Here is a 286,298-nt window from a genome sequence, read left to right on the forward strand (position 1 = left end):
GGAGCCCTCACGGCCCCCTGCATTCCAGGGTTCCAAGGCCCTGCCCCTGCTCCCCCAGCACCAGACCCAGTGGAGCAGAACAGAGGCTGGGCCAGAGGCAGTGACTCAGCACGGCCAGAGGCAGTGACTCAGCTGGGCCTCCCGCTCGCCCCTCATCCCCCCTTCACTCTTGGGGCTCAGTTCCGGCGGGCAGGTCAGCCATGCTTCCAGAAGACCCGATCCTCCTCCTGACCAATGTCGGAAGGTAGCAGCAGCCTGACACCGGGTCACCGTGCATCCCAGTGCCCTGGTCACCCCCTCTCTCCATCCCATCACAGAGGTGTCTGTCAGCTGCATCCTCCTCAGCAGGGCGAGCGTAGCACAGTTCGACTTTTGAGAGACAGACCGCACTCCCACATTTTTACTACAGGCGATTGCTGTGACTGTTCTCTTTTAGGCTTAGCTGTTAATCTCTTCCAGTGCCCAATTTGGAAACTGAACTTTACCATAGTTGTGTAAGTAGGGGGGAAACCCAGTACATACGGGCTTTGGTGCGCATCTGCAGGTTCAACCATCCCCTGGGGGCTCGGAATGGGTCTCTGGGGATAAGGAGGAGGGGCTGCTGGATCCCCATGGTGAGTGGTGTCACTTGTCCTGTGTCAGAGGGGCTGGGTGGGCGAGTTTTTCCTGTAACATCTCCTTTTCCAGTAAACACCAACATTCCTTCTCACACTGCCTTTGCCTGAAATGAGTCTCATTATTAGTAATCCCCGCCAGCCCTCTACCCCCAGGGATAGGTGGTCTTAGGAGCTGCCCGTGGTCTTGACCTTAGAACACCTGTGCAGTGATTGTCCATCCCCCGGCCCTGCAGCTGGAGAACAGCCTGGTGAGGACCAGGGTGAGCAGCCATGCCAGTGGCTAGTCCAGAGCTGGGGGCCCGAGGAGGCCGTGAGGATGGGCCAGCCCCAAGGCATGGGAATGAGGTTTTGCTGGTAGGCTCTGGGGGCTGCGGAGAGGTGAGTGGAGAGGTTGGGATGTCATTCAGCTTTGCCCTTAGAAAGACAACAAGAAGAAGTCGTCGAGAAGCTTTGTCTGGGGACATCTTGAATTTGGAATGTCTGCGGAGCACTCAGGCAGAGTGGACTTGAAGCTTCACCACCAGTTCTGGCTGGAGCTGGGGCTGGGCCTGGACCTGGGCCTGGGGCTGGGGTTGGGATTGGGGTTGATGCTGGGGCTGGACCTGGGGCTGAGTTAGGGATATTCAAGCCTAGGGCACATGGGATTCCCCAGGAAGGATGTACAGAACAGGATTTCTTACCCATTTTTCATCCCACTCCCTGCCAGCTAAAATAACTGCTGAGTTTTACTTTCCGTCCTTTGAATCATGAACATAATAATGATGAAGGAAACCAAGGTTGAGGAGTTACAAGCGGGGGCTGTTTTTAGCACTTCCCCTGTGTGAAGGCTCGTAATGTTTATGGCGCCTCTACTGGGGGGCACAGCCCACGGCTCTGAGGTCAGGGTCCCTCATTCCCGTCCTGGGTGCAAACGTGCCCCCCCCCCCGGGGTTAGCATCCCTCCAGACCCTCGCTGGCTCTCCCTCCCACTCGAGGGGCCTCAGCCAGGTCTTCCCTGCCAGCCCAGCACCCCTGCCTCTACCTGTCACCAGTCCCTCATCCTACAGGCTGTTCTGTGAATCTGTCACTCCCTGGCACCATGTCATTTGCAAAATGAGAACATCAGTAATATTAACTGCTGGCTTCTCTCGAGCCCGGAGTCTTCAAGTCCCGTTTTTTCCCCCCTTACTGCAAACCCAGCAAGTCAGTGCATGGTGTCATTCTCCTTTTTCTTCTGTTTTCCAGAGAAGGAGGCAGGGGTTCCAGAGCGTGAGGAGCGCATCCCACGGTCGCGCAGGGAAAGGAGTGAAGGAAGGAGTCTGGCTTTGCCAAGAGAAAGCACAGCCTCTGTGTGGCAGGTGCAGCTCCTGCAGCCTCTGGGCTGGGGATTCCGAAGTCCTGGGACAGACGGGAGAGAAGAAGCACGAATAGGAGTGTGTGTGTGTGTGTGTGTGTGTGTGTGCGCGTGTGTGTGTGTGTGTGTGTGTGGCTTTTCTCACTAAAATTCTTATATTCTATACTAATAACTTTGCCTGCTTCCTGCCATATTCTCATTGTCTAGAATAGGGTCCACTCGTGGAGTGGGCGGGGGGGGGGAGTCTAAACAATATTGATGGAAGTAGGAAGCCGGGGGGGGGGGTGTAGAGAGGAAGGAGAGAGGAATGGAGGAAGGAACGAGGCAGCGAGGGAAGAAGGGCGGGAGGAAATGCGTTTTTCCTGGGAGGGCTGAGCCTGATGCCCACAGAGCCGTAGAGCTTCGGCCTTCATTTGTGAAGATGAACTTCAAAGCTGCCCAGCCCTGTTCTGCTCCACAGAGCCTCAACAGGTTTCTCATCCCCCACTGGCCACACGAGTGTCCTCAGAGCGGGCAGACGCAGGTGGAGGCCCCCTTGTGACCAGCCCCCTTGTGAACAGCGCAGGCGCTGCGTCACTGAGTGCCCGTGGGCGGGGGAGCTGGTTCCAGGGCAGGGCTATAAAGGCTCCACTGGCTGAGGGCGGGCCGTGGCTTCTACCCCTCCAGCCCCAGAAGGGCCCACAACAATGGCCCCGGCCTTGTGGGTCTTCAGTCTACTCGGCGCAGCCTGCTTGGCGTCGGCCAACATCTTCGGTGAGTTCTGAGCCCAAGGCCACGGAGCAGAGGGTTTGGAGGGAGCTCTCGGGCCACAGCTCCGATGTCAGCCAGGCTTGGCCCCAGTGCCCCCAGACATTTCTGATCTCATTCAGTCCTCATGATATCCCAAGGAGGGAATTCAGATGAAGAGACAGAGGTTCACAGAAGTAGACTGAATTGCCTTGAGTTCACGGAACCAGCGATTGGTGGAGAGCAGATGGGAAATCAGATCTCCCTAATTCAACTGTAGCTCACCCCACCCCATCCTTTTAGTGAATTTTGGCACTGACTTTTTTTTTTTTTTTGTATCTCCTTAGCTATCTCAGGCCGAGGCCATCCGTGGGAGGCATTTGAGAGTAGTCTGCAGGTAGTGAAAAAAACCAATTCACCTGTTCAGTGAGATAGACATAAGTTCCAGCAGCAGCTCGGCCACTTGCTGGGTGACTTTGGATAAATGTACACTTTGGTTTTCTTGTTGGAAAAGTGAACACCCCTCCCGGGGTGCTTGTGATTTCTGAGTAAGCTCCTGTGTGTCACATGCGTTCTCAATGTGATATACAAATATGACTTGGGGGAATTACTAATTAGTTTGTACTTCTGACCTGTGCCAAGAAAGTGTCCTGCCCCCAGGGGTGGCTTGATAAATCCAAGAACACCTTCTTTCTGGTGTTCAGACCTAACCCCACCGAGGTTCAGGGGAGCATGAGGGTCTGAGAGTTGACTTTGAATCCTGCCCTTGCCAACTGTTGACCTTGAGCAGGTCCCTGTCACTGTCTTAGTGACACAAGGGTAAAATGCAGACATCACTTCCTGGGAGAGGCTGAGGGTTAAATGAGCCAATGTCATACTTGGAAACACGTGAATAACCGCCAACTTGCAAGTTAGAAGGTGATTATTGATGATGACGCCGGGAATACAACTCAGGAGAGCATCTGTGTTTTGGGGAGCCCATCATTGTCAAAGAAATCCCACCCACACTCTTCCCTGATGAGCTGCTTCCCTCTTCCCAGAATACCAGGTGGACGCCCAGCCCCTGCGTCCTTGCGAGCTGCAGAGGGAGACAGCCTTTTTGAGGGGAGCGGACCACGTTCCTCAGTGCGCAGAAGACGGCAGCTACCAGTAAGACTCCCTCAGCCCTGTGGACCCCGGGGCCCTAAGAAATGTTAAAGCTAGGGACGCCTGGGTGGCTCAGTTGGTTAAGCAGCTGCCTTCGGCTCAGGTCATGATCCCAGCGTCCTGGGATCTAGTCCCACATCGGGCTCCTTGCTCAGCAGGGAGCCTGCTTCTCCCTCTGCCTCTGCCTGCCATTCTGTCTGCCTGTGCTCGCTCTCTCCCTCTCTCTCTCTGATAAATAAATAAAATCTTTAAAAAAAAAAAAAAAAAGAAATGTTAAAGCTCATCTCCACCCCTCCCCCCTGACCCTGTGAGGTGCCCTCACTCTCCCCCACCCGTGTTCATGGCATGTGACACTGTCACGAGGGGAGGGTGGCAGGTGTCCTCCTCTAGGATCTGTTCCTCAGGCTGATGGACGCTGGATAATCTGACCCGGAGTGTCCCAGTCACTGCTTCATTCCAGCCGGGACCGAGGACATCCCTTTTTTGCTGCCCAAACGTGCAGTGCAATTGCTTTAATGAAAGGTGTGGGGGATGGATGCGCTGGCGCCTCCTGTCCTCTGTGGGCACTTGGAGAAGTCCGAGGTCAGGGGAAGGACAAGCTGCCTGGACCTCGGCCCTGCTAAGGCCAGCGATCTGGGCCAGGCGCTTCTGTCTCCCCAGAGTGAGCGCCTCTCCGGAAGCGGTGTTTGGCCGCCCTAATGTGAATGTGCGTCCTGGGCTCTCCCTAGAGAACGGAACCATAACATACACGACATCCCAGCAGAACGCGCAGGAATCCTTTGTGTGGGCCTGGATTCTGACGTTCCTGTGCTATTCCAGCCACATTGAACGAGGGGAGCTCTGTCCGTGGACTGCGTTCTGGGAACCGCTGTGAAACATCGCTGCCGACCCTCATTTTTTATGTGCTCTTAATGCCCCCGGCAGCACCTTACTCCCCAGAGCGCGGAGACCCCTTGGTCCAGCCCCTTGTGGGGCATCTGGCATGTCGGGAGTGACATAAACGCTGGGGGGACGCTCACCTTTGTGGTTTTATTCGTGTCGCTGTTCCCCGTCACTTGCAGTTCCAGGCACCCCGCCCCCCCCCGCCCCGGTCCTCCTCAGGGGGCTTGTGTTGGCTTTTCTCCTCACCCGGAGCCCTTTTGACCTCCTTCTGCCCCTAGTAGGACAGCCGATCCTCCTGCCGGTCTCACCGCAGACACCACGTATCCCAGGCACCCCGAGAGTGCCTCCTTGTGTAACCCACACCCGAGGCTCTGCTCTCCGCCGGCCTAGACCTCACGGGCTGTTTTGCCCACCCCTGGGCCACAAGGGCACTGGCTTTACCCCCTGCAGCGGATTCCAGGTGGCAGCCACATGGTGGGGCGGTAGACCGGACAGTAGACCGGACGGCCGAGGGTGGACGGCTGAGCTGTCACGCAGAGGAGCAGGACAGGAAAAGGCCAGCTTTGGCACCTGTCGCTCACCCCCTCCACTGCATGTCCCCCTAATTTACACGAATGAAAACTTGGAAGACTGGAAAGGAGAAGAAGACTAAGCTGGGTTGTGGCTTGGGGCCCTAGTAATGCTGTCTGTGTGGCATGTCTCTCCTGTCTGCAGGACCGTCCAGTGCCAGAGCGATGGGGGCTCCTGCTGGTGTGTGGATGCCGATGGCCAGGAGGTGCCTGGCAGCAGGCAGCCTGCTCGGCCCATGGCCTGTGAGTGCAAGAGGGGGCGTCTGGGGGAAAGGGGTTCCTGTGACCGGGCAGGTCTCCCTCTGGGTTGCTAGAGGTTCCTCTCCCAATTAGGGTAACAGTCCTGCCCACGAGGCCCTACTTCCTGCGGGGCTTCTTTGAAAATCCAGTGGACCCGTCAAGTCATTTTTTCAGCAAACAGGTGCTGAACCAGCCCACGTGTGGGCTACATGCCTGGCTCTGAGGAAGCCACAGGCCAGACATCCAAGGTCTCTGGAAGCAGAATTAGGCCACAGACAAACCTAGTGCTTTCTTACCTTGGTGTTTCTAAAATCGGAGACCTAGGTGAGCATTTCCCCATTGGAAACAAGTATTATCATGTGTAGTCAAAGAAACACAGCCTCCCTGTAAAGCACGTCAGAGCTAAGCCCAAGACAGAGTCCAGTGGGGACTGGTCATCTTTAAATGGTGATATTGAGCTTGGCACCAAAGATCTCCTTTGAGGAGAAAAGCTCTGTTTGGGGGCACGGGGTTGTTCTTGGCAGGCCTGGCCAGCCTGGGGAGCAGGCTGGCTCCCAGCACGCTCCGGCTGGAAGACCCCAGCCCGGTACCATGCCCTCACTGAGCTGTGGTCCCCCATCTTTCATAGGAATGTAGGATCCGCCTCAGGATGTAAGGCAGGCGTCGAACCCTGGGCACACAGTCGGTACTCAGCAGAGGCAGTGATTGTCAAGGTCACTGTTCTTCATGCATCGAGGAGGGTGGTCGTGTTTCAACCCTACACATAAGGAGGGAGACCAGAGTGGCACAGGGAGGGTTGCACAGCGAGGTGCAGGGCAGGGGCGTGGGAATGCTCCAACAAGCCTCTGCCAGCAAACAGCCTCCCCTCTGCAGCGCCCGGGCTGTGGGGGGTTCCTGTGGGCCAGTGGGCCATGGTGGAGTCTGCCCTTCCCTGACCTGGCACACAGGATGCTGGGCGCAGTCCTGGGATACGGCCTGACAGTCGGAGCGCTGGTCCTGAGCTTTCTGCCAGCTCGAAGGATCCGAGGTTCATGGGCCTGTCGCTCCCTCTCCCCCGGGGGTGGGAAGGACATGTCCTGGTCTCCAGGGAGAGAGCCTGAGGCTGTCGCCGCAGCACGGTCGGACACTGCTCCATGCATCCGCAGGTCTGTCCTTCTGCCAGCTGGAGAAGCAGCAGATCTTGCTGAGCGGCTACATCAACGGCTCGACGGCAGCCTACCTCCCCCGGTGTCAGGCTTCGGGGGATTATGCGCCCGTGCAGTGCGACCTGGGGCAGGAGCAGTGCTGGTGTGTGGACGCAGAAGGGATGGAGGTGTACGGGACGCGCCAGCGGGGCAGGCCGAGCCGGTGTAAGTCTCTGGATTCCCCGCAGCCCACACGCCCAACCCCCACCCCAAGTGTGAGCGGCTTTCCACCCGTAACCGAGACCTTATCGGGTCTCCCTGACCAAAGGGAGAGAGCCCGGCCCACAGTGCAGAAAATGAGAGCAGTTGAGGAAGGTTTTATCACTTCTAATATCGCCACATGGTGCACGACCAGATTTGCTGGCCGGTTGGTAGAAACATCTGCATGGAGGTCCGTGGCAAGTCCCCCGTGCGGGATCCGTCTCTGGCTGGGTCTGGGCCACGTGTGTAGAATGAACACGATTGCAGAAGCCTACGCACCTACTCCTACCTCAGCCCTGAAATCTTGTCCTGGAAATTGTTTAGGTCCCAGGAGCTGTGAGATAAGAAACCGCCGTCTCCTCCACGGGGTGGGGGACAAGTCACCAGCGCAGTGTTCTCCAGATGGGGCATTCCTGCCTGTCCAGTGCAAGTTTGTCAACACCACAGACATGATGATTTTTGACCTGATTCAGAGCTACAACAGGTAAGAGGAGCCGGTCCTCTGGGGTGTGTCAGACCTTGGACTATCTCTTGTTAACCCTTGCTGAAGCTCTCGCACATGCTGGGGCTGGGGGCTTTGGGGTGTGAGAGGCCCAGGCTGCTGGGAGTTGAGAGAGGCCTCGCTCTCATAAGCTGCTGGGCAGCTGAAGGACAACAGTATTTTTTAACAAAGCAAGCTGGCAACAGACATCCAAATTAAAACTACGCAAACTCCCACTGTCCCCTTGCCTGGACCAGGCAACCCACGGAAGTAAAAAGACCGGAGAGCAAAGACATATGTATTGGGAAGTCTACTGTGTTGCTTCTCACTGTAGCAGAAAACGGAGAACAAAGTGACAGAGAGACCCAAGGTGGATGGCTGGATAGATGGCCACCACCGTAAATACGTGTGCAGCCATTAGACAGAATGCCTTGGAACTCCGCCAGTTGACTTGGAGAGGGTGCTGCCGTGTATATCATGATAATATACAAGATACAAGGCACTTGTTGATTACTTTTTATGGAACAAATAAGCACACACCCTTTTACATGCATGGACAGGGATAGGATTCTGCTCGGGTCTGTACGAGATTAGGTGAGCACAGGGGACAGATGAGTCAGCGCACACTGGGTGGGGGTTATGCCATCCGCAGGGTCAAGCGGCTGTGGAGAAGCAGGGGTAGGGAGAGGGGAATCAGCAGAGAAGGAGAAAAGATGGCCCTCTTGCAAGCACGGGCATCATCGTATTTAAGCATTTTTGTGAATTGTGTGTTTAAGCATTTTTGTGAATTGTGTGTTTGTACGCACTTACACATAAGCATAGGGATTTAGGTAACAAATGTACAAAAGGAGATGCATGATAGATCTTGACCCAAATAATCAGGTTGCGTCTGTTATTCAAGATGACCCCTTTGTCATTGTAAAGGGCCAGCACAGACTCAGACAAGATTGAAACGCCTTGAGTGAGATCAGGAAAAGTATTAGTCTGTGGCTGCTGCTGGGAATTCTCTTGGAGAACCTGAGTGTCTGTGTGGTTGGCTTCCAAGCAACCCGTTTCTTGCCCTCTCCAAGAAAGAGTTCCCATGGGCTGCGCTGGGAGAAGTCTCAGGCTCACAGTCTGGCCACAGGAGCTGGCCCGTGAAAAGTCTTATTTGAGCTGTATATTCTTCTAAAAACCAAAACATTTCAAGTTAACTCCATGAAATTTCTGTTTGCATAGGTAAAAATAGTTGAACATCAGCAATTTCTTATGTTTAACTTAATACACAAAATTCTGAATTCCTGAATTCCCCCATGGCACCAAGAAGCTGGCTTTGAACTGTCCTTTATTGGGCTGACCACACATGGTGCGGCGCTCTGTATCCCTCTGCCTACTCCTTCCATCCGTGTTACCTGCCGGGCCCCATTGCATTTGCCTCTATGACCCTCATTCTAACTCCACCCCTGCTTGGCAACGTGACCTGCTCATTTACTCTCTCTCTGTCCCTGTGCCTCAGTGCCCCCATCTGAAATATGGGGAGAGGGCAGGGACAAGTCCCTGTGTACTAAGTTCTGGGGAGGATCTGATGAGACCTCACCCATGAAACCACGGAGACAAATGCAAATTATGATGCATCTGTAGGGATTCCTCCCATACCGCCCAGGTGCAAAAAACATATTTTTTTTTTTCCTTTCCCAGGCTTAGAGAATGGCCTGCCTATGTGCACATAAGGATTTCCCGAAAGCTCGATTTACTGATACTTATTGATGCACACCAGTGTGGACTCAGTTCAACTGAGTGCTTACTCTATACAGGCAATTTGACATCCTTCTGCCTACTTTAATACTTACAAAAAAAAAATGATGTTCTCTAGCAAGAGATGACGCATCTGAAACACAGAGGCTAAGGAACTCACGGGAAGCACAGTCAGTGGGCGCTAGTGCTTCCTGGCTCTACTTACTATCCCACACAACCCCGACTCCGCTCTCTCCCCGCAGCACCCAGCACAGAGCCTTGTGCACAGTAGGCCTGCAGTCCGTGCTTGTCTCGAGCGCTTTCAAGAACTTTGCGGGTGACAGCTTGAAGCACAGTTCACGGCTCCTTCCACAAGAGGGCAGTCAAGTTAAATGCAAAAGTTCAAGACTCCGCATCCATTGTTTAAGACAAACAGACAAAAAAAATTACTCCTGAAATGAGATCCTTTCCTTCATGAAAGCAAGTGTGTCTCAGGGGGGAATTCCGACTTGGAAAGGTCATGGGAAGGGTTGGGTGGTTGGTTACGGGAAGCCCAGCCGTATTCAGAGGTTTCTTGATAAGCCGACCCAGGCAGTGCCAGGCCCAGCTGCTCCACAGGGCATGGTGGCAGGAACCCCAGAGGCCAGGTAGAGAGTCTAGATTTCATCCCTAAGGTTGAAGATAAAATACAGAATGTCCAGTTACATCTGAATTTCAGATAAGCAAGAGGTAATTTTTAGTCTTAGTATGTCCCCAATATTGCATCAGGAATTTTGAGCCTGTGCGGGTTGGGGGGAGATTGGGTATATTTTGAATTTCGGAAAGAATGGTCTGTCCGGAGAAGAACAGGGGGAGTGCTCGGAGGCCGCTCTGTGGGTCCGCGGGCTCCGGCTCGGGTCCAGGCGCAGACCGTGCTGGCGTGGGCGGAGAGCGCGTGGCGGAGAGCGTCGTGAGGAGACAGAAGGGCCGGAGAAACATGGCTGAGGTGGAACCCGTGGCACTTGGTGAAGGCGGAGGGTTAGGGAGAGGAAGAGCCGAGGCCAGGTCTGGCTTCCGGGTTCCTGCCGCAGGATGAGTTCAGAAAAGGAAAGTCACCAGTTTGGTTTGGGAACACTGAATCGGAGAGGCTTTCTTTTTGAGACTTCCAAGCAGAGAGCACGAGGCAGCTGACTTACTTGCATGGGGCCTGGAGGGGAGGCCGGAAGCCTATGGTGAGCTCATTTGCCAACCTGCTGTGTGGTTCTGCACGTGCCCGGGGATGATTTGCACTTGAACGTGGCCATAGTGTTTGCCTGTTTGAAGCAGGTCCTTTGGCCTCCTGGAGGCCATGGCTAAGGACACCTGTTTGGCTGGTGACTTTGAAAACCATGTCACGGTGTGAAGTAAGTTTTGCTGGTTCTTCTGACTCTACTCCACTTTTCCTACTGCCTTCACGCAGCCACTAATAGAGAAACATATTCTGCCCAAGCAGATTGTAGGTCAAGGTTTTAGGAGCCGATGCCATTGCTAGACCTTAGTGGTCCATGCTAAAATTCAGTTAATTGGTTTGTCAGCTCTTGTCCTTACTGACTAAGCAAACTCCAACTTTCACAGCAACCCTAGATCCTTGGCCACCCATGCTAATCAGTTAACCCAATGAGAAGGATCAGATGTGTTTTAACGTGTGGCACGGGGACATCATTCTAGAACATGAGGAGAAATCTTCGAAGACTGACCACCAGTTACCCTCATAGGAGACATCCATACCAGGTCCTCTATTGAAGGAGTGCTCTTCTGACTCCTAAATTGCTAATTTATTAATTGATGGGTGGATTTCTAGAGGAACCATCTCTGGGTGGACTGGAGAGTCTGACTGAGGGGCGGTATCTGCTGCCCGAGCTCAGGGCATGGATGCTGGTCTGCACCAGACCAGGACCAGGTGCCTGGCAGGGCCGGACCTTTCATATTCCACTGAGCCAGAGCTGTGATTTCTCTAATTGGGTTGGCCACAATCTGAGCCTCAACTCAGGACAGCCACCCTTCCCCTTTCCCCCTGCACCATGATTTTCTTTCTCAAGAACTTTCTTAAGAACGTTCTAAGGGTTTGCTCTAATTCAACAGAAGGGACACATCCTTCTCTACTAGATGAAATACGTCATTTTTTATTTTTAAGGTTTTGTGCTGATTTTCTCTTCCTCCTTTCTTCTGACATCCCCAAACAGGCTAGAAACGGGAAATAGAGGAGATCATAGGGGAGACAAAATAAAGGTAGAAAATAAGAATAAGACAAGGCAAGGTTGGCACCACGCATTCTATAAAGGTTTCTTATCACAGATATAAGGGGCTTCATATTGGTCTTCAAGCGCCTTATGCCCAGGAAGAGAAAACATTCTCAGTTATTTGGTTTCCACCAGATAAAAATAAACCTGTTTCTCAGAAGAACACATTTTTTTCTTCTACTGAAGATGCAAAAATCTTTGTTCCTCTGATTCTCATAAAAGGGACAATGCCGTATGCCACAGGGTCCTATATAACTCGACCATGTCCTGCTGCTAACAGGACAGTTGGTTTCCTGAGACCCATGTCTAGAAGGAGAATGGGCATGGAGCTTTCAGGAACAGCATGTTCATGGTAGAGATGCTTGTGTCCTGACGTTCGTCACCAGACCTGTGCCTCCCCCAGTGACGACCAGCCTCTCAGTTTTTCCTTCTGCCCATACTATCATCCCCTGCCCCTGCTTTGAAGTTGGAGACACGCTAATGATCCTTCTAGACATGTTCTCCATTCTCTCCTTGCCAAATCCTTGTTCTTAGCTTCAGAATCCCACTCCAGACTCACTTCCTCTGGAGCATTCCATGGCTATACACCAGGTTCCAAACCTAGTTGGCCCAACTATTAGGATAGGGCCTTACCCCCATTTCCTTTAGACCTTGGGTTCAGTTTCAGTAGTTGGATTTTGGTTGGGGTGGCAGAGAAGGGTGGGGATCTAATTAGCAGGAGGTTGGAAGCATGGCAGAGCCCTCCCTGCATTTGAAGCGAGGTTGTGAGGATCCGGTGAGATTAGAGGGTGTTTGGTGCAGTGTCTGATCATCTAGAACATGCCCCCTGTTATTATTTCAGGAGTAGTCATGATGGGCAATGACCCCATAGGGTTAAGCCAAGGCTGGAGCTCTGACACCCCTGCCTCTAGACCTAAGCTCTTTTCAGGGCACACAGCACTGGCAAGGACGGGTTCCAGGTGTCAGCGCCAGGGGTCTGCCCCGAGGCCAGAAGACGACAGCCCTGGAGAGACCAGGTGGCAGTAGCTGCCCTCAGGTCATCTTCCTGGGGGGTTGGGAGGACGCCCCGTCTAGCTGAAGCCGCAGTGATCTGGCATGTGCAAGAAGGAAGGATATTGGGAGTGAGGTCCCTGCAAAAACAACGGAGGCCCAGGTACTGGGTAGCATCTAAGACAGTAAATGCAGAGAGGAGGTCTCTGACCCTAAAGCGGTGGGATGAAGATGGCTCGAGAGTCTTGCAACTTGCACTGGTCCTGGGACATGACCCTGCAACAGACCTTGGGTGGAATCACCAGAACATGGGTCTAGAGTGATAGAAACTTCCTGTGCCTAGGGCTGGAATGGGTTTCAGAGCCTTGGTCCAGCCAGGTGCCCCAACCCTGCATTCTCCAAGATGCGTGCCTTCCACATCTATTAGATATCGGGAAAGGCAGGCTGAGGAGAGTGTCTGAATGTAAGAGTCACACGCCTTTCAGAATGTGGAACAGGAACCAGGTGCAGCCAATATACATTTTTTTTTTTAAAGATTTTTATTTATTTATTTGAGAGAGAGACAGTGAGAGAGAGCATGAGCGAGGAGAAGGTCAGAGGGAGAAGCAGACTCCCCATGGAGCTGGGAGTCCGATATGGGACTCGATCCCGGGACTCCAGGATCATGACCTGGGCCGAAGGCAGTTGTCCAACCAACTGAGCCACCCAGGCGTCCCCAACATACATTGAATAACACCACTGGCAGACGTAGGCGGCACGTGGTTGGTAAGACCTGGGTTTAAACTCTATCTTCCACCACTGTTTTCAAGATTGGTAGCCAATATAACATACCTTACCTTCTGCAAATACACCTGCAGTATATTTGCAGGCCGTACTGTATTCTACCCTTTTTATGTAATGTTATGTATGCATCCATTTGAGAAATTTACCATCATTTACTCATTACTTTTCCTATCATTGGACATTAGGGTTGTTTTCAGTGCTTTGCTGGATTAGATGGCACAGCGGTGGGTCTGTGCAGAGAGCTGCTGCTTCTGCTCACTGACTGGGGATATATTTCCGGGCATAGGTAGAAACACGTTATGCTTGGTTCTCAGGTGCTAGCCCTCTAGGGCATAAATGGAAATCTCTCGATGTTACATAAAGATGAAAAATTCCTCTCTGGTTGCTGAATCATTGCACACGGGAAGAACTCTTGAGTATGGTTTTCTATCACATAGCTTCGTCTTACTTCAGGATCAGGAACCCAGTCGATTAGCTCCTGACGGCAGTTGCCCGCTCAGACACGGCGTGGGCACCCTTTCCCTGCACTCGTGGAAAGGAATGCATAGCCTTTTTAAGTGGTGTCGTGTTGATTTCACATGTTTTCAACTGTGGGACTGGGAAATGTCCTCAAGAATTTCCTATGGTGGAATCTGGCTTCTTTTCAAGCTCTGGAAAAGTTGTAAGGGGCTTGGAGTCGTTTGATCTCCCCAAATGAGATCATCTGCAATGCACCATATGTTTGTGAAGCAAACTTGGCCTTTCGCCCCTAGAGTTATAGTCTAGTAAAGTTATACTCCAGTAACGTGAGGTTCATCACCTGTGTTCCGCCTGATCCTATGAGGCACATGCTTGGGTAGAAACTGATGAAAATTCACGAGGGAGAGAGAGGACTAATTAGCAGGTGACAGCTGAGCACAGCTTCATTTCCACTCATCCAGCTTGGCTCTGGCCAGGTCAATCCAGCTTAGAAAAGAAACGCATTTACTGTAAGAAACGTGGAACAAATGGCATGAGATTTAAAAAAAAAAAAAAGGCAGACATTCCTTCTCTCCAGATGAGACGAGTCCACAATTATTTATTTCTACAAGAAGAGCTTGTGAAGACTTATGCTTTAGGAAACAGTGACCATAAATCTCCTTTTGCCTTAGGTTTCCAGATGCATTTGTGACCTTCAGTGCCTTCCGGAGCAAGTTCCCTGAGGTGTCTGGGTATTGTCACTGTGTGGACAGTCAAGGGCGGGAGCTGGCTGAGACAGGTAAGCACGCCTCAGGCAAATGGAGGGAGAGAGAGGTATTCCCCAAACCTGGAAGCTTAACTATCACTTCCTGCCAAGCAGAAAGAGCAGTGTCTGCCTCCTCCCCTGCTAGGCTGCCCTGGGTCTTGAAGAGACCGCAGTTTGCAAATGTTCATCTATGGTGCTTCGAACACAGCTGCTGGTGCATATGGAGCCTTTGTGCTCACCGGAAGGAGGAGCTCCGCTTTGGGCAGATGCGACTCTGAGCCTGGAGAGTGGAACAGAGGATGCATTTTAATCTGCTCTCATAAGCAGTGCTCCTTTGTGCTGCAAACAACCTGCACAACTGTACACAGCAGCCCTGACTTTGGAAACCATTAATTTTTTTTTTTTTTAAGATTTTATTTACCCATGGGGGGGTGGTGGTAAGGGAAGTAGAGAGAAAGGGAGAGAGAATCTCCAGCAGACTCCCCACTGAGTGCAGAGCCTGACGTGGGGCTCGATCTCATGAACCAAAATCAAGAGTTGGACGCTCAACCAACTGAGTCACCCAGGCATCTCCGATACCATTAAAATCTCAATCAGACCTGACACATGGTGTTGCCCGCGTAGGCACTGGCTCTCCTAATGTCTGTGTGATCGTCCAGGTCAGGACTTCCTTTCTGAATGCACCCGGCCCTTGACATGCTTCTGTCCTCGCTCAGGTTTGGAGCTGTTACTTGATGAAATTTATGACACCATTTTTGCTGGCCTGGACCTTGCCCCCACCTTCACGGAGACAACCCTGTACCGGATACTACAGAGACGGTTTCTAGCAGTTCGGCTCGTCATCTCTGGCCGATTCCGATGTGGGTACCGAGGGGCTGAGGCATGTCCATGTTTCTGCTTGGAGGAGACCACTTGGGTTTCAGAGTCACTGCAAAGCAAAGAGAATGTGTGCTGTCAACCCAGGAGCCTTGTTCACATGCTGTCCTCTCCTTTCCCCACCCCCATCTCTCCCAGGCCCCACAAAGTGTGAAGTGGAGCGTTTCACAGCGAACAGCTTTGGTCACCCCTACGTTCCCAGCTGCCGCCGGGACGGGGGCTATCAGGGGGTGCAGTGCCAGAGGGGAGGCCCGTGCTGGTGTGTGGACGCCCGAGGGAAGGAGATCCATGGAACTCGGCGCCGAGGCCTGCGGCCATCTTGTGGTGGGTTGCCTCTCAAGGGCCTTCTCTTTGGTTCTCATCAAGTTGTATAACTTTGATTGCTTCTCCAGACCAACCACTCCAGAGCCCACTCATTCCACTGCCTCCTGAGTGTCCCCCAGAGGCCCTTCGAGCCCAACATGATGGAAAACCCACTTATCGTCATTAACTTCCAGCATCTTTCTCCTCCCTATGTCAGCCGTAGTTGCTTCCTCAGTGAGCTCAGAGAATATTGGGGGCCTCATAGGTGAAGAAAGAAAAGAGAATTATGTTTACTGTGCTGTGAGAGAAGTACGTACCAGTAACAAAAGCAGCGCAAACAGGGGAGGGTCAGGTCTATCTTGCAGAGTGTATGAAGAGGAGACGTTCAGGAAGGCTTCATGGAAGAGGTGACGCTTGATTAGTCTTCTCAAGTAAAGATATTTCCTGAAGGAGGAAAGTAAGGAGAGGTGTTCTCTGTCTATTGAGCAGAAGAGTGAAATTATAAGGACATATATGATAAGCACTGGTGTGGTACTGATGCTGAATCTGCAAGAAGGGCAGAGAACAGTGTTGCAGTAGGATCAGGATGGCGCTCAGCACTTCAAGCCTGGGGGATGGTCGGGATGAGACAGTGAGGTTCTCCTTACCAGAGCAAAGGCTTCATCCTAGAGGTCAGGTGAAGAGGTTGAGGGATTTTAACCTAGAGAGCTCCACGGTGGGTTTTGTGTGTAAGAAAGACCACCCAGGCACTTGGAAGCAGGGTGTGTTGAAAGCAGGACTAGACTATATGCCTGGGGCCAGAGTGAAGGCCATTGCAATGTCTTGAATGAAGACTGAGGAGGGGACTGTATTACTTTCCTGGGGCAGCTGTGACAAATGACCACAGAATCGGGGACTCAGAACAACAGAAATATATTCTCCTACAGCTTTGGAGCCTAGAAGTTCAAAGTCAAAGTGTTAGGAGGACCATGCCCCCTCTGAAGGCTTCCAGGGGGAAACTCCTTCCTTGCCATTTTCCTGGCTTGTGATCATTGCCAACAATCTCTGGCATTCCTTAGTTTGTGGCAATGGGAGCCTCAAACCCTGCTTGGTCATCAGCGGACGGTCTTCCCTCCTGTCTGCCTCCATGGCTCTTCCTCTCTTCTCAAAATGACACCAGTAATATAAAATTAAGAGCCCACTAGACCCTAGTATGACCTCATCTTAACTACCTACATCGACAATGACCCTATTTCCAATTAAGATCACATTCTGATGGAGGCATAATACTCCACAGTGTACATGGACCACATCTTCCTTATCTATTCGTCCATTGAAGGGCATCTTGGTTCTTTCCACAGTTTGGCGACCGTGGCCATTGCTGCTATAAACATTGGGGTACAGATGGCCCTTCTTTTCACTACATCTGTCTGTATCTTTGGGGTAAATACCCAGAAATACAATTGCAGGGTCATAGGGAAGCTTTATTTTTAATTTCTTGAGGAATCTCCACACTGTTCTCCAAAGTGGCTGCACCAACTTGCATTCCCACCAACAGTGTAAGAGGGTTCCCCTTTCTCCACATCCTCTCCAACACACGTTGTTTCCTGTCTTGCTAATTTTGGCCATTCTAACTGGTGTAAGGTGATATCTCAATGTGGTTTTAATTTGAATCTCCCTGATGGCTAGTGACGATGAACATTTTTTCATGTGTCTGATAGCCATTTGTATGTCTTCATTGGAGAAGTGTCTGTTCATATCTTCTGTCCATTTTTTGATATGATTGTCTGTTTTGTGTGTGTTGAGTTTAAGAAGTTCTTTATAGATCCTGGATATCAACCTTTTGTTTGTACTGTCATTTGCAAGTATCTTCTCCCATTCCGTGGGCTGTCTCTTTGTTTTGTTGACTGTTTCTTTTGCTGTGCAGAAGCTTTTGATCTTGATGAAGTCCCAAAAGTTCATTTAAGTTCAGTTAGGGGTGAGGGAGAGGAGGAAGGAACCCAGGAGCTGGATGGATTCCGCAAGATTGCAAACAGTGAAGGAAGTGGGCAAGTGTTTATATAGTCTCAAAAGGGATCCAATGCTCAAGTTCATTCAACAGTTCCTGTGAAGTCACTGATGTCTCCAACTTAACATTTTGAGTGTTCTGCATGGTGTTCAGTAGTATTCTATCTGCCAAGTGCGAGAACTCGGAAGAACATTTTGAAGGTCTGTCTTGACGGTATTTATGATTAGACTGACGTTCTCTTAAAACCTAGGGAATATTGTGCCCTCCGGGTTCCAGGTGGACATGGAGAACTATGGTTTTTCCAAATTAAAACCAGAATGTTACCAAATGTGGGGATCATATATTTTTACTTTCTCCTCTCTGGTGTATCTGTCCTATTTCCATGCAAACGAGTGCCACAGGGAGTCAATGTCTGCATGCTTTTGCCTTGGTAACACTACATAACAAATGAATAGAAGGGATATGCCCTCAATTTGGAAAACAGAATAAGCAAAGCCATGGACTTTATTTCTTCCATACCTCCCTGTAATACCTTCCATTCAAGGCAGCCATGGACTGGTTGAGGGATGTGTTAGGGGTTCGGATGTTCCCAGTCTGTTTTCTCTCTCTGACCACATGTTCCTGTTCTTTCTCTGTTGCCTGGTTACAGAGGGAAATTGGCTGACTTCCTTTTTGGCATCCGTGTGAACTGAAGGGAAAGAATTATTTTAAAAAGTTGGGGGTGGGTGGGTGGGTGGCTGAAAAGGACCTCTAAAATGTATGGTTTTATGGAGAAACATGAACTTACTTGTTTCCACCTGTGGGATGGAGATGCTTGGAATTTGAATTTAAAGTCTTTTTCCTTAATGTGATTGCAGTCAAGCTAGATTATTCTGATAGAGTGACCTGGCCAACCATACATGGAGTTGATTGAGCTGATCACTGTTTAATTAATAACTTCAAGGAAAGGTTAAGATGCCTAGAAAAATGTACTGTGTGTTTGTTGCATGGCATTATTATAGGAAATATTTCCATATTTCCTATAATAAAATATAATATATTATGTATTACAACATAGGAAAATATTTATTATAGAAATATGAATAGCATTTAAATTATGGTTCTTATGCTCCAAGAGCCTATAAACTAGTTAGCCTAGACAAACCTACCCACAAGGAGGGGTTAGGCAGCCGTGTGAAGAGCATATAACGAAGTATTAAAGTCCATTAAAAATTCCAACAAAAGAATGCTAGGAAAAAAAAATTTCATTAAAAACAAATAGGAATTTGTGGGTGTATTAGTTTCTTAGAGCTGCTGTAACAGATGACCACAAATCGGGTGGCTTAAAACAACAGAAATGTATTCCCTCCCAGTCTAGGCCAAGAGACTGCAATCGAGATGTTAGCAGGGCTGAGCTCCCCCTGAAGTCTCAAGGACTTTCCTCCTTGGCCCATCCAGGTTCTGGGGGCTGCTAACCCTCAGCCTTCTTTGGCATGTAGCTGCTTTCTGTCCCCATCATAATGTGGCCCTTTTCCCTGCGTGTCTGTGTTTTCACATGGCTTTAGAAGGACATCCATCATTGGATTTAGGGCTCACCCAAATCCGTGTGACCTCATTTCAACTAATTACATATGCCAAGACCCTGCTTCCAAATGACATCCTGTTCTGAAATTCTGGGTGGATAGGAATCCTGGGCTGAGGAGACAGAGAGGACATTTGGTGTGAGTGAGTGTGTGGTCAGGACATTTGGTGTGAGTGTGTGATCAGGTTTTTAGAAAGGGGGCCAGTGCCTATGACCCCCAACTTAGTAGGGGGTCACGCTCCAGTGAAAGGCAGGAGAAGGAGTAGCGTCAGTTGGAGCACTCATGCCCCCAAATGGCCACCACAGATGCTACTGGGAGTGGGGGCGGGGAAGAAAATAAAGAAATAACAGGCTAATGGAGACAGAGGTACAAAATGTTGATGTTCGTCATTGAAATGCTTGACATCTTACTACTGGAAGGGTCTGTGGGGCGGTCTCAGTGTTCCTTGCTGACGTTGAAACCATTTCTCCTGTCTGTCTACTCTGTCTTGTGCAGCTGAAGACCAACTCTGCATCTCAGAGAGGAGGCAGGCCCTGTCTAGACTTCACTTCGGGCCCTCCGGCTACTTCAGCCAACACGACTTGTTCGTGGCTCAGGAGGGAAGATGGATGTCTCCAAGAGGAGCCAAATTTCCCACATCCTGCCCTCCCTTGATCAAGGAGCTCTTTGTGGACTCTGGGATTCTCCACCCAATGGTCGAAGGGCAGGATAAACAGTTTCCTGCCTTAGAAACTCTCCTCACAGAGGCCATCGGAGCGATTTTTCCCTCCCGAGAACTGGCTCGCCTTGCCCTTCAGTTCACCACCGACCCAAAGCGCCTCCAGCAAAACCTCTTTGGAGGGAAATTTTTGGTGAATGTTGGCCAGTTCAACTTGTCTGGAGCCCTTGGCACAAAAGGCACATTTAACTTCAGTCAGTTTTTCCAGCAGTTCGGTCTCCCAGGCTTCCAGAATGGAGGCACCCATCTCGCCAAGCCCCTCTCCTTAGGATTAGATTCAAATCCTGCCACAGAACCCCCTGAAGCCTCTAAGAAGGGAGATGCTACGAATAGGCTGATTGTGGACAGCTTTGGCTTTGAGATCAACTTGCAAGAAAACCAAAATTCCCTGACGTTCCTTGCTTCTCTCCTGGAGCTTCCAGAATTCCTTCTCTTCCTGCAGCAGGCTCTCTCTGTGCCAGAAGACATAGCGAGGGATCTAGGTGACGTGATGGAAATGATGCTCAGCTCCCAGGGCTGTGAGCAGACACCTGGCAGCCTTTTTGTCCCACTGTGCTCAGCAGAAGGAAACTACGAGGACGTCCAGTGCTTCGCTGGAGAGTGCTGGTGTGTGGATTCCCGGGGCAAAGAGCTTGCTGGATCCAGGGTTCGAGGTGCACGACCCAGATGCCCCACAGAGTGTGAGAAGGAAAGGGCTCTCATGCAAAGCCTCTCAGGCAGCCTGCCCGCTGGGGCCAGCCTGTTTGTCCCTTCTTGTAACAGTGAGGGCCATTTCCTACCTGTCCAGTGTTTCAACTCAGAGTGCTACTGCGTGGACGCCGAGGGGCAGGCTATTCCTGGAACTCGAAGTGTGCCTGGAGAACTCAAGCGATGTAAGTCATTGAGTATCCAAGCCACAGATCCTGATTATCTCTTGGGGCCCTGACATGATGCAGTGCAGAAAAAATGGATTCCCTTGTAACTGCTGCAAAGGCAAAATTAGCCAATTCACTTACAAATTGTCCAGAGAAGCGCTGATACTGTCAGCCATTCTGATGAGTGAAGCCGGGGACTCGTTTGGCCTTCAGGAGCTCAAAGTTTTCTGTAGAGCTGACAACAGCTGATTGCAACAGTGCAACTTTGGTGCTGGGGATATTCTTGGTCTAGATGTTATTTACAGATTTACGGTTGATGGGATTTCTTTGGCTTTGTAAGTTTTTAGGTAGGATTTGGATAGTCAGGGGTTTTCATCTTGGTCTTTTGGGCTCATGAAACTTTTTCACCTGACCTACCTGTTCCTTGTCCCTTGCAGGCCCAACGCCCTGTCAGTTACAGGCTGAGCAAGCCTTCCTTGGGGTAGCTCGAGCACTGGGCTCTGACTCCAGCGTGCTGCCCTCCTTCTCCAGCAGTTATGTCCCACAGTGCAGTGCCAGTGGACAGTGGAGGCCCGTGCAATGCGATGGCCCTCCTGAGCAGGCCTTTGAGTGGTACGAGCGATGGGGGGCCCAGAACAACAGTAGCCAGGAGCTGACCCTTCCAGAGCTGCTAAGGAAGATCACAAGCTATCGAGAAGCAGCTTCCGGAAGCTTCCGTCTCTTTATTCAAAGTCTGTATGAGGCTGGCCAACAGGACATCTTCCCAGGGCTGGCCAGATACCCTTCTTTCCAAGATGTCCCACTGGCAGTGATGGACGGCAACCTGACCGAGGCTGGGGGGAACATACTCCTGGAGCCCTACTTCTTCTGGCAGATTATAAATGGCCAGCTCAGCCGATACCCAGGGCCCTACTCAGACTTCAGCATTCCTCTGGCACACTTGGACCTTCGGAGCTGCTGGTGCGTGAATGAGGCTGGTCACGAACTGGAAGGCACCCGGACAGAACCGAGCGAGATCCCGGCATGTGAGTTAAGCCGCGTGGAGAGCTGAATCTGTGTTTTGACAAGCAGGGTGTGTGGTAGGGGGATATTGTCAGAGCTGGCATGAAGTTCGGATATGGCCAGGTACCTGCCTTTTGTGGTTGAGGCACCCAAATGCGTTAGTCAGCTCTTGCTGCTGTAGCAGAATACCACGGACTGCGTGGCTTCACCCACAGATGTGTCTCACAGTTCCAGAGGGTACAAGTCCCAGATCAAGGTGTTGGCAGATTCCTTTCCCAGTGAGAGCCATCTTCCAGGCTTGTGGAAGACCACCTTCTCCCTGTGTATTCACATGGCAGTGAGAAAGAGCTCTGGTCTCTTCAACTTTTTGTAAAGACACTAATCCCATCCAGAGGGCCCCATGCTCATGGCTTCTTCTAAACCTCATCACCTCTCCAAGGTCTTCCTTCCAAGTACCATCCCCTTGGGGATTAGGGCTCCAATACATGCATTCTGGGGGGGACATGAGCATTCAGACCATAATACCAAAGCTCATGGAAAGGAAGTCACTTCCGGACACCACTGCAGTAGGTGTTGGCAAAGTTAATGTAGTTCAATTTTAAATTTTAATGTAGTTTGAAGTTAATGTAGTTCATTGTATGATTGATTATTTAAATCAATGCCTCAAATTTGAGCTGGATGTTGTCTGTGGTCAAAGCATGATCTTAAGACCGAGGAAGGCTGTAAAGTAGATATGATGTGGCTCTTGGCCCCCTGTAATCTCTCATAAATTAGGTAGACCTTTGGATTGAGCAATACACAATGTGATTCTACTCACAAGGGCATGCTAGGTGCCCTGGACCTCAGGCAGTACCCCTGGCTTCAAAGTCCCTTTAATTTATTTGAGAGGTTTAATTACAGGACTGATTGGAGAGCAGCCAAAGGAGGTCGATAAGTTCTGCTCTGTGGCTGGCGGACTTATAGGAGAGCTGTGGCATCTGAGGCATGAGCAGAATGAGGCTGACTCTGTCTTAAATTAAAATGTCTTATTACCAAGAGGTCATGCTGGAAGCTTGAAGGGATAACAAGATGGATTCAACACTTATTATCAAATGAGAACCTCTCTAACCAGCACTTGCTAATATTACAGGAGGATATTACAGCTCTTCAAGGCCAAAGAAATCTCTCAGTCCATTCTTTGCAATGTTCAACACTCTCCACACCTTTCTGGATCATGATAACGTCAATCAGATGATTTTGACATTAGCCAAAAATGTAGGCTTTAGCAGCAAGTGGGTTTTTAGAATGCTGGGTCATAGGAGCATGCAGTAAGAGCAGTAGTACCCCAGGCGAAGTCCTGAGTCCTAGCAGCAGGCAGACCCTCCAAGGGAATGGATCAGTATCGCCATGCCTGTTGTATAAAAATCTTTTTTTTTTTTTTAGATTCTCTATACCAACAGTCAGGTCTCCCACATGGGTACATTCCTATGATTTCAGATACTTTAACACTGAATTTAGTCCTCTTCACATCTGAGTTTTGAGCCCCAAGTTGCTGAGACCAAAAGCACATTGTCACTTGAGTAGTTAGGTTTGCTCACCTTGGCCTGAGTGACAGGCAAAGCATTTGAACTGGGCTGCGAATCTGCAGGCCTTTCCTGTGAGTACCAAGACTGCCCCCAGGGTACAGGTTAATCTGCTGGGAAGCAAGTATTAGAGCTCCCATCTGCAGATAGTGTCTATCTTTTCCTTCTAAAGTTCTGCTCTCGTTTTGCAATGACATATTTTTAACAGCTGGAACAGCGGAGCGAACTTTCTCTAATATATTATTATAGTCATATGTGTCTTTGCTTTACAAGTAAAGAAATACACATGTTCCGGGGGTACTCATTCAAACTCTTTTGTTGATGGGGCACATGATCCAAAGAGTTTGATGACCAGGGTTTGGAGACTTGACCCTCCAGGTGTGGTTCATCAGCAGCATTAGCATCACTTAGTGAAGCTGATCGAAATTTGGAATTCTGGACCCCACCTGCTGAATGGATCCCTGCCTCTCTCTAGGCTCCCCAGGAGGCTCTGACATTCCCAAAAGCTTGAGAAGGGTTGGCCTAGAGGACACAGTACAGGTTCTGCTGGGGTCTTCAGCCCTGTTTCTACCGCCAACTATTCTGTGGCCAGAGTCACAACCTTGGTTTAATCAGTAAGGTCTGCATAAGAATGGATAAGTCCCTTAAAGGTTGTTGTGAGCTTTGTAAGAGGTAATTGATGTGAAGTGCCAGGTGTGGTGCACAGAGAGTCCTTCCTAAATGGTTGTATTCATGCAACTGACATTAAGTAATAAAGTGACCAGTGACCTTCCTACCTGTAAGCAGGGCAGATGGTCCTGCCTCCAGGGACATGAGGTCAGCTCCTGTCCATATCATAATCTCCAGCCTGCTTGAAATTTTGCTTTTTTTAGGTAATATGCAATTATGGACAACCACTGTATGGTTGAAGTAATACACTGTGATGTATGATGGGAAGCCAATCCTAAGAAGGGTGTGGTGTCTGCTCCCAGGGACTTAGTGAGGGAAACTAAGGTGTCATCATGTAAATAATAAACAGAAGCGCTGGGAGTATGAACACAGAAAACCAATGGAGGATATGCCCAGAGACTGGGGCTATTCATGGGTTGGGGGGTTGGGTAAAGGTTTGCATGGCATCAGCTTCTGAATTGTGAAGGATGTTGGCCCACCCGAAAATGGGTGGCAGGCCCTTCCTAATAGAGGAAATGGTATGTGCCAGGTCAGGGCAGCCAAAAAAGGGTCTGCTTTGTTGGGAATGGGGTGGGGGAAATCGCAGTGACATAGGAAGGGAAGGGACTGGGAGGGAGTGATGGAAGAAGAAGGTGGTCATAAACCTGAGCCTGACTTTACCAGGTCTTATGTGTCAAAACAGATCTCATATGTCCAGTTACAGAATTTCCATTCCTTTCTGGAAGACATGGATAGCAAGCTTAGATTTCTAAACAGGAGTTTTCACTTCAGGGATTCCTGATCCCTGGGACTGATAGGATAGATTATTTGATCAAGAACATCCATAGAAAGCAATAATGTTGTCAAATTCCAGAAGTCAAGGGTTTCTGCTGATTCCATGCTGTCAAAAGGACCCACTGAACACATTCACTGATGAATTTACGAAGTGGTTGTTTGTGAATAAATATGGCCAGTGTGACTTTTGTTAATAGCCACAACTTCAGAGACAACATGTGCCAGACCCTGTGCCAAGCTCTTCACCTGCAACACATCATAGAATAATTATAAAAATCCTATGAAGAAGATGTCCCAATCTTCCCCATTTCACAGACTGAAGCTCAGAAGGGTTAAACACATTATCCAAAATGGTACAGCTAATAAGTGATGCAGCTGACATTTAATCCATTCTCTGAGAACCATGCTCTTTTCACTTTGCAAGAATAATTCTCTACTAACCTACAATGTTTCCCTTCAACTCTTGATATCCACCCATCCACCCACCCATCCATCCATCCACCCATCTATAGCTCTCCATCTCTCCTCTGGAGGCAGCTGGTCAAGATCTCTGGTTCTGGAGTCATACTGACTAGACTAGAATTATGAATCAACTACTTGTTAGCTAGGATGGAGCCTACATGACTTTGAGTTATGTGACTTATCCATGCCTCAGTTTCCCATCCATAACACATGGCTAAAAATGTTATCTTATTGGGCTGTTGTATAGATTAAATCAGATTGTCCATGTAAATGCACTTAGAATAATGTCTGGGAATAGACATTAGTTTTACTCAACTTCTTACACAGCAGGTCCTCTGTAAATGGTGAGTGAATGCAATTGTAGAAATGAAACAGAAGGAACATTCCAGGCTGTAAAAAGAGCTGGGTGAAGGAAACAGCCGTGGCAGACACGCGTGCATATGTATATGCACACGCATCTCAGAGGGGTCCAAGTGTCCAGCCATGATCTCTTTACTCCCCCAGGTCCTGGCTCTTGCGAGACGGTGAAGCTTCGTGTTCTGAAGTTTATTAAGGAAACAGAAGAGATCGTCTTGGCTTCCAACAGTTCTTGGCTCCCTCTGGGAGAGAGTTTCCTAGCGGCCAAAGGCATCTGGCTGACCAACGAGGAGCTCTCTCTTCCTCAACTCTCTCCACCACGGGAGACCTTCTCAGAGAAGTTTCTGAGCGGGGGCGATTACGCCATTCGTCTGGCAGCTCAGTCTAGTGAGTTCCGTGTACTTCTGGCTTCTTGTTCCGGCTCGTTGGGAAGGCAAGGGCTTGACTTAGCTCACACTTTGTGGCCTGGGTTTTCCCAGGCTGGTGGGTCCCTGAAAAGACAAAGTGGTTTTGTGTGCCAATCAAAGCTGGAATGATGTACACCTCTCCAATATATTCCCGAATCCACCAGCACAGCCACTTGGGGGCAGGTCTCCACATCTTGTACCGCGGATGGTGCCCGAAGTCCACCACGCAGCCACGTTTTTGCTAGAATGTGAGGGGACCTGGGCCGAAATGCTCATGGTCTGTTCTGAAGCTTCCCTCTACTTCTGTGCGGAAAAAGGAGTTCCATGCGATCAGTGCTGAGCTCACCATCTGTGATTCCTTTCAGACGCAGAGAGTGGGGTTCAGGCACATGCCCACATTAACCCAGCGAATAGCTAGCAGAGCCTGCATGGTTTGGGCCCCCGAGCCTCTGTCCCCTGCTGCACTGATCCCTGGTGCCCAGAGCCTGGGGCTGTCACATTCCAGAGCCCCTGGTCTTCCTCCACCACCTGAAGCCTCTGGGGCAGGAGGGTCCGAGCGCTCTCCCGGGCCTCTCACTGACCCCACACCAATTGGGCCGGGCAAACAATTGCTCTACTGCAAGCATCCCGAGCTCCCCGCTCCTTGACAGATGATCTCAGTGGCTTCCCTCTCCGGGCTTCTCTGGGCTGCGGTCACACAAAGCAATGCGGCGTTGCCCCTGACAACATCCGTGCCAAGACGAGAGCCCCCTCCCCACTGCCCCAGCCCTGCAGGCCAGGGCCTCCCTGCTTTCCCCCTCAGGGATGTCTGCTGCTGCCACCTGGGGATGGGGGCTCAGGTGTCCAAACCCCAGTGAGAATCTTCCAAGCACCATCTTTGTTTCCTGCCTCGCTGCCATGCCCGTGGTCTCTTTCGGAGCACGAGGCACCACGTACTGGTCATCTTTCTGTCGTGGGGCCTGGCACAGTGCCTGACAGATAGAGGAAGCGCAGGCAGTGTTGCTAAACCATCCTTCTTGCTTCTTTTGTTCCCACTTTATTTCTCCTCCGTCCCTCCCCACCCCCCCCCCCCCAAGTTCAGACACTTCTTTTCTCTGTTCCTCAGGGAAATAGGGACTTCTGCTTTCGGCAAGAAACCAGTTGTTTTCCATTTCGTCCCTGGACAAGGTTTGATGTCATCAGAGGGTTATGTGGGACTGATGCTCGCGTGGTTGTGAACACTGGTTAGGGACGGACTGGAGAGGAAGGGGAGAAGCACTTCCTGGGATTTAGTCATTGAATGGCACCATGGCATTTTCTTCAGAAGTGAAGTTAAGGAAATTGCCCTCCACCTAGCAGCGCGCTCTGACTTTGCCTGTCTGGGGCGGTGGTGAAAAGAGGAAGGGTCCATGGAGAAGGACCAGGGGTGCTCATTTCTCTCGAATCCTTCAAGATGAGAGGAGGTGTTTCTAATCTCGCAGAGGCGAGGAAGCCGCTTGTGTGTAGACCTCCACATCCTGCAGGGTCTGGTGGCAGACCTAGGACCACAAGAGATGAGGGTCACAGAGTGTCTTTGGCCAACAACACGTGGTCACCGTGTTCTCGGGCCTGGGTAGGGAGGGACGCGGGAGTCCTTTTACCCAGCTGTGCTTGGCACGAGCTTGTTGCTCAGGATCTTTAGACATAAATGTCACACTGACCCTGTCGGGGAGGTATTAGAGCCGTTTCACGGGTGGGAAGACTGTGGTTCAGGGAGCTTAGGGAGCTCGCTCTTGCCCACTAAGATCGCTCATGAGAACTGAGAGGTGCTGTGCCAGGATTCGGGCAGAAGCTCATCAGACCCACTGTCTAGGGTCTTGGTATCCTCAAAGGGTCCTGACCGTGGGCTGCTGGTGTCTCCCCTAGGGAGCCGTGAGCCCCTCTCTGAGAGGAGCAAGTCGGGAGATGTGCTCCAGGGGGAGGCCGAGCACTGCCCGCTGGGCTGCCCTAGATAAGACCCTATGGCTTCATGGCTGTTGTCACTGCCAGAGCCCACGTGGCGAGGCCCTTCCAGGTTGGAGGCTCACGCTGCGGCTCCCCTCTCTCCCTACCGCAGCCCTCGACTTCTATCAGAGACGCGACTTTGTCCCGGGGGAGTCCACACGCGCAGCCGCCCTGCTGCGGCCCGGCCCCTACGTGCCCCAGTGCGATGTGTGGGGAGGCTGGGAGCCTGTGCAGTGCCACGCCGGGACCGGTGAGTGGGGATGCGCACCCTGGGCCGGGGGTTGGTGGTGGTGCAGTGACACCCCACTTTGTCCTTGAGAGCAAAAGACTTTGTGCTGGGATCAGTGTGCTGAGGCCCCTCTTTGGCAGTGGGTGGCAAATCCCTTAGTGTCTCTGACTTTGGTTTTCCCGACTGTTCGATGGGAGTTGGGACCTACCAGCTGGAAGGTCCAGTGAGTCCTTGCGGGAGGGATTGGGGTGTGCGATCGTGGACGGGGGGCAGGGGGCTTAGACGTGGGGCTTGCTGGTACTTCTGTGAATGCACAGAAGGAAAGTTGTTTGGGGGCACATACCCCCCTGACGCACTTCCTAAACTTCTGAGTCCTGACTCTTTCCTAGGGTACTGCTGGTGTGTGGATGGGAAGGGAGAGTACGTCCCTGCCTCGCTGACTGCCCGCTCCCCACAGGTCCCCCAGTGTAAGTGAAGCTCGAGGAGCTCTCTCCCAATCCTGGTGGTGGGAACTCTAGCCCAGCGGTGACAGCTATTGTTACCCAGCCTAGGGATGCTCCTGGATCAGCCCCCGAGTGCCCTCAGACCAGCCCCCAAGGGCAGCCAGGCCACATTTTCCCACATCCCCAGAACTGGAAGATTCTTGTGATCTTGGCCCTGCTGATCTGGGCACCTAGCTTCCTAGGAGGGGATAGTCACCGACCACGGAGAAAGAGCCTGGAGTCCCCTTCTTCCCACCTGCTCCCAGGACACGTTCATCGGCTTCTGCATCTCACAGTCTGACAACCGACCCACAGCTGCCCGAGAGGCCAGCCTCCCCGCTGGGGCTCAGACCCATGTCATCAAGGCCCACATCACATTCAAGGATGATACACCCCTCTTCCCCCATGGGTCTCTGTCCTTCAGCCATGGCCTGCTTCTCCTCTGAGCTTCCAGATATCTGCGCAGGGTCTCTCCATCTACCCCAATGGAGGGACTGCCTGGGCTCCCTGCTTTCCCCCTGCACCCACGGCCAGTCAGTTAGGAGTTTCACGGTCTCTCTCCCTCAGGCCCCACGGCCTGTGAGACATCTCGAGCCACTGGGCTGCTTTCCAGCTGGAAACGGGCTGCATCCCAGGGAAACCCATCTCCAGAAGACCTCTTCATCCCAACCTGCCTAGAGGTAAGGCTCTGAAGGCCTAGGAGGGTTTGAGATGGGAGCCAGAGCTTTCTCCCACACGCTGAGGATGGTTTTTCTAGTTTTCAATCAATTTGTTTTAGTTAAAAACTCATAGGTAGTCACGTGACATCAAAAACTAACCATGTACCGTATGGTGATGAACGTAACATAGTGATAGTAACAGAGAATATCTATTCTTTAAAACAAGGGAAAAACAAAGACAAAAACAAAAACACAAGAAAAACAAAACCAAAAACAACTCACAGGTAGTTCGAGGCCTGGGCTTTCGTCTTCACCCTGGCAGACCCTGGCTGGGTGACTTGGGGCAATTTGCTTACCTTCTCTGTGTCTTAGTTTGCTTTATTTGACCCCGAGATTGGGCCACGTTTTTATCTTACCTAGTGCGAGGACTGTTTTGAGGCCCCAGGGAAATACCTTCCACGAAAACTGCAAAATAATCTACACTTACATACTTGCTCCTGTGCCTTTCCCAAAGTCATCCTGGCCACATTGCTATGCCCATCTCATATCTGTTTCTTATTATAAAGGGAAGACATTATAATAGTACCTTTCTCAGATTGTTGGATGATTGCAGGAACTGATACAAAACCCCAAAGAAAGGATTCTCACGGGAGTTTTAATCCCTTACTTGCTGAGTGTTGGCAGTCTCTGCTCAGCCCCCGCTGGTTTCTGGAAGCCAGAGGAAGTCAGCCATGTAGAAGTTAGACTACAAATCCCTGAACAGAAGCTTCCTTATTATTTTTTAAGGGTTTTATGTCTTTAAGGTTTTATTCATTCATTTGAGAGAGAGAGAGAGGAGAGGGGAGATGGGCCGAGGAAGAAGCAGACTCTGCTGAGCAGGGAGCCTCGATCTTGGGACTCCAGGATCTAGATCTGAGCCAAAGGTCGTCACTTCACCAACTGAGTCATCCAGGCACCCCAAAGCTTCCTTCTTCTTCTTTATTATTGTTGCTTTTTGGGCTGTGGACGTGGATCCCAGTTACTACTGAGTTTACAGAGAAATTAGCCTCTTTAGCTTTTTATCTTGGCTTACAGCCCCCTCTGGCTGAGACAGAAGTCTCTTCCACCATCCTGGGTTCCACCCATGGATAAGGAGAGGTAGAAGCCACAGCTTCTGTCTGAAGGAAGAGCAATCCTGAGCCAGCCCTGAAGGAGTGGTTTCTCAGCCCGCCTCCCGTTTAGGCCCCAGGGGCCAGGAACAGGACTCAAGCCTTCCACTGCCCCAACTGGATGGCTGGGTCTTTGACCTAGCTCCCTCGGAGACGTTCAATTAGTGACCAGAATGTTCTCAATTTTAAGCCTTTCTCCTGTAAAATGTTTTCAAAGTTTTCCTTGCATTTGAATCTTACCTGTATAGTTTCCAAGCTATGTAACCAGGGGCATACGCCTGACCTCTCTGTAGAAAGGGGGCAGGAGGGTCCCTGCCTCCTAGGGACTGCGTGACACTCTGGGCATGGGGGGTGGTGCGGATTGGCACGGAGTGGTCCTCATGATTATGCTCCCTGTTACTGTCAGGTGCTCTTACCGCCATTTCTTGCCTGTGAACCAAGCACAGCAGAGTATGAAATAAGGAGTGGTGAGCAGAAGCCCAGAAAGCCCTCGGTGGCAGCCAGGAGGCTGCGGGCGGCTGGTTTTCTGCAGTGCACCTGCTGGTTCTCATGCTTTTCTGTGCCAGATGCAGGAGACAGGACAACGTCTATCATCAAAGCTCCTAGAAGGAGTGCGTGCAGGCATCAGACTAGTCCTACCTCCTTTACCCTTTAGTGGGGAAACTGAGGCCCAGCAGATCGAAGGGCCTTGCTCAGTGTTCCCCAGCTGGTCCCAGGACAGTCTGGGAGAGAAGGGCCCAGCCAGATACAGTCTGGGTAGCTGCCTTCTACTGATTTCTTCATTCTCTCTTACAGATGTTGCAGACTTCTTTTCTCCTAGGGGTGCTTGTGGAAAATCACTTCTGGCACTGGGCTGGGGAGCTAGGAGCAGGATAGTGGCTGGGCTTTGGGGCCGGACAGGTTTAGACCCAGCCTAGCTCTGCCATTCTCTGCCTATGGGGTGTTGCTCTGACCCTTCACATCTCTGAGGCTCAGCTTTTCCCACCCTAAAAGAAGAGAACTGTGGGCCTGGCCTCATGGGATTATTGTAACCATCAATTCCAAGAACGTACATCAAGGGTCTGTAGCCCATGGCGTCTGCCTCTCTTTTTGGAGAAACCATCACCGTAGTTTTGAAAGGAACATTCTGGATGTCTGCCTGCTGACCTGTGGACTGCAGTAGCATCTTCCCTGGGGTGACATGCCCTTGGCTTTGTCTCAGACAGGAGAGTTTGCCAGGCTGCAGGAGTTGGAGGCCGGCCGCTGGTGTGTGGACCCAGCCTCAGGGGTGGTCATGCCTCCCAGCAGGAACAACAGCGCCCCATGTGAGTGGTTGCCTCTCCTCTTGCCCCTGCCCGCCGTGAGCACTGGCTCCCCGTTCCATGGCTCTGGAAGCTTCTCCCCTCGCTAAGCCTCCGGTTCCTCTCTGTGAAAGAGGCACAGTGGATTCTTTGGCAGGGAGGAACCAAGAAGTGCAGACCAGCAGGGTCCCCGATGCAGTGGCTCTGGGGCTTTCTGGGGGCACTGGCTGTGTGTCGCAGATGCCACACCGGCCCCTGCCTGCTCCCTCAGCCTCCAGCCTGGCCCTGCCGTCTGCTCTCCATGGTAAAGTCAAGATGATGTCCCCAAAGTGCAAAGGGGCTGATGTCCCTTCTCTGCCTCCCCGGGGTCCTCAGGGCCCAAGCGCCACACCGTGACTCATCGGCCCTGGGGTGGGGGGCAGCGTGTGGATCTTACACCTCCCTCTGCTTCTCTCCTTTGCTGCATTTTCTGCTCTAAGGACTGGGTGTTATAAACTGTAGTCAGACTTTTCAAGAAAGAGGATGCTCTCTTCCCCCTGGGTCTTCACGTGCTCTGGTTCAGCCACCTGCCCTTGTGCCCTCCCCGGCTAATTCCTACTCAGACCATGCATCAGTCCTTCCGGACTGGCCTCCCTTCCAGGGCGGACGGCAGTGATTTCAGCGGGCTCCCGGACGACGCTGCACATTGTCCCCCTCCCCTTTTCACTCTGCGCTGTAATTCCCTCCCCTACTTGTTCAATCTCCTGAAAGATGCCACGTTCTGTGACAGCAGTATGTGTGCGTGTGTGTGCGTGCACATGTGTGTGTACGGGCACGTGTGTGTGTATGTGTGTATGTGTGTGTGTGTGTGTAGGGGGAGTACGACCTGACCAAGGCCCAGTCTTTGCCCTATCCCAGGCTAGCCCCAGAGCGAGAAGACAGCCCCAGACCCTGGAGGGCCCAGCAGGTGGCTGGCGGCAGGTGGCGGTGGGTGGCAGCCATGGGGGTCAGGGGCCCACTGAGCTTGTCTTTGTGTCCAGGCCCGAGCCTCTGTGAAGTACTCCCGAGTGGGGTCCCATCCAGGGGAGCCAGCTCAGGCCCTGCCCCAGCCTGCAGGGCAGGGGACGGAGGATTCTCCCCCGTGCAGTGTGACCCGGCCCAAGGCATCTGCTGGTGTGTCCTGGACGGCGGAGAGGAGGTGCCTGGGACCCGTGTGGCCGGGAGCCAGCCGGCCTGTGAGAGTAAGCTGTGACCCTGGGAGATGCTCGCTGGGCTGCGGGGAGCGGGGGGCTGGCGGGGGGGAGCTGCTGCTCATCTCTTCCTTCTCGCAAGCTGGGGAGGACTCCCAGGCGCCAGGGGAGTCGGGGCGGGGGGGGCGATGGCGAGGGGCTGGGGGATGCGGAGGCAGTGGATTCTCATGATGCCAAAACTTGTGTCTACTTCCTAAGAGTGCTCAGCCCTGCAGCTGAAGTCCAGGAGGGTCTGGGCAGGGATCCCCAGAGCTGGTATCTCAGAACTGGGGTGCTAGTCTGCTGGGGTTCAGGGTCTTGGTTTCCCCATCCTCGAGTGGGGAAGGGGGCCTGATGCAGGATCTCAGTGAGGATGGGGCCATCCTAGCCGGGAGGCTTCAGAAATCTGTGGAGGTGTTGATTTATTTCTAGTTTTAGTTCAAAAAAATTGTTTTGGTATCAAATACTAAAATATCTATCAGATAAATATATAATATTAAAACACATGATTATAGATTAAAATATATTTACTTGGTTTTCAGTGACTTACCTTTTATTTTTTCCTGTATACTCAAGTCACAGGATATTATAGTCATTTTAAAATGTATGTGAGCAAGTAGGTTAGACTCTGTGTGAATTCCGTTTCAGGACGGTAAAGGAAGATGCTGCAAAATATTTATTGCAAATTGGGGCACTGAGTCTGGTGGGATTGAGAAATACGGCGCTATGATTCTGATTTCATTGCAGCTGCCTTTCTTTTGCTGTCCTTATTGGTTTATTGCTTTATTTTTAAAATTTTGTCGTCTGTCTACAACGTTCTGAATGGCGGAGACGTTTTGCTAGGCCTAGAGGGCTGTATATATAAAAAGAATTGCTGTGGATTCGTGAGTGTGTATTTATATTTGGAAGGAGGCAGGGGGAGGCTGCCGAAGCAGGGTGGAGGGAAGAGCTGCCCCCTCTCTCTGCAGGGCTCCTTCCCTTTTGTCTCTCCCCGTCCTGTGGTGTGCCCACGCCTTTCCCCACACGCCTGTCCTCCCGAGCTCTGGCGTGCTCTTCTGTCCAGGGCTGGACAAGGCAGGACCCTGTCACGCTCATCTCTGGGGCCGGGAGCAGCTGTCACCAAGCAGGAAACATAGGAGGTGCCCGATGGGTATTTATGGGCGGAACTCCCTGTCCTGTGTCCCACAGAGGTGCGGTGTCAGCCTTGGTCAGGGTGGAAACAGTCAGCACCCAGCTTCCTCGTCATCTAAGAGTGGCTCTCACTGTCTGGGACCGAGGACATAGACGGATGTGTCTCCCCCAGGAACAGGGCTGGGAGCACAGGTCCTGTAAGGTTTGGGAAGACCCCATGTGACGTGGCCTTGCCAGGTTCCAGACAGTGGCTCATGTGTACAGGAGATTGACCCGCTGAAAGTGCTTTTCACATCTCGTAGTTCAGTTTTGTCCCCTCAACAGTGCTGATGAATAGAACGGTCCCATCTCCCCATGTTATGGAGGACAAAACTGGGGCTCACAGACGTTCATTAGGCTGTCCAGTCTCAGAGCCAGCAAGCAGGACAGCCAGCACGGACCACGAGGCTCCTCCTCCTGATGTGTCTGCAGAGTGTGGCGGAGAAAAGCAGATGTGGGGAGCAGGCTGACTTGAATGCCAACTCTTACACTCCCTTGCTGGGTGACCTTGGGCTGGTCTTTTAACCTCTCTGGACCTCAGTTTCCCAGTCTGAGGGATTCCCAGCACTGTAGCAATTTCTTGAGTCATTGTTAGGATTCATTCAAATAGTCTTTATCAACTCCTCAGCCTGGTGGCTCAGAGCACAGCCTCGGGGGCCATGCCTGGTCCTCTCCTGGCAGCCGCAGGACTTAGAGCGGAAAGGCTCATCTCCCCGTGCTTCGCCGTCCTCACCTGTGGCCGGAGGGTGACGATAGTCCTCCCCCACGGAGTTGCTTTGAAGATGAAATGGGTTCAGGGGAGGCACTCAGGACAGCCCCCGCACACAGTTACTGAGCTGCGTGTCCCTGGGCAGGTCACTTAGCTCCTCTGAGCCTCCATTTTCCCCTGCCTGAGCCCAGAACAGAGCAGGGCCCTTGGAGATATTTATTATAACTGCCAGTGTGGAGGGCTCCGAAGAGGAGATACGGGGCCCGGGGAGCACAGAGGAAGGACAGCGGTGAGGGGCAGGGGATGTGCATTCCCATCTCGGAACAGCACCAGGTAAGGGGAAGCCCTTTTCTCCCGGGGTAGCGTTTAGATTCAGAGGACCCGTGCCCAGGTGCTCTGTCCCTCCAAATCCTCAACATTCGGTTTCTTCCTCTGTAAGGGGAGGGTGATAACACCAGGGCTGCCAACTTCATGGGCTTATTTTGAGTAAGGGGCAGGGAAATACTGATCATGACAGAGTTTCACAAACTCGAAAATTCGTGGCTAACGATCACATATGGCGACGGGCAGCTTAGCCTGGTGGGGCACCAAATGCCCCTTCTTTGTTCTGAAAGGGTTAATTCATGTCCTAAAATTTCCATCGCAGGCAGTAAAGTAGTTTCTTGCTGTTATCCATAATAATGACTAATGTTAATGACCATTTATTATGTGCCGGTAACTCCTCTGAGCTCTTTATGGGCCTTAATTCATTTCGATTCCCACCATCCTTAAGAAGTAGCATCATTGCTTATTGTCGCCATTTTTACAGAGGAGGAAGCTGAAACACAGAGATGTTAATTAACATGCTCAAGGTGCTCAGCCAGAAAGCGATTGAGCTGGGATTCAAATCCCTGTTGGCTGGCCCCTGAGCCCACAGGCTGACTCTCCCCGTCCCCACAGACGCGTGGCACTTGGTGAGAACCAACTCAGCAAGCCCACGGCTGATTACTGCAAAACCTCCACCCGACGCCAGTGTGGGTATTAAAGAGAGGCCCCTGTACCCTGGAGGTCAGAATGGGTCATCCTCCATCTTTGAGGCCCCCCGAGGACCCTCGAGTCACATGTGGATTACAGCTGTGAAGACCAGACCCATGTAGGCGGCAAGGCTGTGCCCGAGAGTCAGATAATTAACTAAAACTCTGGTCATGTATGAAATTGGTCACTGAGAGTGTGTGTTATTTCATTTACTTGTTCGCCCACTGATGTAACATATATCCCCAGAGCTTATGTTCTGGGGGGAACAGAGGAGAAGCACCCTCTTTCCTGCCCTGGCTCCCTGCGGCGGGGAGGCCGGTGTGCAGGTGATAAGTTTTGGATGATTGGCCCCGTGGAGGTCCACCCAGGAGGCCTGAGAGCTCCCTACGTGCACCTGGGAGAGCCATGGAAGGACTTAGAAAGCAGGGGATGTTGAGCTCACGATGCAGGGTCATAAAGGGAGTCCTCGAGGCAGCTGCGCAGGTGAAGGGAAGGCCTCGGGGTGCGCAAGCAGGCTGTGTTCAGGGAGCGACAGCCCTGCGGAGGCAGAGGGGCTGGAGGGGATGAGAGAAGAGAGGGTCAGGTCCGTAGGCCCTCGGGGCAATTGAGAGCCTGTGTCCAGCTTCACGGGAGCATCTCCACTGGTGGGCGGGCTTGGATGGGATGGAGCCAGGTGTGGAAGCTTCTGGAGGTAGTATTTTGGGAACAGGTGGCTAACACCTAAACGAAGGGAGCGCAGCGGGGACGGAAGGGGTGGTCTGCAGCCCTCCCTGGCTCTGGGGAAAGCGGATGGGACCATCTGGGGGCTGCTGCGTGTTTTGCTTGGGACAGCTGGGGGTTGGGGTGCATGTTGAGCTCGGGACACTGACGCAGGAGCAGACCTGGCCACTAGTGAGGAGGTCTGGTGCGCTGCCTTCGACGTGGAGACAACCAGGTGGCAAATGGACTGACAGGTGGAAAGGAGCTTGGAGGATCCAAGCTGGAGAGGAAGACCTGGGTGTGGTTCCCGCTCAGGAGTCTGTCCAAGCGGAGAGGATGCGCTCGCTCAAAAAGAGGGCGGAGAGAGGGCACGGAGCGGGCCGGGGAATGGGAGAAGTCAGAGCCCCCTTGTGCGGCTAGCGCCCACCGGGGCCCCTCTTTCCTTCCAGGCCCCCAGTGCCCGCTGCCGTTCAGCACGCCGGCTGTGGCCGGCGGAGTGATCCTGTGTGAGCGAGCCTCGGGCGCAGGAGGAGCCCCCGTCCAGCGGTGCCGGCTGCTGTGCCGCCGGGGCTATCGGAGCGCCTTCCTGCCGGGGCCACTGGTCTGTAACCTTGAGGAGCAGCGCTGGGTGTCCCAGCCGCCCCAGCCCCACGCCTGCCAGCGTGAGTGTCCACCCAGCACCCAGCTTTCTCTTGGGGCTCAGGGTGGAGCACCTGCATTTTCCCCGCCCTAGTGTAGCATTTCCATGGTAAGCCAGGTGGCATCAGGAGGGGGAGAGAGGGCCCCACGAAGCATGTTCTAGAAGGAGCAGATGTGCCTCACAGACTCCTAGGGTTAAGCTTTATTTGGGGCTTCTCTGGAACAATCTGCTCCTCTTGGAAGAACTGCCAGCATCTCGGGCTCTCCTGGGACGTCGTGGATACAGGACTGTAAGTAGGAAGTAGGTGTTCTGATGGCCATATTGGTTCCTGTGGTGTCGACAAGCTCAGAGCTGTTTGTCTGGGCTCTGAGAGCAGCGCTGACTCACCAACCTCTCCCTCTCCTGAGTCCGTCCGGGGCTCCATGGCTAATGCCTGGTAGAGCTCTGGGGCCTTGACCCTCTTGGTGGGTATCAGTTCTGATGGCTGTGGGGCTGGGCCCTTGGAATATCAGCAGAGGTCTTCTCTCCTGCTCCCCCAGCGAGCCTGTTTGTGCGCCCACATGGCTGTGAGGCCTTAGTGGGCTCTGACTGCATCCGCCTTGGCTGAGGCTGGCCATGATTACTCATAGTCTAGCCGGGCTGGGGAGGGTTCTGGGACCCGCACGGGGTCCCCCCAGGGCACTGGGAGGAGTGTCTGAGACAGATGCCCAGATCCTGGGGCTGTCACAAGCCTCTGGGTGGTTGTCAGAAGACAGCAGCAAAGCTGCTTGGGATCAAAAAAGAAAAAAGAAAAAAAAAAACAAATATGCTATCCAGAAGAGCATCTGGGTGGCTCAGATGGTTAAACATCTGACTTTTGATTCTAGCTCAGGTCCTGAGCTCAGGGTGGTGGGATCAAGCCCTGCATTGGACTTTGCACTGGGCATAGCATCTACTTAAGATTCTCCCTCTCCCTGCTAAAAAAAAAATGTCCAGAAAAAGGTCAGTATGATTTGGACAAATCAGTGGTCTATCTCCCTGATGGTGACAAAGTGGCCTAAGCTGAAATTAAGACCAGGCTAATCAATACTGGATGTAGAGTAAGGCATTTGGGAGAAGAGAGGAGTGGGTCCTGAGCCCTTAATGTTGTATGCAGGGCCATTGTGTATGACTGTATAGGTTGTGCACTGAACAATCTTAGAGTATGCCTTTCATATAATCCATGGTGTTCCATCTTAACTGGCAAAATCCTATGTAGCAGCCCTGTTTTGAATGCAAGATAACATGGAAGACTTTCTAAGAAGAATGTCCTGCCTGGAGCCCCAAAATGTAGAGCAGTGTGCTTTAGAAGCTGAGGCAGGACTGAGCACGCCATGAGGATGCTAAATAATTTCAGAGCCATCATGCTAGGAAGTGCTTAGACTCTGAGGACGATAGTGCAAGGTGGTAGTGCTTGTGTGTTCTAAGCTAGATGAAGAAGGGTGATTTCACCGAAAAAAAAAAAAAAAAAAACCAAAGAAAAGAAAGGCATCCCACAGGTGTGTTGCCTATGTCTGCTGACCTCCGGGGCTTGTGTGCAGGGCCCCAGCTGTGGCAGACCCTCCAGACCCAAGGGCAGTTTCAGCTCCGGCTCCCGCCCGGCAAGATGTGCAGTGCTGACTACGCGGGCTTGTTGCTGGCCTTCCAGGTCTTCATCTTAGATGAGCTGGTGGCCCGTGGCTTCTGTCAGATCCAGGTATGTTCCTGACCTTCCGCACGAGTCGGGGCTTGGACTGGGCTCTGGGTCACTGTGGCAGAGGACCTCAGGGCTCAAATGAACCTAGGGTTCGCCTCTCACTCATTTTACCAATAGGCAAAGTGAGGTTCAGGACAAGAATGCCCCTTGGCCAAGGCTAATCAGAGTGGTGGGATGGAATCCATACTCATCACTGGCCATTCTTTCTGTGTAAAGACGTCAAACCACGGGTGCCTGGGTGGCTCAGTGGGTTAAGCCGCTGCCTTCGGCTCAGGTCACGATCTCAGGGTCCTGGGATCGAGTCCCGCATCGGGCTCTCTGCTCAGCAGGGAGCCTGCTTCCTTCTCTCTCTCTCTCTCTCTGCCTGCCTCTCAGTGTACTTGTAATTTCTCTCTGTCAAATAAATAAATAAAATCTTAAAAAAAAAAAAAAAAGACGTCAAACCAGGTGTGTGCTGAGTGCTCGTGAGGCACCAAGCATGGCTCGCTGTTGGCTGGATTAGCAATGCTCACGGGGACCCTATTATTACTCCCGCTTTGTGGATGAGGGGCATGATGCCTGGAGGGCTGGCATAATTGTCCAGAGCCACACAGCTGGGGATGAGGAGCCAGGCAGATGACATGGGGACAGAGCTGTGAATGCCCGTGGAGGACTGCCACTACCCGTGGAGGAAGGGCTGTAGGAGAACAGAAATGCCAGGATGCACTCCCTGAACGCCTGTGCCAGACGTGTCTTTAACAAACCTGCTAGAAGGCATTATGGACCCTCCCTGGAAGGACACTATTGCATGCCAGCAGATAGACCTAGTCCTGTGAATAATGAAATATCAGAGTTTTTAGCTATGTAATAAGCAAAGGCTTCTGTGATTTGAAGTCACAAGTATTCACAGAAGGAGTCTTTAAAAATTGCTCAATTTGGGGCATCTGGGTGGCTCAGTCAATTAAGCGTCTGACTCTTGATTTCCACTCAGGGCTTGATCTCAGGGTCTTGGGATCAAGCTTTGAGTCGGGCTCTGCACTCGGCAGGGAGTCTGCTTCAGGATTCTCTCCCTCTCCCTCTGCCCCTCTCCCTGCTCATATGCACACTCTCTCTCCCAGATAAATAAATCTTAAAAGACAAAAGTCGCTCAATTAAGTAAGTTCTTGTTTTGTTCAAACCTTGTTAACTCATAGAGAAACTCAGTTTTAACCCCATATGCTAAAAATTTTTGGAGAATATACATTTTCACAAAACCAAATACAGAGAGTCATACTTCTAAGACAAAGACAAACATAGATTGCCCCCTTTTATCCAAAGAAATGTACTTGACAACACGGGCAGTAATATGTATTAATTATTGAGCCCGGGCTCTGTTCCTGGGACTGGGCTAGAAGCTCTACATTCCTTATCTCTACTTACCACAGCACCCTGCCCAGCGAGCATCAGTAACCCCTAAGTTATAAGCCCACAAAGTAAGTAAGTTGCCCAGGATTTCACAGAGCTAAGTCCAGGTCCTTTTAGACTCTTTCATTACACCAGGTTTGTTCCTTCCTTCCTTCCTTCCTTCTTTCTCCCATTTAACAAATGTTTGTGTGCCTGTTACAGGCTAGGGAACGGTTTCAGGCACTGAGGACTAACAAGGGCAAAACAAAGCCAGGCACTAGTTAAAGCGGTCAGGACAGACTTTCTTCAGTAATATACTAATGCTGTAGGGAAAAGGAATCCAACTCGATTGGGACTCAACTTTGATTTGTGCCTGGACCCTCGTGATCCTCAGAGGGAAGAGAGGGTCAGGGGTGCCTTGCCCCCTGGGGTTGGGTGGAAGGAAGTGACGTAAGGCGCATTCTGACACCTGGTGTGGGCTCGGCAAGTTGGCTCCTGACTCTGTTCTTTTTTTTTTTTTTTATTTTTGTTGTTGTTGTTGGGGAGGTGCCTAGGTTGCTCGGTCTGTTAAATGACTGCCTTCAGCTCAGGTTGTGATCCTGGGATTGAGTCCCGCGTCGGGCTCCCTGTTCAGCGGGGAGTCTGTTTCTCCCTCTCCCTGTCTCTCTACCCCTCCTCCCCCACTTGTGTTTGGTCTCTCTCTCTCAAATAAATAGATGAGATCTTAAAATATATATATATATATGTGTATATATATATATATGCAAATATATATTTATATATATTATACATATATGTATTATTATTATTTTTTTTTTGAGAGAGAGAGAGAGAGAGAGAGAGAAAGTGAGGAGGGCCAGAGAGGAAGAGGGACTCTTAAACAGGTTCCATGCCCAGCACAGAGCCCAACTTGGGGCTCTATCTCATGACCCCAAGATCATGACCTGAGCCAAAATCAAGAGTCAGTTGTTCAACCAACTGAGCTACCCAGACGCCCCAGGGACTCTGTGTTCTGGAACTTAGGGATCTTTCTCCACATAGGCAAAGACTTTTGGGACCCCTGTGTCCATTTCTGTCTGCGACGGCTCCACGGTGCAGGTGGAGTGTCTGACTGGGGAACGTTTGGGAGTGAACGTCACGTGGAAGCTGCCGCTGAAGGATGTCCCACCGGCTTCTCTTCCTGATTTGCATGACATTGGTAGGTTTGGTGACACTATGTGGCCTCAACATTATACAACTTCTCGGAAGCTGTTTCTCCATCTGTCCTATGGAGACAGTAGAGCCTATAATGCCTTCCCGGGAGGTGTTAATGAGCGAATTATGCCCTGGCCCTTGGAGGCCCCAATTATTAAAAAGTATATAAGAATCAGCGTCCTGCTAGTGGCTTACTAGAGTTAATAATATCTCCCGATTGCACTTCCGTGGATAGTTTCTAATTCTTCCCTCGATTTGCTGGGCTCAGAGAAGGAGACGGTTGTGAAGAAGAGGAGAGTGGGGGGGGGGTCTGAACTGGTTTATAATTGATGCTCTGCACACTTGCAATTATAACACATCTCAGACCACTTATGCTCTTTAAACCCATCATGACACTGTGTCAAGTGGGGCCGGTGTGTGGATGACCTGAGAGAGTGGAAGGATCCGAGAAGGAGGCGCAGAGAGGACCGTGCGATGGTGCCGTGAGCCAGTGTAGATATAGTCCGTATTGTGACCGGGGGTGGGCAGCCCCCTTTGCTCTCCTACCACCCAGCGGCCAGACACCCAGGGTCAGTCCTGGCTGCAGCTTGACTTCTGTTCGACGATGGGGAGCTTCTGGAAAATGCTGCCAGAGTGTGACCCCGGGGGAGAGACTGAGTGTCTCTCATTGTGCAGTCCTTGTGGCAATAGTATCCCTCAAACAGTGTTAGGAATCAAGGGTCCTTTTCTGCTGCTGGAAAGAGCTTGGAAGATTCAGGTGTGTTTGAAGATGCAAAAGGAGGAGATGTTTATTTCTGGCGTCCATGCTGACGACTGTGGTTTCAGGCCTTCGGCTGGCTTTCAGTAGCCTGCTGTAGCATGGTGCTGATTGTGTGTGGGAATCCATCCCAACTCCGGATGTGACACTCGTCTGCTTTTTCCTAGGAAATACTTATGGATCAGCAGCTGGATGCCTTTTCAGTGTTTAACCACTGAGGTAGATGGCTGTGTTCCCTCCTGGAGGCTAGGCCTTCTCTTTGAGTGGTCCCATCATACACATTTGCTCTTAGAATCTTCACTGATTACAAGAGAGGCATTGTCAGCCCCATTTAGCAGATGGGGAGAGAAAGGTTAAGAGATCATGGTTTGCCAAAGGTTGGAAGAGTTGTGTACCCATATAGAGCACCTGACATTACTGACTGAAGATAGGATATCTTGTACTGATAGGTCTCATGTTGGTGCCACAGAAATGATAGGATCCAGAGACCTGGGTTAAAATCCTAGTTGCATCACTGCCTCCTGTGTAACCTTGGGCCAATCTGTCCCCTTATATAGGCCTCTGTAAATTGAGTAACCAGGCAATGCTTACATCTCATTTCTATGTGGACATTCTGGATGGCTCTGCCCCTTGGTCTCCCCTGGCCCTTGCAGAGAACAGTGGTGACATTCCTGCCTCATCCCGTGTCTTGCAGAGGAGGCCTTAGTCGGCAAGGATCTCATTGGACGCTTCACAGATCTGATCGAGAGCGGAGGGTTCCAGCTTCATCTGGATTCCAAGACTTTCCCAGCAGACACCTCCATCTACTTCCTTCAAGGAGACCACTTTGGCACCTCTCCCAGGACATGGTTTGGCTGCTTGGAAGGATTCCGCCAAGTCTTGGCTACCAGCAATGCCACTCAGGACCCACTGGGGTGTGGTAGGTCCACTCCCTCCCCTGGGACTGCTGTTTTCAGACATGTGAGGCTGTGAAAAAGGCCATCAGAGCCTTGGAGATAGATCACTCTGTATGTACAGAGTGGGGAATCACTCATTTAATTGTCTGGCTAAAGCCTTTCAGTCATCCACTCTGCGTAGGTATGTGGTCATCACCCCATCAGGTAGTGGCCGAAACTAGAGACACAGGTGACATGACCGAAGTGATTGTTCTTCTTGCTAGGCTTGGGCCTTGGGGTCTGGGCCATGTTGTCTTTGTGGAGAAAGCTGATGTCCATCCTGTGTGCCTGCTGACATTTCTTAGTCTGGTTATGGCAATGTGGTCCTCATCACCATGTCCAAATGGCCATTGATCAAACTAGGACTTCACCCCTCATGGGAGGCGATTCCTGGAAAAAGTTAACAGGGGTTGCCCTTCCTTGCCCTTCCCCTATGTATCTTTGAAGTGTTTGTTTGTTTGTTTTTTGTTTTGTTTTCCAAGAATGCAGCTGCAAGTTTATTGAAAGGCAGCTGCATGAGTCTCTTTGGCTGCCATCACGAGTCAACACAAACTCTGGCCCTAAGATAATCCATATTTATCATCATCCAGCTCTATAGGTTTGAATTCCTGGTCTGGTCTTATGGAGCCAAAAACCATGGTGTCAGCAGGGCTGTGTTCCTACCAGAGGGGATCTGTTTCCTTGACTTTTCTGGGGTCTACACATTGCCCATATGTCTTGGCTCATGGCTTCCTTCCTTCATCTTTGAAGCTGCAGTGCTGTAGCTCTCTGGACACTGCCATGGTCACAGCTCCTTCAGACTCTGTCTTTCTCTTCTCATGACCCTGATGGTCACACATAGCTGGGCAATCCAGGACACTGTCCCTATTTTTGGGTCAACTGGTTGGACCAGTTTCCCCTTGCTGTGTAACCTACTGTGTTTGTGGCTCCTGAGGACCAGGATGTGGCCGTCTTTTCTGCCTCCTACTTCCAAGGGCTCGTGATGAGAAGCCTTCCTCCCCTGTGGCATGAGACAGAGGAGCATTGTTGCTGAGCTGCAGAAAGGGAAGATGTTATTCAGTTATTTATTTTCCATTATTTATATTGGTTGTAACACAAGAACTACACAGCCTCTCCTCCTGTGAAATGGGCCAAGTTCTAAACTCCACATTGGATTTAAGATGCAGCTGACTTTTACCACAGAAACTCAGAGATGCACCCACTGCCCCCACTGCCCATTAATATCTACAGAATATTTTTCAGTTTACAATGCACTTTCAGAACTATTTACCACTCATGACGGGCCCTGGTGGCACATCATGCCCCCATTTAACAGATGAAGAGTTTGAAGCTCAGATGAAATGAGCTAAAGCATGTGTCGTGTCCAGAGCAGGGCTGACTCAAAGGAGGGACTCAACTTCATAAAACCAATCATCTGTGGGTGTGTAACCCAAGGTCTTCTGGGACCAGAGCTCATCCCCTTTCTATCCCATAGAGATGCCCAAACGAAGAGGATAAGAAGTAGGTGGAGTGGAAGGTGTCACCTGCCAGGGTGGGTGAAACAGGGTCAGAGTGATGGAGGCATTCAGAACCCCCACCATTGTGTTCTTACACTTACCAGGAAGAGCCCTGGATTCCACTGCTGTGTGTGTGTGTGTGTGTGTGTGTGTGTGTGTGTGTGTGTGTGTGTTGGGGAAGAGTGTGTTGCGGGAGTGTATTTGGAGGAGCAGCAGCAAGAATCTGCTTTTGTAGTCACCCCAGGTAGTGTTGGGAAGGGAGTCCAAGAACCCCACTTGCGTGCACTCCTGGGAACACGGTGCCCAGAGGAGGAGGATCAGGAGTTGGAGACAGATGCTAGGCAGGGGCCAAGTGAGAGACCCCTTACTGGCTCTGCCTTTGCACCCCCCTCCACCATGACCCTGCTCCTGCATATAAAATCAAGCCCTGGTTCAGAAATCTGAACCGGAGTTTCCTTCTAGGGAACTCCTTTGTTGATTAGATTATTTCATGTCTATCAAGATGGGTAGCGCAGCTCAGCAGGAAAGACAGAGCAGGCAGGAGAGGCTGAGCTAGGAGCACAGCAGTCTTGTCTGAAGGATGGTAAGTGGTGGGGGCACTGGTGGGCAGAACTCAGGGTAGCAGAGTTTTAGAATGAGTGGGAACCACAGGGTGGCCTGGAAATGGGACTAAGTAAAATGTTTTGCCTGGGCTACACTTGCTGCAGGACAGGACTTGGCAGTCTTGTTCCACAAAGGGCCAGAATGCAAGTATTCTGGGCTTCCTAGACAATACAGTTTTTGTCTCAGTGACCTAACTCATCCATGGTAGGGAGAAGAGCATGGCTGTGTTCTAATAAAGCTTTATTGGCCAAGCAGAAGGGGAGTTGCATTTGGCCTATGGGCTGGGATTTGCCAGTCCTAGCTCTAGATAAACCTACGTTCTGTTTTGCAGCTGCTATAGCTTTTTGCTGACTCCAAAGAATCATTGATCGTGCCATTCAGCCCTACCTTCTTATTCCAAATGTTTAGAAAGATCTAGAAAGGAGTTCACAAAAGCAGCACTGAAAGCTCTGGGTTTTCTTTGCTGTCAGTGATAATATCTACTTGTTACTGAGTTTCTAATATGTGCTGGGTCTTCCTAGCATTTCTCTGGTCTAGAGGGTCAGGTATTATCAATCTCATAGTTTGGACGAGGGAGCCAGTGGTATTAGGAAACAGCTCTTGGAAGCCAAGTGGCATCAAGTTCTGGGTCCAACACCTTCTCAGCGTGGGTTCTTGGGACATTGCTCATCCTTGCTAGGCATAATCTGAAAAATAGGGAAAATAAGACCTATTTTGTGGGGGTCGTGGTTTGCACAACATCATGTAATCAATACAAGTATATCCCTTCACACGTGGGAATGCTCCACAAATGGCCTTGTTGATTGGCCCTGCTGGGATCCAAACTCAGCTCCACTGATTCCAGATGCTCTGTCCTCTGCATCACGTGTCGCTCTTCTCAACAAAGGGGCTCTTAGTGAAACCACACCGTTGGATTCTTGTGTCTATTCTTATTGGCTCTTTGCCCCTTCCAAGGCACATCTGGAACACAGCTGTGTGGCTGCAAGCAGAGCGTTGTCCTGCGGAGACGAAGCAGGGTTTCTGTGTGTCATCTCAGGGGGGCTAAGCTGTATGATTCCCTCTGGAGGGCCATGACTCAGGGGGTTGAGTGGGAATGCCCCCTTCCCGTGACTCATGTGGGCATGGAAGCTTGTGTCCTGGGAACAGAGACCACAGGGAGGAAGGGGCTTGGTTTGCAGCTTCGATGGGGTCAGTTACGTTCACCCTCTTGCCTCAAGGCCAACCACGCAGCTTCCCTTGAGAATGACCTGTCGGCAGCTTTCATAGCAGTTCAGTCCATTAAGGAAAACCTTAGAGAGATTATCTGGATGTTCTATTTTCCATTCTAGACAATGTAAACTTTCACTCATCCACTACAAGTTCTTATAACAGAGCTAGTTCTCTGTTTTGGTTTTCCCTGAAGTCGTATGTTACATCCTGTTCCCTCCCTCCTCTTTTCTTTCCTCTTCCTCTCTTCTTCTCACCGATGCGTGTAGCCATCCATTCAAGTTTAGAAATCGTAATTATGTGTTAAACATCAGTTTGCATACTTACGCAGGCCAAGGTCATAGCTCTGCGTTTAAAGAACTCAGCCTGGGGTGTGGAAGAGGGAAATGAAAAGTCAGATAAATGTCCACGTCAAAGCCTTTGACGTCGCAATCAGGGCATTCAGGGAAGACTTGCTGGGGTGGCAGGGGCGGCTTGCAGTGTTGAAAGGCACGTTGGAATCGCTGCTCAGGCAAGAACAGACAAGAAGTGGGGTGTGTGCCTGTGTGTGTGTGCACGTGCGTGTGCATGAGTTCCCCCGTGCTGAGGGTGCTACAGTGCTGGAGGGCATTCCAGAAGAGGAGACTGGTGCAGGGCGTTGCAAAACTGTGGCTGTAGGGGGACAGTGCAGGTGGCTTATGTGGCTGGAGAGTGGGGTGTGTGGGGATATGACAGGAGATGTACCCAGAGAGCTAGGAAGGAGCCAGGACGGGAGGGGCCTGGGGCCGGCCAGGGCCAGACTGAGGGGGCTTCTGGGGGGAGGATTTCAGGGTGGAGAGTGACGGGGCCAGATGTGGGGTTGAGCAGAGCAGGTTAAGGAGTGATTTCCTCCCAGATGCTCTTCTTCCACAGAGACACGCGTGTCATTGTTTGGGGCCCATCAGGATGGGTTGGCAGGAGGGACAGCATGACCTGGAAGTTTTGTGAAGCTCTCAAACTCAAACCGGCCAAGTTGTCTCATTTTATGAGGGAGGGAACTGAGACCAAAAGGTTTTCTGACGAGTTCGTGGAGGGGGTTAATTGATGGATAAGCCCAACCTGTTGCTGTGGACGGAGGGGTTCTTCGAGAGCCCACACCTGCCAGGGGCAGGGTGAGGATATCGAGCCTCTACCTCGTGCTCACTTACACGGGGTTCCCATGGGTGCGAAGGCTTTGGCGGCACAGCACAGAGAAACGGGACACAGGTTCCTGGTGCATCGTCACGAGGCCTGCAAGTTACTGAGCTTGCGACAAAAATTAGTCCCTGTTCCCCTCTTTGACCCCTCGTCTTGTATGCTGGGTTCGCAAGCAGAACACCTCGGGCTGATGGAGAAGGCTTTGTTTTCCTTCAGCAATGAATCTGGAGACTTCCTGAAAAAACAGTCACAGTCCTGGGGTTCAAACACTTGAGATGATCAGCGAGCTGACTCATAGGAATAATGAAACCCCACTCTCTGAGGGAGGGTATTAATCGCTCAGGGCGGACCGGAAAACACAGTGCTCAGTTTCCAAGCTGTCTCTCGAGTTTCTGGTTTACTCAGATGTGCCGAGTACGTGTGCACACTACAGGTAGCGCGGGTCAGGTCAACACGAGCTCCATGCCCTACATGTCCGCACTCACTTCTTTGGCAAGGGAAGGTGGTTGAACTGGTGGATGGAGCGAAAGCTTTAGTTTGCAAGGAATGGGGCTCACATCCCACCTCTTTCACCCCAACTCCTGGTCCACCTTGACTTCAAGCTTCAGCTGTCTCCAGTCTAGGAGATGGTACCTTTCTCATAGGACCTTGAGATAACACGTTGAAACAGTCGGGCACCATGCTTGGCATAGCCTCTGATTTTACATCCTCACTGTCCTTTGCAGAAAAGCATGCTAGGGAGTCAGCACGAATGTCCCAAGGCTCTGCATTCTCTTCTGTGAAATGAGGTTAAAATCCCAACTCCCGGGTGTGTGGTGGTCATGTCCACGAAACATATGGCAGGTGCCAGGCACAGAGAAAGTGTCCTAAGAGTGGCCAAGCTTCCAGCCCCCACCTTCACTGGGGAACAGCTCACTTCTTCTGGAAGTCACTTGGCAATATCTTGGGAACACAACCCAGCACCAACAAAGAAAGCAGAAAGAACCTCCTTCTCCCACTCCTTCTCTGAGTTCTTAAATCAGTGTGGCCTAGTTCATGTTCACTTTCTGGACCCTAACTTAGAGCTCTTATAAGATAGGCGTCTCTCCACTTGGAGTTTGTAGCTTCTCAGCTCATGTCATATCAGGGGAAGCAAATTAGGAAAGACTTGGTGTCAGAGGGACAGAAAGCTCCAAGATTCTGCAGACTCACGGGTAGCACTGGGAGGTGAGGGGTGAGGCCAGTGAGGCATCTGGGGGCAAGATGCACGGAGGCTTCACTCTCAGGGTCACACTTGATATTTCTGAGTGAATTAGAAACCCAACAACCCAACAGTGAGGGCCTCCACAAATCCTGCATACTGGGTGTCTCACCTCACTGTGGTCCCAGATCTGAGCAATGCCCCTGATGACCCACCAACAGGAAAGGGCCAGATGAGTCAAAGGTGGTGGTACTGACCTGCTGAGATTGCCCAGTTTGGACAGAAGGGGCACTGAGCCTGGCTCCAAGGAAGGATTCCCTCAAGTATAAAAATAGTGATGGGTGGGGTGGTGGGTTAAATAGGTGATGGGGATTGAGGGGTGCATGTGTCGTGATGAGCCCTGGATGGTGCGTGGATTTGCTGAGTCATAATCCTGTACACCTGAGATGAATATAACACTGGGTGTTCATTAACTGGAATAAAAATAAAAACTTTAAAAAAATCATGACCATTTGCTGAGCACACATAAGGGTCTGGCATGATGATCTGTGCCTTCTGTACATCATCCTGCATTCCCATGGGATGATACTATTTATAACTTTCACGGAGGAGAAAATGGAGGCTCTAAGAAGTCCAAAGTCATTTGGGAGTAGCAGGCAGAGGGATATGAGGCAGTCTGGCCAACTCCAAAGCTTTTCCCCCTGGCTGGGCTCCACCATGGCCCTCACTTAGGGCAGTGTTCCCATGGTGGCCGAGGGATGGACCCTCCTGTTCCGCGTTGTTCTCCAACCTCGTCTCCGGCCATTCTTCCCTTTGTCTACTAAGCTCTAGCGTCATAGCTGGCTTTGTCTGGCTTTTTCCTTTCCATTCCTTAAATAATCCAAACTCATTCCTGCCTCAGGAATTTTGTCCTTGTGGTTCCCTCTGCTCGGGCTTCTCCTCGCCTAGCTCTTTGCCTGGGGCGTTCCCCATCATTCAGTGTCAAACGTCACCATTCAGAGAGCTTCATCACTAACAAGTGCTGCTCTCCTGCCTCACTTTACCCATATCTGAAGTTCTTTTCTGGTGCTTCTTATCCTACATCCTGTCAGCTCTTGGGGAGCAGGAAGCTTGTCTACCATTCCCACAGCTTAGCCTTGTTTGTGGGAACCTGGCAGGTAGCAGTTTCTCTGTGGGTACTGGTTAAGTGAATGAGCTCTTGTGCTGCTGCTGCAATTATCATACCCTGTGTGTTTCGAGGTTCCCCTACAAAGCAAGAGCCTTCTCTTTAACATCATTTCTCTGTTGATCTTTTCTAGTTAAGTGTCCTGAAGGAAGCTATTTTCAGAAGGATATTTGTATTCCCTGTCCTGTTGGATTCTACCAAGAACAGGCAGGGAGCATGGCCTGCATCTCATGTCCCCTGGGCAGAACGACCATTTCTCCTGGAGCTTTCAGCCACATGCACTGTAAGTTCTGCAGGGTTCTAGTGTGAAAGAGAAACCTTACAATGCAACGGGGACACAGCAGAGTGGCTCAACATTGGCGCTATTGAAATTTTGGGACAGAACATTCCTTTTGGGGACTGCCCCATGCATAGCAGGATGTTTATTTAGGGACATCACTGACTCTTACCTATTACATGTCAGTAGGACACCCTCCCTTCAAGTTGCAACACTCAAACATGTCTGGGGACATTGCTGAATGTCTCTTGGGTGGGGCACATAGTTGCCCATGCTGGAGAACCATTGCATAGAGAACACAGTAATCAAAGGGGCCCCACCTCTGAATGCCACACTCCTCTGCTGGGATCTAGGCCAGACATTTTATTAAATGTTATTTTATTAAATGCTACCAAACCCCCTTTTGGGTAAATATTATTAGCCCAACCTTTACAGATAAGAAGGCGAAGACTCAGAGAAGTAATTTAACCAAAGTCATTCAACTAATAGGTCACATAGCTGGTCTTTGTTTGATCTTGGCATTGTCTGATTCTGAAACTTCTGATTTTTGTAAGTCATCCTTATCAGATTAAGAAATGTAAGACATTTTCCACCCACAGTCATTACAAGTATATAGCTCATGTTCCCTTTCTGGCCCTATAAATTTCTCAGGACCAAGTGTACATGTGGCCTTCCCATAGGTCATGTGATTTCACTTGGCCTACTTACTTGAGAGTCACCTGGGTATTGCTGGGTTTTTCCTACCAAGGACCCACAGCCTGCCTCATTGTGAGCATCTTTCCATGTTTGCCTAAAATTATGCTAACATGAAGCAAACCATCAAAGATTTAAATCTGAATAGATTTTAGAATTTTAAAATAATTCACCCAAAGAGATCAAGTCATCTTCTCTCCTTAGTTCCCTGACCAGAAATAAAGATTTTATTAATTTATTGAGAGCGAGAGAGAGAAAACATGACCAGGGGGCGTGGCAGCCAAGGAGTCCCTCAGAGTCACGAGCCGACTCTGCACCTAGCCGGATGGCAGGGCTCGATCCCAGGATCCTGAGATCATAACCTGAGCTGAAGTCAGACACTTAACCTACTAAACCACCCAGGCACCCCCCAGAGGAATATTTTCTTAAAAAGGGATCAATGCAATGTACGGATCCTTGTTTATGAGGTGGCAGTGGGTGGGTGCTGTAGAAATGGCAGGGACGAGAGGAGGATCCTGAGGCTTTGCACCAGCCAGACCCAGGTTGTTCCCCCCTCCTTCCTGCTGGCACCGTGACTGAGGCCTCCCTTGTTCCTTCTCTGAGTGTCAGATTCCTTATCTGTTAGATGGGGCCCAGGATACCTCCCTCATAAGATGGTTATGAAGCATGTCTTAGTCAGTTCGGGCTGCTACATACAAATTACCCTAGATTAGGTGGCTTCAACAACAAATGTTTATTTCTCATGGTCTGGGAGGCAGGAAGTCTGAGATCAGGGCACTGGTATGGTCAGGGTCTTGGTGAGGACCCTCCTCCTGGTTATAACCTCACATGGCCTTTCCTTGGTGTATACACAGAGTGAGGGATCTCCTGTGTCTTTCTCTTTTCATAAGGCCACTGATCCCATCACAGGGACCCCACCCCTATGACCTCTTCTAAACCTAAGCACCAAGAGTCTTACCTCCAAATACCATCACATTGAGGGGTAAGGCTTCAACATCTGAATTTGGCGGGACATAAACCTTTAGTCCACAACAAAGTGCGGCCCATTAAGATATTCAAGGTGAGCCGTAAGAATCATCACCATCCTGCTTTGGGGGTGAGCTTTGATTGCATCTCTGTGCAGAAGCGGAGGGCTCTCGTATCATCCCCATTCTCCTGGGTGTCTTCCTTGAGTAACAGAATAGATTTCGGTGGGGGAGTCTCCAGGGTCAACGGTAGAGTCTACTCTCTGGGTATGTTTGTATCTAAGAACATCTCCATGACTCATTAATATCACCATTCTGCCTGTGGTCTTGTCTGATCCGTGTTCTTAGATGGAATCATATGAAAGAGAAGCACAAGGGAGGAGGGTCTGCCAAGTTTTAAGAAATGTCAAGTGATTACAGTATTTCCTTGGTTTCTTTCTTGGTGTTAGGCTAGCTCTTAGAACCTCAATTCCTCTATATTACTGTTCTCACCCACAAATACTTTCCTCCTCTGTTTCCTAACTGTGCAAGTCTACCAGATGATTTTGGAGGTTCTGTTGATAACCGAGTAGCTCTTTGTTTATTTGTTGGTTTATTGATGCTTTAATTCGTATATGACATGCATGGCATGCAAAACATCCTATTTAAAAAGTAGCCTTTTTAGTCTCTCCCCACAAAGTTGTAATTGATCATCAGTTAGTCATATGACTAATAGTCTTAAAATACAGAAAACTAGATGTTCGCAAGTCCTGGACTGCACGAAAGAACATTTTCCACCTACTTGCCAGCCCTGGAGAACCAAGTCAAGGTATTCTCTTTTGATATCATTTGTCAAAAATGTACCAAGCACCTTTTTTTTTTTTTTTAAGATTTTATTTATTTATCAGAGAGAGAGAGGGGGAGTGAGTGAGCACAGGCAGACAGAGGCAGAGGGAGAAGCAGGCTCCCCGCTGAGAAAGGGCCTGATGTGGGACTCGATCCCAGGACGCTGGGATCATGACCTGAGCCGAAGGCAGCTGCTTAACCAACTGAGCTACCCAGGCATCCCCCAAGCACCTTTTTTAATATTAAATTTTTATTGAATACATGAAACAAGTAGAGATAACTTCCCTGTCCTCAGGGAGTTGAGAGTCTGGTAGGAAAAGAAGACATGTGAGGATGCAGATGGATGTGTATAATTACTAATATAATGGAGATGGTTGTTTTATGCTACTGTAGCAACGGACACCAGGTCTGGAAGGACCAGTGGGGACTAACCATGGAGCAGGTGGAGAAGAGAGACTTCGGGGCAGAGGAAATAGCTTAAACACAGGAATAGAGTTATTTATCCATTGATTCAGCTAGTATTTATTGATTGGGTCTTTTTTTGGGGGGCGAGGAGTGTTTCTGGACCCAATTCCAATGTGTGTGTGTGGGGGGGGGGTCCCCACACGAACCATAAGCAATTTGGACTCTCAGAGATAGTACCAGACCCCACAGATTGAGGACTCAGTCCCATAAGAATGACCCCACTGCCCCCATCCTGTGCCTAGTGGAAAGCCCAGGCTACTACCTGTGTTTCTGATGGACGAGCTACAGGCTGGGAGCTCCACCGACCCCCTCCCACTCAGGCATCGCTCATAAGTCCAGGTTCTTATGTGTATTTCCAATCAACTGGCTCTGAAGCCAAGGTTCCCACTGCCTCCTCCTCGGGTATGATTAATTTGCCAGAACAGTTCACAGAACTCACAGAAATGCTTTACTCAGTAGACTGCCAGTTTATGATAACGGGGTAGATCTCAGGAACAGGCAGGTAAGACAGGCACAGGGCGTGGCATGGGGAAGAGGCCTGGAGGGTCCACGCCTCTCAGGCACATTGCTCTCCGCACATCTCTGCGTGTTCACCCACCCGGAAGCTCTCAGAACCCCATCTTCTGAGTTTTTAGGGATGTGTCATTACAAAGAAAGCTTGATTGACTCACTGGCCATTGGTGATCAGAGGTCAGGGTTAGAGACGTCAAGTTTCAATGCTGTGGTCACATGTGTGTTTGTCTTGGCAACCGCATCCTTAAGAGCAGTCCCAAAGTGACCTCTATAATGTGACAAAAGATACCTTTATGGCTTTCACCACTTAGGAAATGACAGGAGCTTTCAGGGACTGGGTGCCAGAAATGAAAGCAAGCCCAAATATTTCTTATTATAAATCACAGTCTCACAATGGGGGAGCTTGTGTTATGGCAGACACTGAGCGAGACCCTGGGATCCTATAGGGAGCAAAACCAGATCGAGTTCCTGCCAGCTTGGAGCTTCTCTGGGAAGTGAGGAGGGCAGCTGTCAATCCGTTCATTCACAGGGACAATCGGAAAGAAAAGCCGTGCTGTGGCAATGAGCAGGGGTACGGAAGGATAGGAGGATGTAATGGCCAGACGTGGGGGTCCCGGGGCCTCCCTGAGGAAGCAGGGATTGCATCAGACGAAGGAGAGCTCCGGGCGCTGAGTGCCCTGTGGACTGTGGAAGCACAGGGTGCGTGTGTATAGTTAGATGAGCGCAGCCAGACCTCGGGGTTTAGTGCACCCCCCTGCCCAGCGGGCCTGGACATCGTCTTTTGACCAAAGGCTGGGAACACTGATGAATCTGAAGCAGGGGAGAGTCTGGGTGAGACCCGTGACTTGCAATCTGATGTCAACAACGGGAACCTGGGACCCCCGAGGGAAGGGGTCCCGAAAGCACATCAGTGACGGTGCACGTGTGTCTCGGTTGCAGGTGTCACTGAATGTCAGAAGAGTGAGGAGGGCCTGTGGTGTGACCAGAACGGCCAGTACCATGCCAGCCAGAGGAGCAGGGACAGCGGGAAGGCCTTCTGTGTGGACGGCGACGGGCGGAGGCTACTGTGGTCGGACATGGAGGCTCCTCTCTCCGACTCCCAGTGTCTGAGTACGTGCTGGGGGCGAAATCAGCCACGTGGCTGGGGAGAGGGCGCAGGCTCTCAGGGGACTCCTAGAAGCGGAGAAACCCATGAGCTGCATTTGTCTCTGACTTTATTTTGGAAATTTTTAATCTATGTAGGATCCCAAAGTGGGATAAACAAGTCACCTGCCACCTAGGTCCAAAAACTGTCAGCATTTTCCTCCTTGTTCCTCCTCTCTCTTTGAGTTTTGATCGTTGGAGAGTAAACTTCAGACATCACGAAACATCACCCCCAAATACTCCAGGGTGTATGAGGCATGGATTTAAAAATAATTAACGAGCTGATTTTCCCATTCTTGTGGACAGTGTGCCTCTAATAAGCTGGTCAGCTTTTCTCTTTCAACTGAAAATTGTGGGGAGACTTGAATGCCAGTCCTGGTTCCATAACTTACTTGCTGGGTGACCAGAGCTAATCACTCAACTTCTCTGATCCTCAGTCTCCCCAGTATTCTCCTGACCCTGAAGGGCCAACATCATCCCACAAGGGCAACGAGCATTCGTGGAGCACCGCCCTGAGCACGGCACAGCTGTTCAGTGACGTGACGGGCGGGGAGGTCCTGGGTGAGCCGACACTGGACCTACAATAGCAAGTGTGATGGGAGTCGTCGGGTCAGAACTAGTTCCATCTCCGTGGTGCCCTTGAACAGCTCTGTAGTCTGAGCAAGCTATTGACCCTCAAGAGTTTATTCCTCCGTCAAATGGGGCTGTTCATGCCTGCCTTGCAGGGGAGTGGAACATGTTAGCGGTGACGTGACTGAGAGAGGTAGTAAGCTTGTCAGAATCATGAATAGACTCAGTCATATTAGCTGCCTGTCTCCTCCTCAGCGAATCAAGGAACAGGCAGAGGCATGCCCAATTCTGACTTGTCTAAGTCTTTAGGGCTTTGCCCGACCATTCTGCAGCCACCTTCCTGCCCGAGGTCTGGCTGACCTTTGCACGCCTGAGCAGACGGGGCCGGCACCAGCTGCCCGTATCTTTCAGATTTCTTTCTTTCTTTCTTTCTTTCTTTCTTAAAGATTTTATTTATTTATTTGACAGAGGGAGAGAGATCACAAGTAGGCAGAGAGGCAGGCAGAGAGAGAGAGAGGAGGAAGGAGGCTCCCCGCTGAGCGGAGAGCCCAATGTGGGGGTTTGATCCCAGAACCCTGAGATCATGACCATGGCCAGGGCCGAAGGCAGAGGCTTAACCCACTGACCAGCCAGGTGCTTCTCTCAGATTTCTGCATAAAGAGAGGGTCTGATGTACATGGACCTACTACGTGCCAGGCCAGGCCCTGAGCCAGGCAGTGTGGTGAGCTTCACAGAGGCTCTGAGGGGTAGATGTTAGTGTCGCCAATCATTTAGCCAAAGAAACTTAGGCAGGAATTGTCTCCATGACTTCCCTCCCTCGCTAATCAAGGTATAACATACCTAGAATTTGAACCAGTGAGTGTCTGACCCCCAAACCCATTCTTTCCATAACAGCAATCTGCTTCTGCTTCAGGTTATCTACTTCCTTATGAAGCACACACCTGCCCATGCACACAGACTTCTACACACTTGTAACACACACACACACACACACACACACACACACACACACACATACACACAGCCTACGTGCTCTTGCTCTCCAGGGAACTGGCGGCAGCTAATCACATCCAACATCTGAGAAAATCCATTTTGTAATGCTCAGAACAATCATTCCCTTCTTCGACAAAGCACTAATGCATCTCAAGGATGCGTGTGTGTGAGCGCGTGCGCACGTGTGGGTGCATGTGCGTGCCCAGCTGTGTGCGCGCGTCCCCGTGAATAAACTGTAAATCCAGGAAAAGTCTAATCCTCCCCCTGCACCCCATTATTCCTATTCTTGGGCAGAAACAACAATCAGGGGCGTTAACAATTGAAGGTGCTCTTGGCCGTGGGGCTGGCGGACCCAGATGCCCTTCCCAAGTGAGGCCGAGGCCGGCCACAGTGCGGAGCAATTTGCTGAGCCCTGGCAACTCCTGGCTATTCCAGGATCATCACCCAAATGCTTGCCTTTTAACTCCTCTCCTTTCTGCTTCCCTGTGGATACCTTGGTGCCCAGAGTTTAATCTGCACTTGGCAAAGCGTTTCAGGCTTTGTTGGGCCCTATGCTCATCCAGAGCAGAAAGGACAGCTTCGTCAGTGGTCCCAGAAGGACTTATGAGCTACAGGACAGCCTTGTCAACTCCAGTGATGCGTCCGCGAGGCTCCAGCTGACGAACAGCCTCCAGGTTGGACCTCAAGGTCTCTGGCTTCTTATGCAAAGCTCGGAGTTTCAGGTTTCCCTCTCCGGGTACTCAGGAGGATTTCCATGTTAAGAAGCTGGGTCCCCATGGGATGTCAGTAGCCCCTTCTTGGAAGCCAGTCAACTTGGCTTTGAGAGGAGCTTCCCCTCCGGGAGAGGGATTGCAGTCCTATTTTTCAGGCCTTTGTCCTCTAGAAAAAGCCCAGCTATAGATGTCAGCTTTATCTCCGGGTAGGGTTGGGGTCGGGGAGATTTGCCTCCTATCCACCTGCTGTGTCCAGCTCCGGGTTTCCACCCACCGGGATTACTACTGTAACCTGCCCTCGTCCTCCTGCTCCAGCGTGAGCCCCCCCCCCACAACAATTTTTCCACGATGCTTCAGAACAACTATCTACAAGGCTGTTCTGTTTATGCATTGCCTCTTACCACTCTTCAGAGGTTCTGCACTGCTCTCGGGATAAAGTAGAATCACACGCCTCACCCTCCACTCTGGGTTCTAGCCTCCTTAGGTAATATTACCCTTTGGGGCTAGGATCGTAGCTTACTTTTTGTTCTATCCCATGGTCGTTGGTGCTTGTCAGCAGAATGAGAGAGTTGCTGTAATCATTTGGGCCTCTTTGAAATTGTTCCCGAAAGACCATCAGGGATGGAGAGTTTCCCACCACTGGCATTCCTGCAGCCAGTTTGACAGGCCCTGATAGTGAGTGAGGCAGGTGTCCTTGCGGGGCGCCAAGGGACCGGCAGCTGCTGAATTGCGGTCGTGTACCAGCTTTTCCATGTTCTTTGGTTTCATCCTCCCAACCACAAAATCAGGCTCTCAGAGATTGAAATGTGCACCAGGACACAGAGTCGGTGAGGGGTGGTAGCGCCCGAGGGAGGGACTCGGGAGAGCTGGCCCTCTTCCCCCACTGCCTGCTCCCTCCCTTTGTGGCAGCCCCCCTCTGTCTTCTCTGTGTCACCTATGGGTAAACCCTTAGTTTATGCCCGGCCCAGACTGAGTCGTTTACTTGCTGACTTTGGCTGCTGGAGATATCGTAAGCTCATCTTCCTTTAATTCTAGATCCAGTTTCCTCATTCGGCTTTTTGCTGAGCCGTGCCCAAGACTTCCTAGAGCATGTCAGGTGCCCAGAGGTCTATGCGGGGATCTTCGCAACGTTCCCAGGCCTCCTGGGGCTGCGATGATCTCGGCAGTCTTTCGTTCATTCTTCATTGCATCCAGCTAATGCAGGGACACCAGGCCTCCGTCACTCTGCCAGCTGGCGGGTGTTCACGAATTGTCAGAGCATTGTCCTTGCCTTGGAAAGAGATGGGCACCTAAATAGCTCTCATGTGGACCCTCTACGCTTTCCCAAGACATTTGCAAATACCCACTGAGTCAAAATGCAGCCTGTGGGAAATTGTACCCCTAGACTGTAGAAATCTGCCAGCTAATGCAGTATTCTACGGAATTACCAGCAATTTAGTGCCTGGATTGTTTCTGTTCTGTTTGGCAATGAGCTTCCTTGCAGGATGCTGTAACACGATACTCATCACCAAGGTGTCCCTTTTGCAAAAACCAGCAGATTGTCTACCTGAAGTGCTACACTGACCGCATTTTCAGCCTCTGGGAAAACTTCTGTTGGAAACTGAAAGACCTAATTTTGTTTAGTTTGCTACAAGGTTGTGAGCTTCTGTCTCTACCTGTTAAACTTTAGGGACAAAGGGCTGAATATAGCTTGGGGTTTGCTGGACTGGAACCTGTAGGCTCTATAAACAAGAGAGCAAGGGGCGTAAAAATTTAAAAATAAATATATAAAAAAATAAGAGGGAGAGAGAGGAAGAGATGAAAACAGAATCGTTGAGAGTGGGCTGAGCCATGAACTTGACAACTTCAGTGATCAACATGGAAGGAATGCCTGGTAGAATTTGAATTTTTTTCTGTATCAGAATTTGTGAAGGCGTAAAACATGCTATTTCTCTTGTAATAGCATCCTGTCTCCCAACTTTTTGTCAGAAGGAATAAACTTTTTTTCTGCATTAATTATAAACATGGAGAAGAGTTTGCTTTGGGTGGTCTTGACTATATTGACGTGATAAAAAGCAATCCAGCCACAAGTCTGTTTCACGAAGCAATAGTGTATGAGAATGGTGCTTTTGTGTGTGCTTGTAATTCTGTCTGAAAAAAAACTAACGGTTTTTTAGTTTAGGGCTTGGTTTTGATAGTTATTCACAAACCATTGACACTTCTGGGCATTTGTTTGTTTGTTTGTTTCAAAAATGAGTCTCATTCCTTGTGAGTTGCCCACTGTACTTTTCGCTTGGTGAAGAATGAGTTCTGAGTCTTACTATAAGTCTTGAGATCTTATATTTATTTCTTCTTCTCTGTTTAGTTCCCTGAGCATGTGTCTCTGTCATTCCTACCAGAGAAGAACTCAGACGTGTTGATGGTAGTTAGAGAAACAGACACTGAAATATCAAAGACTGTGATGAAGATGCCTGGGCCACAGGACACGTCTTCAGATGGACGTGAATCCACTTGTGCCTGCCTTATTTGTCTTTTAAAAGATAACTTGCTGCTTTCCAGAAGGAAGTAAAAATTGTTTTATGGAAATAAAATTTCAATTTTTAATAAAATAATTATAAGATAATTAGCATTCAATGATCAGGACCAGAAACTATAAATTTAGAGAGAAAATCCATATCAATGAGAAAAATGAGTAATAAGGATGAACACAATATTGGATTTTCTCCTTACCTCCTGACAATGAGGGAGCAGACGGAGACATGATTACACATAGCTCTCCACATCAGACACGAAGCAGCTGGAAGTATTTTCAAAAGGAGTTCCTCTCCTGGGGACATCTGTGTGACCAAGAGCTGTGAATGGAAAGGGGTTTCTTGACTGGCCATTTTTTTCCTGGCTGTAGAGCCCCCTGCCTTTTAGAGTCACATTTGATCAATCTGCTTTTCTTTCAGTGATGCGGAAATTTGAGAAGGTTCCAGAATCTCAGGTGATCCTCAGTGCCAATGTCACTGCGGTGGGCAGGTCCAAAGTTCCTGGCTCTGAGTCCCCCCTGCTGCAGTGCTTGACAGGTAAGGGGTGGTGAGGAGGTGGGCGCACACAGAGATTGGCTCAGCTGACCTTGGCAAGACAAATGGAAAAGAACCATTGAAACCCTGATGAGAAATTACACTTTATCGGAACACTGGGTGATGGGCATTAAGGAGGGCCTGTGAAGTCATGAGCACTGGGTGTGATACGCAACAAATGGATCATTGGACGTTGTATCAAAAACTAATAATGTACTATGTGCTCACTAATTTAATTTAAATTTTAAAAAAACTTGGAAAATCAATGGATTCCCAAAATGTATATCCAACTCATAATTTCACTTCAAATTTTATAATACACCTACTGCGTACCAGGAACAATGCGGTGCCAAACACAGGGGAGCAGAATTGAAGGATGTGGATTCCTCGTAGTCCTACTTGTCCTGGTTGGGAGAACTCTCTCTCTCTCTCTAGCAGCAGCCAGGCCAGAGAGGACGACATCAACTCTCCTTCATTGAGTGTGTAGATTACAAGGATTGTTAGGAGATCATAACTCTCCAGTCTGGGATGGTCACTGGTGTCCCCGTTACAGATGAGTGTGTGTTTGGGTGTGTTGGGGGTGGGGGCATGTGTCCATCTGTCCTCAGCATCACCTGAGAACAACAGGCGCCGACTGGCCCGTTCTGCCCACAGACTGTGCTCTGGACGAGACCTGCAGCTTCCTCGAGGTGTCCACGGTGGGATCAGAGGTCTCGTGTGATTTCTATGCTTGGACAAGTGACAACATCGCCTGCACGACTTCGGCCCAGGTGAGTCGTGGCAGCTGTGTGGGGGTTCTGTGTCCGATGTGCTCTGACTGAATGGACATCAGACTGCAGGAAATGGAGACCGCATGGACCGGTGGCGGCTCAGGCTGCGGCTGTGTGAAGGAGTGTCCGTCTGAGCAGAATGGCTTCCTGACCTGGGTCAGAGGGGACGTCAGTGATGAGCACTCCCTTCTGGGACCCACCAGCTTATCTCACTGGGCAGACTGGTCGCTGGGACGGTGGGACCTTTTCCAGAGCCCTAAATACCATGTCTCTCTGACTGCCGGACTCCAGCATTCCTTTCCAGTGTACAAGTAAAATATGATTATAGTTTAAAAAGAAAATTGAACCACATGAAGTAACTGTGTCTGGAGGTCAAAGCTGGCGATTTTACTGTTACCATGAATTAAGATAGACGAGGGTAGAGAGGGAAGCAGTTGTCCTGACTTCCCAACTCCTAACCACATGCAGATCTCCATTTTTAGTCTTCCAGTTTTTCATGGAATCTTCCAGAAAATGTCTATAAGCTTCCTTTTTTTTTTTTTTTTTTGGTTTGTTTAAGTGTTAAGATCTTATAATATTATTCTTAATATTATTTTCTACCTTGATTATCTCACATAATGTTTAACTCTCTGTTTAAAATGAATCTCGTTCTTTTTAATGGCAGCATACCAACCCATTCTACGGATGTACGTAATTTATTTCACATTTTAAAGAAGATTTTAGTTAGAGAGAGAGAGCTTGAGCAGGAGGAGGGGCAAAGGGAGAGGGAGAGAGAGAATCTCCAGCAGATTCCCTGCCGAGCGCAGAGCCTGTGCAGGGCTCAAACTCACAATTCTGAGATCATGACCTGAGACAAAAATCCGGGGTCACACAGTCAATTGATGGAGCCACCCAGGTGCCCCTTTATGTCACAGTGTTAAGGACATGTAGATTTGTTAGTAGTTTTGCCATGTGCCCTTTGCACACGTACCTGTGCAGGGGTGTGAGTATGTGTTCATAAGTGACATCCCAGAAAGGGCATGCAAGGTGGACCCCTGAATTGTAGGACTCGGGCCAGGGTCTGTAGCTGCAGGAGCCAGAGAAGAGACAGGGAGGGGTCTTGGACTGAATCCCAAGCCTGTCAGTTTGGGGCTTTTAGACCACGTACAGATTCCTAACCGCAGACTCCTTGTCTGTAACATGGAGGCTGGACCTCAAAGGCTTCTGGTGAAGATTTGAGAAGCTAACACAAGACACACAGTAGTCAGGGCAATGTTAGCTCCTTTGAGTTTAAAGGTTAAAGCGTTTGGGGTAGGATGACTGTGGCTTTATTTTTCCTTGCTATGGTGACTGAGGCCTGTCTTAAGATCTGCCAGGAGGAGATGGAGCCGGGGAGTGGGGCGGGAGGTCAGGTTCCCAGGCTGGTGACGGTCAGGCAGGACCCATAGGCATTAAGGCTGTTGCACAACGCAGAACGGGTTGGTTTATTTTTTATTCAGGCTTTCCAGGTACTGTCCCCTCACCTTGGCTGGTCTGTGTCAATGTGATTCTGTAAATGGGACACCTCTGTCCATACTCCCCATAGGTATTTTGTGGTCAAGGGGTCTGAGGTCCCAGTCAGTGACCCCGCTTCCTGGGCAGCTATCACATCCCTGGGAATCTCTGACCTAAAGAAATTCTCCTCTATTTCCCTAAGAATCAGATCCAACTTATAGGATTATTAATAATGAAAATAGCTGATATTTTCTGAGCGCGTATAAGTACTTGGCATTTCCCTGAACAAAAGTATTGAATTATTGGTCATCAGAGCCTCTGATGCCCTGACCACTGCTTGCTTTAGTAAGTATGGATTTTAGTCTATAAGAAGTAAAAACACTTCTTCATTAAAAAAAAAAATGCAAAATAGGAATGAACTGTCCCTCCAACTCGTCAGCCTAGGAGAGACCGTCTGTCACAGGGACCGTTCCGGAGGTGACTGTGGAGGCAGGCTGCCCCAGGTTTGGGTCGCAGCCCACTGCTAGCTTGTTGCTCTTTGTCCCTTGGTTCCTCAGAGTCATCACCTGGGATGCAGGACACCTGTATCTCCCAATTCTAGTGAGGACTGAGTAAAGTCATACCTGGAAAAGCTTACTGGACAGGTTCTGCCTCAGAGAAAGAGCTCAGTGCCCGTTATGATTGTGGTCACCACTGCTGTCAGGGTCGCTTGACAGGCTGGCAGAAATCCTGTCTCAGCTGTCACAGGGCTCCCCTCGAGGACCCGGGGCTCTCAGTGCTGCCTCAGGCACAAGGGTAAGGAGTCAGTCGTGGATCATGGGTGACGCTAACAGTCCACGCCACCCAGCGCTGAGACCTTAGTGCCAGGCAGGACCTTGGCGTCCCCGCACCTTGTGTCCGGGGTAGGTTTGGGGTGTGGAAGGGACTCTTTACCAAGACAGGAACCTTGTGCCATGGGTCTAGGCTGCTGGTGTATGGCCCAGCTGACAGTCGCCCCACGCCCTCCAGGTCTGACCCCTACACGGGGGCTCTAGCTGGGACCCGCCACCCACGCCCTTCTCAGAAGTACAGGACTCTCCGGGTCTCAGAGGCCCCTCCCCCCTCCCCAGGCCATCATCCTGGCACTGAGCTCAGATCTTCTAAAAAGGAAGAAGAGCTGTTCCTTCAGATACTTTGCTTTGGCTCCTGGCCTTCGAAGATTCCCACAGCTGGGAAACTCAGTTAGGCAACCCTGAGGGGAGGCAGAACTCTAGGAACCAAACACAAGCTGATAAACACGGGTTTATCCTGCCACCCCACACAACGGGAGTGCAGGAAAGAGTCAGAAAGAGAGATTGGGGGATTAGCAAGGAAGGCAAGGCCTTTGGAAGTCTGACCTCATTTCCAAGCTTAGGAACCTTCCTCTGATCCTCACCGGATGTAAGCTACGCCTATAAGGACTTCTGCCGGCTGGCTCCTGCCTCTCTTTCCTCTCTGAGAACCATGGGCTCTAGCCCTCAAAACACCACAGAATTCTTTAACTTTATTTCTGCCGTTTCCTTTGCTTAAAATTCCCCTTCTTTTATTTCCAACTGAAGAACTCTTACTCCTACGTCAGTACCCCACCCAGATTCACGTTTTCTGGGAAACTTGTCTAGCTTTCCCTTCTCAGTAGAATGAATCATTCCCTCTTCTACAGTGACCCCCTCTGGAATAACATGTGTCTCTGCAGCTAACACCCTGCGCTGGAATTTACCGCGTACATGTCTGTGGGCTCTGAAAGACTGGGAGAAACTAACGGGCTGGAACCTTCTCTTTTTTATGTTTGTAGTCCCAGTGCCTTGCCATGGTTAGAGTTGGATAAAGGTTTGTGGAATTGAATTGATCATCACGGGGTAATAATGCAGCCTCTTTCTGTCTCCAGCATCAAGACACGTTGGGGAATTCAAAGGCCACCAGCTTTGGAAGTCTTAAGTGTCGGGTGACCGTGAGGAGCCGGGCTCAAGGGTCCCCAGATGTGTATCTGAAAAAGGGTAGGTTGGTCGAGCTGGAAGGCTGGGGGCCTTGGTGGCTTTACTTGGTTGGTGTTCTGAGCTGCTTCCTCGCCGGCCCCTTGAAGGAGGGGCCACACTGTCCCCAGCCCCTGGGGTGGGGAGACTCCCTCTGCAGGTGAGGAACAAAGTGGCAGAGCAGATGTGGGGGCTGCGCTCAGAGCCTCGCTGAGGGCAGACTGCCTGTCCCCTGCAACCCCCGGAGGGGGCTGCCTGTGAGCGGGGAGCATCCCCAGCTGGAAGATGGGCTCTGAGCTCCTGGCGGCTGCCCCTCTGGGCCTTCCCACTCATGAAGCTTCGCACTCCCCACCCTTTGGTCTCCACTGGCCCTGGAAGTTACCAGACCTTCTCACAATGGTCGGAACCTCCAAGCTCCTCCCCTCACCAAGCCTGCTTGGGGACTCCTGCATAACATGCTGCACTTACATGTCTGTTTCCTGCCGGCTTGTGAACATGCAGATGCTGGGTCCTAGGGAAGCTCCATTTTTTATTTTTTGAGGAATCGCCACACTGTTTTCCAAAGTGGCTGCACCAACTTGCATTCCCACCGACAGTGGAAGAGGGTTCCCCTTTCTCCACATCCTCTCCAACACACGTTGTTTCCTGTCTTGTTGATTTTGGCCATTCTAACTGGTGTGAGGTGGTATCTCAATGTGGTATTGATCTGAATCTCCCTGAGGGCTAGTGATGATGAACATTTTGTGGAGCATAAGGAATAACATGGAGGACATTAGGAGAAGAAAAGGAAAAGTGAATTGGGGGAAATCGGAGGGGGAGACAAACCATGAGAGACTGTGGACTCTTGAGAAACAAACTGAGGGTTTTAGAGTGGAGGGGGTTGGGGGGAGGGGTGAACCTGGTGGCGGGTATTAAGGAGGGCATGGATTGCATGGAGCATGGGGTGTGCTGCATAAACAATGATTCTTGGGACACTGAAAAAATAAAATTAAATAAAAAAAATTTTAAAAACCACAATAAATAAATAAATAAATAAATAAATAAATAAGAAAAAAGGAAGAAGGAAAAAAAAAGAAAGAAAATACAGATGCAGAGTCAGTACCCTGGGGTTGAGCCAGACTCTGTCTTTCAGATAACCTCCCAGGGATGCCAGAGCTGCTGGCCGGAGGGCCACGCTTTGAGTAACAAAGGTGTATCATAGCCCCCGGTTTACACCTGCTTCCCCACACAGCCTTCATCCGCCCTCCCAGAAATTCTCAGAGGAAGGCAAGAAAGGGTTCATTGCCCCTGTTTTACAGATAAGGAAACTGAGGCTCTGAGAGATTAGGAGAGTTTCACAAGTTCAAACTGCTAATAAATTGGGAAGGTGGTTTTGAACCCAAGTGTGTCTGAATTCCCCTGCACGGCTTCACAGAGCGGGGACAGGGAAGGCTGTCCTTGTCTGCTCTGTCCTGCTCGCCTCCTGCCCTCTCTCCATCAGGCCTAAGAGAGGGGTCAGCACACCCTGGGCCTCGGGGAGGCCTCCCACAAGCTGGGACCCTTTGCTGGTCCCTGCTTTCTGGACCCTCGCTCCCTGGTGTCAGGGTAAGCGTGCTGGCGCCGGCCTGCCTGGACTGAGCCCATCTGCCCCTCACTGGCTGTGGCCAAGATCCCTGACGTTCTCTGGGCTTCCATTTCCTCACTAGTTAAATAAGAGTCACCAGTGAGCTGGGGAGGTTGGCAGGTTTGGGGTGAGGTTACCTGTGCTTCTAGAACACTGCACAGCATTGGGTAAACAGCAAGAGCAGGAGATTTCTAAGATGGTTTGCCTTCTTGCGGACACGTTTCTGATGACCCGGGGTAAGGCCGCGGACCAGAAGGCAGCCTGGGGCCAGGCCGAGGGCCTGGGGCTGGCAGGGAGGGCGGCGGACGTGCCACCTCTCAGGTCTGTAGCTCAGGGGGCCGGGCTGCCGGCAGTTCCATACGACAGCAATTACCTGGCAGAACGTGACGACGGTGCCACGGCCCAGGCCTCGAGTCTCGGCGGGTCTCTGGAGCGGTCCGCAGCCCGCCGCAGAGTCCAGTGTTTGTAGCTTTCTATCTCTGGCCTTGCCTTCACCTATGGCCTCCATTCTGTCTGAGGGGAGGGCCCCCCTGGGAGAGAGGAGCCCGGCAGGGCTGGGATTTCTCTCATCTGTGGCCAGGTGACTAGAATTTCTGCCCCAATGTTTATTATAATTATTATAATTTTTTTACCCATTTAAAAATAATAACAGAGCACAAAGGTTTTTTTTTTTTTCCTATAAAGGAAAACCAAAATCAAACAAGTAACCTCTCTCCCCACCAAAATACTCTTTAAAACCAATCCTTGGCCTTTTATCACATTTTTTAAAAAGGCAACTCTATTCCTTTCGAAGTGTTTGTTCTTATGTGTCCTTGTCTCCTGAAAGTTTATACTTTGGGGAGGATTGCAACGGAAATTGAGAAGCTTCCTTGCTGCCAAACTAAATCAGGGCAGAACTGGGGTTTGGGTTTTTGTTTTGTTTTGTTTTGTTTTTTGCTTTTTTTTTTGTTTTGTTTTGCCTTTTTTTTTTTTTTTTTCCAAGCAGAAAATGCACAGACACAGCCATTTTGCATCCTAAGATAGCAGAGAAGGGAGGTTCAGACTCCTACCTCCCCACCACCTAGCACCATTTCTGCTCAGGAGCCACTTGTTTAGTTTCCAGGCTGTAAGACAGGGATCAAGTGTCCCCAGCGAGGAGGAATAGACACAGTTTTTGAAAGCCTCCCACGTCCAGGGCACATGATAGAGGTAGGCGGGCACATGTACTCACACACCTGACCTTAAGTGACCCAGAAGACAGGACCTTGATCCATCTTCCAGGACTGTCCTGTCTGCGCCCACTTAGAATCTGTGGCCTGGAACATGGACGAGCGGCCATGTGATCTTCCAGATGCAAAGGAAGACAGACTAGAAGGTTCTTTCCCGATTGTCTAGCCCAACCCCTCGTTTCACAGATGATGTCTACAAAGAGGAAGTTTCTTGCTGCTCCAACAAGGTAGAACAGACAATCACTGACTGATAGAGGAATCGACCCAGCCATAAGCTCATTTCAGAGGGTTTTGATGAAGTGTTTTGATGAAAATGAAACAGAACCATGGGATAAAGACTGTCGTAGGCTTCCTGGACAGTCAGGTTCACGGAGACAGGAAGTAGAACCGGGGTTACAAGGGGCAGGTCGGGGGAGGGGATGGACAGTTCGTGTTGGATGGGTGCAGGGCTTCATTTTGGGATGAAGCAAAAGTTGTGGAGGCGGATGACAGCAGCGATGGCCCCACAGCAGTGTGACCGTACTGAAGGCCTTTGACATATCTTACGATATGTAAGATAGTTACAATGGTAAATCTTATGTTATATACATTTTATCACAACTTAAAGAGGAAAGATGAACAGTCCATTCCATGGAACTTTCCACATTCCATTGTAGAAAGTTGGTCAGGGAAGGTGCTTCAGAGGAGGGGACTGGGAACTGAGGCCGAAGGAAGAGGAGGATTCCACCACCAAGGACCTCAGGGAAGGGGGTCCTCCATGCTGGGCAAAATGTGGTGAAGCACGGGCTGGGGCTTGGCAGGCTCGGTGCATGACGGGGCGGTCAGGCGGAAGGGGCGCAGGGAACCAGTGCTGGGGAAGGCGGGGCTTTCTGGAGGCCTGTGCAGTGTCTGCTGAGTGTCCGCTCAGTGCCGGGCGCAGTGCTCAGCCTTTTTATGTGTGGTCCAGCTTTTCACCTACTCAACGTCCACGATGATTACATACTATCATCCCCATTGAACGGATGGAGACGTTGAGGCCCTGAGACGCTGTGGGGACTTACACTCCAGTCTGTCTCATTCTGAAGCCTGTCCTCTTGGGACCCACACTGTGAGCCTCTCCATGACCTCCAGGTGCATGAATCGGTGAAGCCCTGGTGAACAGCTGGATTCAGGGGAGGTCAGGCCGGTGGAGAGCGCAAACTCCACCGTGCCCTGCCTCCCACCAGCTGTGTCAGCCCAGGCTCGACCGCTTACTCTCTTCCCCGACATGGGAATCGGACATAATAATAGGATAGACATTTCGTCTATAGATCTCTATATATATCCCTGGAAATATCTCCTCCTTGCAAAATGATGCTCTAAAAATAACAGGGCTTCTGGGAAAACTAGAGTTAGGGACAGGCGAAACCCAGACCTCGCCATTTTTAACCAGAGGACTGACAACAGCAATCACAATCCTGTTTAAAATGCTAGCAGAATTTTTAAAAAGACATACTGAATCCATCACAAAGAAAAGCTACAGAAACTCATAGAAGAGTCACAGAGCTTGATGTGGGAGGGAGTTGGGGGGTTGTCGGCTGAGTTAGGGAGGGGAAATTGCAACCGTCTCTTTGAGGACAGAGAAGGTGGCCGGTCTGGGGCCAAGGGAAGAATGTGGGCCGATGGGCATGGTGTATGGTTCTGCATTACTTGCAGCTTGCCACCCTCCGCTGTGTTTATGTGTACTGCCTTCACCTGTTGTTTGATGGCAAAAGGCAGTGACATGCTGGGGAAACCATAGATGAACCGATGTGGCTTGAACCACAGAAACACAAGCTGTAGCAGAGCGGGCTGAACCTAACTCACAGGGCAGGGAAAAGAAAATGAGGTCATGTAGGCAAGGCGCGTGTCACTGTGTCTATGTAGACAGAGCTCAATAAATGTGTGCAATAATAAAAATAATAATAAATGTCACCTCTCCGCAGACGCTCGTTAGTCCTTCAGGGGTATGGTGGGTGTCTGTCCAGGTCTGCTGGAGCTCTCTGTTCTCCACACGTGGGCAATCCAGAAACTCCGTGGTGCAGAGTGTCTCATCTTGGACTTCGCACTACTGTCTTTAGCCCAACCAGAGGGTCCACTGTCAAATGACCAGTAAACTGAGGTCAACTCCGAAGGGTTTTCAGATTTTTAAAAAAAATTTTCTGCCTTTTCCCCCAGGCCAAGAGTTCACCACAACGAGTCAGAAGAGCTTCGAGCAAACAGGTTTCCAAAACACGCTCTCTGGAATGTATGGGCCCGTGGTGTTCCCAGGCTCCGGAGCCGATCTGACGGGGGCTCATCTCTTCTGTCTTCTGGCGTGCGACCGTGATTCCTGCTGTGACGGCTTCATCCTTGCTCAGATTCAAGGAGGTAATCAATGTGACTGTGAGGCCCGGAGCCTTCCAGTCCCAGGACCGCAGCCTGACAAAGGAGCAAGCAGGGGGTGCCAAAGCCGGGATATGCCATGTGGGGATGGCGTGGGGCGGTGCAGGCGCCAGGTGATGCTTTAGCTTATGCGGTCCTGCAGGTGGAGTTCATTCTAACAACAACCGGGAAGCTTGCTTAAGTGAAGGCTTAAGTGAAGGTTTAAGTGAAGGCATGCCATGCTCAGATGTGAATTTTGAAGCTTTGGTTTGAGTGTGCAGAAGGTAGTAGCTGGGGGGTTGGAACAGAGATGGGGCTCAGTTAGGAGCTATCCCCACAGTGCAGCTGAAAGGTGGGTAGCATGGGCTGGGATGATAGCGGTGGAGGTGGAGGAAAAGGGTCAGGTTCAAGGTATCCTCAGCAGGCAAAATCGGAGGACCGAAGAAGGGGAAGGTGTCAAAGACCATTCTTGGCGATCCAGATTGTTCGCCTGGTTGGATGGCTTGTTTGTGTGGCGAATAATGGAGGATACCACCTCCTCCTCCCCCTGGGAGAGGGGGACATGAGGGCACGAGCCCATTTGCAGTGTGCCAAGTTCACAGAGCCCTTAAGACATTCACAAGATGTGGACTAAGCTTTTGGGTACAAAGGTCCGGAGCTCAGAGGGGGAGTCCAGGTGGGAGATAGAGATGCATGAGTTCCCAGCACTGAGGTGGTATCAGAGCTGTGGGTCTGGATGGGATTTCCTAGGAAGAGGGTACACAGTGAGAAGGTAGGGGACGGGCATGATCCGTAGTGAACACCTACATAACGGGGAGGATCTTCAAAGAAGATGGGGAGTTAGAGCCCAGACCTCTGGGAGGAGCCCCAGGAGGGTGTGCGTCATGGAAACCGTGGTAGAGAGGGTGACAAGATGAAGGGAGGTTGTCCACAGGCTTGAATGCTGCTGGGAGTTCAAGCATCATGTTTATAGAAAATGCTGAGGTTAGCCCACAGCTGTCTGTGGGGCTGGATGAGAGCATATTGCTGGAGGGGTAGGGCAGCAGTCTGGGACTGAGTTGAATTCTAAAATCCCTTTTAGATTTAATGCTCTGTGATTATATGATGTGCATTCATGGTAGTGTTTAGATAAGCATAAGTATACATATAGAGAGATAGATATTATACATGCACACATGTACACACGCACAATGATATAAACACAGGTATGTATGTGAAACGCTGCGGTTAAAATCTGCAATGCCGCCTGCCCTCTCGCTGAAGACACGGTAATTCCTCCAAATGCTCTTATTACTCACCAAACCATATGGTTTTTCAACGTGGAAGGTTGTTTTCTTTAGAATCGTGTATGGGAGAATTAGTTTGTTCCATGGAACAGTAAGCCCACAAAATCCTTTTTTCCATGACATTTCTGGCTCGCACCTCGCTTGCTTTTCCCTCCAAGTGGCACCTGTGACCCGTGAATTATGTGGAGCTGAATGACCACCTCACCACGCCACAGGTTAAGCCCTCTTAGAGATGCACATAAAACACCAGGCAGATGTTTTCCCCAGGCTTGTCCGATGGGCAGATCTGGAGCTTTGAATTATAGAGCTTTAGCCGGATCTGTCGATGACTGGGAACAGACTCCCGCTCCGTCCTTTTACTGTCATCTGGAAAGTCATTTAACCTTCTGGTAGATTCCCCCTTCCCCTCCCTGCTTCTGCCTCCTCCAACCTTCAACTCCTAAGTGGCTTTGCTTCCACTGATTATTAAAGACAATTCACGAGACTTCTGTACCTACATTTCAGTGGGTTCTGAGGGACTCGTGTGCCCCCGCACTTCCCAGGAGTGTAACGGAAGCCAGCAGGACGGATCCGAATTATTTTGAATCTCTAGCTGGCACTCATCTCTCAGACACACGGAGTTCTCGTTGACACTTTAGCACGAAAGAACAAAGCCACGTGGATTTCTCTTCCAAGGTCTGAGAGCAGAAGGAAAAAAATACACCCACCTCTTGTTTAATTCCATGACTCTGTTTCCTGGCTTGGGAGAGGGCAGCCACAGGGCTCAGACTTCCTCTGGGATCTCAGTGGGCTCTTAGGCACCCCTGCTACCTGGGGTGCTGAGAGGAGGCTCAGTCTGGAGGCCCCCCCTGAGACCCTTGCTGGCCATTCCTCCAGTTCTCAGCTGGAAAAACCCTTCTTTTCTGTGCCTCTGTTTCCTCATCTCTGAAATGAATGGTCTGACCAGGTCAGGGAGTCTAGAATCCGAGTGTGCAGCAGAATCATCTTTGATGCTGTTGACAAATCCTGATTCCCAAATGTCACCACCACCCACCCCTACAACCTACTAAGTCAGAAAGTCTGGTTGCTGCTGAGGAACGAGCATCGTCAGAGCTCTCCCTGTGCTGTTGTTAGAACCAGTCGGAGCCCCGGGTTTGAGAACCAGCAGTCAGAGGACCTGTAAGGGATTGTTTACACAGAGATGCTGCTGTTGGTTTCTTATCACCTGTGGGTTAAAGGTGGCCGATGGCGGGAGAAGGACAAAAGATCAGATTCATAAACTAGACATCTGAGTCATCGACTTTGGGGGAATTCTGGCGAGAGATGAGGTTGAAACTCTATCTGGATCTGGGCCTAAATTAGGATAAGGAAGGGAATGGGGTTATGAGTTGGCAGATTTCCTATTTTTTTCAGGAGATTCTGAACGACCACACTAGCTATAATGGGATTATTTACTGAAATGACATAGAGATTATTTAATTTCTAGATCTCAGTAAATTTGGGCAATTAACTTATATGAGACTCGGTTTCCTCACCAGTAAAACAGAAATAATAATGTCAGTAAGAATTAAGGGGATTAACATTTAAAGTGTTTACCAGCATAGTGACTGCAAAGCACAGACATCCAAAATCTTTGAGTGACCTGCCTTATCTCACTAAAACTGATGTTGGACGCACTCAGTATGGGGTAAATCTTCCTGGTACTAAATGAAGTTGTAACTTCAGGGAAACATTTTAAAAATTAGGATATGTATTCAAAATTAGCATACATAGGAGTGCCTGTTTGGTTCAGTCGGTTAAATGACCAACTCCTGGTTTTGGCTCGGGTCATGAATTCAGGGTCATGAGATCGAACCCCGCAACAGGCTCTGTGCTGAGTGGGAGTCTGCAGGAGATTCTCTCCCTCCCCCTCAGCCCCTCCTCTCTGGGTGTGCACCCTCTCTCTATCTCAAATAAATAAATCTTTTTTAAAAAATCAGGCTTTACAAAAAATTGATCATATAAAAAATTAAACAGAATAGTCTAGTGCCTCCCCTCATTATAGAATTTTCTCTGCACGTCCCAGGCATGGAGGGCAGAGGGCCTCTGCTTGAATGCACCCAGAGACAAGGAACTCACTTCCTCATAGGGAAGCTTGTGTCATTGGCACAGAGCTCCTGGTTTTTCATAGTTCTTTATTTAGAGTCTGAGTACTCCTTTCTGAGTCCCTTCAAAGTTGCCATGTGTGCGTGTGTGTGTGTGTGTGTGTGTGTTGTAGAGAGAGAGGTTGAGAGAAGGCAGAGAGACTGAAGCTGCTATTTATTTGCTTAAAGTCTCAAAAAGATCACTCGGTGGGGTAGAGGGCAGAGAATGAAGACAGAGGTCTCTAGCACTAAGACTCCCAGTGGTATTGAAGACGTCACAGCTGCTGACCCTTGAAGAAGGGCTCTACTGGAGGGGGAAGGCTTCAGCAGGACAGGCATGGGGGTGGGCCTCCCTTTGGGACTATCAGAGAAGAGGAACCCGACTGAAAACCAGCCTCCTGAGCTCCAGTGTCGGTCCGAGTGTCCTCCCGAGGCATCGTTACCCGTCCCCACCCTCCGAGCCTCTCCGGGCACAGACATGCGTCCCTAAAAGGGCCCTCCTTGTTCTTCACCACATCAACCCCTCCTCTCTCTCCTGACTCTGCAGGTCCCATCATCTGTGGGTTGCTGAGCTCCCCTGATGTCCTACTTTGCAATGTCAAGGACTGGAGGGACCCCGCTGAAGCCCAGGCTAATGCCACGTGTCCTGGTGTGACATATGACCAGGGGGGGCGCCAGGGGACGTTGCATCTGGGAGGCCTGGAGTTCCAGAGTAAGTCCCTGCCTTCTGCCTCACTTCTTTCAAAATGTATGCTTTGCATCTCACCAGCAAGTTCTGCCTTTCCTCTCCGAGGAGCCTCCTTGTACCCTGAGAAAGTAATATTTCTGAAAAGAAATTGCACAAAGACACCGCTTAAAACCTGAACAGAGCATCTCAGCAGCTCTCCCAAGGCTGTAGGCTGGCTGGAGGGAGCCGGCGCAGCTGGGCAGCCACACTGCTGCAGAAGGTACAGCTGCATTGCCCCTAATTATAGGCGTGCACGGGGCTGTGTGCCCTGCCACCCGCACTCCGTTGACAGAAATAGCTATTCAGCTTGCTCAGCTCTCCTTTCTTTCAGAAGCTCTTCCAACATTTTCCACAAACTTATAAGCATGAGATCTAGATGTTACCCCGAAATCACCTGCCCACCCCCTCATTACAGGGCTGGGCATTAGCGCCTGAGATCCCACGGTGGCCAGGCGGATCACCTCTCTGTCTCCCCCAGCCCTGTCGCCTCAGCTGGCGTCCATCAGAGAAGAACCCTAAGCTGAGGACTGACCACACCAGCAAACTCTGTGGTCGGGGCCAGGGAGCTCGGCATCCCCAGAAGCTCATTAGAAATATGGATGCTCGGGTCCCACTCCAGACCCTCAGGGTAGCCCCAGGAATCTGTTCTAACCAGCTGTCTGGAGAATGCCATGTCCACTGAGTTTGGGAAGTTTGAGAAGCCCTGACTAGGTGACCTGGAAGTTTCCTTCCAACCCGAAAAGTCGGAGTTTGGTGAGAACCGGGCTCAGAGGCTCACTGACCCCAGGTTCCTCTGTGAGGCCGGCTGAAGCCTGGTTCCATCTTGCCTCCTCTCTGGTTTATTTGCCGGCACATGGTTCCAACCCACCCTCTGCGTTGGGAGGGGTGAAGGCAGTGCAGGTGTCAGCCAGATAGGGCAGGGGAGACCGAAGGGGAGGGGCAGTCAAAGAGCCCTTGGAGGCTTCCTGTCTCTAGATGTTCGTCCTTCAAAAGTGGGCAGCCACTATTTCCTGCCTCCAGGAGAAGTCTGTAAGACCTACTTCTCAGTGTAAGGCAGCTCTTGGGGTTCTAATGGCAGAGAGCTCAACATCTCCTCCTCCACGGGCCTCCCTGACTACCCTGCCGAGTTCAATGTTTCCCCCACCATAGAGCTGCTGTGTTCTGTGTTCTGTGAATGGCTCTGATAGGCTATGCGTTGGGCAGTGTGGTGGGCAGGGACCTGAAAGGGTACCTCAGCCTGTCTACTCTTCGCACTTGCCAGCTGGGAGTGTGCCCGTGCTGTTGAATCCCAGTTTTGGACACCAGTTGTGTGACCTGGAGCAGGTCAGGAGATATCTTCAGGCCTCATTGCTTGTCTACAGAATGGGGTAGCGAGAGGACCCATCTCCCAGGGCTGTGCTGAGGTGGGAGGAGAGAGTGGCGATTATCTTAGACGTGTCTCCCCTCATGCTTGCCATGAGCCGGCCCTGCTCTCAGGCTCTGGTCACTGCTCACTCATGCCCCAACCCAGTGCTTGTAGAGAGGCACTGCTTTCCCCCCACTTTACAGCTGAAGAAACTGAGGCACACTGAAAAGTCTTATTAAGGACCGAGCGCTTCCAAGGAGAAGGACTGGGACCCGAAACCAGGCAATATGGCTCCCAGGCTGATGTTCTTACCCATCCCTCTCTACAGGCGCTTACAGATAATAGGCTGTCACATAGTATTAATGTTAGATAATACTATTATCATCATTTTTTTTTAACTTTGTCATAGTCTTTGGTTGTTTTTAAGAAGTGGACCCATGTCTAATGAATTTCTGGTTTCCCACCATGCAGCATGAAACCTGACATAGAGAATATACAATATCTGTGGAAAAAATATTTACCAAAGCCTAAAAAAAAAAAAATATTGCCTAATTAAGTGGAATTCCATGAGACTTAACTTTTTTTGGCGGGGGGGGTAATAAAATCAAGTCGCTTATTGATGTGGTAGATAGCAAGCATATGGTATCTATTATTCTGAGAGGTAGACCAGGGTGAAAACAAGCGTTTGCAGAAAGACGTATGATATCTTCATGGGCAATAAATCCAGAGTGAATTGCTTCACATGGAGCATGTGCTTGGTATGTGCCCCAAAATAAAGAATGTGTCCTTGTCTGGCCTCCCTGAGAAGGAGTGATTATCAAATGACTTTTGAGGTTTTGGGTTTTTTCCCGATGTGTATATTTTCGGGTGTGGACAAAGCTTTAAGAAGGGTACTCTTTGGTGGGGATTTCAGGCACCTTGAATTTATATCCATGATGTTCCAAATTGGGGTTCACCTCATACACAAACGGACCATGAGGCCCTCTCCAACTGAGAAAAATAGGGCACAGATGTTCTCTGCCGCAGTAATAGGTTACTCTTCAAGTACAGTGAGTCCCTGGGAAAAGAAAAGAAACATGGTTTAAATTCTTACTAAAATGTGAGTAACTGATAGACCTCCTTTTCTGACAATACATATTGATAGAGGGAAAGAGGAGTGCGGATTCCATGGAGCCAGACAGCGGCAGGGGCCACAGAATGGATCGAAACCGCATGGGAAGCATGTAAGGACCACAGCGATGAACTCTCTCTGTTACGGCCTCTGCCTTCCCATTTAGCCCTTGGTTAGATGTTCATTAAAACACAGACTTTGGAATCAGACCCCAGAATTCAAATCCCAGTGTCAATACTTACTCCTTGTATGGCTTTTCTGGGCCTTGGCCTTCCCCGTTATAAAATGAAGATAATCATGACTTTGGATTCTTGGGAGGTTGGAAGGATTGAAGGAGGAACGTGTGGTGAAGCTTTGGGAGTGGTGCCCAGAGCAAAGGGGGCGCTCCATAGATAGTAGAGATTATGGGGCAACGGCCTGCATCAAAAATCCTGGCTATGATTTCTGCATTTCTCCTCCAGCTCTGTGGCCCTGCTCAAAGCACTTCACCTCTCTGAGCCTCAGGGTCTGCATCCGTAAAATGGGGGCACACTTCTTTGCATATTAAAGAATGAAGGGCTAACATGCTCTATGGGCTGTAGTTTAAGGCACGTTTCCGAACCTCAAGTCCTCGCTGCCCTGATGGCACACCTCACAGAGGCACCCTGTAGGACTTCCGGTCTGGACATCTGCTCTCATTAATCAGCTCCCCAGCCCTCTGAGAGTCTGGTCCAACAGGTGGTCTGGTTAAATTAGCATTTACGTACAAAGTGTAAGTGAATCGATTGCCATTTGTAGGAACTGGCAACCCAACAGAATCCACTAAATTAAAACAGGAAGCACATCAGTGTCCGTGTTGCATTTTACAAAGGACTTTCACCCCATCGACTCACTGATCCTTTTGATGCTTGAGTGAGGCCGCTGGTTTCATCACTCAGGAGAGTGCAGTTCTGAGCTGTGACGGGTCACACTTACAGAAACTGCCTTTGCATGAAGTGCCGTGGCTGGAACCTAAACCTCAGGCTTTGGGGAACAGGGCCGTCCGTGGAAGCTCTCCTCCGCCCCACCGCATGGTGCCACGTGCTTGTATAGTTTGTGTTGTCCCAGCAAATTAAGGAGTCCAGTCTTGGACGTCCCTCTGGGGTTGCTCCGCTCCAGACATCGGGTCGTTAATGTCAGGAATCCACACGTTCACCTTCCAGGACGTTCGAGGACTGTGGGGAGAAGGGGACAAAAGACCCCGGGAAAACAGGAGGGTCAGGGGTGGGCGGCAGAGGTGACCTGTGTGGGCATGAACAGCCACAGAAGAGGGAGTTGTTGGGCTCACTTGTCTGTCACTCGTCCTGAGAGCTTGCTGAGTGTGGGCGCCAGGCCAAGAACTGGGGCACACACAGGGAGGAGTGGCCTCTGTGTTGGAAGGAGCATGAAGGTTAGTTGGGGTGACAGGAAGATTACTGACATGCAGTGGTGCTGTTTGTCCATCTCAGAGGACTGACAAAAGTCCAGAGAACTCAGAATTCCCTTTTAGTTCATTTTTCCTTGTTTGTTTACACAACCAAATATCAGTTCACGACAAACAAACCCACAAACAAATAACCCTGCAAAGCCCCTGGGAGCCATTTTATCCCATAAGAAGGCCCAGTGCTTTTCCTGGTTGTGAGATTTCTCTTCCCTGTTGTCAGATTTGTTTAAACATTACTTTCAAGAGAAGAATCCACCCCGAGTCTGTGTCTCCCAAATTGCCCATGGGCATCTCTGGTTGTTTCAACTATTTGGGACTGGCTGGATCCATCTTCCCATGTCTAAGGGGAAAGGCTTAGAAAGCTCTGGAACTGCTTATGTCTTCTTTCTCACAATGTCTTGAAGTGTAAATGAATGAAAACTAGGCAGATTAAATGTCCCTTACTACCCACAGGGACTTATCATTTGATAGGAAAAACAAGCCTTGGCAGAACACTCCTGGGTTTATTCTGAATCCCAAAGGCTTCATGCTTTGGGCAGTGCTGAGGCTCTGCTCATGGCTGGTGTCCTCTTCATAGGAGTCTGTTTTGTATCAGTGCTTGCCACTGTCTCGGGGTGTTGGGAGGTAGGTGGAGAAACATACAATGCCTCTGGGATGCTCACTGTCTCCACGTGAATTCAGAGAAGACGTCTGGTGTGCACATACAAATAGGATGATTCTATTATAGTTTTTTACAATAGCAGTCATGTGCTTTGCACTAAGCAGAGCCTGAGACAAGGATTCAGGAAAGCAGTTAATTTAGGAAGGGCAGGGAATAGAAGGTAGACTCTGAAACCTGGGCTTTCTAGTTTGGGATGCTGCCCACTGCCAGGCTGTAGATTTAAATTAACTGCCCAGACATAGCACATGAACTTGGCAGAAGTGTCCTGAAGTAAATTAAGTGCTCACCAACCTCCAGGAATCAGGTTCCGTGCCAAACCCCAAAACTTCTAAATGTGTATGTGTTTGTGTTGCCTTGATTATGGAGAGAGAGGTGATGAGTCAGAGCATGGAGACGTGTTTGTGTCACAGGGATATTCTAACTCAGCTGTCATGGAAAGAATGGAACAAATGTCTGGATAGTCAAAACTGCTTTACCTTAAAATATTGCTTAGTGGGGAAGAGGTGGAATTATGTTTGCTTCGGTTCCATGCGCTTCCTCACAACCAACAATATTGAGTCGGGGAAGTTTTGGGGAATGGAGGGAAGCATTGGACGTCTGCATTAGGAAAGCTGATTTAGTTGGCAGCCTTCCTGTGCTTAGGAAGATGATGCTCTGTGTTTGCTTGGTGGGCTCTGAATATCATTGATTACTCTCTTTTCCTCATTCATTCCTCCTTGTAGTCATTAATGTGCTGAACACCAGTTCTGCAGCAGGCATTATGCCAGATGTGTGCGATACAAAGAACACTAAGTCTCTGTTCCTGATGTGCGAAAGCTCTAGTATGTTCAGTGGACAGTTACAGTAAAGTGTAAAATTAAAGATAGAGATGCTTGTTGAGTGTTCTGCAAATCTAAAGGAAGGGCATATAACCCAGCCAGAGGGTTCGAGGGGGCCTTCTAGAAGGAGGTAGCATTAGCCCTGATTCTTAAAGAATGAGCAGAGGTTAACCAGGTGGAAGGGGGTGAGGGCTCTCGAGGGCAGTGATACAGAAGGCTGGAAGCATGCATTAGGTGGAACTAGGAAGACAGGCCCCTTGGGGATGGCACGTGGCTGCTCACACTGCCAAGAACCAGGTCCCAGGGAAGTGATTCTGAAACATACGGTAGCTATAGCAAGACTGGAGGTAGGATTGCCTTTGGGGAAGGATTCCTTGGAGCTATATGACTGGGGGGGGTAGTGGGAGAGAGTCAAGGGGACCGGTGAAAGTCCATGATGAGGCTTGAGCCAGGAGGGAGGGTCCTGCTGTGGGGGAGGATTCAAGACCAGTTTGGGAAACTGCCTGGGTGGATGTGGAGTTTGATGCAGGCAAGGAGGATGGGTCTGAGAGAGTGACCAGGAAGGAGTGGGTACCCTTGACTGACTTGGAAAGTAGGAGGAGGTGAGTGTGGTGGGGGATGGGGAAGACAAGAGAGAGGGTGATGCCATGCCCTTCACCCTGTGGCCTCTATGCCTGCCTGTGGAGACCTGGCAATCAGTTCAGTAGTCAAAATACCAAGGCTGTTTTCACTTTGTGGTGATTTACATGCATCTACATGTCAGTCTGTAGATGTCAGGTGGCTTTCTGGATCTACCAAGTGCTCAGCTTTTTGTGTCCTGGATGTAACTGAATTCCACTAGTTTGAATGGTATTGAAATGAGCCAAAACCAAGGATGGGGTTAAGACTCACCATATTTTCCTGGCTAGAATGCACGGGGCTCTACTGCCTTGATATGGACAAAAAGGAGGAAAGAAATCCCATTCTCACCACAGTTCAATGCATTCTGGCCTCAAAATACAGCGTGAGACCTGTCCACCTGTGTGGAATACCTGTTCTTCTCTGGGTGATGGAGGGCTCCTACAATTGTCCTTGCCACTCCATGAAAAGCAGGACACATCTACCACACCACATCAAGATGTTCTGGGCAACATGAGAGGTTCACCCACTCATCCAAGTCAGAAATGGAGACTGCTGAGTGGTAAAGAAATGTTTGAGGGATTAGTGCTCTTGAGAAGGAGCAATGATGGGGTTGTGGACTAATATTACTGAGGGTCCATGATCTAAATGCTCAGGTGTATCCCATGGTAAATTACTTGTAAAGGGTTCCTCAGTTTCAGTCTTAGATTTGAGAGCAATAATGCACTTAAGATTGATAAGAATAAGATAATAAGAATAAGAATAAGAATAATAAGAATTAAGATGTTGTTGTTTTTCCTACTTTTATAGAATAAATAAGAATCCTAATGCGTGGATGAGCTACACTATTTAGAAAATTTTACCTTATTTATGTATTTTATGTACATCTATGTTACCAAAAGGATAAATCTCTCTCTCGATATATACACACACACACACACATATGTATGTATACATATATATACATGTATATATATATGTATATACACACATATGTATGTATACATATATATACATATATGTATACGTGTGTGTGTGTGTGTGTGTGTATCCCTCCATCCTTTTGAAGAGTCAGTATACCATATAGATTTGGGTGTAAAAAGTTTTAAGAAACATATTCTCTAATTTCCCTTGGGGTCAGGTCCCAAGTCCTCTTGCCTGTCCTTTGTCATGGGCAAATGTGACCAGGAAGGGTAGCTGAAGCACAGCAGACTGCTCCATGCTCATGTTGGAAGAGTGTACTGTGGGCTCCTCTGTTGTGTGTTGAATGAGTTTCAAAGTTTCAAAGATCCAAGTCTAGATTTCCCAGACATCATAGGTTTTAATTTCCCCAGATTTTTATAAGAGGCATCCACCCTCTGAGGAGGACGAGGAGAGAATTATGAGTGGGTCTTTTAAGGAAATGTGTAATCCCAATATTGGGCAGTGTGAGATGTTCTAGAATTGCTACTTATTCCCATTTTAGAAGCAAAACCAAATGGAAGTGTAGCTCAATATTTTTGGCTCACTTCCCTGACCTAGAGCACGTCGCACCATTCTTGGTATGGAAGGGCTCATGACTTGAATGGCTGAGTTTTCCAAATCATTCACTGTTTAATTAAAACTCTTTAAGCCTCCTTAAATACCCCTCTAAACACAAGAGCCTTTATAGGTGTTTGCTATTTTGGATGGACAGAATTCTAAAATATGTTATCCTCTCTTTAGTCTGGTGATTAAGAGCAGGGGGTGTGGAGCCAAGCAGGTGGGATTTGAACTCTGACATTGGCCTCTGGATTTCGATCTGCATCTGCAAATCAGGGACAAAAATGCCTACCTATGAGGTTTAAATGAGGCAGTATCTGGAAGGTGCTCATCATAGTGTTGGGCCAATGGTGAAGAGTTAATAATAATTGACTATAATAATACATGGTTCTTAATGATACTAATGTGATGTGATTAACTTCTTGAGGTCTCAGGTTATGAACCAGGTGTTTCCTGCCATGCGTGGAGTTTTTTTTCCTCCAGAACCTCTTCTTTCTTCTGAGCTCTCTTCCCAGGCTTTCATAGCACAGGGGATAGAAAAATCTTAGGTCTGAGCAGAGGCAAGAGAGGCAAACTTGACCATCAAGGAATGGTGTGGCAAAGACATTCGCAGCTAGATGATTCCAGAAGAATGTAGTTTGGCAGAAAGAAAACTGAATAACGTTAGTAATGAATCTAATAATGGAACCTACCCATCATAGGGTGCTTATCAAATGCTGAGGGCTCCAGAAGATGGTTCCCAGGATTCCTACTCTCACTATTACTGTCCCCATTTGCCTACAATGCAAGAGTCTCAGAGAGCTTACATGACGTGGACAGTTAAGACAGCACCTGAGTCTCTAGGGGCTTGGTTCTCTTTTGGCCAGTCCCCAGGTCCTTCAGTGACTCTCAGTTTCCCACCCCCTACCCACGATAATCTCTTTGGTGCCTGACCTGGGCCTGACCAGCTCTGGTCTTGTACCAGGTATCTGGAAGACTATTCCATGATGTGTTGTTTTGGGGGCATGCAACGTGGTAGGTAGGAGGGTCCTGTGTGGGGGAGAGGAGGGTCAGCGTGGCCGTGGTGGGTCCCCTGTGAGAACAGGCACTCTCAACTCATAGAAATAAATATCTCTTTGGCAGTTCCAGCCTCCGTGGAAGGACCTCCAGACACCATTACCAGCTTCCAGCAGGTTTATCTCTGGAAAGGTGAGTGGTGGGCAGAGAGGGTGAACAGGACACAGATTACACCAGACTGGCCTCACCTCTCGTTCATGGGACACTCCGCTCCCCAGAGAGGAAGCTGTAGAGATTTGTTTTCCAAATGAGTGCTCTTTGTGGCATAGAAGGACCTGACTCTCATCAGATAAGATACCAAATCCTCGAAGAAATGTGTAAAGGGTAGAAGCCCCAGCAAAGATGGGGGAAGGAAGCATGGCTTCCTGTGAGATCAAGTTCACTGACCCCGAGCTGCTCTTGTTCCTGGAAAGGAGATTTGAGGCTGCTTTGGCCGAGGATGCATTTTTCCAGGGGACTCAGCCACAGATGCCATTCCCCCATGAGGTCACGGCGAGGGGGCAGGTCCCCCTGTGCTGATGTCATGAACCCTGCTGAGAGGTAGTGCCCCTGTGGGTGTGTGGAGCAGGTTGGGGCTCCAGATAAAACCAGGGTTTGGCAACTTCTTTCTGCTCTGTTTGTTCTCCTCTGAATTTCGTGAGCATCGCCCAAGTGCCTACTCAGTGCCAGGACCGTGCAAGGCATTTGGGATGAGTCTGAGTGGGATGCGATGAAAGAGATGGGTGAGGCACAGCCTTCACCTCGGGAGTTCCAGCCGCGGGAAGCAGCGGGGGTAGCCGACCTGTACACACTGTGGCTGTGGGGCTAGTGGGGGGAGGGGGACTGATGCCACCTTAAAAAAAAAAAAAAAAAGGAGGAAGAGCGGGAGGGACGGGAGAAAAAAAGAAAGAGGATGCCCACTATAGTCTCATTTTAAAGTTTAAAGATTTAATGAGATTATACACGTTGTTTCTCATTAGCTGTCCTTATAAGGTAGCTGTAAAAGGGGACGGTATTTTATTCATTTTGCAGACAAGAACAACCAGGCGCGGAAAAGTTCAGTGAAATGCCTTCCAGGCTACCCAGGGCTGGGAGCCCGACTCTGGCTCCAGGTTCAGTGCTTCCTAGTTATCAGAAATGTCTGACAAATAAGCTGCAAGCTGGTGAGGGGTTAAGGACTTGCTTCTCCCGAGGATATTTGCCAGCCTGAGCAAGAGCACCCAAAGGCGTGCCTGATGCCCTGTTCTCCCCAGGGGCCCACTCTGCTTTCAAGGAAGACACGTTCCCAACTTGGAGATTTTATTTAATTTTCTCAGATTCTGATTCATCTACTTTCCCCCTGAATACTCTGGGATGAGTTCCTTCATCTCTGCGCATCTCTGTTTTCTCAGGAGTAAGTGACAATCTTAGCCCTCATCCTCACAGGGCATTGTAAAGACCAAGATTTATGAACACATCTCACTAGCTTTGCAATGAGTCACTTCAATATCGAGGACAGTAATGATTCTCTTAATGAGAAGTTGGCTGATGTGCCCTCAAAGGCCAAGAAGTACAAGTTTCTGCCCTGGATTTGTTCTAGATCCTGTCTCGGGCACCTGGCTGTGGACTGTGAGACTTTCCCAGTTTGCCATTTCATTGACAAGAGGAATACCTCCCTTTTCTCACCCCAACATAAAACAACAATCTTTTTTTTTCCCTCCTAGATTCTGACATGGGGTCTCGATCTGAGTCTCTGGGATGTGGAAGAAACACGGAGCCAAGGCCAGTGTCTCCAACAGACACAGGTACCCACTGCAAAGCCTCTTTCTACCCAGGGGTGCCCGGCTGTGGAGATAAAATGGTGATGCCCCACGTCTGGTCCATGCTTGGACCCGTTAGCATCCCTGCCCCCTGCGGCCAGGGACCACCCTCTCAGCTAATCACGTCACAAACACAGACAGCTCCTGCTCCTCAGAGGGGCACGGACAGTACAGCAGAACCATTGCAGAGTCATCACTGCTCCGGGAAAAGAAAATGACCAGAACAGCAAAACCCAACAAAAGTGACTAAACAGCCAGCTTCAGCTGACTGTGGTCAGTGACGTCAGTGACGTCAGTGACGCCACGTACCGATTCCGGCACCGTTCCGTGAGGGAGATTTCTAGAGCGTCCTTGAGAAAGGGTCCTTTTACTCAGTGGAAGATACAAATCCATACGTTAGTAGGGACAGAGTGTATGTGCTGAGATGCTTTATCCCTAGCGTCTCGAGTTGTTGTTTCTTAGGGGGAGATAAAACTCAGAGGGGGAGCAGGGCAGAGGGGAGAGGGGGAAAGGAAGGGGGAGGAGGAGGAAGAAGGGGGAAGGGAAGAGGAGACTCGGGGAGGCAAGGGAAGGGTCGACAAGGGAACAGAACAGAACGTCGTAGAAGGGGAGGGAACAGAAGGGAAGGGGACACGGGGAAGGGGAGGGCACAGAAGAGAAGAAAGGGAGGGGAGGGGGGAGGGAAGGGGAGTGGAGGGGAGGGGGTCGTAAGGGAAGGGAAGGGGATAGACAGGGGAGGGGAGAGGGGAGGCAGGTCAATCTGCCTGCCCAGGGGGACAGCAGCGCACCGTGGGAGGAACCCCGCACTGCAAAGCAGATAGATTAGGGCTTGAGCCACTTTATTTGCCACTTACGTTAACTGCATGGCCGTGAGTACTTTGCTCACCTTCTAAGAGCCTTGATTCATGTGTAGAAGGCACCTCGATTTCCACTAATCCCACTATAGCACATCTGGGTGAAACACCTGGCACATTGCCTTTGGCAGTTACCAGAAGCCATCCAAGTCACAGGTTCTTCTGCTTTCTGGGGCTTCTGTCCAGCTCGAATGAAAGAAGGTACAAAGCCTACCCCAAATGGGGCATATTCGGTATGGCTGTTGTGAGTTCATTCTGCATTTGTAGAGTTGCAGGAACCAAGGGCTATGCCCTGGTTTAGACTACAGGTTCTCAGGCCAGAAGAGTAGGATTTAAACCCCAGCTCTGCCTCTGTCTGCCTGTGCAACCCTGAGTCACCTTCCCCAGCCTCAGTTTCTTCCTCAGTAAATGAGAGAGAGAGAGAGAGCAGTCCCCATGAGCCAGGGCAGTTGTGGGAATTAGAGTAAGTAATGCTGAAAAGTACAGGGGCACAGAGAAGGTGCTCAAAAATTGGTGGCTGTTATTACATGGCAGTCATGGTATTGGTGATGCTGATCCTAGCACTGCGCCTGGCTCATAGCAAGCCTTCTGTCAAGTTCTGTCCCTAGTCCTCTCTCTTCCTGTATTGGGTGTCAGAGAGCAGGTCCCTGTTTGGCGTGGAGACTAGGGTCAGGGTACATACTCCTGTCCAGTGCTCTTCTCAGTGGTGTCTTTTGCACTTCGGGAGGTCTTCCGGTAGGAGCTTTAGTTTTGCCAACAGGGTGGTGGGAGGGGTGGTGGGTGCGTGTGCGGGAGGCTGCCCTGCCTTGCCCTCATAAGTAAGCACATGGCTGGCTTTCCTCTGCACAATGACCTGGACCCTCGCCTTTCTGATCTTTGCCCGAGCAAGACGGCAGATTTGTTCTGCCTTGGGAACCTCCTGAACACGTGGCTGGCATTCCAGTTTATCTGTGGCCAGCCATTGTTTTCCTGGTGAGCAAGGGTGAGCTCAACACTCCCCGGGGAGGGGAGCGGAAGAGAGCAGGCTCCCCTTCTTGAGCTTCCTGGTGGCAGGCCTTGCATTTGGTGCTTCTTATGTATCGTCTTGCAAAAGTCAGGGCAACTCTGCTGACTGGTGTCATTGTTCCCACTTCGCCAATGAGACACATAAGGCCTCAGTATACCCTGGTTAAGCCAGTCTAGCACTAACTAAGCAGCACCAGGATTCAAGCTGTGGTTAGCTGCCTCTGAAGTCTGTGTTCTTCTAGAACACCAGCCACTCCTTGGCACAGTGTGGGCTCCAGAACTGAGTCCTAGTGACCCCCGGCTAGTGGAGCAGATGGGTTTTGGTTTGATTTGCAGAGCAGACTTTTTTTTTTTTTTTTTTCAACTGAGCCAGTATTTTTAACTTAGGAGATTTTATATAAAAATTGAGATTTTAAGCTTCTCTAGAGAAAAACAGAGGACAAGATCTGGCAGTACTGGTTTCAGATTTCTGCCTGGCGCCTGTCCTCTGAGCTGAGGTGAGCTGCCCTTGCCGTCAGGGGCCCAGCTCCCCCGTTGGCCCCAGGCCCTGCCTAGTACCAGGAACTCCAGATGACCCCACCTCCCCTGGGACACTTGTGTTTGGGGTTCCCACTCCTAAGCCATGCCATGGCAGGCAGGGTGGGGAAAGTAGCCAGACCATTCATGGCAAGGTACAGGTGAATGACTTCGGGGCGATTCTGGACGTTTTGTAAAATGCATCATTATACCCCGTGTCAGTTCACATCTATGGAACCATCACACGACTCCCACAGGAAGGACCCCCCCCCAAAATGCCCTCACCAGAAGGGGAGCTGGGCCTGCGCCCAAGACCTTGGAGGGAATCAGGGTGAATAGACCCAGCTCAGCTCGGGTTTTCCCTTTCTCAGCTGATTACATTCCTGGGCTGCAGGAGTCACCCCTTTGATCCGCTCCTGTCTGGCCTGGGCCCAGGGCCACTTCCCTGCCTTGTTTACCTGGTCTGTGCACCTCGGTGTTCCTCTGAATGGTCTCCCCATTCAGGGCACAGTGAGGAAGTCTCCCTTCTCCGCTCCAGGTCAGTCTGAGTGTTTGAGACCCGCAGAGGGAAGCCAGCAAGGAGAGCCTCCTATCTGGCCAGGCCTGTAAATGGGCCCCAGCTCAACTCCATGAACTGTGTCATGTCCCCAGAGTAAGCACCTCTACTAAGTCAGATCTCTCATGAAGGGCAGAAATCAGCCCTTCACCCCTGGGCCTGGAACACTGAGCCCTTCAGCACTGGAGAGCCTCTTTATAGGGCTACAGAACATCAGAGAAGGAGGGAACAGCATTGGCCTTGAGGCACAGGAGGACTTGGTAGGTGAGGAAGAGGGGTAAGCATGAACAGTGGTCCTGGGAGCAAGCAGTGTGGCAAGTCTTCAGGAGTGAAAGTTGAAGCAATTGGAGATAAATCTTAAGATACAGGTAGAGCTTGGACCAAGAAGAAAGCTTGGACTTCTGTCCTATGGGCAGCACAGCACCCAGAAAGAGCCTTCAGTCAGTGATCGTGGCACATGAAGCTATAAGGAGAGACTAAGGGATAGTCAAGACGGGGCTTTCATGGTTCGGGCAGAGCAGAGCTGAAAGCTGTCTGAGCAGATGAAGGCTGCCATTTGGGAGAGAGCTAGGACTTCCGTGTGGCTTCAAAGGATAGGAGCATCAGTGGTCCACAGTGATAGATTTGACTCCATAACTTCTTAATGGTGGAGTACGGTGCTGTGGTCAGCCCAGACATGTCAAGCAGGCTGTGGGGGCAACAGACAGAAATCCTGTCTGTTGGAGCCAGATGGCTCCTAAGATTTCTTCCAAACTGAGAGTCTAAGAGTTTTCAACTCTATAATTTTTAGGACTGTCTGAAACCTTCTGAACTCTTCCTGCCTGGCTTGACGCCCAGCCCCTGGCCTCCAGACATGCCCTGAGTTCACACCGCCTAAAGAAAGTGTGTGTGTGTGTGTGTGTGTGTGTGTGTGTGTGTGAGAGAGAGAGAGAGAGAGAGAGAGAGAGAGAGATGGTGGGAGACAGAAAGAGAAACTCATTGTGGAGATAAAGCAAAGGAAGTTGACTCTCTCCTTCCTTTTTAGATTTGGCAACAGACCTTTTCTCCCCTGTGGACCTTAACCAGGTCACTGTCAATGGAAGCCGATCCCTTCCCATCCAGCAGCACTGGCTTTTCAAACATGTGTTTTCACCTCAGCAGGCAAACCTATGGTGTCTGTCTCGTAAGTATCCTCTGACCTCATCCTTCCCCTTCTAGATCCTTTGATCAGGCAACACAGACCTGATTAACAACTCTTGATAAATAGATATGATGAAACTCAATAGCATAACTCAGGGATCACTTCAGTATTGTACCATCAGTAATACTGAAGAAAGACAGGATATAACCTATATCTTCAAGAAGCTTATAGGATAGATAAACTCTACTTTACTCCAAGAACCTATCATCCATCCATCAATCTATCCATCCCTTCACCCACTATCCATCTATCCATCCATCATCCATCCACCATCCATCCATCATCCATCCATCCATCCATCCCTCCATCCATCCATCCATCCATCCATCCATCCCTCTATCCATCCCTCCATCCCTCCATCCATCCATCCATCCATCCCTCCATCCATCCATCCATCCATCCATCCATCCATCCCTCCATCCATCCCTCCCTCCATCCATCCCTCCATCCATCCCTCCCTCCATCCATCCCTCCATCCATCATCCATCCACCATCCATCCATCATCCATCCATCCCTCCATCCATCCATCCATCATCCATCCATCATCCATCCATCCCTCCATCCTTTACTTGGCAGGCATGTGCTATGTTCTAAGTCTTGTGTTTGACCTTGGAGATGAGAAAAAAAAAAAAAAAAAAGAAAATGAATTAACTATGACCCCTCCCTGTGAGGGAGCTACCATATACCAGTGGGAAAGTCTGACATGGTAGTGGGAGCAGGCAAGATCATTCACAGAATTCACCAGTCCTGTGGTCTTTGGTCTGAATATTTCAACTGCCTCTGAGATGGTCTTGGGTAGATCCAGTGGAGTTTCGCCCTGGTTCTCCTGCATTTCTGTGTGTACAGCTCATTCCCCATCCTGCTAGACTCTGCTTTTATTAAGAGCTATATGGGCTCTCAGTTTGATGGAGAGTACGCTCTCCAGCTAGTAGAACCCCAGTATTTTTTCTTGGACCTTCCAGACTTGGTAGTCTCAACTCTCCTGGGCCTCTGCCCTCCCAGGAAGAATCCCTACCAGACATTTCTTCCTTGTAGATCCTGTAGAGGTTCCTTTCCTACAGGTGTCCCAAGGACTAAAACCCATCACTCTCTTTTTTGTAGGCTGTGTCCAGGAGTCCTCTTTCTGCCAGCTGGCAGAGATAACAGACAATGCATCCTCATATTTCACCTGCGTCCTCTACCCAGAGGCCCAGGTGTGTGATGATGTCGTGGAGTCCAATCCCAAGGGCTGCAGACTGATCCTACCTCACAGGCCAAAGACTTTGTTCCGGAAGAAAGGTGAGTACTTGGTGGGATCTGCACAAACTGCTTTTCTAGTGGGCTCTGGGCTCTGTGGTTTTAGAAATATCCAGATTAACTTATTCTTTTTAAAATTAGAGTTACTCATGCTCCTTGTAGCAATGTGAAGCCATTTAGAAATGCATGAAGCTGATGGAGAACAACCCTGCTCTGCACTCCCACTCCTTAGACAAAGCCTCTGTTAATGCACATATGAGTTAAAATTCCATTTCACTGTGTACTACAGAAAATGCCAGCAGTGGCTTTAACAAGATAGCAGTTGATTTGTTTCCTCCAAAGACATTAATAACACTATTTTGGGGGGGGGGAGATTTTTTCCCCCCTGTACTGCTTCTATTTCTTCGAAGATATTATCGTGCTACACTTACTGTTCTATCTGTGCTGGAGGTCTCTCTTAGATATCTGGCAACCCTTGATTTTACACTCAAATATAAGAGAGGGGCCCAGAAACTAATTGGCAGGCTTGGAGTATGTCGTGAGAGCTTGCTGACTTGAAGTTTCCCTGTAGGGTAGTCTAGTTGGGCCACCATTTGAAGAATCCCTCAGGTCATTATTTTTAAGTCTTTCCTGTGTAGGAATCTTATAATATCAAGGTGGGCCCATGAACCTTGGCTGCTATTTGTTTGGACGCCAAATTAGATTGGAAGATGAGAATCTCAACCTTCACCAAGTGGATGAACTTGAATGAATCCCCTAGTTTCAGTGTGGGACTCCCACCACGATGGGAAGTCCACCTGTTGCACCCAAGAGATCAACTCTTTTTTGTTCTCTCTGGAGAATAAACCTTCCGTCTTCATCTATGGTGGGGAGAGGACACTTGTCTCCTGTGCAAAAGAGACAAAGACATCTGGAAACCTCATTGCTTCTTAAGGAAATTTCCAGCCTATCCTAGTTTAGTCCACCATCATCCCAGTGAAGCCAGTGCTTAAACTTTTGGGGATTCCAGAAGGTGGATAAGGCTGTTTCTTGTTCTTGCCACAGAAAAATTGAGGATTCAGCTTTCTTAGTCTACAAATTCAACTTCATATTCTTCTGTGCACTTTCTAGATTCTAGAACTTTGTTGATCTATCCCCTCTTCTATTTTCTTTATCCTTGTGGGTGTGATCCTTTACAGAATTCCCCTGACTGTTATTTTAGTGAGATTTGGGAGGAGAGCAAAGGGTAGGCATGTGAGTTCAATACGCCAACTTTAATTGGAAGCTCTCAATCTGATGTACACATACTCATCCTCATATTTTCATGGATACAAGTTTCTTCCTAAATAATAGAGTTTCTTTCTTCCCCCGTATAGCTGTACTGAAAGATAAAGTGAAGAACTTCTACACTCGCCTGCCATTTCAAACACTGACGGGAATTTCCATTAGAAACAAAGTGCCCATGTCTGAAAAATCCATTTCAAATGGGTAAGCAACTTCAGTCCCTTTAAGTATTTATTATTAAGACTTTTCTATATCCACAAAGATAACAACTTAATATCACTTAAAGGCACACACATAAAAAAACCGTAAACCCAAAGCAAAGAGTGAGAAGGTCATGAGGAGGTGGCCATACCTAAAAACCATGGCTAAGTTAATGAAACACAAAATTTAGCCCTGAACGCCAAGTCAGCTGACACAAAAGGGAAACACTGACCCATGTCTTATCAATAACAATTATCAAACACTGTAATAAACCGAATCAGCCAAGTCTCACTGTGTTGTATGCAGAGTCTGGAGAGCCAGTAGATCATATTAGGATCATAAGATTATAAGGACTTTTAATTTGACTTATTATTTTTAAAAGTATGTTATGATATATTTAGTTAGTTAGTTGTGATTTACTTGTTTTAATTGAAGGTGACATTTCTGTCAGCCCAGTCTATGAATCTTACCCATCAGAATCACCAAGAGGACTTTTTACAAACCTAGGTCCTTCCCTGGACCTATTGAATCATCATTTCCTGGGATGGGGCTCAAGAATCTGAATTTTAAGTAAGATTCTCCTCCTGGTGATTCTTTTCTATTTTGGAATTTGAGAGTCATTGGTCTATGATCTTTTGGTCTACGAAGTGTTATTGATTGATGAAACTGTGTCATGTTGCTGGTGTTGAAGATTTGCTTCTGAAGGTGGACTTAAAAAAGTGTTACAGGGTAGATGACCTTAAGATCTGGCAGGATGCTGCCCATGAGGATGGGACAAGGTTAGAGAAGGAGGGGTGGTACAAGGGATCGGTCTGATCCTGGTGTTGGGGACTCAGAGAATGGTGGTGCCATGGGAAAGCATCTCATCCAGGCTGGAACTTAGAATTGGGCTTCCAAAGAAGGAGAACAAAGAGATGGGTGGGCCGGTGGGTAGATGGGCAGGACTCTGGGAGAGGAAACCATGTGGTAAGAGCCCATAGGAGTCAGGGAAGAGATGCACTCAGCACTGGAAAAACTGCCCAAGACAGGGAGGTTTTATCCACTGGGATGTGTCTTGGGTTCAGGGCTCCTAAGACCAGGCAGGAGAATGGCAAGATCGAGGCAAGGTCCCCACCCCAAAAAGGAGTTGAGGGGTTGAGTGAGTCCTCAGGGATCAGAAATAAGTGATCAGAGCTGGGACATGTGGTCAGGGTGAGAGAAGTTAGAACTGAGCCCAGGAACATTGGCTTGGGCCCACTAAGTTTCTCTAGGACTGGTTGTAGAAGCTGAAGGTGGGGTCTAGCAGCCACCTGAGTTATTAAAGAAATTACGTCCTGGGATGGGGCCTGGATGTGTTGACCCAACAAACAGGGGCATGTTCCCGAAGTGTAATTAGCCTACACTGCAGAGTGGATATGGCAGGAAGCTGAGTCAGGGGACAAGTGCTGGTCTTTGGCAACAGACACCTGGTTGGGTCACTCCGACTGTAAGCTCACAGAATCCCCCATTTCTGCAGATGCCTTCACTACCATCTCATTCTTTTCCCAGAGCCCCAGACTGGACTTTCTCCCAATATGAAAGGATTGTAGGGGCACATTCCGATGCTGGGTGAGCTTGGCTTAGAGACTGGCACATAGCAGGCAGAGAATAAATGATTGGTGAATGAATAAGCCAATGAATGAAGGAGAAAAGAGTTGAATTCTGTTTTCAGAAGGAACTCAAAGCTAGCAATCCACTCATGTATACTGACCAAAGCACCCCCCACTTTAGGGAGTCATGAAGAAAGGAACATCCAGAAATAAGAATGACTGTAACTCCGTAGGTCCCGGGCCACCCACACAAACCCTCTTGCCCTCTCTTTCTGTTCTCATGCCAGCTTCTTCGAATGTGAACGGCTGTGTGATGTGGACCCGTGCTGCACTGGCTTTGGCTTTCTCAATGTTTCCCAGTCAAAAGGTAATAGTGATAATAATTCCGCCTGCCTGTGTGCAGCTCTTTGCAGCCGGAAAGCATGCTCACAACTCTGGTCTTCTTATGCTGGTTGGGGAGGTGTGATCCTTGTTCCCAGATGGGAAGTGGGGCCAGGGAGACGGGAGGTGGTTAATCACTGGGATCCTAACATAGGTCCTGGCCCACTGGCGCTCCTGCCCTGCTGAAATGGCTTCTTTCCATACTCCCGTCTCATCTAAGACTCAGCTCAGGCAGCTGGGGGAGATGAGCTCTGGATCCATCCATATGACCTGAGTTGAAACTTGATTCCGTCACTTCCTAGGGGTGGAATCCTGGGAAAGCCACTTAATCCCAGAGTCTCAGCATCCCTTATCTGCAAATAAGGATTCAAATGCTATCCCCTCATGGTGTTACATGGTCCAGTGATATGGTGCAAACAGGGCCCTAGCACAACCCTGGGCACGTGACGGGTGTCCAATGAGGACCAGCTGCCTCCATCCCTGTGCTCTTAGATCAGAAGCTCATTGCGGTATAGGTTTTTCATCAGTAGCTAAGATCCCACCTGGAATATGGTAGAACACCCCAAATATCTACTGGAGAATGATGAGTTTGCAGAATTTCTCTCATTTAGATACAGTCTTTCATCATGATCATTTTCCTGGTCCTGGTTTCTCTTTGCTCCAGGAGGAGAAATGGCATGCCTAACTCTAAACAGCCTGGGATTTCAGATGTGCACGGAGGAAAACGGAGGAGCCTGGCGCATTTTGGACTGTGGCTCTTCTGACACAGAGGTCCGTACCTATCCCTTCGGATGGTACGAGAAACCTGGTGAGTGACCCATCCCAAACAGCTGTGTGGGAGTCTTTAGTTGACATTTCCTAACCATGTATGAGGATGATGTTCTTGGGCTGGGAAGTAGATTAGCTGGGATTCATTGGGTACACATGACAGAAACTGATTCTGTTCAGTGTAGGCAGAAAAGGAATTTATTAGAAGTCTGCTGATGGACTCAAAGAAAAGATGACTCGCTAGGTCTCAGCGACATGGATGCATTCAGCAGGAAGGGATGGACACATCTCCATCATCAGGTTTTGGTGGCTATAGTCAAACTTTAAATTCAAGGGAGAGAGACTGGACCAGCTTGGGATATGCATTCTTGCATTGCTAGAGGCAAGGTGGGAAGGCTTGAGTGACAGTCCCAGCAAGACTGGATGCACTGAGGGAGAGGAGGTTCCCCAAGGTACAGTTAAGGTATTGTTACTGGCCAGGGGAAACCAACAAATGTGCCCCCTGACAAGGTCCTTTGTTTTTTGAAATTTGTTAATCAGGATAGTAGAAACACATGGTAGTCTTGGGACAGGAAAGAGGGGCACCGATGTATATTTGACAACATACATGGAGTTGAGATTTCAGGGTGAAGGCAGGGTTGTATCAGTGTGGACACTTCACCCATCTGTGCTGAGTATATCCCAGCACATTTTAGGAGCTCAATTTGAAAGTGGTGAATGAATGAATGGTCTGCATGTTGTGATGGAGAAGCTCCTGTACTCAAATGAAGAGATACTAGTGTATTCCCAAGTCTGTCATCTACTATGGATTTGTCTTTGGAAAACTCTTCCCTTTCCTCGATTTCTCTGTTGGTAAAACAATGAGTGATACTCACTCCGGTCTTACCAGCTCCTACCTTCCAAGTGTGTATCAGTGTGGGTACTCTCGGGAACAATGGGGAGTTGCGTGGAGACTGGACATCCTCCCCCTGTGTCCCAGAAGCAAATTCATAAAGATGTCTCAGATATAAAAAGATTGAAAACCCTGTCTGAGTAGGTGTCTAAGGGAGAGGCTGAGCTAAGTTTCATTATCTCTGGTCTCTCCTACTAGTGGCTTCCTCATTAGTTTCAGAGTTGATGATAAGACAGATGCTGGCCCTGCTGGGGCACCTGCGCTGGAAATGAGAGTCCTGGGATTTCTGGCTTGGAGGACTCTCCTTAACTTTGGTCTCTATATTCTTCATATCACCCAATACAACACATTGCCCAAAGGAGGGAAGGAGAGGAGAACCGATACTATTCATGGGTCTGCCATGCGTTCACATGTGTGATGTGTCCCTGCTAGTGCTGGGTCTTCTACATGGGTGTATAATTCACTAAGCCTGGTGCCCTGTGGAGTAGACATTATTTCCTCAATTTCAAGATGAAGAGAGAATGGCATAGAAAGCTGAAGCTACCCAACCAAACCACACAGCGAGAGTTAGGTTGAAAGCCCAGAGCTCATGACCCCAAACTTTACTCTACTCCATTTCCGTGTTGGCTGGCGGGTCTTCGATATCCAATGAGAGATCAAATGGGGAAATGTCCAGACCCTTTCTCTGACTGGTTTTCTGCTAACTCAATTAATTAATAAGCAATTGACTAGTACAATGAAAAACACAAAATAAAACTGACTAATAAGCTAACAGACCAAAACAGTCAATGATTTGGCCTCTGGTTTTAGAATCATCTTCTACTTGAGGGGCTGGATGGGGTTTCTTGGTGGAATCTGGCCCTTGGCCCTTGCTCATGAGCCTGCTAATCCCCAAGGCATTCCTTGGCTTTAGGGCAGATTTATTTGGAGTTAATTATTAGCAGGTTGAACGGAATCTTCCCTGTTGATGTCTACCTTGAGCATCCTGAGACTGATTCTTGGTCTGAATTCACTCAGTGTTAGGGTCATGCTTTTAGTTTTATTTTAACATCTTGATTTATTTTAGGAAAAACCTCAGAGTTGTATGACAAAAGAGTCTCACCGGGTCTCTATTTAGAGAAAAATGTTCTATGTAGGCTTTCACTAACTCACAGGGATGGGAGAAGTGAGTACCTGCTGAGAATAGTGGCCCCTTGGGAGACCCGATGCTAGCTGTGAGTATTGAGGGCGTTTTGAAGCAGAACTCTTGCCCCGCAGAGCCGCCCTGCCCAGCTCTCCTCCCAGCCGCCATCCCATCTCCTCACCCCACCCAACACTGAAAAACGTCATTTTCCGTCTTCATATTGCTCAGGGAAGAGTTGGGTAAAAAGAAGCTTCAGAAGTAAGCCATTTGTTCAGAAAGATCATGGGAATCAGACTGGAACATTGCAACATCATAGCAGGAGTTGGCAAAGCAAAGAACCCAAAATGCTCATTGTCCCGACTCATTCCGTCTATTCTGTTTCTTCTCATCTGACGGCTCAGACCACTAGCTTTTGCCAATATATATTTTGTAGGGTCAGGCTGGGGACTCAGAGTCTGTCCAGAAACTCCTGGCCAGGGCATTAAGTATTTCGAGTGGTGCTCTCTTTTAGCGAGCTCTGACTGAGCGCGGAGCACGCCCAGGGCCTTGGTGTCACCAATCCTGCCTGTATTCCTTGCACTCTTCCAGTGCGGCCGGCCGCATAAAGCAGTAGCTTGTCTAATCCTCATAACCCCTGCGAGATGAGGAAAGGAAGGTCCACGGAGGTTAAGTCACTTGCCCAAAGTCACACAGAAATTGTGTCTTGTGCACCCAACTATATACCATAATGATTGAGCCCATCAGAAAGAACTAGGTCTGGGGGCGCCTGGGTGGCTCAGTTGGTTGGACGACTGCCTTTGGCTCAGGTCATGATCCTGGAATCCCGGGGTCGAGTCCCGCATCAGGCTCCCAGCTCCACGGGGGGTCTGTTTCTCCCTCTGACCTTCTCCTCGCTCATGTTCTCTCTCACTATCTCTCTCTCAAAATAAATAAATAAAATCTTTAAAAAAAAAAAAAAAAGAAAGAAAGAAAGAACTAGGTCTGAACTCTCGCTCTGTCATTTGCCTGCCTGTACCTTGAAGGGGGCATAAGACCCTGATCTTCCCCTCTCCGTCCATCCTGCACATGAAGCATTAGTTTTTTCAGAAAAATCCTTTGCAAGAATTTCTGTAATAGACTTCGCCCTTGCTTCTGAACCATGGCTTGGCCACTTAGTCTACTGACATCTGTACTGAGTGAGTGTTTACCACAGGACCCTGGTGAGCCCCCAGGCTGAGAGCCAGACACAAGAAGCCTAACATGGGTCTCCTTTCCGAAGAACTAGCCCTGAGGAACGAGAAAGGAAGTGATACTCATTGAGTTCCTACTGCACGTCAAACACTGTGGGAGCCTGAGAGGCAGAAGTTCGGGCCTGCAGAGCAGTTAGCTGGGCTGAGGATGCAGCTGTGAGAGAAACAGAACATCTCTGAAGCTCGGACTTTATGTCACAAGAGCGCGTCCCTCCTGTACTACTACTTACTACCTCCCTGTGAAGTTGGCTCTATTCCTCTCTCCTTGTGAGGAGACAATTATTCTCTGTAATCAGAGAGCTACTCAGGGACATGAGGACAGAGCTCATCCCCAGGCCAGTGTTCCTGTGGCAGGATCCACGGGAGCTTCTGGAACACAGAAAGGATTATGCAAAAGTGTCTCCAGGGCAAGTCTGGATGTAGATGAAGGAGAGCATGCTGAAGGGAGCAGTGGCCACCATGTGGGGACAGGCAGCAGGCCATGGAGGTGGGGTGCACCATGGTCCTGCCCTCACAGCCCTCAGGCCTTGAGAGACCCAATTGGGCAAACTCACCATAACCTCCATACCATAACCTCCATACCGGGTTGCTTGCAGAACAAAGGCCAGAGCTTAGCCTCCTGGGATCAGGGAGCAGAGAGCACCAAGAGGGGACAAGAGAGAGCCCACGGCAGTGCCCTATCTGATTTTACTGTCCACAGTGCACAGAAAGTACCATGTGTCAGCTCAGAGCTGAGACTCATGCTGAACGACTGTGTATGCAAATGAGGCTGTTGGCAGCCCCTTCCTGGCAGTAGGACCCCGAAGGCAAGCATTCTTTGCATCCAGGAGGGGAGTAGCCGGGCAGGTGTTGCTTGTGGTCTGGCAGTGCCCCAGAGCCCAGGGTTTTCTGGAAGGGGAGGGCCTCTGGGGCACTGGTACCTTCCGTTTGCCCTTTGAAGACGACTAGGGTGACCTGTTCTCTCCCCAGCTGTGCTTGGCCTGCAACAGGCACAGGGTCTCTGATTTCTTTATAAAGTCAAATGTGGCTTCTAAAAAAAAAAAAAAAACAGTCGAAGCCACATGGTTCCCGCCCTGTGCTAAGCAAATGCGCTTGGACCTTGTAGCGATTCTAGATATGGGAACATAACCTGGGAAGGAAATGAAAAATGCTTCTCAGTATGCCTCCTTACAGTCCTCATGGAAATGGCCACCTGTAGCAGCGACACGGAACAGTCCACTCTTCATTCTCACTCACTTCCAGCCTGGTCCTCAGCACCAAGCTGGCTCTGGGCACCAGGCCGGCATTTTGCAGCAACATCTTCCTTAGTCCCCAAGCAACCCGATGCAGTAGGGCCTGCTGTCACCCCCGTTCTGTGCTGGGCTGACTAGCGTTTCACAGCTGGCAAGGGAGAGGGGAAGCCCTGATTTGCCATGGTGTAAATGTCCCCACCATGGCCACTTAGGCTACCAGCTTGCTCTTTGTCTTATCCCAAAGGCACAGCCCTTTTAAGAAATACTATCAGGAGGTGACTGGAAAGTAAGAAAAACAACAGAAGAGTCGTGTGATCTGTTCTGTGCGGAGATGAGCTGCACGGTGGGGCTCCCGGGAATGGGCTCTGGCTCGCCTAATGCCTCTGTGACGCTAGACATTTCTATATTTCCCAGTGGTGTGTAGTACAATAAAATACACTGTGTGCTCTGTGTATACCATATGCCTTCCTTACAGTACAACATGACACAATACACCATATAATACAGTACAATAGCAGGACTCCTTGGCAGGCTGTCCTTACCTTGATTCCAAGATAGATTTCCAGAAGCAGAGTTCCTGAGTCCGAGGGTGAGAACATTTGAATGCCCTTGACAAGATGGTCTCATTGTTCTCTGAAGGCTTCACTAAGTCTTAGGACCTTTGCTCTGAGAACCACTCTCTTCCAGGAAAGACAAATATTTCAACACACAAACCAAGCTGGCCTGCTGGGTGTAGTAGGGCATGACGGTGGTTAGCAGTTCTGAATGTCGCCTGAAGAGCTCACAGAATGTTGGATGACCGAAACTAGAGCTCCGTGGTCCCCAAAGTGTGTCCCTGAGAACTTGTTAGAAATGCCAGATTATGGGCCCCACCCAGGACCCCAGGACCTGCTGAATCAGACACTGTGGGGGCAGAACCAGGGTCTAAGAATGATGCCTGGGAGGCAGTGGGTGTTTCCAGGCAGGTGAAACCAAGAAAAAAAAAAAAAATCCAGCACAGCTGGAGGTTCTAGGACCGAGAAAGGCTGGGTCATGGCTCACTGGGCCAAAGTGAAGAAGGAAAGGGAGAGGTGGCACTTCAGGCCAGGTTAGGGCATGACTCGAATCTAAGGCTTTTCAGGAAGCAGAGGAGGATAGCAGTGGCAAATTGTGTCACTGCAGAAGGGCAATGTTAAGAATGAATAACGGCCAGCATTTATTGAGTGCCTACTGTATGCCTAAATCTTTACATGTGCCAACTCATCTAAACCTTACAGGCCTGAGATATGTATTGTTGTAACCCCTATTTTATAGACAAGGATGCTGAAAACAGGGAGTTGAGGTAACTTTTTGAGGTCACACATAGGGAAGCATCCAAGCCAACGTTGCCCTGGGCCGCTGACCCCAGAGCCTCACCCTTGACCGCTGCACCTGCCCCCTGCAGCTGGGCAGGCAGGGAGATTAGTCTGGGCCCCTGGTAGAAAATACTGATGGAGCTTTAGACCCGTTCAGTGCGGGGAGAGTGAGGGGAAGAAGATAGTTAGTGGGCAACCTCCAGAGCACCTACTTAGTACGCCTGATGTCTCATGTAATTTTTCTCAGATCCTCCTTTTATCAGTCCTGATACTAGGTCTGGAAAAGTCAGATGACTTGTCCCTCCACATTGTTTCTAAGTGGCACACGGAGATTCAGGTCCAGCTCTTACCCATGCCTGGCGCTCCATTATCTCCGACCAGCTTCACGGTCATTCTCAAGGTGGACTTGTATTAGCCTCATTGTGCACATGTGGAAATAGGCTCAGAGGGATTTAGTTTCTTGACCAGGTGAAGAGTCAGGAAATTATGGCCGTGAGCACATGTGCTGTTCCCCACCTGTCCCTGGAACAGGGCAGGACTGCACCTGTTCACCCCCAGACTCACTACTGGCTTTGGTCAGGGACATGTATGCAAATGAGGTGTGTGTCCTTTGTCGGCAGAAGCCATAGAGCAAGAGTGAAGTTTGCTGTGTTTCTTTTTCCCCGCTGTGGTGGAAACCAGGGGCATGGTGGAGCGCTCTTCCCCCTGGGATCTGGGAGGGGATGACACAGAACCAAGCTCCAGCCCACCTGCTGTGGTGAGGTACAAGGGACAGACCCTCCTGCATGGTGGTTTTAAGCCACTGAGATGTGATTGTCCCCTCAGCCCAACCTAGTCCATCCTGACCGATTCAGGATGTCCCTGGGAGCTGAACACACCCTTCCTGCCTTGCAGGTGTGATTTCGCCATCACCTTTGAACCTCTGTTAATGCCTTTGAATGTGTAGGGGAGCTAAAAGTCTGCCTCTTCTTCTTTTCAGTTGCTCAGAATGGTGCTCCCAGTTTTTGCCCCCCAGTGGTTCTGCCTGCCCTCCCGGAGAAAGGTAAGCGCGTGCTCTTTTCCGGCTCTCTGAGGAGAGATCCACTTCCCTGTGCCTTTTCCTCTTCCCCTTGGTTTTGCCCACTGTGGATAGCTCGCCTGGCCCTCTCGTCTTGGTTAATTCAAGCTCCTGTCACCTGCACACATGTGTGGATAGGGCAATGCTGGCACCATGCCCATTTCACAGATGAGGAAACCTGCTCCCAGGGAATAAATGCCTTGACGGACGAGTGTAATCCACTGGAAGCCGAGGAGGGTTTAGTCCGGTTTCTGCACATTTCTTTCCAAGGATTATTTTCACCCAGTCCCAAAATGCCCACACCTGCCCCGTCTTGGGTCAGTGTGAAGAATGGTGACTCTTTTGTGCCCGGAAGGAAGAACTAGCCATCTCTTCGTGCAGAGAAATGGGGACTCACAGTCCTCAGCCTGCTGGGTGGCACAGGAACTTCTGAGGCAGGGCCCTACCCCCAGGGCCGCAGCCAGGCTGAAGCTGCCACCTGGTCCTGCACATGGCGCATGGCCCCACCAGCACAGTCTTGTCTGGTCACAAGGCAGCAGGCAGTGTGGGACTGGGGTGGGCTCAGGGCAGGTGAGCGTGGGCCTTGATGCACATCCTGGTTCTGCCTTCCTTAAGTCAGGAAATGACTGCAAGGGCCCAAGCGACGACGTTAATTCTCGTCCTGTGACATGATGTCTGAGGAGCTCCAGACACCTGTCATTAAGATCCTGGCTGAAGAGACAGAATGCAGCTTGTGTAGGAGGGTATCACTTAGCCAAGGCTGTGGCTAAAAGTGTAAACGTCCTCAACAACCCAGGTTGTGAGAGCTGCTTCCACCAAGTTCAAAGAGCTCACTTTGGAGATCGTATGCACTTGTGGCTATTTTTTCCGGCACATTCTCTACAGAATTGTACCTGTGTCTAAACAGTTGAAGAATTTATGTCTAGGACTTTGGGTGTGAGAGTCGTACAGGTATTGCATGGTGGCCGCCTTTTGAAGTGCTGCGATGTAGGAGTCACCATTTACCAAGTCGTGGATGGTGGACAGGGAGGGGGTTGCTTGGGGTTGGTTGACACACCCAAGGCCAAGCAGGGAATACATTTCCCAGCCAGACTGTGGTCAAGGTTGATATCAACTTTTATCAAGATAATGTAAAGGCAATTGAAATAATCAAATTGTCCTCAAAGATTTATGGTTTAACAAAACCCAACTGGTTCCTTGTCTCACTTCTACCACCTGCCACTTCTGCTCCCAGAGCCTACCACGTTTAACTCTTAGAGGTGTCTAGTCTCTTTCTGGTCTCTCTGATTCCTAATAACACGGGGATCCCGCTATTCCTTGATTTATCCGTCTTGGAAGCTACTGTTGAGCTCCTGGCTTGAATGGGGAGGACTTAGGGTTTATCACCCTTTCCAATGTTCCCCCTTCATCTGCAGCATGTAGTAATGTCAGGACTTGGGTCAAAACAAGAGTGAGTATTACTTGCTCTGTCCACATACATATGGCTCACGGGGGAGCCCCACAGAGTGGGAACGTTCTTCTGTTTCCATTACCAGTCACTCTCTGTGGGTGGCTCACAGTTCTGCTTCAGACCCATGTTCCACCCCTGCCTTCCATGACACCTCGTCCTTCCTGGGCTTCCTGGGGTGCCCGTGGAACAGACAGGTCACACAGGTGCTCTGCAGGCACCTGGGGATTAGCTTCTCCCTGCTGACATGACTGTTAACACACCTCCCTCCTCCGCTCCCCCCTGAAAAATGTGTTCAATTCCCTTACCTGCTCTTTGCTCATTCCCTTTACTTACTTCATTTTGTAGGAGGGAAAGAAGAGAAATTGTGCTGCATTTAATTAAATGCGAGAATATAGTCTCTTTTGAAACTTTTAACACTTAGCGAAGGCTCCATTTTGTCCTCAGCACTGCGCTAAGCATTTGATCTTCACCCAATTCTCGAGAGACCCAAATCTCCTCTTTTAATATCGGTTAGTTGTAGAAAATTCAAACAATGCAGAAACAGAGAAGACAAAAATCGCAGAGTTACATAGAAGTCATGCTGGTTCAAACATTGCTTTATTTGCTTCTAATCTCTTTAGGCTTATTCTGTGGTCTCAGGTAGTTGTAAGCTCTCCACAATGTTACTCTTTTGCTTTTAACGAATAGAGCATCCTGTGTATATTTCCAAATTATTGTAGATCTCTCTAAATCATGTATTCACGTATGCATATGCTCGTTCATACATGTATACTCATTCATTCACTCATTCATTCATTCCTCTGTCACGATGCTTCCCATCTGGTGAGGAGGAAGCAGGTAAAGATAGGTCGGTGTCAATTAGCAATGGTTTCCATACTCTTCAACCAGGTAGACATGCTGCCCTTCAGTAACTCATTCCTCTATTTTTGGACATTTGATTGTTTATGACGCTTCCCCAGTACAGAAGTGCCGCAGTGAATCCCTGGTACATAAAGCTCTTCCCAACATCTAGGTTACCTCCCAGGGGCACATTCTCCAAAGCACCATTACTGGGTTTGACAGCTTTGTATTTTTTTTTTTAAGATTTTATTTATTTATTTGACAGAGAAAGAGATTGCAAGTAGGCAGAGAGGCAGGCAGAGAGAGAGAGGAGGAAGCAGGCTCCCCGCTGAGCAGAGAGCCCAATGCGGGGCTCGATCCCAGGGCCCTGAGATCATGACCTGAGCCGAAGGCAGAGGCTTTAACCCACTGAGCCACCCAGGCGCCCCTTGACAACTTTGTATTTTAAGACTCCAGGTTTGTGTTGCCGCATTGGTTTCCAACAGCTGTTCCTAGTGGCACCCTCACCAGCAGTGAGTTCATTTCCGTCTCTGAATGTCAGATGTGTACTGTGCGATACGAACAAATCAGAGCACGTCTGCCCTCAGGTGACGAGAGTGCTTCCATGCTGGTTTCGTGATCATTTGTATTCCTGGGACTTGAAGGCCCCACCCAAGGAGGAAGAGGACGTAGAATTTCTCTTCCCCCTTCACGCATGCAGGCTGTGGATCGGAGCGGAGCTTTCCAAGGCAGAATGACATGTCACAGTATTTTTAAACAAGTGTGATTTTGACAAGTGTGATTTGGAAGCAGGAGGGATGTCAGAGCTGGCATTCCATCTGTGCTTAGAGTTCCCAAATTGGAATTAGGAGTCCGGGTGTGTTCCTTTGGTGGGAATCAGGGGGAGCGCACAATTCTGCCTCCATGGTATTGAGATGCCAGCGTGATTCTGATAGGGATTGTGTGTGTGTGTGTGTGTGTGTGTGTGTGCATGCGCACACGAGCATGCATACACCATGTATATATAAAATGCTCATCTTTATGCACTTCCTGTTCTGGGAGAAAAGGAAATATTTATTAAGCACCAAATATTTTACAAATCATTCAATGCTCATGAGAAATTTAGATGGTGCTAAGTTCTGTCTTTCAAATAAGGTAGTGGAGGGCCGGAGAGGTTAAATGAACACCTGGGATTTGAGCCCCCATGCATCTGGCCCCTCTCTGAGCTAGATAAGAATGTCTGGTTGGTTTGAGTTTCTGGAAAGCGTGACAGAGATAGATTTCCAGTCCTAGACTTGCCTGGACGTCTAATGCTTGGCCTTGTTTCTTGTGATGAGTCTGTGTATTTAATCACCCAATCAAAGCCTCTTTGAAGAGGGGCTTCTGAGACACCGATTGGTCAGTGGGGATGGTGTGAAGGGGAAGGGGGCTTCTGAACTCCCACATGTCTGTCTGGGGAGCATACCATGTACTAGAGCACTTTCTTTACGTTGTCCCAGGGAGGTTTTGAACACACGAGCTGGTTTGAAGATGGCGGGAGTTTGTCAGTGGGCCAAGCTTCAGAAAACCTTTCCTTCACAGAGAGTGGTTTGTGTGTGCAAAGGCCCAGGGGCATGAAACAGCCCAGGGCACTCAGACACTGGAGAGGTTTCCATACAGTGGGTGTGGGGCCATCAGTGAAGTGAGATGCATGAGAGAAACCTGTACTTGAGTGTGAGCTGGCAGGAGACTTTGTACGAGGTTCGGCACTTGGACTTCGTAGGATCACTTGGGGATGGGTGAGGAGCAAAGTGGCAGCTAGCTCTAGGGTGGGCAGGTTAGAAAAATGTGTGAGGGAATGGCTCATCTTCACTTCAGTGCGGTTCGGTTCAGTGACTGTGTGAATGCCACTTCTAGGGTGATGGATTCAGAATTTTCACTTACGTTCCAGAAAAGGCGCTGTGCTGCGTGTCGGAGGTCTCGAGTACAAAGAAAGGAGCCTGGCTTTTGGTCAGGAGAAAGGCGCAGGAAGTCAGAATTGAAGGGGATGAACCACTTACCATAGAGGGGGTTCAAGAGGGCTCCCCCCAGATTTACTGCAGACAGGCAGGGCAAATGTCACAGGTGCACCGTGGCCACACTGGGTCGTAAAGAAGGATTGAGCATTTGTCAGATGCCAAGGTAGGAATAGAAAGCACCCTTTGCCGGGGGGAGGGGTGCATGAAGAGAGGCCAGGGTGAGCACTGGCCTCACATATGCAGGGAAACGTAAGTCCTTCAGGACCCCAGGACCAGCAAGGGGCAGGGAGAGGCTGGATGGGGGACAGGGGCCAAGAAATAGAGTGCTTTGGGTCCCACACATCCCCGAAGGTCTTTACACAGTTGCACAGTGAGCTTTAAAACTGTCCGAAGACCCTCCCCTGGGGTTGTGAGTGCGATGCATTGGCAGATGGACAGGCTTGATTTTGGAAAAACGGGGACAGCTGTGTCATCTCTGTCTAGAGCACCATTTTACTCTTTGGAGAAAAAATATACATTAAAAAAAAAAAACAAGTGAAGCACTAAAGATGTCTTTATAACAGACAAATGTCCGTTGTTTTTAAAAGACCCACAACAACCCATTCCGAGAGGGTGCTTGGGGTTAGCAGGAATCATCCGCTCAGACATCGGAGCCTGCTGTAGGAGGGCTTCTCTCTCCCCCTCTCCTGCATGCCCAAACACGGAGTACTGGGCTTGCAATCCAGAGGAAAACATAGACTATGAGGCCTTGGAGATCTGTATCTGCAGTCTAAGCTCGTGCCACCTGAGACACTTGAAAATGCCCCTTAGGAAATGCCAGCCCTTGAGCGCGAGCCCCCCCCCCCCCCCCAGCAGCAGGTGCGGAGGGCTGTGAGTGGCCCTGCCGGGAGGGGGCGAGGTGGTGCTGAGAAACAGGCCTCCTTCCCCTCCTTCCCGTGGGCCCTGTCCAGCTTTCTGGTGCTTCTCCTCCCCACCTGCTAGAGCTCAGGGACAGCCGAGAGCCTGAAGTTCAGGTGATGGGAGTGGAGGCACCAACCGCCTTTTGGGCTGTGCTTGGTCTGCCCCTCTGTCTTTTCCCATCGCGGTGCCAGCGGGCTGGTGGAATTCAGTTGATCATTTCTACAGATGTTTTCCATTAAGCCGGAGAGTCGTGTGATCCCAGAAAATGTCAGTGCTGGCTGGGAGCGTGCACATCGCCTAATTGAGGGAAACAACGGGACACAGCACAGCCTCGGGCTTTGAAGTCCGTCCACCCAGCTTCCAGTCCTGTTCCCGTTCTCACCCACTGATGTCTGGGACCGTATTTCTCAGCCTTGTGCTGCCTCCGCTTGCCTCTTTGAAATGGGAATGACGGTAGAAAATAAGACAGACGAATCTAGGAGGCTCACGTTGCCGAATAAGTTAAGGACAATGTTCCACACAGAACCTGATAAAGTGAGTATTTAAGAAATGTCAGTAATAATTCACAAGTCCAAGCCCATCTTTTCATGGAAGAGGAAACAGGCAGAGAGAGAACATGGCCCTACTAAGCCACAGCCATTAATGCACATCGGGAAAAGCTATAAAATTACACACACACACATACACACACATAAATATGTAGAGAGAGATTACATATATGTTATATATAATATAGATTATATACATTATGGGGTGGGAGGGAGGGAGGCAGGGAGTGCATGCGGGGGGAGGGGCAGATGGAGAGAGAATATCAAGCAGACCCCCTGCCGAGCAGGGAGCCTGATGCAGGCTCGATCCCATGACCCTGAGATCATGACCTGAGCTGAAATCGAGAGCCGGATGCTCAACAGACTGAGCCACCCAGGTGCCCCTCTTTTAAAAATTCCTGAGTATTAGGATATCATGTCAATCACTGTGCCAAGTGCTTTCCCTACTTTAACCCTCACAACTGCCCTATGGGTTGTGTATGATTATACCCATTTCTCAGATTTGGAAGCCAAGGGTCAGAGAAGTCCAAGGTCACACAGTTAGTAAATGATAGAGCTTGGGTTCAAACACAGTCTCCCCCCTGCATGTGCTCACTGTTGCCGGTTGAGTTTCCCCGGAATCAGACTCTGAAGGGGTTAGGTGTGCAGGTCCTTGTTTAGGGAATGGTACCCGCAGGGGTGGGAGGGGGAAAGGGAAGGCGCAGAACTGGCCAGAGGAGAAGATAAGCTACAATGTGGTCTCAGCTGCCGTTTCAGGGATGCTGGGTTGATCTTTAGAAAGTCTGTGCCCTCACATTGGTCACATGTTGACGTGAGCACGACCCTCTGGAGGGGTCAGCAGCACCTGCAACGGCAGAGCAGACCGGCTCGTTCCTGACGGCACAGCGTGCACTACAGGGGGGCAGACTGTAGTTGTCTCATCGGGGGCAACCTGAGGACGCAGTGGGGGCCACTAAAGACTGCAGGTGCATTGTCGCCTTCCCACTGAGCCTTGAGACTGGTGACATAATAACCCAGGCAGGGGCGAATTCTTAATCCTTTTGGTCCTCAGGCTGAAAGGCCCAGGTGAGCAGGTGCCCACTCCAAAAGCTTGTGTAAAATGTGCGTCTCCTTTCCAAATATGCAGAGTTCGTGCATGTGCACACCCTGTCAAGGGAGCTCACGGCTCAGTGTGTAGCAACTCCATGAGAACAGCTGTCTGGGGGTGGGTCCCATCTCCCAGGGACCAATTCCCCTGTCCGAGCAGGGCATGCAGCCGGGACGCTTCTCTGGCACAGGACTGTGCTGCTCCAGCAAGTGCTATCAGCAGGGACGAGCGTGCTGTGGGCACAGCCCCTCCTGGACTCCTAGCAGCCCCTCTTGGACCTCTCCTCTGAAACTCAGGGGCCGAGAAACACAAGGGCACGGCTGGGGAAATGGGAACACAGCCATGGCAGGTAGAAGGAAAACAGGAAATGTGTGTCCTAGGGCACCTCTATGGGGTCTGATCACCTTCCGCTCTGAGCTAACATCACATCTTATTCTCGACCCCTCACCCGGCTTTGTTGTCTGCTGTCAAATCTTCTCACCTGTTTACTTCTCGAATATCCGTCTGCCCTTCCTCCAGAAGGGAAAATGCACAGGGCTGAGGCTTCATCTGTCTTATTTGCCGCTGTAGTCTCAGACCCCAGAAATTTGCCTGGTACCTAGTTAGCCCTCAGGAGGTATTTAATGAATAAATAAGTGTACTGCTTCTTGCTTGCTAGGTTTTGTGCTCCCGGAAACTGAATTTGGAACTTACAGCTTGATCCTTCACACGAAACGTAATGTCTGGTCTACAGTAGATGCTCGATATTATTTCATTTATAATTGTTAGATTGAATATGTGTATATTCCGTCTACTCTAGGTTACTTAAAGCTAATAGTGATTCAATTAATGTTTGTTGGAAGAAGGAATAAAAGGTGTAGAGTGTTGGAAGCCACCCAGAGATGGGAGCCCTTTCTTGGCCGCTCCTTAGATGTATGATCTTGACCAATTTAAAGAACTTTTTGAGTCTCAGCAGCCTCACCTGTAAAATGGAGATGAGGATGCCTACATCAAAGAGGTGTTATGAAGCTTCTAAGAGATATTACATGTAAAATTGCTTTATCCAGTGTCTGCTGAAGGTTGGCTTTTTTGAAACAGCTAACTTAGGTCAAGCATGGCCAGTTTGAAGGGATCCTTTTAAAAGGCAATATTTATGATGCTGCCCCTATGATTATACAGTGTACAACCTGTGCAGCTGTCCATAGTGAGCTTGGGAGGCACTTAATTAATGTTTGCTGAAGGATTGGGTCTTGAACCCTTGTTAGATCTTAGGGGATGTTGAGGTCCTAGGATTTTCCTCAGAAACTTCCTCCTCAGATAGGATCAGTTTTGTATCTCACCCATCAAGGATTCGTTCAATCAGATTTAAGAGGGATAAAGCCAAGAGGAAAATATGCCAACTGGGAACCTCCTTTTGTGTTTGGTGGTTGTTTTGGCTTTAGCTTTAAAGATTTTTCTCAGATCTCTTGCTAAGCTATAGGAGGTATTTTTTTAGCCTGGAATCAATCAGATACCATGTGATTAAAAAAATGAACCCAGTGGAAACTGTGAGGTGGAGGGAACTGACTTTTGGTTTCACCCGATTTTCTCTCCCTTCTTATTCCTGGCCTTCAGCCCACTCTGGGAAACTCATAACTTCATGCTTCTCGGCACCATGCCTCCCCTCTGGAATGTCCATCCCACCCACAAATCAGCCTTGATTAGCTAACCCAGATGGAGTAGAAGCACCTTGCTTATTTACTGTTTCATTTCCTAGGGGCCTGCTAGGGAACTCCTGTCAAACCTAATGGAGTTAACAAAATAATTCAAACTAAGGTGATCATGATTGATATTATGTCAATATGATATTTTTTACAAGAGGTTTCCCATTTTAACAAGTGACTAAACCAGAAAACTTTTATTTCTCAGATCATTTATCAAGTATTTGGCGGGAATATTTTAGACAGGTTGCCTTTCTTAGAGCCCCTCACTCATTCTATGTAGCTGACTATAAATTAAACCATCCCTGAATGCAATCCATTGACAGTGGCAGATTTCCTTTAGTTTCATGGGTTATAATAATATTAACTGTTGATTAAAAATACCAATACTTGGTTGTAAGTAGCTAATGCCATATAACATTTTGTTTCATTTTAATGATCCTTTGGTCATTCCCCATTTATTCTTCCCCACTGTTGAGTCTCTGCTGAATTCCCTGACCTCCTTGGAGGAACTGGATTTGATTTATGATGGAAGCAGTCACCTTTCCTCCCATATGTGCAAAGTCTAGGAAGTGAGAGGGCCCAGCTCAAGAGCCAGGAGTGACCGAGGGATGGTCTCAGTATGGATGAGGCATCTGGCATCATTGAGGGGGGCAGTGGGGCATGAGCAGGGGATGGGGTCAGAGGATGGAAGGGAAAGACATCGTTGGTCTTGTCGTGATGGAGACTGAAGGGAAGAGCTCCCCGCCACTGGAGTATTCAAGCATGTTGAAGATGCCCTTGCTGCGTGAGGATGTGGCTTACGTGTCCTCTAAGTTTCCCTTTGAGTTTTCTATTTTTGTGATTCTAATGATTAGCTTAGTTATGCTTTAAGGTGTGGCTTTTGGTTTTCTGTTTTTGCGATAACTTACACACAGGCAATAGGTTTTTGGCAGATGTTTGTAGAAATAGAAGCAGTGAAGCAGAGAAACCTTGGCTTTGGGTGAATCTGGGTTTCAATTCTAGTTCTGTTCTTAGTCTGTATGACCCAGTGCGAGTCATGCCACTGCTCTGAGCCTGACTGTCCTGAAGGCAGATTTCTTAATGTTCCTGCATCCTCAAGTGACTGTGAGATTTGGATGAAGTCACGGCAGGAAGTGCTCAGCACAAGGTCTGACACACACAGTAGGTACCTGATAATGGTGACAGCCACAGCTGCCCTTCCTGCCATGGTCCCTGGAGGCGAGGGGGGCAGAGGGTCTGAGTGCGGTCTCGGGAGTCTGACTTGCTGGGTCCACAGCAGCTGTATGACCTGGCCCATGACCCATGGTCCACTGAGAGGTCAGGCTAACCTTTGCCTGATGCTCTTATTAAGCATCCCAAGACAGACCTCTGCATTATTGGAATTATTTTGCTTGGCTCATGTTGGGTCTCCATATACATTTGTGTCCCTGCATTTCTACAGGTAGACTCAGAACCCAGAATCACACACAATGACCTTGAGAAAGAGGAGTTTACACACTCTCAGAAAACTGTATAATTGTACTGTCTTCGAGATTGCCTTGGTATCATGGGGAGGATTTGAAAGGGTCTACCTGATACGAGTCAAACTTCTTAGAGAGAAGTCAGATGTAACCTGAGCCTTTGCATTTTCAGTAGGAATTTTGCTCGTGATGAACTTAGTCATTTGTTAGGAGGATATGAAGGGAGTATGGCTCCAAGTCCTGTTTCATGTGTATGTCTTCTTCTTAGTTAGAAATTTTCTCCAGCAGTGTCTTTGAAGTGAGTGGTGTAGAAGATGATTATTCACCAACCCACAGCTCATAACCTCAACAGATGCTGGACCATTTTAGATGTCTCTGGAAATCTCTGCCCGTGAAGTTCATACCACTAAAGGGAACCACTTTATGTTTGAAGTTGAGTCAGGAGGAGAAAGGGGTAGCTGTGGGGACTGGGAGGGGTCAGTCTTGGTCAAGTCTTTGGTTTGCCAGCCATGAGCTTTGACCGTGGCCATGTCATTCACCACCTCTGAGCTTCAGTTCAGTCCCTTGAAAAATAGTAATATTAATACAACCAAAGCACATAGTGATTAAATCTTACAGAGGAAATGAAAGGCTTATGAACTGGGATGCACCATATACAAGTGAGATAATAGTAAACTGATAGACCATTATTTGTTTCCTAGTTGATTAATTGATCTACTCTTCTAATTATTTATTGAGGTCTTGGGGTATGTGAGTGATTATAGTATTCATCTTTATAAAGAAAGAATTGGTATCCTATTTCTTCTTTATTAATTAATGACCTTGATTAATTAATTCATTTATACACATTTATGAATTGAGTAGTTCATGCAAAATCATGATATTATCATTCCTGCTTAGCACATGGAACACTTAAATGCCACTTACAACTATATTACTGCTTCTATTGTTCATAGTTTTATATACTATTATGATAGGTCTTGGAGAAGCAATGAAAATTGAGGTAGAGTTTTTGATCTCCAGGAGCTAATAATTTAATAGAGAGATAGAAAACAAGAAAATTGCAATGTTGTGTGTTTGTAGAAGAGTAGATATATTAGTGGGACAGGTTGGTGGTGGTGAGGTAGAAGTCTTAGAAGTATTTGCATAGAAAGAGACATCTGTATTGTGTCTTAAAGGATGGTAGGCGTTGATTATATGAATACACTGACTTCATTTTTAAGTGCATGTTGAACGAAAGGAGTAGTGAACAAAGTCCTATAACATAGAGTGATTTGCTAGACTGCCAGATGTGAGTTTAGGGTAGTAGGGAGTAGTGGGTGAGAGATGTGGCTGAGGAGGTAGTTAAGGGAGGCAGCAGACAGGTTGGGAGGATGCTTAGAGGCCGTATTTTTGCTAGAAATTCAGATGGGATGTGTTACCCCAGGGAGAGTAGCCACTTACAATGGTAGAGTCTGAAATTTAGACTTGAAAGAACGTTTATTTTAACTTTCCTTCTATAGTGTTCTTACTAGATGGACATTCAGTCTACTTGAACACAAGTCGCAGGCAATATTTGGCATTTCAGGTTGGGCAGTCCCATGGGTAGTGGTGCTAGTGTCTGAGACAGAATATGTAAGAAAGGAACTGGTTGAAGACTGTGGGTGAGGATGGAAGAAAGAGTAAGCCTTCAGTTTTCAACCTGCTGAGTTTGGGATGCCTTGTAGTATCTGCTTAGAGGGGTCCAGTAAACATGGACTGTCTCAGCATGGGGCTTGAGTGAAGCTTCTGGCCCAGAGATAATGGGATGATTATCAATGTGTCAGTATTTTAAGTGGGGGGAGAGTGAGATCACTTGTGGGGAGTGTATTGGATATAAGCAGAAAAGGTCAAGGACAGACCCCTGGGGAACAGCAGCATTGAAAGGAAGAACAGAAGAGAAACCAGAGGAGCAGGAGGAGGGTATTAGGGATGCTGGTGGTGTGGCATGTGATGGAGACCAGGGGACGGAGACGTGACCAGCAATTTCAAGGAAGATGGGGAAGGACCGTGACACCCATTGAGTTAGTCAAGGAAAGCACTCTGCAAATGTAGTGGGGTGGTGCGGGAAAGAGCTATAGAGTGGTGATTTGAGAAAGTGGAAATTGCAAACTTTTCCCAAGTATGTTGGCTCTGAAGAAATAGAATGAATTTAATAGCTAAGAAAGAAAGGTGGCACATTTGCTGGTAAACACCATTTTTAGGTAACAAGGAACCCCTGAAGATGTATTGAAGCAGAATCCCCCTCCATAATACCAGACTTTGCCTATATTTGCAGGGAAATCAATCCCTGAAATCCAACCCCCGAGTTAAAAAACCATGGGTTAGAGTAACATGTTGTTTTCAGGGGGCATTTGAGTATGTTTCTATGCTAAGACTAAAGTGTTAGTGTCCAGGGATAGGCCAAAGGCAGAGGATGGATGGGAGTGAAGCTGGGCTGGAGGTACCATTGGTTTATCGATGCCCCTGAGGGGGTGAGAAAGAGCCAGTTCTAGAGCACAGGTCGGGGAACCAGCTCCCACAACCATCCTTTCTCCATTTAGGAGGAAGAGAGGGAGAAAGGTGGGGTGGTTCATAGAGAGCAGAGAGGGGGACCCAGGGTTGAGGCCGGTGCTGATGACAGTCTTCTTTTCTCTGGGAGGCAAGGAAGGGGTCAGACACCTACTGAGCCTGGAGGGAGCAGTAAGCACCAGGGATGCTGGTTGTAGAGACTGGAAGGAGGCAAGGACTAAGGTGTCAAGGAGTTGAGAGTTCAGGTGAGGCTGGGGATCCAGATATTGGGAAGGTGCCAGTCTGTGGAAGAGTCTCTAGTTGTGCTCAGCTGATCAAGCTAAGCTGCAAAGAAAGCAGTTCCTTGGATTAATCCAGGTGGGAGGAGAGAAAGTTAAGGAGAGTGGCAAAAGGAATGTTGACAAGATGGACCATTGGGTGCCTGGCTTACGTTAGACCAGTAAAAAGGATAACGTGATGGGGGGAAGCGAGTAGAATCCCAGGGAAAGTTAGGAGCTGGTTTAGGTGGGTTCAAGTGTGAAAAACCAAGTCTTAAATGGCATGGCGTTCAGCACCTTGGTGGGATTAGATGTGACTGTGGAAATTCTTGGCTTTTATGAGTAGACATAAATATCTCCAGGACCAAAAAGGTCAGGAAGCTGAGACCAGAGTGATGAGAGGGCCATTGGCTTTCCTAGTACATGAAAAGGTCACCCAAGATTTTAGCAAGAGTTGGGGTGGAAATGATAATTGTGAGCTGAAAATTATAGAAAAGAATTTCAAGAATGTGGAAGAATGACTGGGCATCCGCAGTTGAGGGTAGTTAATGAGGAAGGCTAGAAGTTTCCATAGTCAGGAGGCTGTGACCTAAAGCAGGGGAAGGAGGTATTATGGCCATGGTTATGGCCCTTGTTTCCTGGACACGGTATTGAGGAGGGGAAAGGCAGGGTCAAGGGTCATCTGTGACAGCAGTGACATAATATGAGGGATCTGGGAGCAGCAGGAGGCTGGAACTGGAGTGGGAAAAGTCCACACGGATGTGGAGAAGACAGGAGGGCTTATGTTCTGCTCTTGGATTGGAGGCTTACCTTGTGCTCTTGGACTGTTCATGGTTGCCAGGTTTTCATTCTACCAAATAAGAACAAATTTTAGAAAACAAGGCAAATGAATCATCACCATTGTGTAAAAGGACGTTAACACGCCAAGTTAGGAAGCACAACTATCAGCACGTCAAAAAAGCACTCTGTTTTGCCTTCCAGATGGCATCTCCCAGAGTAGTACTCATCTTCGGAAAAAGCACAAAACTCCCCATCAAGTAGCCTGTTGCAATTGGGATTCCCAGAACGTAGACCCCACACCCCAGTCCATCAGGCCCCGTGCAGTCGGAACCCATGACCCTGCTAGACCTGCACTGGCAAGCCGTAGCCTGCAGCCTGTTTTTGTAGGACTTGTGAGCTGAGAAGGGCCGCAGACATTTTCAAAGGATTCTATAAAAATATGTGAAGAAGAATGCAACAGAGAACAAATGAGGGGCACCAGGGGCGGGGAGCTCAGTCATTTAAGCATCTGCCTTTGGCTCAGGTCATGATTCCAAGGTCCCAGAATTGAGCCTGGTGTTGGCGGGGGGCGGGGGCGGGGGGGTGTCCCTGCTCAGTGGGAGCCTGCTTGTGCTCTCTCACTCACTCCCTCTCTCAAATAAATAAAATCTTTACTAAAACTCAGAGAACAAATGCGGCCAGAGAAGCCTAAAATATTTATGATCTGGCCTCTAACTGAAAAATCTTGCTGGCCCCTGGCCTGGCCTGAAGATTTGTTGTCTTCTCTGTGCTTTATCCCAAGTCCCTGAATTACTTCAGTGGGTCTTTTCTGGTCCTCCTGGGCCACATGCCTTCAGCTGGGGCCCACTGTGTGTCCGTCTTGACCAGGGAGGTAAGGGGGTGGAAACAGTCACTTCAAGACTATTGATGCTCATGATTTAGTTGAAAATGCCCTATTTTAGAAGCGATAGCATGGATGCTTTGGTGCATGGAGCAGCATGGCCCAGAGGCAGGAGCTCTGGCTTTGGAGGCTGAGACGCAGGGTGTCAACTCTTCAATAAATGTCATTGAGCACTTCCTGTGCGCACATCCGTTTACAGGGAGAGATCCGTTCAGCACTTATCCTTTGTCGGGGGCCCACGGACTTTCTCATGCCCTGACACACGTCAGGGATGTGTGGTGAGAGGGGAGAGGACCAGCCCGAGCAGCCTCTATCCCTACCCCCAGCGCCCCCGGAAACCTAGAAGCATCAGTAGCAGACTACGGCCCTGGGACATGGGGGCCATAACTGTTCTAATACATGGATTAAGACGAGAGAACTTTTAAAACTTGGAGTGTACAGGCGCATGGGTGGCTTAGTCAGTTGAGCATCTGCCTTTGGCTCAGGTCATGATTTCGGAGTCCCAGGATCGAGCCCCATGTCCAGCTCCCTGCTCAGTGGGGAGTCTGCTTCTCCCTCTCTCTTCCTCTCCTTCTCACTTCCTCCCTCTCCCTCTCTCTGTCTCTCACTTAGTCTCTCAAATAGAATAAAATCTTAAAAAACAACAACAACAAAAAACTTAGAAGGTAATTTACCCGAAGCCAGATTTGGCAGTAGGTGAGAGTGAGAACCAGCTAGGCCAGGGGTTTCCAGAATAACCCCTCTTCAAAGAATGGGGTGACACCTCTCTGGTTCACCTCTGTGAACACGGCTGTTTGTGGAGGAAATAGGACAACACAGCAGCACATTGCACTGGGTCTAATAAATAGGAAATGCTTAATATTCACATTAGCCATTGGGATGTGTATGTCTTTACATGGTAAGAATTATCATCAGGATTGGCATTTCCATGTCAGAACAGGAAAGTGAGTCACAGCAGGCTCTTGGTGAATCAGGGAAAGGATGATCTTGCTGACTATTCACTCACTGTAGTCTGTTAGGGCGGTCAGAGCAAAATGCCACCAACTGGGAAGTCCAAGATCAAGGTGTTGGCAGGTGGCTTCTTTGGAAGCCTATAAGGGATGCTTCTATTCCAGAACCATCTCCCTGGCTTGTCGACGGCCGTCTTCTCCCTGTGTCCTCACATTGTCTTCCATGTATGTGCTGCTCTGGGTCCAGATGTTCCCCTCTGTCTAAGGAGACCAGTCGTTTTGGACCAGGGACCATTCTAATGATCTCACTTGAACTTGATTACCTCTGCAAAGACCCTATCTCCAAATAAGGTCAAATTCTGAACACCTGGGGGTTAAGAGCTCAAAGTACATATCATGAGGGGACACATTTCAACCCACAGGACACACTGTCATCTGTCTACTAAGCTCTGAAAATGCAAAGGGAATAAGACGTGCTTAGTTGGAGAGCTTGAAAATGGGTATTTGGAGGCTGAACAGAAGTAAATATGTCTCTAGGTACTTTTTTTAGGGTTATAAGTACCAAAAGAGGCTTGGTAGGGTCTGCTGTAAATGTAAGGCATTTTTTTCTAGACCAACATTTTTTCTGAAGAAACGCTAGACCAACAGGCAGGTCTGGTCCCATTTTCATCTTTCAGATTACAATCTATTATCAAAAGAACATCTGGGGTTTTTTTGTGGGTGTTAACAAGGGCAGAACAGCACAGTATGACATAGTTCTCATTTCAAAGACCATGTCTGATGAGAAATCAGGATGTCTGACTGTTAGTCCTGTCCCATAACGACAGCACACGGGATCTTCCCACCAGTGGGTACTTGTGACCGCGAAGCTGTGGAAGCAGGATCAGGGCGTCTGTTACAGTCTTCTTACATTCAAGGTCGAGGCAGCTTGCTAGTGCCTGAAACACTCTTTGAGCAGGTACTCGAAAGGCTTCCAGCATGGGTGTTTTGCCCCAGCCAGCCAGCCAGCCTGGGCATGGAGGCCGCCTCCAGTGTTCCTTGTGCTCTCTCTGTATTCTGCACCGAGCCCTTGGATAAATGCAGAGGAGCTGAACGGAATACCTTTTGGTTCTGTTTGCAAGAGAAATTGGAAGAACCTTGTGGCCTCTGGGATGCTTTAGAGATTGTGCCCATTATAAGCTTTATTCTTGGTGATTCTTAAGAAAATTATAAGATCTTTTCATCAAAAAAAAAAAAAAAAGGGTCCGTGATTCTTTGAATGCTGGAAAGGCATTGCCACTGGTTTGACGTTTCTGCACTTTGATGTGCTTTAGCAATACCACAAAGCACTTCCCCGGTTTTCAAGTGAGAAAAGGGAGGGCCAGAGCGGGAAGTTACGCCCAGATACCCTGTCCCTTCTGTAGTGGCATAGATCTGCCGGTTTTTGTGTGTGTGTGTCGGTGTGTGTGTGTGTGGGTGGGTGGATGGGTGTGTGTGTTGGACTTGGGGTCAGGCTGGGGTTAAAGCTATTTTTAATGGTTGAAACGTCTCTAAGTCTTGAAATCAAAATCATCATTTCCTCCTTTAATTGATATCTGGAGAGAAAGACAGGAGGGCGGGCAGGAGACACGAAGGAAGGAACAGGAGGAAGGAAGAAAAAAGAAAACGGATGAAACCTGATGGGTCCATGTATTTGAAAATACCTAGTCTAGTGATTTTGGTTTTACTTAGTCTACATTAAAAGGAAATACAATGTTTTCTGGAAAGGAGCTGAAAGACCTCAATATTCCCAGAGGCTGGACGATGCCCAGGTTGCAGTCCACGCCGCCCCAGAGTCACGGAGGGGCCCACCCACCACCACCCTGCCTCCTGGTTCTCTGCACCCTCCGCCTCCATCCTGGCTGCCCTCCCCCGCTCTCCGCAGCTCTGTGGTCAGCAGTGGACTTCAGGGCCATACCGCTGAGCTGGGGTCAAATGTCGACTTGCTGCCTCTGAGCTGTGTGGCCTTGGGCATGTCACTGGCCTTCTCTGGGACTCACTTTTCTCTTCTATAAAATAGGGATGATGTCCCTCGTCTCAGTGAAATATTGTAAGATGGACTCAGATCATCCCGAATTTCCAAGTGCTTAATGTCCCTCCCACTAGCTGGTGACACGTGGGGCTGGTCTGTGCCATCAAGGAGGACAGAGGTTGCATGACATTCCCTTAGGGGCCACCGTGCCCCCTCTGCTAATGGACCAACAGGGTAATTCACCTTCAAGGCCTTAGGACGTGGTGGTGAGCCATCCAGACTCAGGTCGTCTTCATAGTACGGAAGAGCTGCCCAGATTCTTGCCCACCACAGTGCCAGGTGTGGGTCAAGGCTGGGAGAGAGCATTTGCTGCTGGGGAGGATCTGATCTGTCCGACACCACCTCACCAAGGAGGTCCCAGGCTATCCTGAGGCAGAGGAGAATCAGCACAGCCCTGACTGCTCCCGTGGGACTGCGAGGAATGCCTCTGTGACCTTCCCTGCGGCTCCGTGTCCCTATCTGACGGGGTCTGGGTGAGAGTGGGGAGGACTCGGGTCCACCCGGAAAGTGGGGGGTGTGGTGCAGCCGGATGCTCCGTGGACCTTTCCTGCCCTCCTGCTCCCCCCACCATTTGCCCGTTTCCCCAAGGACGGCGGGCGGTGAGGACTACATTCTGATTGCGAGGGGACCCCAGCGTGCCTGTGGCCTGAGGGGGTGAGACTGGCTGGAGGAGGGGCCCGTGTGGGTCTCAGGTACCGGAGTGTCAGTAGACAAGAATGGAATTAGCAAGGCCAGAATCTGGAAGGGAAACTGATGGTTCTTGAAGTGGCCAGGCCGGCAGAAGGGACGGAACAAGGTGAGGCCACAGGAGGGCTGGATTTCTCGGTAGGACACTGGCGGGGAGGGGAGGCACATCCTGACGAGAAAGAACACAGTGTGGGGGTGAAAAGTAGGATCAAGGGTGGTAAAGGTTTCATTTTGGGTTGAGCTCATAAAACTTTGTTGCTATATTCAGCAGCAGGTGTGCTGTGGAAACTGAGGCCAGCGACTGGTCAGGCAGGCACAGGGCCCGGTTTCACCGTGCCTATGACCGGACCAAGGGGCCAGGGGGCCAGAGGGCCGAGGATGAGGGGCATGGGGGCAGGCAGCAAGGTGACCCGGGACTGAGGGGAAGCCAGGATCTGGCAGACATCACTGTCAGGACATCGCTGGCTCGTGTACCACTTAGGGAGCCGCTGCCCCGGTTCTTGCGTCAGGCTCAGCCCTCCGTAGTTCTGGGAAGAGAGGGACCAAGACGCAGCGAGAAGCCACAGCTTGACCCACAGGCCGTGTGAGTGGCTCCGTTCACTAAGCTTCCTGGCCTCGTGCCTGCCGGGTCCCGGGTCACGACCACACCGGGAGGAGGATCTTGTGTTAGCCCCATTTTGCTGATGAGGAAACGGAGGCTCAGAGAGAAGGAGGGGGTTGTTCTCAGTCACCGAGCTATGGGCTGGGGAGCTGGGATAAAGGCAAGGAAGCCGGCGGCTTCACCGCCTAGGACTCATGGCCTACGCTTGGAGCCAGCCATGCCTCAGAGCTCTGTGATATGCTCACTCGTCCTCTGGTCTCTGGCAACTTCAGGGCCAGGCCCCTGACCCCTGTATTCTCCCCTACCTGGGAGTGGCTCCTGGGGAGGTTCGCAGGTGGGCTGCAGGGCCTAGCACAGCTCGAGGGCATGTGCTTGGCACTTCTGGGCGGCGGAGTCCTAGGGACCCTGGGAGGCATCCGTTCTTACCAGGTTCACAATCATTTTAGAGGGACCAGGACAAGTTTCCTGAGGTCTGACTCAAAGGGGTTCAAAGTAAAGGGCCTGAGGAGCTCATTTATGCCGTGATGTCAGGGGGCACGAGTCGTTCACTGGGAGCCATTGTGTGTATTAGAGATGGAGAGCAAGAGCCATGTTTGACACAAAGACGTGATTTTTTAAAGAATCAGGTTTCTCAGAGTAGTTAAGGAACTTGCCCAAGGACACACAGCATCAAGCTGAGTGAGGTGTGAACACAGAATGGTCTCTTTTCATGAGCTCAAGCTATTTCTCCGTCACTTATGACCAAACTGAAATAACAGAACCAAGGGAATATTTCAGAGACTTTCAGGCAACTGTTCTCCCCTTGGTTGTGTGTCAGAGTCGCCTAAAATGGGAATAAGGAGCCCAGAGGCCTTGGCTTGTCAACGTGGGGACAGTGCCTGGGGTCTGGAATTTGTACCAAATTCTTTGAGTGACTCTGATAATCACCAGAGGTTGAGCATTACTCATGGGAAGTAGGAAGGATCCTCAACTTTTTAGCGAATTAGCTCATTTTTCCAGCCCCCCCCCCCCACCATTTTTTTCTCTCCGGTATAGAGCCCAGGCTAATGTAGAAGTTGTTGAGTAAAAGGGCAAATACAGAACTAAACGGGTTACAACAGACAACCGTCTGGCCAGAGCCCCCGAGGCAGATCATTGACGTCTGCCACCTAGATCGGGCCCCATTTCCAAAGTAGCTACGCGGAGAGGAGCCCGCCTTTCCGCCATGTCTGCGAGTCACTCTGAGTCAGTCGGGATCCTGTTAGAAAATGAATGCACGCAAATACATAGCTTTCCTTCCCGCCAACAATAACTCTTAAAAATATAATAGGAAAAAAAATTCCATTCCATTCTTCATGACAACAAACATGAGACATAATAAAATCTAAAATCTTTTTCTCAAATTGGAATTTAAGGACATTCCAATTAATATCCCAAAGGAGCTTTTATGAAACTTGATAAGATGGCTTTGAATTTCAGCTGGTAAAATAAATAACCAAAAATAGCCAAGGAATATTTTATAAAGAGAAATAACATGGGAAGACTTTTACCATTTGTTTGTAAAACGTATTCCACAGTGACTAGTTTAAGCAGTGTGAGTCGAGCCAGAATTCATACAGACATGAATGAAAAACACAAGGTTGGGACACCTGGGTGGCTTAGTTGATTAAGTGTTTGCCTTCAGCTCAGGTCATGATCCCTGGGGTCCTTGGATCGAACCCCATGTCGGACTCCCTGCTCCTGGGGAGCCTGCTTCTCCCTCTGTCCTTCCCCTGCTCCTGCTCGCTCTCTCTCCCTCTCTCTCTCTCTCTCAAATAAATAATAAATAAAACCTTTAAAAAAAGAAAAAGAAAAACACAAGTTTGACAAAATTCATTTATATATAAGTACTTAGTATATGATGAACATGGCATTTTAAATGCAATGGGAGAGGATTTTTGTAAAGTAAGTGACGCTGGCATTGCAATCTATAGACTATATTTTAAACGAAAGAAACAAAATGAACATAGAAGAATATGGCCCAGAGGACACCCTCTGGGCATGCTGAAAGCAGCTCCCCTGGCGGTCATTGACAGAGATGGGCTGGCCTTGTAGTAAAGTGTGGTTTCTGAAGCCGAAGGAACTGGGCTCATACCCAGGCACTCCTTTTATCAGCTAAGCTGGTGTTCCTGGATCCCGTCAATGTTAAATGCAATGGTATTGCCTGTTTCTTGGCAAATCGTAAACTCCCACGAAATGCTCCCGAGCTGCCCAGCTCCCAGGCTTCACCAGAGTTTTACATGCACCAAGAACGGGTTCTTGGAATTTGCATGAGAGGCATAAACCCCAGATGTTGGATTCTGCACAAACAGCCATGGCTCGTCCCAGGGTTGCTGCCAGCTGGGGGAAGGGGACAGGGAGAGAGTGTTTGACAGAGACTTGGCTCCAGGCCCTGGGATGGCGACAGACGAGCTAACTCTCACTTTGGAGACAAAATGCACCCTTCAATTATAGCGCTTCCCCCCAGACATCAAGCTAAGCACGGAGTGCAGCCAAGTCTTCCATTTTAAGACCATAATTGGCAACTTTGGTCCTAAAACCCCGTCATGTGTCTTCTGTGAAATTGCAGTGTCCCCACCATCTAAAAATATGCAGCGCAGTTTGGTCATGCTGCAGAAATGTCGCTTGAACTGACCATGAGAATAGTAACGCGAGGAGGGCACTGAAGATAATGAAGGCCCAGCGTCTGCTGGAGGGGAGCCAGGGTGCGAGGTCGGCAAGACGGGGCTCTGGATTCTGAGGACAGAGGTCCAGGACAAGTATGCGGGTTCTCCTACTCTGGCTGAGGCCGTCAGCTCGCTGGCAACGATATTTGGCACCTTCCTTGGATTAAACCCTTTTTTTCTTTCTTGTTTCTTTCTTTTTTTTTTTTACATTTTTTTTTTTTTAATTTTTGAAAGATCTTGTTTGTTTGTTTGTTTAAGACTTCATTTATTTATGACGCAGAAAGACAGCCAGAAAGAGGGAAAAGCACAGGAGAGCTGGAGAAGGAGACACAGGCTCCCCACTGAGCAGGGAGTCCGACATAGGGCTGCATCCCAGGACCCTGGTATCATGATCTGAGCCAAAGGCAGATACTTAACTGACTGAGCTACCCAGCGGCGGGCCTGCATTCATTCACTCCTTCCTTCCTTCCTTCCCCACCCCCCCCCACCTCCTCCTTCTTCTTAAGAAGAAAAAGGCGTGGTTCTAGTTTATTTTGCTACTTTATTTACCTTTCTAATTTTAGTGCTCTGGGCGTCAAAGGCAGGTTTGAGATACAAATGACAGCCTTCCCCATATAGCTAAGAGCATGGTACTGTCCAAGATAAAGACCTTTTTCCTACCTGGAGAGAATTTTCCAGAAAGGGTGCTCAGCTATTTAGGAAGCTTGGAGATGACAGAGGCAGCACCGACTTGGAGCCAAACGGTCTGGTTCTATCTCTGGCTCTGTCACAGTCAGCTCTGTGTTCTTAGAAAGCCACGTGAAACTCCCCTAGCTTCTGACCTCTCCTCTGTAAAGAAGGCTTACCGCCCAGACCCCACCACTCCTGAGGAGCTCGGAGCTCCCTCCCTGGGGATATGCTCTCCTGACAGGTTTGTCCCTGGGAGCCCTGAGGCAGTGGAGTAACACCCTTAAAGCACTTAGCTGATAAGCGAAGCACTTTGTAAACTGTAAAGTGCTACATCTACACTTAAACAGTTTGCTGTGCTGTTCTGTTAGCACAAAGGAAATGCTCACAAATATTTATTATAAGGATACCCTGTTGTGGCCTCCTGAAAAAAGAAATAAAAAATAGGAAAAGTAAAGAAACACCTGGCTTTTTCTCCATGAACTCTCAATGACGTGCCCACTGAAGGGATCTTGAGAGTGCTAGAATCAGGAGATTTGAGGCCGGGAGGCAGCATTTTGCCAACTTTCATGCTCTTTGTGGCCAGAAGAAAGCAACCCATCCACCTAGAGCCTCAGTCTCCCCTCGGAGTGGAAGCTCAACGTCCCTGTTCAGGGTCCCTTCTGTCCTCACAGGGACACTGGTGCCCTGCCAGGACTCTGTACCTGCGCCAAGACATCTGTCTGGCAGCTGCACCTGGACATCTCCCTGTTAGTGGACAGGTGGACAGATCATGGGAGGCAGCCCCGTGGAGCCAGGAGGGCACGGGCTCTGTGCATGCAAAGACCCAGTTTCATTCCTGTTCCACACCCCCAACAACGGCACTCTCTGGGACAAGCTTCATTTTGTTTGTTTGTTTGTTTGTTTTTAAGATTTTTAATTATTTATTGGACAGACAGAAAGCACAAGTAGGCAGAGAGGCAGGCAGAGAGGGAGAGAGGAAGAAACAGTCTCGCTGCCGAGCAGAGAGCCTGATGCGCGGCTCGATCCCAGGACCCCAAGATCATGACCCAAGCCGAAGGCAGAGGCTTCAACCCACTGAGCTACCCAGGCACCCCCATTTTGTTTGTTTTTAAAGAGGCTGTCTTAGCAGCTGTTTTCCAGGAAACGAACTCAGTGATGGAGATTTGCATGCAGGAAATCTCAGGCGCAGGGCTGGGCTCGTGGGAGCGGCACCTGTAAGGAAGTAAGGGAGCAGGAACGAGCCGGGGGTTTGGGGGGGGGGGGGGGGGGGAGTACCGCTTCCAGGACACCACAGCCCTGCAGCAGATCCCATGCTGAGCTCTGGAGCTGGGCTGGCCCTGCAGGGTTGTCCCATCTTGAGGCAGGGGCTGGGACTTTGCATGCCCACGTGGACTAGTGTTTGGACACAAGCTGACCCTGGGAGGGGAGGCAGCTTGCCTGGACCACGGGCAGCTCCTCGAGGGGACTCCGCTGGGAACCTCTAGACAGCAACTTCCCAACACTGGGGACATGAGAGGCCGGATCCCGAAAGGCGGCCCGGACAGCACACCGCAGCATCCGTTATGGGGGACAATGATCTTTTCTCCCTCTGAAGGCTGGGGGACAAATTGATGACACGGTGTCTGGGAAGCCCCACATGTAGCACCACATGACAACACAGATACATCTGCAATCATCACCGTCACTTAGCTTCATTCTGATGACTGCCTTGGAACACTGTGTTACCATGCTGGCCTTACCGTGTTTCCTTCTCTCCTGTTCTGCTGTGAGCTGCTGCAGAGAAGCAGCTCTGCTTTTTTTTTTTTTAACCTTTGTATTCATAGGCTTGAGCACAGATCATGGCTCATAAAATACTCTTAATAGATCACTGTAGAATGGGAGTATGGATCAAGGAATGGCCACAAGAAGGATGGCCTGGGGCTGCCAAAAGCCATGTGTGATTGACGTCCCCTGCTCTCTCTCCTAGTCGCTCTGGGCTCATGGCAGTCCCTGGCCCCCTCCGCAGCAGTTCTTGACCCATCCATCAGGACCTTTGATGTTGCCCACATCAGCGTTGCCACCACCAGCAACTTCTCTGATGCCAGAGACTACTGTTTGTTGGGTAAGAGGAGTTTCCCACGGCTCGCTCACCCTCAGGCAGGCGGCTGATTGTGATGGGGTCTCACAGAGTGCTGCTTACGCTCCTGATCTCAGAAACCCATGGGAGACTCCAAGATGACCTGGAGTCCCAGGGAAGGAAGGGATGGACCTGGGGACAAGACCCGGGGTGGGCCTTCCTCTGCCGTCTGCTCATCCCCCTGCAGGGGCAGCCCGTAGTCAAGGTTTCCAAGGGGAAAAGCCAGCCAGAAAGGGAGCAGCGTTGAGCCAAGTCAGAAGACAGTTGTCAGGAAGGATCTAGGGGTCTAGTCTGAGACAGAGGAGATGAGCAGAAGTGGTGACAACTGTCCTCCGATTATAGGTGGGCCATGATGGCAAGGAAGAAGTATAGTTGTCCTGGCCAGGCTCTTGAGGCAAAGCTAAGACCGAAGGGTAAAACTCAAATTTCAAGAGTCTTTCTCAGGGCAATATAAAGAAGCTTTGTTTATTACAAAGCTGTTCACAAATGTATACTTCTTTTAGGGGTTTTCTGGTCAGTAGTATTTAAACAAAAGTTAAATAATAACTTGATAGAGATGTTCTACAAAGATTTTAATTTCTACAAGAGCCTGAGATTGGATAACATTCATACTCTTCTAATTCTTTGATTCCATGAATCACCTCACCTACAAAGTTAGACAGCAATATGCACATCTAACAGAAAGGTCATATATGGATGTACAGGTTGTGCACTGCACAACTTTGGATGCTTCAAAAACACAGAAAGAGCTATGAATAAGTCTTTTACACAGTTCACAGCTTGCCCAAGTGAATGAGTCAACATCAGCTTCACAGCAGTTCCTAGGTCTGAAAAGCCTGAATGCCATAAATAAATTATCTAGTGCAGGACCTGGTACACATGGGAAAGGACATAATCCCTGGTGGGAAATAGTGGGCATGATGGGGAACTGGAAAGGGAGATGAAGCTGAAGAAGAAGGCAAGGGCTGGAGCATGGAAAGCCTTGTCTGGTATGACTTAATCTAAGGCTAATGAGGAGCCATGGAGTTGCTTCAAACAAAGGAATGGTAAGAGCATATTTGTGAATTAAGTAAACCGTCAAAAGCCTGATTTTTGTGTGGAAAATAGATTGATGGGAGAGTTAGGTTTCCCCCAATGACAATTACAGTCCTAGTCCCCGGTACAGTGCCAGGGATGTATAGTAGGTACTCCAGTGAATAAATAAGTGATTGCATAGATGGATGGGTGCATGCATGGATAGATGAATGCGTGGATGGAAAGACGGATGCATTGTTGGATAGATGGATGCATGGCTGGATAGATGGGTGCATGGATAAACGGATGGATAAACGGATGGATGGATGGATGGATGGATGGATGGATGGATGGATGGCTAACTAGGTGGATGGAGACATGGATAGATGGATGCACAGGTGGATACATGGGTGCATGGATGTATGGGTGGATCATGGATGGATGGATGGTTGGTTAAGCAGATGGTTGGAGACATGGATGGATGGATGCATGGTGGATAGAGGGGAGGACATGATTGGGTGGATGGATGCACGGATACATGATTAGATGGATAGATTGGCGGATGCACGACTAGATGGGTGGATGGACTGATGGATGAATAGACGATGCATGATGGGATTGATGCATGGCTGAGATGTCATCTCTGAAGCCCAAGCCTCACTCTCCTCTTATTCTGTAGAATGTTCCCGTCACCCGGCCTGCCTCGTCACCACTCTGCAGACCCGACCTGGTGCTGTGAGGTGTGTATTCTATCCTGACGCCCAGATCTGCACACACAGCCTGCAGGCCCAGAACTGCCGACTTCTGCTCCGTGAGGAGGCCACCCACATCTACCGGAAGCTGAGTGAGTCCCAGCCTGTGCCTTTGCAGCTCTTCCTGGGTGTAATAGCTGGGAGGGACTGTCCAAGAGCATGGTGACTTGTGGGCAATGGCTTTTGAGGGTCTCTAGAAAAAAATGACCAAAGTTATCTTGGACCAGGTGGCATTCATTTGGGAGGAACTGAAGGAAGGTGAAAACCCTGCTTCTAAGCTAGAGCTTCTCTGGCCACCTTTATTCATTTATTGGAGTTATAGAAGCCATTTGGCCTTTGAATTCTTAGTAAATTAATAAATAGACCATTTTTGGTCACCATTTTATAGTTTAGAACATTCTGTCACATACCTTATCTCAGTTGGTCCTCACACCAATCCCATGAGGTGGCAAGATAAGGGGTTTATCCCCATCTTAGAGATCAAGGGACTGGCCCGGAGAAGCTACTTCTCTGATTTTGCCCATCTAGTGAAGACAAGAATGGGTGCTTGGAGCCAGGTCTCCTATCGCTAGATACGATCTGCTCGCACAAAACCACATCATCTAACAACCCTATCATGGTCTGGAGAGGGCTGCTGCTTGTGGCTCAGTTTCATTTGAAAGCATTCAGTAGGGTGTTACATGTCAGATGTTGTGTTAGGTGCTAGGGATACAGGGGAAAAGCCAACAAGGGGAGAAAACATAGAACTCTAAGAAATCCTGGAAATCCATCACTAAGTGCGGTAGGTAAGACCTGTGTAATGGGAGACATGGGAGCTGGAGTCTGGGGCAAATCCCACCCCCCACTAAACATGCTCATGGGATGAAGTTAATGACTTTTTAAAACATTGCCTATTTCTGCCATCTGATCTTCTAGAGCAGAGGTTGGCTAACTTTCTCTGAAAAGGGCCAGATAAATATTTTAGGCTCAAGGCATCTGTTATAACCACTCAACTCTGCCACTTAAGCAAGAAAGCAGCCACAGAAAATACAAAGATCAGTGGGTGTGGTTGTGTTCCAATAAAACTTTATTTACAAAACCAGGCAGCAGCTGGATTTGATCTCATCCAGCCTTAGAGCCCTGGCCGTCCCCAGGCCTGTCTCGATCCAGTGGTATCCTCTTCTGGCCTCTCCTCCACCTCAGCCTTTGGACCATGAGAGTGCTGCCCAGGCCTGGGGGTGCTTGGGTTCCTGTATGCTGTGGTCACGGGCCTACAGTCTCAGATCTTGTCTACCTAGACACTCACAGCGTTCAGTCGAGTTAGCTTCCACTAGTGTATTTCACTCACAGCATAGCTAATCTGCATGGAAATCCTGCTGCGGGGAGAGGCCTCGCTTTGGGGTTTAGGTTCCATAAAACAGATTAGACTGTTTCTCTGTTAATTCTGTGTAACTCAAGTTCAAGGTTAAAAGCTCATCTCGAGCTGAAGAGGAGAGCCTGTGTGTATATACACAGACATTGTCTGCACTTTGTGCCCACATATAGCTCTGGATACTTTTCTTCACTTAAGAGTCCTGTGGCCTCAATATAGGGCTGTTCTAGAAAGAATCCATCAGTTTCTGGAAAACAGTTCAGAAGAGAGAGCTGCACATCTAACATTTTTCCCATGTTGGATCTCACTCAGTCTGGGATTCACCAGGCAACCTCTGGAGGGAGGGCTGAATGCCACTGTCCCTGGGAGAGCAGGCTTGCACTCCCTTGAAGTTCGTTAGCTTTTGTATTCTGTGTCTTTGCTCCCTCCTTCAGAGGGTGCCACGTTCATGAAATGTGGCTGTTCTCCTGTGGAGCAGGGGGACAGAGTCTGAAGGTTTTGCTGTGTTGGCAGCCGCAGGCCTGACTATTGGCCTGAGGTCCTGTGATTGACAGTGAAGCCGGAAAACTTGTGAGAAGGAGCTGTGGGCTGAGGCCAGCCGTGACTTGTGACTGAGAGTAGATTAGAATGTGCAACTCTTTCTTTCCATGCTGGGTTTACACTAGCCCTCAGGGTTTTTGCAACAGAGAGAATTTCATCTCTGTTTCCAATCTTCGCTCCCTCTCTCTCTCCTTCCTTCCTTTCTTGCTCGTTCGTTCTTTCTTTCTCTCTTTCTCTTTCTCTCTTTCCTCTCTACTGTTCCTCCCTCCAGTCCCTTCCCTCACTCCCGCATGGAGCCCCTGCCCCTGGCAGGCACTGGGCTCAGAGCACCACAGGCTCCCTGCGCTTATCCCCAACATCCTGGTGTCATTCCGGCTCCACAGGGGGAAAGTGAGCATCAGAAGAACTAGGAAGTTTCCCTGTAATAGCTGGTGCGTATGACCTGAAACATAGGTCTGCTTCCTGCTGGGACTCTGCATTCCTCAGTTCCTCCCCACCATGCTCCTCGGTGGCCCGGGAGTCACACAGGGAGTCACACACCGCCCCAGGGGTTCTCAGGCTTCACACCGCTGAGAGCCCAGGCCGGATGGTTCTGTGCTGTGGGGGCCGCCCTATTTACTGCAGGGTGCTTAGCAGCATCCTGGGCCTTAACTCACTAGATGTCAGAACCGAGCATTTCTCACAGACCCTGGTGACGACCAGACGGTCCCTGGAAGTTATCACATGTCCCCTGGGATGAAATCCCCTCCAGCTGAGCCACCGCCTGGCACCCAGCTTGAGGAATGGGTAGACGTCTGCCTGTCTGTCTGCCTCCTCTCCCCTACCCCTCCCTTGTCCTCACAGATGGAAGAGGGTGTAGACGGAGCTGCAGACAAGCGGGGAAGTTCATGGCCAATAGCAGAGCCCAGCAAACCAAACACACTTGCGGGAAAGAATAAGCAATTCCCCCTTCTCTCCCACTCTCTCTCTCACACAAACAGGCAGAGGGGGCGGCAAGGAGCCTGAAAGAGAGAGAGAGCATCTCTGCACCAGCATCCAGTCCTCCCTTTGGGCCAGGCCCTGAGCCCGCTGGGGAGTCAGAGGCCAGCCTGTTCCAAGTCCCTGAAAACGGTATTTGGCACAGAGTCAGGGTCCCAACAAAAGTTGATTGACTCAATCACTGAAGGGAGAAACTGTGCAAGAGGAGATAAGAACCAGCCCAGAGAGAGGCTGCTAGGCGTGCAGTGATTAGCATTACAAGGCTGGGGGAAGGTTTGGGGGGCGGAGCTGCGAGTGCAGGCTGGCAGGTGGCACTAGCTTTCCCCTGGCAGGCTGGATGGAATCTGGGGGCCTAGAGGTGGAGAGGGGGCGTTGTGGGCAGGGGGCAGGAACAGGGCCCTGGAAAGGGGCCCTGAGCTGGCCCTTGACCCATGTGAACAGCCCTGGTCTAGCCTGGTCGCTGTCGGGGTCCAGAAACCCTTTGAATCCTACACCTTGGAATCCTGGCAGCTCCCCACCCCAGGCCCCTACCTCTGTTTTTTTATCAGTAAAATGCAAATAAGGGCCCAGGGTTCCTCCTCTGCAATTCTGAATTCCCAACCTCCTAAAAGGTAGAAAAAAAAATTGGGGGGGGGGTGAGTTTGCTGCAAACTTATTTGGTGGCAACATTTGACCTCAAATGACTGAAGATCTCATATTCTTTACGTATCCCTGTTAGTATGAGTGGTTTGTATCTGGTCACTGATGTGTTTGAGGGTGGCGCCTGACTCCAGACCGCTTTGGGGGATTGGCTGAGCCTCCCACTTCCTGTGTCTCTCTGTTCTTTTAAAAATCCCAATACTTCTAAATGTCCACCCACTTCTGGCCCCCACATGCTGAGTTAGGGGTTATGGGCCTGGGTTTAGGCTCTGCCTGGCCTCTGGGTGGGAAGAATCAGCGAGGCAACACATGTAGAGAAGGGACCCTTGCCATGCTCTACACATGTTCAGTGCCTGGTAAACATCAGCTGTATTTGCTATTAATTTTTTTTTTTTTTCACATTGAAAACTAACCTGGCTAGACTCTGGCTTCTGGGGTTGAACGTACTACCGACATTTTTTCAAGTGTGAAAAGCAGTGTCTTTGTTTGAATAGAGCACCCATGGTCATCTCTTCCCCCGCTATCCCTCTCCCCACAGACACCCCTCTGCTGGGTTTTGGGACACTGGCACCTTCTGTGACCATCGCCCCCCACGGCCAGCTGCTGGGCAGGTCACGGGCCATCCAGGTGGGCAGCTCATGGAAGCAAGTGGACCAGTTCCTGGGAGTTCCGTATGCCGCCCCGCCCCTGGCAGAGAGCCGCTTCCAGGCCCCAGAGCCCTTGAACTGGACAGGGTCCTGGGATGCCACCCAGCCACGGTGAGGATCTCGTGGAATGCAGCTCGGTGAATGCCCAGGGAACTCCCTTCCTGTTTGAATGCATCAGACTGAGACTTGGGGCACAGCAGTGCTTGAGGGGTGTATGGGAACGGTCAGCATGCTAATCAAGGGGCATTAAGGGCTCTTAAAGATAAACCCTCCAAATACCATTCTCTTGCTCCTGCAAAGTGCATTTGGTGATGGGGGTGGGGGTGGCGTGTTTTGCTCTCTGCAGTGATGCAGGGACCCAGGCTGCTGAGGCTCTGCCCTCCTCAGCATGAAGGCATTGAGGGCTTGAACTTGGGCAGTGGCAGAAAAGTGTGGAAAGCCATGGTAGTAAGTCTCCACCATGGAGACACAAAAGGAATAAGCGTGACTAATCAGAGTGCTTCCCCATGTCAGGGTGGACCCACATGATGGGGTAGGCTTTGGCTGGAGAGTAGGTGGAGAGCTTGCCTTCTCAGGGTCTACTGCAAACGAGGCTGGGGGACACGGGAAATCACCTCTTGGGCGGGTCCCATCGGGCTGCCGGTGGCCATGTCCCGGATGCGGTCTCAGCTCTCATGCTTGGGGACGCTCAGCCTGGAACGCTCAGGCCCTGTTCTGATGCAGAAAACAGCTCAGACTCCACATCCAGGGACAGGTCTGCACAGGTGCGGCAAGGAAGGGCCTAGGTCCCGAGCAATACCCACGTTCCCCGTCCCAATCTCGGGCATCCTTTCTCTGAGCTGGCAGCTTGTCCCTGGAGGTGTCCTCCATGGGCCTCGGTGGAGAGAGGTGGGCATCCTGCCGTTTCTTCCCTGTGCTTGCCACTCCCTTTCCCCATTTCCCGAAGCCGCCTAATCCTGCAGAGCTGGTGGGCCATGGCCATTGGGCCTTTGTAAGGGCTGGGGGTGGCAGGCGAGAGGGGAAGACGAGGCATCTATCTTTGGTTGTTCACCTGGAAATCATACAATCTGCCTCCCCAGGGCCAGCTGCTGGCAGCCAGGAACCCAAGCGCCCGCGGCTACCAGAGTCAGCGAAGACTGCCTGTATCTTAACATGTTTGTCCCTCAGAACGTGGTGAGTTCGGAAACCCTTGACTGTCTACCCTGAAAACTGCCCTGTTAGACTCCCCCCTGTCCCCAGAGCTGCCGGGATCATTCACCCCCTCCAGGCTCTGTGCTCCCTGCGCTGTCCTCGCCGGTTCTTGGCTTCCTGAAAGCCTATGTGGTCAGGAGGAAGCAGAGGAAGTAGAGGGTCCTTCTGGAACCACAGGGCCTCACCTGACCCTCCCCCATCCTCAGGCCACCCCCATGGCAAATGGGGCACGACTGTCCTGGTTCAGTTCTCCAAGAAATCTTCATGAGGGCCTGTGTCGGGGGACACCGCTGTGGGTCGGGGGGGGTAAGACAGAGAAGTGACAAACAGAGTGGCTGCCCTCAGGAGTTACACTGTGGTGGGCAGGGCAGAAACCAATACGCAAATGATGATTGAACAACCATGGTGTGGATGAGACTCTGAGGAGAAATAGAGGAAGGGACACGGTGACGGGAGGTGTCGGGTGGTGGTCAGGGGCGCCACCTGACCGGGGTGAGGGGCGGGAGGTGTGAGCCAGACAAGTGGATGAGGGTCAGCGATGCGGCGTCTCTGAGAGGGGGGAGACCCACAGCTGGGGAGGATGGAGCCTGACTGGGGCTCGTCTGCCGGTGAGGAGACAAATCAACCACACCTAGGGTCTCTCTCCTTGAGAGACCCTAGGAGTGACCCCTGGGGGTACTTCCGCTTGGACTCCTGTTTGGGGGGCAGTTCCGGAGGGTGAGGTTGGGAGCTGTGACCCGGACAGGGTGATGCCCCGATTTAGAGCCTGGACCGGCCTAAGTAGCAGCCACGAGCCTGAGGCTCCACGTTTGAGTTTCCTGTTTGGGAGGAAGGTTCTGAGGGCATAAAAGCAAAAACGGATGAGTTTCAGAAAACATCAGTTTCTGGGGACGCCACCCCAGTGTGGATAGATACAATGATGCCCCGGACCGTGCCACAGCTTCGTGGTCCCCTGGCCCACTAGCCACGAGAGGCCGCCTCCCTTTAGATGTTTGACCTCAGCAAGCTGGTCTGAGTGAGCTTTGTCATGAGGCCCCCCACAGGTGAAAGTTCTCGTAGACGGTGCTACTATGAGCAGAGAACCCAGAGCAAGGGAGACAGTGGGTCCCCTCTGCCCAGCTCTGGTCTCCCCATACCTGCGATGCCAGATTGAGGTCTGGCTCCCAGCTAAGGTGCCACTGACCCCTGCCTCACCGGTGTAGAGAAGCTAATTGTGTTCCATGTGCGCCGGGTACTGGTTCTGAAAGGGGGAGAGAAGGAGCCTCTGGCTCATACAGTTCTTGCAGGAATTAAGTAAAACACTGTATGGAGACTGATGAGTCACTAGGTGGCTGATGGGGACATTGGAGATAACTGAGTGGGACAGAGACCACATGTAAAGGGATGAGGGTCACTCCACCTGCAAGTGACGGCAGACCTGCAGCCCACTGCCTGGAGCTATGCCGTCTTCCAGCACCCCAGGCCTGGCCCCGACTTTATTCTGGAAGACTGTCTGGGTCCTCTGTGGTGAGTCCTTTCAGTTTGGCCACCCTGCCTGAAACCTGTCCCGGCCATAGAGAGCTACTCATCACTCACCTAAGGGACGTGGTGTCACAGATGGGAGGGCCCAGGAGAGTGTGCTGGGAGGGGGGCTGAGCCTGGAATTCTGGGTCGGCCCCTTCCTTTCTGTACGTGCTTTTTAAAAGTCATTTCACAACCGTGAGCCTCGGTATTCACACCTGTAGAATGGAAGTGCTTGTAGTCCTTAGAGTATCTGCCTCCGGGGTGGACCTGGGATGTGGCAAGACTGTCTAGCTCCAGGTGATGGGCTCCTGGTCTGCAGGGGCTGTGCCTTCTGCTCACTTTGCAATGTGAGCAAAGTATTTACTTCATGACCCTCAGCTTCCTTCTCTGTGACAGCAGGCTTACTAGCATGCTAGGGCTGCTCTGATAGGGTTCCACAGACCGGGTGGCAAAACAACAGAAAGATTATTTTTTCAACATTCTGAAGGCTGGAGGTCTAAGATCCAGGGGTCGGCGGGACTGGTTCCTTCTGAGACCGCTCTTCGTGGCCCAGGGATGGTTGTCTCGTCCTCCCTCTGTGTCTACATGGTATCCCTTCTGTGTGTGTCTCCATCCAAATTCCCCCTTCTTCTGAGGATATAGTCATATTGGGTTAGGGTCCACTAGCTTAGCACCTCGTATAGGATGCTCTCCCAAATTCAGTCACACTCTGATTTCGTAGAGTCAGGAATTCAGCTGTGAACTTGAGGGGGACACAGTTCAACCTGTAACATAGGACTAAGTGTACCCACGTGGAGGAGTTGACAGGAAGAGTTGTGGGTAGGCTCGGAATCTGGCACCTTCTTGGGAAAGGTGCCCTCACTGAGCTCTGGTGGGTGAGAATGGGTCAACCTGTAGCCTCACATCTCTCCACTCCCCACAGGCCCCCAATGCCTCCGTGCTGGTCTTCTTCCACAACACCGTGGAGGGGAGGGGGACTGAAGGACAGCTGGCCCTCGACGGCTCCTTCCTGGCTGCTATTGGCAACCTCATCGTTGTCACGGCTGGCTACCGAGTGGGTGTCTTCGGCTTCCTGAGTTCCGGTAAGTCGCTGGCGTGGTTGGGGATTGCCGACCCCCTGAGCTGAGGGCCACTCTACGTGTGGTCAACCCCTTCTTCCCAAAGCCCCATCCCTTCAGGGCCCCTTGGCCCTCCTCCAGCTGAGCTGAGCACTCAGTAGACTGTCCCACACGCCCATGAGACCTTCCAGCGATGCTGACACCCATACCGGAGAGTAATTGTTGCCATTGGTTGATCTTACTATGTGCCGGAGCTGTTCCGACTACATTATGTGTTGTATCTTGTGGTGGTGGTGGTGGAGTGTGTATGTGTGTGTGTGTGTGTGTGTGCATGTGTGTTTTGAGGCCCCAGAAGGTTAGACACTTGCTAGCATCAACAGTCAGGAAAGATCAGAGCCAGCTTTCACCACCAGGGCTGACTGGCCCTAGGGAACCATAGTATGGATTATAGTGCTGGGCCCACAGGGGCACCATTTGACTCCACGTAAGGGCTGCCTCCGTGATGTTTCCCGTTTCCTCTTTAATGCCAGCCTCGCTTGCGAACATCAGCCTGTCCCCATCTAGTCGCAGAACTGTTTGTCTCATAGCTTCCATCCGCCTTCCTCACCAGCACCCGGCGCAGAATTGAGGCCTGGATAGCTCCCCTGTCCGTCTTTTCCTCCGTGTCCAGCCCCTCCCAGTGGTGGGACACTTGTCAGACCGCCACGGCTGGGGGTAGACACGCAGGTCTGGGAATCTGGAGAACCAATGGCCACCTCTGCCATTCAATATCTGTGTGACCTGGGCTAAAACCCTTCATTTCTGAGTCTCAGCTTTCTCCTCTGTAAAATGGGGACAATCTTACCCAGCATCCACAGTTCCATGAGGCCGTAGGGAGGCTGTACATGAGAAAGGGCTTTAGATGCTACAGTGGGAACCTCCAGATAGGCACTGAACTTCATCTCTCTTCTCGAAGGATCTCATTTAAGACCCAAACGCCTTACGTGCTAAGTCAGGATGGGCAGGTGGAAGGTAGCATGGTGAGAATAATGAACTCATCTAGAGTGTGGGTGAGTGGGTAGAAATTCCAGAGTGCTGGGGAATGAGGGCTGGGTGCACACGTAGCATGAGCCGTTGAGTGCCAGGAAGAAGATTCTAGGCATGCAGGACAACCATGAAGCGGGAACCAACTTCAGGCAAAATACGACCAGATGCCAATGAGGGAAATGTGGATGGTGCACACATTTCAGATTTTCCTTCAGTAGGACCAGGGTCAGCTGCCAGAGCAACAAAAACTCTGCCTGGGTTTCCTTTCCTTTTTGTGAACGTGGGACTGATGATGATTTGCTAAGTCCGTAGCTCCCATCTCTGAAGAGGCAGGTGAAATTCGGACATCTTGAACGTGCTCTTGAACGTGGTCAGGTGGAACGTTCCACAACGTGGCTGATGCCTTGTCTTCGAGCCTTTCTGGACAGAGGGGAGCGAATTCCCATGTTACCCATGCCTGAGGGGCATGTAATCTTATTGAGAATTTGTGTGCTTCTAGGAAGGGAAACTCATTCCTGCTGCTGGCGGAGTCAGTGTCAGGGGAGGCAAAGGAAGTTTCTAGAATACCTTCTGGAATGCCCTTCTCATTCCTGACCTGGAGCGCTGCCTGTTCATTGTGCTTAGAGCAGAACTGTCAGTGAGAGGGGAGGAATGTTACACTCAGCAGTGCCTGCCTCTACCAGACGTCTCTCCTGGATCGCCTTCTTTCCTCTCATGGCAGCTCTGTGGGGCCAGTACCAAGTGGCCATGTGGCAAGTGACTCAGCGAGGCTCAGGGAGGTCGAGGAACTCCATGCGCCAGTTGGGAGTGCACTTGGGGTGTTAAAGCCTATTGGTCAAAGAGCAAGGAGAAACATCTTGTGGCTTGCTCCCTCGGAGATTTAGAAAGGGCCTTTGGATTCTCTGTTCTTCCGTGTAGAGAGCAGGATGTGTAGAGAGCAGGATGTGTCTTTTATGTCCATTGAGCCACAGACAGGTTATCTTCGCTTTATTTATTAGACTTCCTAGCTTCCCCCGCATTCCTGGACCTTTGCCTGCCTTAGCTGAGCCTCCCTACAGCTCCACTAGGAGAGGGAGCGATGCATCTGTAGAGAAACTGAGACACTGAAACGTTAGAATGCAAACACAGCCTTCCGACTGCCTGTGATCCTGGAGGATGCTCTGGAAGAGGAAGACAGTGGGCGTGTGAGTCTGCAAACTCCCCCAGTAAATTTGTGACAAAAGCCCACCATCCCCTTTATCAATTAAAACAATAGTTAATAGATTTTACCATGTAGAGTGGTTTTAAGTTTACAGAATAACTGAGCAGGAAGTACAAAGAGTTCCATAGATGCCTCCCCTGCCTCAGTTTCCCCTACTATCTGACACTGGGTGTTGATGGGGCACCTCTGTTAGGATCGAGGAGGCAACACGGGTAGGTTAGCATTGACTGAGGTCCAGAGTTTCCAGTAGGGCTTGCTCTTTGTGTCGTCCTCTCTATGGTTTCGATAAACGTCACGTGTCCGCCATTATGGGTCACGCAGAAGAGTTTCACTCCCTAAGACTTCCCGTACTGCCCTGTCCCTCTTTCCCCTTTTCCATTGAAAATACTTGGACGCTGACATTCCGAACATGGGTCTGGAGAAAGACGGGCTCCCCTGAGTGCCAGCCAGAGCCCAGGGTCCTGCAGGGAACACAGGCTTGGCATCCACGCAGCACGGGCTCTGAGGGCAGTTCAGCCAAGCTGTGGACCCGAGGGGCTCTGGGCAGTTCCTTCCCTCTGCGTCCACCCCTACGCTGCCCATCTCTCAGACGATGCTAAGATATAAGTGTGGAAGGCCGACAGCTGGCACCCTGCCTGGCACCCAGCAGGGGGCTCACAAGGGTTAAGCTCCCTTTCCTCTCTGTGGACCCAGACGGGGCTCCTGCTAGGCAGGCCTGGTTGTGGTCATGCCCCGGCCCCACATGGAGCCAGCAGCGGGCACAGGTTGCCCCTGGACCACAGCGGCTGCGATAGCCCCTGGCGTGGACTGAAGAGTCCTGCCCAGCGGTCTCTGCCCGCGTTCCCTGGTGATGAGCGTGGGTGGCATCCGCTATCGTAGCCTGCATGAACGGGGTCCTCCAAGAGCTCCAAACTCTGGAGGCAGTTTTCAAAGTGCCTGGGGGAGGACAGAAACAGAAAGAAGCTCATGCCAGGCCTGTGGCTGACAAGACAAGCTCGTGTTCTCTGTGAGAAGAGGGAGGCCAAACCCAACAGTACTTTAAGGGGGCCCTGGTTCCTGGTAAACTGAGCTGTTGGAAAGCTCATGAAGGGGTTGGTGGTGGGCGGGGGAGGCCATTTCCCTAGCCTGGATCCGGCCCGGGGACAGACCCTGGGGTCACAGGGCTCAGTGACAATCCCCACTCTGGCAAAGCACGGCAGGGAGGGGAGCAGGGGCAGGTGGAGTGGGGGGCGGGCGGTCAGGCTCAGAGGCGTGTGGGGGGGAGGGTCAGCCTGCAGGCCCAAGTAGGCTGTGCGGCAGAGGAGGGGTGCTTTGGCTGGGGAGTCAGAAGGCCAGGCATGGTAGTGTTGCCCCTTCCCTCATCATCCCCAGGGCCTCCCGAGAGGGTCTGCTCCCCTCCAGCCAGAAGAGCGGGCACAGAGTCATGTCTCAGCGGCTCTCCCCCGTAGGTGCAATTTCTGCTGCAGAAGCCAAGGCACACTCTGCAAAGAGTATCTGGGAGAATCTGCTGGGACCTAAATCTGTTTCATTTTATTCAAGAAAAACTAGACAATTTCTACAGTGCTTTATGCTGGGCACTGTTCTGTTTCCTTTACAATTGTTAACCAATTTAATCATCCTAACAACCCGAAGACCTAAGTAGGGTTATTGCTTCCATTGTCCTGATAGGGGAAATCAAGTCACACTAGGTAGTGTGTCCAAGGCCCCGCAGTGCTGGTAGGTGGTGGGGTCGGGGCTGCTCCCAGCTGGTCTGGTTCCATAACCTGGGTGCTCGGCCACCTCACCTGCTTCTCCACGACCATCAGTGACACCGGGGGAGGGCCCACTGTGAACTCAGAATGGCCCCAAGGAGCATTAAAGGGAGAGCTGGTGACATCACGTGAGCGAGAACCAGTTAGGGAATGGGGGAGCAGCTGGTCTGGCTGGGGTGGTTCTGGCAGTGCAGGTGGGAGTGCCGAGCAGGGCAGCCTGGGCAGGTGGACAGGAATGGATGCCCGCTCACCTCTGTCTCCCCACTGGACTCTACGTGCAGCTGGCAGGGAGCCCCACTCCGGCGTCCTCCCCCAGGGGCACGGCACAGCTCACGTGTGTGGCAAGATAGAGCCAGCAGGACACCGAGGAGGCCTCAGGGGCTCGGCCACAGCAGGATGGCTAAGTGAACGTGGCCGTGTTGGCTGGGCAAGGGCCAGTGTTGGAAAATGAAGGCAACCCAAGCTGCTTGGATGGGCCGAGGCCACTCGCAGAGGATCACAAAAGCCGGGAAGACATTTAGACTTGACTCTGGGCACAGACAAGGGAGTTAGCAGAGCTTTTGAGCACGGAAAGTTCCATAAATGGAGCACTTTTTTTTTTTTTTTTTTAATGAATATAACATAATGCCTTGCACATCATAGATTTTCCAACAAGTGTTGAATTGGTTTGAGTGTTGGGACAGAGAGTTCCGAGTTTGCATTAGGATCTAAGTCCTGACCTTCTATTACATTTGCTTCTTATGCCGAAGCAAACATTTCCTCTCAAGGGTCAGCTTTAGTCTCAAGGGTCAGCCTCAGTGAAGGAAGGGGTTGGAGCAGACTACCTGAGGGTGGTTAGCTCGCTGCCCCTGTGTGCATGGCTGAGGCTGTGTGTCCCGAGGGTCAACGCCAAACCTGTCTTGCTCTCCATGGAACCACATTCAACATCCGGCACCAGGCCAAGCCCTATCCAGACTTGTCGGAAGAGCAGCCCTTGGAGGACCCTCCCCTCTGACTTCTTGGGGGTCCATAGACCCCACAACGTCAGCACTGTACTTGGGAAGCTGATCTATGGGAAGTGAGAGGCAGGTAGAGCCGTCCCCAGACCTCCTATATTGTCCCCAGAAATGCAGGCTGCGGGTGTCACTTCCTGGACGTGCAGGACTGGGTCCCATCCAGAGGGCGCCCAGCTTTCCTGCCCTGCCCAAGACCTCAGAAGCCATGCGCTCATCCTAACAGAAGAGAAGCGCAGTCCAGAAGTGTCCACAGCGAGGACTGTGGTAATGTCTTCACAAAACCCAGAATACAAAATGCATTTGAAGAAATTCTGAGAAGACTCTCAGACCAGCTGGAAGAGTAATTTGTACTGTTGTGGCCTCCGAGTGGGCGTTCTCGTCAGCTTGGTGAGCGCCCGCGTGAGGAATTGGGACACAAGATTTTCCTATTCTTCTGTTTGGGAATACGGAGTCCCGTTGGCAGTTCTGCACTGGATACTGAGCCCTGTTAATCGTAACTACGGTCGTTCATTCACTGGACATTGACGAAGGACTTGCTCTGTGCCCCTGGTTTCAGTGGAGGCCATGGGCTAGCTAGGAAGGCGGTAGCCAGCGCGACAAATAACCCGGAAGGAGAACCTTCCTTACCTGAGGGCTGCCTCTGAACTATCCGACAGCTAAGACTTGAAGGACGGCTGGGGAAGAGGAGGAAGGGGAGGAAGGCCAGGGTGCAGCAGAGGGCTCTGGGCGGAGGAGGTCGCATGGGCCAAGCACAGGCCTGGAGGAGGATGGGCTGAGGGGTTGAAGCCACTGATGAGAAGCCAGGCGGCTGCAGAGTAGGGACGGGGAGGAGACGAAAGGAAATAGACCCCAAGAGACAGCCGCCTCCGGTCCCATGAGGCCTGGAACACCCTGGGAGAACTGAGATCATGTCCTAAAGGGATGTGAGGGGAGATTTTAGATAGGATAGGACTGGGTGTGTGTGTGTGTCTGTGGGGTGTGTGTGTGTGTGTGTGTGTGTGTGAGAGAGAGAGAGAGAGAGAGACACGTGATCAAAATTATGCATTTAAAAGACTACTTGGGGGGCGCTTGGGGGGCTCAGTGGTTAAGCAAGCGTCTGCCTTCAGTGCAGGTCATGATCTCAAGGTTCTGGGATTGAGCCCTGTGTCGGGCTCTCTGCTCAGCAGGGAGTCTGTTTCTCACTCTCGTGCTGTCTCTCTTTCTCTCAAATAAATAAACAAAATCCTTAAATTTTTTTTTAAAAAATATAAATAAATAAAAGAGCTACTCAGCCCTCTCTTAAAAAATTTAAAACTTAAAAAATAAACAAAAGGCCACTCAGGATGTGGCATGGACGATTCATCAGAGGGAGAGACACGTGGATACAGGAGGCCAGTGAGAAGCACTGAGGGGCTCAGTGGGGAGAAAGCCCGAGCCGCTGGGGAAGAGGCGGGCCGGGGATTCAGGGCAACAGGTGTCAGGGAGGACCCTGGGACTGTGTAGGAGCAGATCGGGTGGGTGATGCTGCATTAGAAGGAGAACATAAGAAATTCTGCAAAGGCTCTGTGCTCAGGGGACTTGGAATCGATTCCCTTTGGGACTCAGTGCTCTTGAAATGTCTTAAGCAAGGTAGCCTCCTGGAGACATGAGGGGCTGGTGCTGGGGGAGCGCTCCATGCCCGTGATAATCCTGAGCCAACCCCATGTGGGTGGTGATTGAAAACCTGGGAGCCACTGGGGTGTCCTAGGGCAAAGTGGGCAAGTCTTAGTGTGAACCAGAACAAGCCGGGTATTTCCGAGTGGTTAGCCATGTAGATGGACAAGGAGGGGCCGCTGGATTCAGAGGATGGCCAGAGACCATGGGCATATAAGTGTCCCAAATGCTGACAAGAGCATATTTTTGCTATATTATATATACATTGTGCATGTACATCTGAATCACTGCATTAAAAAAATAGTGCTGAGATTTCAATAAATATTTTCTGAATTCCATGAAAAAAGAATAGAGTAACTCAGCTGAAGGCTACTGAAGGTCATGGGAGAAGAGGCAGTGGGAGCTAGATGGAGAGCCTCAGCCATGCCTGGTCCTGGTCAGGGAGGAAGAGGTGTGGAGAGCCACCACGGCGGGTCAACACACGGGGCATCCCCCCTGCCATGCCAAGCCAGGTTGTGGCCTGAACGTGGACTGCCTCTGATGTGAGCAGCCCCCCAGGAGGTGCCCTCGCCTATGGTGGGAGAGCTGTGGCCCAGGGAAGTGGAATGACAACAGCGGGCTCTCCTACCCAGACCAGGCTGGAGGGGTCTGGTTCTGAAGCCACGCTGCTCCCACCAACCTACACAGACACAAGTCCAGGCCCCCCAGAGGTACCCCAGACAGCCCTGGGGTGGGTAAACCATAGACTGTGAGATCATAGATGGTAAAAGGCTTTCCTTTTGCAGGTTCTGGTGAGGTGAGTGGCAACTGGGGACTTCTGGACCAGTGGGCAGCTCTGACCTGGGTGCAGACACACATTGGAGTGTTTGGTGGAGATCCTGGGCGCGTGACCCTGGCAGCAGACCGTGGCGGAGCCGACGTGGCCAGCATCCACCTTCTAACCACCAGGACCACTGACTCCAGACTCTTCCGAAGGGTCGTGCTGATGGTGAGTCACCTGTTCAACCTTCAGACTTGTTTTGGACACTGGTGAGGTGAAGGAGCCTCACTTACTTCTTGAGACCACTTGGCTTCGAGTGCTTGGTTTCCTTTATCCTTTGTTTTGAGTATGTTCTTGCTCATGGCCATCTTTCCATGGTCAGGCAATTTGAGGATGCCAAGAGGCTCCTCTGACTACTGTCCATCATCGCAAAGTGGTGAAAATTCTAGATGGGGAAGTGTTTCCATTTTGGGAGATCGCTCCCAGGGTTTAATGGTGTGAACTCTCAAAGATCTCTCTCGTCAGTAGACAAACACAAGGAGATGGAATGTAGGATGAGGAGCTTTCTGGTGGAGGAAAAACTAATGATGGCACAGTTTAGCCAATATGATGCTAACGACACCTGACATTATTGCCACAACAGGAGAGAAGTAAAAGAGAGAGCCCTCATCTGCTTTCTGGTGTTGCTTCCCTGCCCTTCTCAGGGTTTGAACTCTAACTCTTCCTTTATGTTGTCTGGTTTCTTCAGTAGTCTGTGCTCCCATCTCCTGGCTGCAGTTCAGTTCTTGGCAGCATTTCTTCATGGAGCACTATTGGGTGATTCATTCCTCTCTCTGAATGCTTCCACCTCATTGTCTAAGTTGGGGAGGGGTGGCAGGGACCCCAGAGCTTGTCCACGTGTCTGATCAAGGAGCTGCAGGCTGCTGTGTCAGCAACCACGGGGTGAGGCATGGTGCTCCCAAGATTTGGCCGACAGTCATTGACTGTTGAAAGAAGGCAAAGAACAGAAATCATCACTCATGACTCTGTTAGATGGTCTGAAGCTCCTGCTGGATGGTGATGGTGGTGATGGAGATGACGGTGATGATGGTGATGATGATGATGATACAGTGATTTTGATCATGACAATAACTGTTATGGAAGAAGTTACCTGTTGATCACAGCACAAGACCTGATGGTTATTATCACTGATTAGCTGCTAATTTTGTGGAGCGTCCAGTTTGTGTGAGGTGCCATGGTAGGCGCTGGAAATGTCACGCTGAATAATTCATGTCCTAGTTCTTGGGAAACTTACAGATTACTGAGGGGTGAGGGAAAACACTTAAAGCAGATATTTAAAAGTGGGTCTTGGGGCAGCTCATAGAGAAGCCCCCAACTAAGCACAGGGAAGAGGGAGTGTCCAGGAACACTTCTGAGGAGAAGATACATCTGAGTGATGTGTTGAAGACTGTGCAGGCATTTCACTGAAGGAGGAGTTCTAGCACCAGGCCACAGCTTGGCTTCTCACTGAGATCTGCCAGTCTTATATGCGGGGGGCGGGGGGACAGGATCTTCACGGTCAGCAGTGATGGAGACTGGGAGGCAGGGAGCAGCCAGATCGGATGGACACCTTGACTTCCATCCTCAGTGAAGGGAGCCATTGGGGAGTTAGGTCTGGTTTGGTTTGCTTTCCCATTTTAACCATATTTAAGTGTACAGTTTAGTGGCATTAAGTACCTTTACAGTGTGGTACCATCATCACCACTAATCGCTTTTAGAATTTTCCATCATTCCAAACAGAAACTCTGTAACTATTGAAAAATAACTCTCCATTCCCTGCTTCCCAAACCCTGATGACCACTATTCTACCTTCTGTCGCTGTGAATTTGCCTCACAGCAGTAGAGTCATACAAAGTGTGTGTGTGTGTGTGTGTGTGTGTGTGTGTGTGTGTCTGGCTTATATCACTTAGCATAATGTCTTCATGAAGTCTCATCCATGTTGTAGCCTATATCAGAATTTCCTTCCTTTCTAGGCTGAATAACATTCCGTTGTACACATAGACCACATTTTGTTCATACATTCATTTGTTGATAAACACTGGGGTTGTTTCTGCCTTATGTGACTAGTGCTGCGATGAACTTCGGTGTGCTATCAATGTGCTTTTAGGCAAGTAAGAAACTTGCTTCCCTTTAGGAAGACTTGTCTTAAAGCCAAGTGGGAGATGCCTTTAAGAGGGACAATCCTGGAAGCAGATAAAACAATGATGAGACTATGAAGTAGCCAAACTAAGGAAAGATAGAGCACCATCAAAACCAATGTCATGGACTTGCTAGCAATTCTAAGGTCATAAACAGATTCCAGCATTGTCCAGCCTTCTTGGGATCTAAACCCTTGATTGTCATGAGGAGGATAAGAGTGACATTGTTTGGAAAGATATGATGCTGGATCAATGCTGTCACCATTCCCTACAGGAAGCAATACCACTTGCCACTTCGTCTCTCTCCTTGAGCCATAGGAGCTTTCCAACGTTCCTTGAAGGGCCCGTGCTCTATTCTGCTTCCCTCTGTGTGAACACTCTTATCCTATCTTCCTCTTTGCCTTCTCTATTTGTCATTCAGGGAATTCTTCCAGACTCTTTAGCCCAGAACCAGACCCTCTTTATATGGCTTGTGCTACCTCTACTTCTCTGCACAGCATTTATCACGATTTCCTACCAGTAAAGAATTATTCCCACTGCTCAGTCTTTCCCGCACAAGACTGAGAGCCCCCAGAGAACAAGGGACAGCTGTGTCTTGTTCTCGCACAGGACCCTAAGCACTCAACACAGCTGTCCTAGAGTGGATGCTGCATAACCAATGTCCAGGCAGTGAATGAGCAGAGGAATGGGGGACAATGCCCGGGGCCCCCCAGGCTGGGTCCACTTCCCTCCCTACCACCATTGCCTTGTGTTTCTTGTCCTTTGATTCAGATTTTTTTCAATCTCTCCCTCTTAGTGGGCCCATCTTCATGGCAGGAGGTCTGAGGCCAAACATCTTTCAATTCCTGGTATTGAAAACAGAACTTTCCGACTTTGAATACTCCTGCAGGGGTTTTCCCAGAGGCCTCTCCGAGACCAGATACTCAGTGGGACCTGGAAGACACCAAAAATGCCTTCCAGTCAGCCCAAAAGGCAGAATGCTTTTTTTGAAAATTCTGGAGACTTGAGGTGTTTGGGGAATTTCAGAAACTAATCTGTTTCAGCAAATGGTAGTGTATTTAAAAATAAACTCTCCATCTGTTTTAGTCATTTAGAAACAGCTTTTACAACTGCTCCCAGCAGTCTTTGGGATGCATGTGAAATTATTTGGTATTTGGAATCAAGAGAACGAAAATACTTCAATACATTAGCAGTTCTTAAACATGTTCTTTACCAACAGATGTTTGGGGGAATGGATGTGAGTTGGTGATATATTCTTGGATAAGATCTTAAGTCTTTCTGCAAATCTTGAGGCCAGAGCTGTTCCAAGACACGAGGCACAACAGGCTCCTGTGATAATTAATGACTTTATTTAGATGATTTGGGGCCACAAGGCTCTTCCAATATATTATCTTGTGGATTGCTCACATTGGTTGGCACGGGGTCTTTCTATTATTTGCAATCTGAAGACAGGAAGTATGAGGCTTAGGGAGGTCTAGTGACTTGCTAAAGAACACACAGTAAAGAAGGAGCCACATTAGGGGCTAGAACCTAAAGCCATATCCTGTGTTTTCTCTACCCTTTGAAGCTGCTTCCGCAGAGAAGCTGGAGACTCTTCCAGGGCCTTAATGCCGAAGGGAAAGAGCTCAGGCCCATGATTAGGCAAGCCTGCCTTAATATCCCAGCCTTGGGCAAAGCCCTTCACTCTTGAATTCTTCATGGATAAAATCAGTATGTTTAATTCTGTCTCCCAACGGCTCAAGAAGTGGTCATCATGTAAGAATTGTGGAGTGTCCCGCACCTGTAGGAACTCGAGAAATCCAGGTTCCCCCTTGTCTTGCCAAGCGAGGGCAGCTCCAAAGCAAAACAGGTCAGGGGAATTGGTACCTGCACCCAGGGCCTGGGTTGAAGAAGGAAGAGGTGGTGACCTGTCGCAAACCTGCACTCTGTGACTCTGATGCCCTGGACGGTTTTAAGAGAAGACAGAGGAGGTCATGTCCCCCACAGTGTGGTTCGTAGGATCCAGAAGAGGTTTCCGTTGCCTTCCTACAGTATTGCCTCAATTCTGTATTCCTCAGAGGGAGCACCAGGCCTCAGGAATTGGCCTCAAGCTACATTTTCCTGTCTCCTCTCTTCCTCCATTCCTGCAGGAACCCTGCTCTCCAGGCTCCCTAGTACCAACATTCCTAGAAAATGCCATGCCTTCTTCCACATCCTTCCATTGCCCTGCTGTGGTCGGCATGCGAGCTTCTCCACTTGGAAAGCCACTCCGTTCTTCAGGGCTCGGCTGAAATGGCACCCTGTAAGCCTTTCTCCATCTCTTCAAACAGAATGATTCTCATTTCAGTAGAAAAACTTCTGTTTAGCAATTTTTAGGAATCCTGCCTTGTCTTCCATGCTGGCTGTTTTTCTAGCACATCTTATTCCAATTCTGTTGTGACTGAAAGCTTGACAGGGCCTGTGAGCTTTTCATCTTAGACTTTCCTTAATGCTTCGCAGGGCTCTGTATGGAAGATGGCACCAGCGTCTGTGCTGAGTTCCATCAAACTAGCGGAGGGGCCCAAGAACTCTTTTCTCCTGTTTTCACACCAACTTCATAGTGCCAGTACTTTCTTCTCCGTTTCTCTTAATCAGAATCAACTGAGCTATTCATGGGCTCTAATGCTCTCATCTAGATTTTAAGATACATATATCGATTGCCTTTAAATAGTCCTGATGGGAATTTGAGTGTATCTTCGTGGAATTTTTTCATGATTTTCAAAAAAAATCTGTGTTTTTATGATGTGAAGTTTCATACCCGTGAATCCAGTTGATACCATAACCATGAGCAGGATTTTTGTCTCCTTGGGTCTTTTCATAGAGTTTTGAGCTTCTCTCCCCCCAAATTTTGCAACATCACTGTAGGCAAGTCCCTATCTGTGTCCTAGTTCGGTTGGCATTATGAATGATGTCCTATTTTTATTGAACTTTCCAGCTGGTCAGGACTGGCATAGGAGAATAAAGTTAGCTCCAGATTTTCCGAGCCTTCGTACCACTGCCAGTACTCGGTCTGTTGTCTCCATGGGCTTTTCTGATGTTATTTCATTATCTGTACACGTTGGCAGGCTGATTTCTATCCCCTTTGGACAAAAATGCTCAACCGTTCTCACAAATAGATCCAACACTGAAGGAACTCCAGTGATAAATATGTTTCTTTTTATCTCTTTTTCTTTTTTTTTTTTTTTCCTCTTTATCATCATATTTCCCAAAGTGTCTCATGATCTCTGGGGGCATGGGTTCTTTCTAGGTGTTTCTCTGCCGTCTGAGGGCCTTGTTCCCATGCGCAGGGCTGAGGCTGGACAGCTCAGACAGCAGGGAGGGGAGGGAGGAAGAGGGGCCAGCCCTGCTGACTGAGGGAGGCAGAGGTTCCCCTCATTTGCACCCCTGCAGCCCATCAGCCTTTCTTTTCCTTGGACCTGATCCTTCCTGCTCTTGGTTTTCTTCGTCATACCAATCTTACTATTCCACAAGTTCTTGCTTTCTGAATCTTCTTTATGGCTTTACTTTTAAAGCTCTTCTTTCATCTGTGTTTACCTTTGTCATCTTTTACTCTCTCCTTGCTGCTTCGACAATCACCTGTTCTGTGAGCTTCATGAGTTGAAATCTGAGCTATCACGTGTCATTTTTTGTTTTCTGGTCAATGGGTTTGAGCAATAAATGTCCCTCTTACTGTTGTATCAGCTCTGCCCTGGGCATTGGGGGAAGTAGCGACATGTCCTATATTTCTGTGTCTTTGATTATTGCTTGTATTATGTTCTTCTTAATCATAGGAGATAGGCCTTTTTTTTTTCTTTTAAAAGCTTTTAGATACATAGGATTTTAACCCGTTCTTTTGCAAACTGATTTCTAATTTATTTCATGATTATTATGGAGCTTGTGTTGGGGAAGGTTGACTCAGAAATTTATTAGGATTTCCCCTGTGACCTAATATGTTCTTCGTTGGTCAGCAGAAAAGTTGTATAGCGTTATCGAAATCTTCTCTCTACCTACCTACTTATTTTTGCTCGATCTCTCCGTTTCTGAGAGTTGTGTGTTTAAATCTCCAAATAAAATGACCCGTTTATCTATTTGTTCCTACAATAGTTGCTTGATATATTTTGAAACTCTATTGTTAGATTAACACAGCTTCAGTCATTATATCTTCTTAATATCTCATTCCTTTTGTAATATCTCTTTTGCCCCTTAGACAACTTATTTTTGCCATCAATTCCATTTGCCTCGAAATTCAACACTTGCCCTTCGTTCATTTTTGCACGAAAAATGTTCCAACGCTTTATTTTGAAATCCTGCATTCTTTTGCCTTAAAGCTTGCAAATTTTCACTATGTGTCAAGTAGATAATACAACATCAGAATTTTTAAAATCTCTTCTCTTCATAGCAACCAGTCTGCTCTTTAAAACATATGGATGAAATGATATCCTTCCCTTAATTAGATCCTTCCATTGGCTTTGCCTTTCTCCTAGAATACACCCTGACCTCCTGACATTCCCATCCAGAACCCTGCGGGAACTGCCTCCCTCCTGACAGCCCCTGCACCTCGCTCCGGCTCACTCAGCCCAGGCACCCTGGGCCCCTTCCAGCTCCTGCCACAGGCAGCCTTGCTCCTATCCACAGGAATTGCCTCAGTTAACCCTACTGCCTCTGGTTTTCCTCTAGATATTTGCCTGGCTATTTGCTGCTCACCTTTTAGGTCTCAGCCCAAATGGGAGCTGAAACGCATGCACTGGCAGGGAGGCCTTTCCTAAACAGACATCCGGCTAAATGACTTCTCGCCCAGTCACACTTGGGTCCCGGGTTACTTTCTGCACTACCTTCCCTGCCGTGACAAAGTTTCTTATTTATTTATAATCTCAAGCTCTGTGATATCGGAGATCTCACCTAGTTTTCGCTGATACAGCCCCAGCACCTGGAGCCATGTCTGGCATTTAGTAGATGTCCAAAAAAAAATATGTGTAGACATCAATTCTTGGAAAAACAGAAAGCAAAACTATCACACGTGGTCCACAGAAGTTATCTGGGTGAGGTAGAATGTTCATAGCGATCGCTAAGAAGTTGTTCTCTCCCCAATCCCCTGTGCCCAGCTTCAAGTTTGATTAGACATCCTCTGAATTCACAAACTCAGTTTTCCTAAGGAAGAAAACTTCAAGGAAGAGCTGAGCTGCTACCTGGCATGGTTCTTCTTAGTGTTCCTTGTTCTCTTCTCTCTCCAGAGGCAAGTTTGTCTGGAAATTCGAAACACAAAGATGCTCCCGAGTGAGCCTCCCTCCCACCTTTCCCAGAAAGCTCTCCCCACATGCCAAAGGTTAAATATTTATTAGGTATTATTTTAATCAGAAATAAATACATGATTTAGCAAAGTGTAATGCTTCCCACTTAGAAATCCCTCTGAGTGCTCCCCAAAAGTTCCCAGCACACTAGTTACAACGGAAAACAATGCATAAGACACTGTACAAACATCTGGCTTTTGCAAGGTCACCCTGCCTTGTGGTGGAAGTCAGTATCCACAGTGTTATATTCATTTCCCACACATTGGCTGGCCCCTTGCAATGGCCTTTAGGGACTCCTGGGGGAAACCGCGAATATCTTCTTGTATAAACACACCAGAGTCTGATAATACAGAGAATCACGTAGATGCATATACACATACCACCAGCACAGTGATCTCAGATCTCCGGAATGTGTGTGCTGAGCAAACATCTCCTATCAGGCAGCGAGGGGGTCGACAGGCACACCTCCCCCCCGAATCCCTCTGCAACGGTGGAAAATGAGTCTTGGGTGCCTCGGCAGCCCCCTTTCTAGCAAGATCCGGATGGGCGGCCTCAAGATAAATACTTTTCCTTTTCTAGAACTTTGCTGCGCTTTCTCTTTCATCTCTTAAAATAAGTAGGCCAGAATTAAAGCCTCTCTGCCTCCCTTCCTTCCCGGAGCTCAGCCGTTTTCTTCGTGTGGCTGCCAGGCCCGTCTTAGAATAAAGTACTGGTGATGCAGAAAAATAAATTAATCCTCTAGAACTTAATCAATTTGCAGTTTTCAAAGAAACCAACCGTTCTCTCCTACTCAATCCAGCTGCACTTAGCCTCTGCGAAGGTCCCGCTGAGACGGAGCTCACGGGCCACCCTTGCCTGCCCCAGGTCCCTTGCAGCCATGAGCTGATGTCTCCTTCTACAACCCACTTTCACGATATTTGTAGACTTCTCCCTGTCTATACGATGAGTCCTCTGCTGATCTTTCCTTCTTTCTTTCACCCTGACATGGGACTTAACACACTTAGCTCTTCAGGCAATCGTGAGAGAACCACTGATGAGTCATTATTGTTAAGGGTCTCAGCATGTCAGAGAAGTTCTTTCTGCACCACGAAGCCATGGCTGGGGACACCAGGAAAGCTTGCACAGCTCCAAGTTTACCCTCTCGATTTCCCATAAGCAGCCTCCCCCTCTCCCCTTTGCCTTGCCCTCTGCAGAGCAGGGAGGCTGTCTGATTGTTGTGCATGTGGTTCTGGCACCAGCAAGCCACTGGGTTCTCCTGATTCAGGGATGATAAGAAAGATTAACGTTTAGTGTCACTGAGTTCCCTTAAAAAGAAAGGAGCTGCATACCAAAGGTCTCTATGGGTTGGTTAGAAAAGTTCACTGTGGGGGACACGTTTGCAAATCTGGCCTGGCCAGGACACAGCGTTCAGCTCATCTTCTCAGGCTTTTCTTGTTCAGAAGTTATCTCTGATGAGCCTAGAGTGTGACCATCTGGACAGTTCGTTGAACGGTCTTGTGCCCTTTCTTGTGAGATAATGTCTTTATCTTTCCCACAAATACAATGAGCACACACACACATACGCGGGGCTCTTCGGAAACGTTGCCCAGTCACGTCGTGATTCAACGTTTCCTGATGTCTTGGTACTGATCAGACACTGGGGAGGGGTTCCCTTAGTCATGATGTGGACAGAGAAGATGTGAGTTCGAGTCCCCATGTGCCTTCTCTTGGCTTCTGGAAGATGTGTGGCTCCCCAGGGACCAGGAAACCACGTGTTTCCACCAGATCCCAGGTGATAGTTCCAACCTTTGTTATTTTGGGTATACACGATGGTGTCCGTTCTCAGGCTAGTCTTCAAAATATGGTGGTGGCGAGAAGAAGGAGCTCTTCCTCTTGCTCCCGCTGTATATCAAGGACATGCTTTTCTTCTTTCGATCAAAGGAGGTGTTGTCATCGCTGGTCAGGGACAGGTAGGAAGCGATGCTTTCCCGAAGGCCATAGCTGAAAAGGGACTCATCCACACCAAGTGGGTTCCTGGCTCCCTCGGCGTCCTCTTGCAGTCTGTGAGTGGGAACAATGGGGACAGTCGGGAAAAGAAGAGAGGGACAGAGAGAGAGAGAGAGAGAGAGAGAGCCAGAAAACAGGAGAAGAAAAAAAGAAGAAAGAAAGCCTGGTTAATACTTCTCACACTTATTGTTCTAATTCTGCTTCTTACAATTGTGGCCAAGTGATCTTGGAGAAATCACTTAACCTCTCGGAATCACCATTTCCTTGAATGACTGTAAGTTCTAACTGCAAATCGGAATGAATATTTCTTTATGACCTTTACAAGGAAGAACAGTTTTCTTCATCTCCCAAGGCAATTTTCTGATCTCAGTGTTGAAGATAACTCACTAGTTCCTGATTACAGATCCCTATAAAATGCAATGACGGTGAGGCCTGAGGCTGGGTTAGGGTCTCCCAGGGGACAGAGGGATTCTGTGGGTTGCAGCGTGCCCTGCTGAGCTTTCCCCAGGCCAGGCTGTAGTCTGCTATGTTTTCAGCTGTCAGACTCACTCACTGGTTTGGGGTGCATCCATGCAGGACACACACACACACACACACACACACACAGACATCCCACCTGGGCACCCTCTTCCAGTCGAAGGTCTTCTGGCGCAAGGTGACGGGCGAGTCAGGGACCCTCGCTGCGGGGGTGGCCGTGCTCTGAGTGAGGCAGGGTGTGGTCAGGACACAGCACAGGCCATCAGCCACCTCTAAGGACGGAAGCAGAAAACTGGTCAGTGACCCTGGGATGCCCAAGCCAGCATGGGGTATGGGGCCTGAAGGACCATCCAGTAGGGATCCCTGGTTGTTCACAGGGAAAACTAAGGCCGAGATAGGAAAGAGGCATGGCAGTGTGACGAGTCATGCACCCAGTTGTTTAAGACATGTTAAGTGCCCTGAATGCGCACTGTGCTTAGCTTGGGGCAGGTGGAGTGCCCTAAGATTGGATCCAGAATCATCTATACTGGGGTTTGATTTCAGCTATGCCCCTGACAGTGAATCCCCTTGAAACCTCTCCGAGCCTCAGTTTCCTGGACGGTACACTGAGAGGACAGGCAAGTGAGAACAGCCGGCAGGAGGCTCTGCCTCTAGGGTTCACGCTCTTGCCTGGCTCCATCAGGTGCACCAGGTGCAAGGCAGGGTCCAAGTCCACCGATCAGCGCTTCCTCCCGCACCAGCGGCTGATGCACGTGCAGGAAGTCAGGAGGAGAGAACATAGGTGGAAGGGAGACAGGAAGGAAGAGGGAGCCAGTGAGCCGGAGGGCAAGAGTTAAGGAAGGGGGGAGGGAGGGAGAAGAAGTAAAAACACTGCAAGAGAAGAAAAGACACCAGAAAAGAAGGAAGAAGAAGGCAAAGATAAAGGCAAACAAGAGAAAGTGGAAAAAGTTAAAAATGAAGCACAATCTTTCTTCTCTGGCCTGGATGCTCATGCACAGAGAGAATGAGAATTAAATAATCCACTGCTCTCCCCACCCCTCCCCCCCAGGGTAGCGCATCTCTCTACCCGCATCAGGCTCTAGTCTCTACGCCCCGCGGCTGTGGGAAATCCTTGGTCTAGCTGTGCTCATTCATTCATTTATTTCTTTATTTTTAAGATTTTATTTATTTGAGAGTCAGAGAGTGAGAGAACACGAGAGCACAAGATGGGAGAGGGTCTGAGTGAGAAGCAGACCCCCTGCTGAGCTGGGAGCCCCATGCAGGGGTGGGTGCTGGGACTTGGGGATCATGACCCAAGCCAAAGGCAGACGCCCCACTGCCTGAGCCACCCAGGTGCCCCTCAGACATTATTATAGGCCGAGGAAATCTTGTGTGGCCTCATTTAGGCTGCAGACCCTGGTGCAGGGGACAGGAAGTGGCCAAGGGTATGAAACATTGCTGGCCTGCAGCAGGACAGAGCCCCTGGCCGGGAGCTGGTCCATTGCCAGGCTTTAGGGAGAGAGTTTACTTCTGGCTGTCTCCGCCTCTCATGTTATTTAGGGAGCTCTGGGTGCTCTTGCCAAAGAACAAAAGGACGTTGGGGCTGAAGAAGCAAACCAAGGCTAGCAGGGTGGCAACCAATAATGCCTTGTTTCTTGGCGTTCGTTCTGACTTTCACTGTGAGCTCGAATATCCACCCACACAGTCCCAAGAAACGTAGGATTGGGCCCTGAGGTTGGGGGTTCTTAACTGAATGTGTGTCTGAAATAATGCCCTGTCATGGGCTGGAAATTGAAACAACTTTTCAGGTTAGGAGGTGAGGGAGAGGGAGCCAGACGCAGACTGGAGGGACCTGGGCCAGGGGACAGTGGGCAGGGTTTGTGAGCGGTTAACCCTGACGCTAAGTCCGAATCCCCACAGAGTAAAAGAACCAACACTTTCAGAGCCGGACCTGAGCTCGTCCCCAGGCTTCAACTCAGCGTGCCCCGGGCAGGTCTGAGCAGCAGTGTTGTTACACTCACTCAGGGAAGGAGGAACCCTGGGCTCCCGTCGCTTGTTCAAGGTCACAGAAATGTGACCCAAACCTGCTTCATTGACTCAGAACAAGACACTTGTGTCAAAGACGACTCATTACCTCTGAAATGGGGGAGAGAGAGGTCCTCTCTGCCTGTGGGGTCTGGACACACTCCCTTCAGTCTCTCCACTCCGTAGAATATTCCGGAATGCTCATTCCTCTCATACGCCTGGCTTCCCAACCACTGCACATCCAGGCTATCTGTGGGCCTTGTGTCCCACCCCTCTGTCTTCTCAGTCACCACCACACACAGGACAATTTAGGGGCCAGAACTTTACACTCATGGTTTTGTGTTTGGTCCTAACAATAGTCTCCTAAGAGGCATGCAGACTGACGTCCCCATTTTAGAGATGAAGAAACTGAGGCTCCAGGCTGTTAATGAATTTTCCCAAGGCACCAGGTAATAAATACAAGCCACCTGGAACACAAAGATGTCTGTACAAAGCCCTTAGCACCCAGTTTTTCTGATTCTGTGGTTCTGGGTAGAATCTGGAGGAATCTTATTTCCCTTGGGGGTCCTCAGGGGCACAGGAAGCCACTGACACAGTGGCCAGGGTCATATTTCTGGAAGACACTGCTCCCGCACTGGGGCAAGCCACCTGGGTACTCTTGGCCTGGACGCCTCATGGGTCTCCCAGTCTGTACAGTGTTTGCTGGGGCAGCAACCTTTTCATGTTTGCTTTTGTCTATGCAAAACTTATGGTCTCTCCACCTCTCCGATGATTGTTATTAAAAGCCAAGTACCACAACCAACCTTTACTCATAATCAGTAAAAGCTGACTATCTCCAGGACTCCCTTCCTCTTTCATTTTTAGCGAAGCTGCTAGGTTGTCAGGTACCAGAGAAGGAACCTTTGGCTGTCGCTTCCTTTGCATCTGCCCCATTCCGTAATGACATTACGTTAGGGGACGCGCTACAGGAGCAACCCGGTCGTTGCAACCACGCCAAGGGGTTGTTCTCGCCCACCTTCCACGAACAGGGCGCTGCGGCTCTCGGAGAGGGGGATCTTTTCCCAAGGCCTCACAGAGCCCGGATCGAGCTGGGGCCTGTGTCTCCCAAGAAGCCATTTCTCCTCCACGCTCTCCCTTTCTTTTCACGGGCCCAGTGTGACACCCCAGGGCCTGTGGGCCCCTTTCACCTTGAAACAGCCTTCAAGACCCCACACGCTTTAGAATGTTAGCAAAGATAGCCAGGACCGCGAGGTCCAGAACCAGGAGTGGAGGACACGCTCGCCGTGGAGCAACTTCTTTCCTCTCCCGCCAGTAGCAGGAGAAGGGAGGAGGAAGGAAGGGTCCCAGCTGGGGCCAGTGTGAGAAGGAGCCCGCTTCGATGTGCCTGGCCCTCCCTTCAGCACTTTCCTGGCACTACCCAGCGGATTCTTCACACACGCCAAGGCACAAAGGCACACAACGAGCCTAGGGTTGCCCAGAAGATGTGGGATATGAACGCCGAGGTCCCAGAGCCAACTTTTTACTATACCTCCCTCTCACCTGGGGTAAGATGTCACCTCCTGGCCTGGCATTCAGGCCCGTCACTGTCTAACTGTGACCTCCTCTTCTGACTCTATCCTTTCCTGTCACCTCCATCAAATCCCGCCCCACGGCTGCCATCTTGGAGGGCGCTCCCCATCCTGGCCAGTGTGGAACACTGGGCCCTCCTTCCTGGGCCCGGGGAAACATGTCCAAACAAACAAAGTGCAGCCCTGGTCTTAGGAGCTTGTTGGAAAAGCCAGACTAGGACACAGCTCACTGGGTCATGAGGCAAAGAGACCCCATTCTAGGGAAAGGCCGGCATGCATGGGAGCCGAGAACCCAGGCAGTCAATTCTGACTCTGAACACAGATCAAGGAGGTGGCTTCCTGTTGCTTTGCCAGGCAGGAAAGGACACGAGTGGCATTTCACGACAAAGTCTCAGGGGTCTGTAAACATGTGGTGCACTTAAGGACGTGCCACCTGTTTGTGGCTGCAAATAATGGGCCATCCTATTTCTTCCCGTAAGGTTGAGATGAGCTGAGTTTTACCTACTTACGCAGCCTTCACAGGCAGCCTGTTTTAGCTGGAAATCTATAGTCGCATTAACAAGAAAAGAGCAGATTAAGGGAGCAGGGTGAGAGCCAAGTCAGTCACCTGGCATGTATAGGGGACCCATGCCCATCCTAGACACAGGCACCGCGGGGCAGTTAGCCAAGAGACGCTTCATTGCTCTGCCACTGTGGGGTGCTTCTTACCGGAATAGTGATTCACCAGGTCCTCCAGGCACTGGAAGGTGAGCCTCGGGGAGATGTAATACCAGTTGTTCGGCAGGCGGAAGATGCGGTAATGCTTCACCTGCCTGTGTCTCACCGAGAGGGAATAAAAACCTGTGGGAGACGGAGGATGGGTCAGAGGCGTGCCACAGGGCTCTGCTGGCCATCTGGAGAGCCCACAAGGTGGAGAGACTTCCTCAGCCTTGGGATGCAACAAGAACACCCAGACATGCACTCCCGCATTTGGAGGAGCGGCCACTAGGACCCCCACCTTCGGGACTACGCTCCCTCTGCTGAGACCCCACGAGTGTGCTCCTCTCGTGGCCCTGACCCGCTGGCCACATGGATTTTCAAGTGCACCTGCTTAGTCTTTGCTCTGTGAGCTTACCGTGCTGGGTGCTCCCACATCCTTGTCTGGATAGCCACCACGTCCTGCTCCCGACACCCTCTTGGTTATGCCTTATGCTTGGTTTTCTTAGAAATGTGGAGAAAGTGTCAGCTGAGACTTTTTCTGGCTATCCCCAAGAAACATGTCAAATATGCCTTTTTGCTTTAAGTGCCGTAAAGGTAGGGATGCAGTGTGGGCTAGGAAGAGCAGAACTTTGGACAAGCGCCTTCCCCTCTCCTAGCCTCAATTTCCCTAATTGGAAAGTGGGAGACTTGGACGTAGGTCCCTTCTGCTCTGTCCTTTGGGTTCCAGGAGTAAAAAACACTCAACAGACGGTGAGAAGAGTAGGACATTAACTTTTACTGAGTCTCTTCAGTCTCCACGGGCTGCTCAGGGGCTAAGCTATTTCCCAGTGCTATCCCCAGATATGTTATAGCTGCAGAAACGAGGCTCAGAGCCCCTGAGCACTATGGCTGGAGGCACGGAGCTCGGGATCGGACCCTCGTCCTGATGGCATTCGACCTTTGCCCCAAGTCTGCCCTCTGAAGCCCATCACGCATCTTCCTGTTACAGTGACAGGAACAAGAAGTCTGGTGAGCAGCTCAAAGGTGGTAGGTGGAAAATGATCAGAACTTTGCATACCCAAGGGAGCAGAGCCCGCCACCCCCGACCCCACCCCCAGCCCCACCCCGGCCCCACCCTGCCCCCAGCCCCAGGCTTGGCCACAGATCTGACAGCAGCTTTGATTTTAGATCAGCTCTGGCATCTCAAGCTGGGTTCTTCCCTCTCTTGGCCATGCCAGCTTCGAAGTTCTGTCTGAGTCTGGGTCTCCCACCTCTGGGAGGACGTGCCCAGGAAATGTGGCCTTTGCTTTGATCTGGTTTCCCCCTAGCACCTTTGAGCTTTTGTGAGAAAAGTTGTTCTTGAATTTTCTTTACCATAGAGAGATGGCCCCTGCTTCTCCACAGTGAGGCCGTTGCTCATTTTGGTGAAGGGCTCCGGCTCCACACTGCACTGGCCCTCAGTAGGTGTGTGGGAAAGAGTCTTAGGTACATTTTCTCTCCTTTGATACTGAGGCTACGAGAGGCAGCCAAGAACCTGAACGTATCTTCTGCTTTTCTTAGTCAGCCTGGGAAAGCCCGAGCTGCTGTCTTGCTCCTGTGAGTCCAAGTGCTTACCACATCCCAGATACTATGTGAAGCCCTTCCGAGCGTCAGTCTCATGTTCTAGGAGAGGGTGCCTGGGCTCAGTGAGACAGGTGTCTTCTCAGTAGTGCAAACAGCCAAAACTAGAGCTCAGAGCCCTTGCTCTGGACCATGACACAGAGCCTGGATCTTTGGTTTTCACTGATTTACTTACTGTGTAACATGTCAGAAAGTTGTAACGATAATGCTCGTGGTGAGTAAGTATGAGTATCTGTCTGCCTGACCTGATGCTCTACGCGGTCTGAATTCAGTGTAGGGCACAGTGGAAACCAGTGTTGAAGGCCTCCTGCTTAGCGAGAGCTCCATAAACACGGTCATGTTTGCATGGCTCCCCAGATGAGCACACTGCCCTCGGAGCAGCAGACGACCTACCCAAGGCACAGAGCTTAAGAGCATGGGCCAGGCTGACTCGGCCCAGTGCTGCCGACACCTGCTGTTGGCTTTGCTTCCCAGTTGATGGGACATTTCCCAGCGGGAACCTGCGGGGCTCATTGAGTCCTGTCGTGGCTGTGCCCTGCCAGATTCCCTGCTCCCTGGCTCTGGGCTTCGAGCTTCCAAGCTGGCCTCTCTGGGGGTGTGGAGGCTATTAGGGAGCTTACCAGATCGGATGGGTTTGCACATGTGGGAGGAGGCAGAATGAGCCCTGTCGTGAGTCAGCCCCAAACCTCCCTGCTCCTCTCCGCCCTGGCACGGAAAGGCGAGTCGGAGGCCACTCACCTTTCTTCGTCTCACTCTCTCGGATCATGAAGGAGCCCATCTTCGTGTCTGGCAGTTGGAGCAGCTCCTCTGCCTTGTCTCTGCCCAGCCCTTCAAACAGCCAGCTGGGAAGGAGAAGGGAGGCATGAGTATCCTGGGCACACCCTCCCCCAGCCAGGCGGGTGGCGCTGAGATTCAGAACAAGGTCCAGTTCGTATAAAACTGTTGGGATTAAAAGGAGGGGGCAATTGGCCTTTCCTCCCTTCATTCTTTCCTTCCTTCCTTGTTCCATTCCTTCTTTAAATCTTTCAGATAAAATTCCCGAGTGCCTACTGCATGAGGCCACAAAGATGCACGAAACATCTTTCTCATCTTGCTCTCCAATGCCAGCCGACCGTGCCCGTTCTGTATTAATGACGTAGACGCATTCTAAACCACGATAAGGTGCCTGTTTGGCATTTTGTTCAAGGTCTCTGCCTTGTATTCTAGCCACCCCACGGCTCCCTCACCACCCCACGAAGACAGTGACTATGTCTGTCTGTTCGTCTTTGTGTCCACAGGATGGAGCCTGGTGTGTATTTGTGAATGACTAAATGGGCATAAGAAAGACAGGGTGATGCATAATTCCACCAACCTAACAAGCCCCGCCTTGCATTCATTATATTTCCCTCCTGTCTTCTCTTGTTCAACGTATTTTAAACAAAGTTGCATTGCACGATGCATTGACATGTGTTTCTTCCTTTTTTTTTTCACTTAACCATAAAAAAAAAGCAGTTGTAATACTGTAGTCCAGCTTTCCAACAGAATGTACACCTTCCATATGACAGCCAACACTCTTGAATACGCCTTTGAAAGCAGCTCTGTGCACAAAGGAATCGATGTTCTAAGGAAATGGGCGCTTTCTCATTTTGCAAAGCAGTCCCCAGCCAGATCCCAGCGTGGAAGAAAATGCTTTGTTAGCACTTGGCTGGGGTGTACTCAGAAGCAATTATACCTCCTTTTAAACAGTCTCCGTATTTTAGGGGGTGAACCTTGGCTTCTAATCCATGGGTCTGAACTAGTGCGCACTGCGACAAATACTACTGCTTCGTCCCATCGCATCCTTTCGCATCCCGCAAGGCACGTAAGCGAGGCCTTCTGGCACTGTGGCTGTGAGACAGTGATAGGACCACAGATTTATCATCGGATACCGTTTATTTATTTACTGGCCTCCAAGAGCGCTTTTGTTATTAAGATCGTGATTCGGCCTGATATTTTAACTACCCTCTTAGTTCTGCACAACATCTGCATATTAATTATCCTAGTGTCTGCGACAAATTTTCATTCTCCCCCATCCTTCTAGGAAATTCCACTCATAAACACGAATTCAAGAAAAAACAATAGAGACAGCCAGGCATGAATACGCATTACAAATATCATGCATATTATGGGCATTGAAGTCGGATCCTCACAGTCACCCCCCCCAAGACAGGTAGTTTTTTCTCCCTTTCACTGATGAGGATACTGAGGGTCAGAGTGAATAAGTAATGTTCTCAAGTTACAGCATGTCAGCAACTGGTCAAGTTAGACTTGCGGCGCGTTTTTCTTGGACCTCGAATTCCATAGCCGTTCTCCGGCACCGCCTCTCTTCCTGGTCGGTATTTGAAAGACACCTACTAGACTGGAAGCTTCGGTGGGCTGTGATTACATCCTACTCCTCCCGGCTCCCCACCACCGAGCCCTGGCCAGCACGCAGCCCCACGCCTTCAACATGAAAGCGTTGATGCGTGTTTGCTCAATGAGTGCATGGGTCGGTGACACGCAGCTGACTTGGGAGAGTTATGTGACCGACACGTCTCTCCGACCACGGCTGTCACAGCCGCTCTTGTCCAACTACCTCTGTTCCCCTTCATCATCCTTGGCTCAGAAATGGCTTTTGGTATTCATAATCACAATCCGTGACATTGTAATTAAATGCAGAGAGCTACGTTCTGCAAAATAAGCAGGCAGTTATCTCTGTGTCAGCAGGTGTGAGTGTGTAAAGAGGTTATTTCTAGAACCCTCCAAATAAAAAAGTAATGCTTTACTTTCTTCCTTCTTGTGTGCCGAGGTCTGGCCTTGGCAAACCCCCTCATGGGGGGCTCCTACCACGGAGCTCAAGGAGCCAAGCTATGTGTATTCCGGCGCGGAGTACTGGTCTCCAAGGCACCCCCAGTCTGCACACCCTCAGAGGAAGGCAGTGTGCTTGTCTACTCCTCCGCCATGCCTTGTTCTTTCAATTTTCTCTTTTTCTGCCTGACTTCTCCATTTGTCAAGTTGGGTCCTTAAGTGTTTGGGGCAGTCAGTGTTCTCTGTGTTCTGGATAGGATTTGATAAGAATCTGGCTAAGATGTTCCGAGCGCTTACTCTAATGGCAGGCATCGTTCCAAGAACTATTCATGTGTTACCTCATCTCCTCGTCCTCACAGCCCTGTACTTTGGTCTTACTATCATCATCCCTGTCGTTCTGTATTGTGAACTCTGCCTGACAGATGAAGACAGGAAGCTGAGACAGAGCTGTTGAGGAACTCGCCCACTGCCGCACGGCCTGCAGGGGACGGAGGCAAGATTGCAGCCGAGACAGGCTCACTTTTAGCAGCTGTGCCCCTTTAATCACAGCTGACGACTGCTTATTGCTACTTGCCAGGAACGCAGCATTGGACGGGAAAGGTCCGGCTCTCTTATCTTACTGATGGGGAAACCAAGTCTCAGATAGGGCAAGGGTTCATCAAGGTGACACCCTTCCTTACGGCCTGAGCGAAAGAGCGACTGTCTTGAAAGTTCCTTCCCACGGTGCCACGCTGGGATCCCTCTGTGTGTGCTCACGTGTCGGTAGCGTCAATATCATACTTCATAGATGCCATTTCAGAAGTGTACTCACCCGTGGTAAACTCTGGCCACACATATTCCAGGGATGTAACTCTCTCGGCCAGTGCTAAGGGAAATGGCTTTCCACCAGCCCCCTTCGCTGGAAGAACAAGAACAGATAGGGACGGTGGGTGGGTGGGGGGCAACCCGAGCCCGTGCACAGAACAATCAGATTTGACCCGGGGCACAAAGGGCTGTTTCTTTTTCAAACCCACCATTGGCCACATTTCCCCGTATAAAACTACAGTTTTTAAGTACAGTTCTCATTCCAAGATAACCAGGAACCCTTCCCATGTAGCTGGCACTGGCCATCTTTTGGGGATCCACAGAGAATGTGACAGCATTTGGAGAGTTTTTAAAATCAAGTGTCTACTGTGCAAAATCGCACCCGGCAATATAACCAAGATAGTTTTTCTGCATCAATGAGAATCTAAACAAAAGGGGCTGAGAGCCCCTTGTTTGTTCTAGAGCCCATTTTGGGTCATAGAGAGATGGCGGATGGAAGGCAATACTTTGTTTATCCTCAGAAGCTTCCGCAAACCCCTGGGTCCTCCTGCCTGAGCTGCCACCACATTGGTCTGTAACATCAACACTGCGCGGGTCGAAGATGAGACAGGCATGAAAAGCAGAATTTGGACCATAAAGGGTCTTAAAAGCCAAGTTAAGGAATTTAAATTTAACCCACCAGGCAATCGGGAGCCACTGAAGACTTTAGACCACTGGTAGTATTAAGATTTAAGCCTAGGATCTGTGGTATGGACCAAATTTCTTACCTGACAATAGGACCAGAGCCGGAGTGGCGTTGGACAACTACAGCTAAAACCTAATGATTCCTACTCAATTCAAGTTCACCCTTTTAAAGGACTGTGAAACATTTGGAAAGGGACTCACTCAGAAATCACTCGTAGTTTCTCCCCTCGACGGAATATGGGGGGGCTGATGTCAGGAGATGGGTAATCACTCAGCACAGCCAGGAAGTCACTGTCCAGTCCTGGGGAAACAAAAGCAAGGCATGTTCTATTTCACAGGGAACTGAAAGGCAACTGACCCCGGGGACAGGAGGGTCATGATCAGTCCCTCCCATGGACTTCTTAGCTGGAGACACATGACTTGCTTTAGCACAGCGGTTTACAGCAGACCCTGCTCTGCTCAGGGTGGTGGCACAGAACCCCAAGGTCGGTGAACTCCTTTGATTTGAAGCCTGCCTTGGCCCTGACATTCTCCGCTGAGAAGTGGGGATCCTGAGGTCCTTGAGCTGAAGTCACAAGATCTGGCTTCAAGGATTGCCTCTATGTCTACTGATCCCTGTAATCTTGGGCAAGTCCCCAAATGTCTTGTAGCCTCAACTTCCCCATCTTTAAAGTGGGGATAACACTACCCCACTGCAGGGTCCATATGGAGATGAGATGAATGTATGCTGCAGTGCCCTATGAATGATTAGGGGCCATAAAAACATCTTTTATTATTACCCTCCCTGAGGTTCTGAGTCCCCATCTGTCGCATACTGGGATCGGGGGTATCATGGTTGGGCTACCTGAGTTCTGAGAACACACCAGGACTCAAAGACTGTAACTCTGAAACTCCACAGAGCACTTCTTCCTTGTAGAATATGAGGCCGCGCACTGTGGGTCTATTCAGTAGGGACTTTGGGGTGGGAGTAGGAGAAAAAGGAACTACTTTGCATCATATGTACATTGAAAGGAATTCTGGTGACGTTTTAGAAAAAAAAAAGCCTGCTGTCCGTTCGTGTGAGTGCAGCTTCCTGTCAGCTGGAGAAGGAGTGATCACATGCGAATTCACTTTTTGGCACTAAGCAAAATCCTGTTTTATATGGCCTTAGCCGTTTGCTGGAATTCAAGTACCTTAGATGCAGGGTAATACTGGGGTATAGTTTTTGGGAAATAATGTACCTTATGAGTGGGCCAATTTCGTATCTGTTTGCTACGACGCTGGGTTTACCCTCGATCTGCTGACCGGGCGTCTGAACTCAGAATTCTGCGTGACTTTCCATGTATTCATTGACTCAGCAGTTGCTCCCTGAGCACCTACACTGGGCCAAGCATGGTGAGCAGAGCAAGCCAAGTCTCTGTGCTCCAACAGAGCTCACATTCTAGAGAATTCATAAATAATCATGGGAGGGGTCATCACCTGCCCTCTTCACCCCAGGAAAACCAGGAGAAATCCCAGCACTTGGGTATGGCAGGCTTGCTGGCCCAAACTGGCCACTTTCTGGGATCCAGACACCCCCATGCTGGGACTTCTAGACCCCACCCCCTTACAACTCCTATATCTGGGACTCTGGGACTCACCAGTGCCCAGACAGAGGAAACCCAAAGACAGCTTTAGTAGTAATATGCATCAGAATGAATCAGAAGCCACTTGTCACCATGGAACAGCACGTTCAGAGATGTTCTTCATTTGGGGAAGATGAGCCACAGACAATAAAGCAGATAAAAGCAAGTATTGTCAGGCATGAAATGGAAACCAAAAGTGATTTGTGCTGGCTGCAGTCACTGAAAGGAGTCAGGCCTGGCCACAACTGACCCAGTGGTGCTTCCCTGGAGCCTGCAGGGACACCTCCCTCCCATTCTGCGTTGCTGGATTAAAAACAAACAAACAAAAAAAGATGCTTTCCTCCTATAGCCCAGACCCCAGCCCAACAGTAGGAGGCAGCGCTGCCACTGGGCTAGAAGCCAGCAGTCCGGAGTTCTGATAAAGGGTGTATCCAGATTTTGTGAGGCATGAAGCTCATGCAAATTTGGAACTCCTCTTTAAGAAAAAGAACAAAAAAGAAATTGCAAATACAGAACCGGGTACCATCCCTAGGAAGCTGTGGTGCCCATGAAGGGGGAGAGGGGGTGTTCACACAGAGGATTTGGTCAGCTTCCCAGTAAAGTGGCCCCGATTCTGAGCTTGACTTTGCACTCTGAGTGCGCTGCATCCTGCCCCTCTGGGGCCTGCATTAATCTGGAAAACGAGGGGTTGGAAGACACTTTTGTGATGGAAATCTGGGCTAATGGCCCCAAATATGAAGGAGCCGCTTATTAATACGGTCTCCACTGCTCAAGAACAATGTGACAAGCCGTCGTGTTTTCAATTTGCCAGGATGCCCCATCTTCAGAGCCCATGGACAGGCTGCTCCCTCTACCAGGATAGCACCTGCTCCCCCCTTTCTCATCCCTCCCATCCCTCTGGGCGGTTTGCCTGGTGCTCCTGCTTTATGCTCCCCCTGGGGCTCTCAGCTTTTCCTTTGAAGCGATTACCCAGGTTGTATTCTGGAGTTTGCAAGATGTGGGGAGAATGAGTGTGAACTCCACGAGGAGTAGTCCTCCAGCCCTTCTCCTGCACCTGCTTTCCCATTTCAGATGCTCAGGACAGATTTGTGGAATGAAACCAGGGAGACATCTCTGTGCTACTGGGCTCCTCCTGTCGGGCTGCCTAAAGCTGTCCAAGGGAAGGAAACCTGATCTGTGGTAGCAGCATGGTGGGTGGTCTTCACAGAACCAGCTCCTTGTGAAAAACAAGGCTGGAGGAGAGGCTCAGCTCTCTGCAGCCATCACAGAACCTTGAAATCGACCTGCTATCTATGCGGGGGTTGGGGCTTTGATGTCTTATTCACCATGAAGACTCAGAAACAGAGCAACTGCCTTTCCTTACTTTAAAAACAGAAACAAAAACACAATCCCATTATCAAAACAATTGTCTCAATAGTGGAAAGAGGCTTCAGGGGCTGGAGAGTTTCAATTTCACAATAACAGTGTGGAGCTTCCTGTGGAATTTCCATAATAGTGATGTTTTTATAGCTATAAAACAATTCCATGTCACTGAGAAAGCCTCACAGCGGGGCTTTTGCTTAAAAAGGATGGCCTTGGTGTGGTCCTTTGCAAGGGATTCCAGGCCCACCCCTGCACCCGTCTCGCTGGGCCCCTATGGTAGAGTACATGCAAAGCGGGAAAGTCAGGTTCACTCATGGAGCTCAAGCACACTGTCAGGTCCTCCTGCAACCCCAGGTTCTGGGGAAGGCTGAGAATTTAATCAGATAAGTGATGTTCTCGGGGAGAGGCACGGAGGGGATTATCACGGATTTAAGATAAGGAAACAAAGCGGGTGAAGAAGTGTGCCGTGCACAGGCGAGAAATCCAGAGAGGATTTTCAGAAGAGAGAATGGGCTTTGGAATCAATCAGACCTGGCTTCAATTCCACCTTCACCACTTAATTGTTCTGCGATTTGGGGAAAGATTTATTTTTAACCAATCTGAGCTCGATTTCTTCATGTATAAGAACGAGAAATATCGAAACCTACCCTGTACAATTGGGGTTGGATTCATGATGCCGCGTGTATACAGAACCCCCCCTGGGTTCTGTAAATATGCTGATACCATTTTTATGGGATGGGTGGGATTAGGGTTCATAGCCCAAGTCCAATTTCAGCCAACGGTGTTCTAAATTTTGAAAAACGTCTGGATGTGTAAATTTGAAAATATTCTGTTCTAAATACAAACTCCATTTGGGGGAGAAGAAAAGATGGAATCTGGAAGACCAAATATTTACCGACGGCTCAGCCTGAAAATGCGCCGTATTGAACCAACTGTCCAAAAGTATAAAATGGGAAATGAATCCAAAAAAGGAAGGAGACCCTGGCAGAATTTACTAGCCACAGATATTACTTGGTCAAAGGAGAACAGGCCTTTTTAAGCATTATTATTCCTCATAGAATCATTACCATTCCTTTTTAAATGCTAAAGACCTTTCAGTAGATTCATTTATAACTCCAGGAAAACCAGCCTTTCAGGGCTCCCAGTGCGCCACACCACCCTCGGGAGTGTACAATCTTATTTAAAAAATGAAGAAACAAAGGCTGGGGGAGTTTTCAGTAACCCGCAGTGAGAGCATGAGGGTTGTTAAGCTCCCGGTCATGTCCCTAGGCCACAGAGCTCTCCATGGCGTGTAATTACCAGGCTCTCCCTGGTTGGTTAACACTTGCTACTTGACAGGTTGGGACAAAGGCTGACTCCAGATGAGGTTTCCAAGCTGGCAGCAGTAGCTGAGTGCGGTTGGTTGGCAAGGAGCTGAACAACCCAGGGCTTTCAGCTTCTGGTTCTGTACTCCCTTGAATCATGCCCAAATCCATGGCCTCCAGAGGGCCAAAGCAGGCCTTGCTTTGAGTGTCTTTTATAGGAAATATATACACACAATGAACCAATCAGAGAGGGCTGGTCGGACTGGCCTGATAGGAGATCTACCAAGTTCTGTTGATCCCCACGAACCACAAATTGTACCCATGGGTCCCCTATGGTGGGTTGAAAAGTGAGACACAGCGGTCCACAAGTTCTGTCCTGTCCCACAACTTGGCTGCCCCATCTCTGAGATGGGGTAAATTGGGACCGAATAGGTCCCAAGGCTCTCACAGGGCACAGTAGGTGGAGACCAGCTCAGGAGCACAGAGTAGCAAGCCGAAGGCCCAGTCTCAAAACCCGGTCACCTAGCAGCAGAGGGGCAGCCTCTAACCCCAGCCACCTGCTCTCCTCATGCTGCTGAACACCCACCCGCACTACTACTTACTTACTTAACCGTGTCTTTATGTTAATTGGCTTTAAAAAATATATATATCTTTAGCTTCATTCTAGGCACCATGAAATCATGGTTTGAGGGACGAGGTGTGTTTTGTATGGTCTCCATCACAGAAGTTGTACGTTCAGTATAAAGAGATGAATGATCGCGTTCTGCCTAGAACCGTCTTACGGGCCAGACATGGGATGAGTAAGACCCAGGTGGGAAAGGTGGACGTAGTCAGAGACCGGAGGCACGTTCCCTCGCAGGGCCCCGGACTGTCTGGGACAGCGATCACTTCCTGCAGGTGCCGGAGGACGGAGCGTGGATGTGTGTAGAGCACTCGTCTGGCACGTTAGAAGCAGAGTCACTCTCGTCATCCCCTGGTACGAGTGAGACCAGAGGGGCACGACGGAGACAAAGTGACTTCTCTCATTTCTCACTGGGTGTTAGGACTAAAAGTTGGGTCGGGGATGCGACCTTTCGGCTTAAGCCAGGGGGCTTATAAGGAATTCCACGGGCTGTTCCCCTCGACCCTCATTGAATTCTGATGAGTAGACCTGGGGTGGGGCCCCGCGATCTGCGTTTTGGACAACTTTCAGAGGCTCTGATGCAGGTGGTCTGAGAGTCATTCACGGAGAAGTGCAGGCTGGGTCTGAGACCTCCCTGCCCCCTTCTCCTCCTCAGAGCCCCTCCCATCTCTTCTCTCCATGGGCAGCCCCCTAGGTGCTATGTAAATGTCAGCTTAGCGTGATCCCCGCTTGCGCAGAGGGGGTCTGAGCAGTGTCTGGTTCGAATTACAACCTAGAGATCTCATTTTAGGACAGGGTGATAAAAGCTGAGGAGTGGGAAAAAAAAAAAAAAAAAAGAACAAGGTAAGGTGGTGGGGGAATTATACCTTCAGATTGTCTTTAAGGTAGAGTATGTCATTTCCGAGCTACATGGGAGTTCCCTAGGTCGTAGTCAATTCTGTACTGTGTCTGGCTCAGAGCAAGAGTTTGAAATAAGGATAGAATTGTAGAGAAAATGAGTTACTTGGGATGATTGGGAAGCAAGTCACGGAACCTCTAATTCGACTGCATTAAAACTTTTTTGGGGGGGATGGGCATTTAGACAGAGCCTAGTGCAATTGGGTGACCTTCCCAGTGGAGTTTAAAAAAGTGATTCCCCCCGCATTTAATAAGTAGTTACTTTGTGCTATCATTGCTGTGAGAAGGGAATTGTCCATTTGAGAGCTGAGCCCTACCCATCTTCTGGGAGGCCAAGTGACCTATCCCAGGTCAAATGACTTCTAGGGGCAAGACTCGAAGCTCAGCAAGGTCGTTTGTCTCTGAGACCTGCCCCATTCCCATCAAGTTCTCCTACCTCTGTGGGTTTTGTGATATTAGTCTCCAGGAACTAGAGCAATCAGGAATGTTCTAGAAGGCTTCATTTAGGAGCCAATGGATGGACAAAGCTGCATTCCAAGGCATACACCGTCCCCGCCTGGGGGACAATACACTCCTAAAAGCTCGGAAAATGTGTCTGTCTACAGTACAGGCGGGCCTCTGCCGATTCCTGTGTAGGGCCTGGGGCTTTTGGTGACTTGAATTCTCCGCCACTCAGCCTAACGTCAGAGGAAGCTCCACTTGTATGGGGCCAAGAACGCTCAGCTCCCCGCACTACTTCCTGACCTATTGAGTAAGCATGAGTGTTAGTTGAGTAGGTGCTTATTCCAGAAAAACCCAAAACCCCTGCGGAGATTGCCTAGAGACTAATTAATGCAGCAGCCACTGCAACTACTTTCCTCTCCTTCCTTCCAGTGGTTGGCAGGAAAAAAAAAAAAAAAACAAAAAAAAGAGGAAATCGGGTTAGGACTGATCACAAGGGAAACTTTTCAGGGGTGGGGGTTGGAAAAGGCCGCTGCTCGTGCTTGATGTGGTTGCCTGGACCGCACACTGGGTCCGACCTGGGGAATTCTCCTCACCGGGGGGTGGAGGGCCGGGGAGACCCCTCTACCTCCTTTCTCGAGGTTGCCTCCCACCACCCACGCAGTGGAAAAAGAGAAACTTATTTCAAGAAAATTTGCATTCAAAAACTAAAGGCAAATGAGGGAGCCCTTGGAGACCCATGTTTTCATGGGGTTTGCTCAAGCATGCCCCCTCCCCTCCACCGCCCTGGTGCGAAGACCACAGTACAAAATGGCCAGGGCGGGTGGGTGGGCGCATGCGTACGTACGTGCCTCCCTAGCAGGCGTGGGCCCAGGGTGCTTTCGACAAGAAGCGGGAAGGGGAAGGGGTTCCAACCTCTGTCCTGGAGGGAGAGAGTTCTTTTGTCTTTTCCTCTTAGGCTTAAGGAGGGGCATTGGAACAGATAAAGGCTAGAGTGGCCCTGCCTTGGGGACTGGAGAGGAGGGTTGGCTTGCAGGGTCTCTGCAGGCTCACCTGGGAGCCTTGGAGGTATCAGGAGACCCTGTGTAACTTGGTATCTCTGTTCTGGAAGCAATGAGAAGGAATGAGTAAGTAGAGACAGGGCGCCTGGCACTGTCCTCTCTCAGCAGGCAGGACAGCGGACATCTGTGCATGGAAACTGTGCAGGGTGTGGGGCTGCGGGAGGCCCAGGGGACTCAGGGCATTAGCAGAGGGGGCCAAGCACCAGCACCGTGACCTCAGATAGGAGGTGGGAATGTCCCAAGGGGACTCACCCTGGGGACACAGATGGATTACCTGACCTTCTGATCATCCCTTTCCCAAGACCCTCAAGGACCCACAGAGAGCGCACCACCACCCCACCCAGAGTAAAAGGGGCTTTATTCTCAGCCTTTGCCTTCTGCTTGCCAGTGTCCCCTTCGGGCTCTCTGGACAGTCTCTGAAAGGCTCCTGGGCTTCAGGGGTCTGCCTCCACCTAGCAGCACCGCGGGAAGCTGATTTCTGTCATCACCGCCTAACCCGTGGCCTTGTGCCCTCCCCCTAGGATGGCTGGCCCTATGATCCCACCAGTGGGACCCAGGATTCCTTTCTTTTCAGGCAGAGTTCCTCGGGCTAGTGTCTAGCTTCATCCAGCTGCACTGCAAACGCTTCTGCAGAGATGTGATCATAGTAAACCCACCGTCACATTCTATCGCGGCTGGCTGGCGGGGTGTGGTAAGCAAGAACCAGGGGTTCAGAACCAGCCCGGCAGGGGTTAGAAATCTGAATCTTCCCATAGCACATCACACTGCCTTCATGAGCCTCAGTTTCCCCACCTGCCAAATAAAGGTGAAGCGAGAGGTTCTCGGAGCTCCACCCCACAATGCCAGCAGCCGCTCAGGGCACCGCTGCTCTGTCTTTTTTAACACGCAGTCATGAAACGTTCACCACAAGCCAGGCGAGAGGGGAGGCATCTCTGCACCCCGAGCCGTTTCAGCAGCTGTCAGCACCCGGTCACTGGGTCTTGGCCATGGCTCCCGAGCGGTGGAATCAAGCATCACACCCAAGATCCAAGAAGCCAGACTTACCATCTGGGCTGGGCACGGGCCTTTCTGGAGGTGCTGGGGTGGATCGCATGCTGTTGCCCATCGCTCTGTCTCCCTGGGCTGTCGAAGATGCTTGAAGCCTACGGCACAGGGGATACACACAGCAAGTCAGCCACGCGCCGACCTCTCTGGGTGAAGAATGACCCAGTTTAGAGTACATCGTGTATCATTTTTCAGCAGCTCACTTCTCGAGGGGCGGGTGTTTTCATGTGAAGTTGAGATTCGTGAATGTTGGTTACATTTGCTCAGCCCTGGGTCTTTTATCAAGGGAATGACAGAGAAAACCACAGAGAGGGAAGTTACGAGCAAATGCTGTTGGTGGCAGAACTTTCCATTCCTCCGCACCCCGGCTGGCGGAAAGCAGCCGGCGGTGCCTCATGGGCAAGGCGAGGGGCATTTCAGAGGGGCCGCAGCTCCTCCCCACCCCGCTCAGGACCCCATCCCAACCCCCATGCATGGGGAATTGGGAGCACCTGAACCCCAAGGAGATGTCAGCTTGGCAGCCAGAGGGGGCTGAGCCGAGGGTACTTTCTGCCTCGACTTCCTCCTGTGAGCGTTTCTTCACATGCTCTGACCCACGGTGAAGCAGGGAAACTCCATACCAATGCTGCATGCTTACGGCGCACCCCACTTGCACATCCGCTGGGATTTCTGATTATTGTCTAGCCCCTGCCTCCTTCGCCCCATTTCGCGGTAAAGGCAATGGAGTCCCCAGGAGGGTAAGCTCTCGTCTAAGGTCATGCAGCACGGATTTGAATGGCTGCTGCTGAGCCTCCGGTTTGTTCCATACTGGTCTGCGTGTCCAAGGGTGGTGACCTTGGGCATGTTACTGACCTCTGCCTGCCTGTGGCAGGGGGTCGTGGCTGCAGAATTAACAGTTAAAGCACAAAAAGCACTGAGAACATGGCCTGGCCTAAAATCCTTGTTAACGATTGTAATTTATAGTGTATTTTCAGATTGTCTGTAATGATAAACATTCAAATTCTGGGCCCTCATGTGAGCATTTTAGAAGGGAGCATAGATAATTACAGAAAACGTATCTTCCTGGGATCCTTGAAGCACAGAGAACAAGGCCCCACCCATAGAGCCCTTTTTGTTGGGCGGGGGGTGAGGAGCGTGGAAGGGCAGGGTCCACCAGCCCCTGTCTCCCCCAACTGAAAACTTACACCCCCTCTTTCTTTGTCTGTAGTATAGGGTGGAGAACTGAGTAACTTGAAAGGGTCCAGAAGTTGGCCAACCCAACCCCCACCCTGGTCTTAAATCCTTCCTCTATGCACTGCATAATCAGATTCTGGAAAGATCTGTGCTCCCAGTAAGGCCTTCCAGAGACTGAGGAAGGTCTGTATCACTTCCTAATTTATCAAGGAGGAGGCGGAGTGGTGGGATCCTTCCTGTACTAGGAAACGAGAAGAGCCAAACTTCGTTTTGCTGGAAAGTTAATATATTTTAAATATTTACATAAAGAGTTCATTTAGAATCATGCTCTTCCTAAGATAATTACAAGCTTGCATGAACTGTAAGCCCAAAATGCACCACAGAAAGTGTGGCTGGAACGGATCCCACATCCAAGGTTAAAAACCCCATCTTCTGATCGTGTCCACTGAGAACGACAGAGGTGGTTCCAGGGGTGACCCCTCTGGATAGAAGCCCCTCATTTCCCCCATCATACCTCCCTCTCCCTTGGCCCCATATAGCTGAAGGGATGTCTCTGACCTTGGCCGAGCCCTTCCTGCAAGCCAGGTAGGTTTTAACAGCATCGCCCCTTGTCGCCAGCTCCTTGGCTGGTGTAGGCACTCAAGAAAATGTGCTCCTAAAAAGTCCTCAAAAAACCACGCCAGTGGAGGGGCTGGGAGCCTCATTACCTGCAGCTCGGTCCCCGGCCCTGAGCCAGCACCTGGAGAAAGGCAGGCCCCTGTGGTCCCTCCCACCGGACCGGGACCACGTGCCACCTCTGAGGCCCCACCTTAGGTCCAGGGAAGGAGCAAAGAAAGTCACCTCTGACTCTGAAGAGCTGGCTGTCCCCCAGCACAGAGCCGTGCCCCTGTGTGCTGTGCAGAGATGTCCTGCAGAGACCTCTGTTGCCCCCGGTATGCTCCCGGTGCTTTCTGGAGCCCCTCAGTCACCCCAGATCTCTAGCTTCCCTGAGTGTCATTACCAAGGCCTGGAGAAAGCTCTCAGGACAGGCTGGGGAGAGGTCTTCGCGGGCGTCCTGTCTGGGGCTGACTCGGAAACAGGCCTGCTGTCCTCATCTCTTTCCTCTGCAATGTGTCCCCATGCCACAGTGCACCGCACAGTCACTTGACTGCCCGGCTATGCCGTTCTGCTCCCTGCAGCCTGACACGTGCACGGAGCATCAGTGAAACGCTAGGGATCGCACCTTGAACCCCGGCTGCATGTTGGGTGTCAGCCGCCGGCGCGCAGACATCCCACCGGCCCGGCCCTCCGGCTCCGCCTTCCCCTTCAGAGCCCCCTCTGGGCCACAGCCTCCAGCCTTCACCTCCCACTCCTTCCTTCCTTCATGCCACAGCTCCCGAAAAGTCACGGGGAAAGAAGACTTTGTTATCTATCCCAGGGAATTCTGACTTCAGTCCCTCCCAACAGCTGTGTAACTCTTCTCAAGCCCGCGTGTGTGGTTTGGGGGAATTCGTGGAATCGGGGACGGGAAAAAGAAAGTCTCGAGGTTTGCATTTTGCAGGTGGGAAAACTGAGGCCCATCCAAGAAAAGAAACATACCCAGGGTGGTGACACGCTCAAGGTCTGTCACACTCCCTCTGCCCTGTTCCTCGCACTCTCGTCTCTCTGGTGTCGGGTCGGCACGCGCGCGCAGCCCACCGTATCCTGCGCTGTTCAGAGAAAGGTCTCGGTCGCCCTGAGTGGTCTGCTTGCTGGCTTCCTGTGCTCTCCAGGAAGGAGTTAACTTATCTGCGAGAGGCTTTCATTTGAGCAGAGTAAAAATGCCCCCGGAGACCAAGAGCCAGAGTCTCCCTAATGAAATGGCTGTGAGGAATCTGATTTAATCTGTGACAGTTTTATGCAAGGGCTAGAGTTGGGAGAGAGGGTAGGAGACACATAATTGCTTCTAGGAACAATAAAGAAAGGGCAAAAGAGAAATGAGTTAATTAACATTAGATCGGAACATTTGGTTTCTTTCTCCCTTTCCCTCGTGATGTCAGGGATCAGAGCTGGTATTTGCCTCTTAGCTTCCCCTGAGTCTTCGGACCAATCCTGTTTTCTTTCCGTGAACTTGGGCCCAAGCTGACTCTTCTGAAAAATGAGAGGAGTGAAAAAGATGGTCTCCAAAGACAGAGCTGCTTAGCCCCTTTTAGTTCTAGGAATCAAGACTCGGCGAGTTTTTGAAGACAATTATTAGAAAGACGATCATCACTTTTCTTATCAGGTCCCATGGCAGAATCCAAACCCTGACTTCATCTTCTTCAGGGTCAAGGGAAGGCTGTCCCGATGTGTTCCATCCTCTGTTGGGCAATTGCCTCCCACCCCCCACCTCCCTGGGAGGCCGACTTGCCCCTCCCCCTTCTTGGTGTGGACGTCAGCTGTGAGCTCATCTGTTCACACTCGGAGAGCTGGAAAGGTGTGGGGTAGGGCGGCAGGAGGCTCACCTACCTCTCCTGACTTTGGTGCCCATGTCTGCTGTCCTTTCCTGGGGACCGTGCCACTGCCTCTCCCCAGGGAGGAGGGAAGATCACCTAGGACCCCTGGGCAGTGCAGATGCAGGGCATAGAGAGGTCCCATGGCTGCAGGGAGTTACCCCTGGGGGTGTGGGAGGTGGTGGCCAACACAGGCTGTCTCTGGCTAGGTTTCTGTGTGACCAAATCAGGGATCATTTCACTTTGTGTTCCACATTATCTTATAAATACAGGGGGCAGGCTTCTGAGAACCTTCCACTCTGGATGGTGTCCTGGGACCCTTCTGTGTGCTCTATCCACTTTGGGCTTCTAATGCCCGGGCCTCGCTGTCGGAAGGGCGAGTAGCCTGAACCCCACACAATGCATTGAAGGCGGAGGGTTGAGGGACCCCAGCTGTGGGAAGATGGGTCTGGGCTTTGTAATAAAACCAGGAACAGTTGGAGAACCTGGATGACATGATTTAATTAATATAGAAATCTAGTTAGGGATGCAGCCTTCCGTCTCGGCTTAGCAAGTTTCCCCACAAAGAGTCGTTATAAGTCCACTGGCTTCTAAGGCGTGGAAGTGTGATGCCCCCAGGGGGGCCCCTCACTGTCCACCACACCGGGACCCCAAAGGCGGCAGTAGTCCCTGGGGCCACCACTCTCACCATAGCTGATCAGCCCTTACTCTGTGCCCAGCACCAGGCAAAGCATTTTCTAGCCATCATACCCTTGTCACTCACAACAACTCCCTTTGAGAGGTGAGATAAGTTTTGTAACTTGTCCAAGGTTCTGTGACTGGTAGGAGGGATGTCTGGCTCCCAGAGCAGCTCTGTCAGATTCTAATTGCTGAGCTCACAGCCTCCAAGAAATGTTGCCTTGCTTTCCTGCCCTCTGGTGCAGAGAGAAATGATTTTTTTTTTTTAGGGCTCTCAAAGTAAACTTCTGGGACAATACACTTTGGGAGGAGACTTTAATACGAGGGGCAGGCAGGTCTGGAAGGGTCTCTGGCGGGTCAGGTGGCAACGTTTGGAAGCCACGTCTGGGGATCTTGTTGGAGGGGAGCAGAAGGGACAAAAGAGAGAGAGGCAGGGAAGGTGAGCTCAGGCCTCAGCTCTTAGGTCGCTTGTTGTGGTCCAAAGAGCCGGAGTGAATCACGTGGAGTGCTCTCCACCCTTTCACAGTGTGAAAGAACTGATAAATGCTACGGGGGTGGGGGGAAGAAACAAGAAAATAATGGCTGACACCATCCCAATTTTATAAAAAAATAAAATGCATATGCATACATGTATAGAAAAATATGAAAGGAAATTATTTCCAAGAGGTTTGCAAGGGTTCTCTCTGGGTAGCAATGTTATAAGGTAAACACACCCATTTCTTTTTTACACGTTTCTAAAATCTCCGGATGTTCTCCCACATGCATGAACTGCTTTTATCACCAGAATCAGACCTTGGACAGAATTAGACTTGAAAGGGTTTTTGAAGGCCGGCAAGCCTGAGTTGGGATTCCAGCTCCCAGCCTCCTGGCTGTGTCTTCTTAGGCAAGTTACCGCACTCTCTGGGCCTTGATTTTTAAACACCCACACGGGATGCAAATACGTGTCCTGCAGATTTCTTTTGAGGATTGGGTTAGAGGTCCCATCTGAAGCAGGGATAGGTTTGATAAAATCAAATAGCCATAAGCTTCCCCGAGCTGGATCTCTTGGTGCTACTGGGGGTTGGTGGGCAGCTAACTGCTTGCAAGCTTGAGCAATTCTCTTCACCTTATTGGGACCTCAGCGTTCTGAAATACGACGGGACGAGGGTTGGGATGGATGATGGCTCATGGCCCTTTTGCCTTAGTGGCCCGTTCAATGTGTCTGGTGCCAGGTTCCTGCCCAGTTGACTTGGGACTTGCTCGGGACCGCTGGGGGGGTCTTGTGCTACGCAGCGGGAAAGAGAAGAGCAGGAACCGGAGCTCGGCATGGGCTGGTTTCCCTCCCAAGGATCTCGCAGGATATCCGGGGGGCACCCCACCACATCCTGACCTCACCCAACAGGCACACCTGCCCCGTGACCCACATTGTCCCCTGCTCTCCTCTCTGGGCAGGTGCAACCACAGCGTGTCCCCCTTAGCCCCGCAACCCTACCCTATTCTCTTTTCCTGGGTCTCCTGGGGCCCTGGGCAGGGCCTGTAGCTAGCTCAGAAAAGTACATGCATGCTCCCTTTCCCTCCTCCTGCCTGACTCAAGACCAGAGGCTTTCAACTGCCATTTGGAGGAGACCTTGGTAACCTCTCATCCAAGATATTCTAAACCTGTTGGTTGAAACCTGTTTTAAGAGTTTCCCCAGAAGCTTAATATGTAACATCAGTCAAAGCAAGCTGCTGGTTGGGCACTCGGGGTTCAGTGCTCCTGCCGCCCTACTCCCCCTGAAGGGAAAACCCAATCCCAGGATATATAAAGCACCAATTAAAAAATAGCAGTTCAGTGCCTTCATATTACAAAGAAAAGGCTCAGAGAGAGCAAGCAACCTGCTCAAGGTCACCCAGGAAGCTTGGACAAGGGCCATGACTCCCTGTCCAGCACTCTGTCTGCCATTCTGCCCAACCCTCATGTCCACGAGCCTGTGTTCTGGCACCTTCTGCACCTGCGTGCCCAGAAAGGAATTTCCTATATTATTAGGCTGGCAGGGAATCTCAGCTTTACCTTAAGACAGGGATGGGTACATCCTATAAAACATTTTATGCTCATTTCAGGATGCATTGGGATGGAGCCTGATTTGGGGTCAGTTGGTGCTGAAGCAAATTTCAGTCTCACCCCTTAGTACCCCACTAAGCCTCTTTCTGTCATTCGTTTGTTTTCATTTAAAACATGGGCATAGCCACCAATGCCTTGCTGGGGTTTCACAAGGAAGGATTAGGAAGACGAGGTATTATAAGATGTGCAAACCGTGGGCTCTGTGTGGCCCCCCTGTCTGCTGACAGGGGCCATGCCACAAGTAAGCAAGGGCCTTGGGGCCCAGACCTGGTGGCTGGCTGTGCGATGTGGTATCCTGCATGGCGAGACGGCCCGAAAGTCAGTCCTGACTCGGCTTTAATATTTCATTGTGTAAAAAGAAGAAAGTCCCTCCTCTCATTTGTTTCTTTTCTAGATCAGCTTTTTATGCACAGATTCTGATGTATATAGATATATATATATATATATATATGTATATATATGTATATATGTATACACCCTAAACACCGGCAGCAAAAAGAAAAGTGGTAAAGACACATATTTGGTATCAAATTACACAGATACACAATTACACAGAATGGGAAATCTATAAATATGAGCAAGCTTTTTCTTTTCCTTCCAAATCTGGCTACTTGGGAAATACAGGTTTCATCAGAAGGAGGGGGCTGAGGCAGATTTGCGTGCAGACATGAGAGGTCACCTGGATACGTGGGCCCAGGGACGTAAAGTTAGTGACTTGTTTCCTGTATCACATTTCACAGCAAGACTTAGTTGGGCTTTTTATTCACAAACATGAATCAACTGTGTGGCTCATAACCTTATCATGCGAGATGGAAATTGATAGCTTGTTAATAACCTCATTTACATGTGCTGAGCCACCTGCTCCAGTGTCTCTGTCCCTCACTGGGGATCACTCATCACAGCACAGACTTGAGGGTTCTACCCCGGGGTGCTCAGACGGTTCCCCTAGTGGGACGGGGGTACCGGTCTTCCTACAAAGACCCCAGGATATTTGCATGTGCCCGGGGTGGGTGAACTCTGAGATACTCTTTTTTTTTTTTTTTTTCCCCACCTCCCTGGGAACCTTGGGTTGTCTTTTAAGTAAATTATAATAGTAACGGTTACTTGTGTGATTGTTCAAGGAAAGTCTGTAAGTAAAGACAGTGGTCAGATCTGGTTTTACTCATGGTTGGAACAAAGAAGCTATTCCAAGAGGGAAACAAAACGGGATAGGTGGAAAGTGGAAAAACAATGTGCACTGGAGAGATAGTGGGTGAGTGGTATAAATTGTAACAGTGTAACAGTGTATCAGTAAATTGTAACAGTGATGGGGGGTGGGAGGGGGACCTGGTTGGGTTTCATTCCTTCCATGGTGTAAATATTCCCACTGTGGCTGATCTCAAATTTGCAATGTGACCTCACCAAATGCGGAGTTAAGAGATGGGTGCAGCGGGCCCTCACGAGCCAGTATGCCCCTGCTTCCAGGCCCCTGTGGCACGAAGAGACTTTCTTCTGACAATCGTCCTTACTTGGAACAGGTGCCTGAAGACATCCCCGTTGTTATCGCTAGAAGCATCCACTACATGGAAAGTCTCAGTTAAGTATTTGAACTACACTGGCTCATCTGATTCCCCAAAGAGCCTGCCATTTTGCACAGGAAATAGAGTCTCAGAGAGGTTGAGTCACTTGCTCAGGGTCACACAGTTCATTGAGTGGTGGTGCCAACTTTCAAACCCTGATTCTTCTGACTACCGACTCTGATTCCTTCCACCACCCTCATCCTAGAACAATAACATTTTTAATCTTTTAACATACACTCAGAGAGTTAGCATTGCTGGGGAAGCCAGAGAAGCACACAGGCCTGGGAATCTGCATGTTACCTGCCCAGGTCCTCAAGTCCTCAAGTCAGCCAGTGCTGCTCATGGATAGTGGCCAGCCAAAGAGCCAGCTGTCCAACTCTCCCCTCACACCCCTGCCCCTCTGCTCTAAGCCTGCAGGCACCGAGGGTAAGCTGTCAACTTCGAGTCATCAAATCATTTGAAGGGGTGAGTCCAGCCCTGGGATGAGGTCGAGAGTTAACCCCTTTCCCCTCCCTGATTTTTCTTAATTTTTACTTCTCACACATTGCATCTTTAGAACCACAGTGGGCCTGACTAACCTCTCAGAGACTTGGGGTAAGCCACTTTCATTCTTTGGGTGTCAGTTTGCTTCCCTGCAAATAACAGGTAGACCAGCTGGAGGGCTCCCTGTGTTCATCACAGATCCATGCCAGCTCCCCACAGGGCCGAGTATATGGCAACAGAGGAAAGACAGGAGCTTACTGTGTGTTGCAGAAGTGTTTCAGCGGGACTCTCCCTTTGACTCTTATAACGAATCTATGTAGGATGTATTGTTACCATTATGCTTTTTGTATAACTGGGGAAACCAAAGCCAGGGCATTTCTGAAACCTGTTGGAGGTCACCCAGTTGGTAAGAGGTGGAGGCAGGATTTGAATCCAGGCATCTGGCTCCAGAGCAAGGCTCTTAACTGTGTGCTCCCAAGCATCAGGGAATGGATGAAGGATTGTACAAAGCTGAATCCATCCTTTCTTATGAGAAGATTATGGCGTTACTCTCTTTTTGGCAGGCTAGAGAGTCAGGTACGTAATGGGCATTCCGCAGATGGACCCTGAGGTGTATTGATAGAGCCTAGATCAAGAAGTGAGTCTGACACTCCAGATGCTGCGAGTTTGCAATCAAGAGGGTGTAAGGAACCAGGGATGGTCCCTGTGACTTGGAGGCCGTGGCTGGGGGGAGGGAAGGAGTGGAGAAACTGGTGAGTCTGCAAACTGGGAAGGGCATGGCTACTTCCCAGGATAGCACGAGAATTACACTGCACGAGCTTCACTAGCAAACCCCTGCTCTCTGCCCTGGGCCCTGTTTGTTCCCTTCATGGCACACACCATAAGGCATTTGTTTCTCTTAAGTGTGTCTTACCCAACCGCACCCCAGCTGTAAACTTCCTGAGAACATGGTCCCTGTCTAGTATATTCCTCAGTGAAAAACAGCAACAACAACAACAAAACCATGTTCCCTAGCTGGTGGCTGGCCCAAAGTAAGCATTCATTTCATTCGGTTGAGGTCCTGAAGGTGTCGTCTTTAAAGTGCCTGGAACAGCCCAGCGTGGCTGGACGGTACTTTTGCCCCTCTCTCCTGATGCTGTTCCCCCTACCCCACCTGCCACACCCCAAGGCCTCCAGCCACGGTCCCTGCTGCCTGGCCAGTGCCATGGAGGAAAGTATGACTTTGCAAAGCTGTTTGACAACAAAAGGGAGCCACTAAACTTCGAGGCCCTAGGGTTTCTGTCTGTAGCTCAGTTACCCTAATGAAATAAGCCCCCTCCCTTGGTGGTTCTCAGATGGGAGGAAGTGGTTTGGACCCAGGGTACTGATTTCGCTCGGAACGCCCGGGGAGCTGAGAGGGAGGAAGTCGGTCACACGGTTTGGCCTCAATGCATATTTATTAAGGGAAGGGCGGGATGGGGGAACGGATAGCTGTACTCACAGGGCCCCACTCAGCTTGCTGACAAGAACTGAATAGTCTGCCCTGACATGCTGGAAAGGCTTAATGAGAATTTTTAGCTCTAGCCTCTGTCAGATCTGGGGGAAATAAATTCTTGCTGAATGTGCAACGAAAACTGAAAAAAAAAACCCAAAAAACAAAAAACCAAAAACAGTAGCCTTTATGAATGCACGAAGCTGGTTAGGGTTTACCACAATGGAGACTTACTAAGTCTTAAAAAAGAGACCGTCGCCTTGGTATGACAATGCCAGGTCCCAAAACTCAAGAGCGGGGAGCCGTATCTCGCAGAAATAAACATTAAGAAAAATCAAGGAGCGTCCTGCTCTGTAGCTGTACGATTCGATTCGTTGTATGTCATGCTGTCTGTTACCTGACTGTTACCTGGGGCCACCTGAGGAGGCGGATGTCCTCTCCTTGTCTGGGTCAGGAATGCTATCTCTGCCGCTGCTTAGTACTTACCCTCTCCTATATATGACATATAATTTAAACTTCTTACAAACGTACAAGGTCTTTTTATGCAAAGGAAAATAAGACTCAGAGAGGCAAAGGGGCATGTACAGAGTCACATAGCTCCTTGGCGGCTGACCCAGAATGTTGACGCAGGTAGAGCTGATGACACCAGAGACTTTCCATGAGACCGTCTTGCTGCCCTGACTCTAAGATCTGTTTAAGACACAGAAGTCTAAATGGATTTTGATCTATTTCATAGGTTTTTAATATTATGATTATACTTTTCAGGACACATTTAACACTCTTGAATACCATTCTTTTAGCTGGATAAAATCATTTGCAAAAGATGTTGCTGGAACTTTGATTGGGGCTTATTTCACCAATTTTAAAAGGACCATAGCCCAGCTTATAGGTTGATGGTTCTGTGCCTCATAGCAAATCACAGAATTTGTAGACTATGGAGAAATATTTCTCTTAAAATAAAGAGCACTGTTTTGGTACACACTTTGGTCCTTCATGTACTTGCTGTATCGGAGACTCTCCCCTCCCCCACCTCAGCCCTCAGAGCCCTTCGAGCCTCTCCCCAGCTATATGACTTACACAAATGACTCACCCTCTCTCAGCCTCATTTTCTCATTTGTCAAAAGCATGTAGTAAGCATAAACTTGCGGGATTGCTCTGAGGACTGCGGGAAAAATAACTCTCCATGCAGTGACCCTCCCCCGCTGCTCAGCGTGGCCCCTCATCACCAACCCTTTGCACCTACACACATGGCCCCAATTTAGGACATTCTGAGGCCAAAGCCCAGGTCATTTTCCTAGCATCAAGCTCTCTGGATGTGTTGGCACCTTGAAGAATGCAGAGTACGCTGTATTCCCTAGAGAATTCCAGCTCTCCAAAATCTCCTCTAACCTCTTATGTTTTCAGAGTTTATATACCTCACCTATTTGCCTTTCCTTTAATCCTCACCCCCGCCCCCCTGCTACCGTACACATACCTCCTCCTCTGCTTGTTGCTTACCACTGTTGGTTAGCACCGGCACCTTCCCAAAGATCCACCACCCAACTCCTAGAAGCACTACTGTGATCGGTCAGCCTGCTGGGCTCTGTGCACATTTTAGATGTCGTGACTCCCTGCTGGTAGCATTTATTGAACACCTACTATGTGTCTGAAATTGGCCTGGGTACTTTGCATATGTTAGCTCATTTCATCTGCCCAATGCCTATTGAGCTGGGTACTTTTCTCCCCACCTTACAGAGGAGAAAATGAAGGGCTGGAGAGGTTTAGATGTCTTGCCCAAGGTCATACAGCTAGGAACACCGAGAGCAAGCAGGAGCTGCCCTTAGTATGAAGCCTGCTATGTGCCAGACTATTGCTCCGTAGCTAGGAAATCTCCTCTGGCAGGAGTGGCCCTGCCCCCCAGATCCCCGGCCCGTCTTGCCATATGTAATTCTGCATCAAATATTCACTGGCAGCTGCCATGTGCTGGGCTCTGGGTCAGGTGCCGGCCTCCCTCGAGATGTGGCCCTGCCTGTTCTCACAGAGTGCTTTCCTGTCCCCAGAAAGTCAATGCTCTGCCAGTTGTGGGTCTAGGAGTCTGAGGTTCCTCCCCGCCCAGCCCTTGCCATGTCCCCTGTGATACCTTCAAAAGCTGGGCATGATCTCCCCTGGGAGTAGCTACGGAGGACCCGCCGGGAACGCTGTCACCGTCTCTCCATCAGCTGCTGCTGCTCCAGCACAGTGAGCAGGTGGCCAGGCCTCTGCGGGTGCAGAGAAACCCAGGCTATCAAGAAGAACAGCAGTTGCTACACCAGCCACACACTTCCTCTGCTAGAAATGAGGAAGGCGCGCGGGACTTGCAGAAGAGCAGGTTCCTGTTTTTAGTAACCACTCTCAGTAGGCTTCTCTCTGTAAGGACAGGGAAGACCGTGGCATTATTATTTTTCATTTATTTATTTATTTATTTTTACAAAGTGCTTGGGAATGCGTGCAACTTGATTCTAAATGCCTGGGCTGTGCTCAAGTTCTCAGAGGCTGGGTCTTCTTCTCTCATTAAAAGGCAGGGGAGACTGAGAAGCTGCTCTCCCACATCCCAGAGCTCACTGTGTCCAAGGAGGCTGGTGCTCAGGCCTGCAGCTTGTTTTTTCCCAGCATCCTGGTTACTATAGTTTTTTTTGTCCCTGTGAAGGGGCCTCTGGAGCAGAGCTTCTGCCTGGGCTCTGCCACAGACAGGGTTTAATTGGCAGAGGTACGAAATAGTAGGCATCAAACCCACTACAGAAAGAAGCTGCCTATCAGCCTTCTGGGGCCAGACAGGCAACCCCTCTGCTGTGCTACAACCAGAAGAAACTAGAAAGGCTATGAAATGTAGTCAGTCTCCCCGCAGGTTCTAGATTAAAAATGACTTAAGAAAACGTGGTGACTGGGTGCCGTGTGGGATGCTTGACTGGCTCCTGGATTGAGGGGAAAGACCTAGAAAGAACATTCTTGGGATGGAGGTGAGGGGTATTCACACAGATACTGCGCTGGAGATAATGTGTCAATGTTAACTTTCTGGGCCATGAAAATGACACTGCAGTTATGTGGGAAGAGGTACTGGTTTTTAAGGAGGTACATGCTGATGTATCTGGAAAGCAAATGTCCTGACGTCTGCAACTTTCAAATGGTTCACTAAAAGAAAAAGAACTATAATATGTAAATGTAAATAAATATAAATCAAGAAAAAGACGAGGGCCCCTGGGTGGCTCAGTCATTAAGCGTCCGCCTGCAGCTTAGGTCATGATCCCAGAGTCCTGGGATTGAGTCCCACAACAGGCTCGTTGCTCAGCGGGAGCCTCTCCCTGTCACTCCCCCTGCTTGTATTCTCTCTGTCAAATAAATAAAAAGCAAAGTCTAAAAAAAAAAAAAAAATAGACAATGAAGGGGCAGAAAGCAAATGTGGCAAAATGCTGACATTTGCTGAATCCAGGTGAAGAGCATATGTGCCTTGTACTATTTCAACTTTCTGATGGGTGTAGCATTTAGAAAATAATAGTATATAGCTCCCCATTCATAGTATGTGTGTCCCCATTCACAGTATATGTGTCTTTCCATGGTGTGTGGGAAAGCTCAGGCGCATGGGGACTGAGGGCTGTTGGTCGTAGGACTGCCAGTGAGTTACGTGCTCCAAGAGCCCCGGTTGGCCCCCGCTTCAAAGAGATGATGGAGCAGAGTGTCCAGTGACTTCCCCAGAATCACATTCCTGGCCCCATCACAGAGCCAGGACCAGTGTCCAGGACTGATGACACGCTGTTCCCACCCAGCAGTGCCAACATGGCCACCCAGGGACAGTCATTCAGAACCCTCACTCAGTGCACGTGTCACATCTATTGAAAGCATCAGGGCCACTTCTAAACTTGAACTCTGTACTAGATAGTGCTTCCTTAGGCAACTTGTGAAAATACCCACTCTCTGGATCGGCAGCCCAGGAAGGCAGAAAGGAGATGTTGAGAAAGATTCTGATGGGGAAGAACAGAGGGGCAGAAGTCAAGCCAAAGTGGAGTTTTCCCACACGATTCACACGGAGGAGTAAAAGAGGCGTGGGAGGGGGCTACTTCCCACAAGTGGCCAGTGGTCGGGGGAACGCCTGTCGGTGAAGGCACCATGACATGAGACCTGGCCTGGGACAAGCCAGGTTGAGAGGGGCAGGAGGGACTTGTGGCTTGGCACAGGCTTTAGGGTTCGGGGAAGCTCCAAGTCTGATGGCAGAGGCAGATGACAGAGAGATGGGGGACCACAGCAGGGTCTCCATCCGAGAACACAGTCCATGGACAGGAGAAGCTGCGGCAGAGAAGCGCAGGATTGGGAGCCCCTGGTGGCCAGGACTGGAATATCGGCTCTGCCTGTTTCTGCTGGGTAATTCTGTGATGGGGGGCGGGGGGGTGGGGGTGGCGGGAGTGCTGCTAACTTCCCCTGGCTCTGCTGTTTCTTCATCTCCTTCTCACTTTGGGGGGTAGCTGCCAGGAAACAGAGGGAGATTGAGAATATGTTCCTAAAACCACCAACTCTGCTGCATGGGAGCTGACCGGTGGCTTAAGCCGTGGGGTGCAGAGGTGGGAGCCTAGGTCAGTAGCAGCAAGGGCAGGGATGAAGCCAGGTCAGCCAAGCGCCTAGGTACAAGTGTCTGCAAGTGACCCCAACTTTAGACCTCTGTTTCCAGTTTCCCAGTGGGTTTTCAACCTTGGCCCTATGGACATTCTGGCCAGACCGTTCTTTGCTGTGTGTGTAAGTGGCAAAGGGTTGGGGACTGGGAGTGGAGGGCGGAGCTGTGCTGTGCGCTACTGGATATTCAATAGCATCTGGCCCCTACTTACCTGACGACTGTAACACTGACTTCTGCCAAGTCATGACCACCAAGATGTCGCAGGTGTCATCATTGTGCCCTAGAGAGAAAAAGTACCCCTGAGAACCACTGGATTACAGCTGTCCTGCAGAGGTATGGGAGCATTGAATAGGTCAACCTGGGCAGTGTTCTCTCATGAATTGCAAATGCTGCTCAGTTTAGCAAAATTTATGACAATTGCTAAGTTTTTTTTTAAATTAACATATTATGTATTATTAGCCCCAGGGGTACAGGTCTGTGAATCGCCAGGTTTACACACTTCACAGCACTCACCATAGCACATACCCTCCCCAATGTCCATAACCCCATCCCCCTCTCCTGACGCCCCTCCCCGCAGCAACCCTCAGTTTGTTTTGTGAGATTAAGAGTCTCTGATGGTTTGTCTCCCTCCCCATCCCATCTTGTATCATTTATTCCTTTCCTACTCCCCAACCTCCCCATGTTGCCTCTCCACTTCCTCACATCAGGGAGATCATATGATAGTTGTCTTTCTCTGATTGACTTATTTCGCTCAGCATAATACCCTCTAGTTCCATCCACGTCATCAATTGCAAAGCTCTTATGTGTCCCACCTGTCTTGGGAACACAGACAGGGAGGGAATCCTCAGATGCGACATGAGTAGGGCTCCATCCCTCCCTGCCCTCAAGGAATTTCTAATCTTGTGGAGGAAAAAGACACACTGTCAGATCCCCAAGGGAATATAGGAAAGATGCCAATAGGGTGGGAACCCGACAGGGGTGTGGACTCTTGGTTACATGGGCACCTGGTGGTAAGGATGGTTGGACCAGATTGGATTGTTGGCACTCAAGGTCACTGATGTTCTGAGTCAGTATGAGAGATAAAGACATAAAAACACTTTGCCCCCACCAAAGACCTCAAGTATAAGTATAGGGTCAGCTCCAGCCCAGTAATAGTGTGTCAGGAGGCCCCAATTTAGGGCTCAGAAAGATGCTCAAGTCTATCTGTGTAGAAAGACCTGCCTTCTGGAAGGATTTTCCAGTTAATTAACTATTAGGTCCCAGACTATGGCCCCAGAGACCAAGGTTCCTAGGGTTTAGCTTGCTTGCTCTACATTAACCAGCTTATGAGGGACACCATCCAAGTCCAGATTAGCAATATGCCCTCACAGGCTGATGATTGCTCTATTAAGTATGAGGTCATCACGTTACTGAAATGGAATGTTTCACCATGTTCTTAACATTGTCAGGAGCCAGGTACTATGTTCCCTAGTTGGGGGACTGGCAGGTCTCTCAGCCCAAGCACCAAGAAGCCCATTTCCCCATCTTTGGGGGCAGAGGGGCTCCAGGTCCTAGAAAGTTAAGGCGACTCAGTCCTATGTGGCAAGAGTGGGGTGGGTAAGCCCCATGGTTTACAGCTTGGTCTAGTATTTGCAGACTCCTGGTTCTATTCAAACGTATTTTTCCTTCTTTCCACATAAGTGAAAGGTTCGAAGATGAGAAAGGCAACCTTGGGAACTAATAAGCTCCCTCTCGGTGTAGACGGTCAAGTGTAGGCTGGCCCATTTAGTAGGGAAGCTGCATGAGCATATGCTTGGTACTATAAGACTATAGAGGGGATCATCTGTATTTGAAAGGATCAAACCATATGACCTTCAAGATCCCACGCAAACTAAAAGTTGTCTCAGAACCAAGTTTATGCCCGTCCCTGGGCTGGGTAAGTGACTCATTCATCCATTCAACCGTCCATTCAACAAATATTTGTTGAGCACCTTCTGGGTGTTAGATGCTGCTCCAGTGGGTTGAGTTATCGATGGGAACAGCTAATGGCCTAGAAAGCACCTGAAGGAATGGGGACAGGAGGGGGAACTCTTGCCTGGGAAGAGAGTTTTGAAATGAGCCCAGAATGACGCCACTGTGATCAGGAGGAAGGGCCGTTGGGGAAATCACAGGGCAGGGATTGCTTGTGGTATTCAGGGGCCAGAAGGGAACTGATGTTTGGGGAGGGCCAGGAAAGAGACTTGGCTCTGTTTATGGTACCCGTTTATTCTTCCTAAGTAGTCTGTATGTCACCTGAAGAGACCAAGGTTCCTAGGGTTTAGCTTGCTTGCTCTACCTTAACCAGCTGATGAGGGACACCATCCAGGTCCAGCTCAATCACTTCTGGAGGTGAGCTCACTGTCACTATTCACTGCCCCCGAGAGGGACGTCCCATGTCCCAGTGCTTCCCTCACACCTTTCCTGCCCGGTGTTTTCCTCCAGTACCTGCTGAAGACTCCTGCTTCCCACAGGACCAGCATCATCCCTTTTCCTGGCATTCAGAGCTCGTCACATTTGTTCTTTAATCCCCTCCCACGACATCACCATTCAAGGCCTTGATGTGGCCTTGAATTATAAGAACCTTATGTGGCCCCCTGCATATCAGACAAGCCTCCCACCTCTTCACCATGAACTTTGCCACCACCCTTCCTCTACCTATGTGGGATGACCTCCCTTATGCAAGACCCAACCCAGAGTTCACCTTGTTCTTACATATTTCCAGCCTCCCCCAACCAAAGATGATTGCTCCCTCCTCAGAACTAGCCTTGGAGTAATAACTGCTCACAGCAGTAGGACACATGCACATAGAAGTCAAGAGCAAGAGAAGGAGATCAAGATATTTGGGAGATGTGTGACCTTGCACAGGTGTTATTAATCCTATTGCCTTCCCAGGACTGTGGGTCTGTAGAACAATGTGTACAGACCACCTAGCACAGTGCAAGGTACATACATGAATGTCCCCCTTGCCCTTCAAAGTGGTGCATGCTGTTGAGAAGGCAGGTGAAGGTCCAACACATAACCATTGATCCTCACCTGAGCCTACCCCAAAAGAAATGACCCATAATTATCCACTAATTAAATGGATAAATGAAGGTCCTGTACCTGCCTTCTGATCAAAAGCCTGTACATTGTGAATGCTGAATTTTACCTCTGGGGAAGATAGTAAGCTAACCATAGGCATCATCTGAGAGACATCAGACCCTCTTGTTTCTCTAAAGATGGCAGTTGTTTCTATTTCTGGAACCATCTCCAAAAATGGATAAGTCGTCCATCTGGATGGTCTGAATTCTCCAGCAGGCAGGGGACCCACATGTTATCTGATTCTCTGTGTTTCTCTGAGAGGCCTCTTGACATAACAGTGTTCTCAGGAGAGAGAAAAGTGAAAGCTTTCTTCCCCCTGCACTCTGCTGTAATAAGTTGCACAAAAGTGTTGATTCACTGGACTTGTTGTCTTTGGTCATTGCTCAACCTAACCCACTAACTCCACTTCGCAGGGGAGACCTTAGCTCTTCCCAGCTTTGTGAAGGTTGATAAAGAGGTCACTGGGTTTCTCAGAGCTCAGGAAGTTCTCTGAGTGGGTCTTAAGTTCATTCTTGTAACTTTGCTTGCCTTACAAACTTCCTCTCGTGTACTAATATACAACCTCTTTTATTCCCTAGACTTAACAGAGCCACTCATTTATTCAAATGACAATTATATTAAATGAATATTAACTTCTGGCCAGCTGTGAGGCTAAGCTTTAGGGAGATAAGGGTGACGGTGACACGTGCCCTGCCGCCCAGGAGCTCAGTGTGAGTCAAACAGGGTCCTGGAAGGAACCGGAACCTTGATGACAGGGCAGCATGGTGGGAGCTCCGGAGATGAGGGAAACCAGATGAAATGGCTCGTGCTTGCAGGGAAGCCAAGGCTTGATGGAGGAGTGACATTCAGCTCAACCTTGAACATGAGAGCTGTCTATCAAAATGGGACATTTGGCAGGGCCAGCCGGATGTTCGTTTTGTGCCTTCTCATTTTGTTTTTCATGATGGGGATGACTTCAGTTGCATCTTGTCTGGAAATGGAAGTGACTTTGGGATCTGCCACTCCTTTGTCATCCTGCCTCCTGTGATCTCTTTGTCCCTCCTGCAGCTGGGACAGGCTGACCACTTGCCCCTCCTCAAACCGGTTCTGTCCAGTACTGTTCTTCCCCATCATCCTTGCCCTCATGCAGATCCTCATCTGGTCCGCACTGCCCCAAACTGCCTTCCCAGTCATCGTCCCCTTTCTCCGCTGGCTTTTGTCTTGGACTTTACTCCTGTTGTTCCGCCAACTAGAATGGCTTTCCCCTCATTTTGGGATCTGCCAGAATCAGGGATGAGTCTCCAGTTGGGGCCAACCAGGGCTTTGATGGAACTTTCATCTTACTGAGTCAGAGTCTGCTCCAAGGGCTCATGTTCCCTTCACACTCTGCAAAAGGTGGGGCCAAGCTATGTCGCCACCACCCACCCCCGCTCTTGTCCTCTGCCCAGAGGTGGAATTCTTCGATTATCCAAGTGGGTGGTGCCTGAGGCTGTCTCATGGCATGTGGCACTGGTGGGCAGGAGGGATGGCAGCTATGGGGCCATCCATCTGCCGCTGAGCCTTGCCAGAATGGCTTGCCACTGTCCCAGAAGCAAAACATTTGCCAATCATTTGTATTCCTATGAACTGAGCAGGCCCTGTGGGTCTGTGGTGATGTCCCAGCTGGACTCTTTCTTCAGCTGACTGAGAAAAGGGTCTCTTCCTGTTATCAAGCATAATCATCTCCAAACTTTCAAGTATGCACCCAGACAGTAAGAGTTTTGAGTAAGCACCCCCATATATGAACATTTAATCATTAATTATATATGTAGGTGACTCTGCAAAGACACACATTATAAATATAAAAATATTTTTAAAAAAATATTTTTAAAGTATAAGACTAGTTAAATAGTACATTCTAGAATTTTCTTTTTGTGTTCCAGTGAATTATCTTGGGCACTTCCTTTGGGAGACCAAGACTCTAACAGAAACAAAGGAGACAGGTATCATTGCTAAAAAAAGAGGGATCTCAGTGAGGAGTTTTGAAAGGCTACATGTTATCTTCCCCACAGCAAATATATAGTCCAGCTTCTGGGAGGGGCACAGAGGCCCTTTTGTGAACTCCGCTTAAAAACAAAGACCAGAGTGTTGCTTCCCATGAGAAAGAGGCAGTGCATGATGGCACTGGGTGGCATCAAGCTCCAGGAAGAGAATTTGTTCAAGGGTCTCTCATTAACACTTCATCTCTCGGCCAGCCTGACTTCCAAAAACTGTAAGCTCCATGAAGTCAAGGAGCCCAGCTGTTCTGGCCGTGACTGACCCCTGGCATCAGCACTTCTCACAGCCCAAGCGAGCAGGGTGGAAGAATGGGAGGGAAGGACAGAGGGAGCAGGTTTAAGACAAAAATAAAACCCATAAAACCTCCCCTCCCTGTAGATCAGAAATTTTCTCAAGTCCTTCTTCGCTTTCTGATCCCCTCCAGCTGCTTTCATACCAGGGTGCCCCAAGATGGGCACAGAATTGTCCTGATAATTGCCTAGTTCACCGCAGCAGAGCAGCCTGAGTCCTGAGGACAGCCCGGGGACAGCTGGGCAACAGCCAACACAGCTGGCTGGACACGTGGCCATCAAGCCTCTGTGATCAGCTTCTCAGCGTGAACAGAGTCAGGTCTTCTGAGCGCCCTGCCCTGGCATTTTCATCTAAAACATAACAAAGGCACTGGCCCATCCACCGCTAAACGTGCTTTAATAGCACAAAATGGGCTTAAGATCTGTGACAGAGCAATGATGGCTTTTGCTGGTGTCCCCTCCAGAGCTTTCATTCTGTGATGCCCTAGCTTCTGGGAGATGCGCTTTTTGTACTCACAACGAGGTCCTGCTGCTGGTACCTAAGGAGAGCAAGCTTGGAACTGGCTGTGATGTGATCTTAAAATGGTGTCAGGCATTCATAAGTGCCTGGACGTGTGTGAAATTGCTAGCCCGTATCTACTTCATCGCCCGCCGAGCCACAACTAATTACACCAGCAGTGGGCGGCAGCCAAGGGGGATGGATAGGGACAGACAAGCTCAATGGCTTAAAATAGCCTTGGCCAGAACAAAATTCAACCGTGGAAGCCTTTTTTTAACTGGAGGATATTTCACTATTTCTTATTTTAGTTTGAGTAGCACTAATATTATAATAGTATCAACTGTGTTCTGCCTGGTGCTTTAGTTGATTTCATTTGTAGAACTCTTTGAAATATTGATTATGATTTTAATGATTGCTTCTACTTATTAGAAACCTAACACATACACATACTTTCGCTGTTGTCTCCTGAATTCAACTCAACGATAAACGAGGTGAATATTCTTCTTAATCTCATTTTACATCAAGGACGCTGAAGCATAGGGAACTTAAATCACTTCTCTAAGGACAAACAGTGGGTAAGAAGGATTGCTGGACTTGAACCTGGACTGATGAGCCCCATTGCCCATGCTCTTGATGCCACACCTTGAGAAATAATAGACCCATTTTATAGATGGAGAAACTAAGACCCAGAGAGTAAAGCCACTTGCCAAGTTCTCAGTGCAAGATTCAGTAAGATCTCTCTAATCATGATGCCCATGCTCTGTCCCTTTTTTCTATGACTATAGTAAATTTTATCTGTTTCTACTCGATACATTCGAAAGGGATGGTGTTAGAAATGATGCATATCTATTTAGTTCATAGAGAGGCATCATCACCTTAGTAAACGTCCCCTGGAGTGTCTGCATGGGAAAGTTTGGGGAGACAGTCTCCTTGAATTACGGGCCAGGGGCCGTCAAGGCTGTCCTCTATATAGGGTGGGGGCTGGGGTCTCACCTCACACACCACTGGGGCTAACACAAGCTAAGGAAGGGGTGGCTAACATTGAGCTATGTTGAGCACAGCAGGCCTAGTTGGGGAGGGCTAGTGTGTGAGGCTCAGGCACCGGGACTGTGGTCTGATCCCACCCAGGCAACTCAGGTCACACTCCTTGTGTGGTGTCCTCTGAGGGGCTGCCCTGACCCCACTCTGGCACAGGAGTCGGCCAGCTCCTCCTGCACACTCAAGGCCATGCACACCCACAAGAACCTCAGACCATGTGCACACACCATGCTTATCTAAGGTGGTGAGCCCTTTCTCCTGGCTGGGAGCTGGCCGGTGGCATTTCCTGAAGCAAGGAGGGAGGAGGGACCCAAAGGAAGGGAGAAATGGAGAGAGGGAGGCAGTCAGAAACGACTGGGAGGAAAATGGTGATTGGACATGACTTTCTCACTTCTAGAAGTCTTTGCTAGCTTCAGCGACATTCTAGACCCTCCTGTCTCTTGGGGAAATTCTTCGTACACCATGGCTGACTGCAGGAGTCAAACTGGCAGGGAACACAAGTGGCTTGGTCCATGCTGTGGAGGAGAATTGAGGTGGCAAGACTTCCACTCTGGACCAGCTTTCTTGCTCGGGGGGCACCTGCTGGGGGATCTCTTTCCACCACCATCTTTCCACCTTTAAATGAGTACAAGGGCACAGCTCTGGGCAACGGCTGCCCGTGAATGCCTCCACATGCATCAGCTTCACCAATCTGCACAACAAATCTCAGAGGTACAGATAAAACTCTACCTTTGCAAAACGGATTTGGTGATGTTAGTTGATTTCCCTGAAATGACAAAGCCTCCAAGCAACAGAGCAGAGATTCAAACGCATCTTTTTGATTTCTAAATTCATGCTGTTACTGCTTTTCTACACTGAGGGTTGTTTGCAAGGGTTTAAGAGAGGGACAAGGTGGAATTAGTCAATGACATGCTGGCGTGCAGGTGTCCTGCTGGTTGTAACAACACCAGAAGCAAGACCAGCAGAAGTATTAGAAGCCAGGCTGCGTGCACAGCTCCTCACAGGACACATTTCTTGCGCCTCTTGCAAAAGTCTGTGAGGCAGGTGCCCCAGAGCTGAGAGATGGAGGCGTGGAAATGTAATTTGTTCAAAGCCAAAGAGAAAGAAGGCAGCAAAGCTACAGTTCAACCCCAGGCTGTAATCCTCAAGGGCCAGTGCCTTCCTTCTCCCCTCTACAGGTGCACTGGTCCCTTTTCTGGGCCAGCTGGTCCCTGAAACAAAGCTAGAGGGTCAAGTGACTGGAAAGAAACACCCCGGCACTTTTGCAAGCTCTAATTATGAATTTATTTTTAAAAGGCAACCGATACTAATGCAAATCGCTGACCAAGAATGAAGGGAGAGACTCCCTGCATTTTATAAAATCCCTTTGCAATAAGGGGCCCATCCTTGCGTCTGCCATCATCGGTGTCACTTTCAACGGGGGATCGCGCTGCTGGCGAAATCCGTCCTTTTACAGTGGCAAGCATTTAAATGGTTTCTGACAGCCAGAAGGTGATGGAGACAATTAGATATAATATTTGTGACTGATGGAAAAAGGCATTTTGTCAAGTCTGCAGGCACCTGGAAGAAAACCACGGCAGGAGAGCAAGCTCCACTCTAAAGGGCAGAGCCAAGGGCTGGTTCCTCTCCCCTCTCCACGCTGAAGTGCCCAGGAGCGCCTCCCCTCCCCCACATTGGGGGGCTCCCCCGACAGATGCGTGGGAAGGCCTCTGGACTGTGCCTCCATCAGTAAAGAGGACAATTGTGTGGCTGAGCCCCATGAAGAGCAGGGTTTGCCGAGGTGTTTGGAGAAGGAAGGAAGAGTATAGAAACTTGCCTCCATCCCGGTTCCCTTTGGCACAGGGAGCAGTGGCTTTGGAGACAAACAGCCTGAATCCAGCTCCCAAGCAGCGGGTGACTGGGGACAGGTCATTTATCCTCTCTGAGCCTCTGCCACTCTTTCACTAAAGGGACACAGTCCTCGATCCTCAGTCAGAAGTTCAGTAAGCACACCCTGGGAACAGTTTGTAAGGGGCAGGACACACAGCGGGCTCCCCGGAACTGCTGCTGCCTTGCTTCACTCTCCTCCAGGTGCAGACAGAGCCAGTCGGCGATTTAAGTTTGCAGACAAAACACGCCAAGGCACAGCCTCTCTGGAGGGCACTTTGGCAGCACATTGTGAAAAAAAGAAAAAATGTTTTAAAAGTATTTCCATATAGAATGCAAAGGTTAAGTGATGGTTTCTTAACTATGACTCCAAAAGCTGACTTCTCAGTATTAAAAACATTGAGCGGCAAAAGCTACCATCAGGAAAGTGAAAGAGACAGAAGGGGGGAAGTGTTTGTGAATCATATATTTGGTAGGAGACTTGTATCTGGAATATATGAAGAATGCTTCTGACTCAAGACCAGAAAGACAAATAACCACATTTAAAAATGGGCAAAAGATCTGAACGGGTATTTCTTTAAAGAAGATCTATGAATGGCCCCTAAGCACATGGAAAGATGCTCAACATCATTAGACGCTAGGGAAGTGAAAATCAACACCACCACAGGATCACTTTATACCCACGAGGACTGCTATGCTCCTAATAATTTTTTAAACAGATGACAAGAATGAGAGAGCTTGTGGAGAAATCAGATCATTCAAACCTTGCTTGTGGGAATAAAAATGGTGCAGCTCCTTAAGGAAACGTTTTGGCAGCCTGTCGGGAGGTTAAACACAGAGTAAACACATAACCATGCACTCCTACTCCTACGTACACAACTGAGAGAGTTGAAAACACACACACACACACACACGCAAGCACACACACACGCACACAAGTGAACAGCAGCATTACTTACAATCACCAAAAAGTGGAAAGGACCCAAATGTCCACCAGCTGATGAGTAGATAAGCTAAACATGGCGTATCTAGGCAATAGGATGTGATTCAGCAATAAAACGGAACAGAGGACAGCCACATGGACGAACTGGAAGGATCCAGACACAAAGGCCATGTATTGCATGATTCCATTTATATGAAATGTTCAGAATAGGCAAATCTGCAGAGACAGAAAGTAGATTAGTGGTTGCCTGGGGCTGGGAAATGACGGCTAATGGGTTCATGGTTTCTTTGTGGGACGCTGACAGTGTTCTAAAATCGGATCATGGTGACGGTTGCATGACTCTGAATATAACTAAACACCCTTGAACTGTCTGCTTTAAATGAGTGAACTGTAGGATACGTGAGTTACATCTCAATAAAACCACTTTCCCAAGTTAGCTCTAGATGCCAAGAAACATAACCTTAAGACCTACAAAATGTTCATCATACATACATGATAGAAAAATATTTTCCTTTCATATTTTCACACTGTATCTCTTTAATGAGAAACCACTAGAATGTTACAGTAAGAGCTCATGCCACACATTGTTTATCATCTGTCAGGAAAAAGGGATACTTTCTGACCTAGGCATGCCTTTGTATCGGGAAATTATCACAGTAATGTGAATAGATTGGGCTATAAAGGTGTATGTACGTTGCAGGTTTGTCTAGAACATAGTAAAACTGGAAGCAATAATAGCTATCATTTATTGCATATTTACCATTACATGAAAATCATCTCATTTCTTCCCCCACAACCATACTATGTGGAAACTCTCTGGATCATTACCATCCTTCTGACAGTTGAAGAAAGAGTCTCTGACCAGACATAGACAAAGCAGAGCTGGGATTTGCATCCTAGTCCCTCATGTCCCACCGCCCAGCAGGTGCTGTTGCCCTCTCTGTGACTTTTCCCAGCAGCCTAAGCACCCGATTGTGCTACGGCTTTAGAAACAGTCTTGTAACTGAATAAGCAACGGCGCAGAGTGAAATTCATAATTGTCAGGTGAAAAAGACAGGTTTAGAGCCAATATGATCTCATTTATTCCCTGTGTATAAATACATAAATATAAATAGACCCTCACGCACCTGTAGGCACACACGCACGCTAACAGTATTCGACAACTGTGTTCCTTTGTTGGGAGGGTTATGTGTAATGTTGATTTTCTTTGTTTTGCTCACCTAGATTTTCTATTGTGGATTTTTGTGCCGCTCTTTTTGCTTCACAAACTCCAAAAGTTGTTCTATTTAACCTTTAAGTAAACTAAGGTAACACCAATGGATGTAGAACAATACACATCAGCCTTTTTCTAGGGCGTGAAGGAGATTGGCATTTTGGCGAGACTGTGATGACAGCCAGGCTGGCCGTTGGGACCACCCCACACAGTCGGGACCACCTCCCTTCTCCCTCAGGGGTCCTCCTTCTGTCCCATGCCTCATTACCTTGGCCACTCCACATGCTCAATGATCAGCTTACATGGTAAGTGATAACAAATGCTTTCTTCATAACAGGAATCAGTTACATTTTAGAAGAGAATTGATCTTTTAAATGTCATTTAGTTGTTTCTTAGTTACAAAGTCAATATGAATTCATTGGGAAAACAGAATAGTCTGAAAAGTACAAAAATCCAATAAAACTCATCCACTTCTCCCTCACCTTGAATTAACAGGGGACTCTGATAAAGGGGACCCTGATAAAGTTGGACTATCCCAAGAAGCTGGTGGGGCCATTTGCAATGGGTGAGGGGCAGAGGATGTCCAAGAATCTCTCATGACCTCCACCGTCTACTGAGGCAGCACAGCATCATGGCAAAGCTGCAGCATCTTGGGGCCAATAAGTTGGGCTCTTCACCTCTCTCACCCAGGATAAGCACATTACTAGAGTTCTTTGACACACTTTCCTGAGTCTACCCCCAATTCCTTTTGGAATAAAGTGAGGAATATACAAAAGAATGATTAAATAAGTCTGATAGTTTCTTTTTAAGTAATACTGGCTCTTTCTACTTCATAGGATGGCTGTGGGTATTTAAGACAATGTAAGGGAGGGGTGCTTGGGTGGCTTGTTAGGTTAAGTGTCTGCCTTCAGCTCAGGTCGTGATCCAGAAGTCCCAGGATGGAGTCCCGCTTTGAGCTCCCTGTTCAGCACGGAGTTCGCTTCTCCCTTTCTCCTCGCTCTGCTTGTGCTCTTCCGCTCTCTCTCTCTCTCACTCTTGTTCTCATTCTCTTTCTTGCTCTTTCTTAACTAAATATATATATATATATATATATATATATATATATATATATTTTTAAAGACAGTGTAAGCAAGAGCTCTACATAAAGCAGAATGTGGTCCAGTTAAAAATTCATGCCAAAGCAACCCATTCCTGCCATGGGAGAAGCAGCCTGTCCCCCCTTTCACTGTCCTGGCCATCTCTGCTAAGATCCTATTTCTGAGTCACCAGCCACCAGCCTCTCATGAATGGGGTGGGAAATAAGGGTCTGTGATGTGTTTAGTTGTCACTGTTTTTCGGGGTAGGCAGTGCACGGAAGGCGGAGACAGCAAGCTTCATAATCCCGGTCCTACAATGTTTAGTCCCAAGACCTTGCACAAATCACCTAGCCACTCCGGGGCTCAGTCTCCCCATCTGTGACGCGAGGATGCCAGTCCTTACAGGGCTGCTGTGGGGATCACATGAGAAAATGTGCATGAAAGATCTGGCTCTCCAAAGGTACTTTACCAGTGTTGAGTTCTCTTCCACCTCCCTTGAAAAGTTTATATAATTTAGAGATGGTAAGATGAAGTGGGGGGAGGTTGAGAGGTCCCGCAGGGCTCAGCAGGGAGGGAGCATCAACACAGGGAGGGAGCATCTGGATGTGAGGTCTTGCCCGCTGTTCATTTCCCTGAGCCACAGAGAAACCAGGCTCTGGTTTTGACTTCTGGCATCAGCCATGACTTATAAAGGACTACCCAACTTTTTGATGCTGAAAATTGATTTCCAAGGTTTAAAGAGTGGTAGTGTGGGGTACCTGGGTGGCTCAGTGGTTTAAGCCTCTGCCTTCGGCTCAGGTCATGATCTCAGGGTCCTGAGATCGAGTCCCGCATCGGGCTCTCTGCTCAGTGGGGAGCTTGCTTTCTCCTATCTCTCTGCCTGCCTCTCTGCCTAGTTGTGATTTCTCTCTGTGTGTGTCAAATAAATAAATTAAAAAAAAATCTTTAAGAGTGGTGGTGTGGAATTAGCCAGTGAAGTGCCAGCATGCAGTCATCTTCTGATTGTACTAATGGAACGAAGGGCAACAGAGGTATAGAAGCCAGTAGAACACTTTCTCTGTCCCAGTTCAGTACACAGTACATTTCACGAATGCCTTGCAACAAATCTGTGCGGCAGGCACTTTACAGCCGGGAGTCGGGTGCTGAGGCTTAAACAGGTGAAGAAATGTATACCCAGGCACATTTCTTTACAAAAGAAGGAGGTCATTCACCGAGCTTCCTTTCACATGCTCTTCTCGGCTGGGTTTCATACCAGGACATGGTGTCAAGGCCCTTCCAGTCAAAAGCAGCACGATAATATCGAGTGGGTGATGCTGGAAGGGCATGAGCAAGGGCTAGGTTATAATTGTGGAGTGCCCATCCTAGCCTCTGCCATCAGAAGTGCGTCTTCAGGAGGCTTCAGAGCTCAGTCATTTCCAGAGCCTACAGAGGGCTAAACATGGCTTTCGGCGCCATGGGTGATGATCAGTGACATTGATGGAATGATCAGTGACATTCCTAAAATACTCTCTTTAACACCCTGGTCAAATGCCTTTCCTCACTCCCTATTGCTATCTTCTATGCTATGGGTTAACCTCTGAATTTCATCTCTTGCTAAGGCTGGATTCGAAGTCCTCTCAGCATTATTTCTCACTACCTCTCATGCAAATACAGCTTTTCACTCAGGAGAATAAATAGGCCCATCCGACTGTCTGTCCGTCCAACCATCCATCCATCATCCATTTGTCCATCCATCCATCCATCCATCCGTCCGCTTGTCCAGCCAGCCAGCCAGTCAGCCATCATCCTTGCCCTTACTCACACAGTCACTTGCTCACTCACTCAAAACATGCCTTCCTGAGTTCCACGCCCTGTTCTGGGGATGCTGGGATACTCAGGCCCCAGTTCCTCTCCTCTCTAGCTCATGTGGTTATTCAGTCCCCTGAACCCATCTGCCGTCCCTCTGCATCCGTCCCCAGGAAGGTCCATTTCAAGAAATTCTGGTGTGTATGTGCTTATCATATGTCTGTGTGTATCTGAGTATATCTGTGTATTTGTGTGTGTTTCTGCCCATGACTGAGTGTTTCAGAGTGTGTGTGTCTCCGTGTGTGGCAAGATTGTGAGTGTATCTTTCTGTCTGTGACTGTTTGTGTTCATATACATGCTTGGATGGAAGCAGGTCATGGTTCTGAGGTGACTCTAGTAGCTGATGGAGGTCAAGTCTCCTTATGATGTTCAGAGGCTCCAGGGAAAAAAAGCCGTGGTTAGCAATTGCGGTTTTGCCTCGCATTATTTTCGAAGTTAAACATACACACACATGCATACACACAAGCGAAAACGTTGCCCTTTAATAGTTTGGTCAGATTAGGATAAGTGTGGGCCCAGGGCCGGATGTGAGACTGCTGTGTGACCAGGCAGGCTGAAGACCCCGCTGTCCCCAGCCCTGCAGGGGTCCCGTTAACCCCCACGGTGCTCACTGCAATCCCAATTCACCCTCCCCCATACACAGGACCCCCACTATCTTTCATGTGTTCTCATGAGGACCCTTGCACTACAGCGCATCATTCCCATTCAAAGAGGAGTAGCCAAAGCCCCCAGATGTCTGCCACTCGCCCTGAGTCCCTTCCTGAGGGCGTAACAGGGCTGGTGCATGATCCAGTCCTTCTGCTGGCTTCAGACAGGGCTGACAGCCTAGCCTACAGACTTGAGACAGGCCTGGGCTGTGGACCCAGTTCTGTCTCCAGACCCCCCCGCACTCCATGCACCCTGTGGCACACCCGTTCTGGCCCCCTCCTTTGCTCTCCAGACAAGTGCTTTAAAGGGAGGGCTGAGCCGGCCGTTGACTCGTCTAACCACCGATTTTCCACGAAGAAAGACGTTTCCTTCAGTAAGACCGATTACAACAACCTACTTGAGGGAGAGGAAAGTTCTCTAAGCCATGGTGCAGTATCGCTGTAACCCACGCCTTTAACCACTTCCTCACTGTATCGGGAGCTCCGGCTTTTTATAGCTGCACATGGTGCTGAAAACATCAGCGGGTGCCTTCCCAAAGTTCACATCCCCACGGCCTACACGGCCAAAGCGGGGCCCAGCAGCCCCCAAATTGCAGGGCCTGCAATTTGCCGGCTCGATTTGCAGTTTAGAGAGTGGGGCTTTGACCTTGACTGTCTTGAGCATGTGTGTGTGTGTGTGTGTGTGTGTGTGTGTGCGGTGTTCTCTTAAGACAAAGCAGACTCATTGGTTCTCAGGAAAGCTGGACCCCTCATCACTGGAAAGAAGCCCCTGGATAAAATCCCTTGGCCCTGGGTGCTGTCCCCCCCCCCACCCCGTTGAGTTCCTGGCTCAGGGCTGGCAGGGTGTTTTACTTCTCAGCTGCTTCTCACTGTGAGCTCAGGCGTTAGGACTGTGTGTGTTACAGGGGCTGAAGTGCAGAGCAAGCCACCAGCTGGCCCTCAGTGGGGCAGGAAACTTGCCTTGTGCGTTTGGTAGCCAATCCCGCCGACAACAGGAGACTCTGAGCTTACCTAGATGGGCTGAGGACAGAAAACCGATGCAGACGACAGCTCGCTGTGTCGGATCTGTAGGGCCCGCAGCCAGCCCCAGTCTGAGTGGCTAAGAGATGTGAGAAAGGGCTCCCAGGCCCCAGGATGACGCTGCTGCTACTCGGATCCACACCCCACATGCTCTGCTCTCTCCGGGCTTGGGTTACAATGGGTCTCACCTCGGACTCTGGCCACAAGGTTCCTCCTCAGTCCTGACGACTAAGTTGAGATAAGATGGTAATAATACCACCACCTTTCATCGAGAACCAGCCCAGTGAATCCAGAAGGCTGGCCTGGTGGCTAAGGGCTTGGCCTTGGAGCTTGGCCACCCACGTTCAGACGCCGTTTGGCCTCACCCAGTCCTGTAATCCTGAGTGAGCCGTTTGCCTCTCTGGGTTGTGAGCCCCTTTTCTATCAAGTGGCATGATGATATCATCTGCCTCGTGGGATGGTCGTGAGGCAAAAAGCAGTAACTGTAAAATCTGCAGACACACGAGCAACCCTCTTCCGAGGTTCTCTCTTTTGATTCTTGGGCATTTCACCCGCGGGGGCAGCGTGGGGAGCTGGTAGCACTGTGTTCATGTGACTCGGGAGGGAAAGAGGCTGGGTCCTTTGTGAAGTCGCCATGTGGAGTCGGAAGCCAGGACGGGGGCTGTGTTCAGCTACAGGAGACTGCATTGAGCTGCTAAGATTTGGGCCCTCAGGGCTGAGGAGCCAGACTTGCAGCCAGAACCAGCCGCAGCTTCTGCCCTCTCCCCGCCCCACCCAATGCTCCCCTCAGCTCTCAGCCTTCCGTGCAGGAGGGCCTATCCTCATTGCGATGCCCATGCTTTGCCCATGGTCCTCAGTCCTGACTCGGAAGCATAAGGACCCCTGGAACTTTCTGCAAGCAGTGCTGGAATGTATTCCCTGACTTCAAGAAATCTGTCCAGCTGGAATCTCAAGAGGGTGGGTCTCCTCCCCTCTGGACATCTGTCTGTTGTCTGTTTTGCACAATGGGTAATAGCACCAGCGACTCAGGTAACCAGTATACGTGGGCACCTGCGTTTACAGCTTGCAGAGTGCTTTCCTCTGCTATTTTTCAATGATCCTCTCAAAGAGTCGGGGAGAGCAGCACCCTCTGATACACCTGTTGCTGTATTTCTGGTTTTTTTTTTTTTTTTACCAGTTTCTGACATTTTAGCTCAGGGTAGAGTCTAGAATGGAAATGTGTTGTCTGTCAGCCAGATCAGTGCTCTCTTTACATTGGGGTAAGAGGGTTCATTCTAGCTCAAGAACACAGCACGTTGTTGGGGATATAAAAACACATAAAAACAAATGTGATATAATGTGGGGTTGAATGTATGGCCAAGGTGGGCTGCTTGGACTGGGGTCCTGGCTCTGGTAGTTGCGTGCTGTGTGATGCTGGCCAAGGTCCTGGACCTTTCTCTGCCTTAATTTCCTCCTCTCTAAGAGAAAGAGGTAAATAACATTTACCTCTGAGAGCTGGGGAGAGGATTTAATGAGTTAATATGTACAAAGTGTTTACAACTATACCAGAAACTTAGCAAATACTCAGTAAATGCTAACTATCATTATTAGTTTTTCTTGTTGCCCAAGCTCCTAAGTCCTGGTACCTATTAGATTATAAATGAGGATTTCCCTTTTTCCTTGGAGCCTCAGTTTGCTTATCTCCAAAATGGGGATGACAGCTGTACCTGCCTCCTATTACTGTTGCAGAAATTGCAGATGATAGAAAGTTCCTGCAAGGGTGAGTACCTGGCAGGTGTTGGAGGTGGGCAGACCCCTTCGTACAGAGTTTGCTCACAGAGCTAGAACCTCCCGCTCCCCGCCCAGGGTCCTGGAGCACGACAAATTCTAGAGCCCAGCTGCCTGCATCCGTAGGCTGGATCAGACCCTGACAGCATTTGTGACTTTGGTCAAGTTACTGCGTTTTTCTTTAACTTTATTTTCATATTTGTGAAAATGGGGGCAATGACCCAGGCTAACTTCCCCAACCTTGGTGAGGATGAGCGAGATGAAGTGGAGGAGGCTGTTGAGTTAACAGTCGAAGTCCTCGGGGCGCCTGGGTGGCTCCGTTGATTAAGCGTCTACCTTTGGCTCAAGTCATAGTCTCAGGGCCCTGGGATCAAGCCCAGTGTCAAACTTCCTGCTCAGTAGGGATTCTGCTTCTCGCTCTCTCTACCCCCCGCCCTCTCCAGTGCTCATTCTCTCTCTCTCTCTCTCTCTGAAATAAATAAATCAATCTTAAAAACAAAAAACAATCAAAGTCATCAATCGATGGCCCTTGCTGTGTATTATCCGTTTCAGTGGTACCGGTAATTGTTCTGGTGCTGGTAGACCTACAGCCCTCCACCCCCCTTGTCCCTGATGCCCTCGTGTGAAGCAGCGTCTGAGCTGGGGGTGCTCCACAGACAGAAGACCCTGCGGTTGTACCCTAGCCAAGGCGCTCAGCCTACCTCTTCCATCCTGGGCAGAAAACCAATCCCCCCAACAGTGCAGGCCTGGGGATGGGCTTCCTGGCATTGCTGCCACCTGCATTCCTAGACGGGAAAGCCTCCCAGCCAGCCAGGGTTTGACAGAGACTTGCATTGACTCTGCTGGAAAAATTTCCTTGCATAATGACTGTGTTTCCATCACCTTCTAGGTGGGTTTCTATTTGAAAGTCCAAGTCTGTTTTAACGGAGCCAGGAAACTTCTATTTAAGAAGACCTAAGAGATGAGAGTGGGGGTTGTGGGCAAGGACAATTCTGCTCCTTGTCCCTCTTCGACCACCATCAGCCCTTGGCCTCAATATACAAATTTAGTCAATGATCACTCTGTTGAGGGCCCACACTTCCTGGGTAAGGAAACTGGGGCCTAGAGAAGGCTTGTTCAAGGTCACATGCAGTGTTGATATGCTGTGGATGGTTCTGACCCCCTGAAGGCCTGTGGGCATCTCCTGAAAGGGTCCTGGGTTTTCTGAGTTTGGACGAATGATGCGGAGTCCTGATGTGGTCCCAAGGTCTCTGGGCTGAGCCAGGGGTATTGGGAAGGAGACCATCTGGGCTGTTTGACCTGAGTCTGTGTTCTCTCCCAGGGTGGCTCCGTCTTCTCCCCAGCTGCTGTCATCAGCCAAGAGAGGGCTCAGCAGCAGGCAGCTGCTTTCGCAGAGGAGGTCAGCTGCCCCACCTCACCCATCCAAGAAATGGTGTCCTGTCTCCGCCAGAAGCCTGCCAGCGTCCTCAATGATGCCCAGACCAAGGTGGGCACTTGTGTGTGAGCCGGGGAGGGACATGCTCTGATCTTTTCCAAATGGAAAACCAGGCCTAGAAAGGAGACCTAACATCCCCCCCCCGCCGCCCCAATCCATGGCTGCAGAGTCAGGCAGATGGCCGGCTGGAGCTGGAATGCACACTCCCTGACCCCCAGCCCCATGCATGGGCCTGGCATGTAACGGACCAAGCACGGGTACTCAAGGTGAATGGTACTCAAGGGTCTCTGAACATTGGATTTTAACTGTAGAATATAAATGTAAAATATAAGGTGGGCCTTATAGAGTAGGAGGATAAAATGAAGTGACACGTGTCAAGGACTGTGCCAGGACTGTGGTGGCACTCTGGAAGGTCACATCCACCCAGATTGAGCACAATGGTCATACCTGTAGTGGATTTGAGCTACCCCATGCTCTTAGACAGGACAGCTATGTGAGCCACGTGCTCTGTTTTCCACCTGAAAAGATCCTGCTCACAGCCCACAGTGGCTGGCTGTCCCTGACATTGCTGAAGGGGACACTAGCTGGAGGAACTGTGATCATCAGAGCCGAGGGCTTGATGCCTTCAGCCATGGGCCTGGATTCACAGGCCTGGAGCTGGTGTGACCTTCAGCTCCCCCAAGTGTGGGCTACTGAGAGAGTGGCGAGAGCTGATGAATTTCTCTGCCGGATCCTGCCTTTGGCCACCACCCACCTGCTCCTCAGTCATGTCTGCTCCCGCTTGCTTATATACCTACGGGCTCAGGCTTACCCATTCCTCCCTGTGGATCTGTTGTCACCTAGGTGGGGAAGCCCTGGGGACCACCCATTGCCCAGAGTGACACTTGCCTTCCAGTTTCTGGCCTGCCATCCTTGCTGCCTATGGTTCCTGTCATTTTACTCTGATTGCCCAGTACAGCCCCAGATGGATAATAGGCAATAGCGCTCATTACGGTTGAAACCTGATTAAGCGAAGCCGTGCAACTGATTCTTGCAGAACCATTTAAAAAGGAGGATAACATCCATACACATAACGACATCTCTTTGCCCCCATGTAGCTCCTGGCCGTGAGTGGCCCTTTCCACTACTGGGGTCCTGTGGTTGACGGCTGGTACCTCCGAGAGGCTCCAGCCAGAGCACTTCAGAGGACTCCAAGGGTGAAGGTCGATCTGCTGATTGGGAGTTCTCAGGATGACGGACTCATCAACAGAGCGAAAGCCGTGAAGGTAGGCAGCCAGCAGCTTCAGAGGTCCCCTGCTGGCTGGGCCCCAGTGGCTCAGGACCTCAAAGTCTGACCTTGGTCCAGAGCCCTTGACTGACCCGCTCATTTACAAAACCATCTCTAAAACACTAGTGAGTACAAAGGCTCTAGAAGGAGCTCAGGAGATGGTAATGGGGGAAGTTGTTTCAGACCTGAGACTCGTGCAAGGTTGTGTACAACACAGACACCTTCACCCCACATCCACAACTCTACCTGTGTGTGAATCACCGAGGAAAGCGGCGTGCAGAGCCTGACCAAGGAGCTCTGTGAGCTTCAGGGTTCCAGGCAGTGGATGCCCCTGCCCCTTGAAGGATGATTGTCTCACTGAGAGTGTGGCTGAGGTGGCACCCTCTTCCAGTCCTGGCCAGGACAGCCAGACCCCGTGCTGGGTTTCTTCCCCGGGAGAACTGGGCAGGGGTCATACCCCATAGCCGACAAAGGCGACTTCTCATGGCTGCTCCGAGATACAACAAAGTGGGAGAAAGTTGTAAGCACGCTCTCCTCTGGTGTGCTCCCTACCAGCCACCCGTCCTTGTCAGGCTGCTCTTAACAAATCCTTTAAGTCATCAGCCCTGGGATGGTAGCTACAGCATGTGACCCGCAGGGAGCCGACACTCACACTCAGCATGGGGCTCTGTCCAGCTCTATTGACTAGAAGGTAGCTTGGCTGGAATTAAAGAAATCATCCCCGCAGCCTCCCAGGATCCTGCATGGCCTTGCATTATCCTGTTCCCTCCGGTAACATGTCTCACTTCGGGGAATCTGTCTTACAGCAATAAACACTCCACTTTGACATGATATATCTCACAAGAGTATTTATCACAGCATGAATTATTGTGGCAAATGTTGGAAGCAACCCAAATGGGCATTAACAGATCAATGGCGAACAAAGTTGGGCTACACACAAACTATTAAATATTACGCAGATGGTGAAAGGGGCGAATGGATCCATCGCTACGGGCTCGAGGGATGCCTAGGACATGTTGCTAAATGGAAAACAAAAAACAAGAATGCAGAGGAGTTGTGAAATTAAGGTGGCATCCATATTTTCTTAAACAACCAGCCTGTATCCATCTGTAAATATGTAAATGTGCATAATTTTATGTTTCTTTGTGAAAGGGTTATAGTGTGGGAGTTTGTACAGCAAGCATAATTGGCTATCTCAGAAGGTGTAGCAGCATGAAAAAGGGTATTACTGATAGCACTCCTTAGGCATATATGCGTAAGTCATATATATATGCACTTATGTTACCTATAATGTACGCATGCATGTGTAGATACATAGAGAAAGTGGGGTGTGTGTGTGTGTGTTGAGGGGCTTGGTGTAGAGTAGAACACAGTCACTAGCTTCTGTCCAGCTGAGAAAGAATGTCTCCATCTGATCCATCTCTGTTTCCCTGCCGAGTGCCCACATACAACACAGCCCCAAGTTCAAGGGGCTGTAACTGAATTATTGAACCAGACTGACTCTCGGGGAGCACTGAAAAGACGCCCCTTCTCCACCATGAGCCCTGGGCCTCTCTTCTCTAAAGTAGCAGGTCTTTGAATGGCATTTGATCTAACCCTTCATAATTTAAGCCTAAATATATACATGTGTACTCCTGTGCTAAGATGCTGAATTGCTATGAAAGATTCATGAAAACAGAACAGATTTAAAGCACGAGAGAGAAATGAATGTTTAAAGATTTATGCTGCACCCTCCACACACTCCACGCTGGAGAAGAGGCCCTGCAGCGTGGCAGCAGAGGAAGGAACAGCCACTTACCCTGGACCCTTTCCCATATGCAACAGCTCATCTTACGTTGGCCTGCAGGGAGGTGGGGACCTTTGTGCGGAAGAGAATATAGGCTCGCAGCTCGGATTCTTTGGACTGTGTGCTAACAATTCATCCCAGCCTCTCCGACTTTAGAGAGAGGAAGGGCTACTTTTCTACTCCCAGGAGGCTGGGGATCATCCTGGGCAGGTGGGAGCAGCTAGTTTCCGTACCCCTCCATCTGCAGCTCTGGGACAGTGGCGGGGGAGGGGCTCTTACCAGGGGATTTGGGGCTGTGCTGGCCCCAGTCTGTAGCATCTGATTATGCCAGCCCATTGTAAGGGGGTTGTATGGCCATGCGGCTGCCTGGGTCTTCCCTCTTCCTCTCCTGCAGCGTGTTTGGGAGTCTCTCAGCTCTGTCTTGAATCTCTGAGCCCCCCAGCCAGGAGTCTGGATCCAGAGGACTGGGATCCCTCCTCAGCAATGCATTTTTATTCCTTTCATTGACTTTCCCTCTGAGGCTTTCAAATAGAGGCTTCCTCGGTGCACTTTTGAGGAAAGATGGCGGAGTTGCTCGCTACCCACACCAGGGCACGGCTGGGAACATGTGCCCTCAAGTCTGGCACCAGCATAGGGAAGGCGCCAGGAGGACATGGTGGAGCCAGGGCCGGCCCTGTCCCACGGTTGTTATCCAAACCCCGGTCCTGGGGCAGAGGCCCCCAGGTCCTGTTTACTCCTGGTCAGAGCCTTCCTCTCTTGCTTCCCTTCTCCGCTCATTCTCTTCTGAACTTGTGCTAGTCCAGCCACTGTGCGGCTTTGTGAGCCTGCGTCCCGCCAAGAACTCATCTGGGTGCTGCTCGGGGGAACTGAAAGGGGGCAGGGAGTAGTGACGGCTGAATTTGAAGCCAGAGCCAGAACTCCAGTGCCATTACGTGCTGATGTCTCCTGAACAGGTCCCTGTTCAGGGCTTTATACTTCCAGCCTGGCTTTGCCCTGGAACTCTAGATTGGTTTGACCCAGTCTATTTGCCCGCTTCACTGAGACGTCTCATAGCTTCTTGCTCTTAACATCTGGAAGGGACTGCTGGTTCTCCTGTGCCCCGGCCCAACCAGTGTGTTCTGCTGAGTTCTTCTCAGTAAACAGAGTCCTGCTTCTGCAAACAGGGCTGCAGCGAATGGTCATCGTGACTCTGCTCGCCTCCACCCTACCAGCACTGCATCAGCAAAACTGGCTGGCTCCATCTTCTAAGTGCCCCCAGGATCCGTCCAGCCTCACCGCCTCTTCTGCCATCACCCTGAGCCATGCTGTCCTCTTTCTCCAGGATCATCCCCCAACTAGCTCCCTGCACCCCCATCATCTGCGAGACCACCATGGACAGAGCCATCACTCTACCTTGTGTCAGATCCTGTCACTCCCCTACTCAAAGCCCGGTGGCCTCAGCTTCTGCAGAGGGGAAGCCGTAGTCCCTACAATGACCATTACTTGATTGGCCCCTGTTTGCCCTCTGACCCCACCGCCTGCTATCCCCCTCCCCCACTAAGTGTGGTTAATCCCAACTGATCACTTTGGTGTTCCTCAAATATGCTGAGCATGTTCCCATCTTAGCATCTTGGCATGTGCTGTTCCCTCTTCTAGAATGTTCTCCAGATAACTCACTGTCTCATGTCTTCAGGTCTGCTTCTTCAGGGTACTTGCTTGACCCTCCAGATATAGAGGGAGACGTATTCCCAGTGTTCTCTCTCCCCCTTACCCTGCTCCCCGTCCTTAGCGCTTATGCCCCTTGACATACTATACATTTATTTGTCTGTTGTGTTTCTTCCCCAAATAGAATGTGAGGCCCATGAGCTCTGTTTTATCAGTTTTGCTTTCTGCTTTATCTCTGGTGCTAGGAGAGTGTCCAGTCTACAGTAAGGGCTCAATGACTCCTCATTAGATTGAAAGAATGAAATTAGGGGAACCTGAATATGTGTCAGAATCTAATCTAGGAATCTTCAAGGAAATAATTCATCCCAAACAACCCTATGATCTGTGACCTATGATCTATTCAGCTGGGAAAGCAGTTCAGAGACAGAGCAGAATTCAAATCCAGATCTAACTCCTGGATCCAAGTCCACGGCATCGTCTTTCAGCTGTGGCCCTCTGGGAAGAGCCAGGTCCTTCCTCCAGGAGCTCCCCACCCACCCACGAGTCTGGAGGTACTCCTGAGGTCACAAACACAGCTAAAACGAGGGCTGCTGTGTGTGAAGGGTCTCACAATCCCACCTCCATTCACCCTCAACAATGACCCTGGGAAGGAGATGCCCATGAACTCGTATTTACCACCATTTTACGAAAGAAGAAGGCTTCTGGAGGTTTCATGATTGTCCCAAGGTCATACAACCAGTCACTTGCAAAGCCAAGCCTCCACTGCAGATCCTTTGGCTCCAAATGGGAAGCTTTGCTCCCAGCCCCATGTGTGCTAAACCCTAGAACAGGTGGGGCAAATGCACCAGGGCCACCTGTCCCCTCCCAGATACAATTGTGGCCCAGAGGCGTCCTCAGAATCCTGGCCAACACAGGACCACAACACTGTCACGTCAACACATAAGCGGGAGCCCGGCTCCAGCTGCCCCTCCACACACAGTATTAAACACCCTGCTCTTGTGTCCCCCTAGGGTGCTTTGCCTTCCCTCAGCCTGCTCACAACCCTCCTTCAGACTTGGGTTTGTGAGTTTCTCCATTTTCCCCAGAAGGTTTGGAAGTACCTAGATCCAGCTACCATTAGCTGAGGGGAGCCCCAGGATGGCACAGCCCCGATGGCCTCAATCCCAGCGATTCCTTCTCCTGAATCCTTCCAGGTCCGCCTAGCTCCTCCTGGCCACTTGTGCGGGGAAGCAGGACCTCACAGAAAACCACCACAGGCTAGAGCAGCTGTCACCCACGTTTTCCCAACACCAAGACCTCTGCGTTTAGTCATGCAACACTCACTGAGGCCACTTACTATGTGCCAGAGACCAACCTGGGTGTTTGGGAACAAGTACACATTCAATCCCTGCCCTCAAGGAGCTCACAGTCAGGCAAGGAGAAGAGAAATGAGCAGAAGTAAATAACTAAAATACAGTGTGACAAACACTAGATGGAAAGACAGACATGTTAGTGTGGGGCCTCAAGAGGCACTTGGGGTGGGTGAGGGGCTGAAACCGCAGTGGCCTCACCAGCAGGAGGGTCACAGGGATGAAAGAACTAACCAGGACCCCATCCCCCAAGCAAGCGGGAGCATCTGGGTTCCCCACAACCAGAGCCTTAATTTCTTTATCTGTAAAATTGGGAAATTACTAGTCCATATCCTCCTTAAGATGTTGGGTGAAATCATATATGAGGCCGTGTCTGGCAGATAGTACGTGCTCAATAAATACTAGTTTTTCACCTAGGTCTTTTAGGTATTACTAGAATTAGTGTCCAAAATGATTGTCCCTGATCCGGGGACTTCTCCAGGGAAAGCAGGAATACAAAGGATGTACAACCGTTGAATCACCTCGCCTGACCTGAGCCAGTTTTCCAAATTGTGGCAGACGCACACACATGCTTTTTCCGTATGCCAGCTCTGCCTTCCTGCCATCCAGAGCCCAACCCACCAACACACACCGTCCGGCTTCCCGGGGGAAGTCACAGGAGCAGTAGGCATTGCTACCCCCCACCAAGGGAGCCCCTGGACCCACCCATGACTTCAGCAGAGACCCACCGAATCCCACAGACCAAGGAGGGTGGGCAGGCAGGGCTTCTAGCCAGTCCCCGTGGAGACCCTCACCCACCTTCCACCCCAGGCCGGCGTGGGTCCACACACACAGTCCTAATGACACCAGCAAAGTTAACAACATACCCGTGGAGCATCACGGCCGCCTGAGATGCCTGGAAAGCCTCTGCTCTCGGAGAATGATCTTATTTCCTGAAGTAGCAGCTTTCTGTTGAAATTCATCAGTCGCTGTGGTAGGGATTTTTTTTCCCCCCTCTTTTCTCCTCTCTCTCCTCTCTCGCTCTTTCTAACTGGTGAAACTGACAGTCTGCCTACATTAACCGGGCATTAATTTGCATGATCAAAAGCAGATTTGTTCCAAGATGCACTGTTCTGCCTTCCCCTCCAAGCACAAGGATCTCCAAGGAAGGCGAGAAAAAAATCAGAAACAGCGCCACCACTGTGCCCTGAGCTTGGGCAGGAGCTGGCCCCGTCCAGGAGCAGGTGGAGTGGGGGCCCTTCGGGGAGCGGGGAGGGGAAGGCAGCCCGTCTGAGGGTTGGAAGCAGCACCTGGCAGCCCGAGGCTCTGGCACCAGCCCCAGCACAGGAAAATCAAGCCTTTGGTGACAGATGATAGCAGAGGAGCCTGCAGGAGTCCCGGCGAGCACACACCATTTCCCCGAAAAGAGGCACTTGGGCGGGTGGGTGTTAGGGTCTGGACCCGTGCCGGGTATGACGGGGCCCCGTGGAGAGCCCGCAACCTGGAATCAGAAAAACGGATCTCAAATCCCAGCTTCAGTCAATTCAGGCAAGTTTCTTACCCAGTCTGAGCTGCAGTTTCTTTATCCTTCGGTGGGCGCAGAGAGACCAGCCCTGCTTGTCTCCTGCTGTGGGATCAGGAGGCTTCTAGGCAAAGGAGACAGCTCCCAACACCAGGGAGCCCCGTCGGGTCCCTGGCTCCGGGCCACCCTACAACACTGCAAGCCCCCCACCCTAGCGCTGCGGCTCCTGGACTCACACAGGGTGTCTCGCCTACATGTGCTGTGGCCCCACAGGTGGGGTTATCATGCTCCATTCAGAGAAAGTCAGAGATTGGTGGGGCTGACTTACCGCACCCCCCGCATAGTAAAAATATTTTATGACTGCACGGGTAAAGATGAATGGGAGGCAAGCTGGATTCATTCTTACCAATTCACTATGATGACATTTATTTTTTCTTCGGGTCATAAAAGAAATTGAAACACATTTTTTTTGAGGGCCCTAAAGTTATGGGAGGCCCATAACTGGGCCTGCTGTGTGGGATGGAGAAGTTGGCCCCGTGACATCTGTGATAAATGGAAGAGGCAGGAGCGGTCCATGCATTGGTTTGTGCACAGGCCCAACCTGTACTTACTGAGAGGCTCTTCTCTAGGCTGTAGGGGGAAGGTCAGAACCCCAACAGATATGGCTCCTGGCTTGTGGAGTTCCCGTTCCAGTGAGAGGACACGGACCGTGATGTATGAGCAAATACATTAAGAATTTCAGATCTTGAGGGGTGCCAGGGTTGCTCAGTTGGTTAAGTGTCTGACTCTTTGTTTCGGCTCAGGTCATGATCTCAGAGTTCTGGGATCGAGCTCCACATCAGGCTCTGTGCTCAGTGCAGAGTCAGCTTGAGATTCTCTCTTTCCGTCTGCTCCTCCCCCCCACTCTCTCCTACCTTAACATGCACAAGCACTCTCTCTTTAAAATAAATCTCTTAAAAAAATTTCAGATCTTGAAAAGTGCTGGAGAGAATGGAAACATGAATCCAAGGCACCTTGGCAGGGAGGACTGAGACCTGAATGATGAGGCAGGGCCAGTTCTGGGAAGATCTGGGTGACGAGCTAGTGCAAAGGCCCTGTGGCAGGACTTGTCTGGGGGACATAGAAAGCCAGAGGGCTAGGAAACACTGTGGGTAATGGAGGAGGTGGAGCAGAGGAAGTGGGATGCACTGGAGGTGACCCATTAGATGAGTCTCATCAGCATTAGGAGAATGATTCTGTTCTACCTGTAGGGCACAGTCACTAGAATGTTTTACTCTAGAAAGTGATTATCTTGATTTATCTTTTTTAAAAAGAGCATTCTGGGGGTGTCTGGGTGGCTCAGTGGGTTAAAGCCTCTGCCTTCAGCTCAGGTCATTGTCTCAGGGTCCTGGTATCGAGCCCCACATCGGGCTCTCTGCTCAGCGGGGAGCCTGCTTCCTCCTCTCTCCCTGCCTGCCTCTCTGACTACTTGTGATCTCTGCCTATCAAATAAATAAATAAAATATTTAAAAAAAAAAAAGGAAAAAAGAGCATTCTGGCAACATGGAGTTGACTATGGAGAGGTAACAAAGGAAGCAGAGCCCAGATTGCCCTGTATTGGAAGGTCCAAGGAGTAAGCTAATGAGTTAAATAAGAATTGAAGGCATGGTAATGGCAAGAAATGACTGGATTTGGGATAAACCTTGGATTGGCAGTTGGGTACTCATGGTGGGAATTTAGGAGAAAGGTCAGAGCTGTAGGTACAGATCTGGAAAAAAAAAAAAAAAAAAAAGGAAAATCCGATGTCACAAAAGCCAAGAAAAGAGTATTTCTGAAGGGAAGCTGAGGTCAGACGTCTGAAGTCATTGGGGGTGGAGTGAGCCGAGGGCAGAGGTGGGGCTGCAGGCCTGATGGGACCTGGGTGACGATGAGGGCCCCCTCAGTAGAGTGAAAGGGAGGGAAGACTGATGAGGCGGGGGGCCTGGGGAGTGTGGAAATGGCCACGGTGCTTCCGGAACCCTCTGCGCCACCAGCGGCATCAGATGCAAACCCTCAACCAGTTTGCGAGGGGGCAGATTACTCCCCGATGAGTCGCCCCTCGGACTTTAGCAGCTGTGTTCCATGGCAAGAGCCGTGTCGTGTTCATTTTGGATTCCCAGTTGCTGGCCCCGGGGGCCTTTAATTTACGTTCATTGAGTGAGCAAATGAGTATTTCTGTCCACCTCAGAGCTCTAGAGACTTCTGGGGGCATTCATTAATTCATGCATCTCTCCATACAGGCTTGTAAGAATCAGGTGAACTCTGGAAGGATGCCTCTTTTTTCCCTTTGGGGATTCTACTCTGGGTCTCTTCTTCTCAAACCTCTGATGTCATAACCATTCTGTGTAACTTTAAGAGTAACCAATGAACAAAAATTACTCAGGGACCTTCTGTGTATACTTCTCCCCAAATGCCCACCTGCCAGAGGTGGTATCGGTGTTTCTGCCCCAGGATGGGATAGAAGCCGACGAAAGCACGAGCAAGGATAGGGCAGGAAGAGTGCATAGGATGGTGGTTAAGACGTGCTGGGGGTGGGGGGGGACCCTCAGGACTGGGGTGCACTAGCATGCTGGGGAAGGTGGAAGTAGGAGGGGTCAGCAAGTGTCTCTTTTAATCAGATGACCGGCTCCTGGCTTAGTAATTGAGGATAGGAAAACAGCCAAGGAAGGTTCTGGACCTGGGGAAGAGCACATGTAGTCGACGAAGTTAAATTGTACTCACGTTGAGTTCGAGGGACGAGAGGGGTGCCCAGGAGCCGGCAGAGGTTTGGATGTGTGGGACCGAGGTTGAGGCTGAATGGAGATTTAGAATTCAACAACCTACCAGCCATTGTGAACACCAAGGGAAGAGACGGTACCACCTCTCCGCATGTCTGGAAGGAAGGGCAAGAGAAGGGGGCAGGAATGGCATTTGAAGAGACAAGACGGCAGGAAGATTCCATAAATGAGCCTGAAGCAGAGTCGGTTGGGGAAAAGGAGACGAGCGGGTCATCGAGCTGAGTGGGGGAAGAGAGCCAGGACGGGACGGGGGGACAGCGCCACCGCTGCCTGGGGTGGGGCAAGGGGTAACATCAGCGACCCTGGAGAGGGTGCGTGGGTGGGGAGAGGGCAGGAGCCAGTCGGCTGCGTGGGCACGCTTCCTGAGTGTGCAGCCCAGAGCCGGCAACGCCAAGGTGAGGCAGACAGACGAGATTGTTCTGGGTGGGGACACCCGTCGGCATTTAGCTCTTGGTGGGGGCGGACTCACGGAGAGCTGCACACCACGGCTCCTACAAGAGAGGGTTTGCCTGGTGATGCCAACGAAGAAGTGCGGAGGGTCCCAGAGCTCTGGGCAGGGGGGCCTCAGCCTCAGGGGAAAGAAGGGGGTCCCTCAGTCCAAAAAGAAGGAGGGAATTCGGGAAGGGCTCCAGATGGGCATTTCTCTAAGAATAAGAGGGCCAGCCGTGTGGGTGTGGGGGGAGCTCTGAGGATCGCCTTGGGGTTTGAAGCCTCATCATGGGATTGGAGTGGTAGAAGGAACCAGTAGGCAGCAGTGGCTAGTGGCTTCTTACTGGGGCCCCAGAACAGGTGGCACCAACTCAAGGACACCTGGCAGATGGCTGTTCTGCCTCTCCCCCACATGGACCCCCATCTCCGGCAGGCGACACCCACAGACCACGATGGAGGACCCTTCACCTGGCCCCTCCTGAGGCACAGCAGGGTGGGGCCATGCCAGCTGCTCATCCCTCCATCCCCTCTGCCCCACCTCTGGCTCCTCTGTCCTACACTGGCCACACTGGCCTCCTCCCTTACCCGCCTGTCCTCACCCTAACTCTCACCTCCCCGCGTCTTGGCTCACCTGGCCTCCACGGCCTGCCCTGATGATCCCCTCTACATTTTCAACCCCCACGGACCAGCACCCCAGTCCCCTTCCCTGCCCTGCCGGCCTTGTCTGTGTCACACCCTTATCACCACCAAACTTATCACCACCAAACGTTCTGTGTTACAAAATTTGCCGTGTATCCATGTCAGGCTCTCCAGCTCTACCGGAAGTCCCCAAAGGGCAGAGAACTGAACTTGTATTGTTCCCTTGTATTGTTCCCTGAAGCATCCCAAATGCCACCACTTGGTCCTGGCAAATGTGGGCACTCGATAGACCTCTGTTGCATGAAATCGTGAGTAGAAGGTAAAGACCCTCCAGCTAAGCACTTTCCATCATGTCTGTCAACCCTGCAGTGAACATAAGGGCATTTATTTTCAATAATTTGCTGGCTAGAGGAGAGAGAGAAGGAATATGGATTGTCACCCGTGTGCGGCAGCCCCTCAGTAACCGTGAGTTCACTTGACTCCAAGGTCAAGCCCAGGCACAGAGAGGAATATTTCCTGAGCAAATTTATGGACGGCCGTGAGTCTTCCGAGGTCACACACCGGAGCCAGGTTCGAACCTGCATCTCTCAAACACAGACCCAGTGCTCCGTGCACCAGGCGATGAGGCATCCAGACCGTGGCCTCAAGAGTTTCCTATGTGCTCGAACTGTTTGGTAGGACCTATTAATGGCGGTCCCTTAAACACACGCACACAAAGAGGACTGTGGGTTCCTGACGGCCCTTAACGCAGCCCAGCCTGTAGCGAGCCCGCTTCCTCGGCGGATTGTGCCTGTAATTACAGCTTGTGGAAGTCGGTGCTTGGCGTCATGTGACGGCCCCATCCCTCCTGCTGACTCTCTAATTAAACTCGCAACAGCATCTGTGCTTTGGTCCTGGCCAAGAATGAAGAGATGTGGCTCTTGCTGGGCCCCCTTTGCATTCCCATGTGCTCCCCGCGGCTGGGGACCACACGCCAGCCATCTCCAGAATGTCCACCAGCCAGCGAGGCCGCGCCCTGGCTGCTCTCAGCCGGGCTCAGATCCCTGGGAAATGTGAAAGCAGCCAGAGTCTCGCGGGAGACAAAACTGGGCCTTCCCTCCGGCTCCCTAACTGTGCAACTGCTTACAGCTATGGTGGAGGAATTTCTAGCCACGCCTGGGCTCAGGGCCCTGCCACTCTTAAAAACCACCTCACTGGGGTTCCTGGGTGGCTCAGTGGGTTAAAGCCTCTGCATTTGGCTCAGGTCGTGATCTCAGGGTCCTGGGATCGAGCCTCGCATCGGGCTCTCTGCTCAGCAGGGAACCTGCTTCCCCACCCCCTCCTGCCTGCTTCTCTGCCTACTTGTGATCTCTGTCTGTCAAATAAATAAATAATGTCTTAGGGAAAAAAACAAACAAGCAAACAAACAAAAAAATACCACCTCATTGTGAAAATAGTTTCCAAGGAACTTGTGTAGGGGCTCTACCCTTTAGGTAGGGCCAATCATTTTGCAGCAGGTATAGGGAAGAGGAGTTCCCAGGGTTTGGATCCACAACTGATGGGAACAGCATTGATGAGACCTTAAGACAGGGGCTTCCCTGACCCCTCTGGCCTGGGCACAATACTGCGTCTACAAACATTGGGCAACGGTAACACACGGGCTGAGAAATTGGTAGTAGTCATGTCATCTCGCCTCATGACAGTTTTATGAAGAGGGTAATATTCTTGTGCCCATTTTACAGAGGAGGAAACGAAGGCCCAGGGAGACTCAGTAACTTGCCCAAGGTCACACAGCTAATAAAGGGCAAAGCTAGCATCCAAGCCCAGGTCCTTCCAGCTCTGGGATCTGAGCCCGAGAGGTTTGGCTCTGGGGTCCCCTTGCAAGGACCATATCCTGTCTCTGGAGTCCAGTGTCTCCACCAATCATCTACCTGGCACGTTTGCTGAGCACCAGCTGTGACTAGGTGCCTAGCCCCGTACTGTACCCCATGTGCCCCTTTTGCCGCATGGTCCTTCTGGAGCCGTAGACAAGCAGACACCAACAGCATCTGGGGACGGAGCATCTGGGGACGGAGCATGGCATCGCGAGTGTGTGCCGGCCTCCCCCGCCCTGGCCTGGTAGTCCTCACCTCTATTGCCCATGTGCCCAGAACTGTGCTCAGCTCTTTCGATGTACGCGGCGTTGGAATTTGGCACTGATTCAATCCAGTTTCCTAATCCACATGTGATTTTGATACTTCAGTAAAACAGGCATAGTCAATGTTTGGCAATAATTGGAGATACGTGTACTATTTCTCATATTTCTGTTATAAAATATTCTGAACCCTCAGAAAAGGACAGCAAATAATATAATGCAGTTTTTCCCCTGAACTACTAGTAGGTTGTGAAGTCAGCCAATGCATTCTGAACAGCTCAGACTCGAACAGGAACTCTCATAGAAACACTCGGCTCTGGCAGACATGGGAAGAGCCACGAGCATGAATGTCCTTCCCGAACATTGTTCCAGGCCTCTGTGGGTGCGCGCCTGGGTTCTGAGCTATAAACTGTCTTTCTGACTGTAGATCACGGTCATCAGTACTTGGTGGTCATCGATAGAATGACGGCTATTGTATTCACTCTTAGTTTTTAGCAGATACTAGTATTTTGCCATAGTTGCTTCAGATCTTTTTCCAAGAAACACACGTTACAGGTAGAATTTAAGTGATCCTCCGCTCCCCTTAGCCTCTCCTGAGCCCACGCACACGGCTGGACTAAATACTCTATCAACTGGTCTGGCCTCTCCTACGTGAGCCCGCCCACGTCGGCTGAAAGAATGTCTCAGGCGGGAGAGGTTGCTTCCTGATCATACCCACACCTCGAATCCTAATCGCACGTCCTGTGTGTTTGGAAAGGTTTAGAAAAACAATTTAAACAGGCCAGGATGTCTTGATGAGTATGTCATGCTGTTGGCATAAGAGCCTAGAAATAGGTGAACACCCGTGATAGGACCGAGCAAGGGCCCTGGGGCCTGGGCCTCACACTTGAGAGCTGCATGTCTTACTCTCTGCTGCCCCTTGTGTTCAGAAATGAGGAAACTGAGTCCTGGGGGAGGCAGATGGTCCCCCAAGAGTGCCCCAGCACAGAGAACAGGAATGTTGGGACAAGGAAGGAGAAAAGGACGGACGGAGGGAAGAGGGAAAAAGGGGGGAAGGAGGGAGGGAAGAGAGAGAGAGGGAAAGCAAGCAAGCTAGCTAGCACCATGTGGACTCACGTCCCCGGAGGACCGAAAGCATTCCCTAAGCACCCCAGGACACCTAGCCCCGCCCTACTTCTGTCGGCCTGCTCTTCGCGGCCCGGGGGTCCTGCGAGAGATCCCGCGAAACTGTCCAGATGTTTGCTTCCTTTCCACCTCTGCCCTCCAAAAGCCGAGGCCTCGTGAGAGCAGGGAGCTGCGCCAGCCTGTGCCCAGCTCCTTCCCCAGCCCGGCTCGCAGCTGGCCGTGGTGGCCCATCACGGAGAACCTGCGCAGGAAGCAATCACCTGGCGACGGCTCGCGTCACTGGAGGAAACTGGAGTTCGCTCTCGCGAGGAAACCAGATGTCTGGCCGGCTGAGAGGCTAAGGAATCAAGCACGGGGTGACCCGCACCAGCCGGCCGTAACGGCCTGTGTTTACTGACCACTTACTGAGTACCGGCCACCACTTCAAGTGCTCGGCGTGTGTTAGCCCTTTTGGTCCTCACCGTGAGCCCACGTGGAGTCATCTGTTTTCAGGCAGGGGGAGGCAGGCACGGAGAGCCCCGCCACCTGCTCAAGGTCACACAGCTAGGACAGGTGGAACGGGGATTCGAACCCGGGTAGCCTGGCTCCAGCGTCCCTGGGTGACCACCACGTCCCCCGGATTCCCAGGGAGACACTTCTAGAGCAAGGGTCCGAGGGAGACTGACTCCAGCCCTTCAGAAGCTGACTGGGCATTTCCATGTCTTATTTTAAAGCAATTTGAGGAAAGTCAAGGCCGGACCAGTAGCAAAACAGCCTTTTACCAGGCGCTGCAGAATTCTCTGGGCGGTGAGGACGCGGACGCCAGCGTCCGGGCGGCGGCCACATGGTACTACTCCCTGGAGCACTCCACGGATGACTATGCCTCCTTCTCCCGGGCCCTGGAGAACGCCACTCGGTGAGCGGGAAGGGCGCGGGCTCCCGCTGTCCCACGGCTGGGGTCACGGATGCACCTGCCGTGTGCTGTGAAGGGATGGCTTGAAGGGTGTCGAGACCCCCTGCCCGGTGTGGTGTCCCCACCCGGGAGCCTGTGGTTTCCAATCCCAGCGTCACTAACTCAGAATAAAACGTGGTCCCTCCCCCTGGGACCTTGGTGACCAGAAAGGCTTTAATTTTGCCTCTACTGAAGACCTGTTTCCAGCCATGCAGCCAACAGCTATTTCTAGAGGCCCAGCCCCAGACTGGACCCTAAGAGCTCGCAGACGTCCGAGTTCTAGAGGCTGCGAGGCTCATCACCCAATCCCGCACCTGGCTCAGATGCGGGATGGTGAGAAAACTTGGGGCTGAAATTCAGAAACCTACATTCTTGCCCCAACTTTGACTTTAACCGGCTTGGAAGACATCTGTGCCCAGCGGGGGGTGAGGGGGGGAACTGAAGTGAGAGAGAGGGCAGGTAACCAAGGAAGGCTTCACTGAGGAGGCGGATTCCAGTTCCCTCTTGGCTCAGGCCCTCATAGCCTCCCGCCAAGCTCAGGCAGTGGCCTCCCTGCCTCTCCTTGGCGGCACCCCTCCACCTGGCTGCCAGGGTGGGACTCTTTCCTGCAGGTCTGAATCCAGCCCGGGCCTGCTCACCACCCCCTTCTTCATGAGAGAGAGCATCTCTCCCTCGTGTGCCCTGCCAGACCCCCATGGCTGGGCCTACCCCTACCCCACAGCCAGAAAACAGGCAGACAGACCTTCTGTACTGAGAGACTTTCATGGCTCTCACCAGCCTCGGTTTTTACAAAATCCCTGTAGCGTGGGTCCCGTGGGCCCCATTTCTCAGATGAGGGGAGGGAAGGTCAAGGAGATTCAGAAACTGCTGACTGGGATTCAGAACCTGGTGGGTTCCAAGCCGCCTGAGGTCTGTCTTATTCTGACCGGGCCTGGTGCCTCTTACACACACAGCCTGAGCACCAGCCCACGCACGACCCACTGTTGCAAGCTGGTGCTTCTGGAACGTGTTCCCATCACCCCCAGAGAGGGAACGAGTGTGAAGGCTTAGGAATCTAGAACAGGGTTCTCAGCCTCCTCGCTGTGACACTGCAGGTGGATAAGTCCTTGCGGAGGGGTCCATCCCAGACTTTGTAAGATGTTCAGGAGCCTTCCCGGCCCCTGCCTGCTAGATGCCAGTGAAAAAACTTTCATCTACAGCTGTGACAGCCAGAAATGTCCCCCAAACATTATCAGATGTCCCCTGGGAGGGGGGAGTGTCCCCAGCTAAGAGCCACTGGTCTAAAGGCATCATATATCTTTGAGGATATTTCTTCTGCCTTCTTTCCAAATGTGCAGTCATTTTGTGTTCTGCTCTAGGGTATGTTGTATTAATTTTACTCTGGAGTGTTTTGTTCCCGAGTCTCTAAAAATGATGTACCAGCAAGATGCTTGTCCCACGGGTTCCTTGTATAACCTTGGGTGACCTTGCCGGCCTACACCAGGCCAGACCCTGCACCAGCCGTGGAGCCAACTGTGGCGAGAGGCACAGTAGGCAGTGCAAGGACAGGGCGTGGTGTCTGCAGGCCCCGTGCGGAGGCACCGGGTGGTCTAGGGGACTCTGGCCCGGGGAAGCCTCTCCCCATCCCAGTTGTCCATAGAATGATGCGTAACTAAACTCCCTCCTCTGCTCCCATTTGACCAGGGACTACTTTATCACCTGTCCCGTAATCGACATGGCCAGCCACTGGGCGAGGAGGGCCCGCGGAAATGTCTTCATGTACCATGCTCCTGAAAGCTATGGCCACAGCAGGTAAGGTGGCCGCGTGGCCACGGCGGGCACTGGCAAGTGAAGGGGGTCAGGCAGGGCTCCGTGTCAATTCTGTGACCTTCAGGGAAGCCAAGAAGAGACAGCAGGACTGAGGTTCAAGTCCTGGCTCTGTGACATCGAACTTGTTATTTCGTGTCTGAAAAATGGGTATAATAATGATCGCTACTTTCTCTCACAGTATTGTTCAGAAGGGCAAGCCAAACAGCAAAATAGAGGAGGCACCTTGGAAGTCCAATGTTAACTCTTAATGGATTGACCTGGCTTGGGGGAGGAGGCTTCTTTATTAATCCTACATATTTGTGCTGCTAAAACCTGAGCACTTAGCTTCACTAAGGAAATGGCTTTCCGAAGTATAAAAGGCTGTTGTGTGTGTGTGTGTGAGTTTGTGTGTTTTTACAACAAAAGGAAAGTTCTCTTTACGTCTAATCTCTATATCCTACTTCTAAAGTGCATTCAATATGCTTTATAATAAAAATCTCAGGTGCAAAAGCATAATCACAATGGAAACAAGAAATAATAAGTAAGTGAAAGAAAGCCCATGAGAAGCAAAGTGTAGTCCTGCGTGTTCCAGAAGCCAGGGGCAAGATTAAAAAATTAAAGAACAATCCGAGCAGAGAGGCTGGGGGACAGAGGACACACCTGAGGTCTGCCCGTTGGAGACCACTGCCAGGAGGTTAGCGGGCACATGGATGCCCAGGGCATTGGAGGAGGACTGTGGGGTTACGTGTTCTACCTCATCATGACCTTGCTGTCCTGAGCCAATCACCTATGTCAGAAAACCCAGGCCCCTTCCCAGCTGGGCCAGAAGTCCCCGAAATCTAGTATGATTGCCATAAGTCGCATCAGATGAGCCACTTCATGCTGGAAATTCCTGGGGAAGAGCTCATTCCCCACAAGCCTCAGGGTCAGCCCTCTGGGCCAAGTGTTCTCAGATAACAGAGGGTCAGGGGTCAGGGAAATGGGGCGTAAGAATGCCAGCTTTATAGCGGGAGGTCCAGCCCCACTGCCAGCCAGCTCTGCAAAGGTGGGCAGGCTCCTTTGCCTCTCTGACCCTCAGTATCCTCATCTGCTCAATGGTTTCCCCTGGCAGGCTTGGCATTAATAATATCTGGCACAGAAATTATGCTTTCACCTATGTTTCTTTGCAGTGACGTCAAGGGAACTCTTAAAAACACACCTAACTTCTCCTTATAATTGGCAACATCCCCGTATGGTCTGAATGTGGCCACCGAAAGATCCCAGGTCCCAACCTTATGAGGAAAAAGGGCTTTGCATTGTGATTAGGTTAAATCTTCGACCTGGGAAAATTACCCTGCATTATCCTGGTGGGCTCCAGATGCAAGCATGAGTGTTTTGACCAGAGAGGCTGGGGAAGGTACATAGAATTGGGGGAGGCAGTGTGACCAGGGAGGCAGAAATTGGAGTGGGACACCCATGAGCCGAGAAGCAGCAGCCAAACAACCCCCCCAGTCCCACCAGGTTCCAGGCGAGAATCCACAAGAGCTCCCGGGACCGGAAGTGGCTTCTGTCCTAGGGCCCCCAGAGGGAGCATGGCTCTGTGGACAACCTTAATTTTGGCTTCATGACACCAATTTGTTGTTTTAAGCCACCAAGTTCATGGTAGTTTGTTACAACAGTCCTGGGGAACTAACGCAGTCCTCACGACGCTCTCGTTTTCCTGGGCACCCACTACTTCCTGTGTCCCCCGATAGATTAGTCGGCTTGTTGAACACTTCACAGAAACATCCAGAATCCTAGTGAGGCTGGCAGCGTTGAAATGGTTGCTGCTACTTTACAGATGAAGAGTCTGAGGTTCACGGAGTCCCGTGGGATTTCCCGCAAGGACCAGCCACAGTTTGTTGTTGAGCTGTGACGTGCTTACACCTTCTCGGAGCCCCTGAACGCTCTTCCCACTGAACAGTGCAGTTCTAAGCAGACTGTTTATAATCCCAACCGCCCCCACGTTGTAGGAGAGAAAAGAAATGGCAAGTGCAGGTTCTCCTAAGAAGGCATGTGGAGAGAAGGGATGATGGCCAGAGCGGCGGTTTGGGTGGGGATGAAAGGAGCCCTCGTCACCCGGGGACCAGCCATGGCTGGGGGGCCCAGCGTGGGAAGTTTGCAAAATATGCCTCAGCTGTGCCTCCCAAATGCCAGGGCCCCAGGACCTGGGACCCGGACAGGAGTCTTGTTCTCTGCCCTCCTCCCTATCCGGGCACAGATTACTGGTGTTCTCGAGGCGAGTCTTATCAAAAGCCTTAAAACGTGTGCATATGCCATTGGGTTCCAGAACACTCAGTGGCAACCCCAGAGAGGCCTCTGCTCCCTGAGGACCAGAACGGCCAAAGCGGAATAAGACGGAAGGATCCATGTGATTCCACAGAATCAATAGAGCTTCTGTCCCACCCTGTGCGTTCCTGGGGCTGCCTTAGCCATGTCCCGCACACAGGCCGTTTATAACAACGGGAATGGATTGTCCCACAGTTCCAGGGCCTGGAAGTCTAAAATCAAGGCGTCATGAGGGTGCTCCCTCTGGAAGGATCCATTCCAGGCCATTCTCCTAGCTTCTGGCATTTCTCCTAGGCATTTCTTGGCTTGTAGATGACCACCTTCCTTCTGCCTGTCTGGGTCCAAATTTCCCCCTTTTCATCACAACGCTAGTCCTATTGGGTTGAGGCCCACTCTGTGTCCTTATTTTGACTTAATTACCTCTGAAAAGACTCCAGTTTGAAGGCAGGCCATAATCTGAGGTCCCAAGGTAAGGGCTCCAGGACATCTTTTGAAGGGGACACAATTCAACCCATAGCACCACCCTTCTCTCTAAAGTAACAGCCTCGCAGGCCAGGCTCCTGAGTGGGGAGACCCCTGAGACAGACAGGGGTCTGTCTCAGACCTAGATGTGAGGTGGTCCACGGAGGTGGACTCTCCAGCGAACTCCGGACCACAACCTCATTTTCTCACGCCCAGCTTGGGATCCCCTGTCGTTCAAGAGCATTCCCTGCCCCTCCGGGGGCTCCCCAGACCAGGCTCCACTGTGCTGTTCCAGGGAACCGCCCCCTGAAAGGAAGCCACGCTCACGAGTCAGACCCGCACACAAGTGCCTCCTGGCTCCTCACAGCCACCGCGCCTCAGGGCCTAGGGACCCTCCTGGCGAAGGACGAGGGGCTCAGGAAGTCACGCTGACGCCAATCCAACTGCCTCATTTGAAGGGGAAGAATGAATTCTTTCTGCTGTGGTTCATAGGCTCCTTGGGGCTCAGTTTTGCAATCTGAGCAATGGGAACAAGGAGGTGGGAAAGGTCAGGAGCACGGATGCCTCTCTGCTCTCTGTGGTGTTCTCACCCTGGGCAGGAGGAGAGCTACGTGCTCTATGCCTTGGAGCCTGAGCTCCGAGGAGAGCATCAAGTTTATGGAGGTTAGAGAGCTCAGTCCCCCGTAAGTGACATCCAGCTGTCACAGTCTACCATTTGGGAGGGCAGAGACACTCAGAGGCACCCATGCCTTTCTCAGGCCGAGCTGTTGCTAGGGGAGCTATGTGTATGGAGGCAGAAGGTATCCAAAGCATGTTCTGGACAAGCTTCCGTGTCTGTGTCTTCTCCCCGACCACCGTCACGGGGCGGTGCCATCCGGGTAGTAGATGCTGAAATCAATGAATGAATCATGGAAGCTAGCCCGTTTAATTGCTGGCAAGTGTATCCTTTTTGCCTGAAAAGACATCTCTCTCACTCTGCCCTGGAGCTCTCACACCTCTCACTTATTTCTGGCTCAAACCTACAGACTTAAAATATACGTGCCTGCCGTACGCTTTCAGCCATCTGTCTGGTACCTCCATTTCTGTGAGCATAGATTAGCTTTCCTGGCATAGCCAGGGTACAAAATGTAATACATTACCACTTTCTTAAGACTCCTGTTAATTGATCACCGCATGGCGTGGTTCTGTAATGGCTCCTGGATTATGGATGAGATTTTCATCCCTGAACTTGAGGACCAGCCTCCGTGAGGGAGGAACGGGTGCCGTGGCTGGGGGAGGGGACAAAGAAACTAAAGTCTACAGTGGGAGAAGCAGCTTCCTCTTTAAGATTTAGATTCAAAGAAACAGACTACGGAAATTGATTTCATCTGACTCCTTCATTTAAGGCCAAGGTGAGGAGCCAGTCGCCGGCAGTCTAGACCCAAACCCTGTCACTTGTCCTCACTACAGTTTTTTTTTTGATGGTACCCTCAACCCCAAGCTTGAGTGTCTGCCACTAGCTGTGTGACTGTGGGCAAGTTGCTTAGCCTCTCTGAGCCTCAGTCGCATCCTCACTTACACACAGGGAAAGTCACAGTTCTTGTTCCATAGTGTAGCTAGAAGGATTTAGAGGAAGAGTGGCTGCGTCTGGGATGTGTGCTTGTGTGTGTGTGTGCGTGCATGTGTGGTTGTGTGTGTGTGTGAAACACGTGGAATTTTTGGTTTCCAAGGCTACTAACATGAGGATAAAACTTACCAGCTTTCTTTTGCCCAGCTCTGCTCACTGGGGAGATTTGGGGCCAGTTTTGCCCATGGTTAATATCTTTAGCCCTCTGTTTCAGGAAGAGGGGTTTTCACTCCTGACTATAATCCAGGCCCTCTCACGCTGCTGCTGCTGACATTTTAGGCCAGCTAATTGTCGGGATGGACTGTCCTGTATATCATGTGTGGTGTTTAGCAGCACCCCTGGCCTCTGCCACTCAGTACCAAAGCACCTTCATCGTTGGAACAACCAAACACGTCTCTAGACATGGCCAGTGTCCCTGAGGGGCAAAGCCACGCTCTGCCGAGAACCACTGGCGGACTCCACTAAAGCAGGGGTTGTTACAGACAGCACCTGAAGGGAAGAGGCAGCCCATTTCCCAGACTCGCCCTTGATCAGTGCGGGACCCCTGCACAGACACTGCCCCTGACCCCACCCCACAGGAGCCCATTCAGGCAGACCATGAATGCACCGTGGGAACGGAGCATGGCAGATTCTCCGTTACCGAGCTGGCTGGAAGGCTGACACGCTGCTCTCCTGTGTTCATGTTGGCAAGGCTGTGGTCTGCTCTCTCCTTCCAAGTTGAAGGCTCAGGGGGATCTCTAGGCCGGCTTCCCTGCTCTGTCTCTATGTGCCACCTCCGGAATGCAGCTAGGATTCCCTCTTCCCCTGCCAGTCCCCTGCTTTACCATCCTGCGGATTCTTTGTTGAAGTCCTTCTCTCGAACCAGCCCCTTCCAAAGGACACACTGGTCCCTGTATTTTCTTGGGAGGATCCCTCACCCTGTTCTCTGCAGCCCAGGGCCAAAGGACTCCCAGACCCTGTGGCCAGCCCGGGTCTGGGGGACCCAGCCCCCAGCCCTCTCCTGGGAGTCAGGTCCCAGCAAGTGTGTGGGGGGGGACACTGATTTATTCTCTGACGTTACCTGTCCATGGACAGATCCACCAAGGTGCACCCCTTATGCGTGCCTCTGGGCCGGTGACAACCTCTCAAAGCTTCTGCGTCCTCATTTGTGTGATGGAGCTAATAATAACACCACTGCAGGAGTGCGTCAGGATTAAATGAGAGTGCGTGCAGACTACTCAGCTAACTGCCCCTCATAAAGCCAGTGCTATGAGGTGACATCCAACACTGTTCCTGGGTAATGCTGGAAGAATCCACATTGCAGATGGACAGGTCCCAAGAAAACAACCGCAAAGGAGGTAGTTTCTGGGTGCCAGCCACTGAAAGAGGAGCTGTGGGGGCCCTTCATCGTAAGCTCACTGGTGCTAGTTCAGAGTTTCCATGGAAATTCACTATGGGGCTGTGGAGGAGGGGGGTGTTGTATGTGAACTGTGTGGGGCCGTCAGGGCCTTCCTTCAGAGTCCTTGATCCCCGAGTCCTGAGGGTTCATTCCCACATTTTAACGGTGCAGAAGACAGTTCAGAGAGATGGGTCTTAACTCTCCTTTGAATGGACATGGGACAGGGCTCTTGCGATGACACATCCATATAGGATGCCAGATAATTCTTTGATTTAGGGAGAAGCAGCTCAGCATAATGGAAGAACTCCCCCTTCGGAGTTAAATCAACTGGAGGTTTAATTCCGTCTCTTCCATTCATTAACTGTCTACGTTTGAGCAAGGCTTTTCTCAGTTTACCAACCTATAAAATGGGTATAGTTACATCTACTTCATAGTATGAAGATTCAAGTCAATGTATGTTAAACCTGGCATATTCTAGATGTTCAATATTAAGGTGACTTTTACCTCTGGAAAAACAAGGCTCTGAGAAGAAAAAAAAAAAAAAAAGATGACTTAAGAGGCAGTCACATTCTTTTTTTATACGTTGTCCCAACCCTGGAAAACAAAGCCATAACTTCTAGACTCAAGACAATTTGTACACCACTACATTTGCATTCTAGACATGTGTGTGCATTCCAGCAGCCTTTAACACTCCAGATTCAAAATATGATCTTTTCAGTTGACTGTCTCCTGAAGTTTGTTGGAATTAGCAAACCCAAGAAAATATTAAGTGGTTGGATTCTTGAATTGGGTCCACTAGCCTGGCAACATTGATGGAGGTGAGTCATTTTCTAAAACCGACCACTCCAACCTAGTGATAAAGACATGTGCCATGTGTCCTTCCCAACATGGATTCAACAAATATTTGCCTGCTGCCTTCTATGCCACAGATCCTAGCAACGGACAGAGAGAGCCTGTCTTCTTGGTGTTAACTTATGTTAGGGGACACAACACACATTGTAAGCAGAGGAAGTTCAGAAAACTGCTTGACATGTATGAGAATAAAGAAGGAAGCCAGGGAGCTGGAGTCTGGTGAGGAGGGGGAGGGTGGTTGGAGGTGGGGGGGGGATAGGGTCCTGTAGTTCACATAGGAGTTTGTAAACTGTGACAGGCAAAGAGATAGTATGTTTTCTGAGTGTGGTGGAAAGGCATTGGAGATTTTCAAGAAAGCAAGTGATAGAGAATGGGTCTTTTCTTTCCCACTCAAATCACAGCTCACTGAGAACCAGGTGGGTTTCTTAATGGACTGTGGAATAGAAATCCTGTTATCCAGGGTGATGATCAGCTGGTTCATCAGAAAAGTCAGTTAAGATGGGAACTCACAAGAAATGAATAAGGTAGACATATTAAACTTGAACATGTTATCGTTTCTGTGTGCACTGAAACGTGCATTCATCTTTGAGTCTGTCAGTGCAGGGTCAGAGCCTATAATCATAAAGTGCTCCCTTTGGCGGGGGGGATGTGCTATGGTGAGTGCTGTGAAGTGTGTAAGCCTGACAATTCACAGACCTGTACCCCTGGGGCAAATAATACATTATACGTTAATAAAAATAATTAATTTTTTAAAAAGGAAAGAGAAAGTGCTCCCTTTGAGATTCTTGCAAAACCATGAACATAACGCATGGCCTATGATTCCCAGCTTTGATTTCTGGAAAGTGGGGTATCCACGTGCTATTTAATTAATTTAATTAAGTTCTATAATTACAGTGACAGATACAGCTGACATCAACAGGTTTGAGACAAACACAGCTGGCTCTTGGTAAACACATAACTTCCTGGTGGGAATGGACGCACCAGGCCAGGAAAATTCAGCCTTTGCAGAGCAGTGGTCATAATGCTTTATATGGGGAATAAAATGTCCAGGTTATGGGGTACCTGGCCAGCTCAATCCATAAAGCATGGGCTCTTGATCTTGGGGTTTTTGAGCCCTGTGTTGGTTGTAGAGTTTACTTTAAAAAAAATTAAAACAAATAAAATGCTCAAGTTAATGCACCAGGTCCCCCGAGACTTCACCTGTGTGTACCACCCAACTTCGCTGGGCTTTCAGGACTGTGAAAATATTCAGGTATTTCATTTGGGGCTGAGGATGGAATTGTATCATTTAAAGTAAATTGGGGAGCTAATTTTTTGTTGTTGTTGTTTTTGTTTTGTTTTTAAAGATTTTATTTATTTATTTGACAGAGAGATCACAAGTAGGCAGAGAGGCAGGCAGAGAGAGAGAGAGGAGGAAGCCGACTTCCTGCTGAGCAGAGAGCCCAATGCGGGACTCGATCCCAGAACCCGAGATCATGACCTGAGCCGAAGGCAGCGGCTTAACCCACTGAGCCACCCAGGCACCCCAGGGAGCTAAGTTTTTGAAGGGTTGCATAGTGAATCTTTTTGTAAAACAAAAGCCACTTGTAAAGCGTATGATTGCCTCCTGATACTTCATAGACAGAATCTGAACTTCCCCACATTAGATTTGCCCAAAGAGAAGCACAGTCACAGGTTTCTATTTGTGAGCTAGTGAACACTGCCTCAACCCCTCAAAAAAAAAAAAGCCTGGGAAGCAGAAGGATTTCCATTCCTCCTTGTTCCTGATTTCCGTTGGAGGAAGTTATTTAGAGATGCCGGCTAGAGATAAGAGGGAGTATATTTTATGGGTTTGAGGTCAACAAACTTCCTCCTACAGGGAGAACAACAGGGATAGAAATCTCTGGAACAACAAGCCCTCACATCAGTCAGTCAGATGCTCTGGAGCAGGGAGCCTCTCCACAGCACAAGGGTCTTCAACCCACGTCAGCGTAAGAACGACCCCCACTCGCTCTCCTCACCTTGAGGGGAGCCCCTCTCAGGTCACCGTGCTCCCTAATCAGCCCCGAAGGGCCATGAATGATGTGCGGGCAGCAGAGCTCAAGTCAGGAGCCTGTGCAATGACTCATCTCTGAAAAGTGGCTTGAGGCTGGTCGGAATGCAGGCCTGGCCTCCCTACGGTGCGTGCCAGCGGGACTGAAGACAATGAGGATGGCCCAGGAGGAGGTTGCGGCGCATGATGTAAGCGGAACCAGCCCTTTTGTCTCTCCTGGACTAATGCAGCAACCCCTTGATTTCTCAATTCAAGCCTTCCGTCTCACACCGCTCCAAGAGTGGTGTTAGAAGAAGCATAGCTTGCCGCTTGCTTGTTTAGAAGATGCTCATGTCCCCCCCCCATCTCCTTGAAGATGTGACCTTCCATTCCTCTGACCTTGGTTCTCGCACCTTCCACATAACCAGAGCCTGAAGGACCTCAGCGAGCAGCAGGCAGGGAAGTTGTTCCCAAACTTTTGGTTTACCTGGGCCTGGAAAGATGCCAATTTCACTTTTTGGCGTGGTGCACCTCTCAGTACAAGGGAGGGGACCACCCCGAGAGTTGGGGCCTCTGCTGCTTGTTACGCAGCATCCCGGCTCACAAAACCTTCCCCCCCAACCCCCTCACTAAACCCCCAACTTGTCTTGCCAGCACAAGTCAACCCGGAGAGGAATTCCTCTCTCTGACTTTCTGTAAGCCGCTCTCAATGCCCTTGCCTGAGACAGGCGCCATCACCCTCTCTCTCTTCTTGTGAGGTGCTGTAAACAATCGCAGCATTTGATATCTAGCTATCCTCCATCTCACAACATCTCTTAAAAATGTCAGCTTCTCGGCATTTCCTGTGAGACTGTGAGCCGTGCCAGATGGCTGACTTAGCCTCTTCTCTGCCCAGCCCTTGTTCAGACCACCACACACAGCAGGCAGGGAGCTGATGGGCCCCAGTGAGGTCTTGTTCTGGATCCGGCGTTGTGCCCCCATAAACACACACACACACGCACACACACACACACACATACACCCAGAGTCATCCCCGAGACGTGGCCAGTCAGTTCCTCCCATACTCTGGCTCACGGTAGCATCTCCAACATCATCAGCGACCATAGCTCTTCCACGGATGGCAGTTTGTCAAGAGGGATTTCCATCCACTACAGACAGGGAGCATCCCGGGGTGTTATGCGGAAGGCTGAACAGAGATGATCGGAGTTTGCAGAGAGGAAAACCAAGGCTCAGAGAGTCAGCGGTGGTGTTGGGCTTGGAGCCCGGCTCCGGCAGCCCGGGCAGGGAGCTCTCCTCACCCCCACACCCACATGTGACGATGAGAGATCCAGACCTGGCCTGAGCCTGGGGCAAGTAACTGTCAGCTGAGGGAAAGGCTGGCTGGAGCATTCTTACCAAAGACAGTAAGTGACGAGTAAAAGCTAAGTACCACCAGCTTGAGCACAGGCGCACGCGACTGCTGCGGGGTGGGCGTTTGGGATCACACCTAGCACAGAGCACCCCAAATCGATAAGTATGAACTGTCAGCCCCACCATGGCCAATCAGCTAACAAACTTCTCTTTTTACCTTGTCTGTCCCTGGATTGTTCCTCCTCATCCTCTTCTGCTGCCGCAGAATCCGAATGCCCTCTTCTCCCTCCGGCAGTCCTGAGATTCTCAGCCAGGGCCCAGGGTCCTCCGATCCCAAATGCCCCCTTCCACAGCTCCCACTGGCTGCCCTTCCTCCAGATGTCTGCCTTAAACTGCTCGAAATAACTCCAGCACCCTGATAAAGATCAGCCCTGCTAAGGAAAAAACAAAGCAGAAGTCTTCATACACAACAGGCTCTTAAATTAAACAGCTCTGATGAGCTGGAAGACCAGGTCTTTTCCCAAAAGCAGTGCCTTGTGACCTGCTGGGGACTCACACAGACCTCCTGGGGTCTCTGTGACAGCTGGAGGTGACCCGAGCCCATTCACAAGGGCCATCTTTCCCCAAATCCCAAGGCCCGTGGTATCGTCTTGGTAGGTTGAAATTCTCTGTGGCAAGAATACTTACACCTTGGAAATTGGCAAAAATTGGCAATTGTTTTATTTATTTATTTATTTATTTATTTATTTGTTGATGGGGGCTTAGGTCAGAGGGAGAGGGAAAGAGAGAATCTCAAGCAGATTCCTTGCCCTGTGGAGAGCCCAATGTGAGGCTCGATCTCACGACCCTGAGATCATGACCTGAGCTAAAATCAAGAGTCGAACACTTAACTTACTGAGCCCCTCAGGTACCCTAGAATGATGTTATTAACCAGCACACTGTTGGCACAGATCTTCTCAGGAACATGAGGAAAGCTAGAAGGCTCTCCCAAGAAAGTGTTGATATACGGTGTTACTCTGTTCCACATAAAACTCATGGCCCTCTGGAGCCTTACAATGGAAGTCTCAGATTAAAGACCCTCATTCTTGAGTTTTCAGGTGTTTTTCACAGCTAAAGAGGAAAAAGGAATGAGTGTCTGAGCTAAAAACTGAGCATGAGATTTGAAATATTATTGCTCCTCTTCCCTGGCTCTTTGGAAGCATGGTCCAGTCACCATGTTGCAGATGAGAACACTGAGGTCCAGAAAGGTCATGCATCTTGTCCAAGCCTTCACAGGTATTAGGTGACTGAACTAGGGTTTGGACTGTGTTCACCACACTAGTTCTTTCTTTGGAAGAAATGGCAGACAAGGCCGCTGTAGTAGACAGAAATGCAGCCCCTTGATATGTTGGTGTCCTGATCCCCGACGCCTGTGACTGTGGTACCTTACACGACAGAGGGACTTGACACATGTTAAGGGTCTCCAGATGGGAGATTATTCAGGATCATCCGTGTCGGCCCAATGTAAGGACCTGAGTCCTTCAAAGCATCAGAGGGAGGGAGAGGAGTGTGTGGGAGATGGCATGCTCGATTTGAGGATAGAGGGAAGGAGTCATCAATGGCGGCCTCCAGGAGGTGGGAGTGACCTTCAGCTCATGACCAGGGAGAAAACAGGAACCTGGGTCCTCGACCTCAAGGAACCAGATTCTGTCACAACCCATGCGTAGGAGGCAGCTCCTCCCTCAGAGCCTCCAGAAGGAACAACATCTGCTGACACCTCGATTTTAGCCCAGGAAGACCCGTGCCTTCCCTTTGAACTCTGGAAACAGTGAGATAGGATGTGTATGTTGATTTGAGCCATTTTGTGGTCATTTCTTAGGGCAGTGGTGGAAAACTCACGTGGCCACTTTCCCTAAAGGGCCTCTGAGAAGCAGACCACTTCCGTCCTCCACACCACAGGGGAAGGAGCCAAACATGGTGGGGCAGTGGGGGGCACAGGCATCCCCTGTTGAGGTCGGGCTGCCAGGTTCCTCTGCAGCTCACACAGAGTAGGCGGCCCCTAAGGCTATGCGTGAGGCCAAGGGCTCTGCTGGCCTTGAAATCACAGGCTCTGTATGAGTCTGGCATCGCCACTTCCCAGTGGGGCCTTGGCGAGAAAATGGCCTCTCTGAGCATACTTTCCTCCAGTGTAAACATTCTACAAATTACTCCAAGAATGTCTACTCTCAGGACCGTGGAGATATGGGGTGAAGAGTGTACCTAAGAAATTTCTGTTGCCCTTACAACTTCTATTTTCCTGGCCTTTTTTTTTTTTTTTTTTTTTTTTTTTTTTTGCTTTGTATTCCTTTCCTTTCTGTGTCTTACATCACTGAGAAGCCAGGTCATTAGTACTTCTTACCGATCCGCAGCCCCTGCCCTCAGGTAGACAGAGAGCGGGATTTGGAGTCTGGGGGACTCAGCTCCAGATCCTGGTTCTCCCGTGTTAGAGGCATGTGGCACCCTTTCTGAGCCTTGGGTCATCACCTGGAAAATACACAGATGATGTCATTTCTGTCCTTGGTGGGTCCCGAATGTGGGTGGTCCAACCCCGGTACCTGGCACAGCACAGCTGCTCAGGAAATGGCAACTGGAAACAGGGACTGAGTGGAGCTGGCGACCAACAGGTCACCTTGGCCAGTGCAGGCTCTGGACTCTTGTCTGTGCTTGACCACAAATACTTCTGGAAGGAACTCAGCTTCTCAGAGATGAGGAGGTTTAAACGTTGATGCCATTGCTCCGTCCTGCTCTCCTTTGTGAGTTTAAAACTTTCCTAAATGGGTGCAGGGTGCCTGATGCTGGTTGCAAAGGGACGCCATGGTGTATGATCGAAATTCTTAGCCCTGTTTATCTCACATGGTCTCCTGTCCATTCTACGACACCTTCCAGTGTGGAGCCGTGTTGACGCACAATGACCATGATCATAATACTCGCCGGCGCTTGGAAATGCACTTGTCACTGGTTTGCACGTGCTCTGGTGGTTCAGCCTGGCCTTTAATGATGAGCAAACAAAGACCTAAGTCAAGTGACTCACCCAGGGTTATACTGGCCCTAAGTGACCGAGCTGACTGAGCTGAGTGATCAGTTCCAGGCTATTCCCTCTATGACCTGTTGAAAGTCATATGCAACCCTGGCAATCATACTTATGTTCGATCCCAGGAGGAATTCCAGCCCCTGCACCCTTCAGAAGTCCATCCAGCCCGAGCCCTTTCCCAGCACATGCGTGCAGTGGGTGTCTCTGCCCATCATGGTCGACAACCCTGGAGAGCCCCCAGCCTGAAATGCTGCTGTTAGCCTGATGACAGCTGCTTACACAGCAAGTAGAAGGATAGCGGAGAAAGAATACTCCCCTTACCTTTCAAACACCCACTACATTGACCGTCTTATTCTGGTCTTCACAATGACCCCATAAAGCAAGCATTTAATTATGTAACTGCTCCAAAAACGATGAAGCAGGGAATCGGGGAGGTCATATAACTTGCCACAGGTCACCAGCTTGGAAGTGGGGAGGCCTAAGACCTGGGAAGGGGGCCCTGGGGTGGGTGCCTCCCATTAGATTTTGCCCCTAGCCACGCTCCTGATCCGACTCTGCTATTCGATTCACTGCATGCCTCTGGGAAGTCAGGAAACCTCTCTGGACTTTGTTTCCTTCATCTGTAGAATTAGAGTTGGCTCTTGCAATAAATTGGGGCCAACTAGAAGGTTGGAGAGGTCAGTCTCTACAGAAGACCATGCTCACTTCTGACACCATGTGCAATTGCAGGGTCTTCCCCAGACCACCCCCTGGGTTGATAATTCTCTAGAAAGACAGACCTCACTGAAAGCTGCTGTACTCATGGTTAGGGTGATACAGGGAAAGGACGTGGATGGAGACCAGACAAAGGAAAAGTGGCATGGTGTAGAGCCCAGAAGGGTTCCAAGCACAGAGCCCCACAGTCCCCTCCCTATGTGGTCAGGGGTTACTCTGTTGGCACGGATATGTGACAGTGGACATGGGGTGGCCCCAACCAGGGCAGCTCACCCAAACTTGGCTGTCAGAGGCTTTATTAGAGCCTTGTTACTTAGGTGCAACTGACTGGTTCATTGCCCATGGTTAGTCTCCATCTCCAGGTCCACTGGTACCATGTGGCCCTAAGTCACATGGTCTTTTGGCATGACCAGCCCCCACCCTAAGGCTATCAAGTGGAACCCCATATATGGAAAAATCCAGTGTGGGGAGACTCTGCCCTAAACAAAGGTATGACCATAGGTGCAAAGGCCCGACTTCTCTTTGGGAGAAGTCCAATTCTTTGCTACACAATAAAGTCCCTTCAAGCTTTCCCACTCTGACGCTCCCAGCATTCACCCCCATGGCCCCAGGTTCCCCTGGCCTGGCCTCCGCAGTGCCAGCTCCAGCCCTGTCCACCCCAACCAGTCATCTGTCCTGCACACACGTATTCCTGCCTGCTGCTGCGTATTAGTATTCCTTTCACTCATAGTGTCTACGGACTGACTGACAGTCTTGTGCTGGGAGCCGGACTAGGGGTGGCTAGGTGGAAGAATGTGATCCTTGAATAGGTGTGAGAGTGTAAGTCTATGGACAAGGGCTAACACAGAGAAGGGCTTGAAACAGAGGCTCTTTTGAACAGAAAAACGTTCTCTTGATGCCGCAAGTATCATGTTAGACTTCGGTCAAAAGAGCATCCTCTCGGGAAGTTGCTTACAGGCATTGTTTCTGGAGAGGTAAGTGCTCAGCTGTGGGCGCACTTCAGCCAGAAGGGGTCATCGCTCTGCTCCAAGGGGACATTGGATTAAAGGCCAATCCAAATCTCAACGAAACAAACTAAGTACTAAGCCAGAATCTTAAATATAAAGACAGAAAAGTCCTCATTTGGGGAGGAATATTGGGTTTTAGCTCTTTGGCTTTTCCGGTAGTATATTATTCCTTTAACTTTTGCTTCTTCTTGTTTCTGCGTGTTTCCTCAGCCTGGACTTGCTGGCAGATGTTCAGTATGCCTTCGGGCTTCCCTTCTACCCTGCCTACGAGGGGCAGTTCACTCTGGAGGAGAAGAGCCTGTCACTGAAAATCATGCAGTTCTTTTCGAACTTCATCCGATCAGGGTGAGTGGACCACATGGGCCCACTGCCATCCCGCCTGCCTCCCTCCCTAACCCCCCTAGATGTTGTGGTCACCTGCTACTGGTCTCCTTGTCTCGGTCCCCCTCTTCTAGCCCAAACCACGTCTGTGTAGGTTTATCTTGGTGCAGGGAAGCTTCCACCCACACACTGCCTTATTCAGCCACATTCTCTGGCTTTAGGTCAGGGTTTCTGAACCTCAGCACTGCTGATGTGGGGGCAGGTAAGTCTTCGTGGTGAGGGCATCCTGTGCAGCCCGGGGGGCTTAGCAGCTTCTCTGGTCTCCACCCACTAGATGCCAGTAGTACCTCATCTCACATTGTGAGAACAAACTATCAGATGGTGCCGGATGCCCCGTGGGGGGCACAAACTCCCCAAGTTGAGAACCATGGTCTTAGGTGATCAAATTCAATTAAGATGTTCAAGACCCTTCCTTACCTACCCTGGCATCCCTGCATACCTCTATTCTAGCCCAAGTGGCATAGTCACTGTCCCCACTTCCAAGGATGGCTCCCTCTTTACCTCTTTGCCAGACGTCACCCATAACCTACTGACAGTCGGAAACCCAAAACCCAGCCATAATTAAAAGCAGGGCAAAGTAGAACTTTATCTAGTTCATTGTGGGAGTTGAGTGGAAAGACTTTTCTTTTAATTCAGATTTAGAAAATGTTTCGCTGGGGAAGTGATTTGGAACTGGGCCTCGAAGGACAACAGGATATTCAGACACAAGGTGCCAGACAGTAGAAGAAGCCTAGGAGAGGAGCATACAAGCAAAGTCACTTCGGGCGGAAGGGACGAGAAACAGCTTATTTGGTGAATGTCAGGAGGTCAGGTGGGGCTGGGAGGAGGGGCTGGTGGCAGGCTGGAGAGGTGCCAAAGTGTGACAAGTGGTGTCCTCACTCTCATAGGGAAGATGGCTTACAGGGGGTAGATAAGCTGGCTTGGTTTGGGGCCCACCCTCCTTCCCAGGCCTGGGACAAATGGAGGCATTCCAGGGACATTCCAGGGACTGGTTGTGGTGTCCAGATAGAAGGGCACCAGGATGGAAGGGGACATGGTGACCTTGTGTGAATTCCAGAAACAGGCCTTTCCACTTTCCATCATTTGTAATGCAGCTGATCAGAACACAGCTGCAGAAATTGGCTCGGGCAGGTCCAAACCCCGCTTTGACACCTAAAGGCGAGGGACTTGGTCCTTGGACACCAAGTGCAAGTGGAAAGAGATCCCAAGTGATAAAAGGAAAGCCATGTTTCCCTCATGGATGTTTCTTTCTTGTCATTGTCCCAGAAACCCGAACTACCCGCATGAGTTCTCAAGGAAAGCCCCTGCGTTCACAGCCCCCTGGCCGGACTTCATCCCGCGGGCCGGCGGGGAGAACTACAAGGAGCTCAGCGTCCTGCTCCCCAATCGACAGGGCCTCAAACGTGCTGACTGCTCCTTCTGGTCCAAGTATATCCAGTCTCTGCAGGCGGCAGCGGCAGGTGGGGAAGCCAGAGCAAACGGGGGCTGGGCAGAGGGCGGGCGGGTAGATCATCCCCAGCATCGATCGAGCTCACTGTGCGGCAGACCCAGGTTGTGTGCTTGGAGCCACTGAGTCATGGAGTGCCATCAACACAGCCCTTCTCCATGAGGAGCTCCCAGTCGGGCCGGGGGGTGGGGGGCTCCTGTTCTGATGGGGGAATTTTCAGAGAGATTAAGCCTCAGAGCCAGGACATCAGGGGTCTAAGGGTGGGATGTCTAGCTGGGGAGAAGTAGGTATTATTACCTCTTACCCCTGAAGTGCACTTCCTGATGAGCCAGTATTAAGGAGATAAACCGAATCATAATGAGGGCACTGGGAATACTGAATGAATGCAATGCCCTTAAGAAGCTTCCAGGAGAGGGGGGCAGTGAGTAACACAACCCAGAGAATGGCTCTCATCTTTCCCCACCCTGCGATGGAAGTCTGCACCAAGGCCAGTGGGAGCCCCATGGAGGGAGGGTCTGAGAAGGCTTCCCAGGGAGGTGGATGGGGGGCTGAAGGTTTTCAGAAGGACATGATTTTTTTGTGCGGCTAAACATGGGAGTGCAACGTTCAACAAGAAAATGACCTTGACCACCATGTTTTAGACCTTCCATGCTGAATTTAGCCTCCAAGGCCAAGAGGATCTATGTTAAACCCAAGTCTTATTATACTCTTAGCATGACCCAAGAGCCTGGTGATGAATCTGGTACCCGACCCCTGGAAATGCCCCTCCATTGAACATTTGTATGGAAGACCCATCAGAGGCTGAGGTCTCTTAGGGCCAAGGGGGAAAAGACAAGGGAGGAGTCCAGATCTGAATGGACCACCCTTCTATTTCAGATGAAGCCAAGCAGGAGCTGTCAGCAGAGAGTGAAGAAGAGGATGGGCTGGTTAACCCTAGGCTGGCAGGAGAGCCAGGATCCAAGAGCTACACCAAGTGACCATCTTCTAAGACCCTCCTGCCGAGGCTGCCAACCCCCTCTCTGGCTGCCACAAAGCATCTTATTCTCTAAAATAGCCACTAACTTTCAATAAAGTATCTACATGCCGTGACGCATTGGTGACTCAGATTTGTTAATTCAAGACAGTCCTGGGGAGACACCAAACTGTGTTTTAATGAGCTTCCTAAGGCTTGAATTCCAGGCTGCCATTTCCTTCCAGCCAATATTTGTGGAGCATTCTATGTACACCAGGCCTTGTGCTGATTGCAAGGGAGACAGAGACCCTGCCCTGTAGATGGAGAAAAAGGCAGGTGAACAATAACACAAGAAATGCAGATGCATTGAGGGCAGGCCACAGAGTGATACAATCCCACCTGCGTGTTAGAAAGGATTTTCAAGTGAAGGTTCCAGAATGGAGGTGGGAGACCAACTAGGCTGGTCCAATATTCTAAGCAAGAGACAATGAGGTCTGAGTCCAGGTAGTGAGGGTAGAGGTGGGGAAGGCAGAGATCTGAGAACTCTTTAGGAAGCAGAAATGATAGGACTTGATTGAATGTGAAAGGCTTGGGGCAAGGAGATAGAATTATTACCCTAGTTAGGGTTGCTTTGGGCTCCCAGATCACCAACAGATTTGAACATTTACCCCTCTAAGGGACATACTCATGAAGGAGAATCTAAGACTGTCTCTCTTTTAATCACACACACACATGCACACACACAGAAAGGGAGAAAATTAACCCGAAGTAAAAGCAGATGGAGTTGGTTAACGTCCTCCATGTCATTTATAAAGTATGTCAGAAGATATGTTGACACATATCACCTTATTTGAGCATAGACAAAATTCAGTACTTGTTCATATGTTGGGAACATCACCCCCATTTTGAAGAAGTAGAAGGTGAGTCTCAGAAAGGCTTGTGACATGCCTAAATTCATGTAACGGGGAGGTGGAGAATCAGAGTTCAATTCAGGTCTTCTGATTTCTCTATTTCCCTGCACTTCCTAGACTTTGGATAGGTCTACAGCCAAACTCTGTGTCATGCAGAACCTACTGAAACTATTGAAAACCTCAGGTAACCTCTCATCTGCTTAGAGGATCAATCAGGATAGTTCAGTGCAAGTAGCAAACACCCAACTACAGTGCCTTAACTGAAGTGTACTCCAGGAGGGGGATGGTCTGAGGATTGGCCTTCCTCTTTGCTGTCTTCATACATGGATGATGCCTCATTTCACTGACACAATATGGTTGCCACTGTTCCAGACATCACATTTGCTCCTGAAGGCATCCGCACTGGAAGCACGCAAGGCGTGGTATGGAGGGACTTTCCTTTAAGCATCTTTTTCTTTTCTTGGAAAAATTTCTTTCCCAGAAATTCCCAGCAAGATTCCCTTTACATTTCATTGGCCATAATGGTGTTGTGTCCCTACTTTTAGATAATCACGCACAATAGGGAATGGGCTTACCATGATCCGATTAAACAAACATGACTTACTCCTTAGAGGATATTCCCTAGACATACTGCTGTTCCAACAAAGCTGGGGTACAGTTAACAGCAATGAACGGAGAGATACTTACAGGGTAGAAGCGTAGGGATTCCTCATCCACCAACACCTTAGTGGGGGCTTTGAAATAAGATCTGGGCCAGGAGTTCAAAGTAATGGAATGACTTGGAGTAATACCTTTAGCCCAGTGGTTCCCAGACTTGGCCAACAGCTAGAATCATCAGTGTCCTTTTACAAAATGCCAGTACCAATGCCACATCCCAGAACAATTAGATTGGAATCCTGGAAGGAGGTGGGTGGGGACCAGGCATCAAGGATTCCAGTGCACAGGTAAGAATGGACCCCACTCTTAACTTCTCTGATCTTTGTTTTACTTAATTGTAGAATGAATTCCATTAAGTTTACTGGATGAGCAATGCTTCACAAGGGGTATGCTGGAAGCATTTTTATTTCAGTTTAGTATCCATTTCGGGTAGGCAGAATAATGTCCCTCCCCAAAAATGATAGCCCAATTCCTAGAAACTGTGAATAACCAAGGCTATACTCTAAGTGGTATTAGGTCAAAGATGGAGTTAAGGTTGTCAATCAGCTAACCTTAAGATAGGGAATATATCTGTGATTACCCACTCAGGTCCAATGAACAACAATGTAATAACAATTTCCAGGTGGGTCTTCAAAAGTAAAGGAGGGAGGCAGGAGAGGCGACCAGAGGGCTGTCAGTGTGAGAAGGACTTGGCCCCAAATTGCTGGTGCTAGAGATGGAGGAAGGGATTGTGCGGCCTCTAGAAGCTGAAAGAAGCAAAGAAATGCCCTCTCCCCTTCAAACTCTAAAAAAGAATGCAGCCTGCTGACCCCTTGATTTTAGCCCACTGAGCTTTAGGTTGGATTTCTGATCTACAGAACTGTGAGATAACAAATTTCTATTGTTTTAAGCCCATAAATTCATGATGATTTCTTCCCACATTCATAGAAAACTAAAATATTGTTATCTCTATCAGAGGTATAGTTTATCCTGCCTTTGAACCAAACCTCAGGCATCACTCATTGTTTTCTTGATCATAAAAATTCTACTCCAGACCAATATTGAAACACCAAATCCACCACCAGTAGTCCTGGACATGGGTCACTCACGTTCTTTAATGCGGCTGGAGTGGGGGATGGTCTAATGTTGGTGGAACCAAGTTGGGCCATCCCCTTTGTTGGCCCTGCACTACAGTCTAGTACCGGATGCCACCTGCTATTTGCTCTCAGTCTTTGAAAACTGAGCTAGAAAACATCTCATTTTAACATCCTGTTGTAATAATAATGCCTACTTTGCAAATCCGCCCTGCAGATTAAGGGCACTAAAGTATGTAAACAGAAAACAGTGAACTAGTGTTCACAAGCCCTTATAGTTAACAGTCCATTCAAAGCATCCACTACAAGCCAGTCCACAAGAAAGCTATCGATGGGAGATTGATAAGGGATCCAAAGGCCAGGCTGTCTGAGCCTCTGCCTGGAACAGCTCGCAGAAAAGAGCAACCAAAGAGGCAACACACTGTAGTTAGATGGTTTGAGCTGAAGGGGGCCTGAGCCCCTATCTTTTTTTTTTTTTTTTTAAGATTTTATTTATTTATTTGACAGACAGAGATCTCAAGTAGGTGGAGAAGCAGGCAGAGAGAGAGGAGGAAACAGGCTTTCTGCTGAGCAGAGAGCTCGATGTGGGGCTCAATCCCAGGACCCTGCGATCATGACCTGAGCCAAAGGCAGAGGCTTAACTCACTGAGCCACCCAGGTGCCCCCTGAGCCCATATCTTGATGAACAAGTGACAGCCAGAGAGAAGGTATGCATCCCAGGCTCCCAGATCCAGCCCCTGTCTGGGCTTGTTTCAGAAAGGCAGTCCCATACTCCCACTCTAGGACTTCCTCCTACACCAGAGATTCATCTGGAAGTCCTTGTCCATGCCCAGATGGGATGGGCCAGCAGGATGGGTGCAAAACAGCCATAAGACATCACAAACTCTTTTCCCCTTGGCCAAGATCGGGAAGGCCACAGGACATGCAGTGCCAAGGCCAGGGTCACTGAGAAGTCAGGAGGTGAATAGGGCAGCATCTCACCCTGGGAACCCAAATGATCTTAAAGATTAGCTAAAACAGGAATCAAGAAAGGAAGTGAAGAAATTCACCGTCAGTCCAGTCATTCATCTGAATCAGCTTCCTCTTGAGCTGGAAGCTGACCTGAAGGACAGGAGAAGGCGGTCAGTGACTTTCTCAAAGGGAAGTTATAACATCAGCCTGCAAAGTCCTCTGCCTCCCAAGGCCCTGCACAGAGGCAGCTGAATGGCCAGAGCTCCGGACGCCCTGTGGCTCCCCCTGGAGCTGAGAAGGCAAGAACAACTCCTCCCAGACCATCCAAGACCCTCAGGCAGTGGTTCCAAGACAGAAGTCAGCACATGAAAATCAGAGTCTCCTATTTTTAGAATCAGAGATTCCAATTATTTTTTTCAGAATGAATAGGTCTAGGGCAGGGTTCATAAATCTGTATTTTCAAATACACAACACCTGTACCCAAGCAATTACCTCCCATGGCCCCCACCTGCCATCATCCCCTCTGAAGCAGCCCCTTCTTTTCAGAGTTCCCCTCTCTGTCTGGTGACCCGCATGACTCAGGACAGTGTGACTTTACCTGTTTTCTGTGATTTATCCACTCGATGCCAGGCGTTGATTCCCTGCAGAGTCCAGTGAGGGTTTTACCCACTCAGTCCCCCCTCAGGCTCTCTACATATGTCTCCCAAAGCAGGATGACAGTATAATTCTTATTTCCTCTTTTGGTTACTTCTATAATTCTTTGTTTGTTTGTTTGTTTGTGTTTGTTGTTGTTGTTGTTGTTTTTTGAGAGGGTTGGTGGGGGGAGGACCAAAGGGAGAGGGAGACAGAGAATCTAAAGCAGGCTCCATGCCCACTACAGAGCCTGACACGAGGCTCAGTCTCACAACCCTGAGATCATGACCCGAGCCAAAATCAAGAGTCGGAGCCTTGACTGACTGAGCCACCCAGGTGCCCTTGTTTTGTGATTCTTAATGTATTTTTCTTATTCCATCAATGTCCCAATAGTCCCTAGCTGGCAACTTAAGTGATGAGCCTGTTGGCATCCTTTAACCTCCCCTTTTCCTTTTTGTTTCTACTGTCCTGGTTTGTGGTTTCCTTTGTCCTGTCACATCATCTAAATCTTCCATGCTTTGTTCAATAGGGTAATTCAGACCCTTAAAAACCTGTTAACTTCATTTGCCATATTAAGAATTTATTTATATATCACAGGCAAGCACTGTGCTAGCATCACACCCCCTATTCTTTTAGTTAAGGATGTAACCCCAGACCATTTCCACAGCCTTGCATCTAGACTCAAGATCAAATGATTTTCTTGTATGATACTTTACCAGTTGGTTAACATCATGTTATGTTTTGGAGCGATTTCTGTTTAGACCACGATATTATGGCAAAGTTTCTTGTTGCATCTAGCATTTCTTTTCTTTTTTAAATTAATTTATTTTTTATTTATTTTCAGCATAACAGTATTTATTATTTTTGCACCACACCCAGTGCTCCATGCAATCCGTGCCTTTTCTAATACCCACCATCTGGTTCCCCCAACCTCCCACCACCCCCACCACTTCAAAACCCTCAGACTGTTTTTCAGAGTCCATAGTCTCTCATGGTTCACCTCCCCTTCCAATTTCCCCCAACTCCCTTCTCCTCTCTAACTCCCCATGTCCTCCATGCTATTTGTTATGCACCACAAATAAGTGAAACCACATAATAATTGACTCTCTCTGCTTGACTTATTTCATTCAGCATCGTCTCTTCCAGTCCCGTCCATGTTGCTACAAAAGTTGGGTATTCATCCTTTCTGATGGAGGCATAATAGTCCATAGTGTATATGGACCACATCTTCCTTATCCATTCGTCCGTTGAAGGGCATCTTGGTTCTTTCCACAGTTTGGCGACCGTGGCCATTGCTGCTATAAACATTGAGGTACAGATGGCCCTTCTTTTCACGACATCTGTATCTTTGGGGTAAATACCCAGGAGTGCAATTGCAGGGTCATAGGGAAGTACAGAAAGGGAAATTAGAGAGTTGATTCCATTTACTATAGCACCAAGAACCATAAGATACCTGGGAATAAACCTAACCAAAGAGGTAAAGGATCTGTACTTGAGGAACTACAGAACACTCGTGAAAGAAATTGAAGAGGACACAAAAAGATGGAAGACCATTCCATGCTCTTGGATCGGAAGAATAAACATTGTTAAAATGTCTATACTGCCTAGAGCAATCTATACTTTCAATGCCATTCCGATCAAAATTCCACTGGTATTCTTCAAAGAGCTGGAGCAAATAATCCAAAAATTTGTATGGAATCAGAAGAGACCCCGAATTGCTAATGAAATGTTGAAAAACAAAAATAAAACTGGGGGCATCATGTTACCTGATTTCAAGCTTTACTACAAAGCTGTGATCACCAAGACAGCATGGTACTAGCATAAAAACAGACACATAGACCAGTGGAACAGAGTAGAGAGCCCAGAGATGGACCTTCAACTCTTTAATCAAATATTCTTCGACAAAACAGGAAAAAATATACAGTGGAATAAAGACAGTCTCTTCAATAAATGGTGCTGGGAAAACTGGACAGCTATATGTAGAAGAATGAAACTCAACCATTCTCTTACACCGTACACAAAGATAAACTCAAAATGGATAAAAGACCTCAACGTGAGACAGGAATCCATCAGAATCCTAGAGGAAAACATAGGCAGTAACCTCTTTGATATCAGCCACAGCAACTTCTTTCAAGATATGTCTCCAAAGGCAAAGGAAACAAAAGCGAAAATGAACTTTTGGGACTTCATCAAGATCAAAAGCTTCTGCACAGCAAAGGAAACAGTCAAGAAAACAAAGAAGCAACCCACGGAATGGGAGAAGATATTTGCAAATGACAGTACAGACAAAAGGTTGATATCCAGGATCTATAAAGAACTCCTCAAACTCAACACACACAAAACAGAAAATCATATCAAAAAATGGGCAGAAGATATGAACAGACACTTCTCCAATGAAGACATACAAATGGCTATCAGACACATGAAAAAATGTTCATCATCACTAGCCCTCAGGGAGATTCAAATTAAAACCACATTGAGATATCACCTTACACCAGTTAGAATGGCCAAAATTAGCAAGAGAGGAAACAACATGTGTTGGAGGGGATGTGGAGAAAGGGGAACCCTCTTAAACTTTTGGTGGGAATGCAAGTTGGTGCAGCCTCTTTGGAGAACAGCATCTAACATTTATAATTGCTGTTTCTCTCCCTCCCTTCTTTCTTATCCTCTTTCCCCTTGAACCCTATGATAGCATTCTATCTTCAACGAATGTGTGTGCTCTTACACCACACTTAGTGAATCTTAGCCAGGTTTGGAAATCATAGCCTTCAGGTTTTCAAGATAGAGGAAAGTATTTGGTTTATGGAATCAGACAGAAGTTTGAGTTCTGACTCAGCCACTCACCAACTGAATGACCCAGAACAAACCCCTTCCCCAATCAGGGCATTAAGCTTCAGCTGGAAAATCTGAACAACTCATCACTCTCCTAGTGTTGCTGGGAGGTTTCTGTGGGGCAAGAGAAATGAACGCCCTGCATTATTAGAAATTGGTGAACAATAATTAGATGTTTTCCTTGCCAATATATATTTAGTCCAGTTCATTCTTCACTTTGTGCCAGACCCTCAGCTCAGTGCTACAGTACAAAGATGAATAATTCCACTCAGACAAGTATGCAGCTGGTCACAGTACAGTGGCATAGAAGCAGCGGCTGGGGTAGACCAGATGTTTTGGGAGCTGGAAGAGGAGCACCTAAGTCAAGCCAGGAAATGTTCTCAAGAAGGTGACCCCAAGTGGAGTACAAAGGACATACAAAGCTAAGTAGGACATAGAAAGCTTAGGGGTGTGGGGTTGGTGTCCTAGGCAACTCCCCTATATGAGCAATCTTACAGGAGCCTGAGGGTGTGACAACACCTGGCAAGCCTCCACATATTTTGGAGCTGCCTTGGTCATGCCCAGACACAAGGCTGCCCTCATTTGCTGAGGGGGAGTCTCAGGTCCCTTCTGAGTTCCCTGTCCTTCCAGGGCTCCTGGGTCCCTGCCCATACTCCTCTCTTTCAATGGACCTGCATCCACCCAATGAGATGCTCAGCTTTCTCTCTCCAGAGCAAGACTGCCCAGACTACTGCTGTGCTCTGGGCACTCTCTCCCAATTGTGCCCCTAGGGGACAAACATTCTGGGCCTTTCCCATGTTGGAAAATGAGTGTCACAGTAAGGAAATAGACAATGGAGCTAACCATGAAACTTGAGGCTACTACCAGCAGGAATCTTCTCCGGAAGTGCTGGCTGGCCTGGGACAGGGTCTGCATTATAAGGGGTGAAGGGACCCAGTGTCTACCTAAGGCTTTTTATGGTCCTTTCAATAGTGACCTTGGGGTCCCCTCATCCTCTTTTTCCCTTCTCATTTAAACTGAGGCTCATTAGGTCTTCTCTGCCTCTGAATGAGACTTGCTACCTTCCTCCCTTGCCCTCACCCAGCAGTCATGAACATCTTTGAGTCCAGGTGTGTGCTAGGCCATAGGTGAGGGAAAGAAGAGGCACTCTGGTCCCCCTCATGAGGAGATGATGTTTGTGTGTATCTGGTTGATCAGCTGAACCAGCCATGGAAGAACTGGAGAGAGCAGGGTTCTGGGTAGAAGAAATAGCACACAAAGTCAAATAAGGAGAAATTGCACCACTCCCCACTCATCACAGGCAGAGGAAGACCTGGGAGGCCTAGAACTGTCCCATGAAGTGACAAGTCCATGTGACCTCACACACCAGTGCAGGTGTCAGGACCCACATGGTCGCAGAGCAAGATGACATAGTGTGGAAATGCCAGAGCTTAATCTCATCATCCCTTACTCCTTCCAGTGCCCCTCCTAAATGTGGTCCTTGGCCTTTCTGAAATTTGGTTCGTTTACCTGTCAAATAGGAGAAGAAAACTCCCCCATTACAGTGTTGCTGTGGGCTATAATAAAATCATGGATGGACCTGGAGGCATTGCTGGCCTTTCTGTGTGGCTGGTGGAAGGGACTTGGGCTGGGAGCTGGCAGAGCCAACACCTGTCTTTGAACCTAGACGGGCCAGTGTTATGTCCTACAGCAAGTTACTTCACAACTAAGCACCTCCTGAGTTCATGATAAAACGCCTCTCTCAACACTTGTCCGGGGTGCTGTGAGGAATAAATAAATAAGCATCCATCCATGGCACAGGAAAGCATCTGGCACACTGTCACTCTTCAACAGGTGAATGGTCATTATTAAGAGCAATACTAGTACTGGAGGTGAATTTTTCTTGGGATGCAGCACTTTTTACTTAGATGTTTCTGGCTTTCTGTCATGGCCCTTCTCACTTTGCTCAACAGCCCATATTAAGCACCTAATTTCTTCCCAGTTCTCTACAAAACTGCAGACTGAAGTCTACGGCTCATTACCCTTTGGGGATGAGCTATAAATACACCAAGTCATTAAAAAGAGGAAGGAGTGCACCTGGACAACCAAGAACATGTAAATTCGGCCAGAGGAGTCTTCTAGGCCCCTCCCTCACCCCATCATTGCGATCTCCCCACTCCGGCTTCTGCAGAAGACCTCTGCGCATCTAGGTCAGGGCCCTCAGTTCAGCCAGCTCCCCCCTCCAGCTGCTTGGGAAACCCCCCAGGGACCCTCACCCCCTGGGGGAAGAGGGAAGTGACCCTCGGTGGCTTGGCCCCCCAAGATGTTCAGTTCCCTTCTGTGGACTAGAGATGTCCTGAGTGTCTCAAAGCAGGAGGGGCAGAAGGGAAAGAGGGTGCATGTCTTGACTTTGCAGTGGATGAGTTGGATGACCTTGGGCAATTCATCAACCCCCTGACCCCAGTTGTCTCATCTGTATAGTGGGGTGACCTTGAACATTAGAGAAGACACAGGAAGTGTAGCTGACACAGCAGACATGCAGCAAAAGTGGTTTCTCTTTCTCTTCCTTCTTAGTGGCATTATTTCCAGTATGGATCCCAACTTCTTAGCAAAGGTCTTGGCACACAACACGTGTTCAAGAATTTATTTATTTATTTATTTTATTTGTTTATTTTAAGAAGGAAGGAAAGCTCAGATTTCTCCAGCTTGGAGTCTCTCAGAATTAGCAATGCTGTTTTCATCGTGAGACAGAATTCACTGTGTAATGTGCTAGATATCATGGTACTATAAAGACATCACTACTGTGTTAACTGCCTGAAATCTATGGATAGGTAGTCTTGGCAGGTAAGATTAAGGTCAGGGACCTTAATATAGTAAGTGTTCTGGAGTATTTCCCCGGGGGCCCAATCTAATCACATGGTCCCTTAGAAGCAGAGAACCTTCTCTGGAGAGAGGTAGAAGAGATGTGGCTGAAGGGAACGGCATAGAGATTTCAAGCAGAAGGATTCATCATGCTGTTGCTGCCTCTGAGTTGTGGGGGGGGGGTCTGCTTACAAGGACCAGACAGAAGCCTCTAGGAGCTAAGGGTGTCCCCCAGCTGACAGCCAGCAAGGAACTGGGACCTGACCCACAGAAACTATGATAGAATACATTTGTATTGTTTTCAGCCAACTCATTATGTCAGTAATAGACAACAAATACTCAGAAACTCGAGATTATGAAGTCTGAAACACCAAGCCCCTTGGCGGATATATACATTTACCAAGTATTCTGGCGGTGTCACCAATACCACCATTTGTGGAGGTCTACTGAGTGCCAGGCACCAGTGGTTACTGGCTAGCGGTTGCCATGTTCCTCTTTTCCCCAAGTGTCCCACCGCCCTTCAAGATCTCTTATGGTATGGCTACCCAGGCCCATGGCCCTTTAGGCCTTGGCCCCTACGGTGCCAAAGAGGCACCCTAGGCAATTAAAACTAAAACATTTTTGCTGGGGAAATTCCACTGAGATTCAGCGTATCCCATGCAACAGGAGTCTAATAATATTCCAAACAGAGTCAAGATTTTTCCCTCAATTTCCCTAAACTCCTTGTTTTAACTGTGTCCTACATTCCTTCCCACTGAAGAAATCTTCTCACAAGTATGTAACGTGCCACATCTATCTGGTGGTCATGGGAGGAGCGGTGAGTTTTAGCAAGCAGGTGGAGAAAACTGTGCTGGAGGGAGAGCTTGTTGCTTCTTCCATCTGCATCTCTGCTACCTCAAGTAGGTAATGCCCACGCCCTGCGGTGAAAATCGACGCCATAACATAATGGCTGCCGCTCTCCTTCCTCACCCGGGTCAAAGATTTGAGGGCATGATGGCTTAGACAGAGACATAGTCAAGTCAGTCAGCTGGGCCGGTGACTTCCTCTTTAAAGATCTCCAGGGTGTCTGGTGTGAAGGGAGACCAGATGAACGTTTTCTTCTGAGTTCATTTCCAGTTTTCATATTATTTATCTGTCCCAGTTGAAGAATCATTGCTACCCCCCTCTTCGTGAAGGGAAAGTGAAATTGGCAGAATATATGTGAGTGTCCAGGTGTTCAGAACTGTCTGGAAGGAGACTGTGCTGCGAGACACAAGGGCAGGGAAGGTTCTTCATCATGCACGACAGCAAACGATAACCCTGACAGAGGCCGATCATGTCGGGTGCCCTCTTCTCAAATGAAATAAGGGGTGAAAAATCCCTTCCACCCAAATCCAGAGACCTGAGAATTCCTGCCCAAGGTCACAGCCTATAATAGGGATCTGGACTTAGAAGTCTGATGCAGGAGCCCAGTCACAGGTGTCCTGCCAGGCTGTCTCTATGCCATCTCAGGAAGGGCAGAGTGGCAAACTTGTTCCTTGAAACGGTGGGTCAATGTTGAACCACCCAGGGGCAGTGGGGAGATGCTGTCAGGCAGAGTGCCCATCGTGGGGCAAAGTTAGGGGTCCGTGTGCCAGGGGCGGTAGCAAATGTTCAAAAATGATCTTGAAAATCCCCTGCAGGGGCACCTGGGTGGGTCAGTGCGTTAAAGCCTCTGCCTTCGGCTTAGGTCATGATCCCAGGGTTCTGGGATCAAGCCCAGCATTGGGGTCTCTAGTCAGCGGGGAGCCTGATTCCCTTCCTCTCTCTTTGCCTGCCTCTCTGCCTACTTGTGATCTCTATCTGTCAAATAAATAAATACAATCTTAAAAGAATAAGAAGGAGGACGAGGAGGAGGAGGAGGAGGAGGAGAAAATCCCCTGCAGATCCCAGTAGGTAGAGTTACGGTGAGGGCGCTCTCGGCACTGGAGTGGCAGGAGGTGAGCAGGCTGGGCAGGACTGGGGGTGAGGCTGGGCATTCCAGCCTTCAGGAGGGCAGAAGCTTCAGGCCCCAAATACCATCGCATGTGTCCAGGCCCAGCCAGCCGCCCCTTCTGCAGGCTTAGCCCTTCTTGGGCTATCTGGGCATGTTCCTATGGGCCGAGTGCAGAAGAGATGGGCTCCCTGGACTGCGGACAAGGGACTAGGCCTCAGTGACTTCACTGGCCACAGAGCCGCCCAGCCAGACAGCAGATGACATCATAACCACAGCCAGAGTCTGGCCTGCCAGGTGACATCATGAGCCCTAAATAGCTCCAGCATTTGCTGGCAGGGAGTGAGTAGGATCACGTGGGCCTCCCCCGCCAGCCACTGCGCTTCGTCTGGAACCCCTCTGGGGTTCTTCCCCAGCTGCTTCTTGGGTCGGTTGGATACTTACCACTGATTACAGAGGCATGAACATCATTACTAAAAGCAGACCAGCAAAAACGAGAGAAATGAAGTCACACCCCAAACCCCAATACCCAGAGTCCCTTGTAACGCTTGTGGTATATCCTTCTACTTCTTATTTTTAGAAACAGACGCCTGTATCACATGTACATATAAATGAAAAAGACCCGTATACTATATACTACCTTGTAGCCTACTTTTTTTAAAACATTTTGACAGAATGTGGACACTTAGTGCATCATTAGTTATTCTAAGTAATTTTAAAAGATTTTTGTTTATTTGAGAGAGAGAGACAGAGTGCAAGCATGAGTGGTGGGGAAGGGCAGAGGGAGAGGGACAAACGGGCTCCCTGCTGAGCTAAGCGGGGGAGCCCAGTGTGGGGCTGGATCCCAGGACCCTGAGATCATGACCCCGAACTGAAGGCAGATGCTTCACCGACTGAGCCACTGAAGCCCCCCAATTCTTTTTTTTTTTTAAGATTTTATTTATTTATTTGACAGAGAGAGATCAAAAGTAGGCAGAGAGGCAGGCAGAGAGAGAGGGGAAGCAGGCTCCCTGCTGAGCAGAGAGCCTGATGCGGGGCTAGATCCCAGGACCCTGAGATCATGACCTGAGCCGACCTTACCCTACTGAGCCACCCAGGCACCCCGAAGCCTCCCCATTCTAAGTAATTTTCAATCCTGTTATATTACATCAGTACTTAATCTCGTGTGAGTACTAGTACTAATATTACTCCAGTACTGTATGTTGCATTGTTGGAGGGACGTCAGTCTCTGATATCTTGAGTAGATATCACGTACGGTCAAAATCTCCAATGACACCCGCGAGGGAGGGTTGTGGTATAGACGGTGTCTTAGTTAGTTGGACGGTCAGCATTTTCTCTGATGTGGGAGCAAGTCTCTATTTCTTGGGTTGATCCCAAAGAAGAAGTAGATGGCTTCCAAGTGTGGATACTTTTTTTTTTTTTTTACCATTTCTGTATGTTCACCATACCATTACGATCGAGTGCATGGAGTTAAATATTTGGAAGCTAATGCAGCTGGGATGGCATTTCGCCGTATTCTACTTTTCTGGACAATCCCTCAGCCCCATTTTGAACACTTCACAGAGGACCAAGATGCAGTGAGTGTTCCAAACAGCCCCGACACAGAGACCCGATCATCAGAACCACAGGCCTGTGGAGTGTCAGAGCTGGAAGGGACATCTGGAATCACCTGTGTTGATCTGCCATTTTCTGGGTGGAAGCTGAGGTTTGGAGAGAGGGAGGAACCCCAAGAACATCAACCGTAGCCAGGTCACATGTTACCAGGATCTCCCAGCAGGGCTGAGGGGAACCCGGGGATGGTGTAAATGGCTTCACTGAGTAGTTTGGCCCATGCTCTGTCAGCGGCCAAGTGGGTTGCAGACTTCTGCTCCCGACTCTTTGATTTACTACTCACGTCGTAAGTGTTCACCGTGCACAGATATTATGTGTAACTTGTCTAATCCTCACCAGTCTGGAGAGGAGGCCGGAGCAGGGATCATCCCCTACATTCCACAGGGATGACTCAGGTTTGCAAAAGATAAATGGTCACAAAGCCGGTCCTGGGGGGTCTCCGGTGAATCTCTTGTCTGACCGCCGGCTCCAGAGCATTCCTCAACACAGTATCCTTCCCCTGAACAACCGTGTCATGCCAGGTTTCATGAAACCATGGGGAAAGGGAACCAGTTCTCTGGAAGCATTCAGGACAGAACCTACTAGAAGCCATGGTGGGATTAGAACAGAGAACTCCTCACTCCAGGCCAGAGATCTAGTGAGACTTGCAGGTCCAGAGAGAAAATTTCCATCTGGGGAGGCCCCTGTCAGTTCCTGGTTTGGGACAGAGGTAAGTTCCCACTCCTCCGCTATGCCCAATGGGACCCAAGCCAATGCTGTCGTCCAGGACCCCAAGTCTTCTGCCAGGCGTAACAGGCTTGTCCCTGCCTGCTCAACCCTCTTCTCTCCCCTTGACCATAGACCCCTAACGCCCTGGCCGGGCACTATTTGTGAGAGTCACAGTTTTCCTCCTCAATTTCTTGTCCAAGTTTTAAAGGTGCAGAATTCCTTCCAGTAGGCACCCAAACCTTCCAGGAACACGAGAGAAGAGAGTGGGGACAGCAAGCAGTCTGCTGGACAAACCATGGACTTGGGGTCATGCCTCCCAGCCTTGGCTCACATGGCGTCCTCCTCAGCCTGGAAGGTTCTTCTCTCTTGCTCCCTTCTACTTGCCTCCCGAGCCCCTCCCTGCAAAGTCCACCATCCCTCTCCCCGCCCCAGGCAGCGGGGACTCTGCCCTGTCTGCTCCCACAGAACCTCACTGTCTGCTGGTTTATCTCTGGAATGCTGACCTGTGACCTGCACCATGCCTGGCTCCTCCTGCCAAGGGGTCAGGGAACAATGGGTCTAGCGAGAAGGCTTCCCATCTCCTCTCCTCTCCCAGACTCTAGACTCTCTCTGCCCATCAGAAAACATCTGAAATTCCTGTTCTGTTGCCAGCTAAGTCATCTCCATTTATAGCCAGACTATGTTCCGGTCCTTGATCGCGTTGGGGGTGGGGAGCAGCTTGCTCTCTTAGTCACAAAAGGCCCCCTCTAGCATTTTTCTAAGCCAAGAGCCACCCACCATCTTTAGTGACCCGCTCCTTTCCGTCTTTCCTATTGTTAGCTACGTGAAGACATTCTGGAGGCATCACGGTTGTAGGATCCCTTAGCAAGCCCTGGGGTGGGCTCGCACCCTGCCCCTCCTAGTCACACTGTGAATGCAAGCTCCCTCGTCTGGGTCCCCCTCTGGCTGTGGTTTGTGTGAATGAGTCAGGAAACACTCTCTTTATGTGTGTGTGGGGGGATATAGTGTATGATGGGCTTGAAGCGTGTGTGTGTGTGGGGGGGGTCTGCGTGTGGGTGTGGGTGTGCGTGCGCATGCGCGCACGTGTGAGATGGGGTGTGGTGCTTGCATATGTTAGAGCTGGAGGTCGGATGGGGTGTGGGACAGGGAGAAATTTGTATATGATTTGAGATTTCTCAGGCCACTCCTTGCCAAGTGGTTTCCTCTGAGGCTCAGAACCAGCCCATATGGTCTAGGATGGAAAATATTGCTGTCGGCAGCCAATCCCTGACTCATTGTGAAAGCCTGTGGGCTCACTGCTCACTGCCGGCCAGACCCTCATGCTCTCCACTCACCCCTGCCTTCAGGTGGGGCCTCTGAGGACCCATGCTCCTTCCCAAGGGCTTGGGGGGGTCCATGGGAAGCCTTTATCCTATCTGTCACCTTGACTCCATCCCTCCTGTCTGTCCTCTTCCTCAGAGCACAGCCCCTCTGCTATTTCCGCAGCTTGGGTTCAACGTCTCCCCAGCTACAGCCACCCTGCTCTTCCCTGGAGGTTCCAGAGGCTCTTGCAAGTCCTTGGTCCTGAAGGACCAGTTATTTCCTCTGCCACCAGCACTCCCTGTGGGGACCTGCCACCCCAGAGCCATGCACACATGACTCAACATCCCCTCTGCTGAGAAGGGAGCACTGAGACTGTGTCCACCATAAAAACATAAAAACCATAAAAACATCGCTTTTTCATACTGCAGAGGGACGACCCAGGCACCTCCCCCCTTCCAGAACTTTCTGCCACCCTGTGTGAGACTCCAGGTGGGTGGGCAGGGAGCAAGGTCTGGCAATATCTGGGGAGCACGTTCACCAGCAGGGCTAGCAGCTCTGGTACATTCACAGCCCACTGTCGTGGCACATCCTGAAGGTGGCTGGACTGTGTGGAAAGCTCAGGGCTGGTTCTTTACAGGCGGCAAGCAAGCCAGGAGGCTGCCTCTGCTGACTGGCCAGTGCCCCTGCCTGGCCGGTTGGTAAATACTCTCCCCTGGGGGGAATCCCTCCCACTCACCACCCACCCACACCTGCCTACATTCGCTGCCACCAAGACATCCGCAGAGCACCCGGTTTCCTAGACCAGCCATTTCTTCTGGGTGGGCTACACTGTCTGTTTCTGCCGGTGGCCCCCTCATCCTCGGAATCATTAGACCAGGAGCAGAGCCAAAGGGAAACCACACAGCCCTTTATCTTCCTAAATCCTCTCTCCTGGCCCCTCTGGTCTTCTACCACCCAATCTCTTCTTCCCTTATCTGTCCCTGATTTCTGCATAAAGCCTCTTTGCTGCTGGGTTCACAAGATGCCCTGTGGAAGGACCAGAGCAATGGTGCGTGGACCTCCTTACGGCCCAGGAAGGCACGGCCTCATGAAAGCAGAGCTGGGCCCAGAGAACACAGCTGTGACTGCTTTCAGTCATGTCACCCTTGCTCGAAAAATCCTGCAGACGGGAAGCTCATTACCACCCAAAAAGATTTCTGATTACTAATGCAGCAGAATATGGACTATACTGTCACCAAAGTGGATGGACAAAAATTCACGTTGAAGTCAATTTTGAGCCCCATTTTTGCCAGGAAACAGAAAACACAGCTTAGCTCCTTCTTAACAAACTGAGTCGCTGCAAGTTCATGTGCCACCTCTTTGGGGTGAACAGTCAGGTGACACTTCCGCCTCTTACCTCAGGTGACATCTGAGTTCTGGAGTCTCAGGGCATTGACGGGGGTTGCATATCTGGTTCACGTCCCCATATGTCCCCTAATGACACCCACCGGATATAAACATTCTCTTCAAGGACTTGGTCTTTGGGTTTGGGGTCTCAGGAAAACAGTGGCTGAATGAGTTTTGGTCAAGGTGGGACGCAGAGCTCCCTGGCCGAACCCACCATCCTTTTGGCTGTTACAAGGAAAGAAAGCGATCAGTCATTGGATTTGGAGTGCATCCTACATATTATTTTTGGCTGCTCTACATTTTAATCCCCAATGGCATTACAGGCAACTTCAAGGAAGTTAGTCAAGAAGACTTTGTCTCAATATACAGAAAGCACTATCTAATACGTAGTTGGAATGTGGGCTCTGGAGAAGACAGGACAGATGTGAATTTGCAAATAAGGATGTGAACTCTCTGACACAAAAATTAAAATGTTATAAAAAAAACATTCTTGGTTCTTTCCACAGTTTGGTGACCGTGGCCATTGTTGCTATAAACATTGGGGTACAGATGGCCCTTCTTTTCACTACATCTGTATCTTTGGGGTAAATACCCAGTAGTGCAATGGTAGGGTTTCACTTATTTGTGGAGCATAACAAATATCATGGAGGACAAGGGGAGTTAAAGAGGAGAAGGGAGTTGGGGGAAATTGGAAGGAGAGGGGAATCATGAGAGACTGTGGACTCTGAAAAACAATCTGAGGGGTTTGAATTGGCGGGTGGGTAGGAGGTTGGGGTACCAGGTGGTGGGTATTATAGAGGGCACGGATTGCATGGAGCACTGGGTGTGGTGCAAAAACAATGAATGCTGTTATGCTGAAAATAAATAAAAGAAAAAAAAAAACATTCTTGCCTGAGGGGTCCCTGGGTGGCTCAGTCGGTGAAGCATCTGACTCTTGATTTCAGCTCAGGTCATGATCTCTGGGTCTAGGGATTAAGTCCTCTGCGGTACTCAGCCCTCTGTGGGGCTCCACGCTTAGTGGGGAGCATACCTCTCTCTCCCTCTCCCCCTCTGCCCTTCCTCTCCTGCCCCCTGCCCTGCCCCCACACTCTCACTCTAAAATAAATAACTAAATCTTGAAAGAAAGGAAGAAAGGAAGGAAGAAAGAAAAGAAGGAAGGAAGGAAAAGAAACATCTTGCCTGAGAAAATAAATTAGGGTTGAAAAGAGTCAGCTTAAAAAAACAGACACATTTTATTGAAGACCCGATTTTTTTTTCATTTTTTTCTTTTTAAATGGCTTTTTCAGTTGTACAAATCACACAGATTCATTATGGAAACGGTTGTTTTTGTTTTACATAAATGTAAAAAATTGTATAAACTAAAAAAAAAAAAAAGTTGAAAGTCACCCATAATCTCTCCAGGAATCCCAGAAATAACCATTATAAAGATTTTGAAGTATTTTCTTCTGGCCTTTTGTCTCCTGAGTGGGTGTATATAGAGTTATGTAATTATACTAATTCTTTACATGTACTTTTCACCCTTTTTTCTCAGTGAGTTTTTGTTTTCTAACATCCACCATTATACCGTGAGCTCTCTCAATTGATCTGATTAGTGATCAGAACAGGCAGAAAGGAAAGTCTTCATGGATCACATGATACTGGGGGTCAGTGGATCAAAAATGGACAAAAAAGAAAATGAATACAAACATTTCTTTTTTTATTTTTAAAGATTTTATTTATTCATTTGATAGAGAGACAGTGAGAGAGAGTGTGAACGAGGAGAAGGTCAGAGGGAGAAGCAGACTCCCCGTGGAGCTGGGAGCCCGATGCGGGACTCGATCCCGGGACTCCAGGATCATGACCTGAACTGAAGGCAGTCACTCAACCACCTGAGCCACCCAGGCGCCCAATGAATACAAACATTTCACATGTAGCAAATTGTTGCAAGTGCCGTAAGAATAACAAAGCAGAAAGGAGAGGAGGTAAGATGGATGACATCTCCATCTGAGATGGGGAGCTTTAGGTAGATCTCTCTGCAAGGTGATGTTTGAACAAAGTCTTAAAGGAAGTGAAGGAGACCACCAGGACGGATCTCTGGGAGAGAACATTCAGGCAGAGGGAACAGCAGAGGGAACAGCATGTGCAAAGTCCCTGAAATGAGAGGGTGATTGAATGGGGGAGGAGCAGCTGGGGAAACGGAGTCAGAGAGAGAAGGGGAGGAGGTGAAATTTTCTATTTGAGGGCAGGGGTCCGGTCACTCTTAGAAGCCAAGGTAAAGACTTGGAATTTTCCTTTAGACGGGACGGGAAGGCACTGGGAGACTCTGAGCAGAGTGACATAACACAGCTCGCAGTATAAAAGAACGTATCTGGTTTCATGTGGAGAAAATACTTTAGAGGGAAGAGGGATAAAAAACAAAAAACAGTGATAAGAAGCTATTCCAGGGCACCTGGGTGGCTCAGTGGGTTAAGCCGCTGCCTTCGGCTCAGGTCATGATCTCAGGGTCATGGGATCGAGTCCCGCATCGGGCTCTCTGCTCAGCAGGGGGCCTGCTTCCTCCTCTCTCTCTCTCTCTCTGCTTGCCTCTCTGCCTACTTGTGATCTCTCTCTGTCAAATAAATAAATAAAATCTTTAAAAAAAAAAAAAAAAAAAAGAAGCTATTCCAATGATCCAAACTAAAGATAGTGGGAAGTTGGACCAGGGTGACAGCAGGCAAGGTGAGAAGTGTCAGATTCCAGATCAGCTTTGAAGGAGGCAGAGAGAACACAAGAGTAGGGAGTCCTGAGCATCACTCTGGATGATATTTAAGGTTTTCACACCCAGAGGCTGTGTCCTAGAGAAGACAGAGGCCCAGGAACTGAGTCTTGGACCACTCTGGCAGGTAGAGGTTAGAAAGGGACTAAGAGCTCAGGTGGCAACACAGAAGACCAGTCTCTTTTGGGAGCCAACTCAGAAGGTTGTCAGTATCAGAATCTACATGCCATCTTGTGAGAAGCCATGTTCTCCCCATTACAGATGAGGGAAACTGAGGTTCAGAGAGAAGGAAGGAATCCTTCCAGGTATTGAATAAGGAAGAACAAAGCTGGGACTGGAGCCTTTTTTTGGATGAATGGATGGGCAAGTTTCTCACCTGTGCTGTGATGGATGGGCAAGCTTCTCAGCCTGGCTGTGTCCTGCACTTGCACATTGGACACACCAATATGGAAGTTGTCATTTCTCTTTCTCCATTAGCCATCAACCATGACAGAAAGGAAGTTGTTTGGGATACAGATTCCAGCGTCCCTCCCTCTGGGCTGAGACAATTCTGAGGTAATTCTCAGGTTCCATAGTCTCTCCCTGCACTTCCCAGGGGAGCTGGATCACTCCCTTGTCCACCACAGTCATCACTGTGTGTTGCTAATGTTCCTTACAGTCGCTGCCACACTTAACCATTTTCATAGTGGTATTTTCCAAATCACCCCTCCCCCCCAATAAATCCCTTGCACTTGAATTCTTATCTTGGGGTTCTTCTGGAGAAACCCAAATGTAGACTCTTTTGTATGAAGAACAAAGACACGGTCCTGGGAAGGGAAACAGATGTGTCCCCGTGGCGCTGTTGTCCGTGGAGTGTGGGGATGGGTTCCCATGCACATCAAGCCTGCGTGTGTGAGACACATGTATCTGGGCACACATCCCTGTATGTGTGAGGGTGGGTGTCCCTGTCTGTGGGCCAGCTCATAAGTTAAAAACAGGAAAGGAAAATGTAAGCAGCTTCTTATGTAAATATCGGGCAACCAGAATACTTTTCTTTTGCTTCTAGTCATTTCAGAGTTTCTGAAACTTTGCAGTTCCTACCCTTGGATGGTGGACGGGAGAGGAGGTGGGGGGAAATGAAGTTATTTTTGTCCTGGGGATTTCAGGGTCTCGCCTTTTATGCATGTCTCTCCTCTCCCTCCCACCCACCTGAGCCCCCGGGGTGGAGGGGGGGAGATCTAGTGAGGAGACAGGGTTCTTGGAACCTTGGCAAAGCTGGTGGCCCCTCTGCTCCTTTGGAAAATGGAGAATTCCCTGAACAACCCTAGATCCCCCAATGGCTGCTCCAGCCATCCTGTCCAGGGCTCGCAGCTCCAGAGAACAGGGTGGGCAGGCACCATAGTTGAAGTGGTTCTGCATCTGGTGACAGAAACCCACCTCCTCTGAGTCTAAGGAAGGGGGTAATAGAGCCTGCCTCATACTCTCACAGGGCGGCCGTGAGCCTCAAATGAGCCTAGGAGTCATTGGAGAGCATTTGAAAGAACAGATTTTCGAACCAGACAGACAGAGGTTCAAATCTTGACTCTGCCATTTCTATGACGTTGAGAACTAGATTAAGTTCTCTGACTCTCTTTTTCTTTACTGGTAAGATGATGATTATATTTTTAAAAATCTCATTTAATTAAATAAAGTAACATATCAATTATGTATCCTATATAAGGCATATAGAATACGCTTCTAAATGTCAATATCCTCTTGTCTCCCTATCCAGTTCCTTCCTAGAGAATGAGAGAAGATAAGGCCAGTGCAGGTAGACAGGTGGGAAGAAAACAGAGGTTTGAGACTCGGAACATTTTTCTTTGGGTTAACCAATGCATAACTCATTGGAATGTTAATTTAGTCCAATTCAAAAAACTTTACTGCAGCAAGAATAGAGACTACAGGCAGAGGATGAATATCTGTAATTTACAGAGATCTTTATTATACATTAATAAGAAAACATAAACTACCCAATTTAAAATTGGTAAAACTATAAACGGAAACAATGACAAATCTGCTGAAAGATCCTTAAATTTACTAGACGTCACGGAAATAAAAGTTCACATAACGATGAGATGTTACATCTCCATCCATCCGATTGGCATATCTAAAAATAGTAACACCGTTTGCTCGGGGGAATGCCCTGGAAACAGGGCTTGCACACATTGCTGGTGGAAATGCAAATTGCTGGAGCAAGATGACAAAACAACGAGGTAACATCTACTCAGACTCGAAATCATATATTCTTTGATCTAGTGATCCCACTTTTAGGATCCAACTCCATGGAGATAAAAGCATCATCGCGCATTCACTCCCTCCTCCCCCTACACACAGAGTTAGGTGAATGCTTCATAAATAATGCTACAATGTACCATGACATGTTGTGGTATTATTTAAAGAATATATTTGAATTCTATCAGTTGAATCTATGAAATATTATTGAGTGATAAAAGTAAGAGACAAAGAGGTATATTTATATTATATTATGTCATTTTTGGTAAAGCAAAAAATGATTCAAATAAAAAGCCTATACATGGATACCAACAAATGTGGATGGTCGTCAGAGCAGAGCGGACAGCAGAAGGTGTACATGCCAGACTGAAAATACCAGCTGCTCAGGGTCGGGAGGGGTAGATTACAGGGTAAGGAGGAGGGTGAGGAAGGCAGAAGAGAAAAGTAAAAGAGCAGGGCTGAGATTAAAATCAAGTGCAATACACCCTAGGAACGTGCACGTGTCTAAATGCATCAAGAGGGTCACGAAAAATAAAAGATTCCATCAGGTGTATAACCTACTGACTTCACGGAAGGATCCCCTACATTGTTGAGTAAATGAAAGTGATAACTAGAGTGAGAATACTAATGAGTGGAACTTGAGCTCTCGGTGGCTTTCAGAGAAGACAGTCCCCGTGAAGGGGGAGCAGATGCAAAGAAAACGTGCCTGGCGTGCACCTGGCCTGGAGGGGTGAGTCCCAGGCCAGTCCACAGTCCCATGCTGTGGATCAGGTCACAGGGGAAATGACAGCAGGGGCATCATCGGTATCACAGAAGGGGGACACATTCTGTGTAGTAGAATGGTCAATGGAAGCCGTGAGAAGCCAGAACCAGGAGAGGAACGAAGGAAAGTGTAGGGAGTTCAAGGGTGCTGGTTTTCTCATCCTCAACAGTAGAATGAATAGACACCATGGAAATGTAACAGATCAGAAATAATTAAGAAGCAAATATAACCAACAAATATGTAAGGGTAGGAGAGGAAGGGGAGTGGTGCTAAGGAAGTAGTCATCTCATCAATTCACCCCGTCAAAATTTAGCACTTGCCCTGTGCCAGGCATTTGCTGGGAGGGAAAATACAGAATTAAAACAAAAACCAAAGCACAAATCTGTAGCGCTTCCATTGCTGTGGAGGAAACAAATGACACACTCGTATGAGCGAGAAAGCTGGGTGGTCATGGGGGTGAAAGATGGGTGGGGTGGAGTGCGTCGGACGAGCAGTTGTCATGCAACCTGTGAGCAAGCCTCCTTGGGAGGTGACAGTGGGCAGGGCTGAGTGAGGAGTGCAGTCCCAACAGAGGAGCCAGCATATACATGGGACCTGAGCCCAGAAAGCCCAGAATGTTCTAGAATCAACAAGAAGCATGGGGCACCTCAACTGGTTAAACGACTATGTTCAGCTCAGGTCATGATCCCAGGGTCCTGGGATGGAGCCCCACATCAGGCTCCCTGCTCTGCGGAGGAGCCCGCTTCTCCCTCTCATTCTGCCTGCTGTTCCCCTTGTGCTCTCTCTCTCTCTTTCTGTGTGTGTGTCAAATAAATAAAATCTTAAAATTAAAAAAAAAAAAGGCAGTGTGGTAAGGGTAGAATGAAAGAAGGGAAAGATGAGACAGGAGGAGATGATACAGATGTTTTAACATTTATAAAAATGGAGTACAGACACTCTACTTAATGTTATGGGATTATTTACCATAAGGACTATGAACAAAGAAGTCAAGATAGTAATTTTCAAGGTATGGGCTTTGTATGCTCTTTGAATTTTTGTTTCCCTGTGAACCCATGGCCCTCATGATTTTTTTTTTTAATTAAAGTGTTATTAAGTGGACAGAGCAACACACCAGGGAGAGAGTAAGTGAAAAATGAAGACTTTCGTTGATAGCAAAGTAGGTACGTAGGTTATCTTCTACAACTGATTCCAAAAGCTGCATCCAGGTTAGCTCACTCCTCCACCATCTACCACCATAGTCAAGGAACAGCCAGTGCGAATCCACGTTCAGGAGCATCATCCTGAAATCCTTACGGCACTGTATGCCCCAGGGTATTTGAACGCTCAGTCTACTCTACGATTTTATAAAACAATTTTAAATTGTTTTATTTTGTGACTACAAAAGGAATAGAAGTTTATTATAGAAAATTTTGAAATCAAAAATTAAATGAGAATACTGAGCCATGAGGCCATCGACTAACTGGTCTCTGTTAAATAGGATATGTTTCTCTTTCTAGGCTTTTCTCTATAGTTGAGATCATGTGACATAAATAAACTATAGTCTACTTTTTTCTTTCTTTCTTTCTTTCTTTCTTTCTTTCTTTCTTTCTTTCTTTCTTTCTTTTTTTTTGCTTAAAGTTATAGCATTGATTTTCTAGTTTCTTAAAGAGAAAGAGTGAGAGAGATCATCTAAGGGATGGTGAAGGCCAAAACTCTTAATTAACCAGCATTTTGAAGTGACTAGAATATGCCATTTTCCCAATATTCTGGAAATATAAATATAAATATAAAGCTCATCACTCAAACTGTGTACATTTAGAGATTCACTTGAAATTCACTTAACAGATATAAAATTCCATATATCAAATGTATCTTCGGTCAAAATAAACTTCAAAGGAGTTTCCTATCCTTCTAACCAAGTCCCAGCAAATTCTCAAGTGCTAATTCTACTCTGTCCCTCTTTCTGACAATCAGTTAGCAGGCTGCTCCCAGCATCCAGCGACACGTGCAGGAACAAGAGCAATGGCAATGAGGAAGGGAGGAGTCCCTAGATTCAAGATCCGCTTAAGAGGTGAAGTCAAGAGGATTTATTAAGAGGCTAGTTAAGGAAACATCCCCATTTTTCTGACATTAACAAATGAATGGATGGTGGTGACTTTGACCAACATGGAAAGAGTGTGGGAGGAATATTTTGGAGGTCCCACAAAAGCTCGGTTCAGGACGTGCTGTCCTTGGCATGTCTGTGACATAGTCATTGGACATTTGAGTCTGGGTTCTGAGAAGAAGACATGGCTGGAGGTGTACATCTGGGGGTTGTTGGGATGTGGTTGGCACTTCAAGGCACTGGAATAGATGACGTCACCAATGAAACAGAAGAGGTCCTTAAAAAATTCAAAACCCAACTCTAGTTATTTCTAAACAAAATATCCATATTCTTGAAGATTTTTAGAATAAATGATACTTGGAAGGATTTCCTCCATGGAGCTGGGTTCCACTAGTCATCTTTGGCTGCAGGTTTGATGTTGCTGGCCCCAGTCCTTGGCTGGTCCACACGGTACAAAGCCGGCTTGGAAAGCATGTGTCCTCCGGTACTCCTGGTGCCAGGTCCTGTGATCCCACTTCCTCCCACTCCCCCTTCTTCCACTCCCTCTCCGCTCCAAGGTAATGAGACTTTGGTCTCGGAGTTCTGGAAAAGTTATAAGGATTTTACAACAAGGTTTTGCCTTCTTTCTCATATGCTACAGCTTCATTTTGGATTAGTCATACATGTCTAGAACGGATATGAGAAAGCCAGGTCTGTAGGAATCAGTCTGGGGAAAGGCTCAGCACCAGAATAAATGGGTCCAGTGAGGTGGTCCTAGAATTTGGGGCGGCTCTGGTATCAGGGCAGACAGAGGTCGTTGCAGAGGGAGGAAAGCAGTGTGAGCCTCCTTCTCATGGGCTTCTCACTTACTATAGCTAAAACAAAAACCCTGATGCTTTCTTCTCCAAAGCAAACCCTCATTCAGTCTTGCTAATTTCTTTTAATGATGTCATTATTCATCAAATCATTTGACCCAAAGGTAGAGATAAACAATGAAGATTCTGTCCCTTTCCACATTGCCCAGTCAACGAGACTCCCAATTTTGTGGACTCTGCCTCCCTGAGGTGTTGCTCATGAGTCTTCTGTCCTCACCATATATCCACTCCAGCAATCCTTGCTTGGGAATACTCGCTGGGAGACTTACCCCCTAATTCTCCCCCAACCACCACAATCTCTCTTCTGAATGTTGCCCGATATAATTCTGGTTCCATAATGTAAAACCCTGCCAGGGTCCTCCTAGTCCCTCAGGATGAGTTCCAAGGTCCTTAGCTATCATGGCCACTGCCTACCTCCCCATCTACCTCCCCAATTTCCTCTCATACCTTTCACCTCTATCTTAGTGAAGTACATGTACCTAATGCTCACTGCCTTCCTGTACCTCCATTTCCACCGGCATGTTGATCCTCTTGCTTTGTGCCCATCCCCCCAGCTATATCCTTCTCATCCTTCCCTGGCTTCCCCCTGCAACTGCACCTCATCTGACTGAGATGCCACTTCCTCTGTGGTCCCTTTATTATGCTGTTTTGACACCCGACACTGTGTTGTGTTGTTGAAGTTCATTAGCTCCCTTCCTGGCAGGTCTGCATGATCTGTGAGGATGGAAGCCAGACCTTAGCAGATTTTATGTTTCCAGTGATGGCCACAGTGCCTGCCACAGAGGAGACATCAACGAATGCTTATTAACCTAGAGAACTGATGATCAAGATACACCCTCACATACACATCAGTCTAGCTCCCTGCAGGACATACAAAACACATTCATGGGGGACTTGAAACTGGAGGGACACTTGGTTGAGTTGTAAAAAAGGGATGTCAAAAGTATAGGGACCAAGCAATAGCAGACATCATTACCACACCTCTGCTAGAGGAGCCAGTAGAGGACAGTTTTACTGGGGTGGAGTGACAGCCAAGTCCATGAAGATGGGCCACCTGGAGAGAGCTTTAGGACAAGCTGGTAGAAACCAGGAGGCTTGGGTCATTCCTGTTGGTTTCCTTGTCTGACCTCCTCATGAAATTGTAGGCTCCTTAATAAGTCACATGTTATTCATCACCAGGTCTCCAGAATTAAAAACCAGGCCTGTCATTGATGAAGCGTAAGTTCAATTAATTTATTAAGTAACGAGCCCTCTTATTTCCTAAGACCGCGAATGCCGGTAATGTGACCTCCATAATGTATCACGCACTTCCCCCAAAGAAGCAGCAGACCAGCTGTACCAGAAAATGGTCTCAAAAAGCTGCATTCAGTTTCCACTATATGTGCACCTCTCCACTTGTGGTACCAGCTTCTGGATCCTGCCTGATAAACCCAAAGAACATATTATAGTGACTGTACACTTGGCCAAGCCAAGTAAGCTACAGCTAAAGGATCCCAAGCCTCCATTAGAAAAGTCAGAGAATCTGAAATGACTGGGGCAGCCAGAGAAAATCTTTTGCAAAGCCCTATATGTTTCTTCTGGTGTTAATGTGAAAAAATGGGGAGCGAAGACTAGAATCTTCAGAATCTTCTAGAATCTTCAGGTCAGTTGCTGAAGAGGAGGGTTATGTCAATTCTCTTTATTTTGTTCTTAACCAACTTTGAATCTTCTCCTCTATGATTTTCCCTTCCCATAATCACAGTTATATTCACTTATTCATTCATTTGTTCATTCAGTTAATCATTCAATATGTACTAAACACTCACTCTATGCGAGGCACAGTTCTGAGTGAGTAGGTTCCTTTTTTAGAAACAAAAAAAGCCATATTCCAGCCTAATGGAAGGGAGACAATGATAAATAATAAGATTAATAAATAAACTAATTATAGGAAATCTTACAATGTGAGAGGTTTTATGATTAAAAAAAAAAGTTGAGCAAGAAAAAGAAGATTGGGAGTGAGCAGGGAGAAGGGGCAACTAGAATAAGCAGCAACAGCAACAAAGTCCCCATTAGCAATTTTTTTTAATTATGTTAGTCATCTTACAGTATGTCATTAGTATTTGATGCTGTGCTCCATGATTTGTTATTTGTGATAACACCCAGTGCCCTCCTTAATACCCACCCCTGGGCTACCCCATTGGCATTTAAACTTTTAACTCACTTCCTTAACTTTGGGTCACTCTTTTCTAGTGCTCTATTTTTCTCCTCTCTGTGACAGCAAAATTCTGAAAGAGAATTACATTGTCTATTCATTCTCTCCTCCAGTAGGGCACCTATCCCCATGAGTTGGCTCTGAACAAGGTCACCAGTGATGCCTGCTAGTCTCATCTCAATCAGCCTCTTGACACTTCTGTTTCTTCTTGAAGCTTCTGCAGTACTTCTCACCTGGTTCTCCTCTTACCTCACTTGTGTCTCCTTCTCAGTCACCTTGCTGCTGCTCCTCCTTCCACTTATACCTATAAATGTTGAGGTAAATACCTTGGTTATCTATTACTATATAAAAGACACCCCCAAAACGTGGGGGTCCCAAACAACTAATTATTATACTGCAATTCTCCAGTAGATCAAAATATTCTTCTGCTTCCTGTGGTGTCTCCTGGGGGTGCTGAAACACTTGAAAGATCCAGAATGGCCTCACTTACATGGCTGGCTGTTGGTGCTGACTGCCAGCTGGGGGCCTTTCCATGTGACTCCTTGGGTTTCCTCACAGCATGGCAGCTAGTTTCCAAGGTTGAAGATTCCAAAAGAGTAAACACCAAGGGCAAACACTTAAAAAGCCTTTACTTGCACCCTGCTTGGTAATATCCCATTAGCCAAAGCTAGTCACATGGCTAAGTCCAGAGTCAACATGATAGAGAGGTACAAAGGGATGAGGACCAGGGACGATGGTTGACCAAGAGCCACCATTGTAATAGTTGTTCACAGAGTGTCCATAGGTTTTGGACATCGCCTATCTTCTACCCTCTACCAACACTGTCTCCTCATGATCTCACCCAGTTTCATGGCTTCAAATGTCTTCCAAAAGCTGAGGACATCCCATTTATTAGTAAACCAGGCATACTTTCTTTTTTTAAAATATTTTATTTATTTATTTGACAGACAGAGATCACAAGTAGGCAGAGAGGCAGGCAGAGAAGGAGGAAGAAGCAGGCTCCTTGCTGAGCAGAGAGCCTGATGCGGGGCTCAATCCCAGGACCCTGGAATCATGACCTGAGCCGAAAACAGAAGCTTTAACCCACTGAGCCACCCAGGCGTCCCCCAGGCATACTTTCTTAATCAACATCTCTTCTTTTTTTTTTTTTTTTTAAAGATCGTATTTATTTATTTGACAGACAGAGATCACAAGTAGGCAGAGAGGCAGGCAGAGAGAGAGGAGGAAGAGGGTTCCCTGCCAAGCAGAGAGCCCGATGCGGGGCTCGATCCCAGGACCCTGGGATCATGACCTGAGCTGAAGGCAGAGGCTTTAACCCACTGAGCCACCCAGGCACCCGTCAACATCTTTTCTTTAGTATACAAAACTGTCTCAAACGTAGCATACCCTTGACCCCGAGTCTCCTCTTCCCCCAACAACTGATCAAGCCCAAATCCAAGAACTCATCTATTATTTTCTCATTCTTTATTACCCACACACAGACAAATCTGCCTTCAAAGTATATCCCAAGTTCACCATGTCTCACCACCAGTGCCATGTATCCCTGCACGAAGCCAATAACTGATTTGCCTGATTTCAATGTGTTCCCTTTCCATAGCCCATCCTCCATCCAGCAGCCAAAATCTTCTTGCCACAGAGGAAGGTGGTCAAAGGGACCTTATGGGACCTAAGCTTACACCCAAGCCCTAGTGCCAGAAAGACGCTCTGTGTTCAGCTTCCAGCTACCTTTATACTATCCTCTTCTTCCATGCTCCCTCCCTTCATTGTGCTTCTCCACACCCACCTCCCTTGCATCCTCAAACATCCCATGGTCCTCTTGAGGTCTTTGCATTCTCTGTTCCCTCTGCCCTGAGCACTCTTCCCCTAGACTGTCACATCTCTGCCTCTTTCTCATCATTCATGTCAGAACTCAAATGACAGCTGCTCTCTGTCTTCCCAGAACTTGGCAGATGAATTTGATGCTTCTAAACCCTCTTTTCCATATTCCCTGATTTCTTCTCCATCCAGCACTTAGTTTCTGACATTCTCTTATTTACTTAGGTAGATATTCATTACCTGACTTTCCTTTCTGAGGGGTAGGACTCTGTCTGCCTCTGATACTTCTGCATCCTCAGTGTGAAGAGGAGAGCCTGGCACATAGGATGTGCTTAATAAATCTTTGCTGACTGTCTACTTATAGCAAAATGAGAGCTATGATTTAATAACTACTCACATGTATGGAGATAGATAGTATTTTTGTAAGAATTCAAATTTTTGCAAGAATTCAATTTTTTTGCAAGAATTTCAGTCCATGCTAGCTCTGTGGTTTGCCCATGCTGCTTAACTTCTCTAAGCAACATAAGATAATATCAGCCCTTCCTTCCAGGAGGAGAGGATGGAAAGGTCACTGATGTTAAGAGAGTCAACAGTTTTTTGCAAGCTGCCTATTCTCTCATTTCATCTTTCCAACAGTTACTAACTACGCAGTAAGTGTTTTTGTTCCATTTTACAGAAAGCTGAACCTCAGAGCTGCCGACTGACTGATTGAAGGTCACACATAAGAAGTGGCAGAGCAGGACGTGACTGTACCCAACTAGTGCTAACAACAGCACTCGGGCCTCGACTTCACCTTGCTTCAGTATTACATTCAGCCTGAGAGACTGAGCACCTAAGACGGCTTTCCGAGATAGTTTGATTTTATTTTCTCTTGGCCTTAGTTTTCCCATCTTTGAAACAAGTCGATGGTCTAGACACTGCCCATGACCTGTGAGGACGCACGGGGCTGACACTCAATTCTCCATTCCTGGAATGACTGGTTGTTCTTCCAGAGTTACTCATGGCAGAGAAACAAAGTCAACAACTCTAGTACATGAGGTTGTTGGGGGATTTGTCTGAGGTCAGAGGCTGGCTTTGGGTGACACCAACCAACCACAAACCTACCCTAAGCTCAAGGCAGCCTTGTCTCAACCAACATTCATAGCACTGGCATGGCTCACAAGTGAGCTCATGGCAGCTGAGCAATGGGGGAAACCATGGGATTGGCTCAGATTGCTCCAGTACATTGTTCAACCATGAGAGAGAACTTCCATCTTCCAGAGCTGTGGAATGGCCTTAGACCACGGGTTTGCTGTAAAGATGCCAAAGCCTGTAGAATGTTAGCTGTGAAGCATTATCAGCCAAACCTCAGCCCTGGCCATGGTTAGGTTGAAAACAGTGAAGGCAGCAAGAGGGGAGAAAAGGGAGTCTCATCACAGAATTGGGGTAGCAGTGGGAAAGGGTTAAGGGAAGAGCGGGTGCCATGGGCTACCTTGTTCCTCACTCGAGTTCCTTGCCCAGGCCAGATCTTGCTTGGGCAAGATTGCCTCAACCAATTCTGATTGATTTTTCAGACCCAACCTGTGGGCACCCAGTTTCTAACAACGTTAGGCTCCAGATCATTAATTATGCAGCATAATGATTTTTTTAAAGATAACAATAGTGGAGTGGGTGGAACCTGAGTGGCTCAGTCAGTTAAGTGCTGACTTGTGATCTCAGCTCAGGTTTTGATCTCAAGATTGTGGGTTCAAGTCCCGTGTTAGGGTCCATACTGGGCATGGAGCCTACTTAAATATTTTTTTAAATATAGTAAAAATTAAAAAAAAAATCCAAATATACTAATACTTGGCACCAGAGTCCCTTCAATTCATTCATTTACTTATACTCATACTTGCAAAAATATTTATGAAACCCTAGTGTTATGCCTACATTCTTTAGGACTGAGAGAACAGGCAGCTTGCAAAACGCTGTTGACTTTCTTAACATCAGCGACCTTTCCATCCTCTCCTCCTAGAAGGAAGGGCTGATATTACCTTATGTTGCTCAGAAAGGTTAAGCAGCATGGACTAACCACAGAGCTCGCATGGACTGAAATTCTTACAAAATTTATCCTAACAGTAAAGATAACCAAGCCTCTAGCCTCTTTGAATTTATACTCTGATGGGAGAGAGACAACACAAATGTAAAATATATAGAGTATTGGGTGGATGTTTGAATAAAATCAAGATGGGTAAAGTGGTAGAGGAGGGACCTTGGCCATTTCCAAGAAGATGTTCCCAGAAGTCTCTCTCAGAAGGTGACATTTTAGCACAGTTGTTTGTTCAGGGAGTGACTTTGATCAGCAACTTGAGATTGGTTTGGGAGGCCTTGTGGGCATAAATAAGTAGAGACAAGGAACCAGGAAGTATTAGATATAAAGATGAATTCAGGATTAAGGAAAAAAGAGAAGAGAGAGGCCAAGCCATATAGCAGAGAAGCTCGTGACCCGGTAAGATGAAAGATGTGTGTAGTTCAAGATTATTTTCTTAGTATTACGGTGAATGAACTTCCTTGCCTGTCCTGTAAGCTTTCTGGTAAGTCAGCTACAGACAGATGTCCTGTGTGTTTGGTGCATATGTGTGTGTGTGAGTGTGCGTGTGTGTGTGTGTGTGTGTGTGTGTGTACGTGAGAGAGAGAGAGAGAGAGAAGACGAGGGCTGAGTCTGAGTCTGAGTCCATCCCAAGACTAGATACAGAATGGAGAACAACCCTACAGAGGTGGCAGAAGGCAGTGACAGCTGGAGGTGGTGCTCTCTGGCAGAAGAGCAGTCTTTCTGAGCTCCTGACTGCCTCCCAGGCAGAGGACGTTCTGCCAGCATATTGCACCTCATTCTCTCTGCCCCTTTGCACAACCTGCCCAGGTGAGAAGAATCAGAGGGCTCTTGCTCTCTTCCTTGGGAGCTCGGACCTTTCTCTGCTCATTGGAGTCCACATCTCTCTGTGTGAATTCCACAGATAATTCCACCCCCAGAATCATGAAGAGTGACCCACTCAGATAAATGCCAGTAATTGTTAACACAGGTGTGAAGCATGTAGAGTCTTGTGGGTGTGCGCAGACCCAGCACACAGAAGACCCACACATCCAAACCCTGGAAATTCAAGGAAGCTTCCTAGACATTACTACATAACAAAGCATCCCAAACTCAGTGTTTTAAGACAATCATTTTATTTTGCTCACCATTTTATGTCTCAGGAACACAAGAAGGACTCAGCTAAGTGGTTCATCTCTGACCCCACATGGTGTCCACTGGGGCTGGGAACATCCACATCCAAGATGGCTGCTTGGCAGGGATGGTGGAAGGGTGGGCTTGGGTGGGCACCTCTGCTTCACATGTAGTCTCAGGCCCTCTCTGGTAGGCTGCAAAAGACCGCAGGAGAGGGTCTCTCCCTTTAAAGTTCAGGCCCCAAACTGAGTGATTTCTGCTTTACTTTATTAGTGAAAATATTGATGGAACCAGTCAAATCTCAAGGGGAGTAGGATGGAGTCTACCTTCCACTAAAAGATTGCCAAAGAATTCCAGCCATCTGTAATCTTCCAAAAGAGGGGATGCCTGAGCTCAAGGATACACTAACATTTCTTGAACCCATAGTACAGGGCAGGCCCTTTGCTGAGCACTTCATACATAACAACCCCCTGAATCTTCATTCTGACCCTCTGAGGAGGTAGAATTATCAGCCACATTTTAATTTGAAAAAAGTGGGACTCAGAGAGGTTCAGTCACTTGCCAAAAACCACACAGGGCAGAACTAGGTTTAAAACCCAGACTGACTGACCTGGAGCTTACCCCACTGAGACCTCCCCTTAGGGGCTGGTAGGTGAAGAGCTTTATGAAAGAAAGATCGATCAAAGATGGGTCTTCTTGGCCAAGAGAACAGAATGAGCAAGGTCCGGAACAAAAGAGAAAGAGTTTGAGAGACTCTAGGTGCTTGCTTGGGTCAGATTCAGGATGTGGAAAGGCATGGGGTGTAGATGGTCAGGAGATCCCAGAAGGGTCTGGGCCCCAGGCTTTTGAAGCTTGGTCTTACCTTGAGAGCAAAAACACCACTTGCTGGATTTAAGGAAAGACAGGGCAATGGTCAGGTTTCTATTTTAGGCCAGTAGCTCTGGCATGTGGGACGGGGGGCGGGGGGGGGACAGCTGCGAGGAGATCTGAGGGGTGTTTGCTGCAAAGTGGGAGGGAGGATGCTCCGACCTCTACGGGCCATCTCTCCTCCTGAGCTGTGTTTTAGGAACGTGTGCACGCACAGGAGAAGCGGGGGCCACATCCAGCATGCACTGCTGTCTGGAACTTGCTCCCTTCGCAGCCCTCTTGCAATGTGGTCTTAACATAGAGTAAACAGGCCCAGAAACACATGGTGCTGTGTTTCTTGCACTTGGGAAAACAAAAACAGATTTACACGAGAAACTTCTGAAGTCGAGCTTTGAAGCTTTGGGCCAAGCCCTAAAGGACAAAACAGAGCAAAACATAAAACCAAAACCATTCTCAGCAGATTGCACCCTTCCTGCCTGTGTGTATGCAGCATGTCTCTTCACCCCTCTTCCCCCTAAATCTCCTAATCCCCCCACCTTCCCACCAGGCAGACCATAAGGGAAGGGAATGCGAACAGGCTCTAACAAGGGCACATCTGTAGTTCCTTAGTGAGCTGTGGGTGGCACTCAGGCTACTGGGTTTCTGGAGGGAGGTGCAGGGAGGATCCAGAGGGAGTAAAGTTGGGCAGAGGTGGAGTTCTCAAACTTCAGAGACTGGCAGAAATTGCAGCCTCAGCCCCTGGGAAGCCTTATGGGTCATGCAATCATCCTGGGCTTTGGTCTCAGGCAGACTTGGGTTCAAATCCTGAGCCTGCACAGCTCGAGTAGTACAAAGCTGGAAACAAGCTAAGTGTCCAGTGATAAAGGAATCGCTTGCTTAAATCTCAGTGGGACCATATACAGGATGTCACTTGTCCACTTCAAACGAGGCCCTCCCAGGATGCTGAAGGCACAAAAATAATTTAGCTTAAAATATCAAATAAAAAGTGAATAAATACAAGTAACTTGACTTCGGTTTCTGAATATATATGTAATATATACGTATGTATAGGAAAAAAAACTGGAAGTCACTCAAAATGGTAGCCTCACTTTAGGCGTAAAATTCCTATGTCTTTGGACTTTCTTCTTTAATAAGTTTACTTTATAAGCAAATATTATTTTAAAAATATATAAATTACACACACACACAGGGATACACACACTTATAAGTTAGTATGAAAAATGGCCAGCATTTCTTCACGTGGCAGACATTTGGCCAGATTCTTCGTAAAGGTTCTATGCTAATTCTCATAAAAGCCCTTCTTGTCAATTGTTAGTTAATTTTCACTTGCAGAAGAATAAATTGGAAGGCTAAGTAGCTTATTCAAAGATATCCCACAAGTAAGAGGTGAGGGGAGTTTGCTGAGGGGCAAAGTCTGGTTTTATACTGATTCTTCTCCAGGGGCCCTGAGTCTCACTGCCCTCCCTGCACCCCGGAAACCTGTCCCATCTGGGGTGGGGGTGAGTTGTTTTGGAAACCAGTCTGGGCTGTTTTTCCTGTGGAAGATCACGTTGAGCTCACTTTTGACAAACACCAGGTTCCCACTGATCTGGCAGCTTTCTCTGGGGCAGAATTTGCTGAGACTCATAGAAAATAAGGAGAGAGAAAAAAGCAGATGGTTTATCTAACCCAGATCTCAAAGAGAGAAGACAGGCAGCATTGTGCCCAGGCAAGGCATGTGGGCTGGAGACAATGGGGACCAGGCGCCCTCCAGGCAAGGCTACCCACGCAGAGCCAGAGATGTCCCTGTAGTCTGCAGGATAAATGAATTGGGTGCCATCCCAGCCAGAGACTGCCAGCCCACCAGGCAAGGGGGCTGTCCTCAATTCCCCTCAACTGGAGGAAGGTACTGAGGTTCTCTGGGTAACTCAGGGAGAGTCAGAGTGGGAGGTTTCCCTCAGATGGTCAGTCTAATCATTCATTTTATAGAATGAGAATCTGAGGCCCAGAAGGACCAGCCTGGGGACTTACAGTGAGATAGTGCGTGAGTGTGCTGCCCAAGCCAGCACCCTACACCTGGGCGCAAAGGGAAGGTGTACGAATTCTGCACCAGCAGTGGGCAAAGCACACAAACTCACTAGTGCATGGAGGCCATACCCCAGTGATAAGCACTGTATACCCACTTAACAGAATGGGAAACTGAGTGCCGAGTGATTAACCAACTTGCCTCAAGACCCCCCAAGCAGGAATATTTGAGGTTCCCCTACTGTTTATACACGCAGATTCATAAGTAGAAACAGCCCTGAATTCAGAGCTGGGGGTCAGTACTTTAGGTCCTGTTCCTCCATCAACCAGCCCAGAGACATCCATTTTCTAAGACCACCAGGCTGTAGGCTGTAGGGCTGGCCTTGCCATCCCAATGGTTTGCAAAAAAATCAAATTGATCTTCAGCTCTCCAGCATTCCTGTTTCTTCATTTATTTAATTATCTCTTTAATCCATCAGTTCATGTCTGTCTATCATCCATATAGCCATCCTTTCCATCCATTCTTCCATTCTTCCATCCACCCATACATCCATCCCTCCATCCCTCCGTCCATCTGTCCATCTGTCCATCCATCCATCCCTCCATCCGTCCATCCATCCATCCATCCATTCTTTCACCCATCTATTCATCTCTCTGTCCTTCTGTCAATCCATCATCCATGCATCCATCCATCCGTCCATCCATCCATCCATCTGTCCATCTGTCCACCCATCCATCCATCCATCCATCTGTCCATCTGTCCATCCATCCATCCATCCATCCCTCCATCCGTCCATCCATCTGTCCATCCATCCATCAATCCCTCCATCCGTCCATCCATCTGTCCATCCATTCTTTCACCCATCTATTCATCTCTCTGTCCTTCTGTCAATCCATCATCCATGCATCCATCCATCCGTCCATCCATCCATCTGTCCATCTGTCCACCCATCCATCCATCCATCCATCTGTCCATCTGTCCATCCATCCATCCATCCATCCATCCCTCCATCCGTCCATCCATCTGTCCATCCATCCATCCATCAATCCCTCCATCCGTCCATCCATCTATCCATCCATTCTTTCACCCATCTATTCATCTCTCTGTCCTTCTGTCAATCCATCATCCATGCATCCATCCATCTGTCCATCCATCCATCCATCCATCCATCCTTCCATTCGTCCTTCTGTTCTTCCACCCATCCATCTATCCACCCATTCATATACCCTTCCATCCACCTTTCCACCCATCTAATTTTTTGTCCACCCATCCACCCACCCACCCATATATATTCATTTTCCCAACTCGGTCATCTTTTTGTCTATTGTTTCCACTTTTTATGCTTTCTTTTCCTGTTCTTCTTTGCTCTTTGCTCCCTCTCTTTCTCTTTCCATTCCTCCTTTCCTTCCTGTAAACCCTTAACTGAACACAGGTTGAACACTACACGTAGACAGCTAAATGAAGACCCACTTCTGCCCCCAGACATCTCAGAATCCTTTGAGAGTATTTCCAACTAATACTACACATAGGACATGTATATGTTATGTATAAAATCTATAGCTGTCACTTTAACTATACAGGGAGAAACAAAATGTTACAGGAATGAGGGTGGGAGAGAGAGAAGGAGGGAGCAAGAGAGAGAAACCTCTAGTTGAGGGTTCAGGGAAACCTGCGAAGAGGAGAACGGCATTCAAAGCAGCAGGGACTGTGGCTAAAGAGCCATCCTCTGGTCTGCAAATCTGTCTCTTATTCCAGTAGAATCTCGGCCCTCCCTCATTGCTTCACATACTGTGCAAATAGTCGGCTTGTCCCAAACCGTGCCCAGTGCCCAGCACGCTGCCGGATGGTTGAATGAGCCATTCACCTTTCTTGTCTCCCTTTCACACCTGCTTTAATCCCAGAAGTGGAGACTGTGTGTGCTGGGCACTCAGATTCTAAAGTCAGCCCCTAGTGCCCCAGGAATATGGGTATGGCAAAGGCCTCACACCTTTCTCCACACCACGGCCATAGCATTCCTCCCTTCTTTCCTTTGTCCACTCACCCATCCCTCATCACGTCAGCCCCACTCAGCAGCCCTGGGAGTGCTCCTTACCTAGAGGGTGAAATCACTTCTGTCTGCTTCTGTGACTTGCCTCGCATGGCCTGAGCCCAGCCATCTCTGCCACAATAGCCCCACAGCTCCTGACTGGACTCCTTGCCTCCAACACTCTCTCCACCATGCTCCCACCCAGCAGGGGCCATAGGAAACATTCTAGAAGATCTGACCACATCTGTCCTGTAATACTTCTTTAAGTGGCTCTCACAGCCCTTCAAAGGACATGCAGGGCCACAGGTTTGGGGTGCCTGGCCCCTCTGCAGGTCTCCCAACCACTCTCCCAGAGTCTCCTACAGTCTGAACTCATAGCCCCACCAACATGCAGGGACCTTTCCCATCCCTGGGTCACCTGGTCTTCCTTCTGCCCAGAAAGCCATGTTCCCTTGCTCCACCTCATGAAGTCTACATTTCCCATCTCAGCTTCCTCCACTCACAAACTTCCACCCAGCCAGATCCCACACCCCTTGAGGGTGAGTGACCCGTCTCCTCGGTATTTCCATAATTCCTCCCATTTGCCTCCGATGCCATCGTATTGCAGAGTATAGAAATTTTTTAAAATTTTTTAATTTTTTTTTTTTTTTTTTTTTTGTCTATTGTCTTTGGGGCTGCAGCTGTGTTGACCACCATAACCCCAGCTCCTTCCAGGGTCTGGCAACAGAAAAATCACCATCAGTGCTATAGAAAGCAAGACTGCAACAGTGTTAAGCAGGAGCCACACCGAATAGCATCCCTGCCACTTACTAGCTGTGAACTTTGGAATGAGCAGTTTAATTTATCCACACCTCTGTTTACTCACATATAAAACAGAGCTGAAAAGACTGCTAGGTTTTGTTTTGTAGTGAAGATTAATGGGTGAATGTGTGTCAAGTGCTTTAAATGGCGCAGAGATCTCAGTAAATGTAAGCTTGCATTGCAAAGACGTGCTTTCCTCCACTTGAAATCTCAGTCCGCCCACTCCCTTACCTAGTGACCAGACTCGTACTCATCCTCACTGTCCCCTTTATGACCCATCAACAGCTTTCCCACATTGGCTCTCTTTGTCCCTAGCACAGGTGACCTGAGTCCCCCTTATGAGGAAGTTGCACATGGACACACCATGATCCCTCACAGCCCTGCAGTGGCCAGGACCTCGGCTTGCCCTCTTGTTCCCCTTAGGGTATCCCCTGGGAGTCTAGGCCTGACTCACAGCTGCGTCTGCAGACACTTGACTCCCTTTACTCAGATGCTCATGAGAGACTTGCCATCGAGGGGGACAGCTGGGCTGGGGCAGAGCACAAGAGGGCATCACATCACTTTGCCACAGCGGTATCTGTGTCTCCATCTGTGGCTTGGAAGCTGGACGGGGAATGGGGAAGAACTCTGAGACCACGTAGCGCTCAACAACACCCAGAGAGTAACAACACTTCACAGAGGCAGGAAACCACCACCAGCTCCAAACATCCCAGACGGTCTTGGCAGGAAAAAGCGCTAAGCAGGGGATACTGTCTGACTCCTAGAACCTCCCAGGCATTCAGAACTCCAGGGAGCAGGGTCACATTCCAGCTGGCTGGTCCTCTGCTGAAGCAAGCTGAGTGTCGTGCCCAGGGGACAGAGCCGCAGCCCGGCTACTTGCCTCCACGCTCTGCCGAAGGACAGCAAACCCAGTAGCGGTCGGCTTCCTGTAACCTCGGCCCACAGTCTGCTTGTTTGAGTCACCGCCTGGTGGCCCTGGGCCCTGTCTCTCACCATGTCCACTCACCCGTCCCTGGAGAATCTGCCCTGATAACTAGTCCTGCTCTGTTGATTACCAGCAGCGTGTTATGGGCTGAACGGTGCTTCCCCCAAAATTTGCATGTTGAAGTCCTTCACGCCAGAACGTCAGACTGTGGCTGCATTTGGAGACGGGGTCTTTAAAGAGGTGATTAAGGGAAAAGGAGCTCCTTAGGGTGGTTGCTGATCTGATATGACTGGTGTCCTTATAAGAAGAAGAGATTGGGGCACAGGTGCGCCCAGAGGGAATGTGATGTGAAGACACAGAGAAGCAGGCCATTTACAGGCCTGGGAGACAGAGCTCAAAGAAACCAGCCCTGCTCACACCCTGTTCTCAGACTTCCGGCTCCACACATGTGAGAAAATCACTTTCTGTTCCTTCGGCCACCCAGGCTGTGGTACTTCTTAATGGCCCCCAGCACACTCCGTGATCCCTGCGAGTTCCCCTCCCTCAGCTGTGAAGTGGGCATTCTACTGTCTAGAGTCATAAGGTCAGGATAGAGCAAGCCTTGACCTTAAAAGTGCGTGGACCATGTCGTTTCTGACTGCCACACAGAAGTCTCTGGCCTGCATTGTCAAGGGTTTAGCTCCCCATGTCCCCGAGGTGGGAGGAAGTTTGCCCCCAGCTCCTCATCACGGTGAGCAGAACCTGAATGAGTGTTTCCCCCTCGATCCCATAGATGGTCCCCAGGGAAATGTCTCAAGGCATGATCACAGGGCAGTTGCCTGAGTGTGTCTTATTGCTAAGCGGTGTTCGGTGGCTCTACAGAATGGCTGCCCCAGCCTGTCCTGGGAGGGGTGCATGGCCATGCAGGCTTCAACTTCCCTGCATCGTCTTCGGGAAACAGGGGCAGTGTGTGATTGTGCTTTCGGGTGGCAGTGACTCCCAGCCCTGGTCCCAAGCATCCAGCAGCTGACAGACAAGACCACCATGGCAGACACCTCCATTGCCAGCTGGAGCCTGGGAGAGCTGAGCCTATAGCAGGATGCTGTGTGTCTAGAATGTTTTTCTCTCAATAGCCAGGATGTGTGAACCAATAGGAGCATGTCTCTGTGTGTGTGTGTGTGTGTGTGTGTGTGTGTGTGTGTTTCTATTATGGTTCTGAAAGAAATCCTTATCTTTGGTAGTCAAAGGGTTGAGATTTCTGAAAGGCAAACCCAACACGAAATCCTGGGGTGACTGAGTGATAATGCAAATTGTATCCACAACCTTGTAAGGAAGGAGGCATGGAGAGAGTGGTACCCTCAATACTGAGATGAGGACAGATGAACATTTTCAATGAATCCGAGGACCATGGATGCTAATTCTGTAAATTTCCTCTTCCAGGTGGAACAACCCTCTCTCCCCATCTAAGAAGATCGTCTTCCCCTATGTGTAGAACCCACTAGGGAATGTTCTGCATGTCAGGAAGGGCTGGTCCTCCTCAGGACCCACTTCCACCACCTCTCCCTGCCCCCAGATTGACTGCCGCATGCAACTTCCAACAGCACTGGGGGCTAGAGTCCGAAACCTACAAAGTTTTGCTAGTTTATATCTACAGGCACTTGAGTCATTTATGATTTATAAGGTTGATATGATTTGTAAGGTTGTTGGACTAGGGTGAAAGAAACAGGATATTGAATCAAGTCTTATTTATTGACACAAGCTCATGATCCAGAAACCTAGGGTCCAGCACGGCAGCTCAAATGGCTGGGAGTGGTTCTAATGGTCAGTTTGGTGGAGACAAAGAAACCTGGACCCAAAGATGACCCATATGGAATGAAGTTGACATACCAGAATTTTTTGGTGATCCACGAATGGACTTAGGGAAACTGGATTACTGGGATGGCTATTTTTTTATACATCTGCTCACTTGCCCCGAGTTGTACCCCCAGGAGGGTCCCAGAGATGCCCATGTCTCCAAGCCCTTGGAGATGGTGGTGGGAAGGGCCCTGATGTGGACCTCTTCAGCAGGCCACTGCTGACAGCAGAAGATGCTCTAGCCAGTGAGATTTCTGAATTCAGCGAGGACGATGAAGATCCAGAGGGGAAACTGTCAGAGACCAGGTGGACACGACTGTCATAACGGACAGCAGTGTCACAATCAAAACTGGACGAACTTAGCAGGTATGATTCTCCAACTCCCTCCACCTCTTCCTCCCAAATCTGCACGGCCCTTTCCCGGACTCCTGTGTGTAAGCTCTAATGCCTGAAATTTCATTAAAAAAAAAAAATCCCATGTGCAATCAATAGAACTCATTATTTCCAGCCTGGTCTGAGCTGAGGGAAGCAGAAAGTGTGTGGTGTGAGATGAGGCCGGACAGTAGTTCGGGCCGTCCTGAGCACACGGTGAAGGACATCGGTCTTTCACATCTAGAAAACCCCACTTTCTACTCAGGCCCTTGATAATCTCCCTTCCCTCTGAACAAACGCAGCATATACAGCAGAGATGGGCACTAGGATACAGAGTTATGGAGACTCAAGGCTTCAGGCAGGAGCCTTCCTGGATGCGAATGAACGGGGAACTGGCCTGCCCACCACCACCACTCCAGGAAATGTCGAGCTGAGTTGATTCTGAAAGCCCCAGCTCTCCTGAGGGCCAGCCAGGGCACCCCGCCCCACCACCTGAGTTCCAGAAAGACCACTGCTCGGCCCCCGTGGGTCCAGCTCCAGCCATCAGAGAGGCCCCCCAGCACTTCTCAGGATGGCCAGTCTCCCGAGGGGACACTGTCCCTGGTGAGCCCAGGTGTCACAGGCCCTGCGATGGCTATGGCAGTGGTGAGAAGTCAGGTTGCACCTTGTCTGGAAGGTGGAGGTGACAGGATTTACCAAGAGAGAAGAACAATGAGAGAATGAGAACTATGCTTTTGGAGCCCCTGTCACGTGCCAGGAATCACTCCGTTTTCCCAAGTGTCGCTGGGCTGGGTTGAGAGAGGACTCCCAAGAAGCCATGTCCACGTCCTCACCTCCAGAGCCTAGGGATGTGACCCTAATTGGGAAAGGGGTTTTTACAAATGGAAATAAACTAGAGCTCTCGAGATGAGATCAGCCTGGACCCTTGGGGTGAGCCCTGGATCCAATGACACGGGTCTCTACAAGACACACAGAGGACAGACCCACAGACAGAGGACAAACCAGGCAGATGTTGAGGCACACAGGGAGGTTATGCAGCCAGAAGTCACGGGACGCCTGGGGCCTCCAGAAGCCAGAAGAAGGTGCAGAAGGATTCTCTGCTAGAAACTTCGGGGAGACTACAAGCTGGCCAACTCCTTGGTTTCTGGTTTCTGACCTCTGGAACTCTGAGAGGAAAAGTGTCTGTAGATCTCAGCCACCAGGCTACGGTCATTTTGGGAGTAACCCTAGCACGCTAACACAACGATTATATGCCAGCCTCACAACTCCAACACAACACATCATCAGTCCATTTTATGGATGAGAAGTAAGAGGCTAAGAGAATGTAGACAGCTCTTCTAAGACAAAACGCTAGCAGGAGCTGAATCCAATTCAGGCCCGCTTGCACCCAGGGCCTGTGCTTGCTTACTCTGCCCTGTTTCTCAAAGCAGGCTCCAGGGAAACCTTCCCGCAGACTTACCAGGAAGTGTTTGTTTAAAAGCAAATTTGCAGTCTTTCCCAGACACACTGACTCAGAACCTCTGGGTTGCAGTCCTGGGAAGCTGTACATTTTAAAAGTGAATTCCATGTCCAGTGACTTTTGAGAATGTCCAGGCCTCACTGGGCTGCATCTGAGGCTGGCCAAACACCCAGGAGCTCACGATAGAAGACAGGCCCATCACTGGCCCAACCTAGCCTCCTGTGGCACAATGGCTGGGGTGTCTCTGGCAGGCAGGCTTTGAACCTGCTGCTCTGAGGTCCCCTTCACAGGGGTTTTGAAAAGCCTCACTGCCAAGGACAAGGGTGACAGTAAGCTCCTTTGTGCAACCAGACAGCTCACTGCTTCCCAGCCTGGAACCTGCGCTCTTCCTGCTGACTTCTGCCACACCCAGCACAGACCCCACCACTCAGCGAGCACCAGTTTTCCCCACCAAGCCTGCCCAGGGCTCCAGACCACTCTCCTTTCCTCCTCGACCATGCATGAGCCCTGGAGCTTTGCACACCCCTCACTCAAAGAGGCATAAGTGTGGCTAAGGGTCCCAACATTCTGGAGTCCAAGCCCCGGCTCCAACATCCTCAAGACTTGGACCTCTTTACTCCTCTCTGTGAACCCGTTTCTGCTTCTGTTAAATGGGGATGATGTTTGCATCCAGTGGCTCTGAGATAACAGTAAAACATGGGGAGATTTAAACAATAGTGTGAAACAGCTCTCCACCTAGGAGAACGGCCCAAATCCAGAACACTGACAATCCCTACTGCGGGCAAGAATATGGGGCAACAGGAGATCTCATTCATTGACGGTGGGCATGCAAAATGGAGCAGCCACTTTGGAAGACAATTTGGGGGCATCTTACAAAAAGAAACGGACTCTTATGGTAGATCTAAGCATTGCGTCCCTGGGTGTTCCCCCGAAGGAGCTGAGAACTTACGTCCACACAAAAACCCACATACAGGTGTTTATTCCAACTAGATTCATCGCTGCCAGACTTGAAAAGAGCCCAGCAGTCCTGCACGAGGTCCATGAAGAAACGTGTGGTGTATGCAGAAAACGGAATATTATTCCACGCTAATGAGACACGAGCTCTCAAGGCATAAAGAGACCTGGAGGAATCTTCAGAACATATCAGCACGTGGGAGACAGCAATCCGGAAAGGCTAGATGGCTAGATGCTGCCTGAATTCCGATTACGTAACCCCCTGAAAAAGGCAAAACTATCACACAGGAAAAAGATCAGCGGTTGCCACGTGTTGGTGTGAAGGGAGGTGAGCGGACGGAGCAACAGGAGAGTTTTAGGGCCGTGAAAATACTCGAGGGTATGTTAACGGATGCCTGTCATTGTGCGCCTGGTCCACACTGAGGCGCGCGCAACATCAAGAATGAGCCCTAACGTGCCTGTGGATTTCAGGTGATGATCGTGAGTCAGTGTCGGTTCATCCCTGGTAGGCAATGGGCATGGTGTGGACGACGGTGGTGGGGGGGAGGTTGTGTCTGTGTACGGGCAGTGGGCGTACGGGAAATCTCTATACCTTTCTCTCAACTTTATTTTAAACCTAAAACTAAGAAACTAAAGTCTTAAAAAAAGAAAAAAAAAAAAAAAACACACACAGGGAGGGTTTGGGTGAGTCGCCAACACAGAGCAGTAACGCATGTCACCAACTCTCACAGGGACCCCAGACAGAGAGCGTCACCCATTTTCTTTGATTTAAGACTCACTAAAATCCCAGGCAGTAGATAGCATTGTCCTTTTGGAAGAGGGTGGAGAAGGTTTCTTTTTATTTTTAATTCCTAATTTTTTACATTTCTTTTCAGTGTACCAGAATTCATTGTTTATGAACCACACCCACTGCTCCATGGAATACGTGGCCTCCATAATACCCACCACCAGGCTCATCCAACTTCCCACCCTCCACCCCTTCAAACCCCTCAGATTGTTTTTCAGAGTCCATAGTCTCTCATGGTTCACCTCCCCTTCCAATTTCCCCCAACTCCCTTCTCTCTAACTCCCCATGTCCTCCATGTTATACCTTATGCTCCACAAGTAAGTGAAACCATATGATATTTGACTCTCTCTGCTTGACTTATTTCACTCAGTATAATCTCTTCCAGTCCCGTCCATGTTGCTACAAAAGTTGGGTATTCGTCCTTTCTGATGGAGGCATAATACTCCATAGAGTATATGGACCACATCTTCCTTATCCGTTCGTCCATTGAAGGGCATCTTGGTTCTTTCCACAGTTTGGCAACTGTGTTTCTTTTTATAATGACCATCTCTAGAGTCACTGTTGCAAGCAAGGCACGGGGTCAGCTCAGAGGGGCAGAAATGGAAAGGTGTGGTGTGGTCTTCGGAGAGTGTCCCTGCTCCCACCCATAGCAGCTGCCTCCCAGCCAGCCGGGAATCCCAGGAGGGAGATGGCGCAGATGCTCCAGGACAAGGGCTCCCAGACACCTTGTGGGTCTGGGCAGGAAGGGGTCTTGGGGTGGACAAGTTCAGGGCACATTTGCATTTGCATTCAAGGGGTTTCAAGCAAAGGACCTTGCCACCCCTTTAGGAGAAAGCCCCGAAATGCCACCAGGGATTCAAGAAGCAGCCTAGGTGGCTGCCAGGACAGGTTGTCCCTGTCCCACTGTTTCCATTTGTCTTTCCTTGTCTGTACCTGCACCCCCCACCCACTCATTTTCGTCAAAGATCCCGGCAGCTACCCACGCACTGCTGGGAGGACTATGGGATTTTACTGGAGGAGGCAGGGACAGAGAAGAATTGGAGATATTAGGTCCCAGCCTGCACCCATGCTGGGGACAGGAGACTCCCCGTGAGCTAGGGGTGACCCAGGCAGGGCCGCAGGCAGAGTCTCTGTGATGCAGAGCCAAAAACATACTAACCATAACCACGTACTCAGCATCTACCACAGACTGAGCACTAATTTAGTCTCTATCATGGCTAGGAGTAGATATGATCATTACCCCCATTTTAGAGCCAGGAAAACTGAGGCTCAGAGACTAGAATTGGCTTCTCCAAGATCTGCCACCTGATACATAACAGATGGAGAGCTTGCTGTAGACCTGGCTCGCCCCAATGTCCTTGCTTTTCCCCTCTACTTTCCCAGGTGAGGAGTCCTGGGGATCCACACCTCAGGCCAAGGCTGACTCTAGAGGTGTTCTCCTGCCCAATTCTATCGTCCTTCTAGAACCAAGGAGTAAGCAGGGGAGCCCTCCAGGGGCTGCCTGTGACTCCAGCCTCCTGGAGCAGATCTAGCTGTTCTGGCTGAGCACGAGGGAGGTTTACCTTGACCCCTTGGGATCTAGGCAGTCCTGGAGCCAAGGGTCACTCCTTCCAGGGTTCTTCCGTTGTTGCTTGGGGCCCAGGAGGAGAGCAGAGCCCCGCCTGGGCACCGAGCAAGCATGGCAGGGAGGCCCTGCAGACCCACCTCTGCCTCTGCAGCAGCCAGGTTGGGTCAGGACAGCTGGCTTCTGTTTCCCAGGCAGGGGTGTGTTGTGCGGATCTGAGGAGCCCCAGGAACTGGCATCGTGTGGCCTACACAACGTGGGCTCTGTGCTCATTCATGGGACAAACACATGACAAAAGGGCTGTGAGCAGATCTGGGGCTTCCTGGGCGTCTGGTGCTGAGCGTCTGGAATCTTCCGTGCATCTGGTTCTGGTCAAAGCGACCTTACTGTTTGGCCTCGGAATCCTCTCGGATGGCCTCTGTTCTTGAACCCCCTCCTCCAGCCCCTCTTTGGAATGTATTTACAGCTCTGGGAGATCTGCTGGAGGAGGCCCCTCGAAGCTGTGCTCAGGCTGACAGAGAACATGCAAACAGCTAGAGACAGGGACACTGGAAGAGGCGGAAGCAGAGGCTTCTGGTAACGGGGCTCCAGCCAAAACCTGCCCCACGCAGCCTCCCCTGTCCACCACACACGTCTGCAGTGCTGCTGTGTGTCAGGCCTGGGGGCAGGTCACAGAGCTGACCTCGTCCAGACCCTGCTCTGTGCTCCCAGCAGAGGCCGAGTGAGAGCATTCATTAAGACGAGGGGTGCTATGGAGCCCTGATGATGTGCGCAGCTTGTTGAACACACGCTCACACAGCCCTGACTCCAGGCCAGAGATCAGCACCTCCCTCATCCCCATGTTACAGGCAGAGAAATCAGCAGGCCAACCAGAGAAATCACACACAGCAGGTGAATGGCAGGAGGCAGGATCCCACCCAGGCCTGTGCATTAGCTACACAGGAACGGCAACAGCTACAGTGACATCTAACTGTGAGGCCCAAGTCACACAGAAATCCCCCACCAGGCCTGCTGGGTGGGAGCTGGAGGTCACGTGATGGCCCCTCACGGGGGTGATGGGATGAAGCAGCACCTGAAGATTGCACCCTGGGGAAACTGAGGAGCGGCAGAAGCCACACGCCAAGAAGAAGTGGAATGATCAGAAGACCACAAAAGTGAGTGGGAAACAGGACCTGGAAGGTTCCAGGAGGCCGCGTCCCACCCTTCTGCAGGAGGAGCTCGCAAGTGCCCCCCCGCCCACATAGCCCACGCTCTGCTCTTGACTCTGCGCTGTGACTTGCTGACCCTTCAGCTCTCTGTGCCTCAAGTTCCCCAAATATAAAGAGAGATGAAATCAGCACCTCCCTCCCTGTAAGGTGCTCAGAGCAGAACTTAGCACATAGTTCACGCGTCATACGTGACTATTAAATCAAAACCCTCACTAGGTATTTTACAAAGATATATAGGGACCGCATGAGTTCAAGGACACAGGTCCTTGCTGTTGGAGGTGGGGGTGGGGAGAGGCATGGAGGCAGGGGACACTGGGAGTGAGGAGACAGTGTCACGTGCGGATGGGGCCCTGTGTAACCCTCCCCCTCCCCCTTCTCTCCTTCCTTCCCTCATCGTCCACACGTCCACCCAGCCCCTCTCCACGCGCTCCGCTCATGCACCTGGCTGCTCACTCCCCGTGTGTCCTGGACCCGCACTCTGCCAGGCTCTGTGCGTCTGCTGGGATACGGCACAGAGAGAAAGATGTGGGGCTGGTCTCACCCTCGGACCTCACCGTCTAGGAGACCCACCAGGACCTGTGTTGGCAGAGTGGTCAGGGAAAGGAGACGTGGATGCAGAAAACAAAGATGTGGAGCCCAGGCTGGGAAGGCCTGGGACCTGGAACATTCCAGACAGCGGACTCATCTCCGCATGCATTCCTCCATCTGCCAAGCCGTCTGTCC

The 286,298-nt window shown here is 49.7% G+C and overlaps 2 protein-coding genes across 6 annotated transcripts; one reads left to right on the forward strand and one right to left on the reverse strand.

Annotated features, from left to right (window-relative positions):
• Positions 1 to 2,352: 2,352 nt before the first annotated feature.
• TG (thyroglobulin) lies at positions 2,353 to 238,177 on the forward strand. Its single transcript, XM_032316132.1, has 48 exons — positions 2,353 to 2,703; positions 3,717 to 3,825; positions 5,419 to 5,516; positions 6,659 to 6,862; positions 7,223 to 7,382; positions 14,254 to 14,360; positions 15,044 to 15,187; positions 15,342 to 15,527; positions 19,551 to 20,645; positions 21,065 to 21,652; positions 25,601 to 25,840; positions 27,935 to 28,072; positions 28,441 to 28,518; positions 29,101 to 29,213; positions 31,542 to 31,644; positions 32,640 to 32,840; positions 36,870 to 37,082; positions 38,620 to 38,774; positions 41,178 to 41,334; positions 42,782 to 43,006; positions 49,961 to 50,110; positions 54,505 to 54,675; positions 59,915 to 60,031; positions 60,683 to 60,798; positions 64,175 to 64,283; positions 69,246 to 69,437; positions 73,367 to 73,531; positions 82,184 to 82,249; positions 83,800 to 83,880; positions 87,851 to 87,988; positions 89,109 to 89,285; positions 90,599 to 90,710; positions 92,563 to 92,642; positions 93,321 to 93,464; positions 100,214 to 100,276; positions 124,288 to 124,422; positions 126,131 to 126,295; positions 130,250 to 130,469; positions 131,438 to 131,531; positions 133,975 to 134,134; positions 141,501 to 141,703; positions 203,051 to 203,215; positions 204,262 to 204,429; positions 218,526 to 218,707; positions 220,427 to 220,534; positions 235,478 to 235,612; positions 236,915 to 237,108; positions 237,972 to 238,177. The coding sequence occupies exons 1-48, from the start codon at positions 2,637 to 2,639 to the stop codon at positions 238,070 to 238,072; spliced, it is 8,292 nt and encodes a 2,763-aa protein (XP_032172023.1). The 5' UTR covers positions 2,353 to 2,636; the 3' UTR covers positions 238,073 to 238,177.
• Positions 148,965 to 184,689, reverse strand: SLA (Src like adaptor). Of its 5 annotated transcripts, XM_032316128.1 has the most exons (9): positions 184,622 to 184,689; positions 181,912 to 182,177; positions 169,899 to 169,996; positions 161,765 to 161,864; positions 160,887 to 160,973; positions 158,009 to 158,112; positions 155,681 to 155,812; positions 151,540 to 151,672; positions 148,965 to 150,977 (listed from the first exon to the last, which is right to left on the reverse strand). In XM_032316128.1, exons 3-9 carry the CDS (start codon positions 169,957 to 169,959, stop codon positions 150,764 to 150,766), a joined length of 831 nt encoding a protein of 276 aa, XP_032172019.1. In that variant the 5' UTR covers positions 169,960 to 169,996; positions 181,912 to 182,177; positions 184,622 to 184,689; the 3' UTR covers positions 148,965 to 150,763. The 5 variants fall into 5 exon arrangements, with proteins under 5 accessions (XP_032172019.1, XP_032172020.1, XP_032172022.1 ...); XM_032316129.1 differs by lacking the exons at positions 181,912 to 182,177; positions 184,622 to 184,689 and adding an exon at positions 170,102 to 170,185; XM_032316131.1 differs by lacking the exons at positions 181,912 to 182,177; positions 184,622 to 184,689 and adding an exon at positions 163,183 to 163,285 and having other exon boundaries at positions 169,899 to 169,964.
• Positions 238,178 to 286,298: the final 48,121 nt, after the last annotated feature.

The sequence above is a fragment of the Mustela erminea genome, chromosome 16 (assembly GCF_009829155.1).
Source record: "Mustela erminea isolate mMusErm1 chromosome 16, mMusErm1.Pri, whole genome shotgun sequence".
NCBI lineage: Eukaryota > Metazoa > Chordata > Mammalia > Carnivora > Mustelidae > Mustela > Mustela erminea.

What these genes read in the sequence shown, in the direction of transcription:
- TG (XM_032316132.1), top strand. Translation starts at nt 2,637, where the DNA reads ATGGCCCCGGCCTTGTGGGTCTTCAGTCTACTCGGCGCAGCCTGCTTG. An exon ending in TCCTGATTTGCATGACATTG is followed by an intron (nt 41,335 to 42,781) that starts GTAGGTTTGGTG and finishes CGTGTCTTGCAG; the next exon opens with AGGAGGCCTTAGTCGGCAAG. An exon ending in GCCCTGGAGAACGCCACTCG is followed by an intron (nt 218,708 to 220,426) that starts GTGAGCGGGAAG and finishes CCATTTGACCAG; the next exon opens with GGACTACTTTATCACCTGTC.
- SLA (XM_032316127.1), bottom strand. Translation starts at nt 170,076, where the DNA reads ATGTACTCTAAACTGGGTCATTCTTCACCCAGAGAGGTCGGCGCGTGG. An exon ending in AAACTACGAGTGATTTCTGA is followed by an intron (nt 160,974 to 161,764) that starts GTGAGTCCCTTT and finishes TTGTTCTTCCAG; the next exon opens with CGAAGGGGGCTGGTGGAAAG. An exon ending in CCTGGTGAATCACTATTCCG is followed by an intron (nt 151,673 to 155,680) that starts GTAAGAAGCACC and finishes TTCCGTCCTTAG; the next exon opens with AGGTGGCTGATGGCCTGTGC.